Raw genomic sequence first — 288358 nt, forward strand, 5'->3', positions numbered from 1 at the left:
GCCGGGGTCAGAAGCCAGGAAGAACGGTCGCCAGAGCCGGGGTCAGAAGCCAGGAAGAACGGTCGCCAGAGCCGGGGTCAGAAGCCAGGAAGAACGGTCGCCAGAGCCGGGGTCAGAAGCCAGGAAGAACGGTCGCCAGAGCCGGGGTCAGAAGCCAGGAAGAACGGTCGCCAGAGCCGGGGTCAGAAGCCAGGAAGAACGGTCGCCAGAGCCGGGGTCAGAAGCCAGGAAGAACGGTCGCCAGAGCCGGGGTCAGAAGCCAGGAAGAACGGTCGCCAGAGCCGGGGTCAGAAGCCAGGAAGAATGGTTGCCAGAGCCGGGGTCAGAAGCCAGGAGGAGTCTTAGCCAAAACCGAGTCGGTATCCAGGAGAGCAAAGAGTTAACTAAACAGGAGCTTGCTTCTGTGCAACAGACAGGACATGAATGCAATGGACAGCCACAAACAGCAGACTTATATGTGATAAGCCGCCACCTCCTGGGAGGAGCCGCAGAGGGCTGAAAGCATAAAGGATCCCACAATGCTTTGCAGACCTAAGATGGATGCCAGCACATGGAGCAGCATAAGCCCTGAGGAAAGGTAGGACCTTGATACTGAGTCCCCCTTACATCAGGGTCCCTATCCGAGCTCCCTTACATCAGGGCCTGTATCGGAGTCGCCCTTTACATCAGAGTTCCCATCTGCATCTAAGTCCTCCTTACATCAGGGTTCCTATCAGAGTTCTTCTTACATTAGGGTCCCATTAGAACCCTCCTTACATCAGGGTCTTCATCAGAATACTCCCTTACATTAGGGTCCCCATGAGAGCCCCCATCACATCAGGGTCCCTATCAGACTTCCTTTTACATCAGAGTCCCTCCTTACATCAGATAAACCGATATGTGTAGCATGATGGTGCAGCTGCAAGCTGGACCTCAATAATCACCTCACCAGTATGAAGGGGGAGCGGTGTCCACAATAGTTTCCAGTCTTGCAAGCATGATGTGAGAAAGGACGCCGCTCTAACCACTCGTGGAATCTAGTATGAAGATGGCCTCAGCTGCTGCTCGGGCCACGCCCACTGACGTGTTTCGCCCAGCCCACCGGGGCTTGATCACAGAAGAGTCCTCTGTGACCAAGCCCCAGTGGGCAGGGCAAAATGCATCAGAGGGCGTGGCCGAAGCGATGGCTAGGGCCATCTTCATACTAGATTCCACCAGTGGTTAGAGCGGCGTCCTTTCTCACATCCTTCTTAAATCAGGGTCCATATGAGAGCCCCCTTACATCCAGACCCACATCAGAGTCCTCCCTTATTTCAGAGTTCCCATTTGCATCTAAAGTCTCCTTACATCAGGGTCCCCATCAGAGCCCCCCTTACATCAGAGTCTTCATCAGAGTACCCCATTACATTAGGGTCCTCATCAGAGCCCCCTTACATCAGGGTCTTCATCAGAGTACCGCATTACATTAGGGCCCCTTTCAGAGTCCTCCTTACATCAGGGTCCCTATCAGAGCCCCTTTACATCAGGGTCTCATTTAAAGCACTCCATTACATCAGGATTCCCATCAGATCCCACCTTACATCAGGGCCTTCATCAGAGTATCCCTTACATCAGTCCCTCCTCACATCAGAGTCCCCATCAGATCAGCACGTGACTGGCTGTCAGGACATTGGGAGCACTGGCAACCAATGATGTTACAGCGAGAGTGAAGCCAAGAGACTGAAGGGAAGGGGTGGCCTCTCACCTAGCTGAGGGCCAGGTAAACCTTGCAGCAGTTACATAGCATCAATTCAATATGTATTTCTACAGTGCTTTTCTCCCTGGGGAAAGCTCTTAGGAGATGAAGCAACCATCCTGAGCACAATCAAGTGACCTACCAGCATGTCTTTGGGAGGAAACCCATGCAAGCACAGAGAGAACATGCAAATTCCATGGTCAGGATTTGAACCAAGGACCCTAGTGCTGCAAGGCAGAAGTACTAACTGCTAAGGCATTTTGCTGCTAAGGAAACCACTTTAGGGGTGGAGAAGAAAAGGCGGGGGTTGTTACAGAGTTTTATCTTTAATTATAAATTGATTACCAGCACATTTCAGGGTTACAGAATCCCCCTTCTTCAGGGCCTGGATGTGCAGGAGAACGCTTCATTGAAGTACAGCTGCTGCAGCAACCATTCAGTGCATGGGTTTCTGCTGCCTTAGTGAGATAGTAAGGCAGCAACAGGGGCGGACTGACCATTTGAAAACTCGGGCACTGCCCGAGGGCCCGGGGCCAGTAGGGGGCCCCATGAGAAGCCCCTGGTACCTTTTTCATAGGTTTTTTTGAGTTTGGGCAAAGACACAGGGGCCCCATGATCCCCTATTGCCCGGGGGCCACATGAGTTTTCAGTCCACCCCTGGGCAGCAATTCAGTGTTCTGCATCCTGGACTTTGTTGTCTGGAACGTGTCGTATTCTGTAGCCAGTAGAAGCCAGTAGAGAACGATTTCTGTATTACTCGCTTCCTCTGCTGTTCTCACAGTAGTGCAACCCTCCCCCCCTCCCAAGCCAACACTATCCACTATCCTGCTGTGAGCTGGGGGTGGGGGGGGGATAGTTCTGTATTGGGAAGGTAAGGGGGATTTGGGAGGGGGGATTTAGGGGGAGAGCTTTGTGCTGGGTAGTTGGGGGGAGAGTTCTGTACTGGGGAGGTGGGGAAAGCTTGCAATTGGGGGGGCTCTGTACTGAGGGGGTTGGGACTAGGGAGGGGGAGAGCTCTGTATGGGGGGGGGGGAGGGATTTGAGTGGAATTTTTTGTGGAGAGCTCTGTACTAGGGTAGTATGTGTGGGTGCTCTGTACTGAGAGGGGGATTTGGAATTTTGGGGAAGAGCTCCGTACTGGGAAAGGGGGTTTGCGGGCAGAGCTCTGTACTGGGGGGGGGGGGGGGGTTGGAGGAAGAGCTCTGTACTGGGGGAGTTTGAGGGAAGGTAGCTCTTGGTTAACTGGCCTGTGTGATACACACTCCTGAACCCTGCACCCTGTGTGATACACACTCCTGAACCCTGGACCCTGTGTTACATACACTCCTGAACCTTGCACCTTGTGTGATACACACTCCTGAACACTGCACCCTGTGTGATACACACTCCTGAACCTTGCACCCTGTGTTATATACACTCCTGAACCTTGCACCCTGTGTGATACACACTCCTGAACCTTGCACCCTGTGTTATATACACTCCTGAACCTTGCACCCTGTGTGATACACACTCCTGAACCCTGCACCCTGTGTGATACACACTCCTGAACCCTGCACCCTGTGTGATACGCACTCCTGCTTGCTGCATTCTGGACGTTATGTACTCCTGAGTACTGTGCAATACACAGTTGTGAGCCCTGCACCCTGTGTTATATACACTCCTGAGCCCTGCACCTCATGTGATAAGCACTCCTGAGCCCTGCACCCTGTATGATACACACTCCTGAGCCCTGCACCCTGTGTGATACTCCTGAACCCTGTGCCCTGTGTGACACGCACTCCTGCTTGCTGCATTCTGGATGTTATTTACTCCTGAGTACTGTGCAATACACAGTTGTGAGCAGTGCACCCTGTGTTATATACACTCCTGAGCCCTGCACCTCATGTGATAAGCACTCCTGAGCCCTGCACCCTGTATGATACACACTCCTGAGCCATGTACCCCATGTAATAAGAACTTCTGAGCCCTGCACCCTGTGTTATATACATTCCTGAGCCATGTACACTGTGTGGTAAGCACTTCTGAGCACTGCACCCTGTGTGATATACACTCCTGAGCCCTGCACCCTGTGTGATATACACTCCTGAGCCCTGCACCCTGTGTGATACACACTCCTGAGCCCTGCACCCTGTGTGATACACACTCCTGAGCCCTGCACCCTGTGTGATACACACTCCCGTACCCTGAACCCATGTGATACACACTCCTGAGCCCTGCACCCTGTGTGATACACACTCCCGTACCCTGAACCCATGTGATACACACTCCTGAGCCCTGCACCCTGTGTGAAATACACTATTGAGCCTTGCAGTCTGGGCTTTATGCACTGGTGAGCCCTGCACTCTTTGTAATATGCAATCCTACGCCCTGTGCTCTGTGTGATATGTACTCTAGAGCTCTGCACCTTGGGAGATAAGCAGTCCTGAGCCCTGCATTATATACAATTTGTTGCACATTTCATATTACTGACACCTGCACTCTGTTTGCTGGGCTGTATATGACACACACTTAACTACTGCACTCTTAATGCTATATCTTACACTACATATTTCTGACCAAAGTGTTTCTTGTCTCAACACTTGAGTACCTGTACCTGTTCTCTAACAAAAAAAAGTCCCTGCCAGGGGCGGACTGACCATTCGAGCACTCGGTTACTGCCCGAGGGCCTGGAGTCAAAAGGGGGCCCCATGAAATGCCTCTGGTACCTTTTTTATAGGCTTTCTTGGGTGTGCTTGGAGTGTGGGCAAGGACACAGGGGCCCCATGATACCCTATTGCCCGGGGGCCACATGAGTTGTCAGTCCACCCCTGGTCCCTGGTTGCATCTATAAAATTCCCCAAAAAATCTGTTTTTTGCTACCTGCTTTTCACAACAGAATTCTATTGGAGTACAATATTGTCCAATCACATATTCAGATAACCTTCCTGGCAATCCAATAGATACTCCCTGGGTGAACATCTGTGACTAAGCCTTTCTGTCTGTGGAGTTTAAAGCCCCACTCCAGGAAATCTGAAAATACCCCCTTGTAGTGTGTCCATGCTTGCATTATGGGGGTTAGCTGCTTGTTTATTCTAGGTGAGTAAAAGTATTTTGCTCACCCCGTCCTCCACTCCCCTGACAGACAGCACTCTCCCATGCTCCAGTGATGGACTGTCTCTTAGTTTCATCATGTCCAAAGCAGGGCAATGGACCCTGCATCAGTCAGCCTCAGACCACTGGAACATGGGGAAGAAGACACTATGGGGGCCAGTCTAGTGCAGTGCAGAGGACTGAAGGATCAGGCAAGTAACATTTTTCTATATCCCCTAGACCTAAACAAGCAGAACCCCACCGTAAAGAGGAATTTTCAAGTTTTTTGGAGTTTGGCTTTAAACCTCAGTTCCTCCGAACACAAAGCGTGACTCCTTGTCTGTTCCAGTGGCCTTAAAATGAACAGCTTTACTTTATGTACCATCTATGTATCATATGTCCCCTTAAACACCGCTTCTCGAGGTCCTCCATACCTTTTATTAATTTAGTGGCCCTTCCCTGCACTCTCTCCAGTTCTCCAATATCCTATTTGTAAACTGGATCCCAAAACTAAACTGCCTATTCCAGATACGGAGGTATTACTATTGCTTTCTACAAGGGCACCGTTACGTCTGTCTCTCTTTTTTCTATCTGTTAATACAATAAGACATATCTTCATATCTTGCTTACTCTAGAACAGCCTTCCTCAACTATTTTACCCAAGAAGAACCCTTGAAATAATTTTTAGGTCTTGGGGGAACCCCAAAAACCCCAGGAAAACCAATTCATTGGTTGATCAGTGGGGAAAAGTGCCCTTTACATTGGTGGCCACTGGGAAGAATGCCCCCCTTATAGTGATGGTCAGAATGCCACCCTTATAGACAGCTGAAAAGAGTATTGGTGTGTAGGCATGTGCAGTCTGTTTTCTCCACTGCCGGTGGCTCTCAACGAGCAGTTGAGCTCCACAGCTGCAGAGGAAGTCAGGAGAAGCCTGGTTTCTCTATGGTTTCCTTGGTCATCTAGCAGCATTCTCGGTTGGCTACACTGCAACCATGTGACCCCTGGTAGCCACCTTGGATCAGTGGGGTCTTTAAAAGTTCCTGCCCCTGGGTTTTGGGGAGCTTTGTGCAAAGTGGGAAGAGTTCGGAGAGATACATCATGTGCCAGGGAAAGTCACTAGTGACAGGGCAAGGTTCCTGATGAGTAGGGACAGATTAGGAATTTGTTTCTCAAGGGAGCCTCCCTTTTTGGGACCAGACCAGTCAGGCCGCACTCCGCCCTCTAAAACAGACGCTGTTGGTGCATCCGCTCTCGTTGCATCTCTGCGCTCTCCTGCTGGGGTGTCTGTAATGTTGGCATTCTGCTCAATACAGGTTTGAAGTTTGCTATGACTGGACTCTGTGTATTTACTTCCTGCACCGTGCTGTACCTCCCCACACTTGGCAGCAGTTGGCAGGATATGTCCCATGCAGCGGGTGCAGAAAGAAGGCTGGGCTCTAGCATGGCTCCACTAGGGTCCGCCTTGCTCCTTTTACCTGAGTTTAATGGCTTTAACATCCACTTGGCAGCACGGGAGGAGAGGCAGGAGAGAGCGGCACAACTGTACCAGGTTCTGACCAGGTTAGTGTTAGAAAGCCTAGTCTAGTTAGTCTAAAGCCATTAATGCTTTAGAGAAGGATGCCCGCAAGGCAGCAAAGACACCCCTGCCCCTCACTCGGGAGAGCCTTCCACTAACCCCACCCCCCCATCTCGTCGATAGAGAGAAAGACACTCATCTTCAAAGCTCAGGACATCCCTGGGAACGAGAGCCAGGCTCTACATACACCATCAAGAAGCCTGCAGCCTCTCTGGGATCCCACCTGGTTCCCATGGAGGCCGTGTCCCTTCTTTCATCCCTTTTTCTGAGGGGAGGTGCTGCCCCCTCTGAAAAATGCTGCCCTAGGCAAGTGCCTTGTTTGCCTTGTTGTAAATACGCCCCTGATATTACCACTAGTGTGACACCCTTGCTACATTGTAAATTGATCTTTCTGAAGACCCCCTCCTTTGTCACAAGAGGGCAGCTTCACCAAAGGGATTCAGCTTAAATTGGTAGCAACTTCCACTTTTTCTCTTGTACCTACAGGCAAGACTATAAAAAAACTGATTATTGAATATCTCCTAAACATGCACCGTTTAGAAGACATTTATATGTATAGCAGCCGGTGACTTCATTGATGCATGTGCACTGCGTTCTCAATGGATAGCAAGCCATCCATTGAGAGAGATTTGCTGAGATTGTGACTCCCACACGTATGTGCAGGAGTGACACACAAACCTAGAAGGAAGATTGGGCAGGGGTGGAATCCCTGTCAGCGGTGACAGGGCACTTCTGGAGGAATCTGTATTTTAGGTAAGTCTGCCATAATGTGCACATTATGACATGAACCTGCAGGGGGACCAGTTTTTCCAATGCAGTTTACTATCAATTTAATGCATAAGATTTTAGACATGATGATCTAGCACCTTTTATGCATATACTCCAAATTTTTATTGTTGTCTACGTTCCTGCTGGAAAGGTTTATTTATTTCAGGTACTTATATAGCACCATCAATTTACACACCACTTTACAAGGGGTGTACAATCTAAGGTCCCTAACTTACATTCATACATACACATACTAGAGCCAATTTTAGACAGGAGGCAATTAACCTACCAGCATGTCTTTGGAGTGTGGAAGGAAACCGTAGTACCCAGTGGAATACCCACACAGGCACAGGGAAAACATGCAAATTCCGGGCAGGTGGTGCTGTGGTTGAGATTCAAACCAACGACCCGAGTACTGCCAGGCAGAAGTGCTAACCATTTAGCCACTGTGCTACCCAAACCCAAAGGTTCCCTGTAGACATGTGTGGTTCGTTCAAAGACTGATGATTTCCTTCAAAGACTGTATATATTGGTGTTAGAATATATCTGTCTTCCAAAAATTCAAACATATAAAATGAATTGTGAATGCAACACAACAAAATGAGTAACTTAACGAATCGATCCAAGATTAAACAAAACAAATTTTTTCGTTCTGCACATATCTAGTTCCCCTTTCTTTGTCATGTTGGCCGCTGTCACCAGAAACGAAAGTGAGGATATGTCCAACATTTTAAGTTGTTGCCAAAACAAGAATAGAAGTGAAATCTTCCAATGTCCTCGTGACACCGAAGAGGGATTTCCCTCACCTTGGGGAGATTTTTTCCAACTTCTTCTTGTGTCTACAGGACAGGAAGCGAAGAGAAATCTCACCAACAGATCTTAGCTGGAAAAAAAAACTGTTAAACCTGATATAATCTGGTTTTAGGAAGCACAAGGGTGGCCTTTCTGGAGCAAGTGTATGACCTATGAGCAGGACAAGGAGGTCTGTGTTAGCTTCCTGATAGGAGTGCCAAAAGTATTGGGCCAGCCCTCCAAATCATGTGATTCAGGTGTTCCAATCACCTCCATGGCCACAGGTGTAGAAAATCAAGCACCTAAGTATACAGACTGCTTCTACAAACATTTGTGAAAGAATGGGTCGCTCTCAGGAGCTCAGTGAATTCAAGTGTGGTACCGTGATAGGTTGCCACCTGTTCAATAAGTCCATCTGTGACATTTCCTGGCTACTAAATATTCCACGGTCAACTGTTAGTGGGATTATAACAAAGTGGAAGCAACTGGGAACAGCAGCAATTCAGCCACCAAGTGGTAGGCCACGTAATATGACAGAGTGGGGTCAGCGCATGCTGAAGTGCACAGTGCACAGAAGTCACCAACTGTCTGCAGCTTCATGGAATGCGTTTCCATGGCCAAGCAGCCGCATTCAAGCCTTACATCACCAAGCGCAACGCAAAGCGTCAGATGCAGTGGTGTAAAGCACGCTGCCACTGGACTCTAGAGCAGTGGAGAAGTGTTCTCTGGAGTGACAAATCACGCTTCTCTGGCAATCCGATGGATGTGTCTGGGTTTGGGGGTTGCCAGAAGAACGGAACTTGCCTGACTGCATTATGCTGAGTGTAAAGTTTGGTGGAGGGGGGATTATGGTGTGGGGTTGTTTTTCAGGGGTTGGGCTTGGCCCCTTTGTTCCAGTGAAGGGAACTCTTAAGGCGTCAGCATACCAAGACATTTTGGACATGCTCCTAACTTTGTGGGAACAGTTTGGGGATGGCCCCTTCCTGTTCCAACATGACTGCACACCAGTGCACAAAGCAGGGCCATAAAGACATGGATGAGCGAGTTTGGGGTGGGGAACATGACTGGCCTGCACAGAGTCCTGACCTGAACCCAATAGAACACCTTTGGGATGAATTAGAGCCAAGGTGTCTCGTTCAACATCAGTGCCTGACCTCACAAATGCCCTTCTAGAAGAATGGTCAAACCTTCCCATATACACACTCCTAAACCTTGTGGACAGCCTTCCCTGAAGAGTTGAAGCTGTTATAGCTGCAAAGGGCGGGGCCAACTCAATATTGAACCCTACGGACTAAGACTGGGATGTCATTAAAGCTCATGTGCGTGTAAAGGCAGGCGTCCCAATACTTTTGGCAATATACTGTATTACCACCATAGCTGACATGTTATTAACAAGAAAAAGAATTATTCCCAGAAGAAGTCTAAATCTGGTGCATTGATAGTGAATTCTGGAAGAACCAGAGATGAACCATTTTAGCATAGTAAAGGTTGGTCCACTATTCTGTTCATCTGCTTGGCCAAATGTAACCCATCACTAGGAGCCAAGAGAGCTGCCCACTTTGCCCAGCTGTATGCTGAAGCTCTTTGACTATTATATATTCCTGAACAGCTAACTTGCATTTACTCTGTTTCTGCGGGACATGATGGGTCTTGTAGTTCCACTAGAGCTAGCGAGCCACAGGCTGCCTGCTGGTCATGCACGGTATAACAGCGTGCATGTCAGCTGAATAGGGAAGGGAGGCAGCAGCACATAGGCTCTATGCGGACGCCCCCTCCATTCCTTATCAGCAGTGTGGAAATTTCCACTGTCTCTGTGACTATCAGAGCATTGGAGGCTGTGTGCAATACAATGGAGACATTTATAGCTGGCTATCTCTGAGCTTCTCATTAATTCATATAACCTCTGGTAATAGAATGCAGAGAGAAAGAGGTATGCGGCAGGACATTAGTGGCAGCATTGCAACACAGGGACTGTAGGGTCAGCTTAAAGGAGCAGCACCCTATTATGGAAAGTTACCTTTGTGTGAAGGAGGGTTCTTACAGACAGCAGACCTTGTAGGCGACTGAACTCTCCCCATGCCGAAATTGTATGGGGTAGTGCTGCAACGCTTGCTTTTGCAGTGCTTGTGCAATAAGGAGACCCTGTCACCAACTTACAAAATTACAGAAAAATCAAGTATTTAAAATGCTTACTTGCAATGTTTTTCATCTCCACAAATTATTATTTTTTTATTATTATACAGTATTTATATTGCGCCAACAGTTTTCTCAGCGCTGTACATTACAATGGGAGATAATACACGAGACAGTACAGTAACAATACAGTGCAATATACGAGGGGTTCGAGGGCCCTGCTCCTTGGAGCTTACAATCTAGGAGGGAGGGGAGAGTGGTACAGGAGGAAAGAGCTGTGGGGGATGGAGCGGTAGGAAGAGTGGAGGAGATCGCAATTAGGTGAGGGCGGGGTAGGCTTCCCTGAAAAGATGGGTTTTCAGGGTGCGCCTAAAGGTGAGGAGGGTAGGTGACATTCTGATGGATTGGGGTAGGGAGTTCCAGAGGATGGGGGAAGCTCTGGAGAAGTCTTGGAGACGGGCATGGGAGGAGGAGACCAGGGAACTAGAGAGTAGGAGGTCTTGTGAAGAGCGGAGAGTACGTTTTGGGTTGTATATGGATATCAGGTCGGTGATGTAGTTTTGGGCGTGTTATGAACAGCTTTGTACGTCAATGTTAGTAATTTGAATTTGATCCGTTGGGCAATCGGAAGCCAGTGGAGGGATTGGCAGAGGGGGGTGGCGGATACGGAGCGGTTAGTAAGGTGGATGAGTCTGGCTGCAGAATTCAGGATAGACTTGCAATGTGCCTCTGAACGTGTTAGGCTCCATGTACACTGCAGCTGAAAAACTCACGTTCAGGAGCTTTTCTGCGTTTTCTTCAGCAGTCCCTGAACTCTCCCTAATGTTTTCCTATGTGTCCATGTACACATCGTTGTTTACAGGCAGTTGAGTTTACAGTCGTTTTTTTGAACGCACCAAACTTGCGTTCAGGAGTAGATTTTATCAGCGTTTCAGACGCCAAATGCTTGTACACAGTATTAACCGCGTTTATAAGCGTTTGTGTTTAGAAGCGTTTTTTAACTCTTCCATATCCAGATGCTGTCCAGAGCCGTTTTTCATCATCAGAAATTCATGCAAGTTCAAATGGACCTGGCACACCAGCGCAGTCAGTTCCAGGTTTCGCGTGAAGGAAAAAATGGTAGAACGCGCTCATGATGGGATCCATAGTGAATACAACCAGAAAAGACAGGTAATCTCAACACATACTGCTCTCTCTGCTTCTGCTCTCTCTATTTCTCTAAAACGTCTGAAATAGTTAATTTTTTTACTGTTTTTTAGTGCATTCTGGGCATTTTGGAAGGTCTCCTGAGTTTATCTTAAAAAACGCTTCTAAACCGCAAACGCGCTTAAAATGACATTTTTTAACCTAGGTTTTTCAGCAGTCAGTTTCCATCTTTCAGAAGTGTTTTCCAAATGTCCTGTGTACATGGAGCCTTAGCAAATCTCATAACTTTGGAAGAGCCAATATCCTCCATGCATGCCATAGCCCTCTCCTCTTCTGGGAGTGTCAAATTGCTCTCTATGCTGGCCCAGCTCCTCCACCTCACACTTCATCTCCCTCAATAACCTAGGAGTGAAGGTAAATACTATTGGTATCACTTGAGTGAAAGCTCTGAGTCTGCAGACATCACATCCAAGATGGCGGTGCCCAGACGTTGTCACCCACCAGCAAGTCAAAGATTTCTGGCCGAATAGTGACTGCATCTATCAGATGCAGTCACTGTTCGGGTATTAAGGTATTGGCAGGGGAGAGTTCTTCATCCATGTTATTTAGCATGGATGGGGGAATCAAGTGATTTCTCTTGAAACGTATATAGCTAGCCTAACTCACCCTTCTATACCCGGACAGTAGAAGACAGGACTATAAAACCCCATCCCTCTCCTATTGTCCATGTCCAGGGATGGGTTTTCTCTAGTTCTTAGAGACAACAGAGGCAGAGAGCGCTCACAAAACTTCTGTCAGGATCAACAGGTATTGTTTTACTTGTTCGGCCGGGTTCACACTGATGCGGTGCGGAATTCGTAGCGTCGTCAGTGCAAATTCTGCACCGCATAACAATCGCACCCCGTTCATGCGAACCACTACAGGTGTGTATGTTACGTTAACAACACCCCGAAAGCAGTCCGCAAAACGCGGTGCGATGTGCAGAATCGAATCACATAGGTGTGAATACCCATGTGATCCTATTCTAGTGCAGACCAATAAAGGGTCCTGCACCTTTTTTGTACGGGTGCGGTGTGAATAGAGTCATATAAAATGTACGGCTCCAATCATACCACACACAAATCGCATGTGATTTGCACAGGAGTGCGGTGCGGTTCCTGTGGGAATCACATGCGATATACCGCACCGCATATATGTGAACCCAGGATTAAACTGATATAACAAAACAAATCACGAGGCCCCATACAACCTGGCAACCCGCCCCCCAGCCATGAAAATATCAAATTTTATTTTCACTAAAAACCATTATTAGTTGGCACAAATACAACAAAATTCCTGCTAAATCTAAAAGAAAAAAACTGTATTGAGTTATGAAAATAAATCTCTGTATGTGACTGAGGTGTTGGGGTCATTCAGATGGGCGCCGTAGCCTGAACTGTGTGAATCAGCAGTTTGTATAAAGTGGCTGGAGCTGTATGCAGACAGCTCATGTTGTGCTGTGAGGACTCAGCAGCTGTATGAACACAGCCACAGGCTGTAATTTGACAGGCATTTGGGTGCAATGTACAGTCCCAAACACAGACATTGTGCATTCAGGGTCACTCACCCACACCTGATAAATTAGGAGCCGCGGCTGTACTCATACAGCCACTACATCCCCATAGAGTAACGGGGCTTCAGCCGCATTAATAAACTACTCATTAACACAGCCAGCGTGCCTGTGCGAATAAGCCCTTAAGGGTCGTTCACACGTGAGGTCTGTAAAATCCTGCAGTTGAGCTGTGCTTTTACCCCCCCCCCCCCCAACTGCTACTCCCTTTATTTGCAGAGGCAGTGGCTGGTGGTGTACACATGCAGCGGCTGCGATGCTTTGCTTCTCAGTCAATGTAGAAATTATACCTGCTGGAGAAATTATAAGGCAGGAGGTGAGTAGGCTTATCACCAAATATCGACAAATGATCTCTGAATTGCGATCTGAATGCCAATTGCTCTTCAGAGAGCAAAGCACATGTGAATGAGCCCTTCATTTCCTTTTAATTATTTTTTGCAATTTTATTTATTTTTTTTTAATTTTTTAACAGCTCTGTTGGGGGGATACTCTTGTGACACATCAAGGCTGTAAACAGACTCCTGATGTCTCACTGTAAAGACAAAGGAAAGGAATGAGGACACAGATTCCTCAGGGCTGGTTCACACTATAGAAACGCAGTCCAGATGCCTTCTAGATGCACTTTTTTATGGGCATTTTTGATGCGTTTGTGGCAGGTTCCAGTGTGTTTTTGATGCGTTTTGACGCGTTCCAGTGCGTTTTTTTATGCATTCCAGTTAATTTTTTCCCCCTCTCTTTTTTTCAGTTTAAATGTGCGTACCAGTACATTTTTGGTGCATTCCTGTGCGCTTTAACGTGTTCCGGTACACTTCTGTGCAGAAAAAAATGCAGCACGTTCTACTTTTTTTTCTGCAAATGGAACAGCAAGCACTGATGTGAACTATGACATTGACAACCATATACGGGGCAGCACAGTGGCTAAATGGTTAGCACTTCCGCCTGGCAGTACTAGGGTCGTTGGTGTGAATCCCAACCACAGCACCACCTGCCTGGAGTTTGCATGTTCCCCCTGTGCCTGTGTGGGTTTCCTCCCACACTCCAAAGACATGTTGGTAGGTTAATTGGCTCCTGTCTAAATTGGCCCTAATATGTGTATGAATGTGAGTTAGGGACCTTAGATTGTACACCCCTTGAGGGTTAGGGACTGATGTGAATGTATAAAATATGTATGTGTAAATTGACAGTGTTATATAAATACCTTAAATAAAAATATAACCTACTTTATGTGCATTTTGGATGCAGAAAAAAAGCAACTGAACCGGATGTAGTGTGAACTGGCCCTCAGTCCTTTTCACTGCAGATGAATAAATAGGAAGCAGGGGCGGACTGACCATTTGGAAACTCGGGCACTGCCCGAGGGCCCGGGGTCAGTAGGGGGCCCCATGAGATGCCCCTGGTACCTTTTTCATAGGCTTTTTGAGTTTGGGCAAGGACACAGGGGCCCCATGATCCCCTTATGCCCTGGGGCCCCATGAGTTGTCAGTCCGCCCCTGATAGGAAGCATTCAAGGTTTCTTGTTGATTCACAAAAAAAAATTCACATAAACACCGTTTACCATGCTTCAGTTATAAATGAACACAGTAGCAATTGGTACCAATTACTAACTGTGTTCATTCAGGAAAGAATGACAAACCGCATATGACATATTTACCCCCGCTCTCCTTCCTGAAATAAATCCACCTGTGAGCCGGCAGCACTGTGGGCAGAGGAGCACACAGAGGGGTCTGGACAGCAGGGGAAAGGGGGTGTGGTTGATCAGATTGGCGGGGGATGGGAGAGCACAGATACTGATCATTCTGTGTCTGCACAGCAGGGGGAGCCACGGGAGGATGGGTTTCAGTGATAAGGCAGTAAAGCCAGCTCTCCTGCTCTACACGTACCCGGGCCCCCCAGGTGAACTGATAGGGCCCAGGCCCAGTACAGAGGGCCAGCTGTACCCCCTTATCAGCAGCTCTGCTTTTAATAGGAAATGTAACAGACCTAAAGGGACTAAATAGGAGACGTTCATTGTCAGGGTTTACTTAAGTCCAATTGTTTCTATATAAAGAAGCACCTGACGTGAAGCTGGTCATTTTTGATAAATAATATAAATTGGAAAAGTGTTTGGTAGCATTAAATGAATGAAGGCATTCAGTGACTAGTCCTCTTTGGAGCCCATGGTGATTATTTTTGCTGTGCAGGCTCAGCAGCCCCGGTGGTAGGACAATAATTGCGCTCTCCTCCTCTGCCATCCACAGCTCTGATTACGGTACATTGTGCTCTAATAGTCAGCCATTCCTTGCCGGTTATTTAGCGGCTTTAATCAGCATTGCCCTTGTGTGCCCTGTACCTGCCTGCCCTTTATTACCGCTTGTTTATAATTCAGGCTGTGAGCTCCCTATTGATTTATCCAATTAGTTTCTTATACGGTCCTGCTTTTTTTTAGGCCATCCCTATAATTGCTTGTACCTTTTCTTTTTTCCTAATCAAAGTTTTAAAGCAAGAGGCAAGGGATCAAACTGCAGTGCCCCCCTATGTTGGAACTCCTGCCTATGTTCCCACAAACCTGGATGGTGGTTGTGGGGGTCTGCAGGCAGGGGGCTTATCGGAATCTGGAAGCCCCCAGATTCCCCCCCCCCCCAATGTGAATAGGCATGCCTATAGGAGACGAGTCTTTTATTAAAAATAAAAAAAGTCCCTCCGAAGTAGATCCAAAGTTAATCATGAATCAAAAAAAAAGTGTAGTGTATAAAAAGACAGGAGACAAGTCTTATTAAAAATGAAAAAAAAAAAGTCCACCGAAGTAGATCCGAAGTCAATCACGTATCAAACAAAAGTGTAGTGTACAAAAAGACAGGAGACAAGTCTTTTATTAAAAATAAAAATTTTAAAAAGTCCCCCAAAGTAGATCCGAAGTCAATTACGATTAAAAAAAAAGTGTAGTGTATAAAAAGACAGGAAACAAGTCTTTTATTAAGAATAAAAATTTAAAAAAGTCCCCCGAAGTAGATCCGAAGGCAATCCCGAATCAAAAAAAAAGTGTAGTGTATTAAAAGACAGGAGACAAGTCTTTTATTAAAAAGAAAAAGAAAAAAAGTCCCCCCGAAGTAGATCCGAAGTCAATTACGAATCAAAAAAAAAAAGTGTAGTGTATAAAAAGACAGGAGATGAGTCTTTTATTAAGAATAAAAATTAAAAAAAGTCCCCTGAAGTATATCCGAAGTCAATCACGAATCAAAAAAAAAAAGTGTAGTGTATAAAAAGACAGATGACGAGTCTTTTATTAAAAATAAAAATTTAAAAAAGTCCCCTGAAGTAGATCCGAAGTCAATCACGAATCAAAAAAAAAAGTGTAGTGTATAAATAGACAAGAGACAAGTCTTTTATTAAAAGAAATATTTTAAAAAGTCCCCCGAAGTAGATCCGAAGTCAATCATGAATCAAAAAAAGTGTAGTGTATAAAAAGACAGGAGACAAGTCTTTTATTAAAAATACAAATAAAAAAAAGTCCCCCGAAGTAGATCCGAAGTCAATCACAATGCCTGCCGCCACTGCCGACCCAAAAAAAGGAATGAAAATCCGCTCCTCCGTCAATGCCGGCTCCCACCGTCAGTTGCGCCACGATGACAGTTTTCTTAAATATGGTGATGACGTCACAAGGGGATGGGATCACCCCACCCTTGTGACATCATCATGCCCTGTGATTAGCCAAAGCTTTGCACCTGGCCCGCCGAATGCCCGTCCCATTCAAGTCGAACGTAAGTCGAACATGCAGCCCATCACTAATTTTCAGATATTTAGAAGGGAGATGAGTCCTGAAGAAAAAGGTCTTCTAGATACACTGTATGCCCTGAGTTCTGAAAAGGGCAAGTAAAGGTGCAAGTTCCTTATGGGAATACTCTGGGAGCAGAGAATAGGCCAAATGGCAGTGGGCAAAAATGGAAGTGTTTCTTTGCTACAGCAAAGTGCAGAAAGCACTGATGAGGTGGGTAAATGAGAATATGCAGGTAGGCATCTTGACCAGACATTCCCCTTGTCTTAGAGAAATTCTATAAAATGTGGAATGTGAAGGTGTTTGTTTAGGGATAAAAGGTCCAGGATAAGATGAACCTCACTGTTGGGTTTTGGTACTGTGAACAAGTTTGAAAGTTTTTTGAACCTGTTCTGTCTCTCCAATCTAAGCATTGATAGTGTGATCTCTGTAACTTACAGTTGTGATGAGATAGCGATAACTCCAATCTTAGCTGAATAACACAGGCAGTGACTCAATCCTGATGACACCTTGTAGATCTTGTGAACTTTGTTCCATAAACTGAGAGAATCTTACAACAATGAACATCGGATAAGTCAAAAGATCATAATGTGATCTGCTTCCATAAGACATGAGGCTAGAAGCTCCAACTTATTACTTGGAAAAAGGGTGGGTTATCTATACAACATGAACTAAACCAGAGGAAAGGGAGGAGCAGAGACAAAAATTCAAAGAACACCTAAAGGCATATGACAGTCATATGAAACATGACAGAACCTGTCCTGCAGAAGGATCAAGACAGCCACTGCCTGGGACAAGATACTATTCAACATGCTCTGCAAATCTGACTTTCTTTGAGAAAGTTTTGTTTGGTTTGAGAGGTTTGAACTTGTAACTTGTGCTTTAATACCACAAATTGAACTCACAGATCTAGAACGTGATCTTGTGACCCAAATTATTTATTTCTCTGTGACCCAAAATAATTATGTTGTCCTTATTCTGACACCCCTAGGCATAACAAATATTTAACCCTTGCAACGCAGGATGGCCCCACTAAAAGGAAGATTTGTTTTTTCCATTCCTGGTGTTGAGCTTTAAAGAATATGTTCACTTTTGCTAGACAACTGCCTATAGTCAAAAAGCCCCTAGCAAGTAATGTGACAGGAGATAATGTACTATTGATGAATGGGGATTTGAATGAAGAAACGCACTAGCTTCCCCCTGCTGAGGGCAAGGGTCCAATGCCTGGAGTGTTTTAGCAACAGGACAGATTGGCACAGCTATTTATGTGTTTTTTTGGCTTCTTGGGCAGCACAAAATGCCTACAGGTATGGGATTTACATTATTCAACATTTTAAAAGCTGTATTACCTGTCGGGGCCCCTTGACTGCATAAGCATTTTTCTTGCAAAGATGAACTTAACTTTTTACATTTTGAACTACCCAGAGATGCTTCTGTTGGTGTCACTCATTCCTCTTTATCTTTTCAGCAAGCAGTGTAGTCTTTACCAGAGACACCATATGAAAACTCAGCAGGTGTACAGAGCTCCCCATTGCCCAACGAATAAAATTCAAAACATTAACTACTTGCCGCCCAGTCACTGTACATATACGGCGGCAGGGCAGCACTAGCAGGCAAAACCACGTTTTAAAGCGTGTGTTTTGTAAACAAATAGGGGGCGCGTGCGAGGCGCGCCGCCGCATCTGTCCCGCGGATCACCGCCGCAGATGTCAGTCGCCGGGTCACAGCCGCTCCTTAGCGGCTATGTCCCGGCGATCGGCGGCAAACAGTGACAGAGAGCACAGCTGCAGTAGCTGTGCTGTCTGTCACTTCCCTGTCAGCTCGAGGATGAGCTGATTGAGAAAGAACAGTTTCTCTTTCTCGATCAGCCTTGTCCCATCCAGCACACACCCCCGCCCCCTAGTAAAACACTCCCCTCACTCCTATAACCCTTCCCTGCAAAATAAAGTTAACCCCTTCCTCCCCATTGCCATTAGTACAGTGTCAGTGTTTTTTTTTTTTGCACTGATCACTGTATTAGTGTTTTTGGGGACGTCAGTGACCCCAGGTCAGTACCCCTCAATGTCAGAATGTCCGCCGCAGTCCAGCAGTCCCGCCATAAGTCGCTGGTCGCTGCCATAAGTCCCTGATCACCGCCATAATTCGCTGATCGCCGCCATTATTAGTATAAAAAAAAACCTAAAAATCCCAGTATCTTTCCCGCCATTTGTAAACGCTATAACTTTCACGTAAACCAATTCATTTACACGTATTGGGGGTTTTTTTTATAGCAAAGACATGTCGCAGAATGCATTTTGGCAGAAATTTATGACTAAATTTGATTTTTGCATTTTTTTTTTTACTGGATATGTTTTATAGCAAAAAGTCCAAAATATCGTTTTTTTTTCCTCAAAATTGTTAGCCTTTTTTTTTTAGCGCAAAAAATAAAAACTGCACAGGCGATCAAATACCACCGAAAGAAAGCTCAATTTGTGGGGAAAAAAAGGATGTAAATTTATGTACCATATTGCATGACTGCGCAATTGTCCGTTAAACTAGCGCAGCGCTGTATAGCAGAAAAATGGCGTAAATTGCAGTATCTATACCATAGTTTGTAGACGCTATAACTTCCACACAAAGCAATCAATATACACTTATTGGGATTTTTTTTACCAAAAACATGTAGCAGAATACATTTTGGCCTAAATTTATAACCAACTTTGAGTTTACTATATATTTTTTATAGCTGAAAGTAAAAAATATTGTTTTTCTTCAAAATTTTTGGCCTTTTTTTGTTTATAGCGTGAAAAATAAAAAGCGCACAGGTGATCAAATACCACCGAAAGAAAGCTCTATTTGTGTGAAAAAAAGGACATAAATTTCGTTTGGGTGCAGCATTGCATGACCGCGCAATTATCAGTTGAATTAGTGCAGCGCCGAGTGGCAAAAAGAGGCCTGGTCATTAAGGGGGGTAAATCCTCTGGAGCTCAAGTGGTTAACAATCATATATAAAACCCATTTATAACTCTGCCCCAAATTACATCACCAATCTGGTCTCCAAATATCACCCAAACTGTCCTCTCTGCTCTTCCCATGACCTCCTGCTCTCTATCTCCCTTGTCTCCTCCTCCCATGCTCGTCTCCAGGACTTCTCTAGAGCCTCTCCCATCCTCTGGAACTCTCTACCCCAATCTATCAGACGATTGCCTACTCTGCCCACTTTTAGGCGATCTCTGAAAACTTCTCTCTTCAGGGAAGCCTATCCTGCCTTCAGCTAATAACAGAATCTTCTATTCCTTCTACCAGTCCATCCCCCACAGTTATTACCTTTTGTACCACCAGCCCCTTCCTCTTAGATTGTAAGCTCCAAGGAGCAGGGCCCTCCTAACCTTCTTGTATTGAACTGTATTGTTGCTGTATTGTTTCCCTTTATTTTGTAAAGCGCTGAGCAAACTGTTGGCGCTATATAAATCCTGTATAATAATAATACTAATTCAAGAAAAACAAAATGAAAGGAATGAAAGTATATGTATAAATAGGTATATTGTTTTTACAGTTTAAAGGTATCTCCTGCCATCTGATGGGAGTTAGTTTTTAATTAGAGTCAATGACAGGCAAACTGAGAACAAATTTGGCTGGTGGTATAATTCAGGCATTTTCCTTAGGCAGGCCATAGATGATGCGATTTTCATTCCTGCTACCATAGGTTGAACGTAAGAAAATCACTCAATTCTCCCATCTACACAGCCAGTTATGATGAGGGAATCCCTCCCATGGAGCTATTGTGTTCTCCCAGAGGGAAGAGGAGTGAACTATAGAGATTGTGACCTCTTACCAGTAGATATTTCAAGTACATGAAGTGGGTGTCTGCCTTAAAGTAAAAAGGTAGCCTTAAAGAAAAGCTGGAGTAATCCACCTGGTCCCAACCAACTAGAAGCTGTAGCTGGGCAGCAATAAAATATACCCAAGGTTTTGGAACAGCTAGGTCTCCTGTATTTTTACAGTATTGTGTAGCACCCTCTGGTGTACATAGTTGGCCAGAGTATTTAGAGGCTTGCTAAAACCTTGGGTTTAGTCAGAGAGTTACTTCAAGTCAGGGTTGGAGGGCTCTACAGGTCAGTCCTCTGGTACCTCCCCCTGCTCTATAAACCTGGGGAAGCTTCTAGAAATGAGAAGGCAGAGTTGAGTAGGAGCTGATGTACATATTTATGGGAGTCTGACCAATCCCAGGCCTGTCAGTGTGACGGATCAGTCCATAAAAATGGCAGAGCCTAGCCAGCAGGGAAGTCAGGTGGAAGATGAAGTGCTGAGAGGTGCTGCTGTGTAGCCTAGTTGGGGGCTCCGAAGAAGGGGGAGTCTTGCTCCCAGGTTGGAGGCTGGAAGCTGGAGAAGGAAAGCTGAAAGAGGGGGCTCCACTGCCCTGCAGTCCACCGAGCATGCCAAATTTGGAGAGAAACCAGCCCAGCTACAGAGGCCTGAAAGCAGTTCTATCCATAGCTGCAGGACAAGTACAGTGTGAGTACCTCTACACCCCTAGGGCCTAGAAGGGAGAAGTCCGGCAAATCTTCAGGGGACAGTTCATAACTTACCCAATCCCTTTTCCTGGGATCAGATACTATTGCCAGGTGGGCTGGTATTTTGTTCACTTAGGGAACATAGAGCTCCTACAAGCTGGGACTTTGTTGTACTTAGCTATAAAGACTGTCAGGATTCTGGCTGGCCCACAGTCATTCATCTCTCATTTTTGTAGCAATGTCTAGAGAAGGAAGTTGTCCTCAATCTGTAATCTGTATTCTGCAATCAAATTGGACATCCCATAATACCAATACCCGATCCAAGTTAAATTCCCTAATAAAACTTAAAAACCAAGCCCATGGACATTTTCTTGTTTCTGGATGCAAGTGGAAAATGCTTGTTGCCTGGCTGTGCAGGAAGCAAGGGGGGACCCAAAACCAGCCACTCTCAAGAGGGTAGAGCTACAATTGTAATAACTCAAGTTCTATCCTGGAGGACTACTTTTTACAAATCAGGTCTCTAAAAAATGGCTTTGATTTTTATGAAGACTTTTGGCAATATCAATATAGGGAAATTATGCAAACAATAAAGGAGTTAGGGCATCCATGCCATTTTTATAAAGCTTACACAACCAACCACAGAGAAGGAGCTTGCACCAAACTTTACATTAGTCAACAAAGGTAAAATATTATCTGAAACATACACTATATTGCCAAAAGTATTAGGCCAGCCCTCCAAATCATGTGATTCAGGTGTTCCAATCACCTCCATGGCCACAGGTGTATAAAATCAAGCACCTAGGCATGCAGACTGCTTCTACAAACATTTGTGAAAGAATGGGTCGCTCTCAGGAGCTCAGTGAATTCAAGTGTGGTACCGTGATAGGTTGCCACCTGTGCAATAAGTCCATCCGTGAAATTTCATTGCTACTAAATATTTCACGGTGAACTGTTAGTGATATTATAACAAAGTGGGAAAAACAGCAACTCAGCCACGAAGTGGTAGGCCACGTAAAATGACAGAGTGGGGTCAGTGCATGCTGAAGCACACAGTGAACAGAAGTCGCCAACTGTCTGCAGAGTCTGTAGCTAAAGACCTGCAAACTTCATGTGGCCTTCAGATTAGCACAACAACAGTGCATAGAGAGCTCCATGAAATGGGTTTCCATGGCCGAGCAGCTGCATCCAAACCTTACATCACCAAGTGCAATGCAAAGCATTGGATGCAGTGGTGCAAAGCACGCTGCTGCTGGACTGTAGACATGTTCTCTGGAGTGATGAATGATGTTTCTCTGTCAGGCAATCCGATGGGTTTGTAGGTTGCCAGGAGAACGGTACTTGCCTGACTGCATTGTGCCAAATGTAAAGTCTGGTGGAGGGAGGATTATGGTGTGGGGTTGCTTTTCAGGGGTTGGGCTTGGCCCCATAGTTCCAGTGAAGGGGACTCTTAAGGCATCAGACATTTTGGACAATTTCATGCTCCCAACTTTGTGGGAACAGTTTGGGGATGGCTCCGTCCTGTTCCAGCATGACTGCGCACCAGTGCACAAAGCAAGGTCCATAAAGACATGGATGAACGAGTTTGGGGTGGAAGAACTTGACTGGCCTGCAGAGAGTCATGACCTCAACCCGATAGAACACCTTTGGGATGAATTAGAGCGGGGACTGCGAGCCAAGCCTTCATCGTCCGACATCAGTCAGTGTCTGACCTCACAAATGTTCTTCTGGAAGAATGGTCAAACATTCCCATAGACACCCTCCTAAACCTTGTGGACAGCATTCCCAGAAGAGTTGAAGCTGTTATAACTGCAAAGGGTGGGCCAACTCAATATTAAACCCTATGGACTAAGACTGGGATGCCATTAAAATTCATGTGTGTGTCAAGACAGGTGCCCCAATACGTTTGGCAATATAGTAAAGTCTCCATGGGAATTAGTTATAGTAATGCCCAGATATTTTAAAGCAGGAGCTTCCTTAAGATGTACAATTGAGGAGGGTAGAGGTGCCAGAAATGGACCCAAAGGTAGCAACATGGATTTCTCCCAGTTAATATATATTCCAGAAAATTTCCCAAACTCCTTAATGTGATAATAACAGATGTCAAAGAAGATTGGGTATTTGAGAGAAATAATAGTATTTCATCTACATACAATGCGATTTTCTCTTCATGAGTACCTCTACTAAACCCTATAACTTCAGAGGAGTTACGCAATAAGCATGCCAAAGGTTCTATTACAATATCAAAAAGAAGGGGCAAAAGTGGACACCTCCGTCTTGTCCCTTGAAAAAGGTCAAAAAAGGGGGACTGCAAACCATTTACCCTAACAAAGGTCCTTGGGCTAGTGTATAGCAGCTTCACCCAATTACAGAAATTAGATCCCATTTGGAATCTATCCAAAACTGCCCAAAGATAGTACCACTCAATGCTATCAAATGCTTTTATAGCATTTAGTGCCAAAAGAGCTTTATATTTTTATTACCATTTATTGGAACTTGCATGTTCAAAAAAGCACGTCTAATATTCACCGCTGTAGAAAAGCTGGGCATAAAGCCCACCTAATCTGGATGTAGAATATGTAAGATAACTTTCTTAAATCTGTTTGCAAGTACCTTAGTCAGAATCCTAAACGGTACAAAATAAAGAAATTGGTCTGTATAATTCTGGACATAAAGGGTCCTTATCCTTTTTGCGTTTGACCAAGGTTAGGTACATTTAGTTCTTTTTGGCTCTCCTGTAATCGATGGAGCAGTTTGTAATTGCTTTGGGCTGTTTTGGACTTTACTGACTGCAGATTCGACCACTTCCCCCTGCCTTCTGGAGGATTCCAGAATGTAGTGGGCTGAAAAAGGCAAATCCACAGCCTAAATATTTATATGGTCTTAGCCAATCCCTGGGTGAAAGGTGCTCAGTAGGTAGCTGGGGAGTGTATAAATAGTCTAGGGCCTGAGGCAGCCCTGTTCTTGAACAGGTGGAGAAGTTCCCAGCCTGAAGGTGTTGCTGTCTTTCTAGGCAGTCCAGCTGTAACTCTACATGTGCTATTTGAGGTCTCAGCTGTGCTAGAGCTGGGGGTTCCTTTCCTGCTGAAACTTTCTGGAACTGATCAAGGGATTTCACAGAGGACTTGGTCTGGAGAGTTCAAGGGAGAAATGTCCATCTGACATTGGAAGGAGGCATCCAAGTATTTAGGGGCGTTGTGAGAACAGACCTGAGTATAGGATCCTAGTGATTGTGTGCTGCTACTATCCCTTATGCATCAGTGCCAGAGCGTTCTTAAAATGGGACATTTCTTATGGTGCTACAAGAGGGTCTATACCAGTGGTTCTCAACCTTCCTAATGCCGTGACCCTTTAATACAGTTCCTCACGTTGTGGTGACCCCCAACCATAAAATGATTTACCCAGTAATTATAATTCATGAGTGTCGTTTTACCTCCAATACTGCTGCTTTCAACACAGTAGCTGCTTTTAACAAAGTAGCTGCTTTCAACACAGCAGCTGCTTTCTACACAGTAGCTGCTCTTTATACATCGGAAATATGTGTTTTCTGATGGTCTTAGGGGACCCCTGTGAAAGGGTCGTTCGACCCCCAAAGGGGTCGCGACCCACAGGTTGAGAACCACTGGACTATACTAAGAAGCTTTGACAAAGTGAAGAGTGTTCTCTAGTTACTGAACTGTGTTACTGGAGTATGCCACAGCTCCTTGCACCCTATTCAAATTCAACTTAAGCTGGCCATAGATGGTTTGAATCTTGACCGGTTCAGCAGATTCCAGTCATCTATGGGCACACTGATCGTACCCAAATCAGTTGTTGTACAACTTGGGTACAGCCAGCATGTTGGATTTTTACATGCAATTACTGCTACTAGCTATTATAGCCTCTAGCAGTAATCATTATGTTCTCCTGGCGGGAATGGCTCAGTGTAATGGATTCCCCTATCAACAGAGTCAGTGTTGATGGGGGAATCCATCCTGCAAGCTATTGTGGTTCCAAGAAAGAAAATTGCATCATGTATGGCCTGCCTTACAATAAAGCATCTAGAAGAGTGACTGTTACTGTGTGCCTGGCTGCCGCTGTACTAGATTGGTGGGAGCTGGGGCAAAACAGTGGGCCCTTTCAGGGGTGAGCATCACATTGGCATGACTGTGCAACTGGACCTGCAGCTGGGGGGGCGCATCAAGGAGAAACAAAAAAAAAGAGGAAATAGAAGAGAGTACCACCAAAAAGAAAAATTGCTTTCCAAAAAAATTCCTTCCTATTCTTTATAGGCTGGAGGAAAGGAGGCGAGATAAAGCAATTTTAAGGAGCATGCTGATAGGAGAGAGCAGAGTGACAGATAGATGAGCTAATCAGTCTGCTGTTTCTCTTTTCACTGTTCAGTCTCAAGCTTGGGGGAGGGACAAGACCTGCAAGTGTTGGGTAAGGCTAGCCATACACTATATAATTTTCTGTCCAATTTCTGCCCAATATCCTTTAGATTTACCTTCAACTATGTAGTGCAAGAGCCTGCCTAATTGGATACAATTGAAAGTGTTGTTAGTTTTAACCTTCTATTATATGGTTTTTGGTAAATCTAAACCAAAAATCTTGAGAAAATTGTATAATCTTTGGCCAGCTTAACTCCAGCAGAGAAAAATGAGGTCTCCTGCCATTCCAACAAGGCTGTGTTGTGTGTGGCAGAGCTATCTAAATCTCAGGACTGAATGGACAAAAACACAGGTAAAACAGTTCCCATATACTGTATGTTTTTTTTTCCAGAATATACCTTTACCAGGACATACAGGATGGTTTCTTAACCAGATTATACAATACACTGTAAGTCGCTGAAATATTCCACTACGGCAGAAAAGCCTCACTAAACCTTTCTGCTTGAAGCTCTGTTTAAACTATGCGTCTCTGGGGAATTAGTAATAAATTCAGTTGTTTGCACTGGCTTTAATCCTTATAAATCACAATGAATCTACTATATATGTAAGACAGGACATAACTCTAAAATGAGATAAACATGTTCATTATCTTTATATTATTGCAATGTTTGAGCATGTTTTAAATAAAAGCAAAGCCATGTGTTTCCCTTCTGCTCTGACTGCTGCTTTTACTTACAAAGGTTCTATTGAGGATTCATTGGGATTAAACTGGGCTATTACCAGAGGTGTACAATACAGATGTGTTGCTGTGTCACTTTAGAGGCTTAAGGAGCAACTCCGGACTAAATGAAAAACAAGGTATTGTTACAACTATAAGGTACACAATGCAAGGTAGAAGCCTTCAAATGTAGAAGCAGAACTAAAATCATCGGGGGCCCAGTATGAAACTTAAAGCCGGTCTCCAGCCAAAAATCAAACCAGAAAAAATAAACAGCCCTTTAAAAGATATATTTAAATAGCATCTATTGCTTCAATATTCACAATTACTCTGGAGCAATACTTTTCTGCCACAAGAGGTCCTCCTAGCTGACTTGCAGCCAGATTCATTCAACCCACTTCCTCTGAGCCAAAGCCCTCGTAGACCCACCCCAACCTGTGACTGGACAGTGAAAGGAGAAGCAGCACAGTGATGAGCTTATCTCTGTCACTCTGCTCTCTTCTACTATCCAGATGTAATACCATCCTCTAGGTAGGTTAAGCTAAATTTAGTTTTTTCTGTCTAGTCATGGCTTCCTAGCTGTATATTTGATTTCTTCTACCTGCTTCTGGGAGAAGCTTCCAGAATATAAGTCAGATATCAAGTAATTAATATTTATCGTGCCTCAGCCAATCCCTAGAAGAGGGCATCCAGGAGGTGGCTGGGGAGGTGATAAATGTTTAGGCTTAGGCAGAGTGTTCTTCCTCTGCTAGAGGGTTCCAGTTCTTCTGGAGCTGCTCCCCCTGGTAGGATGCTAAACTGAGACTAGAATTGCACTTTGGGCCAATGCTGAGGGCCTAGAGAAGATTGTAATGCACTTTTGCTCGAGGGGCACAGTTCTGAAGTCCTAGTCTGGGTAATAGATCTTTTATCTCCTGCACTGAGGAACTACCCTTGTGTAGCGCACCAACGTAGAAGCCGCTGGCTACAAATGACTCTTTCCCCCTTTCCCCAATCTTAGTGCACACACAGCCAGGCACGCAACATTTTCTCCTTCTTGCTGGCTGAAATAAAACAGTCTAGGCGTGTCCTTTTGTGCTTTTATTGCTGAATTGAACTTGAAGGGGGTTAAGGGAGCATTTCATACCCAAACATACTGAACTGACCTCTGAGGACTGAGGACTCTTTCCTCCACAATGTTCCCACAGAATTCTCTACAGCCTGAGAAGTACCTAGGACCTCCATTTGAAGAACTGAGAACTGCACACAGTCACTAGGGCACAGAACATATTCACAATACCACATCATCATCAGTTTCCTTCTTCTGATATCCACCAGGCACTCTTCAGTGAGGTAGACACAGACTCCAAATACCACAGGATAGCTGGACACTCTTCTCTCCAACTTTCACCGGGTTCTCTTTAGTGAGCTCTCCAGACTATAAAACTCCTAGATTAGACTTTAGAAATAGGCACCCCCAGTTTAAGTTACAGCAGGGACCTTGATGACCTCCAGGAAATGTTTCCAGCAGCCTTCCCTAGACAGGGGACTCCTGTTGCAAGACTGGACTAATGACCCACACACTCCGCTTCAGGCCTCAGCCTATTTATGGGCTATCCAGCCACCTTCTGGGCACATCTCTCCAGGGATTGGCTGGATCTACATAAATATTCAGGCTGTCTTTCTATTCTTCCTTCCACTGTGATGCTAGAATCCTCTGGAATGCATGGGGAAGTAATCAGATCAGCAGCTTGTGAAACACTAAACAGACATCAACCACTGCTCCACTGACTACAGAAGAGCTAAACTAAATTTACCTGGCATCCTACACTACCTGGCAGGGTGCTGCACATGGAAGCTGGGTGGCAGTTAGCTCCTGGGACATTGTGAGTAAGACCTTCTGTGGGACTTTCACGTGTGCTTGCAGCTATGAGGTTTGCCCTCCTATTGATCATTTTGGAGTATTGTGAACACCTGAACCCCTCTCCTGTTTCAAGTCACTCAACAATAATTTCGAAAAAGAAATCCCCTAGACCACAGGTGTCAAACACAAGGCCCGTGGGCCAAATACGGCCCTCCAGTCCATTTCATGTGGCCCTGGCACCTCTCCTGCAGGTACCCCCTTGTCTCCACCCCCATCTTGTCTCAGCAGTGACAGCAGAGATTAGAATAGAACTTCTCTGCCAAATCCTGAACCTTTCAGGGCAACTGCAGGACCCCCTCATCTCTGCCTCCCCTGGTCTCAGCATTCAGCAGACTCTGTTAACTGACTCCACCCTTCCTCTGGTCCTCCTCCAGACCCTGCACTTTCTGCTGCCTAGCTCTGCCCCCAAAGGGGGTGCATGGTGATGTTAGAGAAGGTGTGGGATTCTTGACATCTGATGTAATGGGGGGTCAGGTGCTCTGGACATCTAGTCTTACAGATACAATCGTCCCTTTGAGTGCAACCATAGTGCTAATACGTCCCGTGATGAAATGGAGTTTGACACCCCTGGCCTAGACTGAGCCTGTGGAGGAGGCTACACACATGCTTCTTGTCATTACATGATCTGGTTGGTTCCTTTAACTTCCTCTAACATATGGGCTGTATAGAGTAATACCAGGTCATTCAGGTTCCTTTTCTGCATGTATTAAAAAAATTAATTAAAACATATATTTATTAATACAGGGCTGGATTAATTTGTGTCTTTTATATCTAAAGACTAAAAAAGATAAAATAAGAGTATATAAACTCAATTTTTACGAATTGCAACACTGGGGTGCCAACCCACTTCACTCAATCAGTTGGGGTCCTTTGAAGCTAAACTAGACAGATACACTAAACACTACAGGGAGCAAAGGGGTCACCCCTAAAAAAGCAGGGTAACTTCACTTAAAGACCAACCGCAGTGTAACCAAGGTATTGAGTAAACGTTATTCAAAATTCAAAAAGTACAATCATGTCATCTCTAACATAATACTAGGGATCTTCAAAAAGTTTCTGCACTATTATATATATATATATATACATATGTATATATATATATATTTAAAACAGTATGGGAACTTTTTGAAGAACTCTTGTATAAAACAATCCTCCAACCCCCACTTTTAAAACCAAGGATTGACAACATTGTCACCTTATTCACAGCTTGCAGGAATGCTCCACCGCAGGGGCGGACTGACCATTCGAGCACTCGGGCACTGCCCGAGGGCCCAGGGTCAGTAGGGGGCCCCATGAGATGCTCCTGGTACCTTTCATTGGCTTTTTCATAGGCTTTTTTGGTTGTGGGCGAGGACACAGGGGCCCCATGATCCCCTATTGCCCAGGGGCCCCATGAGCTGTCAGTCCGCCCCTGCTCCACCACTACACTTATCAGAAAGCCAGTACAGAGCACAGCCTCCTTAATCCCATTGCCATGAAAAGGCAGATGTTACTGTCCAAGAACAGAATGGATAGAGAGTGCTGGTTGTGTAAACAAACCCTAAGCCCGAATGCAGTTTAAAATCGTGCTACTTCAGCTGAAGCAGCATGATTTCATAGCCGCTGGTCAGTGCGATTTTGTGCAGGATGTCAATGCAAGTCTCACAAGTCGGAATTGCACCGAACGGTTCCATAGGCGTAAATAGGGTGTGACTTGCCATGCAATTTTGAACTGTCAAATCGCATGACAAATCGCATTGGTGTGAATAAGTACTATGGGTGTTATTTGCAAAATTGCCAGATGAAAATAAAGGAAAAAATATGTAAAAATGTGAATATTGCCATGACATCTAAAGAATGGTCTTTGGGTTTAGATACGCTTTACTATGCAATGAGTGAATGAATAGTACAGTAGGTCAATGACAGCGTTCACAGAACTGTCTTTCAAACACATCTGATTGATCAAGAAAACAAAAAGAAAATTCTGCTTTTCTTTGTGTTTTGAGTAATCTCAAGTAGTACTAATGTGAATTTTATCGGCTTTGGTTATCCATCCAGTCAATGCATATATAGCTGGCCATAGATGGATCAAACTTGCTGAACCGGATAAATTTCAATCCATCTATGGTCATTCTCGTTCATCTAATGATGGGCTTCCCATGAAGGACTGGGAGATTTTTAGTTCGATCAGCACTGTAGTCAATCATATTCAGCGTTAATGGGTGTATTCTGACAATAGAGGACTCCCTACTGTCAGAATACAATAGCAGGGGAGGATTCCTCAATCCACCTTGTGTGAATGGGGGAATCTCAGCAGTTTTTTCCTTTAGTCTGCTGGCTGATTGAAAAAGCTGATCCACGTATGGCCATCTTTAGTTTACCCATCCAGCCAGTGCATATAAGATGTGAACGGGAAGCTGTCGGTATAGAAAGACTTCTAATTCTGAAGATCTGGAAAGGGCCTCTTGCTCTGCAAACGCACAGCCTGTTCGTGGTCAATCTACACCTTCCATTAGAAAGATGTCTTTGAAAATCGAATTAGTATCTTTGTGACCAAAAAAAGAAAACTCTACACTGAGGGCGCCCACAATGAATGGAGACCCTATCCCCAGCCTTACAAATTATATGACTACTACAGTCTTCCTATGTATTGGCACTACTCTGGCCTGATTCTCCTACTCTGTGCAATTTTGGTTTTTACCTGCAGATATTTTAGGAAACCACAGGTTCTATTTTTAGTGTGCCCATCCTTCTCAGGTATAATCATGGCTGGTGTGAGGCTACATTAATTTTTACATAATATATACAAGAATAAAAAAAACCCTTGAATTTTCTTTTTTTACATGGGTTTCACCCAGCTTTACAGTAGTGCCGTGTGTACTGTACAGCAGAGTATATACAACGGTTTGGAGTATAGAATATACAGTATATTAGAGGTCATTGGGGGCTCAGTATTGCATTCAAAATGTACAGCACAATGTACAGAGTGGTGTGGAGTGATCAGTGTGGAGTATACAACGTACATCACATTGTACAGAGTGCAGCAGTATGGTGCATGTAGCACAGTGTACAGTATGGATTACAACATACAGAGTGGAATGGTGTGGCTGATGTAATGCATAATGAACAGAATGAAGAAGTGTGCTATATACCATGTACAGCACAGTGTACAGAGTAAGCAGAGTGCAGCATACAATATTTATCACGTTGAATAGAGAGCAGCAGCATGGAATATGTAGCACAGTGTAAATATGGATGACAGTGTACAGAATGCAGTGGCGTGGTATATGTAATGCACAATATACAGAATGAAGCAGTGTGCCATTTACAATCTGCACCACAGTGTATGAAGTAAGAAGGGTGGCATATACTGTATAATGCTAATCACATTGTGCAGAGTAAAGCAGTACAGAGTGTATTTCACAATGTACAAAATGGAATACATTGTACAGAGTGGAGCGTCAATGTACAGCATATGGAATGGAAAAGTGTGTCATATACTGTGAACAGCACAATGTACAGAGTAAGCAGTCTGGAGTATACAGCGTACATCATATTGTACAAAGTGGAGTGGCAATGTACAGCATATGGAATGGAGAAGTATGCCATATACTGTGAACAGCACAGTGTACAGAGCAGGGGCGAACTGACAACTCATGGGGACCCCGGGCAATAGGGGATCATGGGGCCCCTGTGTCCTTGCCCACACTTAAAAAAAGCCTATAAAAGGTACCAGGGGTATTTCATGGGGCCCCCTACTGAACACGGGCCCTCGGGTAGTGCCCGAGTGCTCAAATGGTCAGTCCGCCCCTGGTACAGAGTAAGCAGTCTGGAGTATACAGCGCACATCACATTGTACAGAGTGGAGCAATACAGAGCATGTAGCACAGTGTCAGGGTCGGATTTTTCATTAGGCACTGCAGGTACTTGCCTACAGGCAGGGAAGATTTGTACTAGGAAGGTAGAATTGGGGGGGGCAGGGATTTGTACTGGGAAGGGTAATTTGGAGGAAGTTGTGCTAAGAGGGCAGATCTGAGGGGATTTGTGTTAGAAAGGGGAATTTGGGAGAGATGATTTGTACTAGAAGTGGGGATTTGAGTGTTTACGCTAGGAGTGGGGATTTGGGGGGAGGGTTTACACTACGAGTGGGAATTTGGGGGGGGGGGGGTTGCGCTAGAAGTGGGGATTTGGGGGGAGGGTTTACACTAGAAGTGGGAATTTGGGGGGAGGGTTTATGCTAGGAGTGGGGATTTGGGGGGAGGGTTTACACTAGAAGTGGGAATTTGGGGGGAGGGTTTACACTAGAAGTGGGAATTTGGGGGGAGGGTTTATGCTAGGAGTGGGGATTTGGGGGAGAGGATTTTTACAAAGAGGGGGGATTTGAGGGAAGAATTGATGCTAGGAGTGGTGATTTTGGGTGGGGATGTTTAAGCTAGGAGTGGGGATTTGGGGGGAGGGTTTACACTAGAAGTGGGAATTTGGGGGGAGGGTTTACGCTAGGAGTGGGAATTTGGGGGGAGGGTTTACGCTAGGATTGGGGATTTAGGGGAGAGGATTTTTACAAAGAGGGGGGATTTGAGGGATGAATTGATGCTAGGAGTGGTGATTTTGGGTGGGGGGGTGTTTAAGCTAGGAGTGGGGATTTGGGGGGAGGGTTTACACTAGAAGTGGGAATTTGGGGGGAGGGTTTACGCTAGAAGTGGGGATTTGGGGGAGAGGATTTTTACAAAGAGGGGGGATTTGAGGGAAGAATTGATGCTAGGAGTGGTGATTTGGGGGGGGGGGGGGTAAAGCTAGGAGTGGGGATTTGGGGGAGAGGAATTTTACAAAGAGGGGGGATTTGAGGGAAGAATTGATGCTAGGAGTGTTGATTTTGGGTGGGGGGGGGGGTTTAAGCTAGGAGTGGGGATTTGGGGGGAGGATTTGTACCAGGAGGGGGTTTTGGGGGGAGAACCTACACTCGGAGGGGAGATTGGGGGAAGGATTTACGCTAGAAGGGGGGTTTGGAAGGAAAGAGGATGTGTACTAGGTGGGGTGGTTTGTGGGGAATTGGGAGGAATTTGAGCTGGAAGGTGGGATTTGGACTGTGAAGATAGGGGATTTTTGCATTTTGTTTGGGGAGAATGTTAACTGGCAGAAGGGATTTATACTTCGGGGTGAGCAGGGGGTTATGCGCTTCAGAATTCTCTGCCTATAGGCTCCAGAGATGTAAATCCGGCCCTGCACAATGTACAGTACTTTGTGTAGTGTGTAGAGTGCGGTGGCATGGAGTATGTAGAGTGCAGCATATAAAACACAGCAGTGTGGACCAGGGGCGGACTGACCATTTGGAAACTCGGGCACTGCCCGAGGGACCGGGGTCAGTAGGGGGCCCCATGAGATGCCCCTGGTACCTTTTTCATAGGCTTTTTGGAGTTTGGGCAAGGACACAAGGGCCCCATGATCCCCTACTGCCCGGGGGCCCCATGAGTTGTCAGTCCGCCCCTGGTGTGGACTATACAATGCACAACACAGTGTGCAAAGTAAGCATGTGGAGTGTACAAGGTACATGAATTGCAGCAGTATGGAGCAGCACAAGGTACAGTATGGATTACAGTGTGCAGAGCAGAGTGATTTGGAATCTATAATATGCAATGTATAGAATTGAGCAATATACAATGTACAGCACAGTGTACAGATAACAGTGCAATGAAGTATGTCACCCCCATTGTATAGAGTGGAACAGTCAACAGTATAGTGTGCACAGTACAGGGTGGACATGTTTGGAGTTTTGGGTGCTCTTGCCCACCTGTTACTCCTGTTAAATATCTCCATATTATATAATAATTTAAAAATCCATCACGGAGCGTGGGACCATAATCCAGGTGTGTAGCCCTCAAAAGGTTGGGGAAACCTGTGCTAAGGCTACCATTGCTTCTCCTAAAAAGATGCTAGATGCCTGCCTTACATGCTAACCCAATGACCTCAATACTTTTTGTGTTACTGACCCAAAATGAGTATGCAGATCAGAAGGTCTGATTGTGATCTGACTTCACCTGCAGCAGGACTCAAAGTAGAGAAATCAGGGGCAGGCCAGTAACAGGGACTTTAGTGTGGCCTTTTTAAATGTTATAAGTTTAGTTTGGAAAAGATAAAACATTTGCACAGTTTTCTCACCCATGTGATCTCTGAGACTGTTCAATGTAACTTTGTAGCAAGTTGCATGGTGAGAGATGGAGGCTGAGTTTGAGCCCTGGTTCACACTGATGCAGTGCAGAATTCGCACTGGTTTCTGTTCGATTTCCAAACCGCATCATAATCGCATCCTATTCATGAGAACTGCTGAAGGTGTGTATTTTAAGTTAACAACACCTTGAAATCGGTTCACAAAACACTGCGCGATACGCAGAATAGGATCGCATGTCTGTTCACACCCACGCAATCCGATTCCGGTGCAGACAAAAAAAGGGCTCCTGCATAATTTTGGTAAATATGTATGGCTCAGATTGCATCACATAGAATGCGCATGTGATTTGCGCAAGAATGCCGTGCAGTTCCTGTGCAAATCACATGTGATATGCCGCACCGCATCAGTGTGAACCAGGGCTGATCTGTGTCAGACATTTGTGAACACAACCAAGAATGGCAAAGGCACCAGATTTTACAGGATTGACTACCTCTGATGCACCTTGGACCAGAAATTAAATGCTTATCCAGGATGATGACTGAACAAAGATAGTGTGGTTCTGGAGGGAAAAGCAGATAAAGGCATTGAAGGGTGTGTGCTGTGAAAGAGAAATGCATTCCTATAAATGTTAGAATTACACATTACTGAACACGCATGTACATATACAACACGGTATACAGTATACACTTGCTGGCCACTTTATTAGGTCCACCTTGCTAGTGCCAAGAAAATCTCCCCCACACCATGGCACCACCACCACCAGCCTGAACCATTGATACAAGGCAGGGTGGATCCATGCTTTCATGTTGTTTACACCAAATTCTGACCCGACCATCTGAATGTCACAGCAACCAGTCTGCTCATTCTCCTCTGATCTCTGACATCAGCAAAGCATTTTCGTCCAAACAACTGCAGCTCACTGGATATTTTCTCTTTTTTGGACCATTCTCTGTAACCCCTAGAGATGGTTTTGCATGAAAATCCCAGTAGATCAGCAGTTTTTGAAATACTCAGACCAGCCCGTCTGGCACCAACAACTAGAGATGAGCAAATTATTCAAAAATTCGGTTCGGCTGATTCGCCGAATTCGCAGAATAAATTCGCTTCGAGCCGAATATATTCGCTGCGAATTTAACTTATAAAAAGGGTGTTTCTAGGCTTCAGAGAGCCTTTATATTAGTGCAGAACACTGTACCTTTAATTTAAATGCCCTTGGAGTCTGCTGGGGAAGAGAAATAATACTGTCAGTCAGTATGACATGCAGATGAGTGCCGTCGATCTTAGAATCACCGCACACTTCACTCATTTGGGCAGTCACGGGGCCAAAACCAGAGTGTGGAGCCACAGTGTGGCGGTGGAGGCAGCAGCAATGGGAGGCCATACAGCACCCTATGACAAAATGGAACCCACCAGCAGTGTGAGGAGACCTGAAAGTGGCACATGGCAGAGTGTGGCGATGGAGACAGCAGCAATGGGAGGCCGTACAGGGACCCATGACACACTCTGGACCTGGCAGCAGCATGAGGAGGCGGTACAGGGGCCCATGACAGATTACGGGCCTGGCAGCAGCATGAGGAGTCGGTACGGGGGCCCATGGCAGATTACGGGCCTGGCAGCAGCATGAGGAGGCGGTACAGGGGCCCATGGCAGAGTGGCGGAGCGTAAGCAGCTAAAATTGAAGGCCATACAGAGGCCTATGTTAAAAAGTCCCCCCAGCAGCAGCGTGGGGAGACGACTATCAAGAGTCCAATAGCAGAGTGGCGGAGCAGAAGCAGCTTCAATTGAAGGCCATACACAGGCCTAGGTTTAAAAGTCCCTCACGGTTAATTCCAATAACGAACTCTACTCCTCCGTGCAATCTACTTACGAGACCCTGGGCAGGTCTGGGTCCAATTTGTGGTAGAGACTGGTTTTGTTCAGCCATGCTTGAGCGAGTAATAACAGGTCTGTGCTACCCTTTGGTGTCTGGCTTAATGCGCACAACACTGAACGTCCCAGCGTTTGTCAACGATTTGCCGTTAAGTGATGCAAACCCGCTGAACCACGTTCATGAGGAGCCGGTACAGGGGGCCATGAATCAGTATGGACTTGGCAGCAGCGTGAGCAGACGACAGAGGCACATGGCGCAAGGTGGCGGTGTAGGCAGCATTATTCTGAAGCCATACACAGGCCTAGGTTAAAAAGCGGAAGCCGTCAGCAGCGTGAGCAGACGACAGAGACACATGGCGCAGGGTGGCGGTGGATGCAGCAGTATTCGGAAGCCAAACACAGGCCTCGGTTAAAAAGTGGAAGCCGTCAGCAGCGTGAGCAGACGACAGAGGCACATGGCGCAGGGTGGCGGTGGAGGCAGCAGCAATGGAAGGCCATACAGCACCCTATCACAAAATGGAACCCACCAACAGTGTAAGGAGACCTGAAAGTGGCACATGGCAGAGTCTGGCGATGAAGTCAGCAGCAATGGGAGGCCGTACAGGGACCCATGACACACTCTGGACCTGGCAGCAGCAAGAGGAGGCGGTACAGGGGCCCATGGCAGAGTGGCGAAGCGTAAGCAGCTTAAATTGAAGGCCATACAGAGGCCTATGTTAAAAAGTCCCCCCAGCAGCAGCGTGGGGAGACGACTATCAAGAGTCCAATGGCAGAGTGGCGGAGCGGAAGCAGCTTCAATTGAAGGCCATACACAGGCCTAGGTTAAAAAGTCCCCCCAGCAGCAGTGTGGGGAGACGACTATCAAGAGTCCAATGGCTGAGTGGCGATCCGGGAAGTCAGCGTTGTGATTGCAGATGCAATGCAGAGATTCTATGAGGTGATGCCGTAGGTGCGAAGAAGATCATATACCGTCGTACTTCCATCCATAAGACGGAACAACCTGCGAACCGGGAGCTTTATTGCCCTGACCCGCTGAGCAGCTTCTGGGATACCCAAGAGTTTGGCTTCTGTGGGGAATATGGTTGAAAACTGAAACTTAAAGGCATGTTGACGGAAGGGCACCAGTGTCAGTGCTCCGGAGGGAATATAGCTTCAAAGCTGACACTTAAAGGTATATCGACGGTCAGAGACCACAGGAAGTGGAGCTTGCGTCTTAAATCGACTGAATGTGGCAGACGTGAAACGTCTACGGGCCGTATATGAAACGGGTTGTTCCTCTTTCTGGAATAAGTGTTGGAAATGGCCACTCTTTTTGGTGTGGCGTTTTGTCTATTTAATTCCGATAACGGACTCTACTCCTCCGTGCAATCTAGTTACGAGACTCTGGGCAGGTCTGGGTCCAATTTGTGGTAGAGACTGGTTTTGTTCAGCCATGCTTGAGCGAGTAATAACAGGTCTGTGCTGCCCTTTGGTGTCTGGCTTAATGCGCACAACACTGAACGTCCCAGCATTTGTCAACGATTTGCCGTTAAGTGATGCAAACCCGCTGAACCACGTTCATGAGGAGCCGGTACAGGGGGCCATGAATCAGTATGGACCTGGCAGCAGTGTGAGGAGACATGAAAGTGGCACATGGCGCAGGGTGGTGGTGGAGGCAGCAGTATTCGGAAGACATACACAGGACTAGTTTAAAAAGCGGAAGCCGTCAGCAGCGTGAGCAGACGACAGAGGCACATGGCGCAGGGTGGCGGTGGAGGCAGCAGTATTCGGAAGCCATACACAGGCCTAGGTGAAAAAGCGGAAGCCGTCAGCAGCGTGAGCAGACGACAGAGGCACATGGCGCAGGGTGGCGGTGGAGGCAGCAGTATTCGGAAGCCATACACAGGCCTAGGTTTAAAACTGGAACCCAGCAGCGTGAGCAGACGACAAAGACGCACATGGCAGAGGATGGATCTGGCAGCAGTATGAGAAGGCGGTACAGGGGCCCGTGGCACAGTGTGGTGATGGGGGCTACAGCAACTGGATGCCAGAAAGTGGCCGATAGGGCTATATACTGCATGGAATTATAAAGTTGTAAAGACAGCGGCCTATAAGGCTATACACACTATAACAATCATGACTTGATTGACCATTGGCCTATAAGGCTATACAGAAAGTAATTCATGAGCTGTCCGGACAGCGGACAATAAGTACATATATACAAATCAATTCATCAGCTATCCAGCCAGCGGCCTCAAAGGCGACACATATAGAAAGCAATTCATGAGCTGTTCAGACAGCGGCCTCTAAGGCGACAGATATACAAAGCAATTCCCGAGGTGTTCAGGGAGCGGCCTGAACGGCTAGGTTATTACTAAATATATTTTTGTGGCCAAACATCGGCCTATAGATAGATGTCTACACAGTGACAAAAAATTATGTCGCCAGACAGCGGCCCCTAAGGCGACAGATATACAAAGCAATTCCCGAGGTGTTCAGTGAGCGGCTTGAACGGCTAGGTTATTACTAAATATATCTTTCTGGCCAAACATCGGCCTATCAATAGATGTCTACACAGTGACAAAATAGTAGGTCGCCTTACAGCGGTGTATCCTACAAATTGACATTATAAGAAATGGTTTAGACCAAAAAAAAAAAAAAAAAACTTTGATGCGATGCTATACCTTAGTAGATTGTGGAAAGTCGACAAGTCAAGCGTAACTGTGTACATTACAGAAAATCTTAACAAGACAACCAAACATGTGGCCAAACCATGACCGATACAACAAGTTAACAATGTAAGAAACAGGAGGGGGCCAAACCGTGGCCAATAAATAAACAGTCCACCTCATTGATGAGATGGACAACACGTGTCAAATAAATATTTTAAAAAATTGCTATTCCATCGGTCTGGAACTGGTCGACTATAAATAATTAAAAAGTTTAAATTCATGTGACAGTCGTCCAGCGACGTATAAATAATTTAAAAACACCAATTCATGAGGGGCCCGACCAGCAGCGTATAAGTCATTAAAAAGGTTCAATTCATGTGACGGTCGTCCAGCAAAGTATAAATAATTTAAAAACACCAATTCATGAGGGGCCCGACCTGCAGAGTATAAGTCATTAAAAATGTGCAAAACATGAGTCGGCCGACCAGCAGCCTCTCAATAAAATATATATACAAATGTACGGATCAGGTGGAGGTCTTCCATTTGTCCCTAATAACATGTTTGGGGCATGATTCATGGCGGATTTAGTCAGTTGTGTCAGGAACTGGTGGTTTGAAATCCAGACTAATCCACGCCTGATTCATTTTCACAAACGTGAGTCTCTCCACACTTTGGGTGGACAGTCGTGTCCTCCGCGGAGTTACAATACCTCCTGCCGCACTAAACACGCGCTCCGATGCCACGCTACTGGCCGGGCATGACAGCCTTTCAAGGGCAAATTCAGCTAGTTGGGGCCAAAGGTCAAGTTTCGTTGCCCAGTAGTCAAGGGGATTGTCTACCTCGGTTGGCAGGGTGCTGTCCAAGTAGGCCCAAGCCTGTTGTTTGAGGTCCTGCTCCAGGTCCACCTGATGCTTCTGCTGCTGCGGCTGGTTAGTAGTTTCCTCACTGCGCTGGTGAAGAAAGCTACTCATCATCGACTGCAGACTGAGGCAGCCGCTGCTGGTGGAGCTGCCACTGCTCCTACCACCCCACCCCTCCCCTGCTGCCATGGCAGCGGAACGCGAGCGCACAGGGCCCACAGTGTCTGAGGATGGACGTTGGCGCAGAAAGGCAGAGACCAACTGACTACATAGGTGGTTTTTATAGTACTTTATTTTGGCCTCCCTCTCAGCAGGTGTGAAAAAGGCCACCATTTTTGAACGGTAGCGAGGGTCCAAAAAGGTGGACAGCCAAAAGTCATCCCTCTGTCTGATGGTTATTATTCGGCTGTCGCTACGCAAGCAACCGAGCATGCTATGGGCCATTTGTGCCAAGGAATGCGAGGGACTCCCTGCCTCCATCTCCACAGCATACTGCCACGGTGCGTCTGGGTCCTCTGTCTCCTCCTCCTCCTCTACCAGATGCTCCTGCTCCTCCACTCCTGTCCGCTGAGTGGAAAAACCACCCATTTCACTCAATAATTCCTGAGCACCAATGTCCTCCTCTACCTCCTCCTCTTCTTCCTGTCCTGCCCCCACAGGGGTCATGTGGCGTTGAGATCTGTGCGCCACGTCTACCGCACCCTGACCAGCCATTGTTAACAGCATTTGTTCCAGGACGTGCAACAGAGGAATGACGTCGTTCATCCCATAGTCCTGCCGACTCACGAATAGCGTGGCCTCCTCAAAGGGCCTGAGCAAGCGGCAGGTGTCACGCATGAGCTGCCAATGGCTGACATCTAAGTTACACAGGGGAGTACCTTTATCCACTTGTAACATCAGGAAATCGGTGATGGCCTTTCGCTGTTCGTAAAGGCGGTCTAACATATGTAGGGTTGAATTCCACCTTGTTGCAACGTCGCAGATCAGGCAATGCTGTGGAATTCCGTTCTGCCGCTGCAGCTCAAGGAGGGTGTGCTTTGCGGTGTAGGAATGGCTGAAATGCATGCAAAGTTTACGTGACATTTTAAGGATGTCTTGCAGTGGGATGGTGGATTTTAGGAACCGCTTGACAACCAGATTGAGCACGTGAGCCATGCATGGCGCATGGCACAACCTTCCTTGACGCAGAGCAGACACCATGTTCTTTCCGTTGTCGGTCAACATGGTTCCGATTTTCAGTTTGCGCGGAGACAGCCATCTGTCGATTTCTCTGTTCATTACACTCAAAAGTTCCTCCCCTGTGTGACTACGTTCGCCAAGGCATACCAGGTGCAGCACAGCGTGACACCGTTGCGCCCTGCACATGTGATATGCCGGTCGGGTAATGGGACTTGGCACGGGGGTGGCGGCTGAGGACACGGCGGAAGAAGAGGTGGTAGAGGCGGACATCTTTGCTGGACCAAGGACGTGCAAACGTGGAAGCAAAAGCGGCGTGACCTGTCCAAGTTGCTGGTGCGGCTGTGCCGGCAGCAAGTTCACCCAGTGGGCCGTAAATGACATGTACTGTCCCTGACCGTAGTTACAGCTCCACACGTCGGCGCTGCCGTGCACTTTGGCAGAGACCGACATGCTCAAAGACTGGCCCACCATCTCTTCTACATGTGAATGCAGGGCTGGCACCGCCTTTTTGGCGAAGAAATGCCGGCTTGGCACTCTCCACCGCGGCTCGGCACAAGCCATAATTTCTCGGAAAGGTGCTGAGTCCACCACTTGGAAAGGGAGGGACTGCAGCACCAGCAACTTGGACAGGAGGACGTTCAGCTTCTGCACCGTCGGGTGCGTGCTCGCAAACTGTTGTCTCTTGGAAACGGATTGCAAGAAAGACTGCTGACGGAATCCGTGAAGAGGAGTAGCAGGAGAAGGAGCATCTGAACGAGCGGAAGATGCCAACGAGCGACAACTCCCCTCAGCAGAGGTGTTGGAGCCTTGACTGGCTGATAGAGGGCGATTGACGTCGGGTGACGGAGCAAGTAACGGAGCGGGTGATGGAGCGGGGGCTGGGGCAGGCAGAACCGCCGTATCTTTATCACGGTTTTCCCAGGCCACCGAATGGCAACGCTGCATATGCTGACGCAACGCTGTAGTCCCAACATTGGCCCCCTGGCCACGCTTGACTTTCTGGCCACATAGTCGACATACGGCTACGTTTACTTCCTCGGGCGGCTTGACGAAAAATTGCCACACCGCCGAGTAGGAAACTTTGCCCCCGCTACTCCTCACTGGCTGACTGCTACTTCCTCCGTGCACACCGGCACCACTACTGGCCGTGGTGGTAGGCTGCAGTGGAGCTGGTGCTCTACTCCGTGGCCGTTTGGCTCCACTGACACTGCTGCGACCCTGCTGCCTCCTGGGCAACCCACCGACTGTTTTGCTCGCTGGCAAGCTGGCACCCTCTTCTCCTGATGATGCGGAAGCAATAGCCTGATGACGACGAGGCTGCCAAGTGCGATCAGCCTCATCATCAATTAGGGTCTCCGCGTCACTACTAGCCCCCTCGGCTGCGTGTGGGTCAGGAGACAGACCTGTCTCTAGACCGGCTACCGAGCCACTCTCCTCGCCAGTACTTCTTTGCCTGGCTGCTGAAGAGGCGGATGTCTCCCCCCGTTCCTGACTGCCCTCTGTTAGCTCTTCCTCACTGTACAGTGGGGCTGAGCCCACAGCATGCGATACTTCGCTTGGTGAGGGAACACCAAAGGACAGGGGCAGGTCGAGGACACGTGATTTCAGTGGGCTTGCTCCCGGGCCATGCCAACTAACGGTTGTGTCTGACGTACCCACCGACCGTTGGCTGTAGGTGTCAGAGGTGACCTGGGAAGAGGAAGACGACCGAGCCAACCAATCGATGACGGCAGGGTTGTCGGTGGAGACACGACCGCTGGATGACACCGGGAGCACTGGCCTCTGGCTGCGACTAGTGCTGCCTCGACCCGTTCCTCTGCTGCCACGTCTGCTCGCTCCTGAAACATTGCCTCCTCTGCCACTCCTCTGCGTGTTGTCTGACATACTCTTTAATTCAATAAGCACCCCAAAAATAAAACCGGATTTAACTCTTTGAACGTACAATAGTGGTTGTGAAGCAGAAAGTCAGTTTATTTAGCACAATCGGTCAATTGCAGCTTGCCGTTGGCTGTAAACTGTACGTTTATGTCACTGGAATGCACTAATCACCCAAAAAATATTACCGCCACCCGGCGTGTATATGGATTTAACTCTTTGAACGTACAATAGTGGTTGTGAAGCAGAAAGTCAGTTTATTGTACACAATCGGTCAATTGCAGCTTGCCGTTGGCTGGAAACTATATGTTTATGTCACTGGAATGCACTAATCACCCAAAAAATATTACCGCCAGCCGGCGTGTAAATGGATTTAACTCTTTGAACGTACAATAGTGGTTGTGAAGCAGAAAGTCAGTTTATTTAGAACAATCGGTCAATTGCAGCTTGCCGTTGGCTGGAAACTGTACGTTTATGTCACTGGAATGCACTAATCACCCAAAAAATATTACCGCCACCCGGCGTGTAAATGGATCTAACTCTTTGAACGTACAATAGTGGTTGTGAAGCAGAAAGTCAGTTTATTTAGCACAATCGGTCAATTGCAGCTTGCTGTTGGCTGGAAACTGTACGTTTATGTCACTAGAATGCACTAATCACCCAAAAAATATTACCGCCACCCGGCGTGTAAATGGATCTAACTCTTTGAACGTACAATAGTGGTTGTGAAGCAGAAAGTCAGTTTATTTAGCACAATCGGTCAATTGCAGCTTGCCGTTGGCTGGAAACTGTACGTTTATGTCACTGGAATGCACTAATCACCCAAAAAATATTACCGCCACCCGGCGTGTAAATGGATCTAACTCTTTGAACGTACAATAGTGGTTGTGAAGCAGAAAGTCAGTTTATTTAGCACAATCGGTCAATTGCAGCTTGCCGTTGGCTGGAAACTGTACGTTTATGTCACTGGAATGCACTAATCACCCAAAAAATATTACCGCCACCCGGCGTGTAAATGGATCTAACTCTTTGAACGTACAATAGTGGTTGTGAAGCATAAAGTCAGTTTATTTAGCACAATCGGTCAATTGCAGCTTGCCGTTGGCTGGAAACTGTACGTTTATGTCACTAGAATGCACTAATCACCCAAAAAATATTACCGCCACCCGGCGTGTATATGGATTTAACTCTTTGAACGTACAATAGTGGTTGTGAAGCATAAAGTCAGTTTATTTAGCACAATCGGTCAATTGCAGCTTGCCGTTGGCTGGAAACTGTACGTTTATGTCACTGGAATGCACTAATCACCCAAAAAATATTACCGCCACCCGGCGTGTAAATGGATCTAACTCTTTGAACGTACAATAGTGGTTGTGAAGCAGAAAGTCAGTTTATTTAGCACAATCGGTCAATTGCAGCTTGCCGTTGGCTGGAAACTGTACGTTTATGTCACTGGAATGCACTAATCACCCAAAAAATATTACCGCCACCCGGCGTGTATATGGATTTAACTCTTTGAACGTACAATAGTGGTTGTGAAGCAGAAAGTCAGTTTATTTAGCACAATCGGTCAATTGCAGCTTGCCGTTTGCTGGAAACTGTACGTTTAGGTCACTGGAATGCACTAATCACCCAAAAAATATTACCGCCAGCCGGCGTGTAAATGGATTTAACTCTTTGAACGTACAATAGTGGTTGTGAAGCAGAAAGTCAGTTTATTGTACACAATCGGTCAATTGCAGCTTGCCGTTGGCTGTAAACTGTACGTTTCTGTCACTGGAATGCACTAATCACCCAAAAAATATTACCGCCAGCCGGCGTGTAAATGGATTTAACTCTTTGAACGTACAATAGTGGTTGTGAAGCAGAAAGTCAGTTTATTTAGCACAATCGGTCAATTGCAGCTTGCCGTTGGCTGGAAACTGTACGTTTATGTCAATGGAATGCACTAATCACCCAAAAAATATTACCGCCACCCGGCGTGTATATGGATTTAACTCTTTGAACGTACAATAGTGGTTGTGAAGCAGAAAGTCAGTTTATTTAGCACAATCGGTCAATTGCAGCTTGCCGTTGGCTGGAAACTGTACGTTTATGTCACTGGAATGCACTAATCACCCAAAAAATATTACCGCCACCCGGCGTGTAAATGGATCTAACTCTTTGAACGTACAATAGTGGTTGTGAAGCAGAAAGTCCGTTTATTGTACACAATCGGTCAATTGCAGCTTGCCGTTGGCTGGAAACTGTACGTTTATGTCACTAGAATGCACTAATCACCCAAAAAATATTACCGCCACCCGGCGTGTAAATGGATCTAACTCTTTGAACGTACAATAGTGGTTGTGAAGCAGAAAGTCAGTTTATTTAGCACAATCGGTCAATTGCAGCTTGCCGTTGGCTGGAAACTGTACGTTTGTGTCACTGGAATGCACTAATCACCCAAAAAATATTACCGCCAGCCGGCGTGTAAATGGATTTAACTCTTTGAACGTACAATAGTGGTTGTGAAGCAGAAAGTCAGTTTATTTTGCACAATCGGCAAACTGCAGCACCAACTGTGCACGACAGCCACCAAAAAAAAAAGGGTGTATGTCACTTTAAATTTTCGATTCTTTGATAGCTGTGGCCCTAAGTAACGATTCTGTGTCCCTGAGTAACGATTCTGTGTCCCTGAGTAACGATTCTGTGTCCCTGAGTAACGATTCTGTGGCCCTAAAGTCTCTGTGGCCCTAACTCTGTCCCTTAATACAGACAGGTCTGTCTCTCTTGAATGACCGGAGGCTAATGGAGAATTCTAAGATGACCGCGATTTATAGTGCTGGCTGGCTGCTGATTGGCTAATGCGATCACATGTCATGAATGCATTATGGGTCAGCGCGCCTTGTCTGCGCGCCTTCCCAGAGATCCCCGCCCCATCTTCGCTGTCCATTTTCTCCGTGGCCACACATGTCGCCGCCATTTTTGGGAAAATTCGATTCGTGCATCCGAAGTTTGCTAATCTTCGGATTCGTCGCAAATAGAATTTTTCCAAATCTTCGGAACGAATTCCACTTCGTCATGTTCGATTCGCTCATCTCTACCTACAACCATGCCTCGTTCCAAAACACTTAAATCCCCTTTCTTCCCCATTCTGATGCCCAGCTTGAACTTCAGTAAGTCGTCCTCACCACATCTAGATGCCTAAATGTATTAGGTTGCTGCCATGTGATTGGCTGATTAGCAATTTGTGTTACCGAGCAATTGAACAGGTGTACCTAGGGGCGGACTGACCATTTGGAAACTCGGGCACTCGGGTCAGTAGGGGGCCCCATGAGATGCCCCTGGTACCTTTTTCATAGGCTTTTTTGAGTTTGGGCAAGGACACAGGGGCCCCATGATCCCCTATTGCCCGGGGTCCCCATGAGTTGTCAGTCCGCCCCTGAGTGTACTTAATAAAGTGGCCGGTGAGTGTATATCTCATGCCAGGCCCACATTCAGTAAAGAAATCTCAGAAATTCTAGAGAGCTATAGGGAAGCATTAGGGGGCTATGAGACATAAAAGCATTAGGTGGCTATGAGACATAAAAACAAAGACTGGTTTTAGCTGAACTGACTGTTCAATGGAGACATGAGCTGTAGCCGGGTGTATTGTTTCTGTTGTAAAATCAACTGACATCTAAGTACAGAAACTAAGGAAGTGACATGTACAAGAGCCAAGCACTAAAACAATACAAGAACCTCATGTGTAGGCGTCCTGACATTTCAGAAATATTCAAATACATTGTACCTAATAGTCTGTACTATGCAAATTCCTTTTAGGCGGAAATAAATGTCGCTACAATGCAGCTGTCTTTATTACAGGAGACTCTGTCACCAGACCATTCATTTCAGCAATAATCTCCCCATAAGTTTATATGTTCATTTAACATATTTTGTGCATTTTAGTAATCTGTAAAAGCCTCAATTGTGTAGGCATCCAAAACCCTCGAGACTGCTACTGGGCACCACCATCTTTGATGTGATGTCAATAGACTCAGAGCTGCCACCTAAGTGATTCTGTTTTACAGGGGTTCTCAACCAAGTTCCATGGAACCATAAGGTTCCGCAAGGATTCCCCAGGAGTTTTGCCATGTTTCACTGTTGCGGTGAATGCAGCCTCTTTTTTTTAACCCGGAATGTGGCAGAACTCAGTTCCACCACTTCCAGCACTGGCCCTGTGCTCTCTGCTCACTACTGTCACTTGTAAACAAAGAAGCCTGGGTTCTGTTTTTATAAGTGAGACCTGCTTCTGTGTTTACAAGTGAGCCCGGCTTCTGTGTTTACAAGTGAGCCCTGCTTCTGTGTTTACAAGTGAGCCCGGCTTCAGTGTTTACAAGTGAGCCCTGCTTCTGTGTTTACAAGTGAACCCTGCTTCTGTGTTTACAAGTGAGCCCAGCTTCTGTGTTTACAAGTGAGCCCTGTTTCTGTTTTACAAGTGATCCCGGCTTCTGTGTTTACAAGTGAGCCCGGCTTCTGTGTTTACAAGTGAGCCCTGTTTCTGTTTTACAAGTGATCCCGGCTTCTGTGTTTACAAGTGAGCCCAGCTTCTGTGTTTACAAGTGAGCCCTGTTTCTGTTTTACAAGTGAGCCCGGTTTCTGTGTTTATAAGTGAGTCCTGCTTCTGTGTTTACAAGTGAGCTCGGCTTCTGTGTTTACAAGCGAGCCCTGCTTCAGTGTTTACAAGCGAGCTATGCTTCTGTGTTTACAAGTGAGCCCTGCTTCTGTGTTTACAAGTGAGCCCTGCCTCTGTGTTTACAAGTGAGCCCTGCTTCTGTGTTTACAAGTGAGCCCAGCTTCTGTGTTTACAAGTGAGCCCGGCATCTGTGTTTACAAGTGAGCTCGGCTTCTGTGTTTACAAGTGAGCCCGGCTTCTGTGTTTACAAGTGAGCCCGGCTTCTGTGTTTACAAGTGACAGTGCAGCTCTTCCAGTGGCTCCCACAGAACCCTCTCTGCCATTGTATTCAGGGCCAAGACAAGGGAGGGGCAGCTTGTGCGATGTGGGATGTGATGATGTGAGATGTGGATGAGGAATGCAGAGGTAAGGAGCTGTGGAAGAGGGCTGAACCCTGCACCCTGTGCATAACGCATCCCTGTATCCTATGCCCAGTACATTAGAAATTCTGGATCAACCCTCTGCACACTGCTATATACCCTTTCTAGCAAACTTTGCAATACAAAACAGGGATTTTTAGTTCACACATATTTGCAATACATGTTTAAGCTTTCCAGTCCTACTTTGCTCTGCAAACACAAATGCTACTGTGGACACCATTCCAACCTGGGGCAAACAGACACAAAGTGGGGGAGAGCTAACATGTTTAGGTCTGGTCACTGACCTGCAATGCAACAGAAATAAGATATACCTGTGCTCAAATCCCAATAGCTTGTACATCCTCAGGAGTCGCTAGAAGACTTGGGTCCCACAAGTTCTGCACAGCCAGGCATCACACATCTTCACAAAAGCTTGCATCCAGAGTCAAAAATCAGTCCTTGAGCTTAGGCTTTTGTGTTGTTTTGTTTAGGGAATTTTGAACAGGGATAGGGTTAGGGGTGTACAGGATGCCCAAGGGTACTGATAAGCTAGAGACAACTCCTGGAACTATTTTTAGCACCCTCCTAGTTTAGGTAGGGGGAGCTAGACCCTGATGGTTAGTTAGGAACTGATTAGCAGCTCAGGTGAGATAGAGGGGTCAAATTTTGGTCAGGACTGAGAGACTCTGCAGACCAGCCCCTCTGGAATTTCCCTCTGCTCTGAGGCTTTCGGAGGAGGGCCTTGGAGACAGTGGGTGGATCTGAGGAGTGCTGGCTACACTACTGAGGGACCTCAGCCAATAATGAACAGGAGGCTTGGCAAGGGGCTGGACTCCCTTAAAAAGTGTAAGAACCTGCTCAGTAGCAGGGGAGTTGAGTGGAAGAATGAGAAAGGAAGATGTGAGGTTGCAGTGGAAGGCTGCCATTAGGCCCAGTGGGATGGGGCCTGCCTGCAAGCCTGAAGCTGGAAAAGATGAAAACTCAGGACTCATTGCCCCCCTGAGAGAGGACCACTTGCATGACAGGAAAGGAGCAGCCCAGCTGATAGGCCTGGTAGCAGCAGCCAACCCACAAGTGGTACAGAAGAGGATCTGAGTGAGTACACCTGCACCCCCTGGGTGGATAGGGGAAGGAGCACTCTGGTGGGAAATCAGATTAGCTCTCTGATAGTGACTGTACATGTTCTTACAAAGCCATTGCACAGAGCAGCTCTGATCCTCTTCTTCTCGGATCCTCTGATGATGCTCCTGGCTCCTCCCCCTTGCCCAATGCCCCCAATAGCAAGTCACTTGCTATGGGGGTACTGATGCGTGCTCGCTCCTGTGCCCAGCTCTATGTGTCCATAAGACACATAGAGCTTCGGCTTGGCCCCACCCCCGCTCTCTTCATTGGCTCACTGGCTGTAACTGACTGCAGTGGGGGCCAATGGCTCTCGCTACTGTCTCAGCGAATGAGGAGAGAGAGGTCCAGGACAGCCAAGGCTCCCGTGCACATCGCTGGATTGAGATGGGGCTCAAATGTGTATTGGGGGGCTGTTGGGGGAGCAGCACAGAAGGATTGTTTGTACCTTCATACATAGAATTCAGCCTTTACAACCACTTTAAAAAGTTTAGAATAAAGAGAAGCTATAGCATAAACTCCAGCCCAGAAACCTATTAAGGTAGAATGCGGTCCTAGGTATGGTAGCAACTTTGGACCAACATGTTTTTTATTTTGACATCACACTGCAATAGGCACAGACAGGGCTGCTATTAAAAACCACAGGGGCCCCATACAGCCAACATGACAGGGCCCCCTCTCCCAAACAGTTTACTATGCTCCAGTTATGAATGAACACAGTGAGTGATTGTTACCGATCACTCATTGTGTTCATTCAGGAAAGGCAGGGGCTGGTAAATGTGACATGTGAAACAGTAAGGCACTTCTAAGTGCAGTATTCCAGGTCAACTTTAATAAAAAGTGGTTAAAAACACTTACAATGTAGTAGTACAAACAGGCTCTAATGTAATCCGTCGGTAGTAGGGCTCTATCCTCTGAGCGATGGAGCCGCTGTTCCAGCCAGCAGCTGCAGGGGGAGCTTGAGGAGAGGTGTTAAAGATGTCCGTCGGTCTGTTCGGAGCGCTGGAGCACAGGCTGGAACGCACGCTGTCCACGGACCGGAAGTGACGTGAGAATGGAGTGGTGACACGTTTCAGAGCATGAGCAGAGCTCCTTCTTCAAGACCAATGTCCAGGCTTAGGGAGAGCCAGTTAAATTGGGTAAAGAGGCGGGAAAAGGGGTGGTCAGTGGGAAGGAAGGTACACGCCTCCCAAAGACCAAGCTGGATGTAAATACGGAGCAGACTGTTTGGTGTGAAACAATAAGAGACTGGAAAAGCAAGAAATAAAAAACAAAGAGAAATAAAAATGGAACTATGTTTGTAAGGACTAAGTGGGGGTGTATAGCATATGGAAGAATAGTTAAAAAAACGGGATTTGAACATTATCTAAGAAGATATATAAAAACAATAATAAAAATAAAGATAATAATGTAAATATAATTACAATTGAGAGATGGGTAAGAGGCAAAAGAAGGGGGGGGGGGGGATTGAGTGTGCAGACGGGTATCTGCTGTGGTGTAACAAATGATACACATACAGTAGGTAACCTGGACATATTAAAATATAAAAAATAAAATATATAAATAAAATCTAAAAATTATAGTCAAGAGGTTACAACATAATCGTAGCACATAAGTATCATGTTGTAGATGCTTGCCTATAATTTTTATATTTTTATATTTTATTTTTTATATTCTAATATGTCCAGGTTACCTATGCGTATCATTTGTCACACCACAGCAGATACCCATCTGCACACTCAATTCCCCCCTCTTCTTTTCCCTATTACCCATCTCTCAATTGTAATTATGTGTTCTGTGCACTCTGCAATGTTATCTGACGATGTCAGTGCCACAGTTTGACCAATTTATTTACCCCACCAGCTTCCTCCATTGGAGTTTACAATACTTATCTCTGTTGTAAATAAATTCAGTCTTCCTTGCAGGACACCATTGTACAGAGGCAATATATAGAGATGACTACACAGCCTGTTCTAGGACAGAAATTACATTGTGTGAAGATAATTATGTAGCACCCTCCTAGTTAGTCAGGGGGGCTAGCTAATTTTTGTTTTAGTTAGAAGGCTGAGTAGCAGCCTGGGTAATAGTCAGAGAGGTCAAATTTGGGTTAGGGCTGAGAGTCTCTACAGATCAACTCACTGATATCTCCCTTTGATCTAGAAACTTGGAGAAGTTTCTAGAACTCAGTGGGTGAGGGTGAGGAGGAGCTGGTATACACACTTGAGGCCAATCCCCAGGCAGGAGGCTTAGCATGGGGTCAGGACAGCTCTTAAGAGTGACTGAGCATATTCAGAAGCAGGAGAGTTCAGGTGGAAGATGTGAAGATTCATGAACCTGGGAGGGAGCTCAGTGAGAAGAGGCTTACCTCAAGGAAGAGTTGGTGGAAAGGAGGATCACTCAACCTCAGGAGTCCCTGAGAGAGGACCATCTGTGCAGCAGGGAAGGGGCCAGCCCAGGAGAAGGCCTGAAGGCAGCCACCAACCCAACAAGCACACAGGAGATGAAGAGTGAGTAATCCAACACCCCCTGTTCCTGGGAAAGTGTATTCTGGTGGGAAACCTGACTAGTTCCTTACCCGGGACTGTCTAACTTAAAGTGGCAGGCACTGAATCCCCTTGCCCAGGGATTTCCTCCAGATTTCTGGGTGAGAATAGGATTCATTCGGGGTCTGGGGTGGCACACTAGGTGAGGCTGTAAAAAGACTTGTACATAGTTGCCTGTTCCTTGGGCATCCCATACACCCCTTACCCCATCCAAGTTCAAATACTCCTAATAAAACTAAAAAAAACAAGCTCAAGGACTGTTTACTGTCTCCTGTATGCAAGCTGGAATGCAAGTCTGAAGAAAATGCAGGTTGCCTGGCTGTGCAGGAGTATAGGGGGACCCAAATCTCCAGCAACTCCTAAGGGGGTAGTGCTACAATTAGATGTAAAGAGGAGCAAATAAGTAAATCCATACTGAGGTTTGATGTAGATCAATCCTTTGATCCACAAGTGTATTCCAGGACTGAGAAAGCCAAAGGTGATTTGGTGTTGGAATTGACCAGTATGAAAATATGATTCCTTTAAAGACCAACTCTGGGCAAAAATCTAATTTTAACAGTATATAATACATGATTTACCTTTCTTCTAGGGTTGCTTCTGGAAACACCTGATGTACTGTACGTGCAGATTCAAGTAAATATATAGGGCATTTAGAATTTTGTTTTATGTTTTCGCGATCAGCTGCACGAGATGGAAGGGTATTCTTGCTTTGCTTAGAGTTCAGCTTTAAAGTGACACTAAACTCTGGTTTTAAAATGTAAAAAAAAATCTATTCAAGTATGTATTCTTAAATCAAAAGGTACCTTCTATTGTTCCCAGTCTCCTCCAAATCTCCAAATTCTTTGCTGCTGTGATCCAGCTTCCTGTTAGAAGGTGGCTATGATCATTCTCCATGGTTCCAGTGTATGTAGGAACATAGCCACTCTCTCTCGTTTGTTCCAAAGATGGACTATGGGATTTGAAGTGTGCATAGAGCAGTGACCACAACTAGTGTTCCTTGCTTGTTCTAAACAAATGGAAGTGAGAATGAAAAAGAAGAGATTCAGGAGCTCACAGAGAACATTACCAGGAAGCAGAAACACACAGAAGGAAACAATTTAATATAAAATAGATTACAGGGCCATTAAGTAGTGGATGTATATGGGTTATTTTTGGAGAATAAGGATATTGTTTATTGTCACTTCAACTTGATGTAATTGCCACTTGCTGGAGGCACTACAGTACAACAGCCGCTATTCAAAATTGGATTGTTTACTAGAACCTAGAAGGATCAGATGCACAGGATGGTCATTGGATGTTGCCTTCTGCAATCTCTAGATTGAACTCTGATCTTTTTTCTTCTGCCAGAAAACGTAATGTGTAGTATAGTTGCACAATTTCTGTCTTACTTGCTTGTCCCAATTTTCACCTCATTTCTTATTTAAATCTACCACCTACTAATTTTACAATTTGATGATGTTCTAATACTGACCTTTGCCTGTGAATTGGTTCGGGCCCTCTGCTCCTGAGTTTGACATACCAGCTGCCCACTGATACAGATCTTTGTTTTATCACAACTACTCTGCCAGTTCTGACTTTTGCCCAATATCTGATGCATACATATCTGCCAAATTTTAATACAACAGCTCCCTTGCTGTTACTAATGCTTGTCTGGTATCTGGTTTAGGTCTCTTGCCCACAGACCAGAACACATGTGCACATGTTACCGACCATTTGTTTGGCATCTGGTTTATGTCTCCTGATCACCAAATTGTTCAGACAGACTGTCCTTCTGTTCTGGACCTTTGCCTGGTATCTGGTTGATATCTTCTGCCCACTAAACTGTCTACGATAACTACCCTGCTGTTACCAATCCCTGATAGTACTCGGTTTAGCTCTCTTGGCTACCAAATTGTCTGCACTGACTATTCTGTTGTTAACAACCCTTGTCTCTGGCATCTGGCATATGTTCTCCTGTTTTAGACCTTTTTCTGGTTTCTATCTACTGCCCACAAAATTGACCATGTTAACTGCCTTGCTGTTATCAACTGCTGTCTGGCATCTGGTTTATGTTTCCAGCTCACCAGATTGTTCACACTGACCTGGTGCTCTGGACCTTTGCCTAGTATCTGGTTTATATCTTCTGCCCACTAAATTGTCTACAATGCACACCCTGCTGTCATCGACCCGTCCCTGTTACTTGGTTAAACTATTTGGCTATGTAATTGTCCACACTGTTCTGCTGTTAGCAACCTTTGTCTGGCATCTGGTGTATGTCACAGACTGTCCTGCTGTTTTGGACCTTTGCCTAGTATCTGGTTTACATCTTCTGCCCACTAAATTGTCTACAGTGACTGTCCTTCTGTCACCAGTTCTTGCTGGTACTTGGTTAATGTCTCTTGGCTATCAAATTGTTTGCACTGACTGTCCTGTTGTTAGCAATTCTTATATGTCATGGACTGTTCTGTTGTTGCTCAAGACCAGCCTTTCTCAGCCAGGGTTCCATGGAACCCTGGGGTTCCTCCAAAGGTTGCTGGGAGTTCCTTCAGCATTGAGCTATTTCTGCCTCCGAATCTTTTTAGCTATCTGAAAGGATGGGATTGTTCCCACTGACCACAGATGTAAGGAGCGTTATTCCCTCTAACTATAATGCTAATATAGCAATTATGAAAGGTTTCCCGAGATCCAAAAGTTATTTTAAGGTTTCCTCCACATTACAAATATTGAGAGACGGTTATAGATCTTTCTCTGATATCTGGTTTATATCTCCTGCCCACCAAATTGTCCACACTGACTGCCATGCTGTTGACACTTGTCTGGTATCTGGTTTGTCTCTTGGCCTCCAAGTTATATACACTGATTTCTTAAACATACTGACTGTTGACTTTTATTGGATTAATGTGATCTTCTCACCAAACACACAGATTACTCTGCCATTACAGATCTTTGTCTGATATCTAGTTTATATCTTCTGCCCACCATCTTATACAAATGGATTGTCCTTCTGTTACTGAAATTTCTTGTACGTGTTTCATGTCTTCTACCCTAGTGGTGTGTCTACACTGGGTGCTGCCAGGCTGAGGGTAGGCAAGAATCACACCCCCACTTTCCTCTCACAATGTCAGAATGAGTTTCTTCAGAGCAGCTTGCAATATTGTCCGTGGCTCTCCACTCACACCTGCATAGCAGTAACGTGCCAGACAGCCCCATCAGACCTCAGATGCAGTTACTGAGCTAAGGAAAGGTAGCCTCACTGACCTTGTTTAACAGTTCTCGTTAAAAACAAGGAGTTTAGTTGCACACATTTGCAAGTATATGTATAAGTCGCAGTGGCCACCTAAATGCACCCCAATATATTGAGGTCCTAACTCTAAAATTCTGACAGATTCCTAAGTTGGAGCACATATAGCAGTGGATATATTAAGGCAGGTTTGCCTGGAGGGAGCCGACCCCTCCTTAAAGGTACAGAGAAGCACGGGACAACCAGCAATGTGAACTGTTAGAATGAGTCAGTTCAGTTTGGTTGCAGGCTAGCTGGTAAGTAAGCTGGGAATTGTTGTTTGTTTGCGATGTGCATTGCCCTTCCATGTGCTACTTTCTGCAAAGGCCAGTTAAAGGTTGGGGTGGTTGCAATTTGTTTGTATAGTTGGTGAATTGGTACAGGGGCACACTGGATACCTTGAGTTGCCATTTTGCCCTTGCTGGGTGTCATTCCTGTGCCTTTAAGGAGGGGTGGGCTCCCTCCAGGCAAACCTGCCCTTAATCTATCCACTATGTGCTCCAACTTGGTAGACTTTCAAAATTATAGAGTTATTACTGCAGTACACTGAGGTGCCTTGATGTGGCCACTGCGGCTAACACATATACTGTATTTTCAAATGTGTGCAACTAAACCACTTATTTTTAACATGAACTGTTATACAGGATCAATTTGGTTCTGTTGTAGGTTAGCTGGTAAGTGAGCTGGGAATTTTTGTTTGTTTTTGATGTGTGTTGCCTTTCCATGTGCTCCTTGCTACAAGTTATAGGCTTGGGTGGTTGCCATTTGTTTGTTATGGAAAGGTAGCCTCAGCCTAGGAGTACTTCTCTTCATTCTGCCTAGCACCGCTCTGCATTGGGTCTGGTGAAATTGAACAAAAGGAAGGGAGGGAAGGATTTTCTACTAGGGGAAGGGAGAATTATACTGGGGGGGGGGGGTTTGCTTTGAGAGGGAGAGATTGTTGCTGGGAAGGAGGTTCGCTGGTGGAGTGGGGTGGGATCACTGGCTGAGGGAGGAAAATTTTTTGCTAAGGGCGGGGAGGGAAATCGAATAATTAGGGATTTTTTCCATGAGAAGGAGAGAGAAGGTTTTTTTGACCATATACAGCCATTACTGCCCATTTGTTTTCCACACATTGTCACAATTGCCCATTTGATGTCTTTATATTTTCATGCTTGCCTGTTTATTGTCTGAATTTTGTCGCGATTGCCCATGGTTTGCTTAATTATTGTTACCTTTGCCTGTTTGTAATCTTTGTTGGCCACTTATTGGTACAGTTGCCCATTTGTTGCCGGCATATTGTTACAGTTGTCAGTTTGATATCTGCATATTGTCATGATTGCCTATTTGTTGCCCACATTTATGTCAGCATTGTCCATTTTTTACTTGCATATTGTCACAGATTCCCACCTGTTGCCCATATATTGTCACAATTGCACATTTGTTGCCTGCATATTGTTATGACTGTATATTTTCTGCCTGTGTAGTGTAACAACTGCCCATTTGCTGCCTAAAAATTGTCACAGCTGACTCTTTGTTGCCTGTTTATTGTATCTGATTTACCTTTTGTAGCCTATGTATTGTCTGCATTGCCATTTTTTTGCCTAGGTTTTGTCAAGTTGCCACTGTTTAGGGGACGATATTACTAGAATTTAGCCATTGTATTACTGTATGCTATCAAAGCATCTCACTATAATTCCCATGTTTTGGCACTATGCTCTATATATGCCTTTATTAAATCCTACATTTTAATTTTGCATACAGGTATTATCCCCATGTTTGCAGCAGTGCGATACTATTCTGCCAAATATTAATATGTATTTAATTTGTAAAGGAAATGAAATTATTTTGATTTAGCATAGTGTGTGTGGGAGGGGGAATTGTTAGAAAATAATTTACCCTGGGTGCCAAATATACTATGTATGCCACTTCTGCTACCCACCAATTCATACATGCTTAAAGCCCAGCTATAACAGCCTTGTCCGGTGCTTGGTTTTTAGATCTTAGAGCGCACCACAACAATTTTCTCATTAAAGTCATTATGGAGGGCTGGCAAAACTATTATTCTATTATTGTAACTTTTGAAGTGTAGTTATATTTCCTAAAGGGGGTTCCCACTTCCAGGCAGAAATCTCTTTACCTGTTACCCATTGCTGCTCAGCAGAGGACTCACCTATCCACTTATATACTTATATAGCGCCATCAATTCGCAGCTCTTTTCATATAAATATATATAAATATAGTGGGGATCGAAAGTTTGGGCACCCCAGCTAAAAATTTGTATTAATGTCAAATTTTTTTGTTTTCTCTTATTTTGAAAGTGTAAATGATGGAAATAAAATCTAACTTTTGTTGACATATTATAAGAATGTCTAATCTGTAATTTGATACCTTTTGGAGATTTTTCCATCTTTCCTTGGCTTCTTTATTATTATTATTATTATTATTATACAGTATTTATAAAGCGCCAATAGTTCACTCAGCGCTGTACATTACAAAGGGGGACAGAACATGTGACAGAACAATACCAATACAATGCAAAACATGAGGGGATCGAGGGCCCTGCTCTTTGGAGCTTACAATCTAGAAGGGACGGGATAGTGGTACAGGAGGAGATAGCTGTGGGGGATGGAGTGGTAGGAAGAGTGGAGGAGGTCGGCAAGTTCTTTATGCACATTAATACAAATTTTTAGCTGGGGTGCCCAAACTATCGATCCCCACTGTATACATATATTGTACATTCACATCAGTCCCTAACCCACAAGGGGTGTACAATCTAAGGTCCCTAACTTACATTCATACATACACATACTAGGGCCAATTTAGACAGGATCCGATTAACCTACCAGCTTGTCTTTGGAGTGTGGGAGGAAACCGGAGTACCTGGAGGAAACCCACGCAGGCACAGGGAGAACATGCAAACTCCAGGCAGGTGGTGCCGTGGCTAGGATTCAAACCAACGACCCTAGTACAGGCGGAAGTGTTAACCATTTAGCCACTGTGCTGCCCGTGAATGAAGCAATAGTACATTTTCCTAGGCTGGATGGCTTCTCCCTATAGAAAAATGATCAGTCCTCTGCACTGTGGTGGCCTTAGAGATGATTGCCATAGCTGTCAACATGTAAACAAGTCGCATGAAAGCGTGAAACCTTTTTAAAGGCTTAGCTTTTCATTCTAGCCTGCATAATATTACCATTTCTGAAAATGGTCTGAAATTGAACATCATTTTAGACACGGTAGCTCTTGAGATGTTTCAAAGTTTTTAAAATAGATTTATACTCCTCTAAGGTGGCCTACCCTCGCCTTCAAGGATTAAAGCTGAACACCAGGCATACAGCTATATACAGAGACTGAAATACATATTGTATATAGGAAACAAAAATTTGTATTTATGTCCATCCTGTGCTGAGATTTTCTCAGTACTGCTAGACTATAGAGCAGCGGAGGACTGACAACTCATGGGGCCCCCGGGCAATAGGGGATCATGGGGCCCCTGTGTCCTTGTCCACACTCAAAGCACACCCAAAAAAAGCCTATAAAAGGTATCAGAGGCATTTCATGGGGCCCCCTACTGACCCCGGGCCCTCAGGCAGTGCCCGAGTGCTCAAATGGTCAGTCCGCCCCTGCTATAGAGCCAAGACATTGACCACATTCTTCATTATTGCAATTAAAAATTCAAAGCAAAGCCACAATGCCTTCAACCCACAACCCAGAAAGATAAACCGATCTGCGTTACATGCCTTTGTCCAATTTAAAGTGTATGTAAACCCAAAATCTGTTTAAAGGCTAAGTTCACCTTTGAAAAAAAATAATAATTGCACATTTTTTTCAGGTACAGATATGTGAATTTATTATTTTATTCTAAGGAGGCTGCAGAGCAGTGAAAGAGCAAAAGATCCACTCCAGGTGAGTTCCGAATCTGTATAACCCCTCCACAGACATGCAGGTGCTGGCCCGATCCGTGATCACAGATGCAATGGAAAAACAGAATGTTGGGCCACACAAACAGCAATGTGGTGGATGAAATCCTTTATTGGAATCCTTTACAGACAATTTGATAAAAACATGACCGCTCCAAGACAGGGCAGAGGAGCAGTAGACGCGTTTCACACTCTCTCTCCTCTCTCTCTGCCTTCTCTCTCTTCTCTCTCCCTGCCTTCTCTCTCTCCTCTCTCTCTGCCTTCTCTCTCTGCCCCCCCCTCTCTCCCCTCTGTCTCTGCCTTCTCTCTCCTCTCTCTCTCTGCCCCCCCCCTCTCTCTCTCCTCTCTCTCTCTGCCCCCCCCTCCTCTCTCTCTCCTCTCTCTCTCTGCCTTCTCTATCTCTCCCCCTTCTCTCTCCCCCTTCTCTCTCCCCTCTCTCTCTCCTCTCTCTCTGCCTTCTCTCTCTTCTCTCTCTCTGCCCCCCCCTCTCCCCTCTCTGCCTTCTCTCTCTGCCCCCCTCTCTCTCCCCTCTCTCTCTCCTCTCTCTCTGCCTTCTCTCTCTTCTCTCTGTCTGCCCCCCTCTCTCCCCTCTCTCTCTGCTCTGCCTTCTCTCTCTGCCCCCCCCTCTCTCCTCTCTCTCTGCCCCCCTCTCCCCCCTCTCTTTCTGCCTTTTCTCTATCCTCTCTCTCTGCCTTCTCTCCCTTCTCTCTCTCTGCCCCCCCTCTCTCTCCTCTCTCTCTGCTTCTCTCTCTGCCCCCTCTCTCTCTGCCTTCTCTCTCTTCTCTCTCTCTGCCTTCTCTCTCTTCTCTCTCTCTGCCTTCTCTCTCTCCTCTCTCTGCCTTCTCGCTCTGCCCCCCCTCTCTCTCTCCTCTCTCTCTGCCTTCTCTCTGTTCTCTCTCTGCCCCCCCCTCTCTCTCTCCCCCCTACCTACTACATGAAGTTGCAGTGCTGTCACCAGGGTCCGGGCATTACACACTGACCTGCTGCATACTCTGCCCCCCCTCTCTCTTCCCTCTCTCTCTGCCTTCTCTCTCTTCTCTCTCTGCCCCCCCCCCCCACCTCTCTCTCCTCTCTCTCTGCCTTCTCTCTCTTCTCTCTCTGCCCCCCCCCCTCTCTCCTCTCTCTTTGCCTTCTCTCTCTCTGCCCCCCCTCTCTCTCCTCTCTCTCTGCCTTCTCTCTCTTCTCTCTCTCTGCCCCCCCCCCTCTCCCCTCTATCTCTCTCTGCCTTCTCCCTCTCTCTCCACTCTCTCTGCCTTCTCTCTCTCTGCCCCCCCCCCCCTCTCCCCTCTATCTCTCTCTGCCTTCTCCCTCTCTCTCCACTCTCTCTGCCTTCTCTCTCTCTGCCCCCCTCTCTCTCCTCTCTCTCTCCTCTCTCTCTGCCTTCTCTCTCTTCTCTCTCTGCCCCCCCCCCTCTCTCCCCCCTACCTACTACATGAAGTTGCAGTGCTGTCACCAGGGTCCGGGGATTACACACTGACCTGCTGCATACTCTGCCCGCCCCTCCAGCTCTCCGACTTCAGCACCCGTGGCAGGGATGTGGACCCACCCCTCTGCTGAAACTCCAAGGAGGAGAGGTGTCCGAAGTGCCTGCCTCACTGTCCATCCCCTCAATGCTTGCTTATTTCAGAAGCGGCACATACAGGGACGGACTGAGCCTCTCATGGGGCCTTGTAGTGACCCCGGCCCTCGGGCAGTGCCCGAATGGTCAGTCTGCCCCTGGTAGAGCGGGTCCGGTGTCACCCCGTGGAAAAGGTGTCACCTGGTGCGGTGCACACCCCCCGCATTTGCCTAGGGACGCTGCTGGGATAAGGTCCTGCCCAGAGAAGGTGTTCTTCTGGAAAGAATATTAATACCTTTATTCAGAGTTTTGGAACAATTATTGTCATTGTATAAAATCGGTAAATATTTATTGACTATACTGTTTATTTGTCCAAATTCTGAAGACAAAAGTAAAGAAGGACGACTACATTTATCTCATTGTTTTTTCCTAGTACCTTTTAAGTATCTCTGATCTATCTTTTTGTTTTGCAATACCATAGGCTCTATGAAGAGCCCACTTAGGATATCCTCGCTCTATAAACCAATGAAACAATGATTGTGATTCTCGTTCAAAATCTGAAGTATCACTACATATACATCGTAGGCGCAAAAGCTGTCCCACTGGTATTCCTTTGACGATATGTCTGGGGTGGCTTGATTGTGTTAAAAGGAGAATATTACCTGCCAAAGGTTTCCTATATAATTTGGTACTGTGCTAGCCTGCTCTCCGCCAATGATCAGACTTGAGCTGACATGCCCTCCCCTCTTGCACAGCCATTCACTGGGAAGATCACTATACTACTATTTTTCCTCCCCCAGCTCTTATGCAGCTGAAAGCAGAGGTATGTGATTACTTATAAAAAAAGGGGGGAAAGTGTTTAGAATGTTTTTATATCTATACACAAATGTTTTGCCTTTCATTTCTATTTTGAAAGTGAATGCGTTGTTTTACAAGGTAAGGGTTTACATATACTTTAAATATAATGCAATATGTTTCTTTCTTTTCTGACTGGGAAAAGAAGGGGGGATTTGGGCAGATGCTGCCGTTTAATGCGGGTGAAGCCTGGCGCAACCAGTGAGACACCAAGGCAAAAAGATGAGCCATTATAATTATTTTACATATACTTCAGCTCTACTTATTACCAGCAATCTACTTATTCCTGACCCCTTCACTCTCTGTGTTACTTACTCCTGACCCCTGCATTCTCTATGTTACTTACTCCTGACCTCTGCATTCACTGCATTGCATACTCCTGACCTCTGCACTCTGTGGGTTGCATACTCCTGTATTCTGCAGTCTGTGCTTTACATACTCCTAGCCTCATTTTTCCATACAGTACTTACTTCTGACCCCTGCACTCTGTGTGTTTACTTAGGAGCACTGTAATCTGTGTGTTACTGGCTCCTGACCTCTGCAATTGATGTGTCACTTACTCCTGACCTCTGTACTCCACCTCTTACTTACTCCTGACCCCTGCATTCTGTGTGTTACTTACTCCTGATCCCTGTATTCTCTGCATTACCCAATCCTGTCCTCAGCAATCTGCGTGTTACTTCTTCCTAACCTGTACGCTCTTTGTGGTACTTACTCCTGACCTCTGGAAACTAGGCGTTACTTATTTTTGACCCTTGTGTGTTAAAAATAGTGCATTAAAATGGGAGTGGAGTTTTGCAGGTGTGTCTGTAAAGGGTGTGTGTGTGATTTGGTGGGTGTGGTTTAAAAGTGGGTGTGGCCAGCAGGGTAAACCCAGACATTTTTAAAATCTGGTAATCCTACATTGACAGCAATAAGAACTCCTCTTCATTGGTGTCACTTGGTACAATATCCCCCTCCTTGTATTCACTGGTGTCAATGGGTGCAATGGAAAAACCCTTCATTGGTGTTAGTGGGTAAAATAATCCCCTCCTCATTCATTGGTGTCAATGGGTAAATGAGCCCCCACACTTCATTAAGGTCAGAGGGTGCAATATTAACCCCTTTACTGATTTCAGTGGGTATGTTAAAGATACATAGCGTTGCTGTTTATTGGTTGCTTATCAGAACATGCATTTTTGCGCTGCTTCCTTTCTTCTGCGTTGACAAAAATTAAGTCATCCCTTTCGGTCAGGAGATTAGTTTGAGCGGCTGGCAGTGCCTGGTACTGTAATGCAGAGAGTGTTTCAGCACGAAGCCCCCTGCTGCCCCTCTGCATTAAACTACCCTGGTATAGGACAATACAAACACCTGCACATACATACATACATACATACATACACTTACAGTACTAGTTATCCTAAACTACACACTAGTCTTATACTGTAATGTCAAGCATAGTTCTCAAGTTAAAACCTTACATTGGGCTTGAAAGCTTTTGTCTGCCAAAAAAGAGACATCCATTCAGATTCTTCATTAATAGCAAAATCATGTGGTGTGTTGATGCTCTAGAGCAATGGAGACCCCTGGACTGATGTTCTGGCACTGGTGATCTTGGCTTTTACAAGAGGACAAAATTCAACCCCCTGCTGTTTTGCACATGTTGTTTATGGATTATGTATTTTGTTGTTTTGTATGTATTTTTAAAGAGAATTTATAGTTATTATTATTATTATACAGTATTTATAAAGCGCCAATCGTTCGCTCAGCGCTGTACATTACAAAGGGGGACAGAACATGTGACATAACAATACAATGCAAAACATGAGGGGATCGAGGGCCCTGCTCTTTTGAGCTTACAATCTAGGAGGGAGGGGATGGTGGCACAGGAGGAGATAGCTGTGGGGGATGGAGTGGTAGGAAGAGTGGAGGAGGTCGGCAAGTTAGCAGGGGGTGGGGTAGGCTTCCCTGAAGAGGTGGGTTTTCAGGGTATGCCTAAAGGAGAGGAGAGTAGGTGATAATCTGATGGGTTGGGGCAGGGAGTTCCAGAGGATGGATGACACCCTGGAGAAGTCCTGGAGGCGGGCATGGGAGGAGGAGACCAGGGAACTAGAGAGAAGGAGGTCTTGTGAGGAGCGGAGTGTTCGTGTTGGGTGGTACTTGGATATTAGGTCGGTGATGTAGTTCGGGGCAGTATGGTGGACAGCTTTGTACGTCAGTGTTAGGATTTTGAATTTGATCCGTTGCTCAATCGGAAGCCACTGGAGGGATTGGCGGAGGGGGGTGGCAGAAACGGAGCGTTGGAAAGGTGAATGAGTCTGGCAGCCGTATTCAGGATCGACTGAAGCGGGGATAGCCAGTGAGGAGGGAGTTGCAGTAATCAAGTCGTGATATGATGAGGGAGTGGATGAGCTGTTTAGTGGTTTCTGGGGTTAGGAACGTGCGTATTTTGGCGATGTTGCGGAGGTGGAGTCTGCATGAGTTTGTTAAAGATTGGACTTGGGACTGGAAGGATAGGTTGGAATCCAGAATGACACCAAGTACTCTGGCCTGTGGGGCGGGTTTGATGAAGGCGTTGTTGGACATGATGGAGAAGTCAATGGGGGGGTGGGGTCCGGGCTGGGGGGAAGACAAGAAACTCGGTTTTGGAGAGGTTCAGTTTAAGGAAGTGGAGCGACATCCAGTCTGATATGTCGCTCAGTAGGTGTGTGATTCGGGCGGAGAATGAGGGGGTGAGGTGGGGGGTTGAGAGATAGATTTGTGTGTCATCGGGCATATAGGTGGTAGTTAAAGCCGTGAGAGTGTATGAGTTGGCCAAGGGAGGAGGTGTAGATGGAGGAGAGAAGGGGCTCGAGGACGGAGCCTTGAGGGACCCCAACAGAGAGGGGGAGTGAGGGGTAGGTGGTAGCATTATAGGTAACGCTGAAAGAGCGTTGTGACAGGTAGGATGAGAGCCAGGAGAGAGCAGAATCTCTGAGGCCGAGGGAGTGTAGTTTTTTGAGGAGGAGGGGGTGGTCGACTGTGTCGAAGACCGCAGAGAGGTCAAGGAGTAGGAGCACTGAATAGTGGCCATTAGCTTTGGCGGTTAGCAGGCCGTTGGAGAGTTTGAGTAAGGCAGTTTTGGTGGAGTGTAGGGGACGGAAGCCGGACTGTAGGGGATCGAGGAGGTTTTTGTCATTGAGGTGAGAGCTTAGGTGGGTGTAGACTAGGCGCTCGAGGAGTTTGGATGTGAATGGGAGCAGGGAGATGGGTCTAAGGTTGTTCGGGTCATTGGGGTCCAGGGAGGGATTTTTAAGTATGGGGGTGATGTGTGCATGCTTCAGAGGGGAGGTGAAACTGCCGGAGGAGAGGGAGAGATTAAAGATGTGGGTGAGGGAGCGTAGGATGGAGGGGGAAGGAGGTTGTAGGAGTTGTGAGGGGATAGGGTCGAGGGGGCAGGTGGTGAGGTCGGCTTCAGAGAGGACTTTGGAGACTTCCTCGATGGTAGTAAGGTCAAAGGTGCGGAGTGTTGAGGGGGCTTCAGTATGAGGAATGTAGGGTGGGGTGGAAGTGGAGGTCAGAGCAGTGGTGGGGCCGTGGTAGAGGGGTGATGAGGGGGTAGCTGAGTGAGGGGGAACGGGGTTGGAGGGAGTTTGAGCAGCGACGAAGTCCCTGCGGGTTATGTCGAGGGAGAGGGGGGATGAGGGGGTAGCTGTGTGAGAGGGGACGGGTTGAGAGGGAGTGTGAGTTGCGGCGATGTCCTTGCGAATTGTGTCAATCTTGTTTTTGAAGTGATTGGCAATCTCAAGGGCGGTGAGTGAGGTGTTGGGTGGAGGTGGGGGTGGAGAGAGTAGAGAGTTGAAGGTGGAGAAGAGTCGGCGAGGATTGGAGGAGAGGGCCTTGATGAGGGTCAGGAAGTAGGCTTGTTTGGCTGCATGGAGGGAGGAGGTGTAGGTGTGGAAGGCAGATTTGGAGCGGGTGAAGGCTTGTTGGGATTTGGTTTTGCGCCATAGTCGCTCCAGGGCACGACTGTTTTGTTTGAGGGTTTTGGTGTGATCAGTCTGCCAAGGCTGGAGCGGTCGGGGTCTGATGTTGCGTGTGGTTAAAGGCGCTAGTGAGTCAAGGGCTGTTGACAGCGCGTTCTTATAGGCAGTCATAGGCAAGTCAGGGCAGGACAGGGGAACGATGCTGTCATGGAGTTGATCAGCTGCAGAGTGGAGGGGGGCAGGGTTAAGGTTGCGGAGGTTACGGCTGGTAGTAGTGTGACATTTGTAGGGGTAGGACGAGGAGATAGAGAAGGTAATCAGGTTGTGGTCAGAGAGAGGGAAGGGGGTGTTAGTGAGGTTGTGGGGAGCGCAGCGGTTGAAGACGAGATCAAGGATATTACCGTTGGAGTGGGTGGTGGATTGTATGCACTGTGCAAGTGCAAAAGAGGAGGTTAAGTGGAGGAAATGGGATGTGGCCGGGTTGTCGAGGGTTGACAGGGATGTTGAAATCCCCAAGGATGATGGTGGGTAGCTCAGAAGAGAGGAAGAAGAGTAACCAGGAGGAAAAGTCATCCAGGAAGCGGGATATGGATCCAGAAGGCCGGTATATCACAGCAATCTTCAGGGGGGTTGGGAAGAATAGTCGGACGCAGTGGGCCTCAAAGGAGGAGAAGGATAGAGAGGGGGGGTTTGGGAGGACTTGGAAGGTGCTCTGTGGTGACAGGAGCAGACCAACCCCACCACCTTTACGACCGTTGGGTCTGGGTGAGTGGGTCCAGGTGAGACCTCCGTAGGAGATTGCAGCAGGGGAGGTAGAGTCAGTGGCCTGTATCCAGGTTTCAGTGATCGCTAGGAGATTGAGGGAGCGGGAAACAAGGAGGTCGTGGATGGCGGTAAGCTTGTTGCACACCGATCGGGCGTTCAGGAGTGCACATGAAAATGGGGGGGTGATTTTAGGGAGCAGGGGGACAGATACTAAGTTGCGAGGGTTGCGGCAGGACGTGGAGGCGGGAGGGTTTTGTGTGGGTGAGGGAGGTGGTGGAGGGCCAGGATTCGGGGAGTTGTCCCCTGCGGTTAGGAGGAGGAGAAGGGTGAGAAAGGTGGCATGGGAGCGGGATGTGCAGGAGCGTGTGAAACTACTAGTGGAGGTGTTGGGGTCAGTGGGAGAGTGGAGTATTAGGAGGAGGTGGTGGGTGCCATAGAGGGGTGAAGGAAGCAGTGAGGACACAATATACAATTGTTCGGGAGGAGCAGAGGGATATAGTGAATGGATTTTGGGAACGGAGGAGAGGAAAATGAGGAGGAGTGGAAGAGGCATTTTAGGGAGGTGCCCAGGAGGGCGGATAGGAGTGGTGAGAGGCTTGGTTGTCGATACGCCTCTGCCCGCTGGACTATCTCATCGATGTGTCTTCTGGTGGCTGGAGTTTAGGGGAGAAGGGAGAGGAGATCGGGTGTGGATGGACGGTTTCCAGGGGCGCTTGAGTGGTGACAGTCTGGGGTGCAGAGGGGTCTCTCGTTGTGGTGGCTTTCAACAAGGGTATTTTAGGACTAAAATTTAATTTTTTAAAAGATATTGTATGCTTTTTTTAATCTTAGTTTAGTAAAATATTATACATAAACATTATGATCTTACGGTATGTATTTAAGTACCATATTTTTCGCTCCAAAAGACGCACCAGACCATAAGACTCACCTAGGTTTTAGAGCAGGAAAACAAGAAAAAAAATATTCTGAACCAATGGAATGCAGACATAGTACAGGAAATGACCAGAGACCGCAGATGTACTACAGGAGATGACCAGAGACTGCAGACATAGTACAGGAGATGACCAGAGACTGCGGACACCGTACAGGAGATGACCAGAGACTGCGGACACAGTACAGGAGATGACCAGAGACTGCGGACACAGTACAGGAGATGACCAGAGAATGTGTACACAGTACAGGAGATGACCAGAGACTGCGGACACAGTACAGGAGATGACCAGAGACTGCGGACATAGAACAGGAGATGACCAGAGACTGCGGACATACTACAGGAGATGACCAGAGACTGCGGACACAGTACAAGAGATGACCAGAGACTGCGGACACAGTACAGGAGATGTCCAGAGACTGCGGACATAGAACAGGAGATGACCAGCGACTGTTGACATGGTACAGGAGATGACCAGAGACTGCAGACATAGTACAGGAGATGACCAGAGACTGTGGATGTACTACAGGAGATGACCAGAGACTGCGGACATAGTACAGGAGATGACCAGAGACTGCAGACATAGTACAGGAGATGACCAGAGACTGTGGATATACTACAGGACATGACCAGAGACTGCGGACATAGTACAGGGGATGAACAGAGACCATTCATCAATGCACATATATACAGTTTGGCATAGCAGTCCACAGGCAGTCTATGGGGGGGGGGACAGAACTGGCCAACCGGGCTCAGCATCCCTCAGCATCCTCTCTGAGGGCGGGGCTCCCACTCACATCTCAGCTTCTAGTAATAGTTCTCACCCGAGCATACAGGCTGCATGGGGCGGGGTCAGTGGAGCTCCTGGCCCTGGCCCCGCCCCCTCCCTGCTGGCTGGGAATACAACGGTGTCTTCATCGTACCCTGTTGGCTCTGCAGTGCAGTGATCGGGGCCCCAATCTAAGGGCGGTGCAGGCTTAAGGGGCAGCTGCTTTGGGCCCTGCCTGGCGCTGCTGCACTGCTGACTTGGATTCCTCCTCTCTTCTGCCACAGAAGAGCCGAGAGGCCAGCCCGGTATTCTAATGTGGTGATAGGGGGAGGGGGTAAAGCCTGGTCAATATTCGCTCCATAAGATGCACCGACATTTCCCCCCATTTTTGAGGGGTAAAAAAGTTCATTTTATGGAGCAAAAAATACGGTATTTCCAGCCAGGTGGAGCTCAATGGCTATAGCTCAGATTAAGTCAGATAAATGAATCATTCACTTTCCTTTCCTCTCCTTGTCTATTCTATTCAGACAGGACAAGATGGAGATTACATGACAGAGAGAGTCTGAAAGCATACAGCTGCTGCTGGGCTTTCTCTGCGGAAAACTCATAATGCTCATTGTGCACCCTGTCTCATGACCATGGGTCATAGATACTTAGATGACCAAGCCGAACTTAGACATTCCAGCTGCTTACAGTTAACATGACAGCAAATCTATAACTAGTTTGCATACCCAATATTTTACTTTAAAGCTTTTATTTATTACACTGCTTTAATAAAAACCCTGCTCTGTTTTTTTTTACCTGCCAAATATCTTCTATTTCTTTTTTTTATTTTATTTTATATATCTTTTATTCATTTTAATTACAATATAAAATAAATCACATTAATATTAACTAGTTCCAAACTATACATGATACCTCATTCCCACCCCTCTTCCCTCCCCATTCCTCCCCTCCTACTCCCTATCCCTGTCCATTAAGATCTTCCTTATTTCTTCTCTTAATGCTGTCTACCTCCCTTATTCAGAGCTATAGATTCCATTCCATCTGAACTACTTTCTCAACTAATCTTTTTCTTTCTCCAACTCGACTTCTGGGGCCCCCATTATCTCATAATATTTTTTCGAGGCCTTAAAATTATCCCACTTACTCCAGTCCTTTCTAAATTTTTCCATTCTGTCTTCATCCATATGGAATACCTCCGCCATCCTGTATATATATTCTATCCTGTAAATCCATTCTCTCATCCTTGGGGGGGTCCTGTATTTTCTAAAATTTGGGGATCTAACCTTTAGCGGCACTAATTAGACGATATAATATACTACCTTTAAACTTTTTCTCTGAAACCTCTGTAGTGTAAATTAAATACACCCATGGGTCTTTTTGGATACTCACTCCCAAAATCTCCTGTAGACAAACAATTGCATCCTGCCAATATTTCTGGATTTGTTTACACTCCCACCAAAAGTGTGACGTAGTCCCTCTTTCTCCACAACCCCTCCAATAAAGGGATGAAACTTCTTTGCTTAATTTATGTGCAATATTCAGTGTATAATACCATCTTGTCAAACATTTATAATTCATCTCCACCATATTCAGATATACAGCCCGTGTACTAATTTAAACACTTTTTATTTCTATTGCTCATCCATCTTTGTGCCCAATTATTTTTCCAAACTCTCTAAGAATCTTGGAGGCTGTCTCCTTTAACTCGTTGAGCATCTTATATATTTTGGACAATACATGTTTACAGGATGTATCCTGGCTCAACATTTTTTCAAATGGAAGCATATCCTCCACCTCCCTCAGAGGGCGGAAAAGTGTTGAAACAAAATGTCCCAATTGGTAATACCTAAATTCATCTAATGCAAAAAATAAATCCTACCTTTCCCTCAGTTCCTGAAAGTTACACACCTTCCCCTTAAATAAAATATCCCCCAAACGTGCATCTCTATTCCTAAACCATCTTCCTGCTATTTCATCATTCCCTGGTGGAAAAAAACAGAAAACCAGTCCCCATAAGGGGAATCCTGAGTGAATTAAACTCCCAACCCATAGATTTGTGTAGCCTATCCCAAACTCTCAATACCTCCCTTGTCAAAACACTCCCATTTTCCCCCAACATACAGAATTTACTTGGAATCTATATTATCTTTCCCAGTTGTGCCTTACTTAGTGTTTCCTCCATTTTTAACCAACTTTTTTCCTCCGCATTATATGTCCAGTCCACCACCCTCGACAGGAGCACCAACATATAGTACTTCCTCATATCCGGCAGGTTCAATCCTCCCCTCTCCTTGTTTTTACAAAGTATCTTGTAACCAATTCTTACTTTCTTGTTAGCCCAAATAAAACTCAATATAATTTTTCTTATTATCCTAAAAAAGGGTCCTGGCAAGTCAGTGGCGTCCCGAGGCAGGTGCGGGGGGTGCGGTCCGCACTGGGTGATACCGGACCCACTCCATAAAAAGGTAAGTTGTAAAGCAAGCCGACGATCCCCGCAGGATGGATCCGATCCATCCTGCGGGGATGGTCGGCTTTCTTTACAACTTACCTTTTCTTAGAGCGAGTCTGGTGTCACCCCGTATAGGTTGCATGCCGATGACCCTGCGTGGATCGTCAGCATGCAACCTATACGGGGTGACACCGGTGTAGCAGCAAGATGTGTCTCCCATGTAGATGTCCTCCTGAAGCAACTGTGCATGTCCCGGTTTCAGGCACGATCAATCTATGATAGAACTACTGCTATCATCGACTGATCGTGCCTGAAACCAGGACATGTTGCTTAAGGGGGTGACATATCTACATGGGAGACACATCTTGCCGCTACACCTGGACCCGCTCCAAGAAAAGGTAACTTGTAAAGAAAGCCGATGATCTGTGGATTGAGCATAATGGATCCTCAGTGTCACCAAGTGTTACCGCATCGGGTGACACCAACACTAGGGATGCCTCTGTGGCAAGTATCATTTGAAACTTGTACAGTATCTTTGGGACAACTACCATCTTTACCAAATTAATGCGCCCAAGCCACGAGACCCCTCCTATTGAAAGCCTTCTCAACTCATCTTTGATTTCATTTATTAATGGTATATAATTGGCTTGATATAAACCTTTTAATGAAGGAGTTAATTGTATTCCTAAATAACTTAATTCTCTCTCCCTCCACACAAAAGGAAATTCCTTTTGCAGGGCCAACATCTCAGCTTTTGCTACATTAATGTTTAAGATCTCTGATTTAGATAAATTTATTTTCAAGTTTGTTAACTTTTTCAGCATCTATTGATAATAAAATCGTCGACTGTTCCCTTCTTCTTGCTTTTTGTAAGAGTAACAGAGTTCTCAGTCTGTTATCTCTTCCCTCTCTTCTTGGAACAAACCCCACTTGATCATAAAGTATCCACTCTGGCATTAATTCCTTCATCCTTGTAGCCAAGACCTTCGAAAATAACTTTGTACCAATATTTAATAAAGATATCGGTCTATAACTAGTACATTGTGCACTATCCTTTCCTTCTTTAAGAATAACTGTTATATGTGCATGCAATGATTCCTCTCTCATTTCTACTCCCTCCCCTAATGCATTCATATACTTACATAATTTAGGTACTAGTATTTCTTTAAATGTTTTATTGTAGCTCACTGTAAACCTATCAGGTCCCAGACTATTTCCCCCCTCCATCTTCTTTAGTGAAATATTTATTTCCTCCTGAGATATTACTCGTTCTAGTGCTGCCAGTTTCTCTTCTGATAATCTTGGTAAATGTGCCTCTTTGAGAAATTCAATACTCCTCCTTATCCTCTCTTCTTCTACCCCTTTCTGTTTTTTTGAGTTCACTTCATAGAGCTTACTATAGAACTTTTGGAACATACTAGCTATATCCATGGTGGAATAAACCAGCTTTCCTTTCTCATTTTTAATTTTTTCTCTATAATTTTTAGATTTCTTATCTTTTACACTCTTCATCCAATATTTCCCTGGTCTATTTCCCCACCTGTATCTTTCTTGTGCAACACTGTTAAAAACTTCCTAGTCTTATGCTCCATTAGATCTTTTAATTATTCTCGCTTATGCATAATCTTCTGATATATATCTGATTCCTGCTTCTTTTTATGGGTCTGTTCTAAATTATATAGTCCTTCCAGCACCTCCTTCATTTTTTGCTCCCGTTCTCTCTTTTTTTTAATCCCTTCGGCTATCAGTACTCCTCTAATACAAGCTTTATCAGTCTCCCAGATAGTGGCTATTGATATTTCCTCTGTTTCGTTCAAGGTAAAATATTGTTACATTTCCTCCTTTATCCTTCTCTCTGTATGTATATCTTGTATAAGTGACTCATTCAACCTCCACATAACCCTCTTATTCTGAGCTCCTTTTACTCTTAAACTTGCTGTTACCAGTGCATGATCTGAAATGGACATAACCTTAATATCAGCTCCAATCAGTGATTCTAGTGTCTATGCTCAATTAAAATGTAGTCCAAACGCGAGTACGATCTGTGCGCTGCTGTAAAGAAAGTGTAATCTCTTTCCCTAGGATGATTCACTCTCCAAATATCTATTAATTGATTTTGATATAACCTTTTTTTAGCATGCTTAAAACTCTACTCTCATCTCTCTGCACTCCTGAGGATACATCCATCCAGGGGTCTAAACACATGTTAAAGTCCCCTGCCATCACAAAAATGCCTTTTTTAAAGTTCATTATCTTATCAAGGATATCCTGGAGAAATTTTTCAGGCTTCCTGTTTGGGCAGTAGACATTAACCAACATATACAGTTGTGTTCAAAATAATAGCAGTCAGACATCACTAACCTGATCAATCACTGTTTTTGGTAGAAATGATATTTCTATATGGCAAATAATTTACTAGCAGGTGTAGTAGAGTAATAGAAATCCAACAGACCCAACAGTCATGACATGCATGCTGCTGATTCTGTGTAATTGAATCACTAATTGAAAGGGGCATGTTCAAAATAATAGCAGTGTGGAGTTCTATTAGTGAGGTCAATTATTCTTTGAAAAACAGGTGGCAGTTATTGCCCTTATTTAAGGAAGGAAGGCAGCAAATGTTGTACATGCTGGTTACAGTGCATTTCTCTCTGAAATTCTGAGGAAAATGGGTCGTTCCAGACATTGTTCAGAAGAAGAGCGTACCTTGATTAAAAAGTTGATTGGAGAGGGGGAAACATATAAAGAAGTGCAGAAAATGATAGGCTGCTCAGCTAAAATGATCACAAATGCTTTAAAATGGCAACCAAAACCTGAAAGACGTGGAAGAAAGCGAAAAACTACCATTCGTATGGATAGAAGAATAGCCAAAATAGCAAGGACTCAGCCAACAATCAGCTCCAGGAAGATCAAAGAAGGTCTAAAATTACCTGTGAGTACTGTTACAATTAGAAGATGCCTATGTGAAGCCAAGCTATCTGCAAGAAGCACCCGCAAAGTCCCACTGTTGAAAAAAAGACATGTGCTGAAGAGGTTACAATTTGCCAAAGAGCACATTGACTGGCCTAAAGAGAAATGGCGCAACATTTTGTGGACTGATGAAAGTAAGATTGTTCTTTTTGGGTCTAGTGGCCGGAGACAGATTGTCAGACGACCCCCAAACACTGAATTCAAGCCACAGTACACTGTGAAGACAGTGAAGCATGGTTGCGCAAGCATCATGATATGGGGATGTTTCTCATACTACAGTGTTGGGCCTATTTATTGCATACCAGGGATCATGGATCAGTTTGAATACATCAGAATACTTGAAGAGGTCATGCTGCCTTATGCTGAAGAGGAAATGCCCTTGAAATGGGTGTTCCAACAAGACAACGACCCCAAACACACCAGTAAACGTGCAATATCTTGGTTCCACGTTATGGAGTGGCCAGCCCAATCCCCGGATCTTAATCCAATAGAAAACTTGTGGGGTGACATCAAAAATGCAGTTTCTGAGGCAAAACCAAGAAATAGAGAAGAACTGTGGAATGTAGTCCAATCATCCTGGGCTGGAATACCTGTTCACAGGTGCCAGAAGTTGGTTGACTCCATGCAATACAGATGTTGCAAATTTGATATATTTTTCTTCATGTTTTGATTTGGAATAGAATGTGTAGTGTTCCCAATGCATTTGTGTGTATGGAAATAAAAGCTATTAGAAGGATTTTGAGCTTTATTCACTTTTTTCAACACACTGCTATTATTTTGAACACAAGTGTATTCTTGCCCCTTTAGGATTCCTCTAAGTCCTAGATATCTACCTTCTGGGTCGACCAATCTCTCTTCCATCTTAAAGCCTATGTCTCTTGCAAATCCAATTCCAACTCCCTTGGCCCTCTTCATCGGTGAATCTGCATAATGCCAGTGTGGATAGTTCCTTGAATATAGCTTGACCTTAGAGTCATGCGTTAAATGGGTTTCCTGTAGGAAAGCAACATCTATAGAATGGCATATTTCCCTCAGTACCTTGTGTCTTTTAGTTGGAGAATACAGCTCTTTCACATTGTATGTCATAATATTAATTGAATTCATTTCTCTTTGTTAATCCTCCTCCTTCCTACTCTCATAGCTCCACATAACCTGCTCCCAGCCTTCAAGTAATGGACAACTATCCCCTCTTCCCTTCCTCCCCTCCCATCTCCCATCTCCTCCCATTCCCCCCCTAAAACCCTCCTGGCCTACATAATGTCATGGAATCTGATGTGGGATCTCCCCACTACCGATTCCTATTTTGGGGTATGACTCTGGACATAGAAAACTTTCCTGATCCCCCCTACCCCACATTAGAATACTTAATTACTTATCTTATTATGACTCCAGATATCGGAACGAGGAAAGAGTTAGCGATATGGCGGGCAAAGTTGGAGGCAGGCTCAGCATAGCAAAAATATCTTACCTTTCCCCGATACCCTCCCACCCACCACCAACTCTCACCTCCTCCTTTTGTTCACTTGCTGCCAATTATCATTTCTTAACTCTACGTTTTCACTAGACCTTCCACCCACCCCACAATTTCTACAATCTGCAACTCTAGTTTTTCAAAAGTCTCTTAGATTTTCCGGATATCTTAACCTAGCTGATTTTCCATCCTTCCAACCGATCAAACATGCTGGGAATCCCCAATTGTATTGAATTCTTTTCTCATCTGATCCAAAAGATGTTTCAACTTTCTTCTCCTCAATAATGTCTCTGAGGCTACATCAGCATATATTTGCAGACTAGTCTCTCCATATTTAATTTCAGGTCTATCTCTCAATTTTTTCCATATCTTCTCTCTATCCGCATAATGATGGCAACGTACAATCACATCTCTTGGATACTCGGCTACCATTCCTGTTGATCTCCTTATTCTATGTATTCTTTCTAGTTTCAAAGAATCTGGTCTCTCTATCATAGGACCCAGCAAGCTCCCCACTTTCTTTCTCAAATCCTCTTCTTTCGAGACTTCAGGTAGACCTTTAATCCTCAAATTATTTCTTCTGTTGTATTCTCTTGGTCTTCTAATCTGTATGCTAGTTCCTGCTGTTCTTTTTTCATTATGTCTACCTGCGACTGCAAATTTGCAAGATGCTGGACCTGAGCGTCCATCTTCTCTTCTACTTCCTCCACTCTCGTTACTATACGCCCCAGATCATTATGAATCCCTGCTATTTCATTTTTCATACAGAGTTCCGATTTTGCAAACATTTCCGCCATCTCAGTTCTTGTAGGAATTTGAGAGAAAGCCCCCTGCTGATTAGCCAAACTTTGTTCTATTACACTGTCAGTATTTATAGATTCATTAATTGAATTTCCATGTCGTTTTCCATATGACAGTCTAGTTTGCTCCTCATCAGACTTCCTTCTTCCTTCATGTAGTTTCTCAGGATCATGTTTCTCTGGGCTTTTCTTCCTTGTGGCCATATACTTCTTAATAGTACTCCTATTTGCGCTAGACTGTGGAGTTTTCTATTTGCCTCCTTTGGCAGATTTACTTTTCATTTTACTTGAATTTGTCTTTTATTTTTACTTATTCTGATCACCGACGGAATTATCTGGACTGTGGACAACCTCTGTACAATTCCAGTAAACTTTATGAGGGAGTTTGATATTTATTGCTTCTCCTAACCTCTGAGCACCCATCACACATGAATATATTGCTCACCTGGTCCTCTCTCCACAAACATAGTAATCCTATTAACAGCGTAAAACAATGTCACTGCAAAAACATCTCGCCATTGCCAGCGGCAACTCACCCACACCTTCAGAACCGCTGCGTCTGTTTACTGATCATACGCTCTTCTGTCTCCTTTTCCTTGAAAGCGGGTTCATCTTGTGGGGGGACCCAGGCGGCAACTCATTCAGTCCTGTGTGGTTGGTTTGCGGGTGTCTCAGGGTTACCTGCTTCCTCTATCCCAGGTTGTCTCTGGGTCACCCAATCCCTCCAGTCCAAATTTAGCGATCCCTCCTGGGATCTATCTGTGATTGATCCTCCCCAGGGAGTCTCTTTTTTCCTCTCCTTAGGCTCCACCGATCTCCATGTGCATGAAATGTCAGATAATGGCTGACTGTGATGAAAACTCCTTGTCTCTCCTCAAGTCAGGTCCTGGACTGAGCGAAGTATAAGGGAGGGCCAGCATGACTGGGGCGTGCAGACGAGGCAGAGAGTGTAATTTGGGTGGAGTATAGGCAAGGAAAAGGGGATGGGGGGTGGTTACTTACTTGATTGGTGTAGGCAGCATTGTGGGTGGTCTTGCAGGTTTTGAATTGGGGGGTTGTGTCTTGTCGGAGTCAGTCGGAGCTTGTGCCATCACGGAGGTGGTTTCTTCTTCTCTTGCTGGTACCTGCGGCGGAAAAAAGCTAGGCCATGAGTGACTTGGACGGGATGCTATCCCAATTGCGGGCGGCAGCTGAAGCCAATGGCTCAGGGTGGTTAAGGGAGAGGCTGTCAGACATGCTGCAAGGTCCCAGGCCCGCGTCACCGGGCCCTTCTACTGGGCGCACACGTGCTCGGCGGTCTGTGCCTCCGGTGCGCTTTAGCCCAGAGGTGACAGCTCGGGTTCTGCGCCGTTCTGGGAGCCCCTTAGGGGACCCTCCAGCTCCGCCGGTGAAGCGTCGGCCTGCTTCTCCGGGGAGGGCTGGGAGGAATCCTCGTCGCTGGCGGACCCCTGGCAGGAGCACATCTACTACCACCCGCTCCCCAGCCAACTCACCGTTTATTCTGGACCATGCGGCTGGCCCTGCAGGCTCCGGGCCTAAAGCGGTGGCAGCCCGGCGTGGGAGGAGTGGCAGGCGGCCTTCAGAAGGGCCTGGGTCAGCGTCCCCAAGGAGCAGAGGATCGGGCTCTCCAGAATCACGGCGGGCCCAGGAGGGTGCCGCCTCGTCACAGGCCGGGACCACGAGGTCGGGGCCATCTTTAAGTGTGGATCGAGCACGGAGTGGGCGGGGCTTAGCGGCTCGGAGCTCTGGGCCGGCAGCCGGTGATGACATGGCCCCTGTGTTCGGCCCGGGCTTTGGAGCCGGGGATCCACATCTCCCTCACCGGCCTGCGGCTGCTGGGCTCCCCTCTGCCGCCCGGCGGGCCTCCCTGAAGTCGGCGGTGCGGAGCGCGAGGTGGGCGGGGCCTGATGATGTCACTCCCGGGCGCCATCTGGGCTCGGGAGCTGGGAGGAGACCTTCCTCCGGAAATCAGCCTGCGGCTGCTGGGCGTGTCTCGGTGGCCCAGCGAGCCTCTCGAGGGGGGGCGGGGGGTGCTGAGGTCACCCCTGTGCACCGCATTGCTCCAGGAGCAGGAGAAGGCCCCCTGTCAGTTGGGGCTTCGGCTGCATCCCAGCGAGCCCAGCGTGGGAGGAATGACCTGGCGGCTCTGGGCTCTGGTGCGGTGGATGCTGCCAGCCGTTCAGTGTGCCGACCTGGCCCAGGAGCTGGTGAAGAGCCTGGAGCGAGGCCTGGTGCGGCCTGGGATCTGGTGGATGCGGAAAGGAGATCCGAAGGGGAGCTCAGCGGTTCCGAGGAAGATGCGGTCCCTTCATCCCTGCCTGGATCTGGATTGGCGGCTGTGGGTCCCGGCGAACGACTGCAGCCTGGTGAGTTGAATTCAGGGGCTGTTTCTTTGTCTTCTTTAGTTTCTCTGTTTGAGTGGTTTCGGGACCTGGGGAGTGGCGTTTCTGTTTTGGCGGAGAGGGGGTTTGGGGCTGCAGGGCTTAACGTGGGGTCTTTGGGGGGTTCCCCGGGGGCTGATGGTGTTGTCGGTATGATGTTGTCCGGTTTCAGGGAAGTGTTGGCTCGTTGTGAGGCGGGGTTGGTCGCTAGGACTTCGGCGCCACCTTTGGCTGCTTGGTCGGGGATGCAAGATGCGGCATCAGGGAGCGGTGTCGGCCCCGGGGGTGGTAGATACGGAGCTGCTGGGGTCCCCCCGCAGGTGATTACGGTGGCTGGGCCGCAGGTCTCTGGAGTCGCGGCCGCAGTGCGATCGGCAGTGGTGGGTTCTGTTAGCTCTGGTTCTGAGGCTCTGAGGGGGGAAGCGGCAGCGGATCACGTTGGGGTTGATGGCGGAGATAAAGGGGTTACGGGGTGTGATGGTGTGCGTTTGGCAGACGCTGCGAAATGCGAGGTTTATGTGTGCTTCGAGGGGCCCTTGGGGGCTCATCTGAAGCCAGAGGTGAAGGAGCGCATTTGGGGGGGCGAGTATGTGGAAATATTTTCTTTATTGGCGTTGGAGAAATTCAACTTAGATAAAGTTCAGCTAGATGAGAGTAAGAGGGAGGAGGAAGAAAAGCGGTGATATCGTTTGATTCCTCGCTCTTTCTCTAATTGGCTTCAGGCGTTTGCCATTTTGGCAAGCGTTATTGGAGAGAAGTCGCCTGAGCATTGTTCCCCACTTTTTTGTTATTTGGATGCCATAGGGGAAGCTCAGAGGGTTTATGGGGGCATCGCGTGGTTACGTTATGACGAGCAGTTTCGTCAGCGTATGGCGGTTAGGCCATCTTTGCGGTGGGACCATAAAGATATCGGGCTGTGGATGAAGCTCATGACTCCCGTGAGGACCACGGCTCATCCCTTTCAGGGGGGGGCCGGAAGTGCAGCTACGGTTGCGCAGCCGGCCGTGCTTAGAAAGGACTACTGCTGGCAGTTTAATGAGGGATCGTGCAGGTTTGGATCCGGCTGCCGATTCCGTCATGAGTGCTCGGGTTGTGGGGGGGCCCATCCATTGTCCCGGTGTTTCAAGCAAGGAAGGGGGAGAGGTGGTTCCTCCAGCGGTGGATAATTTGAGGTCGGCGCGGTTGCATCCGGAGGTTATCAGGGCAAAAATTGACAAGGAGGTGTCCTTGGGCCGCATGGCTGGTCCGTTTGTGGACCCTCCTATGCCTAATTTGGTAATTTCGCCGCTGGGTGTTGTTCCCAAGAAAGAGCCTAATAAATATAGACTCATTCATCACCTGTCTCATCCGCGGGGGGGTTCGGTCAATGATGCTATTGACCCAGGTTTGTGTTCTGTTTCCTACACTTCTTTTGACGCGGCGATTTCATGGGTGCGGCGGTTTGGTCGGGGTGCCCTGTTGGCAAAAACTGATATTGAGGCGGCGTTTCGCCTTTTGCCGGTGCATCCTAGTTGTCTCCGATTGCTGGGTTGCAAATGGGAGGGGTGCATATTTGTTGATCGTTGCTTGCCTATGGGCTGCACCATTTCTTGTTCTCTATTTGAGACTTTTAGTTCTTTTCTTGAATGGGCGGTTAGGGATGTTTCTGGGCTCGCATCTGTCATCCATTATTTGGATGATTTTTTGTGTATTGGCCCTCCGGGTAGTTCCATCTGTGCGTCGTTACTGAGCACGGTGGAGCATGTGTTTGAGCATTTTGGCGTTCCTTTGGCTTCGGATAAGACGGTGGGTCCGACAACGGAATTGTGTTTTTTCGGAATTATTGTCGATACGGAGGCCATGGAATGTCGTTTGCCTCAGGATAAATTGGAGGAGCTCCGGGGGTTGGTGAGTTCGGTGGGTCAGTGTAGGAAGATTCGGCTTCGGGAATTGCAGTCGTTACTAGGCAAGTTAAATTTCGCTTGTCGCATCATGCCCATGGGGCGTATATTTTCCAGGCGTTTGGCGGCTGCCACGGCTGGTGTGGCGGCCTCGCATCACAGGGTTCGGCTGCGAGGTGAGCTACGAGATGATTTGGGGGTATGGAGGTCGTTTCTCAATTCCTATAATGGAAGATCACTTTGGTTGGATGGGGTCGTGTCCAATTTTGATTTGGAACTCTTTACGGATGCGGCGGGCTCGGCCGGTTTTGGGGCCTATTTTCAGGGTCAGTGGTGTGCGGGTTTGTGGCCTTTGCAATGGCGGGAGGTGGGTCTGTTGCGCAATCTGACCTTACTGGAGCTTTTCCCAATCGTTTTAGCTGTTTCTTTGTGGGGTGCTGTTTTCCGGAATAAACGGATTCGTTTTCATTGTGATAATTTGAGCGTGGTTCATGCCATTAACCGTGTTTTGGCCACGTCTAGGCCGGTGGTTCGTATGTTGCAGCGGTTGGTTTTGGACTGTTTAAGTCTCAATTGTTTTATTTCGGCTGTACATGTTCCGGGCGTGGATAACTCAGTTGCTGATGCTCTATCTCGTTTTCAGTGGGACAGATTCCGTCGGTTGGCACCAGAAGCAGAGCAACGCGGTATCGATTGTCCGCATCACTTGTGGAGCATTGCCTTGCCTCTTCAGCGGCCTTGATTCAGACATCAGTTTGCGCGTCCACTTGGGTTTTCTATGAGAAGGTGTGGCGGGAATGGCTGGAGCTGGTGAGTGAGGTGGGGGTGGTTTAGGGGTGGTTGATGCCCTATGCCTCCTGCTTTATTTCATCGGTAGGAATTTTGAAAGGGGTGTTTCCGCAACTTTGATGTCTCGCAAGCTGGCGGGGTTGGCTTTTCATTTAAAACTGGCGGGGGGTCGTGACGTGACGAAGGATTTCCTTGTTCGGCAGGCTATGCGGGGGTACAGAAAAGGCCGTTCCATCCCTGATTCTAGATGGCCGGTTTCTTTTGAGGTTCTTCAAGTGGTGGTTGGCCAGTTGGATCGTATTTGTTCCTCGTTGTATGAGGCGATTTTGTTCCGAGCGGCTTTTGTGCTGGAATTTTTTGGGGCCTTTCGGGTTGGGGAGTTGGTTAGTCGGACTAAGTGGGGCGAGGGTGGTTTGGCCATAGATGAGGTGGTCTTGCTGGGTAGTGGGTTGCGTATTTTTCTGCGCAAGTCAAAAACGGACCGTTTGGGTCGGGGTACCTGGGTGGAATTGGCTGAGATTCCGAGTTCTCGGATTTGTCCGGTACGGGCGGTTAGGGAATTTCTCGAGGTGAGACCTGACCTTCCTGGGGTTTTCTTTTTGCATACGAATGGGATGGCTCTGTCTCGATTCCAATTTGGGGCAGTGTTTAAACGGTGTTTGCAGTCTGCCGGGTTGGGTGTGGAACATTACTCGTCTCATTCGTTTCGCATTGGGGCAGCTACGGAGGCCGCCCGCTGGGGGTTAGGTGATCAAGTGGTTCGTCGGATTGGGCGTTGGGATTCGGATAAGTTCAAGTTATATGTGCGTCCTCAGCTCTTGTGATAAAAAAAAAAAAAAAGAAAAAAGAGGTTTTGGTGTTGTGTGTTGGTCTCTGTGGTACTTGTATTTTGTTAACTTTGTGTTTTTTGTTTGTTTTGTGGGGGCCTTTGTGGTGAAGGTTCTACCTCCTCCCTTCTTTTGTGTGTTTCTTTGCAGGTTCCGAAGGCTGCTTGGTTTGGATCTTGGGCCATTCATATGTTTTATGGGGGGCTAAGAGGGCGGATGTTCGTCCAGAGGGTAGGCAACTGGGATTTGAGAGGGGGGAGGCGAGGCTTCGTTGGCTTGGAGTGCCGGGAATGTTGTGGTCCAGGGTGGTCCCGGAAATTCATCACTATGCCCGTTTGGACCGGCCTCCAGATGTTTTGGTATTGCATGTGGGGGGTAATGATCTCGGGTTGCGCTCCATGCGGGAGGTTATCCGGGATATCAAGTTTGATTTTTTGCGGATTCGGTCTTTTTTCCCGGACACAGTGCTCGTATGGTCGGACATAGTGGCCCGTGCTTATTGGCGTATGGCCCGTTCCGTCGCAAAAATTAATAGGGCTCGGGTTAAGGTGAATAAGGAGGTGGCGCGTTTTGTGGTGAGGAATGGTGGCCTAGCAGTCCGTCATAGGGAGCTGGAGGAGGAGTCCTGGCGGTATTTGCGTTCGGATGGGGTGCATCTTAATGCAGTTGGGATTGACCTGTGGTCCTTGGGCCTGCAGGATGGTATCCAACGTGGATTACGTGTGTGGCGGGCTACACGAGTGTAAGGGTTCACACTCGTGTGCTGTGGCAGGGGTCGATGGGTCTTTGAAGGCGGTGGTGGAGTGACAAGTTGAGGAATTATGGGTTGGGCCCATCGTAGGTATGGGTGTCCCTTCCCAATAAAAGGTCATATTGGTAATGTGGGAGTTCATTTGGCTGTATCTGGGTTAAGTAACAGTAGTATTGTCCCCGAGGCGGTGTAGTAGCGGCTGGGGGCCTTTCATTGAGTAGTAGATACAGCCGAGTTGGTGATGGGAGTAATGGTGCCTTCAGAGACCTTGGACCCGGGTGGTAATTTACTGTCAGGTATCAATTGAGTTATGGTAAGATATTTATGTTGAGTTATGTTAAATAAATGGCTGCTATGGCCGGTTTTACACCAAAAAGTGAGTTGCGTGTTTATTTGGGGGGAAAGGTTTTTGAAGGGGTGGTGGTGTTTTAAAGGGGGTAGGTAAGTATTAGCCTCGGGATTCTGCAAGTCCAACAGTCAAGTCAGGGCCTGGACTGAGCGAAGTATAAGGGAGGGCCAGCATGACTGGGGCGTGCAGACGAGGCAGAGAGTGTAATTTGGGTGGAGTATAGGCAAGGAAAAGGGGATGGGGGGTGGTTACTTACTTGATTGGTGTAGGCAGCATTGTGGGTGGTCTTGCAGGTTTTGAATTGGGGGGTTGTGTCTTGTCGGAGTCAGTCGGAGCTTGTGCCATCACGGAGGTGGTTTCTCCCGCCCTCCCGCCCTGAAGTTGGTTTGTATTCTGTTTGTTGTGTTGGTTATAGTTTTGTCATTGTGTTTGTTCTGGTGTTGTTTTTGTTGTTTGGTGGTTGTTCGTGGTGTTTGTTTTATGTGGGTTCATGGCGTTTGTTCATGAGGTTTTAGTATGGATGTCAAGGGGTACCCATAAAAAAGAAAAAAAACAACATGGGGTCCCCCTCAAATTCCTTACCAGACCCCTTGAGGTCCAATATGAATTTTGAGGTTGTATCCCATGGAAAAAAGTCACATCTTTGGCTTGGCATTGACCAATCAGATTTTAGCCTTCATTTTCTTTTCTAACCTGCACAGGAAAATACCCTGCTATAATGATACTCCTCGATTTTCCATACCCTCCTGTGTCATTTTAGCATGCATTTACTGTTTACAAGAGAAAATTTTTTTTAATGCAATTAAGCAATTACTCATCCACAGTCGATAAAATGAGCGACAAATGTGAAAATAATTGTTCAGACATCTTAGATGGGTTTGTAACTTAGTGGCTTCATAAATGGGTCAAGATGGCAGTTAAGTGCAAAGACATGTTCCCTTTGTAAAGATACAGAACAAAAACAATTGTATGTAAATCACAGCTACTCATTGACACTTTCTATGAAGTTTTGCATGCAAAAGTTACCTTTACCCAATTAAAACCATCTTTTTTACATTTTCAATAGAGTGGGGGCAGATTAGACCCTGTGACACTTTTTTATCGCAATATTTGTCCCCACTGGCGATCACTCTTTCTATTTGTTTCTCTGGGTTAAAATATGACGGGAAATTCTAAATTTTAACTACTTCCCCCTGGATGGACATCATATGACATCTTGGGATTTAAGTGGTTGTACCGGAATGATGCCTGAAACTACAGGCATCATCAAGGTATGAAAATGTTTAGTAGGCGATACTTTTTCATGTAGAAGTGATTTGAGTGGTTATACAGCCACTCAATCACTTCTACAGGTAGCACTTTCCACTGCTGCCGTAGCTCCAACCAATGACCACCACCTCAGTGTGGGAGCAATAATTCTAGCACCAGACTTTCTGTTTAACTCTAAACTGGCATCTGTAAAGCCATTTAAAGTGTTGCCTATGGAGATTTTTAGGTACTGTAGTTTGGCACCGTTCCACAGGCGTACACAATTTTAATATGATATACTAAGTATCTATTTACTCTACGTAATTTTTAAATCATTTTTACCAGAGAAATTGGGTATTAACCACTTCAAGTCCAGGCCAATTTTCAGCTTTCAGCACTATCACACTTTCAGTGACAATTGATCACCACTGGGATTATTTTTTATTTTGTGCTATATAAATGAAAAAATACAAAAAATTTTGCTATAATTTGCTATAAAAGTTTGCAAATAAATAATTTTTCTTTATAAATTTAGACCAAAATGTATTCTGCTAATTTTTTTGGGTAAAAACAAACCAAAAAGGTGTATATTATTTAGTCTGTGTGAAAGCTATAGAGTCTATAAACTATGAGATTTATATTTGAAAATTGATCAGTTGAGACCCTAATATGCCGGACACTGGCATGGGGTATGGAGGTGATCAGAACGCTGGTATTGGGCATGCTGGTGAACAGGACGCTGGTATGGAATATGTGGTGATCAGGATTATAGTATGGGGTATGGCAGTGATCAGGAAGCTGGTTTGGAGTACGGTGATAATCAGGGCGCTGGTATGGTGTATTGCAGTGATCAGGGTGCTGGTACGGTGGTTGGCAGTGATCAGGATGCTGATATGGGGTATGATGGTGATCAGAACGCTGTTATGGGGTATGCTGGTGCTCAGGACGCTGGTATGGCATATGTGGTGATCAGGATGCTAATACGGGGCATGGCCATGATCAGGATGCTGGTAAGGGGTATGGCAGTGATAAGGGTGCTTGTATGGTGGTTGGTTGTGATCAGTATGCTGGTATGGGGTATGGTGGTGATCAGGGCGTTGGTATGGTGTATTGCAGTGGTCAGGGTGTTGGTATGGGGTATAGCGGTGATTAGGGCACTGGTATGGGGCATGGTTGTGATTAGGACACTGGTATGGCGGCGATCAGGATGCTGGTATGGGGTATGGTGGTGATCAGGGCACTGGTATGGTGTATTGCGGTGATCAGGATGCTGGTATGGGGTATGGTGGTGATCAGGGCACTGGTATGGTGTATTGCGGTGATCAGGATGCTGGTATGGGGTATGGTGGTGATTAGGGCACTGGTATGGGGTATGATGGCAATTAGGACACTGGTATGGAGGTGATCAGGATGCTGGTATGGGGTATGGTGGTGCTCAGGGCACTGGTATGGGGTATGGTGGTGATTAGAACACTGGTATGGTGGTGATCAGGATGCTGGTATGGGGTATGGTGGTGATCAGGGCACTGGTTTGGTGTATTGCGGTGATCAGGATGCTGGTATGGGGTATGGTGGTGATCAGGTAACTGGTATGAGGTATGGGGGTGGTTAGGACGTTGGTATGGTGTATGATGGTGATTAGGACACTGGTATGGCAGTGATCAGGACGCTGGTATGGGGTATGGTGGTGCTCAGGGCACTGGTATGAGGTATGGGGGTGATTAGGGCACTGGTATAGGGTATGGTGGTGATTAGGACACTGGTATGGCGGTAATAAGTATGCTGGTATGGGGTATGGTGGTGCTCAGGGCACTGGTATAGTGTATTGTGGTGATGAGGCTGTTGGTATGGGGTATGGTGGTGATCAGGGAGCTGGTATGAGGTATGGGGGTGATTAGGGTGCCGGCATGGGGTATAGCGGTGATTAGGACACTGGCGGTGATCAGGATGCTGGCATGGTGTATAGAGGTATTTTTGTGCGCACTGGGTCAGGTGACAGGGGCTGGCTGCATTATTTATCATGGATATAGTGGGCAGTGATCAGGGACACAGGGGCACTAAACTAGGACACTGGGGTGTTTGGCACTGCAATTTGTGAGTGTATATGTAGTCTGACAGGCTTCTGTACACTCACAGGCTGCAGGATCGCTTCTCTCTGCTTTCACAATGAGAGCAGAGAGAAGTAATCTTTACTTTCACTGTACAGTGTTTACAATGTGAATTTGTGATCAGTCACATGGTAAAACACCATGCGATCGCCCGAACAGAGCGGTAATGTGATCCGCTGTGTCCGGGCGTTATAGCGTTCGCTGGGCTCCTAGGTGCGTGCTTTTGTTTGTTTTGTGGGGGCCTTTGTGGTGAAGGTCCTACCTCCTCCCTTCTTTTGTGTGTTTCTTTGCAGGTTCCGAAGGCTGCTTGGTTTGGATCTTGGGCCATTCATATGTTTTTTGGGGGGCTAAGAGGGCGGATGTTCGTCCAGAGGGTAGGCAACTGGGATTTGAGAGGGGGGAGGCGAGGCTTCGTTGGCTTGGAGTGCCGGGAATGTTGTGGTCCAGGGTGGTCCCGGAAATTCATCACTATGCCCGTTTGGACCGGCCTCCAGATGTTTTGGTATTGCATGTGGGGGGTAATGATCTCGGGTTGCGCTCCATGCGGGAGGTTATCCGGGATATCAAGTTTGATTTTTTGCGGATTCGGTCTTTTTTCCTGGACACAGTGCTCGTATGGTCGGACATAGTGGCCCGTGCTTATTGGCGTATGGCCCGTTCCATCACAAAAATTAATAGGGCTTGGGTTAAGGTGAATAAGGAGGTGGCGCGTTTTGTGGTGAGGAATGGTGGCCTAGCAGTCCGTCATAGGGAGCTGGAGGAGGAGTCCTGGCGGTATTTGCGTTCGGATGGGGTGCATCTTAATGCAGTTGGGATTGACCTGTGGTCCTTGGGCCTGCAGGATGGTATCCAAGGTGGATTACGTGTGTGGCGGGCTACACGAGTGTAAGGGTTCACACTCGTGTGCTGTGGCAGGGGTCGATGGGTCTTTGAAGGCGGTGGTGGAGTGACAAGTTGAGGAATTATGGGTTGGGCCCATCGTAGGTATGGGTGTCCCTTCCCAATAAAAGGTCATATTGGTAATGTGGGAGTTCATTTGGCTGTATCTGGGTTAAGTAACAGTAGTATTGTCCCCGAGGCGGTGTAGTAGCGGCTGGGGGCCTTTCATTGAGTAGTAGATACAGCCGAGTTGGTGATGGGAGTAATGGTGCCTTCAGAGACCTTGGACCCGGGTGGTAATTTACTGTCAGGTATCAATTGAGTTATTGTAAGATATTTATGTTGAGTTATGTTAAATAAATGGCTGCTATGGCCGGTTTTACACCAAAAAGTGAGTTGCGTGTTTATTTGGGGGGAAAGGTTTTTGAAGGGGTGGTGGTGTTTTAAAGGGGGTAGGTAAGTATTAGCCTCGGGATTCTGCAAGTCCAACAGTCAAGTCAGGGCCTGAACTGAGCGAAGTATAAGGGAGGGCCAGCATGACTGGGGCGTGCAGACGAGGCAGAGAGTGTAATTTGGGTGGAGTATAGGCAAGGAAAAGGGGATGGGGGGTGGTTACTTACTTGATTGGTGTAGGCAGCATTGTGGGTGGTCTTGCAGGTTTTGAATTGGGGGGTTGTGTCTTGTCGGAGTCAGTCGGAGCTTGTGCCATCACGGAGGTGGTTTCTCCCGCCCTCCCGCCCTGAAGTTGGTTTGTATTCTGTTTGTTGTGTTGGTTATAGTTTTGTCATTGTGTTTGTTCTGGTGTTGTTTTTGTTGTTTGGTGGTTGTTCGTGGTGTTTGTTTTATGTGGGTTCATGGCGTTTGTTCATGAGGTTTTAGTATGGATGTCAAGGGGTACCCATAAAAAAGAATGGTATGGTGGTGATCAGGGAGCTGGTATGAGGTATGGGGGTGATTAGGGCGCCGGCATGGGGTATAGCGGTGATTAGGACACTGGCGGTGATCAGGATGCTGGCATGGTGTATAGAGGTATTTTTGTGCGCACTGGGTCAGGTGACAGGGGCTGGCTGCATTATTTATCATGGATATAGTGGGCAGTGATCAGGGACACAGGGGCACTAAACTAGGACACTGGGGTGTTTGGCACTGCAATTTGTGAGTGTATATGTAGTCTGACAGGCTTCTGTACACTCACAGGCTGCAGGATCGCTTCTCTCTGCTTTCACAATGAGAGCAGAGAGAAGTAATCTTTACTTTCACTGTACAGTGTTTACAATGTGAATTTGTGATCAGTCACATGGTAAAACACCATGCGATCGCCCGAACAGAGCGGTAATGTGATCCGCTGTGTCCGGGCGTTATAGCGTTCGCTGGGCTCCTAGGTGCGTGCTTTTGTTTGTTTTGTGGGGGCCTTTGTGGTGAAGGTTCTACCTCCTCCCTTCTTTTGTGTGTTTCTTTGCAGGTTCCGAAGGCTGCTTGGTTTGGATCTTGGGCCATTCATATGTTTTTTGGGGGGCTAAGAGGGCGGATGTTCGTCCAGAGGGTAGGCAACTGGGATTTGAGAGGGGGGAGGCGAGGCTTCGTTGGCTTGGAGTGCCGGGAATGTTGTGCTTTGTGAGCTGCATAGGAGACACTGATGCAGGCTGAAGTACAAGTGTGTTAGCCCGCATTGGCAAAGCTTCCTGTCCGCGTCCAAATGCAATGGGCAGATGGGAATAGGTTATATTGTGTTTGAATTCACTAAAATTTAGTCTATTTTTTTCCCAAAAAAATTTGCATTTGAAAAACTGCTGCGCAAATACCATGTGACATGAAAAATTGCAACACTCATTGTTTTATTCTCTAGGGCCTCTGGTTTAAAAACATCTATAATATTTTCCAGAAAAAATGCTGATTTTGAAAGCAGGTGAGGAAAAATCTTTCAACGGGGACAAATATTCTGCTGACAGCTAAGACAGGGACTCCCCTCAGTTTGGAGAGATTTCTTCTCACTTCCTGTTACTTACTGAAGTGAAGGGAAATCTAGCAGGACACAGGAGGTACCAATGTTACTTTAGAATAACTGATAAAGCATAAAGTACACTTGAGGGGGGCCAACTGAAGGGTGGGGGACAGAATGTTTGTAATTGGAGTATTTTTTGTATATTCTGGGGTAAAAGAATTAAATTTTCACTTTAAAACAGGGTATTTTACTATAAAATTACCAAAGTAAGCCTCAGAGGATGGAAAATTTTCCTTAACATCCACCGAGCTGGCATCATAGATGACTGACAAAACACATCTGTTCCATGAGCATAATTGCCAAGTTTATAAAACTAACTGCAGACTGTTTTGTACGGAGTTTAAGATGCTAGGGTTACAGGGTAACTCCACTTTTATGGAAAAAAAAAATAGCACATACAAAAAAATAATGTAACACATACAATTGCAGCACAAGCCATATTGTAATTTAATGTTATTAAAATGAGCTTTCCTTTTCAATCTGCAGCCACTGTTATTTTCTGCAAAATTCAATACAATGTGGTAACTTGGAGGCATTCTGTACACTGTTGGTGTACAAAGCACCCCTACAAATGTCAACTGGTTCACTGATTTTTCCAGAGGTCTTCATTAAGATATAAGTCACATTTTAAGCATCTCCTGCAATATAAATGTTAGTTTAGGTGAAATAGTTACTTAATTCTAAAAAAGGCAAACACTACAGCTTTTCTCATTAGAACACTAAGAGTGCACCAGGTGATTAGAATAAACTAGTCCCTCCCATTCACAAACAGTATCCAAAGGATAAAAGGATATAATGTAACAAACAGCTTTTTCTTCAGAGCAGGAACAGGTAGGTATCTGCAACAATGATTGGTTAAATTGATAGAGAGAGAGAGAGAAAACAAAGCTGCAGTTTGAATACTGAAGCATGGGACATTGTGGTGCCGCTCAGAAGCTGAGTGTCGGAGAAATCACCTCACCGGCAAATACAGGGGAGCGGTGTTCAAATGTCAGTCCAGTCGGTTACATAGAAGAAGAAGAGACACTGCTCTCACCACCTGTGCAGTCCTGTGTGTAGAGGATGGCCTCAGCCGTCACACCGACCACTCCCTCTTACGCGTTTCGTCCCTGCCCTCCGGGGCTTGATCACAGAGGAGTCCTGCAGTTTGGTCATTTTAATGTGGAAAACTAACACACAGGTTGACATTTGGCCTAACAGTACATGAAAATCCAAGACCTACAGCACATAGATTCTCAGTGAGAACAGGACAATAGGAAGTTACTGCTGGTTGCCTCCCTTATGTTCTCAATTCATTCAGGCATTGTCTTTTCCCTTGTTGTGCTAATCACAAGTCCCTAAAGGCTTCAGGGCAGGAGTGATCTGACAACAGAAAGCCTCTCCTTTACTGTTCACTTGTTAGCAGGCGCAGTTAGCTATTGTGCCACTAGGTGTCCCAAATAGTGTGGTAATAGGGCATTATGCAAATGGCTGTTAGGTTTCTTAGAGAAAGCCTTACTGTAGTGATGTAGTGGGTGGAGATAGTGCCCATATAAATGCTGGGATGGAAAGAGCCAGAGAAAGTTTGGGCATGGGAGCCAAATAACCCACAGCCATGCGGATGTAGCCAGCTACTGCTGAGGGACCTTAACAGGGATGCAACTCCAAATGAGGTAGTTCAACGCCCAGAAGAAACAGCTGTTGTCACCCTGACTCTTTTTAAACTCTGATGTGGACTGTGAGTGGGATGCAAAAGGCCTTTTAGGCCAGACAATGTGTTCTCTGACATGAGTACCAATACACCTGGAAGTGATGTAACATCTAGGAGCTGGGTCTAGCTATAGCAGCCTTTCTCAACCAGGGTTCCCAGGCACCCTGGGGTGCCTTCAAGCTTCTTCAGGGGTGCCTTGAAAAAATTTAATACAAGCCAGCAGGATGATCAACAACCTAACCTAACAATGACATCATCAGTGGATAAGGAGGACGCCTGGTGCATGCACATCATCCTTGTCTTCCCCTCTCCGTCAGCACTGGGGTCACATTAGCAGAGTGAGGGAGAGAAAATGAGAGAGAAACACTGGAATACTAATCAATACCAGTGTGCAAAGGTGTACTTACTTTGGAAGAATAAATCACCTCTAACGTTGGGTGTACTGGATGTGTGTAAAATAGTTTTTTACATTTTAGATTGGGGTGCCTTGGGATTGTGCAAAATTTAAAGGGTGCCTTGAGATTATCCATAGTTTCAAAGGGTGCCTTGACTGAAGAAAGGTTGAGAAACACTGAGCTATAGTATGGGATTTAGAGAGAGAGAGACTGGTATAGTACAGAAAAGCACCTTGTAATCTCGGTAACAGAAGTAAAACGCTGGGGATCTAGTATACAGTGAGATTGGTCCCAACCAGGGGCGGACTGACCATTTGGAAACTCGGGCACTGCCCGAGGGCCCTGGGTCAGTAGGGGGCCCCATGAGATGCCCCTGGTACCTTTTTCATAGGCTTTTTGGAGTTTGGGCAAGGACACAAGGGCCCCGATCCCCTATTGCCCGGGGGCCCCATGAGTTGTCAGTCCGCCCCTGGTCCCAACACTGTGGTACCCCCAAGAAGAGAGGAGATTCAAAGGGAAGATGGTTTACAAATTTATGTGTTGGCATTCTGCACCCTAATTACTGCTACAGAATGTCAGCTCCTGCGTTCAGCACCAAAGAATTCTGTCAGTATATCAGTGTGATGTTAAATGTCACTCCCATCTGTATCAGTAGTATCAGAGTATCAATAAAGTACGTAAAATGCATTACTTGTGAGAACATTCCTTTATTCTTTATTATTAAGGTCTAAGGCCAAGCATATCATGAGCGGGTCTATAGCCAGGAGTTGGGCATAATATACCGAAGGCTCTCATCTGCCAGCAGTGGGTCCCTGTCCTATCCAAGAAGAAGCGGGGCACACTGACTCTGAATAGACATTCTGCCCTAAGTACAGGACAATCTGGTCTCCTGGTTCTCCAACCGTAACAGGATGATGTTTCTGTCTCAGACATTGCCCCTTGGCAATGCAGATCATGCTTTTTATAACATGTCTATGTCTCCAAATCTCAAGAGAACTCTATGTCAAAACTAGCCACAGGCTCTTCCAAGATGGCGCCAGAGCCCATTGCAGAAGACTAGTACCGATTTACCAAATAGGCACCGGCCTAAGGGACCAGGGGATTGTGAAAAGTGGATCAAAATAATATTGATTTGCTCTTGAAAGAAAATTACAATGAAGATTTACTTAAATTGTTTAGGAAAGATAGAAAAGACTAATCAACTCAAAGAAACAAAGACTTTACATTAAAGACTCTATAGAGAAAATACTGTATTAATGTAATTTACCCCAAAACAACTTAACCACTTGCCTACCGGACACTTTTACCCTCTTCCTGCCTAGGCCAATTTTCAGTTTCGAGTGCTGTTGCACTTTGAATGACACTTGCATAGTCATACTCTGATACTCTGATACTACTGATACCCATAAGACATTTTTATCATTTTTTTTCACACAAATAGAGCTTTCTTTTGATGGTATTTAATCGCCACTGGGTGTTTTATTTTTTGCATAAAAAAAAAGGAAAAAATTTGAGAAAAAAAAAAGTTTTTTCTAGTTTCTATTATAAAATTTTGCAAACAGGTAATTTTCTCCTTCACTGATGTGCGTTGATGAGGCTGCACTGATAGGCAGCACTGATGGGCACTGATGAGGTGGCACGGATAGGCAGCACTAATGGACAATGATAGGCTGCACTGTTGAGGTGGCACTTTTGAGATGGCACTTGTGGGCATTGATGATGAGGCACTGATGATGCTGCACTGATATGCAGCAATGATGGGCACTGATAGGCAGCACTGATGGACTGCGCTGACTGACGCCACTGACTGATGGCACTGAGTGGCGGCACTACTGGGCGGCACTGCTGGGCACTGATGTGTGTAACTGCTGGGCAGCACTACTGGGTGGCACTGCAGGGCACTGATGGGTAGCACTGCTGAGCACAGATGGGCACTGGTGGGTGACACTGCTGGGCACTGGTGGGTTACACTGCTGATCTGCTCTGTGACAGCTGCCGGGTATTGGCAGTACTTTCCTCATGCTGTGACAGCGCGAGGAAAGTGCTGCCAATATCTGGCAACTGTATTTATTCGGTGATCTGTGTCGATGGACACAGCTGATCACGTGGTAAAAGGCTGCTGTGATTGGCCTTTTACCTCATCGTGTAATCAGCTGTGTCCATAGGACACAACGATCATGGAGAGCACCGGGTATGCACCTCTAGGGGTGTATGGGAGGGCACGTTCCTGGAGGATGTCATATGACACCCTCCCAGAACTGGACAACCGCTCTGTAGCCATCATTCAGCTATAGCACAGTAAGGATGTAGTTAAAGTACATAAACCCAAGACATCAGGTTCACAGTACAGTTTGTCTCTTAAAAGCTCATTTTCTTTCGGCTGTCAGTTTGTAAACAAATTTGGTACAACCTACATAGAGAAGTCATGGTCATCTCCATCTAGCAGCCGATGTGCATGTTGGTTATGTGTTAGAGAAGACACCGGTAGCTTGTGATGAGGCAGAACACTGTTTTACTTGTGTGGCTTAAGTTGCAAACATACAGAACACATTTCAGCAGACATCTTGGTTTTGAAGAGAGAGAAAAGAGAAAGGAAGAGAGAGAACCAACAAGTTTTACACATATGCACAACTAGTAACCTTAGTGTACAGTGCCATCTACTGGTGAAGTGATATTAACACACAATACTATATAGTACATGCTGTTGTATCTCCAACAGTGCACACTACTCAATGTTCAGTATTATCCCACTAGAGTGTGTTTGCAAGAAACCTCCAGAAATGAAGCTTCTGTAAGTTAGTGTGTCGCGAGTTCCCACATATTTCAGATCTTAGTAGAATGTTAGGCTGATGAAATTACAAATGGAGATAATTTGCAAGGGAGACCCCAAGGTTTTGATTGCCTAGGGGACCCACAGAGTTTAATCTAGCACTGCAGAGGACATATTAGTCCTGAGGAAGGATGGCATAACTGAGGAAGATGGCGGTATGGGAAACAGCATTCAGTGGATTAAGGCAAAACAATGCTGGATTTTCTGGACATGTGTGAATTTTAATTGAGGACACCCCCAGCATAAGAGGTAAGAGGGGTCTACCTTGCAGCACTAGGGCCGTTGGCTCAAATCCCAACCATAACATTACCTGCATAGAGTTTGCATGCTTTTCCTGTGCTTGCCTGGGTTTCCTTCAGGTACTCCAGTTTCCTCCCACACTTCAAAGACATGTTGGTAGGTTAATTGGCTCAACTGACTGCGGCCAAGATGGCTTCCTCACCTCCTAAGCATTTTGAGTCCCCATGGAGAAAAGAGCTAGAGAAATTCAAATGAAAATGTAAAATTGAAAAACCAAAATGAACACAGGGGAAGCGGGTCAAAACAGACCAAAAGGGACTGAATAAGGAAAGTCTATAGTTAGTGTGTAAATATGTTGTAAATGGCAAAGCCTAGCTTGCCGGTTAGCTCGGACAGTGCTTTTAATTTTTAGCATCGCTACGGGTTAAGAATTAGGTATCACAGAGTTTGTAATTTATATTTTATATGACAAAAAAACCCCTGACTGCTTTGCAAGATGGTGAAAAGTAAAATCCCACAAGACTGAGAAAGAAGTATACCAATAAGCAAATTGATTTGCATTTTAATAGATAACATCATTTGCATCCAAGGCTAAAAATACATTTGTATCACATTTTCAGTACAATATTAGTTCATTGGTAACTTTATTTTGTATAAATTCAGGAAGTATTTGGCAACGTTTCAAGCCTTTGGGTATCTGCTTCCAGATGCAGAGCCAAAGTGCTTATTTGCGAGCTGGCTTCTCTCAGTCTCATTTATTACCTTGTTTTATTTGGAACGAAAAATTGTATTTATATGTAAATTATCACAAAGGATTTCCTTTGAGAGTTTTAGAATTTCTCCAGGATTCCAAGTTTAATCAAAATGTACAACAGTCTGTCTCAACTGTTTTTATAGAGGTGAACAAAACATGGGACTGAGAACTCCAGCACAAATGTCTTCAAATTTTAAGTATGATATTGTATTATGAACAATGTGCATATTACAATTTTTCACCTGACGCAATAAATATCTGATAGTTGTTCTAAAGTGAACAATTGGAAAAAAAATAGGCATGATATCTCAAAAATATAGACCACCCCCTGGTAGATCTGTTACATAGTCCAGTCCCTTGTGTCCCTGGAATAAATAAACTATTGCAGTCCCTGGCAACCCTAGAAAGAAATTTAGTTATTTCTGGTGGTTTAGTAATATATTGCCCATCTCCATGGTTGCCTCCATTGAAAATATAATGCCTAAAAAAATACACTCATTCCTGATTTGTCATAAGGTAATATATATTACCCAATCACCTTTTGTCTACTGCCCGCTCTCTGGGACAGCGCTTCTCAATCTTTTTACCCCAGATGAACCCCTAAAGTATTTTTCAAGTCTCAGGAAATCCTTACTAAAACTAATTAATTGGGAATCAAAGGGGAAAATGTCCCTTGCATTGGTGGTCAGTAGGAAGAATGCAACTCTTACAGTGGTAGTCAGCAGGACTGAAACTAGGAGGGGCAGGGGGAGCATTTGCCCCGACACCACATTGAGTGTCACGTTGACAGGAGTAGGGACAATGGTATCAGAATACATGCGGCCGGCACGTCTGGAGGCATTCTAGGGATGCCAGTACAGTGACAGCTCATCCAAGTAAACAAAGAGGGGCCACAAAGGAGGACTTCCACCACTGGCATCCTCTGCTGGGCTCTGCATCATATGAGTGATTAGTCTGAGCCTGGCAGGTAAGTGAGTAGAGCAAGTCTTCTTTTGCTTTTGGCTCTTCGTTGACAAGTGGCAGCAGTGATCGTCTTAGCTGGGATCCCCGGGGTCCCTCCAGAGGAGCCCAGGTCTGTCATTGCATCTGTTTGAATAAAGAGCAGCAGACAAGAACAATGAGAGAGGGGATAATTATTCTACAGGATTCCAGATGGCTCAAGCAGCCAGATATTGAGCACTAGTGCCCCCCTTCCCCACTGACTGCCAGTGCCCCCAATCTGCCCCCACTAAGCATCAGAACCCCCATCTACCTCCATGTAGCAGCGGGATCCACCATCTCCCCCCAGTAAACACCAGTGCCCCCCTGTCTCCCCACTGGGCACCAGTCCCGCCTCTCCCACTCAGTGGGAGGGACCAGGAGTGCCGTTGGGGTCCCCGTGAAGAGGATCAGGGCTGCTGTGTGCAAAACCTTTGCACAGAACACGTAAGTATAACACATTTGTTACTTTATTAAAAAAAAAAAAAGTTTACTTTAAGGCATGCTAAACGTGACCTCTGATTGAATATTGTATGTTATTTTTGCATGCCTTAAAGCAGGGCTTAAAATTTCAAGTCCAGGCATACTAGCCAGGCACAAACCTTACTCTCCACCAGTTGCCCCACCCAACCTTGCCCAGGTCCGCCTCCAACCCCACCCCTGGCCCATCCCCTAACCCCACCCCCAGCCCTGCCCCCAACCACGCCCCCTTAGAGCTTATGAAATTACATTTTTCTTTAGAATAAAGAGTCCAAAATATAAAAAACTGCAATTATAGTAAACATTTTACCAAAGATGTGCTAATAGAGCAGCCATGGTTTGTGTTGTACAGCAGGACCAAGACTTGTGTAATACCCTTTTTCTGATGCAAAATACCACTTCAATGGCTGTGTGTGGATTGCAATCTATTCCATAAAGAATGATTTTTTGGATAACAAAAAGCAGTAGGAAGCCAGTTTCACATCAAGATTTACTATGGTTTTCATTTTACAGCAGGAACAAGACTTCTGTAATACCCTTTTTCTGATGCAAAATACCACTTCAATGGTCTCTCCTCATGTCCCCCGCGGCGGGGGAGAGCGGACCTCTCCTTGAGTCCCCCGTGGCGGTGGAGTGGGTGTCTCCTCTCAGCGGAGGAGAGCGGACCTCTCCTGCACCTATCCCCTCAGCGGCGCTGCCAGTGTAATGGCGGTGCCGGAAACCGGAAGTTGGAAACCGGAACTCGGCTTCACAATGAGGCTTGGAGCACAGATGCAGCCGCTCCATCCATCATCTGCGCTCGCCGCTCGCCACACAGGAATTTCTCCTTGCATTTGGCGAGCGGCTTTTTCAAGCCCTGCCTTAAAGTGTATCTCACTGTAGGCCAGAAAATGTGTTTAGTGTTGGATAGGGTAAGGATGGGTTAGACCTACTGACAAATTCAGTTTGCTGTACGTTGCCATCAGTTGTCTCCATATGTTTATGGTTTGATTTTCATTAAATTTACTTGCTACACTATGGGAGATTGTGTTTATTTTTTTGGCACATACCCATATCCCATAAGAGGAGCCACTGCTTGATTATCGACCCCTAGAGAAGGATATCTATGGATGGGGAAAGTGGATCAGTGGATATCAGTAGATGCTGAGAGGATTTGAGGGTCTGATCCCACTATACGCTTTGACCTTCACGGGTCGAAGCCTGGAGGTGAGAGGCTAATCTAGCCGTGTGTTGGAGTTTCTGCACCTGGAGTCACTTTATGATCACGTGTGCTTGCAATTGCAGTAGTGGTGTCACCCACCCATTGGACATTTGTCTACACATTTTTTATTTTTCGTTTGTGTTTTAGTGTGATATTTTGTGCACTTTATTTGCATGATTGATCACAGTATAATTATTATAATTATTTATTGCTTTCATGTGTTAGAAATTGTCACAAAGATTGTCAATACACAGTATTTATACACTATGTTTTTTATGATATTAGTTTAATATATATTTTCTGATCACTATGACCACTTGATTATTATATGTATTTATCTCACGAGGTGTATTGTATGTGTTATATATATTTTAAAATATTTTTTTGATTAGCATTTTTTAAGTTCTATGAGTAGCGCCACATTTTTTGATTTTTATTTCTTTTGATCATGAGTATTTGATGTAGTGTTGGCGGCTTCTCTCTTAAGTTGATTGAATATAATTTTTTGGGGGGTTTAGTAGTGTGGGAGGTTCACACCATCCCTGTTAGTTCATATTATTTTTTCAGTAGCGCAGGAGGTTCACACCATTCTTGTTAGTTGCCATCATTTGTCCCCACTCAACAGGAACCAAAAATTTTAAAAAATTCAACCTGTCACCTGAAAAAAATATTCTCATTAGTAGATTTTTCCTGGAGATTGATAGATTTTTCTTCTGACATCTATAATTTTAGATTTGCCCTTGCTTTGCCTCCTGGTGACAACGTTCACCAAGGCAAAAATTGAGGGTAGATCTTTACAGCGGGGAAATGGATAGCAATAAAAAACGGCCAAAAGTTTTAACACTCCACCAGTCCACCAGAACATTGACTGGAATTTTACTTTTTTCAGTAGTCAGCATGCCTTAAGGGCAAATGCAAGTTTGGTGTATCAGGGCCATGTCTGTTTAACAGGGTGTTTAATTTAGAATTGTTAAAACATTGTAAGATTGTCTTTCTCTATAACTCCATGCCTTTGCCGTCACAAGAAGGCGCTCTACTTTTGTGATAATATGCACTCTATCTGTATGTACAAACCTCAATACCAGACCAGTACTACTACAGATCTCATATTCTATTGCACATTATTGTCTCAGGTACAAGCTTAGTACACTCACTTGGCAAGGGAAGCCCTTCTGACTTCCATCATCTTGTGCAAGCAAAACTGTTTGTTTTTTTTCTTGCACATTATTGGGTATGCTTTGCAAAGTGAGATTTCTCTGCATTCACTAAGCTCTGGCATGACACACTTTTCTGGATGATTGTGCCACTGCCGGAAACATTCCTGGAATTATTTTTCCAGAACTCTGCACAGTATGTTTGTTGTGGCACACTGGATGTCTGTAATGTCATCAGATGTGTGTCCTTTTAAGGCATTGCTTAATTTCGCAGGGTGCTAAGTCAGGGGAATATGTTGGTTGGTCAAGTTTCGGAATGGATTTCTGGGCCAGGAACTCAGAAACACATAATGCATCATGTGCAGGAGCATTGTCGTGGTGGAGAATCCACTTGTCAAGCCACAGTTCCAGTCTTCTCCTCCAAACAGATTCGGTTCACACTCTGTCCATATTTATACCTGTCTTTTGTGTTTTGGCTGCACACTTCTTGCATCATTGTCAACATTTTCCTGCCCCTCCCTAAACTGCAGTTTTGCCAATTTTCACTCAAAAGTTGATGTTGATCTGCTTCTTCAGCTTCCTGTCACTCATTTTCTGCCCACAGTGCATTGCACACACATTTTATTTCTTCTACTATTCCATACAGTCTCAACTGGTCTGCAACCCAGGCGAGTGCTGGTTACATGTCAGAACACACTCAAATGTGAATGGCTGTGTGATTCAACACTATAGTATTAAATTGTCATACGTATGCAGCACTACCCCCTTAGGAGTCGCTAGAAGATTTGGGTCTCCCTATAGTCCTACACAGCCAGGCAACATGCATCTTCACACAGGCTTTCATCCAGAGTCAGAGAACAGACCTTGAGCTTTGTTTTTTTTTTCGTTTTATTTAGGGGATTTGAACTGGGATAGGGTTAGGGGTGTACAGGATGCCCAAAGAAACTGGTAAACTGACAACTTCCAGGAACTATGTACAAGTCTTCATTGCAACAGGCTTTGTTAGAGGGCTAGCCAGCGTCTCTTTAATGTACCATCCCAGACCCTAGATGACCTCCTCTTCCTTCACACAGCAATCTGGAGGCATCCCTGAACAGGGAATCTGTTGCCTGTTACTTTAAGAAATGGACATTCCCAAGTAGGCAGCGAATCTGGTTCCCACCAGAGTGCTCCTTCCCCTATCCTCCCAGAGGGTGCAGAGGTATTCACTCAGATCCTCTCCTGTACTGCTGATGGGTTAGTGGCTGCTACCAGGCCTTTCCAGCTAGGCCACTCCTTCTCTGCCATACAGGTGGTCCTTGCTCTGTGGATCAGTGAAAGTTTGAGCTTCTCCCTTTCCAGCTCCAAGCCTGCAGGTAGGTCCCATCCCACTGGGCCTCCTTGCAGTCTCCTGCCTTCAGCCTCACTGTCTTTCAGCTGAACTCTCCTGCAGTTGAGCAGGCTCCAACACTTTTTAAGGGTGGCCTGGCCCCTTTCCAACCTCCTGTTGGGGATTGGCCAGGACCCCTCAAGTCAGCCACTCCTCAGATCCATCCGCTGCCTCTGGGGCGTTCCTCCAAAGCCCTAGAGCAGGGGGAAATCCCAGAGATGCTGGTCTGCAGAGCCTCTAAGCTTCTAACCACAATTTGACCTTGCTATTTACACCCATGTTGCTACTCAGCCTTCCTCACTGAGAAGCAGGACTCTAGCTCCCTCTAGCTAAAGTAGGAGAGTGCTACAAATACTTACGCTGGTCCAAGCTAATGCAAAACAGTCCATACCTTAATTTCAGCTTGATAAAAACTAAATATTGCAATGATTTTGTTTGTGTGTTAGATTTCAATTGGTAGGATCACAAGAATATCCCCTTTCTTTCCATATACTCTTTATAAAATAACAGTTAACATAGTTACCAGTCAAATGACATGAAATGTTTCAAGAACATAGAGAATGGCCTGGTTACATCATTTTTTAGTGCATGAAGAATTCATATGAAAAGACCACAATGGTGCTTTTAGTTTTACTAAGTGTCAAACTTATTCCCCAGTTCATAGCTTGGCATGTAGGGAAGTCGGGCACATGAAGCAGCCTCTGGTATCCCACAACAGTTCTACAATAAATAGTATTCAAGTATAACGACTATATTGAGTGTCCTGGCTGCCATCTATTGCAACAACCCAAGAGTGTTCTCATGGGGATATCTGACACAGATGCCAACGGCAAAGGGTGGAAGCTGGTGTGAAATGAATCGCCAGACACAACAGTTCACTCACAAACACATATGAGGAGATGGATCATGAGAAAACATCTCATCCATGGAGACCCAATGAACATCGACAAAATAAAGACTTTACATAAGGCGTGGAACAATAGGGCAACTGTGTTTTGATGAACACAAACATTTATGATTTTGACATTAGCCATGGAACATCATAAATCTGTTTTAATAAGGAGCCATGTTTGGCTGCTATGGAATGTTATTATTTTATGGTGGGAAGCTAGATGTTCTCTATACCGGAATTTCCCATTCAAATGTGAATGCCAGTCACATATCTCAACCCAGCTGGAAGCGTCTGATAGAATAATCATGTTGACTTCAGATATAAGCCACTTGTAATTTTCCATCCTTGACCAGCAGTGGTAACAGCTACAATTTTCAGGAATTGTTTTTCGTTGCACATTTTTATCTGTAAAGGAAACAAAGAACAATTTGTGTTGGTTTGATTCTTTTCTTTGGGTACGTAGGCTGGCCTTTAAAACGATGCACAACATTTGTGTTGGAACTGAAACTTTATTGCTAAATTAGAACAATCCCCACCTTTCTATGGGGATTATTGTAACACAATGTCAAAAATGCACTCCCCGCTGTAAAATGTGTGGATACGAGAGTCTACAGAGGAAGTCCATGACCATATAAACATATCAAGACTGTAAGTTCCGGTCCCTTACCTACTATATATTTGTACTTATTTGCCATAACATTCTTTATTTTCAGTAATATGAGCCAATGATAACTAAAAAAAATGAGGGTTCTGGGAAATAAAATGTGTTTTACCTAAATAGAGCCTCGATTGATTTCCATATTTATAAAATGGCAGAATATTATGCAGTGCGTATTAACAGTTCCTCCAACAAATACAGTATGCACAGTGTATTGAATGGCTCAGTATGCACAATTGGAAATGCAAAGTACCTTATCTCTTTGCACTAAAGTGCATCAGAGTTCACGTTGCCTACAAGATTCAGGTTGGGCCCTTATGCTGTAGACCACTTATTAGTTGATGGTAAGTGGAGACACATTATTATTTTTATAATACAAGATTTATATAGCGCCAACAGTTTGCTTAGCGCTTTACAATGTAACAGGAGACAATACAGCAACAATACAGTTCAATACAAGAGGGATAAGAGGGCCCTGCTCATTGGAGCTTACAATATGGGCACCAGATGTGTTTTTGTATTTAATCTGTTGTTATTATATTTTACAAATTTTCACAAGAAAAGAAAAAAAAGAGGAATAGTAAATCGCAAAATACATATTCTGCCATTGTAGTAGCAACAGAAAAACACAGATGATAAAGGTACATATATCAAATGAAAAACAAAGAGGTACTCTCAAAAGAGTAGAGAGAGTAAAACAGATCTATCTCAGCTATTCAAATGGGTGAATATTAAGGCTTTATTGGTATACATGAATATCCAGAGTAATATATCTAGAAACACCAAACCTTGTATATAGAAAACCCCAAACAGCATTACAGGTTGCATAGGTAACAGTATCAGTATCCATAAGGCCCAGGGGCGGACTGACGACTCATGGGGCCCCCGGGCAATAGGGGATCATGGGGCCCCTGTGTCTTTGCCCAAACTCAAAAAAGCCTATGAAAAAGGTACCAGGGGCATCTCATGGGGCCCCCTACTGACCCCGGGCCCTCGGTCCCCGAGTTTCCAAATGGTCAGTCCGCCCCTGATAAGGCCATTGCTATTCAGTAGACATTTAATTGTCAAATGAGATTAATGTGGCTAGTTGAGATGCACAAGTTAACTATAGATCAAATAAGATGGATAAAAGAAAGAGAGTGTTATAGAGCAAAGTGGGGAGGGGAAAAGAAAGGAAAAAAAGGGGGAGGGATGTTGGGTGAAACGGGCTTGAGGTAGGAAGGAATGCCTAAGGTGCGCTAAGGCGACAATAAGATGGGGTTAAGGGCTTGGGCAGTATTACATAACGAAGCCGGGGCGTCCAATAGAGACTGGTACTAGTAAAGCAACTGAATCAGAGGTAAGAGGTAAACTTTTGGGAATGTCGAAAACGATTCCAGACCAGGGGCAGACTGACCGTTTAGGCACTCGGGCACTGCCCGAGGGCCCAGGGTCAGTAGGGGGCCCCATGAGATGCCCCTGGTACCTTTCATATGCTTTTTTGGGTGTGGTTTGAGTGTGGGAGAGGACACAGGGGCCCCATCATTTCCTATTGCCCGGGGGCCCCATGAGTTGTCAGTCCGCCCCTGTTCCAGACTGAATATGTGAGAGTGTAATCATTAGTTTTACCCATTTCCCAGGACACCAAAATTTCCATGTGGCAAATGGAGTACATTTCAGGGGCACATACAGCAAAAGAAGGAGCATTTGTTTTATGCCAGGCATGGCCATCACAGTGCGTGTGAAGAGCAAAAAGTGTCAGCGAAGACTCTTTTTATTTCCTTTATAAGAACCAGGCAGAATTGTCAGAAAAGTAATAAGAGGGGAGTTGGTGATTCTGTCTCCAACTAGATCATAGTACAGATGGAGTATTATATCCCAGAAGGGAGTAAAAAGAGAACAAGTACTCCAAAATATGAGTCCAAATATGAGTACTGGTGCCCAACTACTTTACATAACATAAACCCTTCGATCCCCATCACATTGCTGTCAATCTGTGCCCGTCAGTCAGTGCTGCCATTCAGTGCCCTTCAGTGCCGCCTATTAGTGCCCATTATTGTCGCCTGTCAGTGCTCATCAGTGCCACATATCAATGTAGCCTCATCAGTGTCTTCTCATCGATGCCCACCAGTGCTGTTTCATCAGTGCTGCCTCATCAGTGCAGCCTACCAGTGCCCATCAGTGCTGTCTATCAGTACCACCTCATCAGTGCTCATCAGTGCTGCCTATCAGTGCAGCTTCATCAATGCACATCAGTGTAGGAGCAAAATTGACGTGGATTGTATATGTTTGTTACGATTTTAAATACATTACTACACTATGTACCTCCATTTGGGCTCTGTGTGGTGAGCTCTTTTTTCAGGACATACCACTGATGGCCACATACCAACCCTGAGAGGAGGAGATATGTTTGCCTTGGAGTACCTTTTGTTGCAAGCCTGATCTTAGTTCTGGTGAGTGCATAGTGGTGAAGGATCTCACGGATGTCTTTTTTCCCCACATTTGGATGTCACTCTACTCTACCCAGGACTGCGGTTCATATGAATTGGGGGTGCAGTCATTCATTCCACTGACCACCATTTTCCTTCTTGTGCACCGATTTTGGAGGTCTTTTATTGCATCAAGGACTTTCATTTACATGACCTGTTTGTTTAGTCATCATTATTAATGATTGCATTTATTTTATTACTTTCATATTAATTTTTTTGATATGTATGGAAAATTGGTAACACTTATGAGCTACTGTATTATATTACACTTCACTTATTTCAGTTTTTAGATGGATATACGGTATTTGTGTATTTTTTTCATATAGTGCAGCACTTTTGTTTTGATGCATTTATTGTGATATGGAGTGGGTTCACCATATGGCTGGCTGCTCCTAGTTTTTTCTTAGCGATAACTATATATTGTTTGTTTTTGAGAAAAATTACCTGCTTGCAAAATTTTAGAATAGAAACAAAGAAAAACTTAAAAAAAAATGTGGTCTTTTTTCGTTTACACTGCAAAAAATAAAACACCCAGTAGTGATTAAATACCACCAAAGAAAAATCTCTATTTGTGTGACAAGAATGATAAAAATTTCATATGGGTACAGTGTTGCATGACCGCACAATTGTCATTTAAATTGCAACAGCACTGAAAGCTAAAAATTAGCCTGGGCAGGAAAAGGGTAAAAGTGCCCAGCAGGCAAGTGGTTAAGGAATTCCTGCTTTTTTAGCCTAGGACAGAATGACGTTGGGCTTCGCTGCTTCCTGGGATCCTCCATGATTTGCTGCACGAAGCAGGGGCAGATTGACAACTCATGGGGCCCCTGGGCAATAAGGGATCATGGGGCCCCTGTGTCCTTGCCCAAACTCAAAAAAGCCTAAGAAAAAGGTACCAGGGGCATCTCATGGAGCCCCCTACTGACCCTGGGTTTCCAAATGGTCAGTCCGCCCCTGGCACGAAGCCAGTGCAACACAAGATTTCATGCATGTGCCCATGTACCACAGGTCTTTTGAATACGGCAGAAACCTGTGGCCAGGGGTGGACTGACAACTCATGGGGCCCCCGGGCAATAGGAAATCATGGGGCCCCTGTGTCCTTGCCCAAACTCAAAAAAGCCTATGAACAAGGTACCAGGGGCATCTCATGGGGCCCCCTACTGACCCCGGGCCCTCGGGCAGTGCCCGAGTTTCCAAATGGTCAGTCCACCCCTGCCTGTGGCATATCTGCACACACACGGGTGTTTCTATGCCTATGCCTATGCAAATAAGTGGAAAGCACCTACAGAGTTCACTGCCCTAAATGCCCCGCGTGTCCACAAATGAGCTAAAGACCTGGCATCCATCCATGCCAAATTGATGGCGGTACCCAAGAGGAGCAGGGTATAACTACATCCCCTGGGCGAAGTTCTGCCTTAAGATATTAAGAACAAAACTCATATAATATTGTACATAATAATATTGCATGTCACTACAGCGTACTTTACGTTCTGTGGGCAGGGGTGGACTGACAACTCATGGGGCCCCCGGGCAATAGGGGATCATGGGGCCCCTGTGTCCTTGCCCACAGTCAAAAAAGCCTATGAAAAAGGTACCAGGGGCATCTCATGGGGCCCCTTACTGACCCCGGCCCTCGGGCAATGCCAGAGTTTCCAAATGGTCAGTCCGCCCCTGACTGTGAGGGATTGATGGGTCATGCTTGCTGTAGGAAGCACATGTAATCTTATTATTATGACATTATGAGCTGCTTACAAATATACAGTATATATATATATATATATATAATGTTTGTTTATTTAATTTTAAAGTATTTTATAATGATAAGATTATCTAAATTAAGTTGATCCTATTCCCGCCCATATCATTTCTGTATATTCTATTCTTATATGTAATAAGTATATTCTAATGGAATTCTACACCTCGCCTGCCGGTCACTCTAACATTTGTGGGCTTAGGCACTGTAGATGATTGAATTACTGATTTTCTCAACTGATCCATGGTATCATCTCTGACAAACGATGAAAGTTCTGAGCTGAATCCTAAATGAGTGTGACATACGTTTCAAAACAAGCTCCCTTAGTCACCCTTCCCCTGAGGACTTTCAGAAATAGTCTGCCTGCGACATGGCAGTACATTTCCACTCTCCAAAAACCCCTCGCGTTTCTCCATACAAAATCCTCACTGCTTCAAAGTCATTTTTTTTATCTCCTTCTCTGTATCAAATCTGAAATAAAGACTCCTCTGAGCCCACTCTGTACATATTTTTGGAAGCAGAGGCACCATCACTTACTGCATACTGTGTGAAACCGCGACGCAGTCAGTATGGGCTCATTCACACAGAAGCATTCCGTTGTAGGGCGTTAAGGTCGTCTGTTCGTAATTAATTGGTTGCCATTGCACTACAACGGAAGAACAAATGTACATGACCCTTTTTAAAGAGGAACTCCACCCTTACATTTTAAAAATAGCATTTTATATTTCCAAAGCGTCCTTGCATATATATATATAAAATAAATAAATAAAAAATCTTACAATGGAGTCCAGAAATGTCTTGCTGGTAGGGAAGGGTCTCCTTACACTGCTCCTCTCTGGCAGTGCCATCCCGAACTGTGATCTGGCGTATGCACAGGTCAACGTACATATTTGCCAGCACAGCACGAATCATCAAATGTCATCTGAGAAGTTTTTTTTTTTTTTTTTAAATAAAAAAATGATCACATCACAAAGATAAAAGGTGCAAAGTTTCAGGGGTCACATGCCTGGTGAAGGAGTCCTGTGCTGCCCTAACATTTTGCACCTTTTATCTTTGTGATGTGATTATTTTTCAATGAAAAAAAATTCTCGGGCGACATTCGATGATCCATGGTGTGGTGGCAAATATGTACTGTACGTTGACCTGTGATGTTCCTGTTTCCAGCTGGATGTTGCTGCGGCACCCCCTACTTCTAAGCCTTTTCCAGGGACATCTGCGATGGGAATATGAGACCTGGCAGAGGCCCTGCGCCATTTCTGTGCATGCAGAAGGTTGAAGGTTGCCTCCTGAGATGTGGGACATAGAAATCCCAAGAAGCAGTTCATGGAATCTCATGCACGTGCAGAAATAGAGAACCCAGGAGTGACCCATGACATGCCTGCGCATGCACAGGTTCTGGGTATGTCAAACTTGCTTAGGAAACAAAGGTATTTACTTTTTAAACTTTTTCTTTTTTTTTTTGCAATTGTGTAATAGGGGGGTGGCAGGAGAGAGGATCATTAGGAAAAGGGTGAAGGTTGGGAAGCACAGTGGCTAAATGGTTAGCACTTCTGCCTGGCAGTACTTGGATCGTTGGTTCAAATCCCAACCACAGCACCACCTGCCTGGAGTTTGCATGTTCTCCCTGTGCCTGCATGGGTTTCCTCTGGGTACTCCGGTTTCCTCCCACACTCCAAAGACATGCTGGTAGGTTAATTGGCTCCCAGTCTAAATTGGCCCTAGTATGAGTATGTATAAATGTTTGTTAGGGGCCTTAGATTGTACAGTTGTGTTCAAAATAATAGCAGTCAGACATCACTAACCTCAATCACTGTTTTTGGTAGAAATGATATTTCTACAAGGCAAATAATTTACTAGCAGGTGTAGTAGAGTAATAGAAATCCAACAGACCCAACAGTCATGACATGCATGCTGCTGATTCTGTGTAATTGAATCACTAATTGAAAGGGGCATGTTCAAAATAATAGCAGTGTGGAGTTCTATTAGTGAGGTCATTCATTCTTTGAAAAACAGGTGGCAATTATTGCCCTTATTTAAGGAAGGAAGGCAGCAAATGTTGTACATGCTGGTTACAGTGCATTTCTCTCTGAAATTCTGAGGAAAACTGGGTTGTTCCAGACATTGTTCAGAAGAACAGCGTACCTTGATTAAAAAGTTGATTGGAGAGGGGAAAACACCTGCTCAGGCTGCTCAGGTAAAATGATCGCAAATGCTTTAAAATGGCAACCAAAACCTGAAAGATGTGGAAGAAAGCGAAAAACTACCATTCGAATGGATAGAAGAATAGCCAAAATGGCAAGGACTCAGCCAACAATCAGCTCCAGGAAGATGAAAGAAGGTGTAAAGTTACCTGTGAGGACTGTTACAATTAGAAGTTGCCTATGTGAAGCCAAGCTATCTGCAAGAAGCCCCTGCAAAGTCCCACTGTTGAAAAAAAGACAAGCTGAAGAGGTTACAATTTGCCAAAGAGCACATTGACTGGCCTAAAGAGAAATGGCGCAACATTTTGTGGACTGATGAAAGTAAGATTGTTCTTTTTGGGTCTAGTGGCCGGAGACAGTTTGTCAGACGACCCCCAAACACTGAATTCAAGCCACAGTACACTGTGAAGACAGTGAAGCATGGTGGTGCAAGCATCATGATATGGGGATGTTTCTCATACTACGGTGTTGGGCCTATTTATCGCATACCAGGGATCATGGATCGGTTTGAATACATCAGAATACTTGAAGAGGTCATGCTGCCTTATGCTGAAGAGGAAATGCCCTTGAAATGGGTGTTCCAACAAGACAACGACCCCAAACACACCAGTAAACGTGCAACATCTTGGTTCCAGACCAACAAGATTGACGTTATAGAGTGGCCAGCCCAATCCCCGGATCTTAATCCAATAGAAAACTTTTGGGGTGACATCAAAAATGCAGTTTCTCAGGCAAAACCAAGAAATAGAGAAGAACTGTGAAATGTAGTCCAATCATCCTGGGCTGGAATACCTGTTCACAGGTGCCAGAAGTTGGGTGACTCCATGCAACACAGATGTACAGCAGTTCTCAGAAACAGTGCGACTACAACCAAATATTCATTAAGTGATTCAAAGGAAAGCAAAATCTTCAAACATTTTTCAGTTTATATAGTGAATGTTTGAGTTTGTAAAGAAGAATACAAACACTGCTATTTTTTTGAACAGTCTAATATTCACTTTTCTTCAATTTTAGAGGAACAACACAAATTTGATCTATTTTTCTTTATGTTTTGATTTGGAATAGAATGTGTTGTGTTCCCAATGCATTTGTGTGTATGGAAATAAAAGCTATTAGAAGGATTTTGAGCTTTATTCACTTTTTTCAACACACTGCTATTATTTTGAACACAACTGTAAGCTCCCTGAGGGTTAGGGACGGATATGAATGTACAATATATATATGTAAAGTGCTGTGTAAATTGACAGCACTGTGTAAGTACCTGTAATAAATAATAAGGTCTGCTTTAAGCAGCACAACACACAATATGCATGTTGTGATATACTGCTCTCTACTGTACAGTGCACTGGAGTCCTGTTCACAAAGAATGACACTGAAAAACACAGCACACATGTGAAATGTGCATTAATGGACATGTTGCTGCAATGTTGTGAACTGACTCTTTGAATTCCAGAACTGTGGATACCTGGAACCAACAGGGAGGAAGAAAGTGATTTTGGTAACATTGAGTATACCACAAAATTGATTTCACCATCAGCATCATTTTGCCAACGCAAAAGCTCACAGGTTTGTTTATTGAGCAGCTTAGATGAAGTTTCCTCAAAAGAAACATCTAGTCCTTATTTTTTTATTTATTTGGAGGGTGCCTTTTGGGGGGATAGGAGATAGGAGGTATTCGTGGTAGTTTAGTTTCCTTCATTGAGTGCGCTCTGTATTTGTTTTTTCTTCCTTTTACTTTATTCTTTTATAATATTATTATATTATTATACAGGATTTATATAGCGCCAACAGTTTGCTCAGCGCTTTACAATATAACGGGAGACAATACAGCAACAATACAGTTCAATACAAGAGGGATAGGAGGGCCCTGATCCTTGGAGCTTACAATCTAGTAGTTAAAGTATAATTTAATATTATTCTTATATTAATTAGGCTGATAAGCAGCATTTTTGGCATAATCTGAGGTGTAGAGAAAGTCGTTTTAGTAAGCCCAAACGTATCACTTAACACCACCTTAACTGCCTCAGCTCCACCCCATAGCATAAATACTGCTACAGGGCAGCAGCTGTGCGCAAAATCACGTATGTGTACGTGATTTTGCATTTCCGGGTAGGGGGCGAGCAAGAGGCGCACGCGCGCCCTACCCCACCGCCATTCGCGGCCACAGCTGGAATCACCGGGTCCCGGCCAGAGATTAGTTGCTGCCACCCGATGATTGCCGAGGATCTCCAATGGGGGGGGGGAACTGTTAGTAAACAAAGCAGTTCTCCTCCCTGTCAGCTCCTGCACACTGCTTTGCATGGCTGTGCACAGCACAGCCATGCAAAGCAGTGTGCTTACAGTGAAGCACAAACACAGAACATCCTGTAAAACAGCACACATCACACTGTTAACCCTTTGATCACCCCAGATTGTGATGATCATGGTGTCAGACCCAAGCCCTTCTCACCAAACTCGTGACCGAAGGACTAGCCAATCTAAAACCGCACTGTCATGTGCGTAACAATGCCATGCCCAGCTGCACCCTGCACAAAGATTTTCCAGCTAATGGACCACAATCTGTGTACTTGCAGCCTGGGAGCGATTGTTACTGGGTCAGGTTAATTATGCAATTAACCCTTCACACTGCCTCCACCTCCCTTTTGTACAGAGAAGGAAGAAACTCGGCAATATCAGCAATAACACTATGATGTTTGCATAAGCGTCGGTATACCACTGTCATCACAGGCAGAGATATACCAAAGTTTAAAACACACACACAGTAGCGCTCTTCAGAGGCAGGGGTTCTTAGTTTGCATTAAAGAGCTTTAGAAACAGTTCAACACTTTCAGAAAATAAGATTTATTACTAAAAGGTCAAAAGGGTGCACAGAAAAAAGATGTAGCCAATATGTATATATAAATATACAGAGAGCAATAACACAGCAAAGAGATAACAGAAAGAAATTTAGGTAGATAAAGTACTTGAGCCAAAAAACTTGAAAGCTGCATATTGGCTACATCTTTTTTTCTGCCTTATCTCCCAAAGTTAGTTCCGATGTTAAAAGGGAGAATCTTCAACTTAGCTCAACTCAGCTCAGCTTAGCTTTCTGCTCCAAGCATAACAGCTTTTCTAGCAACTCAGCAGGGTGTCTCCTTGAAGCAGAGAACCACTCGCCTCATTTGGGGAGGGAGGTGTAGGAGAGGCCCCAGCTATAACAAAAGTCACTCATAGCTTATATCATGGCCCATAACTTACCCTCTGTGCATTTAGCAGCCTTGCCACTAGTAGATTAATATGCAGACGCATCTGCTGAACGTCTAGGTATGAAATATGACATACCTGTTGTGACGGTTAAGGAGATATAATTTTCTGCTTTACTGGAGCTGTCAGCTAGGGGGTGTAATTTGTCAGGCGATTTGTATTAAAGTGAGCCATCTGAATATATTGTATATTATATATGTTTGTGTAATTATTTTCTATTTGGAGATATAAAATTATATGCAAAACTGGGTTTTTAAATGTAAGTCTGTTTCACAATTAGCTGGAAGGTCTTTGAACTCAGTGAAGGACTTGGTTTATGGCTTTACGTCCTTCTCCAGCAAGAGTCTCGCAGACACAGGAGTGCCAGGCTAATTGGGGTTTATAGCCATGAGCTCCCCCGCTGGGCCTTGATGCCTTTTTGAACTCAGCATCTAGGGACCACGTGTCACTCAACAGAGAGGGAGGGGGGATGAGGGAAGCTGTTTTGGGAGTAGAAAATGATAGAAGATGGAGGCCTTTGCCAAAATGGAGGTTTGCATCCATCACTGTGTGCACAATTGCTACACAGATGTTAACCCCTTCATGCTCAGTGCCATTAGTACAGTGTAAATGCTTTTTATTAGCGCTGATCACTGTATTGGTGTTACTGGGGATGTCAGTGACACCAAGTCAGTTCCCCCCAATTTCAGAATAAGTCCTAGTATATCTACTGCCATTTGTAAATGCTATAACTTTAATGTAAATCAATTAATTTACACGTATTGGGATTTGTTTTTAGCAAAGACATGTAGCAAAATACATTTTGGCCTACATTTATGAGGAAATTTGATTTTTAAAATTTTTTTTACTGGACATCTTTAATAGCAAAAAGTCAAAAATATAGTTTTTTTCTCAAAATTGTCAGTCTTTTTTTTTTATAGTGCAAAAAATAAAAAAAACGCACAGGCGATCAAATACCACCAAAAGAAAGCTCAATTCGTGGGAAGAGAGGACGTAAATTTCATTTGGGTGCAGCGTTGCATGACAGCGCAATTGTCAGTTACAGTAACGTAGCACCTTAACACAAAAAATGGCCTGGTCATGAAGGGGGGTAAATCCTCAGGAGGGCAAGTGGTTAATCATACCTTCCTTATTTACTCCAGGTCAGTGAAATTTCAGTGAAACCTCCACATTTTCACAACATTTTTGGATAAACAAAAAATCTCCATTCTATTCATCCCTAGTAGCTATACATACATTTCATGCTGGATTAATAACTTTACCACCAAATTAAAGTACAAATAAAGTCTCACACCTTTGTTATATCTCTATAGCCCTCCATGTTGCACAGTAAGATGTGTGACATTTTTGGTAGGAAGTTACTTTTTTCTCAGTGAAAGTGCTGGAGACTCCTCTGCCCCCATAGTGCTCTGTGCTGACAGAGCTGAGTAACAGGCACACCCCTCAGCCCAGGCTTCCTCACATAGATTTGTATTGTGGAGAAGGAAAGGGGGCGTGTCTGACCAGTTTTTTTTTACAGTACTGGCAAAAATAGATCTTTATCCAGTGCATGTTGAACTGCAGCCTTCATAGATGCTGTAACAGGAAAGATAAGATTTTAAAATGAAAGTTGCTAATACAAAGTCAATCTCACTGCATATTTATTTCAGTAACTTTTTAAAAATTTGGTGGAGTGGTGAAGAGTTGGAAACCTGTCAGGTCTTTACTGCAATCTTGAAATCCATTATCCTACACTTTCTGTCACCGTAAAAATCTTCTACGATTAAAAAAAATGTTTCTTTTTCTGTCTGTGTTGCTGTTGGAGATTCACCCTTATTTTCAATTTTCATTGTCACCAGGGAAGGAAGTAGGGGGAAATCTGCGTAAGATTGCTAAGATGAAGAGGCTGAGTGAATGGAACCTGCATTCCGATGCCCGTGTTTTTTAGATTTGCTGTGTTTTTAGGGCCGGATTTACATCTCAGAAGTCTATAGGCAAGAAAGCACCCCCCCAAAAAAAACAGTAAGGTGAACTTCTTTTTTCCATGATAAAATATTTTTATATAAATGTTTTTTTATGTGTAAAGGGGAACACTGTGGACATTGATTTAAAGGGGAATGCTGATGTTAGGGTGTCCTTGGTCACTAGAGCACCCCCCTCTTACACAAGAGTTCCCCTTACATCAGAGTCTTCAGAGTTCTCCTTTATATCAGAATCTGCAGGGTTCCCCCCTACAATGCAAGGGGACCCTGATGTAAATGGGAACTCTGATATAAGGGGGTGTCAGGGATCGCCGCGGCGCTGGTCCCGGCGCAGGTGCAGTGAGCCGTCTCGCTCGGGGATACGGGCGCTAGGTCATGGTCAGCCGCGGCGACGGAGCTCGCGCATGCGCACTAGGGTCCGCGGGTGCGCGTCTGGCACCAATGACAGCACAGGGCGTGGTATTTAAATCCCCCCTGAGCTGTCACTGGTTGCCGTATGGTCTCCCTGCATTCCTGTTCCTGTACCTGTGTTTCGTGATTGTTGCCTACCGAATTACGCCTGACCTTGCTGATTTCTCCTGTCCTGACCCTTGGCTTGCCTGACCTCGCTCCTGGATGCCCCCTTATGGATCTGACCTCTTGTTGCTGACCTGGCGTGTGACCCGACCATTCTCTGCCCGCTGCTCTGTACCGCACCGACTCCATGGCTACCGGCCTCCTCACATCAGTCTCTCACCCTGCAGGAACCTCTGGCGAGCTCCTCTACCACTGGTGGGTATACCCAGCAGCAGCGACCTGGTCTCGGTACGCTCCAAGTCCATCCCCACCATCAGGGGCCCTGGTGAACAAGTGAACCGGGACTTAGACTCTGCGCTCTGGGGAAGCCTGACCAGTGGACTGCTGGAGGTACCGCCAGGTGGTCCCTTACAGGGGGACACTGTGGACTGTGATGTAAAGGTGAACTCTGATGTAAAGTGGTCTCTGGTCACCAAAGCCCTCCCTCTTACAGCACAGTCAGCAGCATTCCCCTTTACATCAGGGTCTGCAGTGTTCCCTCTTACATCATTGTTCCGTTTTACATCAGGGTTCACAGAGGTCCCCTTGCACTGTGGGGCGCTAGTGTGGAAGGGGCCTAATTCATCATGGGCAACAACCCGGCCATTGCATTGGGGCAAGGCACACACACTGTGCTGTGTATCACTTTTACTGACTGTACCTGTCTGTCTCTGCAGAATTGATGAATGGAGAAAGGATGGAGGATCCCTCACACTGTGTTTTCTCTCTTTCTCTTAAATGTTTTAATAAAAATGTATATGCTTTCAAACTGATGTTTTATACATTTATGTAAAAATCTTTTGATTTTCAAATAAAGATTTAATATAGATTTCACTCATGACAGGATTCACAGAAAACCATGGTCTTAACCAGGCAGAAGCTGTTTGCCTTCAGACTATCTCTCCATAACTGAAACACTGCATGCAGCTGTCTGAGCATGGCAGGAGGGAGAAGTCATTATGTGTGTGTGGGATAGTATGTTCTTAATCTCATTAACACATGTTTATTAGACTAAACAGTGCACTGTTGAAAATATTTAAAATGGAATTAAACTGCTCCTAATTTATCTCTCCTACCCTTCTTCCATTCCCCCATTAAAAAAAAACCACACACATGTACTTTTGGGAGGTGAAAGAAACCATCTACGCATGCATGGTGGATTTTGGTGCATGCTGCCAGCTTCTGGTGGATGGGCAATATAGTGCCCAAGGGCATTTGTGTGCATATCCGCTATACATGCACAGCTGTAAAATTGTGTATGAGCAGGATGATAACTGAACAAGGTAAAATCCACAAGGTTTAGGTCAATTGACACTTTACATTTTTATTTGGGCCAAATTACATTCATTTTCTTTTTCCCAGTGAATGACATTACATAACAATTGATAAAATCAGTTTGTCATCCCAGAAATAGGAAATTAACTAACTGCACATTGAACACATTCCATTTGCCACACAAAGTCTTAGCAGAACACTAATCTCTCTTTCTCTGTGCATAGCTGGGGGGATCAAAATGTAATATTGGAATCTGGGCTTAAGAATTCTTTCTTAGAGATAATAAAACATTCATTCACATCTAAAAATGGTAACACATAACATGTAATTCAGCTTTCTGCTTACAAACGAGTTTCTCAGTAACGCTGATTAACTTTTTTCCCATTTTAAATATTAATTCAATTCAATCTACTCAAAGTGGTATTGAACTGTCATTTTAAACTTTGTCCTACTTGTAAGCTTCTTTTAAGTCCTGCCTGTAGGTACCTTGGAAATGGCCTAAACATGCACTGTTTAGTAGATATTCACATTAGCTCCAGCCAATGAAGTCAATGGTGCATACACAGTACGCTCTGCATTCAGGGCACACTGAGAGTTTCGTGGTTGCAGAGCGTACCATGCCACGATGGGCACTCCAGTGTACATGTGCGGGAGTGACATCATCGCTGGGGAGTGGTTAACATCTTGGGGTAATAAAAGGGTTGCGTGTGCACCTAACAAGTATTAATGTGTATATTATGTGTTGCTTTTTATTAAAAATCTCTTTGTTCCTTCTCCTTGCTTTGCAAGGAGAAGAAACAAAGAGATCATTCCCTCTGTATAGAGCCCTGTGTTGATTGGCAACACAGTGCTATGGGTTGTGATTGGACACAGCCAATCAGCAGGTCCTGGCCATAAATCATTGGCCGTGACCTGCTGACAAAATCCCATTGTGTCTAATCACAGTGGGAGTCAGCAGCCGGGGGCACAGGCGGTCACACCCTGTACCGGAAGATTCCAGAGACATACAAGTACGTAGCTGTGTCTGTACGGGCCACCTGTCCGCAGTGAATTGCGGGCGAGTGGTCCTTATGTGGTTAGAGTGGACCTGAACTCAAAAAGTGAAGATTTACTATGTTATAGGAAACATCTAGATATGTTGTGCCTATGCAGTACCTTGTAAGATTTAACTTTGTCCAAAATAGCAGTGAACTTCATGTGCCTAGGCACTCCTGTTCCTACAGCCCCACAGCTGTGTATTTGCTATATGAGCATCACTGTGAATGCAAGTCTGACAGGACTGGGGGTAAATTTGGTGTTGACACTACTTTACTGCTTGCTGGAGAGGAGGCTGTACCTTAGAAACTGTACTGCATTCATCTCCCTGCTACGGTTTCATTTGTTCTATGGATCTGATCTTTCTTTGCCTCACCTGCTGCTTCTTGTATATTCCCCCTAGTAAGCAACAGTTGCAAAATACATTTTTACTACATTAACTAAGCTAAGGGAAAATTCCCCTGCAAAGTGAGCAGCCTATACGTCTTTAGTAAATCAACCCCTGTGAGTGCAAATACCATTTTCAGGCAGCAGGGTCATGATGCCCTGCACTTAAAAATCTTCCTCAGTCTTTTGCATTGAGCGAATTTGGGTATCATTCAACCTGGAAGAAAGAATTATTGTGGTGAAGAACAGGTACTAACAGGGACAGCTCCATATTTTGGCCTAGGTGGTCATTAAAAAAAAAGAAAATCAAGCCCAAAGTTGAGCTTTTAGAGGATTCTTGCAGTAGCACAATGATGGGTGGCCCTTTAGGCATATATTTAAACCTAATTGCACATTTTTCACAAAATGAAAAGTCAAAAGAAGAACTAACCCCAAAAGGCAAAAAAAATTGATGCTGTTTGAATATAAAATACACATTAACTTATTGTTCATTAATAAAATCCTGCAGCTAATAATAGCAGGAGAACATATGACTGACCTTATGGCATTTCTCATGTGAAGGCTTCAAAGAGATGAAGATGATTCCTCTTTCATGTGACTTGTAATACAGAATTGCACTGCCTGTTTATCAGATGGGAATAGATTAGAAGAGAGATGTACGTGTGTTGTTAAAAATAACAAAATAATGACTCAGTGAAATATTAGCCATTTTGGTGCAGAAATACAGATTAGTGATCAACCCACCGGTGTCAGGATCGCTATGCAGGACAGTCAGACACCTACCTGCTTGTATGTGTCACTCCCTCACCAGCTGGGTGAGGCAGGCATTGCATCCCCATTGGCGACTTATATTCTGCAACATTTTATTCAGAAGGATTGCGCATTTAGCCGGATGAGTATTCTCACTGCACATTTTAGGGACCACTACTGTGACAATGGGTCCTAACGTTGTAAAAGATAATAACTCACAAAAATAGTAATACTAATAACTCAATACAATCTTTGGAAGAATTCCAGGTACTGAAGCGTGCATTTACTGAATGGTTTGAAAGAATTCCAGACATGGTATATTTTTACATAGTTACATTCAGGGCTTTTTTTCAGTGGGAACATGGGGGAACGCAGTCTTGGCATCTCCAGTACTGAATGTACACTATATTGCCAGAAGTATTGGGACGTCCGCCTTTACACGCACATGAACTTTAATGGCATCCCAGTCTTAGTCCGTAGGGTTCAATATTGAGTTGGCCCCGCCCTTTGCAGTTATAACAGCTTCAACTCTTCTGGGAAAGCTGTCCAATGGACTTATTGCACAGGTGGCAACTTATCACGGTATCACGCCTGAATTCACTGAGCTCCTGTGAGCGACCCATTCTTTCACAAATGTTTGTAGAGCAGTCTGCATGCCTAGGGGCTTGATTGTATACACCTGTGGCCATAGAGGTAATTGGAACACCTGAATCCAATGATTCAGCACAGTGGCTAAATGATTAGCACTTCTGCCTGGCAGTACTAGGGTCGTTAGTTTGAATCCCAACCACGGCACCCCCTGCCTGGAGTTTGCATGTTCTCCCTGTGCCGGTGTAGGTTTCTTCTGGGTACTCCGGTTTCCTCCCACACTCCAAAGACATGCTGTAAGGTGAATTGGATCCTGTGTAAATTGGCCCTAGTATGTGTATGAATGTAAGTTAGGGACCTTAGATTGTACACCCCTTGAGGGTTAGGGACTGATGTGAATGTACTATATATATATATATATATATATATATATATATATATATATGTAAAGCGTTGCGTAAATTGACGGCGCTATAGAAGTACCTGAAATAAACATTTGGAGGGGTGTCCCAATACTTTTGGCTATATATGTGTATATATGTATGTGTAGCAGTACCAAAGATTTGGGTCCCCCTATAGTCCTGCACAGCCAGGCAACACACACTTTCCACAGACTTGCATTCAGAGTCAGTAAACAGGCTGGTTTTATTAAGGGATGTAAAACTTGGATGGGGTTGAGGGGTGTATGGGCTGCCTAGTGGAACTGCAAACCGAAAACAAACTTCTCATCAACTATTACACAGCAGAAACTCTTCTTGGAGAGCTCTCCAGCCTCTTCTGGTGTTCACCCCAGACCCCAGATAATCCTCTTCTTATCCAGCTGCTTGAGGTAATCCCTGGGCAAGGGAATCCAGTGGCTGCCACTTTAAATGAAACAGTCCTGGGTATAGAGCTAATCAGGTTTCCCACCAGAGTGCTCTTTTTCCCTTAACTGGCCCAGGGGGTATAGGACTACTCACGTAGTCTCAGTCCTGCAAGCAGAATTAAGTAAGTGGCTGCCTTCATGCCTTGCGCTGGACTAGCTCCTTTCCTGGCTCTACAGGTGGTCCTTGCTCTGGGGGCCGGTGAGGCTCAGCAATCCTCCTTTCCAGTGCCCTGCCTGTAGGTATACCCCTTCTCATTGGACTCCTTCCAAAGTTCCTGCATCTCAGCTTCCTCACATATTCCACCCAAACTTTCCCTCTGCTGAGCACGCTCAGCCACTCTTAAGGGCTATCCTGGCCCCATGCCAAGCCTTGTGCTTGGGGATTGGCCAGGAGGCCCTGAGAGTGCAAACCAGCCCCTCCTCACTCCTGCTCACTGCTTATACAATCTGCTCCAAAATTTCAGTGCAAGAGGAGGTATCAAGGAACCGATCTGCAGCACCTCTCAGCCCTGAGCCAAATCTGACCCTGCTGACTATTGCCCAGGCTGTTACTCAGCCCTTCTAACTAAAAAAAGTAATCAGCTAGCTCCCCTTAGCTAACTAGGAGGGTGCTACATATGTAATAGAAAGGGGTGCTGGGTCTGCTGAAGGGTCTGTTAATGCTGGCTGTTGGGGATCTATTGTTGCTGGAGGCTCTGTTGTTGCAGGGGGGATCTACTATTGAGGGAGGGAGGTGTATTGCTGCTGGAGGATCTATTAATGCTGGCTGCTAGAAGATCTATTCTTGCTGGCGGGGGGTTTATTGTTGTGGGGGGATAATCTATTAGTGCTGAGAGGCCTAGAGGCAGGGACAGACTGACCATTTGTAAACTCAGGCACTGTCCGAGGGCCCGGGGTCAGTAGGGGGCCGCATGAGATGCCCCTGGTACCTTTTTCATAGGCTTTTTTGAGTTTGGGCAAGGACACAGGGGCCTTATGATCTTCTATTGCCCGGGGGCCCCATGAGTTGTCAGTCCGCCCCTGCCTAGAGGAGAGCAATGTAAAGACGAAAAAAGTGTGTAAAGAAAAAAAAAAAGCTAAAATGGCTAGATCAGGGCTTGATCTAGGTTAGTGTCATTGTCAGTGTCACTTAGGGGTTACTAAAGCTGCAGCTGTGCATGGAAACCAATAGGCTTCCAGTTTTTATTTGTCCAAGCTTAATTGAACAAGCTGAACTTAGAAGCTGATTGGCTGCCTTGTACAGCTGCACCTGATTTTGCACGCTGCAGTTTTAGTAAATCAACCCTTAGCCCTGAGTCATACTGCTGTGGCTTTTCATATGATTTTACAGTTTTGAATTGTATGACAAGTAGCACCCTATTGTTCGCATTGGAACTGTTCTAACTGATGCAACTGTGACGCCGTTGGAGTTTCGCCGACTTTGAAAGTAGTTCCTGCACTACTTTTGGCAATTCCATGTGCTACTTGAATAGACATCTGTGCATGAAGTCGCACAGATGTCTTCCAAGTTGCGCCTGAAGTCGCACTGACATGCAACTTTGAAATAATGCACAGGTCAGTAGATAAAGTACATCAAAACATTTCTGCTCTCCCCAAGCCAAATCCCACTCCCAGTACAGATTCCCTCTCCTGGTAAAGATTTGCACCCAGTAGAGATGTCTTCCTACCAGTAGAGCTCCCATCCCAGTACAATTCACCCACCTCCCCAATATACAGTTGCAAGAAAAAGTATATGAACCCCTTGGGATTACGTGGAGTTTTGCATGAATTGGGCATAAAATGTGCTCTGAACGTCATCTAAGTCACAACAATAGAAGAACACAGTCTGCTGAACATAATACTACACAAACATTAGATGTTGCCATGGTTTAATTGCACATAACATGTAAACATTCACAGTGCAGGGAGGAAAAAGTATGTGAGGCCCTAGCTTAATGACGTCTCCCAGAGCTAATTGGAGCCAGGAGTGAGCCAACCTTGACTCCAATCAGTGTGATGATATTGGATGTGTTGCTGACAGCTGTCCTGCCCTTAAAAAACACACACCTGTTTTGGGTTTACTGGTTTCAAGAAGCACTGTCTGATGTGAACCATGCCTCGCAGAAAAGAGCTCTCAGAAGACCTACGATCAAGAATTGTTGACTTGCATGAAGCTGGAAAGGGTTACAAAAGTATCTCCAAAAGCCTTGATGTTCATGTGTCCACGGTAAGACAGACTGTGTACAAATGGAGAAAGTTTAGCACTGTTACTCTCCCTAGGAGTGGTCGTCCTGTAAAAATGACTGCAAGAGCACAGTGCAGAATGCTGCATGAGGTAAAGAAGAATCCCAGAGTGTCAGCTAAAGACCTACAGAAATCTCTGGCACATGCTAACATTTTTGTTGACACATCTACAATAAGGAAAACATTAAACAAGAATGGAGTACATGGGAGGACACCACGGAGGAAGCCATTGCTGTCCAAAAGGAATATTGCAGCACGTTTGAAGTTTGCAAAAGAGCACCTGGATGTTCCACAGCACTACTGGCAAAATATACTGTGGACATATGAAACCAAGATTGAGTTGTTTGGGAAGAACACACAACACTATGTGTGGAGAAAAAAAGGCACATCACACCAACATCAAAACCTCATCCCCACTGTAAAACATGGCGGAGGGAGCATCATGGTTTGGGGCTGCTTTGCTGCCTCAGGGCCTGGACGGATTGTTGTCATTGATGGGAAAATGAATTTCAGAGTTTATCAAGACATTTTGCAGGAAAATGTACGACCATCTGTCCGCCAACTGAAGCTCCGCAGAGGATGGGTGATGCAACAGGACAATGACCCAAAGCATACAAGTAATTCAACAAAACAATGGCTGCAACAGCACAGAATACGCCTTCTGGAGTGGCCCAGTCAGAGTCCTGACCTCAACCCGATTGAAATGCTGTGGCATAACTCTAAGAGAGCGATTCACACCAGACATCCCAAGAATATTGTTACACTGAAACAGTTTTGTGAAGAGGAGTGGTCCAAAATTACTCCAGATCGTTGTGCAGGTCTGATCTGCAACTACAGGAAATGTTTGGTTGAGGTTATTGCTGCCAAAGGAGGGTCAACCAGTTATTAAGTCCAAAGGTTCACATACTTTTTCCTCCCTGCACTGTGAATGTTTACATGTTATGTGCAATTAAACCAATGCAACATCTAATGTTTGTGTAGTATTATGTTCAGCAGACTGTGTTCTTCTATTGTTGTGACTTAGATGACGTTCAGAGCACATTTTATGCCCAGTTCATGCAAATCTCCACGTAATCCCAAGGGGTTCACATACTTTTTCTTGCAACTGTAGATCCCCCCCAGTACAGATCTCCTCCCCTCCAAAAATAGATCTTCCACCAGTACAGGTACACTCCCCAGTACAGATTCCTCTCAGTACAGATCTCCCCCCATACAGATCCTTTTTAGTACAAGTCCCAACCCCAGTGCAGCTCTCACCCCTTAAGTCAACTCCCCAGACCAGACAGTTCAGAGTAAGTTTAATAAAAGGAAGCTCTTCCTTGGCTGGGTTATGTGACCAGAGCCAAGGAGGAACTAAAAAGAACCCCCCTCACTCTAAACTGCTTCTGCCTGCTCTGCGTTTTGGCACAGGTCTCAAGCCAAGTGCCCCAGGTCTCAGGCCTCCAGCTTACACTTCTGATAGAGAGACAGAGCATAATACCTTACAAAAATGGCCACTGCCCCAGTCTATAACTGGCCTTCACAGCAAGGAGCACATGTAAGGGTGACGCATGTCAAACAACAAAAAAGAAAAATTCCCAGCTCTAACTTGCCAGCCAGCCTGCAAACAAACCAAATTGTCCTGTCTAACAGTAATACTGGGGTGCCGTGACGTGGCTCTGTAGCTTACAATGTATGCTATCTAAACCCCTGTTTTTAACGCATACTGTTAGACAGGTTAATTCGGTTTGTTTGCAGGCTGGCTGGCAAGTTAAAGCTGGGAATTTTTCTGTTTTGTTGTTTGAGAGCGTGATACCTGCTTGAGTCCTTTAGATTAACTGATGCACAGACATCCTGTGATACATCTGTCTCTCTGCCAAGGGATAAGCAACATTCAGGGGAGGAGGAAGGGCAATGGTAGAAAGAAGGCAGCCTTCCGTAAAGATGCGGTGTCAAAGGATGCCCTTTTAGCAACACCCCCAATTTAAGATACACTTTAGTGTTGGTGTCAGAAATATGATGCTGGCCATCAGCCTAAGACACACTGTCTGCCTTAGAGCATAAAAGACATTCTGTACATTCATTATTGCCTTAGTTCTTTTCTGTATGGTCTTCAGCTTTGTTCCTGTGATCTAGTCTTGTTCGCATTCTTCATGCTTTTATGGACCTGTCTTCCTCTTTGACCTTCCTCTTGGATTACACTTGCCTACTCATGTTTGCTGTCTGCCTTTACTACCAATCTCAGCCTGGACTACTGACTACACTTCTGCCTTGTGACTGTACCTCGCTGCCCAATTGTTACCCACTTCTGCCTGTTCCTGACTCTGATTCTGTGAACATCCTAGTTTCCTTCCACTTCGGTATTCAGCTGTTAGTTAACCAGGTCTGGGACCCCACTCCACCATCAACTATGTTTTCACAGTGCATCACCAGTTGTACCTGTCCTCGTCAGGTACCAGCACTCCCCAGTTCTTGCTCACAGTGTCTACACCTTTGCTCTTGCCTTTCCTTTGCTCTTGCAATCCCTGTCTCAACATCCAGAGATGCTCAGAAGGGGACTATGCAAGAGGCCACCCTCGTCATCTCAGGCTCTGCATACAGGTATGTGACAGCTGGGCTTTATATCTCCTGGGCTTTATATAACTCCTTGGCACCGACAGCACCTTGGCCTCAATGCCGAGAGGCCGCATATTTGTGTACCCAATGTAAAGATGTGCCGAGAGCGCACGTCCTGTGCGCTCCGGGCACATTTACCAGCATTTCATGGAAAGGTCCTGATCGCTACTTGTGATCGGGAGATTTCCGATTATGTGACTGCTGTGACAACCAATCATGGCAAACGCATGACTCTAAACCCTGCCCCACCTCCTGGCATCACAAACTCCTTAAAGGACCATGAGGCGCCAGTGCCAAGGGGTTAACATTGTCTTCAAGCTTATCCAATGTGCTCTAATCATCACATTCCCAGACTTCCCACAATGCAACACTAGATGTGTGAATGAAAAATTATAGGGTCCAAACATTTTCAAAGAGTTGGCTGTAGAACTTGCCTGTGCTTAATTATTGGCTCAACACTATGATGGGCAACCAACCTGGCCAATACCTACAAAGATAATGTGGGAGGAAGAAGGACCATGCTGTAAACCCAAAGAGTGGGTTAAAATTGGCAGACCAGAAAAGCCCAGGTTCCTGGGCTCTAATCAACAGGAAATCTAGAATAATGTACAGCTTTTGGAGGTGATTGCCGTTGCATACTTTCAGTCTACTGACTAGGTAAGTTCAGGTTTAGTTTAAAGCCCAACTCCCTGCCCCTTGGGAGATTCGAAGTCAGTCCTCAGGTCTCCTGGCGGAAACCACCGCAACACCTAGAGTGATGATTTTATGCATGTGTTAAACCCTGATTGGTATCTGTAGAGTCCAACATATTTTGCTCTTCTGCTTTAGTAGAAAAATGTCAACCTGTCTGTGCTGTATGGCTGCAATATACTAATCTCAAGATTAGAAATACAACCCATTTAGATGAACGGGACTTTGTTGCAACTGCCTCACTACTGTGGGCAAAGTATGGCTGCAGCATGGTGGTGCAGGTTTTGAGGCAGTGATGGCGAACCTTTTTGAGCCCGAGTGCCCAAAACTGCAACACAAACCAACTTTATTTCAAAGTGCCAACACTGCAATTAGCCACTTGCCAACCGGGTACTTCTACCCCCTTCCTGCCCAGACCAATTTTCAGCTTTCAGTGCTGTTGCACTTGACAATTGTGTGGTCATGCAACACTCATTTTTTCACACAAATAGAGCTTTTTTTGGTGGTATTTAATCACCACTGGGTGTTTTATTTTTTGCACTATAAATGAAAAAAGAGCAAAAAATTAAAAAACATAAAAGGTTGTCTTTGCTTCTATTATAAAATTTTGCAAACAGGTAATATTTCTTCTTTGATGTGCGTTGGTGAGGCTGCACTAATAGGCAGCACTGATGGGTATTGATGAGGCGGCACAGATAGGTAGCACTGATGAGGCGGCACTGGTGGGCATTGATGAGGAGGCACTGATGATGCACTGATATGCAGCAATGATGGGCACTGATAAGCGGCACTGACTGATAGCACCAACTGGAGGAACTGACAGACGGCACTGACCGGCGGCACTGCTGGGCATCATTGATTGGTGGCACTGATGGGCGACACTGCTGGGCACTGACAGGTGGCACTGCTGGGCAGCAATGACAGGCGACACTGCTGGGCACTGATGGGCATCATTGATGGGTGGCACTGATGGGCAGCACTGATGGGCGACACTTCTGGGCACTGACAGGTGGCACTGCTGGGCAGCACTGACAGGCGACACTGCTGGGCATCATTGATGGGTGGCACTGATGGGCAGCACTGACGGGCGACACTGCTGGGCATCATTGATGGGTGGCACTGATGGGCAGCACTGACGGGCGACACTGCTGGGCAGCACTGACGGGTGGCACTGCTGGGCAGCACTGACGGGCGGCACTGCTGGGCAGCACTGACGGGCGGCACTGCTGGGCAGCACTGACAGGTGGCACTGCTGGGCAGCACTGACAGGTGGCACTGCTGGGCAGCACTGACGGGTGGCACTGCTGGGCACTGATGGGTGACACTGCAAGCAGTTAATCTCACCTCTGGCAGTGTCGGTGTGGCTTCCAACCCAGCAGCTCATTCCCATCCACGCTGAACACATCGCCCCTGGCCCCGGAGCAGTGTGGGAGCCTCTTCCTCTCTTCCACGCCCATCCCCGGCTACATCACCCCTGGTGCCAGATCCGCATAGGAGCCGTTTCCTCTCATCCACACCCACCCTGGCCCCAGAGACATGTGGGAAATGTAGTTTGATGGGGGTCCAGTGTGGACAAGATCTGGATGGCTGGTCCGTGTGCGCTCATCTTCCTCTTCTTCCTGGCATGCCCACAGAGATGGCTCTGCGTGCCAGCTTTGGCATGCGTGCCATAGGTTCGCCATCACTGTTGTGAGGGGTTAAAACAGGTGGTGAAGAGGCAACACTACAGCTCCTTACTGCTTGTCAAATGCTCTCTGAGAAGCAATTCATGGCAGACTCCTCTTCAGAGGGTCAATACCAGTCTAAACTAGCTCTTTACGTCTTCCTATTTTAGGTCTACTAGTCCTGAGCTGCAGAAGCATGTCTCAGAATTCTGTTATTCTACGTAGGTCAATCCTTTATTACATTCACCTGTGACCTCCATTTATCCAACATTCTGCAGGTGTGGATATTCTTGGCTCATTAAAAACACATCTCATCACTGTCCCTCTCTCGTGTACATGAAATACCTGCAGATAAAAATTTCTTGGCTATTCCATTTTATATACTACAAATAGTCTCTATGAAAACACCAATTTTTATAAGGAATCCATATATAGTTACTTTCTGTTTTAGGGGTTTAACCCCTTCACGCCTAAGGGTAAAACAAATCTAAAGGCCTAAGCACAATTCTGCACCGTTGACATGTGATAGCAAAACCGTACATATCATCACAACTACTTTGCACATCCAGGTGGATTATACCTTGATTTTTTCAAGACAAATTGGGCTTTCATTTGGTGGTAAATGGTAATGGATATCTCCTGACTTTTTTTTATTATCAAAGGAAAACTGGCCAAAAATAGTAAAAAAAATCCTTTTTTTTAATTTAGCTATGTGTTTCTTGTTACGACCATAACCTACCACCAAAAAGCAACCAAAATAAATTCTCCAGCTCTTGACGATCGCAGCGATACCATATATGTGTATGTTATTTGTTGTTTGTACCCGTAGTACAGTCCAGAAACCATAGTGCGCATTTTGTTTTTGTCTTTTTTTTTTTTTACCTAAAACACACTGACACTAACTGACACTGACATTAACACTAACTGACACTGATACCAATTTTTTTTAAAAATCCTGACCTTTGACCCTGACCTTTTATACTGACCTTTGACCCTGACCCTGACCTAAACACTAACCCTGGCACTGAACTAGATCAAACCTTGATCTAGGTATTTTTTTTTATTTTTTATTTTATTTTTTAATATTTATTTATTTATCTTTTTTTTTTTTTTCTTCTCTCTGACAGGAGTTCGAGAGATACAATGTATCTCTTCTCCATTCATAGAGAGAGAGAAAAAAAAAAAACAAGGGGGCCGGGCTGCACAGTGACTGATCACTGTGATAGCCAATCAGAGGCTATCACAGCGATCATGTGACCCGGGACCGGGAGTCCCAGGTCCCGATCGTTAGAACGGGACCCGGTGCTCTCAGTGACACCGCGGTCTCGGTGCTGGGAGCGCGCCGAGGGGCGCGCTCCCAACACAAAGACAGGTACGCAAATATGCGGCCCCACGGAAAAAAGCCCAGGTCCGTGAGGCCGCATATTTGTGTTACGTCGGCGTCAAGGGGTTAAACACTTGATGTCCAGGGCATTTTTTAAGCACATGTTAAAAATCAGCATTTTTTGCTTTAAAATTATGTAGCACCCCAAATATTGTATATTTTTTTAAAGCAGAGGCTCTGGAGAATAAAATGTTGGCTGCAGGAATTTTACATGTTACACAACATTTGCATAGCTATTTATCAAATGCAAATTTTCAGGAACTAATACATTAAAATGAATTTTTGTGTACACAAACACAATACAATACCAAGTTTTTTGGTAAAATATAAAAGATGATGTTGAATCAAGTAAATAGATACCAAACATGTCAAGACTCAAAACTGCACGTGCCTGCAAAATGGTGACAAACTACACTACTTAAAATTTTTCATGGGTGATGTGATGAATATGGGCGGCACAGTGACTTAGTGGTTAGCACATCTGCCGTGCAGTAAATGGGTCATGGGTTCAATTCCCGACCATGGCACCTCCTCCATGGAGTTTGCATGTTCTCCCTGTGCTTGCGTGGGTTTCCTACGGGTACTCCAGTTTCCTCCCACACTCCAAAGACATGCTGGTAGGTTAATTGGCTCTTGTCTAAATTGTCTTAGTTTCATCCCTGGTCATGTGGGATCTCCTGCATGGTAGGGGTTGGGGAAAGACCTGGCAACCTACCCTGTAAGATAATTGCTAAGAGAATTCATGGAAAAAGTCACGAGTGAAGGTCCATGCAATCGCCAAGGGTCGGATACAACTGAATGGACAGATAGATAGAGACATGATGAATGATAGCCCCTATTGCATTTGTGTATGTGCAGGGGGGGAGTGCTTTACATTTTATTTTAAATCATTTTTATTTATTTTATTAAAGCTTATTTTTAATTTAACTTTTTTATTTATTTTACATTTAGCTTTCTTGCCATAACAAGGGCCCCTTATCAACAAGCCCACATGTGCTGCAGCATATGCACTCTCCTCTCCACTGTCTTTGCAGCACAAGGGGGGAGTGGTTGGGGGCGGTAAAAATGTTGTTCAGCTGAGTATTGTACCCCCAAAACGTGTGTAAACCAAGCCTATAAGTGGTTGAATTTGATTGATTTTGCCTGTGGAGAGATTTCCTCTTGCATGGCCACCAGCTGATAAGATCTGGATTTGCGGCGCGTCTCTTTCCTAATCAGACTTTGGTGCACCAAGTAAAGTAAGCTTGCAAATAACCGTAAGAGGTGTTTTTTTTTTTTTTTTAAGGACTGCGTCTACTTCCAGTGTAGATTAAAACTTGAGTTCTTTTGGATACTAAGAAAACGATTTTCTTCTTTAATCAACATCAGCTGTGTTTCTCAGTTGGGCCTGTTGATGAAATTGAACAGATGGCAGGGAATGAAGTGCCATACTGGCAGGTCGGGCTCCATCAGGCAGACTTGTGTTTGGATGTAGTAACAAGATCCCGCAGCAGGCTGATAAAGTACGTGCCGCTCGCCCAGAGGAAAATTAAACTTAAATCTATTGTGAACTTCTAGTGACACTATTCCAGGTGCGCCCCAAAAATAATAACATTCAAACAGAAAGCATACAGTGGTTTAAAGTTGTAAATCCTCATCAGGTGAACGGGTTCAGCCACAATATGCTCATTACTGAAACAGATCAGGTTAATCAGGAACACATGAGCTATTACTGGGTTTTTATTTCTTTGGGTTCAAAGTAAAAGGCAGAGTGAAAGAGAGAATGAGACATAGTTCACATATATGCATTTTGCGTTTGATGCATTCTCCAGTGCCTTTTGTAGTTTGTTTTGCATTTTTCTACAAGCCTTTTTTACCGTGTTTTGTTCAGCTCTTTTTTTTATGTTTGTTAACCACTTGCCCTCCTGAGGATTTACCCCCCTTCCTGACGAGGCAATTTTTTGCATTACGGTGCTGTGTTACTTTAACTGACAATTGCGCGGTCATGCAACGCTGCACCCAAATTAAATTTAAGTCCTTTTTTCCCCACAAATTTAGCTTTCTTTCGGTGGTATTTGATCGCTTGTGCATTTTTTATTTTTTGCATTATAAAAAAAAAAAGACCGACAATTTTGAGAGAAAAACAATATTTTTGACTTTTTGGCTATTAACTAGTTCCCTACTGCGCTATAGCCGATGATCAGCTACAGCGCGGTTGTCTGGTTCTGGGGTAGAAAATGTTTTCTCTGAAGTTGATGTGTTGAAAGCAGAAAAAATTGGCATCACAGTTTGTTGTGAATGGGGCTGTGCAGTCGTAGACCGGTCACTAGTCTCATACTGACCCGTGTCCACAGCCAAAAACTGCTACAATGGGCACATGAGCTTGAATACTGGACCACAGAGTAGTGAAAAAAGATAGCCTGGTCTGATGAATTACATTTTCTTTTACATCATGTGAATGAGCGGGTGCATGTTTGTCGCTTGTGGAAAAGGGGGCACCAGGATGCAGTATGGGAAGTAGACAAGCCGTGAAGGCAGTGTTATGCTTTGTGCAATATTCTACTGGGAAACCTTGGGTCCTGCCATTCCTGTGCATGCTGCTTGACATGTGCCACCAGGGGCGGACTGACCATTTGGAAACACGGGCACCGCCCGAGGGCCCATGGTCAGTAGGGGGCCCCATGAGATGCCCCTGTTACCTTTTTCATAGGCTTTTTTTGAGTTTGGGCAAGGACACAGGGGCCCCATGGTCCCCTATTGCCCGGGGGCCCCATGAATTGTCAGTCCGCCCCTGCGTGCCACCTACCTAAACATTGCTGCTGACCAAGTACACTCCTTCATGGAAATGGTATTCCCTTATGGAAGTGGCCTCTTTCAGCAGAAATTGCCACACTGCAAAAAATGGTTCAAGAATAGTTTGAGGAACACAACATGGGGTTTGAGGTGTTGACTTGGCTTCCAGGTTCTGCAGATCTAAATCCAATCCGGCATTTGTGGGATGTGCTGGAAAAAAGTCTGATTCCTGGAGGCCCCACGTGGCAACTTACGGGACTTAAAAGATCAGCTACTGTCAGCTTGGTGACAGTATACCTTCAGAGGTCTAGTGGAGTCCATGGCTCGATGGGTTAGGACTGTTTGGCAGCAAAAGGGGTTGTTTTGATGGCACAAAGGGGACCAACTCAATATTAGATGGCCGGTCATAAAGTTATGGCAGATATCATTATTTACACCAAACTGACATGTTATCTTTACAAACATATTGATAAGACCTTCTATTCCTTTTGCGAATGAAAATTTTTAGTCCGTTGGAAGATGCGAGGACATACAGTATATAAAGATCATAAGAAACTAGATGATCTCAATCTAATCTTCATGGACATTCTTCAATGTAAATCTGCTCTTTATAAAGCTGTTTTTCCAGTTTTATGAACATCACCACATGAATTCATTGTGCAATCAATACATGTAATGCACATTTTACCCTCTTAGTATTGCTCAATCGATTTAATGCAGCCACTTTAAAACTCTCTAGAGCTATGAGATGTTGGATGCCTTGTCGCAGTGACTTATTCAAATAACTTCAAGAGTGGGATTAGCCATATGATGTGAGGATTAAATAAAATCTGGGAAATTCCTTTATTTTCAGGCATGTAAGTGCTACTGAGACACCTACACTTCCCCAGCAAGGCAGAGGGAGATCAGACATCACTGGGCTGTTGACTGGGTAAGTCGTTATATTAACGTAATTAATGAGGACTTCTAATCCTTTCACGCGATCAGATGTTAGACGTTGTGTATTATGTTATTATGGATAACATAGGGCTCATTCTGGAGAGATTTTACTTGGTTACATATTTCATGATGACTCCTGCAGGTGCTCAGTAAAATGCTTGCACTCTTATGTTAGTGGGTGCAAGCGACTTGGCAATTGGAAATCTACACAAAGTCAAGGCTCCAAGAAATAATTGTAGATTAAACTCACATTAGATACATGTGCTCAAAACAGCTGGCCTGTGCAATAAAGGCTTTTGTGATTGAAAATTACACTTTTGTTTGCACAAATGAAAAAATCATGCAGAAGATCATGAAAATACCACATGGGTCGCATTTCAATGACTATACCTTATCTTGATGCGTAGGCTGATCACAACTGTAAGTGGAAGATTTTGCGCTATTCAAAATACTGAAAATTTTTGAGGTGCTGCTATAAGTGTTACGTGCACCCATTGGCTCTTTCCCAAGACTAGTGCAAAAGCAGCCAGGCCCACAGCAGCACTCTACTCACTCCAGCTCAATAAAGCAGTCCAGGGGAGGACTTTTTTTTTTAAAGTTATTGCTGAATGAACTGTAACAGTGGAGGGAATCAGGGTGTAGGATACTTCAAAATGCTTATTACAGCTTGAGGAAGACACTTCTCGAACAGTAGCAGTTGTACCAGGACAAATTAACTTGTATGATCTGGGGGTGCACAACTGAAGACCATGCAGAAGTAGGTAGCACAAGTAGTTCTACTCACAGGATTCTGGCCCTTAGTCAATCCTTACAGAAAACCCCAGAAGAAATCAAGCATTCATTTCAGGAGGACTCCAGGGGTAGGCAACAATCGGCCGTGAACTACAGCCTCTTTAACAGGAACCTGTTCACCTTCTGAGCACACCTCCCTGGGATTGGATAGGCCTTACTAATTATTCAGGTTGAGTATTTGAATCCTTCCTCCCTAATCTCTACAAACATCTCACAGAGTCAGGTAGAGGTAAACAAATTCCCAGCCTGAGGAGTCTCAACCAGACCAAACCAAGCAATTCTGGCTCCTATGATAACAGCAGAAGCCCAAAAACGAAATTTACCTAGCAGCAGGGCTAGGAGGTGCTACAAGTGTAACAAAGACTTGCTATACCTATATTCAATGTGCATAGCGCAATTTCTTTAACTAATGGCCCTCTATCAATTGACCAGATCAATATCCCCACAACTTAAAGTGTAAACAGTACATAAACATGTAAAACAATGAACAACCATCCAAAAAGGAATTAAAAGGTGAAAAGAGAAATAACCCACCAGTCATTAAGACTGTGACAATAACCATCCAGTTCTCCAGATATATTTGTGTTGAGAAAGTCACGATGGGACGAAATGTGTCAGGAGCTAGAACAAGGCACATGTGGAGAGAATGTACTCTGGCAGCTGTGAGGATTGTGAGATATACCCATCTCTTCAGGGAAGCCTACCCCACCCCCTGCTAACTTGCCGACCTCCTCCACTCTTCCTACCACTCCATCCCCCACAGCTATCTCCTCCTGTGCCACCATCCCCTCCCTCCTAGATTGTAAGCTCGAAAGAGCAGGGCCCTCGATCCCCTCATGTTTTCCATTGTATTGGTATTGTTCTGTCACATGTTCTGTCCCCCTTTGTAATGTACAGCGCTGAGCGAACCATTGGCGCTTTATAAATACTGTATAATAATAATAATATACAAATCAACATGGAGCTGTAGAGTAGAAAATTATTATTACTGCTCTGGTTTAAACACCAACACATAAGAGGGGAAATGGCATTCTGTTTTTTAGAATACTCATTAAAAAAATGTTATTACACTATCAAACATCTTGCACAGTAGTTGTCAGGAATGGACTCGCCAATGGTGGTGGGACTCACCTGCCTTGTGGGCTGCAGTACCAAGGCTGGCCAGCGGGTGCTCTCAGCAGCCAGAATCTCACTCTTGCAGTCAGGCCATCACCTGAGGCTGATTGCAGGAGGTGTATTTAGGCAGGACCAGGCCTTTGATCAGTGCCTTGGTGTATGTTTCCCATGAGCCCCTGTACCTGCATCCTGTCTGCTTCCTGCCTGATCCTGCTTTGATCCTGACTCTGAACGAACTCCGCCTGTCCTGACCTCGGCTATTCCTGACCACTCTTCCGCTCGCTCCTGGTACCCTGTTTGTCCGTTAGCTACCGACCCGGCTGACTACGTTGTGCTCCATATATATATATTAATATATATATATATATATATATATATATATATATATATCAGTTTAGGTTTGGGTTTGTTTCACCTTGTTGTATGTATTTGTGTTAGTTTTGGGTTTGGTTTGTTGCACTGCGTTTATGTTTGTGTTGTCCTTAATAAATTATCTTGTTTACACGCTATACCTGAAGTCTGTTTCCCTGTGTCGGTCCACACACCTCTGGTCATTCCCGGAGCCCTGACAGTAGTGCATACCATTGAATAGCATCTGTTAAAGATTGATTTGTGCCAAGGAGGACAAGATCGTGGGAGATCAGAGATTGTGTCAAATGGATTATTGAGCACTACTGACCTTTTATAATTTAAAGTGAACCTGTGCCAAGATCATACACACTATTGTGAACAAGTAGTAAAAGCACTTTAAAACAAGCCTTCATTCATCTCTTTATCTATGAGCATTGTGAAGAAATCATTGTCGGGATAAAGTCATCCAGTGTCCAGGGTGAAGATGCCAGACCCTTCCCAACCAAGATAGAATGCCTGTCAGCAGGTGTGGGAAGGTGAGGCAGCTGGAGAGGGTTGACTGTCAATAGGGATTGAGGTGGTTAATGGGTGACGAGGCAGTCATGGAGAAATGTCTGTCAATGAGTGTGGGGAGGTGAGGCAGCTGGGGAGGGCTGTGTCACTGGCCTTGGGATGAATGGGGAGAAATCAGATAAATTGGTCAGGGAAGGAAGCATGTATTCTATGTCAGTGAGGGGGAGAGGCAGCCAGGATGACAGTGCATTGGCTGAAGAAGGATGTATGTCAGCAGAGGCAAGGTAAGGCAGCCAGGGAGCAATGTGCTATTAGCAGGGTACAGGGGCGGACTGACAACTCATGGGGCCCCCGGACAATAGGGGATCATGGGGCCCCTGTGTCCTTGCCCAAACTCAAAAAAGCCTATGAAAAAGGTACCAGGGGATCTCATGGGGCCCCCTACTGACCCTGGGCCCTTGGGCAGTGCCCGAGTTTCCAAATGGTCAGTCCGCCCCTGGTAGGGTAGTAAAGAATCCAGTATGTCTGTCAACAAGAAGATGAGATGGACGAAGAGGAATGTCAGCAGGGAATAAGGCAGCCCTTAAGGAAGAAATATCTGTCATGGGGAAGAGGAGGCAACTGAAGGGGCTGAGGTAATTTGGTAGGGATAATTATCAGTATGTAGGGCAGCGGAGAGGGAGGTGACTGAGGAGCAATATATGTCAGCAGAGCTCCATATTCAGGACCCAGTTCATCTCTTCATGAGTCAGGCCTCAGTTGGCCTTCACTTTGCAGGTTGTGAACTGCTCCTGGCTGTCACACACAACCTGAACTGAGCAGTCTTCCTCAGGAGAGCAGAGAGAGGAGTGACATACTGGCCACACACATCCACCTGGCACAACCGTATATCCTCCTCCTGCTTACATTTTGTTGGGCTCAGCTCCTCACTTGCCGCTTACAGGATCCCCAGTCTGCAGCTTGCTGTAGCTTTCAACTCACCACTCTGCAACCAAGCTTGGGAAGGACTGCTTGAGTAAATCTGACTGTCAGGAATGGACTTGCCAATAATGGTGGGACTCACCTGCCTTGTGGGCTGCAGTACCAGGGCTGGCCAGCGGGTGCTCTCAGCAATCAGAGACTCAACCCTGCAGTCAGCCAAACACCTGAAGCCGATTACGGAGGTGTATTTAAGGGATGGCCAGACCTGCAGTCTGGGCCTTGGTGTGTGTTTTTCCATGGGCCCCTGTATCTTGTTACCTGCATTCCTGTTCCTGTTCCTGCCTGACTTACTCGTTGCCTACCCTGCCTGATCCTGACCTCTGTTGTCTTCTCCTGTTTGATCCCTGGCTTGTGACCCCGACCATTCTCTGCCTGACCCCCTGTACCTACCTGCCCGTTAGTTGCTGTACCCGGCTCGTGACCTGACTACTCTCTGCCTGCTCCTCCTGTCCCTATCTGCCCGATTGTTATTGACCCGGCCTGCCTGACTACACTTGCATTGTATGTATTGTTATCTGTGGGTGGTTTGGTTCGTTTGCACTGTGTTTATGTTTTAGTATTGCACTGCGTTTTGTATTGTTAGTATTAATAAATTATATTGTTTATAACATATCTGAAGCCTGCGTTTCCCTGCGTCAGTTCACATACCTCTGGTCACACCCGCATCCCTGACATTACACCAAGGCCAATCCTGACCAGAAGTGGCTGCACAGGGAAGCCATCTTGGTTTGTTGCTGGGAAGGATGGATCTTGATGAGGTTGTGTATTTGTCGCTGCTGGTTTTTGATGACAGAGAATATGCTTATCAGACGCTGAAGGAGTATACCCGGGATCAACTGCTAGAATGTATACAAATCGCTCATGTTCTAGTAGATCAGGGCACAGAGTTCTCTGAGGTGCAACCTTTGATTCAGGTTTGTGTAGAATTGGCTTCATCTGGTACCCCTGAAAGCAGGAATTACTTTTTGCCACCATTTAGTGCAGACCAGGTAGAGTCCCTGGTATGGTTATTAGAGGATGATGTGGATTGCTTCTTGGAGCATTATGCTGCATGTTCACCACAGGTATTAAGGGATTGTATAAACGCAGTGCAGTCTTTGACCAGACAGGCTTTGTGTAAGCTCAGCTTTGTTCAACCCATACTGCAGACATGGTCAGACTTGTTGCACCCAGCCTCAGTCAGCTTGCAACGTCATTCCTCCACTCAAGGCACTCTTCCTACATCCCCGACAGCACCCCCAGTGACGGCCCAGTATACTCTGCTAACTACCACATACCAGTCCCCTGCTCCCACTCGCTGCACCTATCCTTTCTTTGGCCCTTTGGAGAGGTCCGCTGTGGCGGCTGCTCCCTCCTCTGTTCCATCTTCCAGCTCTTCTCTGTCTTCAGCTGCTCCATTCGTTTGCAGACCTGCGTTTACTTGCAGTGCTCCAGTAGTTAAAACCAGAAAAAAGCGAAAATTCTTTCCAACCAGTACCATCCTGCCAGTATCCAAACCGGTGAGCCTGCCGTCTGAGAACCTGCCTTCCGTGGTTCAGCCTGGTGCCTCGGCACCCGCACTTCAGCCTGATGTCTGCACCCAGCCTGATGAACTGATCCAGCCTGATGATCCTATCACGCCTGATGACCCAGTGCCCGCTGTCATACCTGGTGAGCCGATGCCTGCTGTCGAGCCAGACGATCCAATGCCTGATGACCCAGTGCCCGCTGTCATGCCTGGTGTCCCGATGCCCGCTGTCAAGCCAGACGATCCAATGCCTGATGACCCAGTGCCCGCTGTCATGCCTGGTGACCCGATGCCCGCAGTCGAGCCAGACGATCCGGTACCTGATGACCCGGTGCCTGCTGTCATACCTGGTGACCCGATGCCCGCTGTCGAGCCAGACGATCCGATGCCTGATGACCCAGTGCCCGCTGTCATGCCTGGTGACCAGATGCCCGCTGTGGAGCCAGACGATCCAATGCCTGATGACCCAGTGCCCGCTGTCATACCTGGTGACCCGATGCCCGCTGTCGAGTCAGATGATCCAATGCCAGATGACCCGGCGCCCACTGTCGATCCAGATGATCCGGTACCTGATGACCCTGTGCCCGCTGTCATGCCTGGTGACCCGATGCCCGCTGTCGAGCCAGACGATCCCATGCCTGATGACCCAGTGCCCACTGTCATGCCTGGTGACCCAATGCCCGCTGTCGAGCCAGATGATCCAGCGCCAGATGACCCGGTGCCTGCTGTCGAGCCAGACGATCCGGTACCTGATGACCCGGTGCCCGCTGTCGAGCCAGACGATCCGGTACCTGATGACCCGGTGCCCGCTGTCGTGCCAATTGACTCAGAGCCCACTGTCGTGCCTGGTGACTCAGTGCCCACTGCCTTGCCAGATGACGCGGTGCCCGCTGTCGAGCCAAATGACCTGATGCCTGGTGACTCGATGCCCGCTGTCGAGCCAGACGATCCAATGTCTGACCCAGTGCCCGCGGTCATGCCAGTTGACTCGGAGCCCACTGTTGTGCCTGGTGACTCGGTGCCCACTGCCTTGCCAGATGACCTGATGCCTGGTGACCCGATGCCCGCTGTCGTCGTGCCTGATGACCCGGTGCCCGCCGCTCCGCCTGGGGGCCCAGTGCCTGCCGCCCCGCCTGGGGGCCCTGTGCCCGCCGCTCCGCCTGAGGGCCCAGCGCCCGCCGCTCCGCCTGAGGGCCCGGCGCCCGGCGCTCCGCCTGGAGGCCCGGTGCCCATTGCTCCACCTGGGGGCCCGGTGCCCGCCGTTCCGCCTGGGGGCCCGATGCCTGTCACTCTGCCTGGGGGCCTGGCGCCCGCCACTCTGCCTGGGGGCCCGGCGCCCGGCGCTCCGCCTGGGGGCCCGGCGCCTGTTGCTCCGCCTGGTGATCCGGTGCCTGCTGCTCCGCCTGGTGATCCGGTGTCCAACCCGATGTGCCTCTGCCCGGTGTCCAGCCCAATGTGCCTCTGCCCGGAGTCCTGCCCGATGTGCCAGTCTTTGATATCTCGCCAGTTCCCAGACCCGGGCGGTGGAACATTTTGCCCAGCTAGGACTGTTTGGAGCATCCTGAGGCCGCTCCATGAGGGGGGGGGGGGTACTGTCAGGAATGGACTTGCCAATAATGGTGGGACTCACCTGCCTTGTGGGCTGCAGTAACAGAGCTGGCCAGCGGGTGCTCTCAGCAATCAGAGACTCAACCCTGCAGTCAGCCAAACACCTGAAGCCGATTACGGAGGTGTATTTAAGGGATGGCCAGACCTGCAGTCTGGGCCTTGGTGTGTGTTTTTCCATGGGCCCCTGTATCTTGTTACCTGCATTCCTGTTCCTGCCTGACTTACTCGTTGCCTACCCTGCCTGATCCTGACCTCTGCTGTCTTCTCCTGTTTGATCCCTGGCTTGTGACCCCGACCATTCTCTGCCTGACCCCCTGTACCTACCTGCCCGTTAGTTGCTGTACCCGGCTCGTGACCTGACTAGTCTCTGCCTGCTCCTCCTGTTCCTACCTGCCCGACTGTTATTGACCCGGGCTGCCTGACTACGCTTGCATTGTATGTATTGTTATCTGTGGGTGGCTTGGTTTGGTTCGTTTGCACTGTGTTTATGTTTTAGTATTGCACTACGTTTTGTATTGTTAGTATTAATAAATTATATTGTTTATAACATATCTGAAGCCTGCGTTGCACTGCGTCAGTTCACATACCTCTGGTCATACCTGGAGCCCTGACACTGACACTGAAACCACGGTGGGGGGTGCTTGGTTTCTGGGGGACTTGGGAGGACAGCAGCCAGTAGATTGAATGTTTTTTGTGCGTGGGTGCTTAGTGGCAATGAGAGGGAGTAGGACAGAATGTCGGAGAACTGTGTTGCCTGCAATGGAGGGATTTTAGTGAACCTTTCAGCTCCTGGGCTTCCCGAAGGACCATGGCACTCAGTATGCAGACTGCTGTGCTCCAGACCTGAAGCTCAGCAGGAAATAACGTGCCCCCCCTCCCCTTTATGTAAACCCTGCGCCCAGGGTAGCTGCCCCTCCTGCCTCCCACCCTATGCTTGTGTCAGCCTCCAAAGATGTCAATAAGACATTTTATTTTTCAATTAGAGCAGATCTTGGCAGCCTGCAAACTATCAGTAGATGTTTCTAAGCTGTAAGAAACCAACTAAAACCCAGCTTTAGCATTTTTATTTTGTTGTGTTCTTTGAAAAATGAATAACTTCAAATTAAAACCAGTTAGAGAAGTCAGGCTTGTCGTGACGCTCTTTTACAGGCCATATAGACCTTAAGGCTTGGTTCACATATGTGTGGGTGGTGCTGTGGATCCACACGAAAATCCGTGCAGCCGCACCACGTGCACAGAGGAATGCGGACCCACGGGCGGGTGCCATTAATTCTAATGGCACGCCGCCCGCACTGAAAAACGCAACCGTACTGGGAACCGAGGTTCCCGTGCGGGCTGCATTTTCAAAAGGAGTGCAGGGACTTCTTCCCTGTGTGTCACAGGGCACGGGAGTCCATTCAAATGAATGGGCTCTTGTGCCCATGCAAAACGCGGCCTGCATGGCCACATATATGTGAACCAGAGGTGAGAGTTTTTTCATCTGGACATAAAGCACAGGGTATTATACTGGATTTGACTGAGTTCACAGCAGTGAAGGAGCGATCAGACGCACAAAGATCATTTCATTTTTTTTTCAACACACATATATCTGGAGAACTGGATGGTTATCATCACATTTTGAGAACTGGATGTGTATCTATTGTTTCACATTTTGTCATTTTTGGAAAAGTGGGTACATAATTCTTGTTTTACATTGTTTATATACAGTCTAACAGCAGTGGTCAACTTACTTGATGTAGTGGGCCTCAAGTGTGGCTCATGAGATTACAAAAGGGTCACAGAGAGCGTTATGTAAATGTAATGTCACAGAAGATGGTCAAATGCTTTAGAAAATGCTGTAGATATGGACAGAATAAGATCAAAGACAGCAGACATGCAACAGGAGATGGTCTGAGACTGCATAAACTGGAGACATATTACATGAGACTGCTAGAGATCACTGCTATTACAGCCCCATGCTTCCACATTTTTCTCTACAACCCCCTTAAAAAGTACTTGTGCCACATATGTTTTTTCTTTCAGGATTACAAAATTAAAGAGGAAACAAAATTTAAAAGAGAAAAGTGATAGCGCAAAAAAGATATTTTTAAAGACATAAACCAAACCATTTACTGTACTTATAAGACCCCAGTCTAAAGAATAGCTTCAAGCTCAAGCTTCATTTCTCCAGTAGGTATCATCACCTCATGGTCAAAACCAGTGTCTATAGGTACCAAACTAAATGTGAAGATAAAGGAGAATGTAACGGAAATGTATAAATCCTTCCTTAACCACTTCAAGTCCGAACACTTTCACCCCCTTCCAGTCCAGACCAATTTTCAGCTTTCAGTGCTATCACACTTTGAATGACAATTGCGCGGTCATGCACCACTGTACCCATATTAATTTTTTAGCATTTTTGTGAGACAAATAAAACTTTATTTTGGTGGTATTTATTCATCATTGGGATTTTTATTTTTTTGCTATATAAATGAAAAAGCCAAACATTTGGAACAAAAGTGTTTTTCTTATAAAATTTTGCAAATAAATAATCTTTCTTCATAAATCTTGGCCAAAATGTATTCATCTATCTTTAAAAAAAAAAAATATATATAACCCAAATTAGTTTATAACCAAAAATTACAATTTTTCAAAAAATGTTTTAAAATTTTTATTTTTTTTAATATTATTATTTATGTTTTTTTTAACATACTGTCACCCTAGCAGTACAGTGTCACCATATTGACACTGTACAACTTGTGGGGGGTGATGAAGATTTTTTTTTCTTTTTTTACAATTTTTACTGTAAAATCAATCATTTCTCCTTCCCTCTGGCTGCATTCCTGCAGCCATTGAGAAATACTGTGAGAGCTGTGATTGGTCACAGCTTGTCACATGGCTGTTGTGAATAGCTCTGCACCATGTGACCTCTGTGATCATTCACAGATTTCACAAGTAGTAAGCAATGATGTCAGGAAGTGACATCTTGTTTACTACTATTCATGTGATCACTGATTGGCCAATCAGTGATCACATGAATCAGGACCTCACACAGAAGTCCCATACAGCGGTCTCTGCCGCACACTTCCAGGGACCACGCACAGGCAATGGATGCAGGGGGGGGGGCATTTAGAAACGTCCACCCGCATCGGCAGGTAAGTGGTTAATAATAAAAAAAGTTAGACTTTATTACTTTCAGTAGTGATTTCTCCTCCTCTTTCCTCTCTGTCTGACTTTTCCCTTGGAAATGTCATACTCCTCACCACTTCCCCTTTATTGCCCAGTCCCATCCTATCCTGAACATCCACAGCAACACCGACACTCCAAGGATGTAGATGATCTGGAACATTACCAAGCATACCACAGCAGCCACCTCCCAAGCCAGAGTTGCTAAATCTGGTCCAGCTACTTGCAGATTATCCCATTGTTCCTCTCTGCACACATAAAATCCCAGCTACATTCAGAGAAATGCTACACCCAGCAGCATTCAGGCCTATTACAGCTTAGCAAGAAATTAGAGAGCAATGTTTGGGAGCCATAAATATTGTTCAGTGGCTGGACAATATGTAAGCAGCTTGGTTAGGACGCAATATAAGAGGGAAAGACAAAGCAGGTTTTATCTTGCAGTGAACATTCAAGTGAATTGTTTGAGAGACAAAAGACAAAAATATTGTACAGCGATGGGAAAGTATGCAAGCAGTTTGGTTAGGCTGAAATATTGTTCAGTGGCTGTACAGTTTGTAAGAGGTTTGGTAAGACTACAATGTAAGAAGGAGCAACAGGACAGATTTTATCTTGAAATAAACATTACAGTGTGCTTTTTCAGAGATACAAAGCCACAAATATTGCACAGTGGTTGAAAAGTATTCAAGCAGCTTGGTTAGGCCACAATATAAGAGAGAGAAACAGGACAGGTTTTATCTTGCAATGAACATTCAAGTGTATTATTTGAGAGACAAAAGCCAAACATATTGTACAGTGATGGGAAAGTATACAAGCAGCTTGGTTAGGGTGAAATATAGGAGGGAGAGATAAGGCAGATTTTATCTTCAAATATATAGCCACAAATATTGTATAGTGGCTGGACAATATGTAAGCAGCCTAGTTAGACTGCAACATAAGGAGAATTGAGGCAGATAGACAATAGAGTGTATTATCTGAGAGACAATAGCAGCAAATAGTGTTCAGTGGTTGTACAAATATTTGTGGCCACAAACTTCCCAATGCAAAATTTTTCACTGCAGTAAATATTAGAAATTTGGCAGCTGAGGTCCAGCTGCAGAAACATTGTATGGCACCTTTGCAGTACTGGAGCAGTGAACCTCTGACCTCTGCAGAAGTTCAAGCCGTCATTTACTCTTCTCAGTGTGGCCCTATGACTCTACTGTATTTCTTGCTTGACAAGAGATATCCCAAACCTCTGAAGCCCCTTCCATGGCTTCTTTCCCAGAGGCTACAGATGTTGCAGCATATGCAGCAGAAAAAGTTGTGTGTTTGTGGGGGGAGGGGATGTGCAGAAATTTAGGAATGAGGGAGAGTTCAGGCCTTTTGGTGCTGACTTATCATATTTAGGTGCTGCTCCAGTGAACTATAGTGCAGAGCCATGTGTTTCATCATGCTTGTGGTACCCAAATGGCTGTTTTTTGTACACATCTGATTAGCTGCAGGCAGAGGCTGCAGACCACAATGGTGCTGTTGGCAGCTGATATGTTAAAAAAGGCCTACACTGCTCTCTGGACCAGCCCTGGTTATAACAGTGGCTAGTACCTGTGGGACCAGATGGGTTAGGATGGCTGCACTTTTCAGATCTCTGCAAGCTGCCCCTGCCCCTGGACGAAATTCTCCCTCACTGCTATTCTTCACCTGCTTCTACATGGCCTCTGCCTCTCTCTGTGGGCCTGCCTGACATTTTTAACCACTTGCCCTCCTGAGGATTTACCCCCCCTTCATGACCAGGCCATTTTTTGTGTTTCAGCGCTGCATTTCTTTAACTGACAATTGCGCGGTCATACAACATTGCACCCAAATGAAATGTACGTCCTTTTTTCCCCACAAATTGAGCTTTCTTTCTGTGGTATTTGATTTCCCGTGCATTTTTTATTTTTTGTGCTATAAACCGACAATTTTGAGAAAAAAAAATATTTGGACTTTTTGCAATTTAACCACTTGACCTCCAGAGGACTTACCCCCCTTAATGACCAGGCCTCTTTTTGCTACTCGGCGCTGCACTAAATCAAATGATAATTGCGCAGTCATGCAATGCTGCACCCAAACGAAATTTACGTCCTTTTTTTCACACAAATAGAGCTTTCTTTTGGTGGTATTTGATCACCTGTGCGCTTTTTATTTTTCACGCTATAAACAAAAAAATTTTGAAGAAAAACAATATTTTTTACTTTCAGCTATAAAAAATATATAGTAAACTCAAAGTTGGTTATACATTTAGGCCAAAATGTATTCTGCTACATGTTTTTGGTAAAAAAATCCCAATAAGTGTATATTGATTGCTTTGTGTGACAGTTATAGCGTCTACAAACTATGGTATAGATACTGCAATTTACGCCATTTTTTTGCTATACAGTGCTGTGCTAGTTTAACGGACAATTGCGCGGTCATGCAATACGGTACATAAATGAAATTTACATCCTTTTTTTTCCCCCACAAATTGAGCTTTCTTTTGGTGGTATTTGATCGCCTGTGCGGTTTTTATTTTTTGCGCTATAAAAAAAAAAGGCTGACAATTTTGAAGACAAAAAACAATATTTTGGACTTTTTGCTATAAAACATGTCCAGTAAAAAAAAAGTAAAAATCAAATTTAGTCATAAATTTCTGCCAAAATGCATTCTGCGACATGTCTTTGCTAAAAAAAAAAAAACCCAATCTGTGTAAATTAATTGGTTTACGTGAAAGCTATAGCGTTTACAAATGGCAGGAAAGATACTGGGATTTTTAGGTTTTTTTTATATTAAAAATGGCGGTGATCAGCGACTTATGGCGGCAATCAGTGACTTATGGCGGCAATCAGTGACTTATGGCGGGACTGCAGGACTGCGGCGGACATTCTGACATTGGGGGGTACTGACTTGGAGTCACTGACATCCCCAGTGACACCAATACAGTGATCAGTGCAAAAAAAAAACACTGACACTGTACTAATGACACTGGGGAGGAAGGGGTTAAGTTTATTTTCAGGGAAAGGGTTAACTGTGTGAGGGGAGTGTTTTACTAGGGGGCGGGGGTGTGTACTGCAGGGAACACTGCTGATCAGGAGAGAGAAACTCTTCTGTCCCGATCAGCGTGTCTTGGAGCTGTCAGGGAATTGACAGAAATCACAGCTACTGCAGCTGTGCTCTCTGTCAGCGATTGACGCCGATCGCCGGGACATAGCTGGCAATGACCGGCTGTGACCCGGCGACTGACATCGACGGCTGTGATCGGTGGGACAGGTAGGTCGGCGGCGCGCCTCGCGCACGGCCCCTACCTGTTTTAAATTGTGGTTTTGCTTGCCCGTGCCGCCCTGCCGCCGTATTTATACAGTGGCTGGGCGGCATGTGGTTAAACATGTCTAGTAAAAAAAATGTAAAAAAAAAAAATCACATTTTGTCATAAATTTAGGCGAAAATGTATTCTGCGACATGTCTTTGCTAAAAAAAAAACCCAATACGTGTAAATTAATTAGTTGACGTGAAACTTCTAATGTTTACAAATGTCGGTATAGATAATGGGATTTTTTTTTTCTACTAGTAATGGTGGCAATCAGCAACTTTTAGAGGGACTGTGGCGGACATTCTGACACTGGGGGTGAACTAACTTGGTGTCACTGACACCCCAGTGACACCAATACAGTGATCAGTGCTAAAAAACAGCACTGACACTGTACTAATGACACTGGGCAGGAAGGGGTTAATGTGAGGGGCGATCAAAGGGTTAACTGTGTGCTGGGAGTGTTTTACTAGGGGAAGGGGGGGTGTGTTCTTCACTGAAAGCACACTGATCGGGATGGCTGTCCTTGAGCTGACAGAGAGGAAGATTATTTGGAAACAAAACAATCTTCCTCCCCCTCGGAGATGCTCGGTAATTACCGGCCAGAACCCGGTGATTGACATCCATGGCCACAAATGGCGGCGCGGGTAGGGTGTGTGCGCCCTTACCCGGAAATGCAGAATGCCATATATATATACGTGATCCTGAGCACAGGTGTTGCTCTGTAGCAGTATACCTGCTATAGTGGAATAAGGGGATAAATATGTGGTACTTTAGTGCTTATTTACTTTGCCACACCTGAATGATACGATGCCATCAAATATACCCTGAGCTACTAAACCTCAATGCATTTTTTAACCTAGCAGAAAATAAAATATGCATAAACGTGACATTAAATAAAAAAAATAAAAAGACTGCAAGGTCCAGTACTTCAACAGAAACTACAGTTATTGCTGACATACACAAAATGGCAAGCCTAAAAATGATTAAAAGAGCTCTTTATAGCAGCAATATTGCCTTACACAGACTGTCAGCGTTCCCTATACTCCTCCAACACATACTGACAAAAGGCTGCTGGGTATCCACCCTTTTATAGTTAGGGATCTGGCACATAACAAAAAAAACAGTTATTGGGCATTATACCCTGCTGAAAGGTCAGGTAGTGCAAAGAATTCAGTCTGGTAAACTTCCACATTAATTCTCCACAACTGGTCATTTCAAACACACTTGTTCTTCCCCAAACCCATGGTAGTGGTGAACCCAAACCTCATCCCTATTAGATACATCGTTGATATAGAAACATAGAAAAGTGACGGCAGAAAAAGACAGAGCAGTCCATTGAGTCTGCCTGTTTTTTTTTTTTTTGGGGGGGGGGGGGGTTGTGTTTTTGTTTGTTTAGATTTTTGGGGGGTTTTGTTTTTCTTTTCTTGTAACATTTTTTGTGTTTATAGATCTATGCTTGTCCCACGCATGTTTGAAGCTGTACTGTTGACTGGCTCACTACCTCTGTTGGAAAGTTATTTCAAGCTTCAACTACTCTTTCAGTAAAAAAGTAATTTCTGAGATTAATTTTGATATTTCTTCCAGTTAGTTTAAGGTCATGTCCCCGTGTTCTTGATTTTGATTTCCTGTTGAAAATACTGCCCTCCTGATATAAGGGAGTTATTATAAACCTAATAAATGCTGCGCTACATTCAAAAATTAAAGTGAATGTGGAATACAATGACATAAATCAATATATTGACAATAAAAACCATATAAATGCTGTGCTACATTCAAACTAATTAAAGTGAATGTGGAATAGAATAAAAAACAAAAAACAATAATAATAAATATAATAAAAGGTGCTAAGTGATAACACAAAAATAATAACAAAACGCAAAACTTAAATCAATACGCATGTGCATGAAAACACATACATATATAACATCACACGTGCACAATGTGAAGTGAAATAATATCTAAATAATATACGCAAACTCAAAGTCCAATAATGAAATATTAAGAGAAAAAAGTCCAATATTGGAATATTAAAGGTGAAAAAATTAATGATTTTGGTAGAATTGTGTTTCCAATATACTGTAAGGTGACCACAGGTGAAACAAAAAAAACCGTGCAGGTATCTGAGTGTAGATAACTTGTGAATCCAACCACCTTCTGGATTAGCCTCTCACCTCAACTCTTCGACCCTTGCGGGTCACAGAGCAGTATGGATCCCTCTCACAGATCCTCCAGGCACCAAGGCACTCCAGAACCACTTCTCAGGATACAATATTCCCACTCAGCTCTTCTTCAAGTGTAGATGAAATATCACTTTCCCAGAACAAAACAAACGGATCCTCCCATAGTGCAGTAAGGTTTATTATACCATAGGAACATCACATGTATAATAAAATAACTCACGTAGCAGCCAGTCCACATTAAACCCTCATGCTCTCAATTGAGGATATGTGTATATGAGTTGGGTGTACAGCTGAATCCACAGGTGTACCAAGATGGCCGCCACGCCGGAAATACGTCACCGCGCTACGCCGACGCGTTACGTCACAATATCACGTGACTTCATCAGGGCTGTCAATCACAGTGACGATAGCTCTTTAAATACCCGGCCAAGATAACAGGAACCACCCACGTCAGCATTCCATTCAGCCTAATCGCAACGATACTTCCTGCAGCCATTAAACTGAAGACCACTGGGGACTATAATGCAAGGATGCCAGACTTACATCTACAATGGGCACATTTACACAGAAAAGTGTATAATGATGCACCAGAGAGAGATAACAAAAATGTAACGATTCTGCAGCAGGCACATTTACACAGGGGAAAAGGATGTATTATAATGTACCAACCTGCAATGTGAGTTATATTAAACAGAAAAACCTAATGCCCATTCCCTTTTAAAATATTTTAATAGTTATTAAAGAAATTTTGTTATTAAAAAATTAAATTAAAATGTATAGAAAGGACCATATCTCACATAATTATAGACCAAACATAATGATCCATAACCATGTATGCCAATAAACAGCCAATACCTATTATTAATAAAATTGTCACAAAACGGAAATATACATATACTTCTGCGTGTAAGGACGCATACGTGTATATATAATCCTACAATTTGGATAATCATAAAAATATATTAAAATTAAAATAAAAGAAATATTTAAATATTTCATTAATGAGAATATTTTAATAGTTTTTGGAATATTTATATATATAGAACAGAGATTATTGCTTTTAATTGGTAACTACATCCTTTACCAGCACATAAAGGGCAATTACGGATAAACTCACACACACATATACTATCCGAAAGCATGAGTTTACATAATCAAAATTAAAAATTAAAAATTAAAAGATCTATACCCATAGCACCATCTCAAAATTACCTCAGAAATCAGAAATAAAACAGTTTACATCAAACTCGATATTCAAACCATTCGGAAAATAAGTATGCATACTATAAATCCACTTGGATTCTAATTGGCTCAAAGTACGCACCTTATGACTGCCTCGCCAATGTCTCTTGTATTTGGTAATACCCCAAAATTTTAATTCACTAGGGTCTTTGTTATGACACTTGGCAAAATGCTTAGAGACGCTATGCTTCGGGAACCCCTTCTTAATATTTTGTACGTGTTCCCGGAGCCTGACCCAAAGTGGTCGTTTAGTTCTCCCTATATATTGCATTCCGCAGCTACACTGTAGCGCGTACACAACTCCCTCTGTCCTACAAGTAATACATTCTTCAATTTCAAACTATCTTTAGAAAAAATTGGTCATTATTGAAAGCTGATCCGGCCCTGAAAGAGATAATATCAGATTTCCCCAGTTTCAGGTATAGAAAAGCCCCTTCATTAAGAGATAAAATCGTTAAAAACGTTCTTGATCCACCAAATAAAAAGAATGTCACCTTTCTGGATATAAATGGGTTCTTTCCATGTAGAACTTGTTACGCGTGCAAAGCCACAAAAGGCAAGAATAAGAAATTGATGACTTTTTCTTCATCTACAAGCAAGAAAGAATTTAAAATTGCCAAGTGTCATAACAAAGACCCTAGTGAATTAAAATTTTGGGGTATTACCAAATACAAGAGACATTGGCGAGGCAGTCATAAGGTGCGTACTTTGAGCCAATTAGAATCCAAGTGGATTTATAGTATGCATACTTATTTTCCGAATGGTTTGAATATCGAGTTTGATGTAAACTGTTTTATTTCTGATTTCTGAGGTAATTTTGAGATGGTGCTATGGGTATAGATCTTTTAATTTTTAATTTTTAATTTTGATTATGTAAACTCATGCTTTCGGATAGTATATGTGTGTGTGAGTTTATCCGTAATTGCCCTTTATGTGCTGGTAAAGGATGTAGTTACCAATTAAAAGCAATAATCTCTGTTCTATATATATAAATATTCCAAAAACTATTAAAATATTCTCATTAATGAAATATTTAAATATTTCTTTTATTTTAATTTTAATATATTTTTATGATTATCCAAATTGTAGGATTATATATACACGTATGCGTCCTTACACGCAGAAGTATATGTATATTTCCGTTTTGTGACAATTTTATTAATAATAGGTATTGGCTGTTTATTGGCATACATGGTTATGGATCATTATGTTTGGTCTATAATTATGTGAGATATGGTCCTTTCTATACATTTTAATTTAATTTTTTAATAACAAAATTTCTTTAATAACTATTAAAATATTTTAAAAGGGAATGGGCATTAGGTTTTTCTGTTTAATATAACTCACATTGCAGGTTGGTACATTATAATACATCCTTTTCCCCTGTGTAAATGTGCCTGCTGCAGAATCGTTACATTTTTGTTATCTCTCTCTGGTGCATCATTATACACTTTTCTGTGTAAATGTGCCCATTGTAGATGTAAGTCTGGCATCCTTGCATTATAGTCCCCAGTGGTCTTCAGTTTAATGGCTGCAGGAAGTATCGTTGCGATTAGGCTGAATGGAATGCTGACGTGGGTGGTTCCTGTTATCTTGGCCGGGTATTTAAAGAGCTATCGTCACTGTGATTGACAGCCCTGATGAAGTCACGTGATATTGTGACGTAACGCGTCGGCGTAGCGCGGTGACGTATTTCCGGCGTGGCGGCCATCTTGGTACACCTGTGGATTCAGCTGTACACCCAACTCATATACACATATCCTCAATTGAGAGCATGAGGGTTTAATGTGGACTGGCTGCTACGTGAGTTATTTTATTATACATGTGATGTTCCTATGGTATAATAAACCTTACTGCACTATGGGAGGATCCGTTTGTTTTGTTCTGGGAAAGTGATATTTCATCTACACTTGAAGAAGAGCTGAGTGGGAATATTGTATCCTGAGAAGTGGTTCTGGAGTGCCTTGGTGCCTGGAGGATCTGTGAGAGGGATCCATACTGCTCTGTGACCCGCAAGGGTCGAAGAGTTGAGGTGAGAGGCTAATCCAGAAGGTGGTTGGATTCACAAGTTATCTACACTCAGATACCTGCACGGTTTTTTTTTTGTTTCACCTGTGGTCACCTTACAGTATATTGGAAACACAATTCTACCAAAATCATTAATTTTTTCACCTTTAATATTCCAATATTGGACTTTTTTCTCTTAATATTTCATTATTGGACTTTGAGTTTGCGTATATTATTTAGATATTATTTCACTTCACATTGTGCACGTGTGATGTTATATATGTATGTGTTTTCATGCACATGCGTATTGATTTAAGTTTTGCGTTTTGTTATTATTTTTGTGTTATCACTTAGCACCTTTTATTATATTTATTATTATTGTTTTTTGTTTTTTATTCTATTCCACATTCACTTTAATTAGTTTGAATGTAGCACAGCATTTATATGGTTTTTATTGTCAATATATTGATTTATGTCATTGTATTCCACATTCACTTTAATTTTTGAATGTAGCGCAGCATTTATTAGGTTTATATTCACTTGATCACTGGTATATGATTTAATGCTAGCAGCTGTTTGGGGTTCATTTATTTGTTAATTGTTTAAACACATTATTTTGAGCGCAGGAGGGTCACACCACTATAAGGGAGTTATTGTTTTTCCTGCCAAAGGGTTTGTATTTATGTCCTTTCAGTCCTGACATTTACACAACCCTGTTATACAGACAGGTAGCTGAGCTGGCTTTTACCTTTATCAATTAAGCAACAAAGGTTGGTCATCTAACTAGCCCCAATCTGTAATTGGACAGAAAAGTGTCACTTCATCCCACAGCTTACACTGCTCTCCTCCTATCCATATGGTCCTTGTGAGCACATGTTCATTGGCACAGGAACATTGGCACCTAGTGCTGCCCCTCCCTTTTCCAGCATCTGCTATACTGTACAGGGCATTGAAAGGATATTCAAAGTCAGATGTAGGTGCTTACATCTACTACATTTAAAAATACATTTATTGGCATTTTTTATTAATATACAACCATACTAATTAGTTTTTAATATTTTCTATCTGCATTGCATTCAGCTTTTAATATTCAAGCTTCATGAGACTTCCTTAACATGTTAAAAAGCAGTGTTAAGTAACCCATGGATGGCAACCAACTAGAATTCATGGTCTGACCCAGGTATACCAAAATATGATTGGTTGTGATGAAAAAAGTGAGTCTTGAGGTTCATCTGTATGTTTGTTTCAGGGATAGAAGAGCTGGCAAGAAGATGAGTGTCACGGTGTAAGGTCAGGTTCAGAGACCAGTTGCTATAGCAGTAAAAGGCTTACCTGGAACCAGCAGGATAGGTACACCAGCGGATCCCCCTGGGAATGACGCAGGCTCACCTGAGGTGCGGGGTCTAAGTATTAACCGGTATTCACCAGAGCTCCTAATGGTGGAGATGGATTGGGCTGCGTGTTTATACCAGGTCGCAGATCTCAGGATCACCCCACCAGGGAATGAGCAGACTGGGAACCAATAGCGGACCAACAGGTTAGGGATCAGACAAAAGCAGAGTCAGTCACAAGCCAAGGGTCGGTCACAAATGGTAGCAGATCAATCGTAGTACGTTAGGATGAGACGAAATCATGGTCAGGAACAAGCCAAAGATCAGTAGCAGAGGTGTAGACAGCAGCAGGAACAGTAGCGGGATATTGGCTGGAAAGGCACAATAATCTGGCAAGGAGGAAGTCCAAGGACATGGCTTATATAGGAAGTTCATGGGAGGAGCAAGGAGTTCAAGGTTCAAGAGCAAACAAGGCACAAGGCAGGATTATCCAATAGAAGAGGCAGAGTGTTGTCCAGCATCCCAGGTAGCTCAGTGAGAAGAGTTACTGCCTGACACAGTAGAAGTCCCAGGTTCAAGTCCAGGCCCTGACAATGAGGGTGTTTCGAGGAAATGGCCTCACATACCTTACACTGATATTGGTAATCTGATCTCATTTGAAAGTGGGGGGAATGAAATCAAAGATTAGACAGAGCCAATAACTGGCTAATTGTTTTAAGCCCATTAAAGTGAGACCACACAACCATTGCCTTGGCATTTTGAGAAAGACTGGTATTGACATGTTTTTAATTTAATATTGCAAGAGGACAGAGTGGTCAGGATGAGGTTGGCTTCAACTAACCATTTCATTTTGCAGAAGCTCTTCCTTACTATGTCGGAATTTGGAAACCTCACATTATCAATGGGCACCTTTATCAAGTTCCTGTTGATCACAGCATTTGATGCTTTCAAGAACACCACCCACATAGAAGAGAAGACCCAACAGACGGCCATAAACCATGATGATCTAGTGGGAGCCATCACCTTCATTATGGTCTTCATAGCCATATTTTCCTTCTTCATTGTTGCGGTGCTAGTGATTGCAATCAGATCCAGGTCATATGACCAGCTGGGGGAACAATATCTCAATAACTGCAATATGGTGGAATCTGACTCAACAACTGAATATTTGCAGGGAGCTAAAAATATTTATCATGAAAACAAGGCAGTAGAATGTCTCTCATATTAAATGAAACAAATATTTGCATCTGTACACTACATTTTCTTCAGCCAAAAGATGATTTTTTTTAAAATAAAGAACTCCCTCAATATCAGCATGTTTCTTCATTTCCAAAAACTGGCAATAAATTAGAACACCTTGGAGTTTCTAAAAAAAGGGGTCACTTTGGGGGTTTTCTACTTTGAAGCCCACTCTCCACTTAAACGCATACATGGGCTGTTAGGAGTGCAGCGTCCTTCCATCGCAGAAAATAAGGGAAACATTTTTTTTTTCAAACGTTTTGGTCCTTTTTTTTCCTTTATATAGTAAAAAAGTTAAAAACCCAAAGGTTATTAAATACCACTGAAACGGTCTCAAAACTACTGAAAAATGGTCTGTGTTCTGTCCTCGCTACATGTTTCTCTGTGTGCAACTCAACATGCAGCTAAACCCTCCTATTCTGCAATTAGCCAGACTGAATATAATCTTGAAGCTTTATTAAAAAAAACAGGGTGGATGAAATTATTGAAAAAACAGATAAGAAGTGCATATAGTCAATATATGAAATACACAAACACAATGAAATGATTAAGCTGTGGGTGGTAATCAGGGGCGGACTGACAACTCATGGGGCCCCTGTGTCCTTGCCCAAACTCAAAAAAGCTTATGAAAAAGGTACCAGGGGCATCTCATGGGGCCCCCTATTGACCCCGGGCCCTTGGGCAATGCCCAAGTTTCCAAATGGTCAGTCCGCTCTTGGTGGTAATAAGTCCATGCTCACCAGTGATGTCAGCATGGAGCTCTGGTGAGTTACCCAACTTTACTTTGGTGGTGGATTTTGGCACAATCTCTTTGAGAGCACTTGAATTTGAAAAGGATTTGTTTGGTCACCAGTGATGTTGCCTGCAAGGGATACAAATTCAGTCCACATGCATTTCAGGGATGTAGGCTGGTTTCCTTTCTCCCTCAGTTCTTAAAATTGAGTCTGAGCTCCCAGAATGCACCTGTTTCCTTTTCTTAGAAGGAAGGATGATTGGAGCTATTATTAGCCAAAAAGATTCTGGTATCTACAAACAGTAAATTTATTCTGGGCTCCATCTCGTGGCCAAATTTAATATTGTAGGCAGGACAGACACAATGAATTTCCCGTCTGGAGGCAGAACAGTCTGGTAATGAAAGAGGTGAAATATGCCAATACTAAGGTGGCTAGGAAACACTCTTGGACCTAACATAGTTGCAGCTGTGGACTCCTATGGCTCTATTTGAACATGTTGCACTTGCAGGTATTTAGACAGCTTCTGAACACTTAGACCTAATTTACACTTGCAGTTGAGAGCTGGCAAAATTTAAAATACAAGGTTGAGCCGCGTTTTTACCACTCCTGAACAGCTCCCCCTAAGCTGTAAAGGCAGCCATACAGGGGAATACACAGGTGCGTTGCTCTGCATTGAAGTGTGGCAAAAGTAATCCACTGAACAAACACTATCCATTTAAGGAAATTGGGGTCATGCTACAACTGTGTGCCATGCACATGGTTGCGGTGTGGTGACGTGGGCTTTTAGGGTAAAATAGGCAGTGAGGATGCAACACAACAAGTCTTCCTCAAGTCCAGTAAATGCTTCTGACATGTGAAAACTGACTCAAATCTCCCACCAGCTAGCTGCTAGTATTTCAAAATAAAAATATGTGAAATCCCTATTTCTCAGAATAAAAGCATTACTGGAAAAAAAAAGCAACAATGTTATTACATACATACTATACATTTATGCTAAAACATATATACAAAACACTATACATTATCTGGGGCTGTCATTGACCTGCAACAAGCATGGGAGAGGGAGAAGCAGTACAAGAAGCCAATCATTTGTGCTGCAGTACAAGCAGCATGCTGAAAGAAGGGCAGATCAGGATGAAAAAGAAATTAGCTCCTCAATGTGCTGCTTCTTCTTTCACTGTACAGTCATAGGCTGAGGAGGGGACAAGAACTGTAAATGTTACTAAACTGCAGCAGAGAAAAATAATAGCTTTTCTTCTCTGCTCTGCAGTGTTAATACTAAGACCAGATGGACAGAAATACAATTTATTTTACATGAAAAAAGCACCCTTATATGTATTTCATCTGCGAATTTAGTTATTTACCTGGAGTTCAGCTTTAAAAACAGATCATTTTGACAAGTGCGCTATTTCTGTTCTGGCAGGTCCCCTTTAACTTTCAAATTTGATGTTTTATGCATGTGTATGTAGCACCCAATGACACTGAATGGCATTTTTCTCCTTGTTAAGGGCTAGTACTTGTCTATATTATATTTATAGTGATCTGGAGCTCTAGGTCTGTGCTGCCCCCTGCCAGTTGTTATGAAAGATACACATTTGCAAAGTGACAGCGTAAACAAATACAATTGTAATAACGCAACACTGAAGAAGGAAGAGAAGTGGCCAGGAATCTAGTATTAAAGGAGAAAGTCAGAAAGAATATATAAATCTATATATATATATTATATATATATATACACACACATACACACACACTGTATATATGAGTAGGCCTAACTTTTGCCACCAGCCCTGGTGGAGAGAAAAGTGGAGTTCCAGACGTTTTTGTGTTTATTAAAAGTCAGCAGCTACAAAAACTGTAGCTGCTGACTTTTAATAAACACACACTTACCTGTCCCGGGGTCCAGTGATGTTCTCACCCGCGCAGTCCCTTCTCTCCTTCTGTCCTCCACAGCGCTGGCATCTCTATTGTGGGCACCAGGCTGTGACAGCTCGTGACTTCATAGCCTGGTGCCCACTGCGCATGCACAAGTCACACCGCGCCTCCTGATTGGTCCAGCAGTGGGAGCAAGGAGGGGGCCGAACTTCCAGGTCACTTCGCCGCAGTGAACTGAGCCAGAAGTGGGAGCGGGTACCTGTCAAAACTAGGTACCTGCTCCCCCCCAAAAGGTGCCAAATATGGTAGAAGAGGGGGGAGGAGGCAAACAAGTGGAGCTTCCGCTTTTGAGTGGAACTCCACTTTAAGGCATGGACACCACTAGACCCTCTGAAAGTATACTATGGTATCTGGCACCAAGCTATCAGTAGCAGATCCTTTAAGTCCTATAAATTGTGAGGTGGGACCTGCATAGATTGAACTTGTTTTTCTAGCACAGCCCACAGATGATCGATTGGATTGAGATCTGGAGAATTAAAAGGCCAAGTCAACACCTCAAAATCCTTGCTGTGTTCCTCAAACCACTCTTGAACAAATTTGCAGTGTGGCAGGGCACAGTATCCTGCTGAAAGAAGCCACCTCTATCAGAAAATACTGTTTCCATGAAGGGATGTACTTGGTCAGCAACAATATTTTGGTAGGTGGTAATTGTCAAGTAACATACACATGAATGGCACGATCCAAGGTTTCCCAGCAGAACATTGCCCAAAGCATCACATTGCCTCTGCTGGCTTGTTTTCTTCCCATACCGCATCCTGGTGCCAGCTTTTCCCCAGGTAAGTGACACACTCACCCAGCCATTCAAATGATGTAAAAGAAAGTGTGATTCATCAGACCAGCCAACTTCTTCCATTGCTCTGTGGTCTAGTTCTGATGTTCACATGCATATTGTAGGCACTTTTAGCTGCAAACATGGGCCATCATGGACACTTTGACCAATCTATGGCCAAGCAGCCTCATATACAACAAACCACAATGCACATTTCCTGCTTTCAACACATCAACTTCTGGACATGTTTCCTTGCTGCCTAATGCAACCCATTGACTCTCAGATGCCATTGTAGTGAGATAATGAATGTTAGTCACTTTACCTGTCAGTGTACATAAAGTTATGGCTGATTTTATATATATATATATATATATATATATATATATATATATGTGTTATACACACACACATACACAGTGCTCAGCATAAATGAGTACACCTCTTTTGAAAAGTAAGATTTTAATCAATATCTCAATTAACGAAATTTTGACAAAACTGAGTTTTATAGAACATTTGTTTAGCTCATTACATGAAAGTAAGGTTATTAATATAACTTAATTACAAATTCTTCAGTTTTACTCAAATTAGTTGATGGAACAATGAATACACTACTACATCTAGTATTTTGTATGACCTCCATGATTTGTAAGGACATCACAAAGTCTTCTAGATATGGAATGAACAAGTTGGAGACATATTGCAACATCTATCTTTTTCCATTCTTCAAGAACGACCTCTTTTAGAGCCTGAATTCTGGATGGAGAGTGATGCTCAACTTGCCTCTTCAGAATTTACCATAAGTGTTTGATTGGGTTCAGATCAGGAGACATACTTGGCCACTGAATCACTTTCACCCTGTTCTTCTTCAGAAATGCAACAGTGGCCTTAGATGTGTTTTGGATAATTTTCATGTTGGAAAAGTGCACAACAACCAAGAGCACGGAATGATTGTAGCATCTTCTTTTTCAATATAGAACAGTACATCTGTGAATTCATGATGCCATCATTGAAATGCAGCTCCCCGACACCAGTAGCACTTATGCAGCCACAGAAGGACACTGCCACCACGTTTCACTGTAGGCACCATGCTTTTTTCTTTGTACTCCTCACCTTTGCGACACCATACACTTTTGAAGCCATCAATTTCAAAAACATTTATCTTGGTCTCATCACTAGTAGAGTCCCAGGAGTATTCCTCTTTTTCAGCAAGGGCCCTGGTAAAATCTAGGCTGGCTTTTTTGTGCATGTGCTTTAGGAGAGGCTTCCTTTGTGGACAACACCCATGCATGCCATTCCTCTGCAGTGTACTCCATATTGTGTCACGGGAAACAATCACCCCAGTTTGGATTTCTACTTCTTTAGCTAACTGCAGTGAACTTGCATGGCAATTTTCTTCAACCCTTCTCATCAGAAGACGCTCCTGTCGAGGTGTTAATTTCTGTGGATGGCCTGAACGTCTCTGTGAGATGGTTGCACTTCCATCTTTGTTCAATGTTTGTAGCATGTTTGCTACAGTATTCTGAGTGATAAGTAAAGGTTTACTGATCTTCTTGTAGCCTTCACCTTTCTTATGTAAAGAAATTATTTTCTTTCTCAGGACTTTAACATTTCTCTTCCATGTGGTACCATTGCTGAAAGCATGAAATGGGAAGGGTTTAATTTGTTAGGTAATGCCCTTTTATAATCAACTGTCTGCTGGACACCTGTTTAATGAATAATTAGACTCAACTGTAGTTGAATTCTTGTTAATTAGGATTTGGTTGTCTAAAATTGAGCTTTGCTGTTAAGACTTTAATTGGGGTGTATTCATTTTTGCAACATGGTCTTGAATGAATTTGTTAGGAAAAATACTTTTTTGTGTGTGCAAATTAACAAATCCTGTTTGCAATCAATGGCCCACATTTGTGGGAGTATATTGTAGTATAGTCTCCCATAGACTAGGTTGACTCTGAAAGTAAAGTAGAGGTTTTCTGACAAATCTGTTGGGGTGAAATAATTTATGCTGAGCACTGTGTATATATACAGTATATATATATAAATATATATATGTACTGTATGTACACATACAGTGTATATATATATTTATTTATTTTTTCTTTTAATGTAAAGGGCATTACTCATTTGCAATCTCAGCTGTTTTTGCTGATATGGACATTTCTCTTTACAGTTTTGTAGAAATTTTAACCAACTCTCAATCGCACAAATGATTAAGTTGAATGGACCTCGCACCAACATTTTAACTATATGAATGAATGTTGGAGGTAGGTTGACTAGATCTAACGTCGGATAAAAAAAAACTTACATACAGACAGGCTCTTTATTGCAGAAGAAGTATGCAATGTCTCTTCTGCAATTAAAAAAAAAAATAACGTACCTGCCAATTTGCATGTAAAAGTGCAGCGCTAATTAACAAAATTAAATAAATTGTGAACAAATTGTAACAAACGAAAAACAACCACTCTGATGTAATTAATCAGTCCCAGTGCCAAAAAGCATTGAAATGTCCATAAATCCAATCATGTATCTTCAGTGACTAAAAGGTAATCAAGTGTATCCAAATGCACCACATGTCACCCCACTCAGAGCTTACGGGAGGCTTGCCAGATAAATTTGACCATCATATTATAGAGTGGTCAAATTAGGCACAAGCATATTCAAATGGCAACAGCTCCAGTTTCCTCCACAGCCTCCAACCATATAGCAAACAGCATTCCCGCACTCCAAATGGATAACCTGTATTAGGCATATAGAGGGCAGATTCATGTAACAGATAAACTTCCCATAGTGTAAAATCCTTATCAAGTTTTATTTGAACTAAAGTAATGCACTTACATTAGAAAATCCAATAGAGCGCTGTATAAGGACAAGAAAACCGCGTGTACCACTTCCAAGATGGCTGCAGGCTTGCACGCATGTGTGGTGACGTATGCCCTAGCTCAACCCAATGCATTTCATCAGATATAACATCATCAGGGATTGACGTTTTTTACAATTTGTTCACAATTTATTTAGTTTTGTTAATTAGCACTGCACTTGTACATGCACGTTCCTTTTATTCTTAGTATCAGAATATAGTGCTGGCAGCTTATGTGCTTTACTGACCAGCGCAGATTCTTATGCTATTTTCACATATTTTACCTGCCAATTTGCAATCTTCTGCAGAAAGTACACTGAACTGCACACATGCACCTCAGTTTACATTTCTGGCATGGTGCCAGTATGCCAGGATGAATGATTCCGATGCATGCACAGGAATTACATCATCCTGCACTGGCCAATCAAGGCAGCCAAATATAGGCACCAGGAAGAAGATGCCTGAGTCGGCGAGGGACTCCATGGGTAAAGAACCATTAAATGTGAGTAATCCTGGCTTTTGTTCCGCTTTAACATGAAATTGCAAAATATTTGGCATAGTATAGTGTTGGATGTCCATGTACTCTGCAATGCCATGGTTCCCTGCAATTCAGGATTGTGGGGGGCAGAGGATGGAACCACAGAGAACAGCATGGAGGCTGTAGTGCTTGAATGAAATGGAGGTAGCGGTTGAGTCCCCTGTTTCTCTTTGGGAAGCCCATATGGCTACGATTAGGGGCCACCTGAGCCAGATTGCACCTTCCAAGAAGCGTGCCTGGAAAAGCGGATTCGGAAACTGTACTCTCTTCTTGATGCTGCAGATGCAGCCTTGAAGGCTTATCCGATATAAGCAACTAAGAAGGCCTGCAAGTCTGCAACTGAACTGGACCTTCTAGCCACTACTCAGACTGAAAAGGCCTTGCTTTGGACCAAGCACAGATTTTATACTAGTGCGAATAAACCTGGTCCCATGTTGGCCAGGAAACCTAATTCCATGGGACTTACTTCAGACCCTTCTAAGATTGCCTCCACTTTTGCTGACTTTCTTTCATCCTTGTACAGTAGACCTCCCCCTTTTGACCTGGACAAGGCCGAGAGCTTCTTCCAATCTTTCCACCTCCCCTCACTATCTTCGATGGCACAGGACATTTTGAATTCCCCTGTTTCTGAATCAGAAGTTACACGGTCCATTAAATCCCTCAAGCCATTTAAAGCCCCAGGCCCACTGTCAGGGATCCTACAGCGGTAGCCTCTAGCACTCCACAGACCGGATTCCCCCAAGGCGCGGAATCTAAATCCCTACCTGCTTGTTCACCAGGGCCCCTGATGGTGGGGATGGACTTGGAGCAGGCCGAGACCAGGTCGCGGCCCTTGAGTTCACCCAGCTGTGGTAGAAGCACCGTTGGAGGTGTATAGCAGGTGAGAGTCTGATGTGAGGAGGTCACAAGAGCAGCGTCAGGCAGGCTGGGTCGGTAACAGTGGTGGCAGCGTGGTACAAAGTCAGCAGGCAGAGGAATAAACTGGTCACAAGCCGGGTTCGTTAACAGGAGATCAGAACGTGCAGGGTTAAGCAGGAGAATGGTCAGACAAGCCAGGGATCAGAGCAGGAGAAGACAGCAGTATCAGGAACAGGCTGGGTCGGCAACAAGGTATTCAGGAACACTGGATCAAACAGGAACACAGGTAACAGGTAAGACCATACGGCACTTGAGCATTGCAAGAGCTGGGTTTAAATAGGCCGCCCAACTCCTGACAGGCGCTCCTGGGTCCTAGTGCCTGCCCGGCGCAGTCATCGGTGACAGGCGCGCCTGGGTCCTAGTGCCTGCCTGCCTGTATGTCTTGTCAGGATTCTACGCATGTGCAGATTCGATCGCCGAGGCGATCTTCCCATTCCCTGACATTGCCCCCCCCTTACGGGCAGCCTCCGGATGCCCACCCGATTCCTCCTTTGTGGCTGGCTATGACGGAATTCTCGTACTAATCTGGGGGCATGGACATTCTGGGCTGGTTCCCATGAATTCTCCTCCGGCCCAAAGCCTTTCCACTTGATCAGGTATTGTACCTGACCACCCCTCTTCCTACAATCCAAAATTGCCTCCACCTCGAATTCCTCCTCCCCGTTGATATCTATAGCTTCTGGAGGTCTAGACCTGCGGTCTAAAAAGGGGTCTGGAACTGCAGGTTTTAATAATGATACGTGGAAGACTGGATGTATTTTGAGGGACTCGGGGAGAGTCAGTTTAAATGCCACTTCATTAACCTTGCGTTCTACTGGGAAAGGTCCCACAAATTTGGGTGCCAATTTTCTGGATGGGCATGTCAGTTTTAGGTTGGCTGTTGACAACCAAACCCGATCCCCAGGGTGTATGTTATGATCCGCCAGGCGGAGCCTTCCGGCTGCCAACTGATAGACCAACCCAGAGCGTGGGGTCTAAGCCCGGGCTGTGCCTTCACCAGGGCCCCTGATGGTGGGGATGGACTTGAAACAGTCCCGGGCCAGGTCACGACCTCTGGGCGGGCCCACCAGCGGCTGGGAAGGCCTCCGGGGATGCGTGTAGGTACCGGGAGAGCCAGATATGAGGCGGATGACGGCCCCAGCAGGGTGGCACGGATAGTGGTTCCGTGGGGGGTAAGCGGGGTACCAAATCAGCGGGCAAGGAGTAGTCAGGTCACATGCAGGGTCAGCCAGGTAAATCAGTCCGTAGAATAGTCAGGATATCCGAGTCAAAACGCAGGAGCAGGCAGAGTAGTCAGGACAAGCCGGGTCAAACACAGGGGCAGGCAGCGTAGTCAGGGTCGAAAACAGGGTCACAGAACAGGAGCAGGTATCCAGGATCACATAAGACCTTGCGGCAATGGGTGACAGTGCAGGGCATCTTTAAATAGTGCGCCCTGCACTGTCATTGGCTGGCTGGGACGCGCCCCCGGCTCTCATTGGACGCCTGAGGCGCGCCCTCGACTCTCTACTGCGCATGCGCAGCGTCCTGTCAGCCGCGGCTCGCCGCCAGTGCGCATGCGCGGGGGGACGGCGCCGTGATGCAGGATTCCGGCGCCGTGATCCCTGACACTGCCCCCCCCCCAATGGGCACCCTCCGGGAGCCCCACTGATCTCTCCACCGCGGGTGTCCACGAAAAAATTCCCGGATGAGCCGGGGAGCGTGAATGTTCTGGGCGGGTTCCCATGAGTTCTCCTCAGGGCCATAACCCTTCCATTTTATCAGGAACTGGGTCTGGTTCCCCCTCCGTCGGCAACTGAGGATAGTCTCCACTTCGTATTCCTCCTGGTCATCTACGGAGATTGCCTCGGGAGGTCTGGACTCACGGTCCGGGAAAGGATCCGGTCTGGATGGCTTCAGGAGAGACACATGGAACACAGGATGTACCCTGAAGGTCTGCGGAAGCTCAAGCTCGTAGTCCACCTTGTTGACTACACGCTTTACCGGAAATGGGCCAATGTACTTGGGTCCCAGCTTCCTCGAAGGATGCAGCATCTTCAAGTTGGTCGTTGACAGCCATACCCGATCCCCTGGTTGAAGCAGTAATTCTCCTCTTCTTTTCCTGTCGAACGCCCTCTTACTGTCCCCTTGGGCTTTGGCGATGGCTTCCTGAATTGTCTTGTTATTGACAGAGAAGAAGTTTAAGACGTCCTGAGATGCCGGTACCGGGTTTTCAGGCATCAGGTCAGGGAGAAATGTGGGATGATACCCGTAATTGGCGAAGAACGGGGATTGCCCCGTTGCAGAGTGACTCGAGTTGTTGTACGCGAATTCTGCGGACGGCAACAACGTCAACCAGTCATCCTGAAGGTAGGACGTGTAACATCGCAGGTATTGTTCCAGCGTTTGGTTGGTCCTCTCGGTTTGGCCGTTGGTCTGTGGGTGGTAGGCGGATGAAAGCGACAGCTTGATTCCTAGTGCTTTACACAAGGAGTTCCAGAACCTGGAGGTGAATTGGACTCCCCGATCTGACACTATATCTTCGGGGACCCCATGAAGCCTGACTACTTCCTTAATGAAGATCCGTGCCGTTTCAGGTGCCGATGGGGTTTTCTCCAGGGGTATAAAATGTGCCATCTTTGAGAAGCGGTCCACGACCACCATTATTGCTGTGTAGCCTTGGGATGGTGGGAGTTCGACCACAAAGTCCATGGCAATCATTTGCCAGGCCCGCTTGGGTATTGGTAATGGACGTAACAATCCCCATGCCCGGCTCCTGGAGGGCTTGTTCCTTTGACAGGTGGAGCAGGTCTGGACGTAACGCTCGCAGTCCTTATTCATGTTCGGCCACCAGAACGAGCGCCGTAGTAGTTCCAGAGTTTTCGCAACCCCGAAGTGACCTGCCATTCGATGGTCGTGGCAGTGCCCTAGGACCAGGGTTCGCACCTCTTCTGGGACCATGATCTGGTCTTCCTTCCAAAACAGCCCGCCGTGGTTCAGGAGGGGTGACCCCGATGGAACTGGTAGTCCTGTAGAAGCGTCGAGGAGTCTGGAACGAAGTTCTGTTTGTAGAGCAAGGAAACTTCCGGAAGGTAAGATGGTGTCAGGTGCCACTGTGTCATCGGGGTCCTCAAACATGCGGGACAGAGCGTCTGGTTTTGTGTTCTTAGTACCGGGTCGGTACGTAATATGGAGAGTGAATCGCGAGAAGAAAAGAGCCCATCTTGCCTGGCGAGGTCTCAGTCGTTTCGCTGTTCTTAAATATTCCAGGTTCTTGTGATCTGTGAAGACTAGGATTGGGTGTGTGGCTCCTTCCAGTAAGTACCTCCATTCTTCTAGAGCGGATTTGATGGCCAGGAGCTCCCGATCTCCAATGTCATAGTTACGTTCAGCCGGCGTCAACTTCCTGGAGAAGAACGCCACGGGGTGCAGTAGTTCCTTGGTTCCATTTCTTTGGGACAGAACCGCTCCTACCGCGTTCTCAGAGGCATCCACTTCCAAGACATATGGGAGGGAAGTATCCGGATGGCAGAGGATGGGCGCAGACGTGAATAATTTTTTGAGCTTCTCGAATGCCGTCTGGGCTTCGGAAGTCCACTTAAAACGGACCCCTTGTTTCGTCAGTTGCGTGATCGGGGAGACCAGACCGGAGAAGTTCCTAACAAACTTTCTATAAAAATTGGAAAAGCCGATGAAACGCTGTACCCCCTTTTTGTCGGCGGGTATTGGCCAATCTAAGATCGCCGTGACTTTCTGGGGATCCATCGCGACCCCCGCGGAAGAGAGAACCAGTCCCAAGAACGTGATTTCGCGCTGTTCGAAACAGCACTTTTCTGCCTTGGCGTATAGCCCGTGTTGACGCAACCGTTCTAATACCCGTACTACGTGACCTCGATGAACCTCCAGTGAAGGGGAGAAAATTAGGATGTCATCCAAATAAACTACTACAAAGACATCGAGGAAATCACGAAAAACATCGTTGATGAAATGCTGGAAGGTTGCCGGTGCATTACAGAGCCCGAATGGCATCACTAGATATTCGTAGTGACCGAATCTCGTACGGAAGGCCGTCTTCCACTCATCCCCCTCCCTGATACGGACAAGGTTATAGGCCCCCCGCAGGTCTAGTTTAGTGAATATCATTGCCGATTTTAATCTCTGGAGGAGCTCAGGGACTAACGGTAAGGGATAACGGTTCTTTACCGTTATCTTGTTTAGATCACGGTAGTCTATGCAGGGCCGTAACGATTTGTCCTTCTTCTCTACGAAGAACAGCCCGGCCCCGGCTGGGGATGTGGAAGGACGAATAAACCCCTTCTGCAGGTTCTCGTCAATATATTCCCTCAGTACACCCGATTCCGTTTCTGACAAGGGAAAGATCCGGCCGAACGAGATCTCAGATCCGGGTAGGAGGTCTATAGGACAATCGTAAGAACGGTGTGGGGGAAGAACGTCAGCCCCTCGCTTACTGAAAACGTCCAAGAAGTCATGGTAGGCCGGGGGAATAGTCTGGGATAGATTGGCATCACCGTCCAAGCACAGGAGGAACCGGGGACCCACGGATCCCGTGACCTGGCAGTGATTCAAACAGTAGGGTGACCTAAATTGAATCGTCCCCCTTTCCCAGTCAACCTGGGGGTTATGGGCCCGCAGCCAAGGGAGCCCCAGAATGACTGGAAATAGGGGTGATGCGATGGCATCTAAACGGAGGAACTCCTGGTGATGGTCTGCTATTGTGGTAAAAATGGGTGGTGTCTCCTGGTCCACCACCCCTGATTTTATACTGGAGCCGTCTGCCAAGAAGATGTTGAACCCCCTTTCTTTGGTCTGCAGTGGTATTTTTTGCCGGTGGGCAAAAGTCAGGTCGACAAAGCAACTACAAGCTCCAGAGTCAACGATTGCGGTCACCGATAGTGTTCTTCCCGGGAGCTGCAAAGACACAGGTATGGCCAGGTAATTGGACTGATCATCCCTTCCTGCGGGTAAGGTAAAAGAAAAGGAAGCGGACTTACTCATCTTTGCAGGACAGGAGTGCACCTGGTGACCAGCTTCCCCGCAGTACAGGCATAGGTTCAGCGATCGTCTCCTTTGACGTTCCTCGACCGACAAGTGGGAACGGGCCAGTCCCAGCTGCATGGGTTCCGGGTTGTCCCCCGATTCCGTGCCTCGGGGATGGTTCCCTGGGGTTGGAGCTGTGTCTCTCGGTGGGATCCATGCCACCCTTTGACCCTGGCTGCTCTTTTCCAGCCGACGTTCCCTTAACCTACGGTCAATCTGGATGGCCAACTCAATCAGTCTTTCCAGGGAGTCTGGTAGGCCTACTCGTGCTAGTTCGTCCTTGAGAGACTCAGACAGCCCGATGCGGAACTGGTGACATAAGGCCGCATCGTTCCATCTGGTGTCTCCCATGCATCGCCTAAAGTCGGACACGTATTCTTCGGCTGCCCGGCGGCCTTGCCGCAGAGAGTATAGGGTAGCCTCTGCGGAGGCAGCCCGCTGAGGGTCGTCATACAATACTGCCATGGCCTGAAAGAACTTGGTCAAGGAGTCAAGCTGGGGGTCACGCCTCTCCATCAGACGGTGAGCCCAATCCTGGGGCTCATCCTGAAGGAGAGAGACTATAAACCCCACCCTGACGGTCTCGGAGGAGAATGTGCGGGGCTGCAAGTCAAAATATAGTGTGCAAGCATTCCGGAAGGCTCGGAAGCGGCTCCGGTCACCACGGAACCGTTCCGGCAGGGGAACGCGGGGCTCAGGAGCTAAGGGTGTGGCAACCGCTCCGGATGTCGGGGTAGCGGGAGGTTCCACAGACGGGGGACTCTGAGCAGGGGGAGTCTGGGGGGATAATGTCTCCATGCGGTCTTCCAGTCGGGCGCAGCGACTGTGGAAGTTCTGGAAGGCCTGGGTCAAAGTTGCCAAGTGCTGGCAAATATCCTCTAGGGACGCCGGTCCACCTCCTGGCTCTGTCATGGCCGCAAGGTACTGTTATGATCCGCCAGGCGGAGCCTTCCGGCTGCCAACTGATAGACCAACCCAGAGCGTGGGGTCTAAGCCCGGGCTGTGCCTTCACCAGGGCCCCTGATGGTGGGGATGGACTTGAAACAGTCCCGGGCCAGGTCACGACCTCTGGGCGGGCCCACCAGCGGCTGGGAAGGCCTCCGGGGATGCGTGTAGGTACCGGGAGAGCCAGATATGAGGCGGATGACGGCCCCAGCAGGGTGGCACGGATAGTGGTTCCGTGGGGGGTAAGCGGGGTACCAAATCAGCGGGCAAGGAGTAGTCAGGTCACATGCAGGGTCAGCCAGGTAAATCAGTCCGTAGAATAGTCAGGATATCCGAGTCAAAACGCAGGAGCAGGCAGAGTAGTCAGGACAAGCCGGGTCAAACACAGGGGCAGGCAGCGTAGTCAGGGTCGAAAACAGGGTCACAGAACAGGAGCAGGTATCCAGGATCACATAAGACCTTGCGGCAATGGGTGACAGTGCAGGGCATCTTTAAATAGTGCGCCCTGCACTGTCATTGGCTGGCTGGGACGCGCCCCCGGCTCTCATTGGACGCCTGAGGCGCGCCCTCGACTCTCTACTGCGCATGCGCGGCGTCCTGTCAGCCGCGGCTCGCCGCCAGTGCGCATGCGCGGGGGGACGGCGCCGTGATGCAGGATTCCGGCGCCGTGATCCCTGACAGTGTATGACCAATTCTCCCTTCCTTTTCCTGTCACAAAACCTCTTACTGTCTTCTTGGGCCTTAGCCATTGTTTCCTGTAATACCTTGTTATTGGTAGTAAAGAACTCTAAGGTGTCCTGGGCTGCCGGGACTGAGTTCTCAGGAACCAGGTCTGGCAGGAAGGTAGGATGGAACCCATAATTGGCAAAGAATGGGGATTGGTTGGTGGCGGAATGATTCACATTATTATATGCAAATTCTGCCATTGGTAGAAGTGTCAGCCAGTCATTCTGCAGGAACGATGTGTAGCATCTCAGATATTGCTCGAGAGTCTGATTGGTTCGTTCTGTCTGCCCGTTTGTCTGGGGGTGATATGCTGACGAAAAAGATAACTTAATCTCCAGCCCCTCACATAGCGCTTTCCAGAATTTGGACGTAAATTGCACCCCCCGGTCTGAGACAATCTCTCTTGGCACTCCGTGAAGCCTCACAATCTCTCTAATGAACACTTGGGCTGTTTCGGAGGCAGATGGTGTCTTGGCTAGTGGAAGGAAATGGGCCATTTTAGAAAGGCGATCCACTACCACAAAGATCACGGTGTGATCTTGCGAGGGTGGCAATTCTACAATAAAATCTAAGGAGATCATACTCCAGGGACGGTCAGGTATTGGTAAAGGTCTCAATAGGCCCCAGGCCTTGTCTCTGGTAGGTTTATTCCGGTTGCAGATGGGGCAAGATCTCACGTACGCTTCACAATCCTTGGCCATGTTTGGCCACCAAAATGTGCGTCGTGCCAGATCTATAGTCTTATGTATCCCAAAGTGCCCCGCTAGGGGATGGTCATGGCAGTAACCTAACACCAGGGACTGGACCTCCTTGGGTACCATGATTTGTTCCCCCTTCCAGAAGAGTCCCTCCTTATTCAGTAGGGAGACTCCAGGCAGGTCAGAGACCCGGGTGGAAGCAGCCTGCAATTTAGACAACAGCTCAGATTGAAGCAGTAGGAAGCTACCTGCTGGCAGGATGGTGTCTGGCTGGGGGTTCTCTCCAGGGTCCTCAAACATCCGGGAAAGAGCATCTGGCTTAGTGTTTTTTGACCCAGGATGATACGTTATGTGGAGGTTAAACCTTGCAAAAAACAATGCCCATCTGGCCTGGCGTGGACGGAGGCGTTTAGCGGTTTTCAAGTACTCGAGGTTTTTGTGGTCGGTATAGACCAGAATGGGATGTGGGGCCCCCTCTAGCAGATATCGCCATTCCTCCAGAGCGGTCTTAATGGCCAGTAATTCCAGATCCCCAATATCATAATTCCTTTCCGAAGGGGAGAGCTTCCTAGAAAAGAAAGCCACTGGGTGCATCAGCTCCTTGGCCCCTACCCTCTGTGATAACACTGCTCCTACAGCCACTTCCGATGCATCTACCTCTAGTATGTAGGGCAATGATGCATCAGGATGGTTCAGAATGGGAGCCGTTGTGAATAGCTTTTTCAATGCCTCAAAAGCTGCCTGTGCTGCTGGGGTCCATTGGAAACGTACTCCCACTTTGGTGAGCTGAGTAATGGGTGCTACCAGGCCTGAAAAGTTCTTTATAAATTTTCTATAAAAATTGGCAAACCCAATAAACCTCTGGATGCCCTTCTTATCCGTGGGGGCAGGCCATTCCAGGATGGCCGAGATCTTTTGAGGGTCCATAGCGATCCCCGTGGTGGAGATAATTAGACCAAGAAATGAGATGCTTTTCTGTTCAAAACAGCATTTCTCAGCTTTAGCGTAGAGTCCATGCTGACGGAGACGTTCTAGCACACTCCTAACATGTCCCCAATGTGCTTCCAAAGACGAGGAGAATATCAAGATATCGTCCAAGTAGACGATTACAAAAATGTCAAGGAAGTCCCTGAAAATGTCATTGACAAAGTGCTGGAAGGTGGCTGGTGCATTACATAACCCGAAAGGCATGACTAGACACTCAAAATGCCCGAACCGAGTGCGAAACGCCGTTTTCCACTCATCCCCCTCACGTATCCTTACCAAGTTATAGGCACCCCTGAGATCCAGTTTAGAAAAAATGGATGCTGATTTTAACCTCTGAAACAACTCTGGAACCAAAGGAAGGGGGTAGCGGTTTTTGACCGTAATCTTGTTGAGGTCCCTGTAGTCAACACAAGGTCTCAGGGATCCGTCCTTTTTCTCGACAAAGAAAATCCCTGCCCCGGCCGGTGATGTGGAAGGGCGGATAAATCCCTTACGGAGGCTCTCATCAATGTATTCTTTTAGTGCCCCTAGTTCTCGCTCAGATAGTGGAAAAATGCGGCCAAAAGGGATTTCTGAACCTGGGAGCAGATCAATGGGGCAATCATATGCTCGATGTGGGGGAAGAACTTCTGCCCCCGTGGACTAAATACATCCAAGAATTGGTGGTAGGCCGCAGGCACAATTTGGGCTAACTCGGCATCAGGGCTTACAGCCAGTAGGGCCTGTGTATTTAATGATAACTTAGATAAACAATGTTCCTGACAGTATTGTGAGGGAAACTGGACTGACCCGGTCTTCCAGTCAATCTGGGGGTCGTGAGCTCGTAGCCAGGGGAGCCCCAGAATAACTGGAAATAGGGGGGACGCGATGGCGTCCAAACGGAGGAACTCCTGGTGATGTCCCGCCACTGTGGTGTGTATGGGAGGAGTCTCCCGATCTACCGTCCCCGATTTTATTTGAGACCCATCTGCCAAGAAAATATTCAACCCATGTTCTTTGGTGAGTAATGGTATCTGATGCTGGGTAGCAAAACTGAGATCAACAAAGCAGCTACATGCCCCGGAGTCAATAATAGCCGTCACCTGTATGCTTCCTCCTGGGAGCTGAAAAGACACAGGTACAGCCAAGTGAGTGGGGTTGCCTGTGCACACAGTAGATATATTAGAGAAAATAGAGGACTTACAGTATTTCTCCGGACAGGAGCGCACCATATGACCCGCTGCTCCGCAGTACAGACACAGGTTGTTTGCCCGACTCCTCTGTCGTTCCTCAGTAGAAAGGGAAGGTCGCATCAAGCCGAGTTGCATAGGTTCGGCTCCCTCTGACGGCTCTGGGCCCCGATTGCCGACACTGACCCTTGGCATGACTGGTACTCTTGGCAGCATCCATGAGGTTCTTTGCCCCTGGCTGGACCTCTCCTGTCTCCTTTCCCGCAGTCTGCGATCAATTTGGATCGCACGATCTATTAGACCTTCCAAGGAGTCTGGAACCCCTATTCTTGCCAACTCGTCCTTCAGTGGTTCCGACAGTCCCAACCGGAACTGGTGGCGCAAGGCTGCGTCGTTCCATTGTGTATCTCCACTCCAGCGCCTAAACTCCGCAGCATAATCCTCTGCAGCCCGGCGTCCCTGTTGTAGAGAATAGAGGGCTGCCTCAGCCGAGGCAGCTCGATGCGGGTCATCGTACAGCTGTGCCATTGCCTTAAAGAAGGTGGTCACAGTGTTCAAATGTGGGTGGTGGGCCTCCATCAGGCGATGGGCCCATCCCTGAGGTTCGCCCTGCAACAGGGATATAACAAATCCCACCTTCAGTGATTCTGAAGAGAAGGTCCGGGGTTGCAGGTCAAAGTATAGCTGGCAGGAGTTTTGGAAGGCCCTGAACTTCCCTCGATCCCCACTGAACCGCTCAGGGGTCGGTACTCTTGGTTCTGGCGGAGGAATTGTAAATGCTGCTCCAGTGGAAGGCCCTGCTGAACCCGTGGCGGGAGGTGTTCCCACTGAGCCCAATGTTGTGGGTGTTGGTGCGGCCAGGCTCTGAACCTGTCCCTCCAGGTGCTTGTATCCCTCTTCCAGGGTCTTCACCGCTCGTGTGAGTGCTGCCAGATGTTGGCACATCTCTTCCCAGGGTGAAGGTCCTCCTCCAGACTCTGTCATGGCCGTATGGTTCTGTCAGGGATCCTACAGCGGTAGCCTCTAGCACTCCACAGACCGGATTCCCCCAAGGCGCGGAATCTAAATCCCTACCTGCTTGTTCACCAGGGCCCCTGATGGTGGGGATGGACTTGGAGCAGGCCGAGACCAGGTCGCGGCCCTTGAGTTCACCCAGCTGTGGTAGAAGCACCGTTGGAGGTGTATAGCAGGTGAGAGTCTGATGTGAGGAGGTCACAAGAGCAGCGTCAGGCAGGCTGGGTCGGTAACAGTGGTGGCAGTGTGGTACAAAGTCAGCAGGCAGAGGAATAAACTGGTCACAAGCCGGGTTCGTTAACAGAAGATCAGAACGTGCAGGGTTAAGCAGGAGAATGGTCAGACAAGCCAGGGATCAGAGCAGGAGAAGACAGCAGTATCAGGAACAGGCTGGGTCAGCAACAAGGTATTCAGGAACACTGGATCAAACAGGAACACAGGTAACAGGTAAGACCATACGGCACTTGAGCATTGCAAGAGCTGGGTTTAAATAGGCCGCCCAACTCCTGACAGGCGCTCCTGGGTCCTAGTGCCTGCCCGGCGCAGTCATCGGTGACAGGCGCGCCTGGGTCCTAGTGCCTGCCTGCCTGTATGTCTTGTCAGGATTCTACGCATGTGCAGATTCGATCGCCGAGGCGATCTTCCCATTCCCTGACACCCACATAATTTCTCTGGACTATACTACAAAAAATTTGCATCTTTTCTTACTCCACATCTCACTGCTTATTTTAACTCATTGCGAGATAGTGCAAGGCCTTCACCGGACTTGTTCAAAGCTTACATTACTATGATTCCTAAATTGTTTGAGGAGGCCTTCAATCCACAATCTTTTCATCCTAATGTGAATGTGGACCTGAAGGTTTTGAGGAACATTTTTAAACTCCCGTGTTAATCAATACCTTCAGGCCCTCACCCACAGGGACCAGGTGGGCTTCATCCCAGGGCGACAAGGGGGGGACAATGTCCGTACAGTAATTCACCTTATCCATATCCTTCACCAATGCAAAATACCAGGTTTCTTGTTCTCCCTAGACATTTATATAGCCTTTGAATTGCTCTCCTGGGACTACCTCCAATTTGCTCTGACGCGCTGGGGCTTTGGGACTCACTTTCTTTCCTGGATCAAAGCTCTATATTCATCACCGTTGGCCTCACTGAAATATGCCAATTTTCTCTCCGACCCATTCCCCATCTTTCTTGGCACCTGACAGGGTTGTCTATTGTCTCCAGCACTCTTTATTTTGGCGCTGAAACCGTTAGCGGCAGCGATTAGGGCCAATATGGATATATCTTGGGTGGCCTATGCTGGGACCCAATATAAAACACATTTTTTGGCACATGACGCCCTCCTGATCCTGACTAATCAACTCATATCTCTTCCTAACCTGTAGCTCACACTAGCAAAGTTTCTGCCTTTTTGGGTCTTCGCCTCAACCCTTCCAAAACTTTAGCACTGAACGTCACCCTCCCTTCAGACGTTGTTACATGCCTCCAGGAGCATGTTCCCTGTCGTTGGACGTCTCAGTCAATTGATTACTTGGGCATTAAATTGACTTCCTCATACTACACACTTATGCATTCTTAGCAATACCTATCTCTTTCTTGGATAGGGAGGATACAGTATCTGCAGTGAAAATGACGATCTTACCTAAGGCCCTTTACTATTTCTGCACATTACCATTTCTGAATCATTGAGACCCAAAAACATCCTAGAGTTCCTAGATCAACTCTTTACATTCATAGACTACAAGGGGGCTTGGGAGTCCCTAATATTTCTAGGTATTATGTGGCGGCACAGCTCTCCTCTGTAGCTATGCTTCATGCGGTCTTGGATGTCCCTGTGTGGGTCTTGCTTGAACTTCCCAACTGTGACCCCTCCTCACTGCATGCTTTGCTTTGGTTCCCTCAGAAACTACGCCCCTCTTCTTTGAGCCCCTTGAGGTTACATAGCCTTCAGATCTGGGACTCAGTCCGCTATTCAGGCAACCTGATGTCCCTCTTTCTGCCGTTACTTCCTATCACCCACCCACAACCCTCTTTTCCCCCTAGAGTCTGGAGGAGTCACAGACGTTCTCTTGGTGGTTTTCTCAAGGTTTTATGTGGGTTCACAATTTGCTTTCTTCCTACTCCTTCCCATCTTGGGAAGCCATCAGGGAGACACATGATCCCCCAGCCAGAGAGCACTTCCGGTATCTTCAGCTAAAACATTGGATTGTTGCCCTGCGCCACACGTCTACCCACCCATATAGGAAGACCTTTTTTGAACATGCATGTCAGCATGTCCCTGAGGCTCCTGGTTCTCATCTACATATCCCTAAATGGACACACATCCCTCTACTACATGTCCCAATGGGAACAGACCTCCAGTCCCCCTTAGACTTGAAGGACTGGAGAAAGGCTTGGAAAACAGTTGCCAAATGCTCTTTCAATACAAACGCACTTGAAGCAGCATACAAGGTTCTACTCAGATGGTATTGGGTCCCTGCCTAGATTTCTCATGCCTACCCTGGAAGTAGTAACAGATGCTTCCGTAATTGTGGACAGCGAGGGGAGATGTTCTATATATCTGCTGGTCCTGCCCCAGGCTAGTAGGGCTTTGGTCCAGAGTCTTTGGCCTGCTCCAGACCCTGTTCTAGTTGCAGGGCCTCTTACATTACCCTCTTATATTTCTCACAGAAGAAATGGGACACATATCTTTTTATTTCAGCTAAATGGACTATAGTGCAAGCCTGGAAGACCCAGCGTGTGGCCTTTCAGGGGGTTAAAACATGACTGACCACAATGATGCTTCATGAACAAATGCCCAGTATCTTGACTGACTCCCACACTAAACTTCTTAAGGTCTGGGAACATTGGATCTCATATGAGTTCCCATCACTCAACTCATCATGCCTAGGCCTTGTCTGACTGCCCCCTCCGAGGCCTCCACATCCGAGTTCCCCCCCCACCTTCTTCCTCCTTTCCTTCCCACACTTCTTTCTCTTCTCTCTTTTTCTCCATCTAGCTCTTTCCTACCCATATTCACGCAGTCACCGTCTTACAGGGTTGGCTGCAGGTGAAGAGCCTCCCCTTTAGTGTCTGTGAGTGAATTTTGGATTTTCTCCATATTCATTAGTATCATTCCAATGTCTCAGATTCCTTCTATTACACTGTTCAACAAATTTTTATTTTTTGCCAGTTTTGGAAACAAAAGGATCCATTTGTTAATGAATTTCACATTCTGAGTTCAAATATAACAATGAAATTTGTCAATTGGCTCTAGTTTTTCTGTAAACGGAACGTTTTCTACTATAGGCGTAATGACTACATAATGCACAATAATTATATAGATAGATGTCTTTCCACAAATATAAAGCAAGTGATATTGACTACATAACGAAGCCTAAATGGCATAATATATTGCATAGGATTACCAAGAAAAATTATAGCCATAAGCTAAGTTGAATCATTTTAATACTTAGGATTCTCACTAGTTTTGTCTTCAGTTTGTGTCGGTTTTGCTTCTCTTGGCTTTTCTCTTGTATTCGAGGAAAGGGCTATCTCTTACAACTGCACGTGACTACACGCTTCAGGTTCTTCCTCACTTGACTCAACCACAAAGGATTCTGGTGCTTTAGGAATTGGTAGCCCCTCTGCATGAGGAACTGGACGTATTGCCGATGGAATATTTGGATAGTGCACAGATAACTTTTTCTTCTTATTTAGCCCTTTTACAATTGGAGGCACCATACAAAAGTAACAATTACTAACATGATCTGTTGGCTCTCTCCAAATCATTGGCACAGCGAAAGGCATAGATGCCTTTTTTCCATTCAACCATTGCTCCAGTGCCGTCCCACAAGAATTGCAGCATATATGTGGTGCCCAGCTCTTGTCCTGGTCTCCTATCCTGCAGCCAAAATACAAGTTGAAGGCTTTCTTAATCATTCCTGTTATCCTCCTTTTTTGTGAGATAAAAGTTATTTCACCGCAGATATAGCAAAAATTATCTGCTTTATTCACACAAGTTCGAGGCATTACTGAGTAGCCTATATAAGCATAAAAGGAAATGTAAAGACGCTGTCGAACTACAATCAGCTACAGATACTGCAGCTTTTATGCAGTGAAGTGATGCAATTAAAGGCAAATATTGCATCATCTCAGTATACATGCAATTTTCTATTGGTCACCAGTATCAATTGCGCAATATGCAGCTGAAGTTGCATCATAAGTTTGAATGGCTTACGTCATTAGATGGGTGAATATATCATGGAAACTAGAGCCAGTCAACATTTTTTAGGGTCATTTTCGTTTTCAGCACCCCAAAATTATGTAAGATTAGCTAATTTTATGCCCAAAACTTTTTACCTGTTGAACAGTGTTATTGATATTTTTTATATATTTGACTGAACTATTATTGCTCAGTCTATACTGGTTGTTTATTACTCAGCCGCTGTGCGGGCGATTCGCATGCTTGACTTAGACCTTTTTTATTCCTATTGTTAAGCCCAATAAACATATTGAAACAGAATGAAGTGGAGATGGGAGATATGGGTCATTGCAGAGGTGAGCAAAACAACCTTTCTAGTGCAGAAAACTGCTATTAAATTGAATGCCATTTTTTTTTCATTGTGATAAGGTCAGGAAAGGTTATAACTCTTCCCAGTTTTTTTCTTTTTTTTCTGTACTGTATGAGGTTTTTTCATTTTACTATTAGTAGTGTTGGATTCTACTTCATGATGCGATTTGCGATTGAAAATTTCCTGTGGATGTCTGTATGTCTATGTCTATCCAAGAGAAAAGACTGAATGAAACCGCCTAAAAAGGAAAAAAGGCAGCTATATTGTTCCATACAAATATCCCCAAGGACATGACTTGTGAATATTGCATCACATGACCAAGTAGAAATGTGAAACAAAAGAAATCCGTGTTCTAGACTAATATTTGTCCTTTACGATAAGATAAAAGCTGTGAGGTTTATATAGCAAAGCACATGAGCTCAACGTCTTAGAGGTGGTTGAAGCATGAAATGATCAAGAGGCATAAATTTGGTGCCGTCCTGAAAAGTAAGTACACAAAATTAGTTTTTACACTATTTATTGTTTGAGACATATACAGTGTATATATATATATATTACAGAATATATATATATATATATATATATATATATATATATACATACATACATATCTGTATATACTGTATATAAAAAAAATTCCACAAATCCAAGCAGGGTAAACCTCTAGATCGCTAGATGGATAACCTTGGGTGCTTCTGCAACTCAACCGACCTCCACAGTCCAAAAAGTATAGTACACTTGTTTAAGTACTTGCCATGCTTTATTGTTATAACAAGTAATGTTTACATTTCTTGTGATAGCAATTAAAGTGATTTAAAGAAATTGAAGGAACAGTGTAAAAATAAAAAAATAAATTTATAAAATAAAATTTATAAAAAACATTTTTAAAGCGCCCTTGTTGCCCCAGTGGTGAACATATACATAGGTCGCGTTCACATATGTAAATGGTATTGGCACGAACATTATAGTGACAGTAATAATTCTAGCACTAGACCTTCTCTATAACTCTAAACTGGTAGCCGTAAAAAATTTTAAAGCCTTGCTTATGGAGATTTTTAAGTAGCCTAATTTGGAACCATTCCACGAGCGTGCACAATTTTAAAGCATGCCATATTAGGTATCTATTTACTTGGCTTAACATCCCTTTTAATATTTTACCAAAAAAATTGGGTTATACATAGTGTTTTTTTCCAAATAAATTGCGTTTGAAAAATCATGGCGCAAATACCATGTGACATATAAAATTGCAACAACAACCATATTATTCTCTAGGGCCTCTGCTAAAAAAATATTTAATGTTTGGGGGTTCTAAGTAATTTTCTAGCAAAAAAAATGCTGATTTTTATTTGTAAATAAAAAGTGTCAGAATAGGCCGGATCTCTACTGTGCAAAGGGCAATTGAAAGCTGATTGGTCACTATATGGAAATTTCTTGCTAGTGCTTTTCATACATAATCTGCATAATGGGTACAACTAGAAATAAAATATAGATGACGTTACAGAGATGGGAATTCTAGGAAAGTAAGTCTGTTTCATAAGAAAGGGTCATAGGTTTCTTATAATATAGATATGCTCAATGGCCAATTTAGATACAAAGAACACAAATATAGATATCTTTGTAAAAAGTATTCGCCACCTGGAGGTTTTCATATTTTCTTGTCATAGGACATTCACGGAGGATTTTCTTTTTTTACAGTACAAATAAAAAAACAAAATATATTTTTGCTTAGGTATACAACCCCTTTAATATTTCACATCTAAATCATCACTGGAGTGACTGTAGTATAGAAACGTACATCTGGAAGGTCCTGGTGAGTCAGTATTGTGGCATAAGCTACACCAGACACACTCCAAGCAAGTCAAATGAAAAGCACAAAATGGAGAATGGATACAAGAACATTTCCAGGTCGCTAAATATCCCTTGGAGTAGAGGTAAATTAGCCATCCAATAATGGAAAGTGTATAGGGAGCTGTATGAATAGGCTGTCTACCAAAGGTAATTGACTGCTTAAGAAGAAGACTAGTGAGGGAGATGACCAAGAGACCCATGGCCACTATGGGCCTCAGTGGCTCAGACTGGAGAGATTGTACATGCAACAAAAGTTGCCCGGGTGCTTCACCAGTCTTAGATATATAGAAGAATTTCAAAAAGAAAGAAATGCTCAACTAAAACCAGCATGATAACTCACATGTAGTTTGCCAGAAGGCCCCTGGGAGGCTCTGAAAAGCAAGTCAACTGAAATCAGTTCTATGGTATGATAAGGCTCCGTTCGCACCTATGCAGTTTGCTATATGTCCGTTTTGCGCTGCTTTTCGCAGTTCATTTCGCGTTTTCCTACACGCGTTTTTACCACGTTTTGTTCAGCTCTTTTTTTTTTTAAAGTGGAATTTTTTTTTTGTGGCCGGGCAGAATAAAAATGCAAAACTTGGCAATAAAGCACTACCATGCATTTCAGCAGCTTCTCTATTAAACTCTTTGCAGCAAAAACGAATAGGGAATAGAAAGAATGCACCAAATTACAGGGAAATCCTGGAAGAAACCCTAATGTAGTCTACATGAAATCTGAATCTCAGGAGGATATGTATCTTCCAGTGAGAGAATGCAGGGAATTTATCAAAATTGGAGCCAACAGAATCTAGAGCAGCTGAACATGGCAACCAATCAGCTTCTATCTTCAGCTTGGTCCGTTAAAAGATATGCAAACCCAACATTTCACATTCCTGATATGTACCTGCTGCACCATGTACTTGTATAAAAAAAAGTGTTCTGTTCTCTTTGTATTGCTTCCTTTATGTGAAATCCCTGGTGCTCCTGCCAGTTCTTCTGCTTGCTTTTTAAAAACTGACCACACTAGGCATGAGAATACAGTGTGGTCAGTTCTATAGCTGTGTTGAGAACTCAGTGTGCTCTCCTCCAATGGTCAGACTTGTCCTATCATGCTCTCCCCCCACCCCCCACACACACAGTCATTCACTGGGCTGTTCAGTGTAATTCTGTTTCTCCTCCCCCATCTCCTTATGCAGAGGAGAACAGAGGGTATGTGATCACTTATAAAAAGGAGGAAAAAGTATTTATAATGTATTTTTAAAAACTATACACAAAAGTTTTGCCTTTCATTTCTATTTTAAGCTGTATATGTTGATTTACAAGGTGAGGGTTTGAGGGTTCATATTTACTTTAAACTTTGAAAATTAAAGTTAAGAAGCTGATTGATTACCATGCATAGCTCCTCCAGATTCTGGCTGCTCCAATTTTGATAAATTCCTCTCAATGACCCTAAGCAAAAAGCCAAAACTACAAAAGAGTGACTTAAAAACAACAATGTCCTCCTGGAATGGCCAAGTCAGTGTCCACATCTCGATCCACAATAAAATGTGGGGCTTGACTTGAAATACGCTGTTCATTTGTGTTCTCCACATAACCTGACAAAACATGAGCATGTATGCAAAGGGAATAGAAAAAGATTGCAGTTTTTCAGATGTGCAAAGCTAAACAGAAACCTGTCCACATATGTTCAGAGTTCCAATTGCTAATAAATACTAAAGCCGGTCATACACGAGTCGAATTCCGAAATTATTTTCTTTCGAAAATCTTTTCTAAGAATTTTAGTTCGAATTTCGCACCATTAGTGGGTCACAGAAACGGCCGATATTCGTGTGACCATTGAATTTGAGTGATCGGGCATGTTGGAAAAACAAATGAATTTCAAATCAATGATGGGAGTATCGTGTGAGAAATATAAATTAAAAAGTAATGAGCATGAGCTGTGACTTGGAAAGAAAAGAACATTCTTGGCCACGAAAATTATTTTCTATAGCAGCACGAGGTGAAATTGAAGGCTTGGTTGAATTTGGAAATCAATGGTGGTACCATCGGATTACAAAATGCTCAAAATTTCTGATTTTCTAAAGAAAATTTGTTCGGAATTTGACCTGTGTATGACCTGAATAAGTCATGGGGAGTGTATACAGTGTTTACTGCATGCCACCAGCTATATTTTGTATTTTCATTACTAGTATATTTTTGTTGATTAGTGTAAAAAGAAAAACCAAGATGGAATCCATCATGACTCAATGTTCTATGACAATAAAGCATGAAAACTTACAAGGGGCAAATTTTTTTTTATGGGAACTGTATTGCATGCTTTGCTGTAAACAGTGCCTGGTTGGCTATGCCATAACACACAACTTTTTGTGTCCCTCAAAGAGTCAACCGACATGTATGTAAGTGCAAACTTCACGCAAACCATAGAAAATGCCTTCAAGAGAATACTTGAAAATTACTTGAACAGCTGGAACAGCAATAATACAAAAGCTGCAAAAAAGATTCAGAACACATTGAGCGAAGAGAACTTCAACTTCGTCATCCTCTACCTGATGGTGATGATCGGCATGTTCTCCTTCATCATTGTGGCCATCTTGGTGAGCACAACCAGGTCAAAGAGGCAGAAAGAGACAGATGAGCTTGATCCCTACAGCAGATATATTGCCAATGACTTCAATGACAAGACTGTTGGAGTGACACTGGAAAACCCTGCTGCCAGGTCTTACTCAGCTCCGCTCTCTCCATAGGCAATGGCTAGACAGATCAGAAGAATCCAAAGAATTCTGGCAACAAATAGATGTGGATAGATGTCAACCAGAGCTTGATACATCTAAACCCCAACTGGAAGACATTTTATTTGATAAAGCACTGTGTATAATAAATAATTGCTATGTTCTTATTTTCATACAGCCCTGTTTTCGTCTTTTTTTAAATTTTTGCTGCTTAACTCCTGCAGCCATTTTCACCCACTCTTTTGTCTATGTAGCTTTGCTTAAGGGATTTTGAAATAACACCAATAAGTCAAAGTTTATATTTAATTTTAGGGATTGGGTTTAATTCTGTTTTAGTTGCGATTTAACCACTTAACCTCTGGAAGGTTTTACCCCCTTCATGACCCAGGCATTTTTTTGCTATTCAGCACTGTACTACTTCAAAGTGGATTTTTAATGCATCAGAACACGAACCAAAAACTCTATTTAATTCATTTTTAACATACAAAGCAACCCCCCCCCCCCCTGAATACATCCATGTCTCCATGCTTTATTTTGTTGAGAAATTACTTTGAAAAACAACCCCTAGCATTTTTGGCCATGACCATCTTGATTATGGGCAGATGATTAATGTGGCATTTATTTCCTGGAATCCATCTGCCCTTTGCTCAGGCATGCAGGCAGGGGAGTTTGCTTAGCTGAGAAAACCCTTTCTCCTCCCCTCCCCTCCTGAAGACTCCTGGGATGTATGACATCATTTGCTTAGGCAAGAAACCGGGTTGTAACTGAAGAAGTGTTAAAAAAAAATAGTTAAAACAAGTAAATACTATATACTTTCCTATCTATGTACTAATGCTAGCAGCAGGACGATTTAAAATAATCAATGTTGACTGGGAGAGTGAAGTTCCACTTTAACTAGCAATTGCTTGGTCATGCAACACTGTACACAAATGAAATTTTCACACAAATAAAGCTTTTTTTGGTAGTATGTGATCCCCAAAGTTTTTTCTTTATTATATAACTGAAAAATACCTAACATTTTGAAAGAACATATGATATATTCTACTTTTTGATACAAAACATAGCCAATCAAATTTCTTTAGAAATTTAGGCCAAATATGTATCCTGCTACAAGTCTTTTGTAAAAACCAAACTACATTTTTGGGAGCACTAGTTTAGTTCCTATAGTGATCAAGATACTGATCCCTACAAACACTATACTAGTAATGGCGGTATTCAGAGACCTATAGTGTGACTGTGATAGTGTGGCGGACAATCTTTCGCTAAATGACACTGGCTGGCAGGGACAATAACTGACACTGATGTCGCTAGTGACACTAATGCAGTGATCAGTGATGTAGCGCACAGACCGGATTGGTTGGGGAATTTAATGCCAAGTCCTGACTCCTAAAGTGTACAAGCTACCAGGCTCAACGTATTTCCATCTAGGGGTATCAAATCTCATTCAACCCTCAGACAGTGACCAGGCAGGAGTTCTTTTCTTGATGTTTTATTTATTTGGTAGAACTGGGATAAAGATTGGAAAGAGCTTTGGGATGCCTGGAACTAAAGAACTTGCTGAGGACACCATCTTAAAACAAAGGAACAACACAAGGCAGGGGTTTCCTCCACAAAAGGGTAACAACAGCTTTCAACACAAGGGGGCTTCCTCTACGGTGCAGCCCAGGCAGCTAGGTCTATCCAGAAGGCGTGCACAAGTAACAGTCACTCACTCAGGATTCTCTGTGGCCTGCTCACTGTGGTTCGTATCACAAGGTATCCCAGAATGATCCTCTATGGATTTTGCTTTTACATTCCTGCGGGTTCAAAAGGATGACTCTTCTGCTCCTTGGTGAGGTAGAGACATCTGGGGCTTCTTTAGGCCTCTTCTGAGCCTAGGAAGGTTTGACAGCATTTCCAGGCTGGGTCAACCTCCCAAGGTGAAGGACGCTGATACTCTCTGCTCTCACCCTTATATACCCCTCTCAGCTAGTGGCCGCTAGTGGCCACTCTTCTCGGCCAGGGATTGGCTGAGTCTGTGTACAGGACCAGTTCAGACTCTACCCTCTCCTTCACTATGTTTCCAGAAGATTCTGGAAAGACCGAGGAAGACGGGCAAGCCTGTAGCTGCAGAACTTAGATCAGGCAAAACACAATTATGTCTCCACTTCTAACAGCAGAGCCAAAAATCGTATGTACTCTCCAGCACCTCAGGATATGCACAGCCAAAAGGGAAGCCAAGGGTACCAGGACAGCGACAACCAAAGGAAATGCTTCAGGGGTGCAGCCCTCCTCAGACGGGGAAATCAGCCACAACAGCAAGGCTCCTACTTTCCATTCATCATACATCAGCATCAGAGGTTGGTCATCAGCTCTGAGGAAAGGGATTCGTCCCCGAAACGCGTCAGCCATTTGACCGCACTGACAGTGAGAACACCTTGCCTGCTGTTGTGGCCATTGTCATTTTTCTATGCTTTTTAGATACATGCTTCGTCTGTGAGTATGTTTTTATTATTTTTTCACTCCTACAATAAACCTTGGATAATGCACTAGGTGTGTGCGCCACCTGTTTTCTCTCTATCCAGCAGACCCAAAAAGCTAAATTTGCTTCAATTCTAGTGCCTAATATTGATAATACTGCACACTGTATAATGAATGACACTGGATGGGTGACAGGAGTGATCAGGAGGGCAATCAAGGGGTTAACTGTGTGCCTAACAAGTGCATGTGTGTTGCTTTTACTAACAGATCATCTGGCTGGGCCTCTCCTTGCTTTCAGTTCTGAACAGTAACTGATAACAGGGAGAAATCCAGCCAGATCTGTGTGTTGTGGCTGGCCACCACCGATCACCAGATATACAGCCAAGATGATTGGCTGTAACCTGCTGACAAACTCGTGCTGTGTCCAATCATAGCAGGTCAGCAGGGGGTCTAAACCAGGGAAAAAAAAGTCACTAGCATACCAAGGAACCCTCAAAAAGGGTCCAAAGCTTTATTTAGTGGTCACATAATATCAACAGTGGCAACGTTTTGGAGCCACGCAGGGCCCCTTCATCAAGCAAGTGACAAAGTGCAGTGTAAACCAAGACATATTTAACAGACAATACGCCAATCAGTGAAGACAATCAGGGTAAAACCTGCGAGGGGACAAATGTCATTGGAGGATGGCCACACGCCTCCATATTGCTTAGTAATCAAATAAACACTTATGGAGACCATACGGCACGCTGTTTCCTCCATACAGTAAAAATTAATATCTTCATTAATTTTAACGGCAGGAGGTGACCCTTGTAATGTATATTATTACTATGACATAATTATGGTTCTGATCTCTATTGCTGACAGTTATTTAAAACTGGTATATTTGGCTTATGACGTCATTAGGACCCAGAAGGTGGGGTTTTTTACCCTGATTGTGTTGACGGATTGGTGTATTGTCTGTTAAATGTGTCTTGGTTTACACTACACTTTGTCACTTGCCTGACGAAGGGGCCCTGCCTGGCTCCGAAACATTGCCACTGTTGATATTATGTGACTACTAAAGAACGCTTCGGACCCTTTTTGAGGATTCCTTGGTGTGCTGATGACATTTATTTCTCTTTCTGGATTGTTTGTGGTTCCCAGCCCGTGGTCACTACAGCAGCCAAACACCATTTAAAGCCATTCAAATGTAAGTGCAGCGCTAGAGCATAAGTGACAAATGCAATCATAAAGTGCTTATGTGAATAGAAGTGTTTATACAATATTCCAGTGAAATAAATCAAATGTCTCAGATCACATAGAATCATAAAAAAACGCTAAAATTCTGAATATAAATAGTGGATAGTCCGTGACACTGCAGGTCACAGAAGTGCCAAGTGATATAGGTGTACTTATTTAGCCGGAATAGCGATTATACATAGTCCGTGGCACTACAGGTCACAGCAATGCCCGGTGTTCGTAGAACTACAAGGTGCAACAATACTATCTGGGATGCAATATTCCACTGAAATAAATCAAATAAAACATCTCAGATCCTATAGAATCATAAAATCATAAAAAACGCTAAAATTCTGAATATAAATAGTGGATAGTCCGTGACACTGCAGGTCACAGAAGTGCCAAGTGATATAGGTGTACTTATTCAGCAAGAATGGTGATTATACATAGTCCGTGGCACTACAGGTCACAGCAATGCCCGGTGTTCATAGAACTACAAGGTGCAACAATACTATCTGGGATGCAATATTCCAGTGAAATAAATCAAATAAAAAGTCTCAGATCACGTAGAATCATACAAAACTTTAAAATTCTAAATATAAATAGTGGATAGTCCATGGCACTGCAGGTCACAGAAGTGCCAAGTGATATAGGTGTACTTATTTAGCAAGAATGGCGATTATACATAGTCTGTGGCACTACAGGTCACAGCAATGCCCGGTGTTCGTGGAACTACAAGGTGCAGCAATACCAACTGGGATGCTCAAGAGTGATCATGATCCAACATAGGAATCCACCACCTCATATGGATGTCACCAGAACACTACTTGTATAATCGCGTTTGTGCTGATCCTTATGGGGGGTCTCAGGAAGCCATAAATAGGGACCGGACTTCTCCAGGGTCAGGACTATGCAAAACCAGCAAAAGGATCCTCCTAGAGGGAGAAGCTCACCACAGGAGCCAAAGGTATGGTAATATAGTGTAGTATTTATTGTAAATAGTTAAAAGCAATCCACGTGGATACAGCAAAGAGTTAAATGCATAAAAGTATACCAAAATGGCCGCCGCTCCGAGCTCCAGCCGTGGCAGCGTGACGTCAGCACATAAGGCTCCACCATTTAAAGTCACTTGCAGGAATGTGTCCATTGGGAAAACTACATTTTGATCTAAATCAGGTAATATACTGCAACGTACGGGTACGTCATGGTGGCTAGGGATGCTGCCCTCCAGCAGGTTGGTAAGAGGCAGGGGCGGACTGACAACTCATGGGGCCCCCGGGCAATAGGGGATCATGGGGCCCCTGTGTCCTTGCCCAAACTCAAAAAAGCCTATGAAAAAGGTACCAGGGGCATCTCATGGGGCCCCCTACTGACCCTGGGCCCTCGGGCAGTGCCCGAGTTTCCAAATGGTCAGTCCGCCCCTGGTAAGAGGTTAAACTATTTACAACAATATATGGCCTTGCCTGTACCAATATGTGATTTCAAGAAAACTATTTCATACTGGGTATATATTTTTCCTCCTACCTTTCAAGTTTTATGACAAAAGTATAATTATCAGGCATGGGAAAACTAGGAGTTTCTTAAAAGTGGAAAAAAATATCAGTCCATCTAATTTATAATCACTACATGGATTATTACTAATGTCCTTAAGCATTTTTATCCCTCTGAATGTATAACAGTCTATTGCACTTGTCTCTGGCACCTAAAGTGAAGATGCCAAAGTACCCTTCCTTCCCAAACTGCGATGGATTGACCTTGCTTGTATGCTTGTTACACTCACTGTGGAACCTAAGGGGTTAATTCTCTGCATTGTGTAAAAAGGCTGCTTGATCCTGTCTTCTCTGCTCCTCCCCTTTTTCTGCTGCTCCAATCCATCTGCTGATAGAACAGAGCCTCGGGGGGAAAGCTGCACATATTCAGTTTAGTGTGTATTACTGGAGAGTTTTTTTTTTCTTGGGAGGGCACATGTGATTAATACAGGGCAAATCAGCACTGTCCAGAGAGAGGGTCAGGGGTCCTGCAGTCCCATAGGACAATCAGGGGAGAATGAAAACTCCTCTTACAAGTTTTAACCAGTGCTCAGTCAGACACTGATAGAAGTCACAAGACTGCCATATACTGCTGATAAGAAAAGGTATTTAGCAGTTTATATTTATTAAAACAATTGCATTTCCATGTTGTGTGTACTGTGGGAGACCAGATAGAGTGAATGCAGGGCCCTGGGTTTAGTAACACTTTAAGGCTAGGTTCACACCTATACAGTTTGTGTTTTATCCGTTTCTGTAGTGCCTTTTGCGTTTTATGCACACACTTTTTTTATGCGTTTTTTTTTTTGACCAATAAAAAAAACATTGCCAAAAACATCTCCATTGAAATCTTTTGAACCAAAATACACCATTTTGTGAGTTAAAAAGTCCCTGACCCCTTCCAAAAATCACACTGATTGAATACACTGAGATATGAGCTTCACCCATAGGAAATCATGTTAAATGGACTGTAGCACTTTTCTGCATAACGCCAAATGCCTCGCAAAATGCTTGGTGTGAACCTAGCCTAAAGCAGAGCCAGACTTTTGTTAACATTATTTATTTATTTATTTATTACAGGTACTTATATGGCGCTGTCAATTTACACAGCACTTTACATATATATTGTACATTCACATCAGTCCCTAACCCTCAAGGGGAGTACAATCTAAGGTCCCTAACTTACATTCGTACATACACATACTAGGGACAATTTAGACAGGAGCCAATTAACCTACCAGCATGTCTTTGGAGTGTGGGAGGAAACCAGAGTACCCGCAGGAAACCCACGCAGGCACAGGGAGAACATGCAAACTCCAGGCAGGTGGTGCCATGGCTGGGATTCAAACCAAGGACCCTAGTACTGCCAGGAGGTTCGTATTTGTGAAACAAAGCGGGTTATAACTCATCAAAATGGCAAATTTTATTCTGTTATTTATGTTTAATAAAAGGTACAAAGAATTTTATTTGATTCAGAACTACAAAAAGGAACAATGGCTAATATAAAAAGTTTACGCATAAACAGTACAAACAAATTCAGCAAAAGTAACTAAGAAAAAAAAATGATAAAATGGTAATTAAACAATAATGGATAGTTAATCTAAGACGGAATACGGGAGTAAAATGTGTAGTTTACAAGCTAAGTTCACCTTTTTGGGAAAAAAAAATAGATGCACATATTTCTGCAGAAAAGTGCATTTATTATTTTTTCCCAAAGGGACCTGGAAAGTATTGCAGTGCATTCTAAAAAACGATTGCTTACCCTTTTTTCATGTTCCAGTGTGTTTTGTAGCCCATTCAAATGAATGGGCTGCACAATCAGGCCACACAGGAACACAAAGGAAACGTGTATGCTCCAGTGTGAACCAGTCCTAAGGGAGCACTTGACAACTGCTGTGAATTCCAGGAACAGTGATGTCATCCATAGGCTCACTGAACAATATGGTAGTGTGACAAGAGCACCCCTACCTGAAAAAAAGAAGGTTACTAAAAGATCCACGCGGAGTAATATGGATTCAAAAATTACAGGCAATACTTTATTTGATCACATAGATCATAAGGAGGTTAAACATGAGCACGGTGAACATGTCAAGCAAATAAAATCATTTTAAAAACACTTAGCGTCTTCATATCAGGGTCATTAGGCAAGTAGAGTACCATATAAGGCAATATACGGTAATGGTGAGGTTTTGATCCTAGGTTTCCATGAATTTCCAGCTTGTATTAGAGTGAACCATAGATTCAGCAAATATGTTCCCAATATAAGTCAGGATGTGTAGAGTAGCCTCCTGATGTATGGAAGCTGGAACACAAAAATACACAAAAAATGTATGAAAAATTGTATGAAAATATAGGAGCTGAATCACCTCCAGGCCTCACCAAGCCTCCCTCTACAGTAATTAGTGGACACCTTCCTTACCTTCTTAGTTGTGAAACTGTCATACCCGCTTCTCAAATGTAGGGACTTCCTGGATAGCCACCCCAAGTGAAACACAGTCCACAGTACCAAATGATTCTGGGGATATATATAGAAATTAGTGTATAGAGCACAGGCATCAAGTGAAAACTATCCAAACCGCTTCAATTTTCTCAGATTGAGTAATTTTTGGAAACCCTTTAGTGGGTATACAGACTCAGGTATTTACGGCCTGCTATATACACAATATATGTGTTTGGAATCTACGTACTGTGACTACCTGGCTCCCCACCCCCATATGCACCTTTGAATAAGCATCAAGGACCTGATCCTATTTCAAGTCGACGGGAGTCCTCTTGATCTCTATTGATAGTAATATACCCATACTTTGTTTTTTGCTTTCAGGGTTTCACTTGATGCCTGTGCTCTATACACTAATTTCTATATATATCCCCAGAATCATTTGGTACTGTGGACTGTGTTTCACTTGGGGTGGCTATCCAGGAAGTCCCTACATTTGAGAAGCGGGTATGACAGTTTCACAACTAAGAAGGTAATGAAGGTGTCTACTAATTACTGTAGAGGGAGGCTTGGTGAGGCCTGGAGGTGATTCAGCTCCTATATTTTCATACAATTTTTCATACATTTTTTGTGTATTTTTGTGTTCCAGCTTCCATACATCAGGAGGCTACTCTACACATCCTGACTTATATTGGGAACATATTTGCTGAATCTATGGTTCACTCTAATACAAGCTGGAAATTCATGGAAACCTAGGATCAAAACCTCACCATTACCGTACATTGCCTTATATGGTACTCTACTTGCCTAATGACCCTGATATGAAGACGCTAAGTGTTTTTAAAATGATTTTATTTGCTTGACATGTTCACCGTGCTCATGTTTAACCTCCTTATGATCTATGTGATCAAATAAAGTATTGCCTGTAATTTTTGAATCCATATTACTCCGCGTGGATCTTTTAGTAACCTTCTTTTTTTCAGGTAGGGGTGCTCTTGTCACACTACCATATTGTTCAGTATGCATTCTCTGGGTTTATGGATCCACACTTATATACTAAGTGAGTCGGAGATATGATTATGACACCAGCTATTCGTGTCATTCTAGGTGGCCTGTTTCTGCTCTATTTTTGTGTCATCCATAGGCTCCCATGGCCCAGCCATTGTTGGTACTCCCTCCTTTCCCATGCAGCAGCCACTCACTGATAAAGGGGAGCCAGAGCTGTGGGCTCAGGTAACTGGGCTGGAGCAGATTAAAAATAGGTAAGTACACACATCTTTTTAACACAGGTTAGGCAGGATCGGTAGGAAGAGGTGGGAGGGAACATTTTTTAAGAATAGTTATAGTTAGAATTTTCTTCCACTCCACGAGTCTATTTATAAACCATTTACATACTTATTTGTTCAGTGAACCTGCATGTACTTCATTCTGTGCCAATTGGGCAAAAACAAATGTTTAGCAATTTTCTCTTCAGACTAAACATTCTTTTATTATTATGGACAGTAGTAAAGTACCACATTATGGCCACTAGATGGAGCTGAGGAGCATAGGAAATGCATATGTCCTTGTAACAAGAGATACAAAGTAATAATTCTAGAGAAAGCTAGAGGGAAATAGGAAGATAACTGTAAACCAATGGCTACGTGCAGATTTACTGGACAAATAGCTATGCAAATTTTTAGTGTCAGCATTACTTTTGAGTTTGGAGGCTCTTGTGAAATGAACGGTATATTGAATATGATTGAATTACTTAGCCAAACACACATAAATCGATGACCTTTACTTTTTATCTTGTTTCTTTGTTCATATCTGACGTGGTTTATATGGCTGATTTGCATTTGGAAGTCTTTTCTTTTTACCTTTTTATTTTTTGTAACTGAAAATGGTATCTTATCTGCTACCAACAAAGCAAACACAAAAGGCCGGCTCAGCACTAAACCTAATGCATGTGGGTAACCTTGAACTAATTAAGTTCTTTGAAGCAAAATGATAATAACATATTCAAAGGAGCAAGACTGATGTAAAAAAATGCAAAATAGAAGAAGACGTAGGGGAAAACCATAAAGGAACAAGCAGACTTATATAAAATGTACACTATATTGCCAAAAGTATTGGGCCAGCCCTCCAAATCACTGGATTCAGGTATTGCAATCTCCTCCATGGCCCCAGGTGTATAAAATCAAGCACCTAGGCATGGAGACTGCTTCTACAAACATTTGTGAAAGAATGGGTCGCTCTCAGGAGCTCAGTGGCGCGGTACCATAATAGGTTGCCATCTGTGCAATAAGTCCATCCATGAAATTTCCTGGCTACTAAATATTCCACAGTCAACTGTTGGTCGTATTATAACAAAGTGGAAGCAACTGGGAACAACAGCAACTCAGTCATGAAGTGGTAGGCCATGTAAAATGACAGAGAGGGGTCAGCGCTTGCTAAGTACACAGAAGTCGCCAACTGTCTCCAGAGTCAATAGCTAAAGACCTCCAAACTTCATGTGACCTTCAGAATAGCACAACAGCAGTGCATAGAGAGTTTCATGGAATGGGTTTCCATGGCCGAGCAGCTGCATCCAAGCCTTACATCACCAAGTGCAATGTACTGTGTGCAGTACTACGTAAATAAAAATGTCCAAAAATTTTTTTAAAAAGTGTTTTTTTAATAAAATTTTGCAAATAAATAATATTTCATCATCAATCTTGGCCAAAATTTATTCCGTTATTTTTTTATTAAAAAAAAAAATCCAAATTAGTTTATAACCAAACATTCTCATTTTTAAACATTTTCTTTTACATTTTTATTTTATTTTTTATTTTTTTTTATTTTTTTTACATACGGTGACCCTAGCAGTACAGTGTCACCATGGTGACACTGTACTACTTGTGGGGGGTGATGATTTTTTTTTTTTTTACACTGATTGCTTTTTGCACCCATATAGGATGTAAAAGCAATCATTTCTCTTTCGCTCTGTCTGCATTCTTGCAGTCATTGAGAAGTACTGAGTGAGCTGTGATTGGTCACAGCTTGTCACATGGTACAAGGCTGTTGTGAATAGCCTTGTACCATGTGACCTCTGTGATCATTCACAGATTTCACACGTAGTAAGCAATGATGTCACAAGTGACATCTTGCTTACTACTTTGCATGTGATCACTGATTCGCCAATCAGTGATCACATGATCGGGACCTCGTACAGAGGTCCCGTCCGACGATCAGTGTTTCACTGTGTCCGGAGGACACAGCGGGCACCGGATCGCGGTGCTGCGCGCTCCCAGGGAGCGCGCACAGCTAGAAAAGGCGGGTGCCATTTATGAACGGCAACCCGCCCCCGGACTGCCACCTCCCTGCCGTTTATAAACAGCAGGCGGACAGCAAGTGGTTAAGGACCTAATAATAAATGCAGAGCTGCATTAAAGTATAACTAAAGGCAAAACTTTTAAAAAATTTTGGATAGAGTTGAGATGGATTTATTGTGGTCTGTGCCCCCATTGGGAGATTCACCTTCTCCATTTGTCCAATTTACAATTATCATTGAAAGTGACAAGTAAAAGAAAATCCTAAATTTTGGACTGTTCCCAGAAAAGTAATAGAGGGGAAATTCTCCAATGGGGACAGTAGTTCTGGTGACCTGGGGATCCCCGAAGATTACCCTTAAATTGCAGGGATTTCCTCTCATGTCTTGTTAGGCTGTGGGACAGGAAGTGAAGGGAAATTTCCGCAATGGGACACAGATGATGGAAAAAATTCTGACAGGGGTTATAGCCCTCCCTGGCTCTATCCAAAATGAAAAAGTTCTGCCTATAGTTCTAGTTTAACTGAAGAGCTAACTGAATAGCTAATAGTTTTTATAGCTGCCTGGAGTTCATAGTTGGGCTACGTTCACACTAGCGTTGTGTGCAGGCGGCAGAGAGGCGTTTGGGAAGCGTTTTTACCGCTTCCCAAACGCCTCTGACAATTCTGCACATTGCAGCACATGGTGCTGTTCTAACGGGAGCGTTAGCGTGTTGGCAAAACGGACGCCTCTGGTCGAGTCAGGAGGCATTAAAGCCTCCTATTCTAGTCTATGCTGCCACTCCGCAAACGCCCAGCCGGCATTGGCGGTGCAGTTGCAACGCAGTTGCGAGGCGTTTGCGGAGCGGTAACACCATTCAAACTTCATTATAGGCGTTTGTCGGGCGTTTTTAACGCTCGGCACACACCTAGCAACCGCCGCTATACAGCGCATGCGGCGTTTGCCAAGCGTTAAAAAACACTCCGCAGACGCCGGACCAATGCTTGCCAAACGCTATAGGGGAGTTTGGCAAGCGTTGGTAAAACAGTCAAGTGGAGGTACTGCAAGCAAAATGAAGAAGTCAGAACAATGAAAACTTACAATAAAAAGCATAGTGTCACAGCCTGAGATGATGAGGGTGGCCTCTTGCATAATTCCAAGCAACCCTGGATATTGAAATAGGGCCTGCAGGGGTGAAATAAAGGCATATATTCCAAGTTGTAGACACTGTGAGCAGGAACTTGGGAGTGCTAGAATCTGATAGCCACAGGTACAGCAGGTGATGTACTGTGCAAACACTAAGTCCAGCTGATGGTAGAGTTGGGTCCCACAGGACACGGGACATAAGCAGAATCAGAGTCAGGAACAGGCAGAAGTCTGCAGTAAGGTAAAGAGTCACTAGGCAGAAGCATGGTCATTAGTTGAGGCCAGGGTCAGTAGCAGAGGCAGACGGCAAACGTGAGTAGGCAAGGTTATAGAGGAAGCCAGGTCAGTAACAGGATTAAGGATGCACATCAAGACTGGATCACAGAAACAAGGCTGAAGACCATACAGGAAAGAACTAGTCCAGGAGTTTAGGTTTAAACAGGCCACTTGGCTGCAGCAGGTGTGCATGCATGTCCGCACGTGTGCATGCTCATATGTGTGAGCAACGATGAATGTGCAGTCTGCCCTCTATGCTCATAGAAATGAGCACAGCAAACAGCCAGTCTTAGCCTGATGGCAGGCACCGTTTTCCCTAACTCTTTGGCTTACTTTGGCTTAAGCCTAGTACACACGATCAAAAAAATCTAATGAAAAATACCATTTTCAAAGCATTGGTATGATAATCTGATAGTACACAGCTTTTGTCCGATATTATTCGAAGTGACAAGCACGAATATTATTCTTGTACGATACCAGATCAAAAGATTTTCATTTAATTAGTACAGTTTTCGTCCAAAAATACAATACATCACATTTGAATTTCTATTCGGTCATATGAGATTTTGTTACTTTAGTAACCTCTTCATTTTCTATATGTAGACTAGCACGCAAAAAAACAAACAAAAAAAAAAACAAAAACGGACGATCATCCGTTCAATATTCTCATCGTGTGTGTGGGATTTTTGACTATCTCCCCCTCAGAGACAAAACTAAACACTTGAAAGATGTTTAAACCCGTCTGCATTTCTTACAGGTAGACAAAAGGGCTTCCCAGATTACCAGGTAAAGAGAGTATGTTGGGATGCTTTAAATACAGCAATGTTTAATGAAAAACTTTAAGTGTAACTCCACTTATGTTGAGAAAAATAATCCCCTTTGGCGAATGTTGCACTGCAAAGGTTTTGTTGGAGATTCCTACCTTTTTCTGTTCTGAAGAAATTGCCGTTTGTTTCACCATGTGTTCTACTTAGGAAAGCTGTAGTCTCTGAACCCCTTTAGTAGACACACCTTAGGGAGCATCACTGCCTCGCCCCTCCACTTCGTCTAATTGGAGAATGCTTTGCAATAATTGAGAAAATGCAAAACATTCTCTGAATTGCGCCCGTGCCAAGCAGCTGATCTCCTGAGTTTATAATGCAGCAGGGCAGTCGCCCAGCACAGGTCCCAGAAGATAATGGAGATCACTGGAGTAGCAGTGTCAACCTCAATGATTTCACAGCTTCTAAGGATCCCACAGGTATGGTAAATATGTAGATACATTGCTCCAAGCAGGACCATTTGAACTATGTAGAACATACCGATGGCTGGAATTATTCTTTTAGTGGACTTATATTCAACTGTTGCTAGGATGGAAGTAAATATTATAAAGAATGAGAATGAATGGCACCAAATCACACCAACGCATGTAATGAGTGTTATATTAATGTATGTGTAACTGCACAGCCATAGTGCGAATGAGTCCTTAGTGTTGTCATTGAAAAAGAAGTAGCCTCAGTCAGTGAATACACTGCATCCAGGATGCCCCAGTGGCAAGGAAATGACATTGGGAGCTTTTTTGGGTGTACGGCCCTATTCACACATAGCCTACATGGACGGAGGAATCCTCTTCACTGATCTATTGTATTCTGACAGCAGGAAGCATACATGGATCAAGTTACAGCCGGTAACAGCCTACTGAACCGGCCAAATTTCAATCCATGTATGGCCAGCTTAAGTAGTGAGCGCTACTACAGTAGCAGTGAACTTCCAGTTCCAATGCAGTGGACAAAGTGTCCTTTGATTGGACAAAATGGAGAGGCAGGGTGGTGATGTCATAATCTCCACCTCTTCCAATCAGAGATATGAAATAAAAAGCACACCTACAATTCAGCTTTTAATAACGAGGCTAGTAAAGGGCTATTTTTGGCATAAAAACAGTTCTAGGATAGTTGAAGTGAGCTTCTGTAACTCTCAGGAGCCTTGAAAAGTTAATTGTACCTTTAAAAGCCAAAACAAATTTTGCTAATTAGCTAATAAGTAAATCTATCCTTTGCATAGATTGCTGAAATCTATTAGTCATGATGTTCTGGTGCTGTTTAAGTCTACCCTGAGCTCCTCCTGCCTTTTGGAGGCCACAAGAGCCTTCCAGAACCTAGGTGGAAACTAGGCAAATAGACAGCATGAATATGGATACAGCTCTGGCCAATTACAGGGGAGGATGACCCCATTGCATGCTGGGAGCTGGTGTTTATATTCTCTGACCACATGGGCTCAGTTTCTATCCAGCAGTAGATTGCACAATGCCAGGGTCGAGGCAGGCTTGCCTCCCCTGCTGCCATGCAGCTTCAGGTGGGCAACCTGAGGGCCTAAAGTTGGAGAAAGTGACCCCGATTGTACAAAGAGCTGGCTGAGGGGGTTGTCTATTGAAGATCTGGTAACATTGGTATAGCGTGTCACTTGGAAGTAGGCAACCAGCTGTCCCTGGAAATTTTGTGAGTAAAGACAACCTAAAGGATCTATAGACTTATGCTTTTACCCTCTTCATGGTGCTATAGAGCCAGCTAAGGGTACTGAGAAAGGAACACTGGCTAGTGTTCTAAGGAACTCTGTCCATTTACTAAGTTACTGTTACTGCAAAGGAGAAATCTATCTGCTCCAGCAAGGACTTCACCTAAAGCTCAACCAGAAGTCAGATAGTATCTCCGTAATTAGTGCCTTTCTTCGAGTATCCTACTAAATTCCCCATCCCTATCCAAGTTCTCTAATAAAATAAACATCCCCTAGACTGATCATTGGAGACAGTGAGTGAAAGTGTGTGTGCACCTGGCTATCAGAAATACTGTGTGCTTGGCTGTGGGTGAAGATTTGGGGAAAGTCCTGAGTAAACTACCAGCTGCTCCTTTGAGGATAGCGCTACACCTACAGTTTAATAGATTTTGCCAAAATTTCCAAAAGTGAAACTTTATTTAAATCTTCCAAATTTAAAACAATTTCAGGTGAAGTAAAAACTTGTGAGATGCATTCCTTGAAAAAACACTTTATAATTGCCAAGCTAACATGGTGTTCAAAAAAATTACAAAAATCTTCTGTGCCTATTTCCCCATTTTTTTTTTTATTTTTACCCGTTGAAATGTCTGAAATAATTGTACGGTGGTTAATTGTGAATATGTCTTTGTGCTCAATTCTAATCAGTTTATGATACAGTGAAGAACTTCCATGAACTAAAGATTGTGTGGTTATAATATAATACAACACTATTTGTGGCAATAAAAAATTTTGGCTCTCATTTGTGTGTAGTAACATCCTGTGACAAACGTGGCTAATTATACAAGGGACTTTGTGCTTCCATCCGGACTGGAGAAGAGACATCGCGCCCCATAGTATAGACGCTCTCTGTCATGCATGGACAGTCCACAACACTGGTTTCCACTACAAGATGCGGGAGAACCTATAAGTGACATGCTCAGTGTCTGCCCCAAGCATGGTGAGTTTGGTGGTGTGGCTGTTACATTTCTCTTGGTATAGACCGCAGACACACGTCTTTGGATGGTAATCTTGTAAGTAGCAGGTGATTCACACATGGACATCACATATTCACTGTTGTCTGGCTTGTTCTCCACCATTGTTATTTTGGTCAGAAGAGATTTCAGCACAACCAGGATGCCAATAAAGCCAAGGATGAAAAGACTATCCCCAACACTCAGCTGCATTCCATATTCATGAGTGGTTATGTTAGGTAGGTTGTGAGGATATTGGGTTAAACAACCCATAGAGGAGGCCTGACCTTGTGTTCCATTGGACCATTCCGTTAGGTTGTAATCAAGATTCACATTTTCCTAAGGGAAAGAGAACCAAAATGCTTGGGTGAAACTTTGATTCTGAATGGCACCCTAACACACCTTGCTGATGAACATGCAATGTAGCACAACATGTGCTGTGGTGCAGCGCCAAAAATGCTACATGGACCGGATTTGTGAGTCTGGTGCATTAGACAGCCCATTCCTATGAATGGTTCAATGAAGAAATAGGCATCTAAGAGAAGCTGGGTTCTTTCATGTGAGTTCATACAAGGTAATGAGAGGACAAAAACATTCAGCAAGCTCATGGGCTTGGGTTAGGCTGCTCACAACACACAGGACTACTCTCCTTCTGGTACCCAGCAGGTTACAAGAAAACAAAAATGCACCAATGGAAGAAAAGCCAGACCAAATGATCATATTAATTTTTAGGTTTACAGCTTAATTGATTGGTTTACAGATAAAAAAGTTCCGTAGGCTCCTTAAAAATTAGTGGATTTTCATGGGGCTTTTGGTTTTTGTAAACCAAAATATTAATTTGGATTTGACATTTGGTCTGGTGCTTCTTCTATTGGTGCAGGTTGCTGCTAGGAGATCTCGTGTCACAATATAACTAATAAAGTAAAAATTAGATGCAGCCTTTTGCCATTTAATGCAGTGCGAAAAGCATCCATTACTCTAAGGCCTGGTTCATGCCTGTGTGTTTAGACGCAGTACATTAAAAAAAAAAATAAAAAAAATAAAGTCCTGCATGCTGGATCTTTGATGCCCTTTCACCTACACAGTTCAATGGTAATGCACCTAAAACATGTAAAAACGCAATGCACCAAAAAAAAAAAAAACGCACTGCGCAAATGTGAACTGGCCCTAAGGGCTCTGGTGCATGGTGTGATGTGCACTGCAATGCATTTTTATAATGAATTACAGTGCTCTTTTTGTCTTCCTTTTTTTACCTCTGTGGTAAATATATACCCCGGCATCACTTTATCACAACAAACCCCAACACAATGTACAATATTGGTGTGAACAGGCTCTATACAAAGCTTGGCATCTTGCTTTGTTTTTGTGTTGGGCAGTGCCACCCACAGGGCTGGGGTTAACCAGCCCTAAAATACATGTAAATCCTCCAATCCAGTATTCCTCAACCTTTGTACAGTCAACGCACCCTTTAAAATTAAAAGGACAATCTCGAGGCACCCTATTCTAAAATGTAAAAAAAGTGGACTAATAGTTTTGCATAGTGCAGCAGCAAACAGACACGTTGGGCATCCAACATTAGAGGAGATTTATTCTTACAAAGCTAATCCACTTTTGCCCACTGCTAGTATTGCAGCATTTCTTCCTCATTTTCTATAGCCTACGCAACTAATGTGACCCCAGTGCTGAAAGAGAGGGGCTGGGGCAAATAAGGATCCTGTGCAGGTGCCTGATGTACTCCTTGTCAAGCAATGACATCAGCGGTTGTTAGGACACTGGTGGTTGGCCTGCATAGTGCCTTAGTTAAACAGTGGAAACCTGTGACTTTGTGTAAAAAAAAAAATCAGGTTTGATTCACCTGCTGGTACACATTGTTTTGGGGCAATTTTTAGGCATTTTGCCATGGCACCTCTGAAGACCCCAGAAGGCACCCTGGTTGAAAAAGACTGCTCCAATCTATTAAAATGTAACTATAAAGGCAAAAACATTGTTTAAAGTCTTTATTTACACTTTCGCTACTCCAAAGTCGCACGATTTCCAGTGCGACTTTTATCTGACTTTACACTCTCTGGATCAAAGTTGCATCAAAATAGTACAGGCAACTTTTTAAAGTCACTGCGATTTGAATTGGTACCATTGAAAAAAAATGTGATGTCCAAAGTCACAAGACAAGTTGCACAAATGTGAATGGAGCCTAAAATAACCTCCGTCTTTTTTTTTTGGCATCTGTGTTCCATTGTTAAGATTTCGCATCACTTCCTGTCCCATAGCCAAAACAGAAAGTGAGAGGAAATCACTCTAAAGTAGGGGTCTCCAAACGTTATAAATGAAGGACCAGTTTACTGTCCTTCAGACTTTAAGGGGGCCAGACTGTGGCCAGTGGGATAAGAAAATGTCCTGGCATCAGTGGGAGTAAACAATGCCTCATCATTGGTTTTAACGGGAGATATAGAGTCCCGTCGTTGGCGTCAGTGGGAGGAATAGTGCCCCGTCGTTGGCGTCAGTGGGAGGAATAGTGCCCCGTCGTTGGCGTCAGTGGGATGAATAGTGCCCCGTCGTTGGCGTCAGCGGGAGGAATAGTGCCCCATTGTTGGTGTCAGTGGCAGGAACTAAGCCCCACTGTTTCGGATGGTGGGGGGAATAATATCCCAGGGGCCAGATAAAGCAAGCAAAGGGCCGCATCTGGCCCCCCGGCCGCAGTTTGGAGACCACTGGTCTAAAGTGAGGGAGTCCTGGTGTGCCACCAAATCTAGTGTCCCCATTTGAAGATTTTCCCCCATTAGGCTGCATTCACGCCTAAACAGAGATTTACTGGCATTTTTAGGCTCCATTCACACTTAGACATTTTGAATAGTGGGCAGAATTGCAGTGATTCTGCCCACGATTTCAAAATGCTCTACTAAAATAATAAAAGCTGGAACTTCTTTTGGGGGACAAGCTTCGCGCGTTGCAGTTTTCCGCAATTTATCACACGACAATCGTGGCAGAACCGCACCGCATTTTTAGGTGCCATTCAAATGAATGCCATCTACAATCTGTGTTGGGTTTTGCCATTTTAGTATAGCGTTTTGAAATTGTGGGCAGAATCACCACGATTCTGCCCACGATTTCAAAACGCCAAGGTGTGAATGCAGCCTTATATGAGAAATTTTGAGGGTTTTTCATAAGCATATTACAAGCGTTTTACAGCTTCAGGCATTTTTGTTTAGCCAATAGAAAGCACAAGGGGAGGAAAGTAGGGGTGGAGAGCTGCTGTTTGAGCAGAAAACGTGCATCAAAACATTCGCAAAACACTCAAGTTATACATTTTCAGGCGTTTCTATTGAAGTCTATGGGGCCAAAAATGCTTGTAATCTGGCAAAAAGAAGCTCATGTACTTATTTGAGCGACAGGCATTTTCCTTCAGACAGAACACTCAGATGTGAACAAAGGCCATTGAAATTAATAGGATTTGGTTTTAGAGCTACAAGCTTCAAGCATTAAATCGCTCAGGTGTGAATGCAGCCGTAACGTTCTGACGTCTACCCAAAAAGTTGGTATTTTCTTTTACTTTCACTTTTAGTAATGGTAAACAGGACGAATAGAGATGGTGAATCTCTCTAACGGGGGCACAGACAGCAATAAAAAGCTGACTAGGGTTCTAATCCCTCTCTATTCTATCCAAAACTAAAAAAAATCCTTAGACCTACCGGTGACGGTATTTCTAGGAGCCCTTCAGGACAGCACCTGCAGAGAGCGCAGCTCCACTCATAAACACAGGAAACACCGCAACTTAAAAAAGTCCAACTCATCCACCATGCCCTCAATTATAGCAGAGTAACCTCTGACATGCTGGAAAACAGAAACGGAGAAAACAGGTACCATGCCAACCACAGAATTACACACATAATAAGAAAGGGGATTTGGACACTGCTGTCCTGAAGGGCTCCTAGAAATACCATCACCGGTAAGTCTAAGGATTTCTCTCCTCGCCCTTCAGGACAGCACCTGGAGAGGATAACCGAGTAACTTACCCCTAGGGTGGCACCACCGCTTGCAGGACCTTCCTGCCGAAAGACTGGGCTGTCACGGCCAATAAATCCACTCTATAATCGCATATATATATATATATATATATATATATATATATATATATAGAGAAACTGGACCACGTAGCCGCTTCGCAAATCTGTTCCGAAGATGCACCAGCCTTTTCAGCCCAAGAGGCAACCACCGATCTTGTGAAGTGTGCTGCGACCTCCAATGGAGGTACTTTGTCTAGTGCTGTAACGGAACCGACCCCGACTGCACTTGGGTACTTCCGTTAGAATACCGCTTCCACGCCCGAACACCAACAACAGACACCACCGCTGATCATACAAGACTAGACGACACCAGTCTTGAAGTAAACCAGAAGGTAGACTACTTTATTTGAACACAGATACAAGATATATACACTCAGGAGACAAATCCCCCCTCCTTGCATAATGTCACAGGGCAGGGACAATGTTTAGTAACAAGAGACACACAGGTATTCAAACTTCACACCAGCAGACAGTCCCATCAGGAGGGAGGGCTGCTGGAGACACCCCCCCCCACTAAGCAAATTACACAAACACATACATCCCATAATAGCTTGCTCCCAAGCAAGACACATAATAGAACAGTGGGATGCAACCACATAACACCAAACAATCCACAACCCCCACCCCTCCTATATCCTAGACATGTCTCCACAATATTAGAACAGATCACCCTGTACTCCTGACACAGGGACACTGACACATAAGAGGGATATGGGGAGCTAAGACAGGGGTCTCTCCACCTTTCCAAAGTGAGCTGGGTTCCATGGGCCCCCCCACCCAAAGTGTCTCCCATCACATATCTCCCCTTTCAGCAGGAGACTAACACAGGAGGAGACCCCAGACTGGTGGACTCTGAAGCTAGTCTGTACATCCAGTCCACCAATGCCAGCACCCACACAGTTCCCCAAACAAATGGTCCCACACAAAGCAGTACTCACCCAGCCAACCTCTGCCTCTCTCGTTGAACATATCCGCCGCTGGTGAGAAGTACAGACTGGTCCTTCTCCCTAAAGTCCTCTCAGCCGCTGGAGTGAAGACAGGGTGGCTGGGCTGACTCCATCATGCTGTTGGGGATCTGGGCCAACTGCCCAGCATCCCTGGGGTATCCAGGTGGTGACTGTAGTCTCATCCACTTTGACTTGATGGACATCCCCCAGTGATCGCAAAGTAAGGCTGACATCCTCCTGTCCCAATGTCAGACCCTTTTCTGGGGTTGTGTCAGTGGAGACCGAAGTCCCATCCATGGACATCAGCTCAAGTTGCAGTTGTGAGGTGCCGATTGCATCCTCTTCTTTAGCTCCTGCGGTGCTGATTGTTATGGGCAGAGGTCAACAATGCCATGCCCTGATGCCACCTCTTCTGCTGGAGGCACACCGGCTGGCTCCTCCTCAGCAGAAAAGTCAATCAAATCCCCAGTCTCTGGAACTGGTGTCTGGGGATAGGGGTTCACCATCTCCTGTCCATGGAACCCAGAAGATGTTACCCGTGCTGGGCAGAGTTCAGCAGTGTTTGGCCCTGTTGCCAGCTCTTCTGCTGGAGGCTCACCAGGTTGTTTTTCCTCAGCAGAGAAGTCTATCAAATCTCCAGTCTCTGGAACTGGTGTTTGGGGATCGCGGTTCACCATCTCCTGTCCGTGGAACCCAGAAGATGTTACCAGTGCTGGGCAGAGGCTAGTAGAGCTCTGCCCTTTTGTCAGCACTTCAGGTTTGGGGACAGCAATCTTTAGAATTTCCACTGCCGATTCTTGGGTATGCTGCTGAACATGTTTTAGCAGTTGCCTGTATGCTCTTTCCAGATGCTGTTCTTTCATCAGCAGGTATTCCAGATCTGGTTCAAGCTCTGAGACCCCTGTGAGACTGAACATAGCCTCTCTGTCTTCTCGCAAGTCCTCAAGGGTAGGTTCTACTTTATCGCCAAACACAAAATGATCTGTAAGGCTCTACCACAGCAATCCAGGGCCACCAAAGTCATATCCCTCCGGAGAGCATTCTGTTGTCACCTCTAAATATTTCTGCTCTGCGTACCATTGCAGAGCCCGATATCGGTTGTCCAGCTCTATCTCCTGCTGGGCCAGCCTGTCCAACTCAGTCATCCATTGCTCCTGGGGTCACTATAACAGGAATGGCATCCGTAACTTCCGATGGTCCCTGGTTCGTTCCCCTGGGGTTGGATAGCACTTGCCCTTGTACATACCAGCAACCTGGAGGGCTCCACTCCAAAGTTCCACCCGAATCCGCTGCCTGAGCTCCAGGTACTCATCCTCAGACACAGTCCTGGGGTATGTTGCAAGAACGATCCACAGCAGCCCCAGGAACACTGATGCCAGGTCAATATCTCCACTGGGATTACCGACGTCTTCAAAGCCAGGAAGCACAATCCCACTGCTGCCACCAATGTAACGGAACCGACCCCGACTGCACTTGCGTACTTCCGTTAGAATACCGCTTCCCCATCCGAACACCAACAACAGACACCGCAGCTCACCATACAAGACTAGACGACACCAGTCTTGAAGTAAACCAGAAGGTAGACTACTTTATTTGAACACAGATACAAGATATATACACTCAGGGGACAAATCCCCCCTCCCTGCATAATGTCACAGGGCGGGGGACAATCTACATTTAGTAACAAGAGACACACAGGTATTCAAACTTCACACCAGCAGACAGTCCCATCAGGAGGGAGGGCTGCTGAAGACACCACTAAGCTAATACACATAAATACATACATCCGATAATAGTTTGTACACAATAGAACAATGAGATGGAACCACATAACACCAAACAATCCACAACCCCCACCTATCTCCTAGACATGTCTACACAATATTAGGAGAGATCACCCTATGCTCCTAACAGGCACAGGGTGACTTACACATAAGAGGGATATGGGGAGCTAAGACAGGGGTCTCCCCACCTCTCCAAAGTGAGCTGGTTTCCATGGGCCCCCCACCCAAAATGACTCCCGTCACAAGTGCCATGTAGGCTTCTTTGAGGGCCTGTATGAGCCATCTGCCCAGAGTACTCTTGGATGCTTTCTCTCCCTTGCGGTTTCCTGTACAGAGTGTAAATAAGGAGTTCGACTTCCTAAACCCTTTTGACACTTCCAAAAATCTCAACAGACACCTTCTCATGCCTAGTGTATGGAACACGTCTTCCCCCGGATTAGCTGGAGCTGTACAGAAGGAAGGCAATACTATTTCCTGCATATGATGAAAAGATGAGGAGATCTTCAGGAGAAAGCCTGGATCTGTCCTAAGGACCACCCAGTCCAAAAAAATAACTAAAAAAAAGGTTCGGAAATTGACAGCACCTGGATCTCACTAATCCTTCAAGCTGATGTAATGGCGATTAGGTATACGTTTTTTAGAACTAAATTTTGCACCGACGCCTCCTCTAGGGGCTCAAACGGTTTCTTTGTAAGGCCCTGTAAAACTAAAGACAGATCCCATTTCGGAAAAACTAACAAACTGGCCTTGTCAAAGCTTTAAAAAAACCTAATAATTAGCGCCTCCTGGGATAATCTCTTCTCCAGGAAAGCAGATAAAGCTGCTACTTGAGATTTAAGGGTGCTTGCAGCTAGGCCCATCTTCATTCCTTAATGTAGAAATTTCAGGACTGACACAACTGTTCACCTGTAAACCCTTCTCTGAACACCAGGAATTATACCTTCTCCATATTTTCAGATAAATCGCTCTAGTCACTTCTTTCCTGCTTGAGCGCAAGGTGGCAATAAGCTTCCTTGATAACCCCTTTCTTCTTAGCAGTTTTTCTTCAAGATCCACGCTGTTAGGTTGAATCGCTCCACTTCTGGATGCAGCACTGGCCCCTGGACTAGCAAATCCTTTCTGACCGGCAGTTTCCAGGAGGGTCTGGAAGATAGGTTCTGAAGCATCGAGAACCAAGGCCTCTTTGGCTAGTAGGGTGCTATCAGGGTTAAGCTTGTTGTTTCCTGCTTGAACTTTTGAAATACTAGAGGAATGAGCTGAAAAGGGGGGGGAGGGGGGAACGATGCGTAGAACAGAATGTAATTCCAGGGATTAGTGAATGCGTCCAGGCCCTGAGTCTGGTCTTCCCTGTGAAAAACACCTGTGCCTTTGTGTTTAGGTGGCATGCAAACAGGTCGACTTAAGGAACACCCCAATCTTCCGTGATCAGCTGGGACACTCCCTGATTCAATCTCCACTCGGATTCTGCTACTTTTCTTCTGCTCAGGAAATCCGCCAGCCAATTCTGCGAGCCTTTTAAGTGAATGGCAGAGAGGGAGGCCAAACTCTTTTCTGCCCTAGACAGGATTTCTAGGGCCAACTCCAGGAGACCCCTGCTACTTGTACCCCCTGCCTTGAAATGTAAGCTATCACTGTATCATTGTCCAATAGGACCTGAATGTGCTGCCCTTTTACCAACTGATGAAAGGAAAGAAGACCCAGCTAGATGGCTTTCAATTCCATCTAGTTGGAGGACCATGGGCCCTGTTCCGATTGAAGTGGGCTCCCCATCCCAAGCACTCGCATCTGTCATTAAGTGTTCAGCCTTCGGAAATGACCATGGCAGGCCCCTCTCTAAATTGGATGGATCTCGCCACCACCAAAGCGCCCTCTTTCCCTTTGGAGTGATCCTTATAAGCGTGTCCAGCAGATCCTGATATGCCCACTTTTGCAGGATGTCCCCCTGCAGGGGGCGGGAATGGAATCTGGCTCACTGAACCACTGGGATGGTGGGGGTAAGTAGTCCCAGGACTGACATGGCCATTCTTACCAACACCAACAGGTTGCATTGCACCTGCTTCTATGCCGACTGGATCCTTTTTATATTTTCTTCCGGAAGGAATATCCGCTGTTGAACGGAATCTATTATATAACCGAGGAACCTTATTCTCTGGGCCGGAATCAGGTTGGATATTTCCAGATTTAACAGCCATCCCAAGCGTCTCAGATGAGCCTGAGTTGTCTGAAGATCCCCCTTCAAGAACCTGCTGCCAATGTGCGAGAGAGAGCGAGGGAGAGAGAGGGCGAGAGCAGAGCGGAGTCACCTCTGTGCCACAGCAGCAGGCATCCGTACCAGGGAAGGCAACAAAACCAAAGTGAAAACACCGAAAGAGTTCACTGTAAGGATAGAGGGCACCACTGTATCCCCCTTACCTGGGTTAGGCTGGTGCATGATGCACCTGCTTCCGCCGCCTCTGCTGCTGGACCCTCAGTTTCCTCCATCCTGCAGAGAGCGCAGCTTGCTGAGACCTGTGGTCCTTTAAAGTTCCCACTGGTCTCCAGAACACTGGTGACCTGGACCCAGAAGCACCAACCGACCTGCCCACTCCCCTTGCATTCCAGCGGCCGGAACCAGTGCCGGTTCCACCAGGACCTCTGGAAGCCGCCTGAAGGCTTCCCAAGGCCTGGAACCACAGGAGACCCACTCCCTGAGGGAGAAGGTTGCGGCAGGACTGTCCGGCTGGTCATCACTTCCCTGAGAACGAAAGGGGAGAAAAGGTGCCGGAACCCTCCCCCCCCAATGGAGGAAGGAGCTGGGCTGGTCCATGGAATCCATCTGGGAGGTGACGGCCGATGCACTCCCCCAATGGAGAGAGCGCAGCCCTCTCTGTAATCCAGGTTCCCTGCGGTGCTTCCACCAGGGCAGAGGAAACACCATAATTGAGGGCATGGTGGAAGAGGCGGACTTTTAAGCTGCGGTGTTTCCTGTGTTATGGGTGGAGTTGTGCTCTCTCCAGGTGCTGTCCTGAAGGGTGAGGAGAGAGAAAAAAAAGTTTTGGCTTTAGTTACACCTTAAACAAAACGGACATATAAAACGACACGTGGCTGAGTCCAGACAGATGTTTTAGAGGTCCTTGTATTGAGAGAAATGCATAAGGTTCCATTTCTGACTTCATCCTGAAAATGCTAATTGCCTGGCTGTCTCTTGGCTTCAACACTTTTAGAAGCTAAACTGGAAGAAACCTTTAATAATCAAAGTAAAAATTCTGAATACTTGTGTCAAATCATAAGTTAAAGAGTACTGAAACCTTTGGATTAGCATGACAGACAGGGAACTTTTCAGCAGGAGAGGTCAGTAGTACCAACCTCTATACCTCCTGACTGTATGCTTCATTCAGGTTGAAAATGAATCACAGGAGTGCCGTTTTTATGTGTTTGTGTGTGTGTGTGTCCATCTAAAATAAAAACTGTGCTTAGAGAAATATACCATTACTGTGCTCCTGCACAAATTGCTGGTTACTGGCAGTCAGGCTGATCATATGAATTTAAAGTATATGTAAACCCACATCTTGTAAAACAACCCATATATTTTAAAATAGAAATGAAATCTAAAACATTTATGTATACATATAAAACATTATAAATTACTTTTTCCCTAATTTAAGTGATCACAGTCCCTCTGTCCTCAGCTGCATAGAGAGGTGAGGGTGGAGAGACAGCAGCACACTGATCTTCCCAGTGAATGGCTGCGCGGGGGGGGGGGGGAGAGCATGTGAGCAGAAGATTGATCATTAAAAGGAGAGCACACTGAGTTCTCTGCCCAGCTAGAGAACTGATCACGCTATGCCCTCATGCCTAGTGTGGTCAGTTTTTAATAGGAAAGCAGAGGGACTGCCAGTAACATCAGAGATTTCACACAAAGGAGGCAGTACAAAGAGAGCAGGATACATTTTCATACAAGTACATGGTAGTGCCGGCACATATCAGGAATATGAGATGCTGGATTTACATAATTTTTAAGCATTCATGCGCACAGACAGTTACAATTGTAGACATTTTTTTTAATGTCTAACAAAACTTTTCCCACCCCCAGGAAGCCACATGTGATGTGCACAGCCTGCTATGAAGTGAATGGCTACACGCAGTCATACTGTTCTAAGCTTCCTGTTCTGGAAATATGGCAAATGTTGATACAAAAAAGCATTGGCATTTACAAGAGTATGGTTGCATACAGCCTTTGACTTTTATGGCAGTCTGTGTGCTAAACGTGCGGTTCGCTGGACGGCGGACATAGAAAAAAATATCTACAACCCTGGGGCCTTAGGGTTATAGGTATTTTTACGTCCAGCTCAACTTTTCCAGAGTCCAGGGGGTTACACATCCAGCAAACAGCCTGCCATACAAATGAATAGCTGTACGCGGCCATACTCCACATCATGTGAATGCGCAATTTTGTACTACACACACAGGGCAGCCATACACTTGAATGGCCTGCCCTACACGCACCGAAGAAGCTCCTGCACCTTTTTAGGTGTTGAGCTGGTCAATTTGGCGTACCATGAACAATAAAAGACACCACGAGTGCAAAGTGTGTTTTTTGCATGTAGCAAAAAATTTCGCTTTTGCACACGTTCATGAACTCTTAGACATGAATAAAGACTTAGGCCCCATGGACACTGGTTGTTTAGCCCCGGTTCATGGGGCTCCAGGACAGATGACCTTTCCAACCCCAAAACCATCAAATTCTATGAGATTCTGACAGCTTCTGCAACTCGATGGTGCACCTAGCATTACGAACATTTAGGCTCTGTTCACAATAATAATGCATTTTTTTATGCTTTTTGCAGTAACACAGTACAGTCCATTTAACATTGTTTCCTATGGAACATGTTCACATCTATGCTGTTCTGAGCTGCTGCATTTTTGGAAAGGGTCAGGGACTTTTTTTAAAAGCAAAAAACAGTGGGTTTTTTTTTACAATTTTGGCACGTTTTGCATTTTTATTCTGCCCAGCAACAAAAAAAAAAAACTCCACTTTAACAAAAAAAACCCCAAAAACAGACAACTGAACAAAACATAAAACGTGGTAAAAACACATAAAAAAAATACATGTGGAAAAATCGCGAAATGAACTGCAAAACAGGCAAACAGCATAGCAGGGGCGGACTGACCATTTAGGTACTCGGGCACTGCCCGAGGGCCTGGGGTCAGTAGGGGGCCCCATGAGATGCCCCTGGTACCTTTCATAGGCTTTTTAGGGTGCGGTTTGAGTGTGGGTGAGGACACAGGGGCCCCATGATCCGCTATTGCCCGGGGGCCCCATGAGTTGTCAGTCCGCCCCTGCAGCATAGGTGTGAATGGAGCCTTAGGGAAGTATGCACCCAAGGACAGACGCCCATGACATAGACTTCTTGTATTTATCCCTGGGTGCATATGGTTCTAATTATTCATACAGATAGGCGCACCATCCAGCCGCACTGGCTGTTAGACTCTAATAGAGTTTGACAGGCGCCAGCTGCAGAGCTGGATACCTGTGCCCTCCACCCACCGCGAACTGCCAGAGCCCCATGTACCAGGACTAAACTCCCAGTGTGTCTGGGGCCTAATCTCCCAGTGTGTCTGGGACCTAATACATTTTAAATACTGTCACAAAATAAACAGGGAACCTGCATGCTGCATCCTTTTTAAGGATCAGAAAGTTTAAATGTTATTAAATCAGTATGGCAGCCATATAACTGGCATTTTCAGAACAAAATAGCCATTGCAATCTCTATATCCCTCTTTCAGCATAGGTTCCCTCAATTAACAAACACACCCATGTACACCGGAACAGCCAACAAGCCCAATGCTGGAAATGTATCCTATATGCGGACAACATGGTGCTCATGGACAAAGGCAGAGACATGGTAGTAAAACCCACCTGAGGCTGATCAGAGCCAGGAGCTATGCCTAGCAGGGTTGATTCTCTCAAGACAACAATAAAAATAAACATTAATTGGAATATACATGGAAGACTATTGCACAGAAGAGGTAATTGTGTCCTCCATATATGTGTGTCCATGTCAGCACTAGAGTCATAGACTGTCCAGCTCTACCTCTACAAGCTGGATCTCTTAGTAGATCTCTTTGCTCTCCCATGATGCTTTTAGGCAAAGTGAAAATCCCAAGCCAAATAATACAAGCCATTTTTTTAAAGTCTAGAAATAATCAAGTTCAAATGTTTGTGGAAATACTTATCCAGACCGGAGGATGGTGAGAAAGGTTGGTACAATTTACTGTTATGATAAAGATGGAATTTTCCATATCATCTTCAAATTGTGCCTCTCTAGAAGTACACAGAGCAGAACACCATTCCAGTTTGTAGTCTATTGTGCAGTTTTAGGTTAGCCAAGAAGGAATTGGTTAAGCTATGAAACCGTACTGAAGGGTTCACTCACACCAGGTGTACTGCCTTACACAGCACACTGTAAGCTCAAGACAAGGCAAAAAGGCTTCACTGAAGCATATCGCATGCAATAATGAAAATATCAATTTACTACAGGTGTATGTGATATTTACCTCAAAAACAAGAAGCGCTCAGTAAATACCTAATAAACCTAACTAAAAGTCAATTCACAAAAAAAAAGAAAACATTGTTAAATAAGTCGTGGTCTAGCCACACACTATTTAACCATTTCAATACCGGGCAATTTTACACCTTCCTGCCCAGGCCAGTTTTCAGGTTTCAGCACTCTCACACTTTGAATGACAATTGCGCGGTCATACAACACTGTACCCAAACTAAAATTTCATCATTTTCTTCACACAACTAGAGCTTTCTTTTGGTGGTATTTAATCACTGCTGGGGTTTTTATTTTTTGCTAAATTAACAAAAAAAGACCAAAAATTTTGAAAAAAAACCCACGTTTTTCTTTGTTTCTGTTATAAAAGTTTACAAATAAATAATTGTTCTTCATAAATTTAGGCCGAGATGTATTCTGCTACATGTCTTTGGTGAAAATAACCCAAATTAGGATGTATTATTTAGTTTGTAGGAAAGTTATAGAGTTCACAAACTATGGTATAGATCTGAATATTGATCAATCCTGAAGTACTGACAGCCAATCTCATTTCTTGAGGTCCAAGAATGTCAGAACACTACAGATATCTCCCAAATGACCCCTTTTTGCAGAGTAGACAGTCCGATGTACTTCATAAGAGGAATGGCGAGTTTTTTGAAGTTGTATTTTTTTTTGTCATAATTTTTTGGAAAATTTAAAAATTAAAAAAATTATTTTCACTATTTTTTTTTTTACATACTGTCACCAGTGCAGTACAGCATTATCATATAACTGGCATGGTGATGAACAGGGACACTGATACTGGTGACAGTATGAAAAAAAAAATATATATATTTTTTATTTTTTTTTATTTTTGTATTATTTTTAATTTTTTATTACTTTTTTTTTTTTTTAAGATTTTTTTTTCAGATTTTACTATGACCAAAGTAGTACAATGTTACCATAGTAACATTGTACTACTTTGGGGAAGTGATCAGTATTTTTTTTTTTTTTTACACAATTTGCTTATAGCAAAGAATGACTTTGCTATAAGCAAGCATTTACCTGAATGAAATCGATTCATTCAGTTTTTTTTTTTTTTGTGCTTAGCTGTGATTTGGCCACAGCTAATCACATGACATGTGCATGTGACCTGCTGTGACCATTCACAGCTAGGCACTAGTATACAATGGATGGCATGAATGAAGCCATCCATTGTATACAACTGTCATGTGACCTGCTGTGATTGGTCACAGCAGGTCACATGGTACCAGCAACGGGGGCCGGTACTCAGATCTGTCATCGGCCGTGTCCGAGGTACACGGCCGGTGACAGATCGCGGCTCTGCAACCGCGCGTGCACCCGGAAAGCTAAAGCGTTTTTGAGGCCGCCAAACGGCTATAGGCAGGGCGGCTAATGGTTAACAAATGATAGCTGGTTGTTAGGAGCCAGCACCCACCAGCTTTCTTAACCATTGACTAGCTGGTTGTTAACCACTTGCCCTCCAGAGGATTTATTCCCCTTCCTGACCAGGCCATTTTTTGTGATACGGCGCTGCGTTACTTTAACTGACAATTGCGTGGTCATGCAATGCTGCACCCAAATTACATTTATGTCCTTTTTTTTTCCACAAATAGAGCTTTCTTTCGGTGGTATTTGATCACCTGTGCGGTTTTAATTTTTTGCGCTATGAACAAAAAAAGACTGACATTTTTGAAAAAAACAAACAATTTTTTTACTTTACTTTTTGCTATAAAACATATCCAGTAAAAAAAATTTAAGAAATTAATTTCATCATAAATTTAGGCCAAATTGTATTCTGCTGCATGTCTTTGCTAAAAAAGAAAATCCCAATACGTGTAAATTATTTGCTTTACATGAAAGTTATAGCGTCTACAAATGGCGGTATATATACTGGAATTTTTATTTATTTTTTTATACTAGTAATGGCGGAGATCAGCGACTTATAGCGGGACTGCAGGACTGTGGCCAGCATTCTGACACTGGGTGGGAACTGACTAACTGCTACTGACATGCCCAGCGACACTAATACAGTGATCAGCGCTAATAAAAAGCACTGACACTGTACTAATGACACTGGGCAGGAAGGGGATCTAGGGCAGGAAGGGGATCTAGGGTGATCAAAGGGTTAACTGTGTGCTGTTTTACTATGAGTGCTGCGTGTGATTTACTGTGTAAGCATGCTGCTTTGTATTGCTCTGCTATGCAGAGCAAAACACAGCAGCATGCTGGAGCTGACAGGGGAGAGATCTGTTTTTTTTACATACAGACTTCTCCCCTGTCAGTGTTCTTCAGTGATTGCCGGGTGTCGGTGGGGAATCTCCGTCCGGAACCCGGGGATTGATAACTGTAGCCACCAATGGTGGCACAGGTAGGGCAGCACGCGTGCCCCCTACCCGGAGATGCAAAATCACGTATATATATATATATACACACACATGATTTTGTGCAGCCCTGCCGCCCTGTAGCAGTATTTGTGCTATAAGGCAGCGGGGAAGCGGTTAAGTTGCCGGCACCCACCAGTGTCCTTAACAACCAGTGACTAGCTGGTTGTTAAGGAGCTGGCACCCACCAGCTTGTAAACAAAAGGGACAAAAAAAAAGTAGTTTCCCCCTATTCCTCACCAAGCCCTTCAGATCTGGTATGTATTTTAGGGGGGTGTTCTGTTAGTAGATCCTGCTCAGATGCTCACACACTGTAGTTAGTAGGAGACATTTATTAGGTGCTCCTAGCTGCCATTATACATGTGTCTGCCTAAGAACTACAACCAAAGAGTGGGAATAACACAGTTGTACCAGTATCTAAGTAGTGAGACCCCTAGAGGCCATACACAGCATATAACATATTGCTACATCCTTTCTCTTTTAAATAAAAGAACAATGAAATATAACAAACACAAAATGGTGAAGTAGAACATAGCTATAAGTTAAATATAATCCTTGAGGTGAGCCGGCTTTCTGATTGTTCTGCCAGCTCGCGTAACATATGAGGTTTCTTCACAGAAATCTTGGTGTTCTTCTGATTCTGGCAGTCTATTTTCTGGGACTGTCTCTCTCTGCCTAGAGACCTCCCTATGCTCCTCAGCAGTCCCTGTTTCTTTGTTGCTGGTATTCATAGTCTCATCGCTTTGAGTGTCCATATACTGTTCCCAGGGCCCTGTATCATCTCCTTCTTGTGTTTTTCTCAGATGTCTCCGATTTCTCCTCCATCTTCTTCCTTCCTCTGTTATAATTTCATAGGACCGTGGTCCCAATTTCTGTACAACCTTCGCTTTTTTCCAGTGTTTGTCATATTTGCCTATTGGCTGAATCCGTACATTTTCATTGCTCTGGAGAACAGGCAGATCTTTTGCAGATTTATTATAATAGAAAGCTTGCCTATCTTGATTCTTCGTTAGTTTGGCTTTAACATTGCCCACAAGCTTTGGCTTTAGTAGTTGACCTGCAGTTGGTAAGAGAGTCCTTGTACGTCTACTCATAAGCCGCTGTGCTGGACTGGTGTCTAGGCCTTGTGTGGGTGTGTTTCTGTGGTCCAGTATAGACAGGTATATCTCTGTACCTGCCTGTTTTGCCTTTTGCATGAGTCTTTTGGCTGTTTTTACTGCTGACTCGGCTTTACCATTACTCTGTGGATATCCAGGAGATGATGTCTGGTGCTCAAATTCCCACCTCTCCCTGAATTTTTTGAATTCTTCCGATGTAAATTGAGCGGCGTTGTCAGAGAACACAATATCCGGAATGCCATATCTGGCAAAATGGGCCTTGAGTTTTTTAATTACTGTTTTGGCCCTTGTGTCCTGTAAGTAGTCTATCTCCCAGAAGTTGGAAAAATAGTCCACAGTTACCAAATATTCCTTGTCGTTCCACGTGAACAGATCTGTTCCTACCTTTGACCATGGTCTGTTTGGAATTGGATGTGGTTGCAATGTCTCTTTCGGTTGCTTATCATTGCACGATGCACATATTTCACACTGTGCTATAAAGTTTTTTATGTGGTCATTCATTCCAGGCCAATAAACATATTCTCGTGCACGACGTAGACATCTTTCTACACCTAAGTGAGTCGAGTGCAATCTTTCTATAATGCCTCTTCTAAGGGATGTTGGTATGACAGCCCTTTCTCCTTTAAAGATGATTCCATGCTGCACAGAGAGTTCATCTCTTATATGAAAAAATGGAGAAACCTCCATTGGAGCATGCTGTTTGTGTTTTGGCCATCCCTTCAAGATGACAGTCTTTAGGATCTGTAGACTTTTATCTTCCGCTGTGCCGGTCTGTATTTGTTTCAGTCTGTCTTTTGAGACAGACAGATATTCACACATATTGATGCTTTCAATGTCTTTTTCTTCTTCATTTGTGATGGGTAAGTAAGCTCTGCTTAGGGCATCTGCAATCAGTAAATCCTTTCCTGGACAGTAACAAATGTTAAAATCATATTTCTGAAGCCTTAACAGCATACGCTGCAGTCTTTTTGGGGCATTCAGTAGTGGCTTCTTTGTAATACTTTCTAAAGGCTTGTGATCTGAATGCACCACCACTTGTCGACCGTAGGTGTACTGGTGAAATTTCTCTAACCCAAATACTACCGCTAGAAGTTCCTTCTCGATTTGAGCATAGCCTTGCTCTGTTAGAGTTAACGCTCTGCTTGCATATGTGATTGGCTGTTTATCCTGCATTAGTGTGGCTCCAAGGCCAGTTTCTGAGGCATCACATTGTACTACCACTGCTTGATCTGGATCAAAATATTTTAGCGTTGCTGCATCTGCAATAGCATTTTTCACTGACTGAAAAGCAGTTTCATGGCTTTCTGTCCATTCCCAGAGTACGTCTTTGTGAGTTAGCTGTCTCAGTGGCTCACACATGTCTGATAAATGCTTGCAAAATTTGGAAAGATAATTCACCATGCCCAGGAATTGTTGTATTCCACGTATATCTGTAGGTGTAGGCATGTCCTGTATTGCCCTCACCTTCTCTGGGTCGACTTTAACACCATTTGAGGTAAGAAGATGTCCAATATATGGTACTTCTGTCATTTTTAGTTTGAATTTTTCCAGGTTCAGTTTGATTTGTTTTTTTCTACATCTGTCTAAGAATTGTATCATCTTTTTATCGTGATCCTTTGTTGCGGATTCTAGATCATCACCTTCCCCAACTATTAGTATATCATCTGCTATTATTTTTACTCCAGACAGTCCTTCCAAAGCTTGCATCAATTTTTGTTGGAACACTTCTGGAGCTGGGCTTACTCCCATTGGCATTCTCAGCCACTTATAGCGTCCAAATGGGGAAGAAAATGCTGTTAATAAACTTGATTCTTTATCCAGTTCCACGTGCCAGAACCCATTTTTCACATCACATACCGAAAATATTTTAGCCTTTGATAGATCTGGTAGAATATCTTCTATTGTTGGCATTGGATAGTGATTTCTTTTAAGGGCCTTGTTCAGTGGCTTAGGATCAATGCATATTCTTAACTTGCCTGATGGTTTTTTTCACTATCACCAAACTGCTTATCCAGTCTGTGCTTTCCTGTACTGGTGCTATCATACCTCTGCTGTGCAAATCCTGCAGTTCCTCTTTAAGCGGTTGCATTAATGCTACAGGTACTCTTCTTGTAGACAGTCTGGTAGGCTGTATTGTATGATCAATTTCTAGTTTGTATTTACCTTCCAGGCACCCATCACCTTCAAATAAATCAGCATACTCTGTTTTTATGTGGTGAAAATCCAAAATGTATTCTGCCTTTTGTTTAGGATTTTGAGTATTCTCAGAAACTTCCAGAGCCATGATGTTATGGGACTGCACCTTTATTAAGTCCATAGCCTGAACTGCTTTAACTCCCAGCAAAGGAATGTGATCGTCCTCCTGCAACACAGTAAACTCCACTCTGTAGCTCTTTCTGTTACGTGGATTTCTTAATTTTAGCTTGCATGTTCCCATGGGTTTCAGAACACTTTTGTTGTACATGACCAGTACCTTATCAGTGGGCTCAATAGGAACCTGTTTGTTAAGCAGAGTAAATGGAATGACATTGCAGCTTGCTCCACAATCCAGCTGAAATCTTATGGGCTGTTCGTCCACCATAAATATGGCAAAGAGCTGCTTTGCATCATTGGCTACTGGCTGTTTGACTACATTGACGTTCTCTGTTGCAGACTGCAGCTGCAGCCATGTGATGCCCTCTGTGCTGTCCTCGTCTGTGTCCTGGGTCACTGTGTGGACTTGTCTGTACTGTTTGCTGGTTTTGAATCTGCACACAGCTGAAAAGTGGTTCATCTTGCCACAAGTCCTGCAGGACTCCCCATACGCTGGACATTTCTCTTTGTCTCTTTCATGTCTTTTGCCACAGTATTTACACTCGACTGAGCTCACAGGGAGTCTGGACCTTGCTCTGCCTTTCACAGATACTGCATGTACTGAGGCATCACTGGTGCCCTCCATCATCTTCAGCCTGTCTTTAGTCAGCTCAGCAGCCCTGCAGATTTGTATACATTTCTCCAAAGCCAGCTCTTCCTCCCTCAGTAATCTTTCTCTGAGGCGAGAGTCTCTGATGCCACACACTATCCTGTCTCGGATAAGGGAGTCCCTGATGTCCCCAAATCCACAGGTTGCAGCCAGTCTCCTCAGCTCTGTCACATATCTGTCCACACTGTCCCCAATCTCCTGATTCCTTGAGAAGAACTTGTATCTCTCCACTGTCTCATTCTTTTTGGGGTCACAGTGCTTATCAAATGCTTGCAGTATGTCTGTCAGTGCCATGCTGTCTGTGAACAGGGTCTCGGCTAGTTCTCTGCCTTTTTCCCCAATCAAGTAATAAAACAGCTTTATTTCCCTCTGCTCATCTCTGGGTGCCACTGTCAGGTCCACATACAGAGTAAACTCTTCCTTCCAGTGTCTCCATGTCTGTGAGAGATTGGAAGAAGTGACATCCAGTCTCTGAGGGGGTTTCAGGCCACTCTCCATAGTGCAGTCTGATAGGGACTCTGTACTTACAGTTGCTGATTCTCTGTACAGTTCTAGTGTCACACAATCTGTATTTGTAGACAGAAGACTTGCTATTCAGAGGTTCAGTGCCCAGCTGCCACCATGTTCTGTTAGTAGATCCTGCTCAGATGCTCACACACTGTAGTTAGTAGGAGACATTTATTAGGTGCTCCTAGCTGCCATTATACATGTGTCTGCCTAAGAACTACAACCAAAGAGTCGGAATAACACAGTTGTACCAGTATCTAAGTAGTGAGACCCCTAGAGGCCATACACAGCATATAACATATTGCTACATGGGGGACTTCATGCCAAAAAAAAAAAGTGCCATGAAGTCCTCCCCAAAATCTATACCAGACCCATAGGGTCTGGTATGGAGTGAGAGGGGAGCTGCACATGGTTTCTATTTTTTTACTGTCATCCTTTTCTTCACATTTTGCTGTCAGCTAGGAATGACAGCAGATGTGTCATTGGTTGTTAAGGACACAGCTGGTGCCGGCTCCTTAACAACCAGCAGCAGTACTTCTTTCAGCGCAGCAGGTTGTGACATAAACTACCGGATTGCATCTTCACCATGTAAATAGAACTTAAAGTAATAATAAACCCTTTTTAGCTTAGCGCATTAAGCACAATAAAATGAGAATTCCCTTCTTATTTGCAGTTTACAACTTTCAATGCTGTCAGCTCCTGCGCTCTCATTTCTGCTTCCCTGAACTCTCAGTCTTCACAGGAAAGAGTTACAATTTTTTAGCTTGGAGAAGAGGGAAGAGCAGGGGAGTGTCCTGTCATCCTAGGCTAGGGGCTGTGTGTTTCTATTGATGCACACAGTGTAGGGAGACACAGCTCTAGTCCCTGCATGCAAGGGTGACTCCATGCTGCAAGAGAAAGCCATCCTGAAACAGGAAACCAGTTATGGTAGCAGCTTAAACTGGAACATAGCCAAGGAATATAAGATAAAGAAGCTGCTTAAAAACTGAGGGTTTTTCACACTTTTCAATAAGGCCTGGTTCACACCAATGCAATTTTTTAGTGCTTTTGGCAGAAACACAATGCAGTCCATTTACCATGGTTTCCTGTGGAACACTTTCACATCTATGCTTTTTTGAGCTTGTTTGAGCTGCTGTGTTTTTGAAAAGGGTCAGGGACTTTTTTAAATGCAAAAACCAGCGTTTTTGCTGCACTGGAGTCCAATGGAGATGCTGCTGAATTGCATGTAGTACGTTTTTGCCATGTTTGCATTTTTATTTTGACCAGTAACAAAGACATTTCCCCTTTTAAAAAAAACAAAATGCTAAAAAAACTTGGTAAAAATGTGGCAAAAATACGCGTGCAAAGTTTGCAAAATGCACTGCAAAAAGCACTACAAAACAGACAAAATGAACAGTGCATTGGTGTGAACCAGGCCAAAAGTTCTAACTGCAAAAAAGTTAAACAATGCGATATACTGGGATCGGTGCTCTGTGATCAGCGCAGCTTGCTGGTATGAGAGGGGTCTAAAACAATGAATCTCTTTTTTTTTTTCCGTTTTTTTTTGTTGCTAAAATAGAAAAGCTTTAGAAGCCCTGTCAAGTTTTGCCTTTTGGTCTTTGCCTCTGCTGGGGTCGTATCTGGCCATATAGCATAAATTCTGGTGTATTTCCGCACCAGGGATTTTACAGGTACTGTTTAGAATCGCCTGTGGAAGTCAATGGGGGAGATTTACTAAAACTGGAGCACTCAAAATCTGGTGCAGCTGTGCATGGGAGCCAATCAGCTTCTAACCTCAGCTTGTTCAATTAATCTTTGACAATAAAACTTGAAATCTGATCGGTTTCTATGCAGAGTTGCACCAGATTTTGCACTCTCCAGTTTTAGTAAATAACCCCTAATGGCTGTAAATGGCTATATGGGTGTATATGTAGTACCTGCATAAACATGTATATGCATACAGGAATACAACTCTGGACACAAAAATTCTCATCCAGAACCATACAGCTGTACACATACACATGTTTATACAAGTACTTGCATTGTAGTTTGGGATGTGAGGGAGCTTGCATTTAGTTGACTTTCTAAAAAGTCAAGATTTGTATAGGAAATTTTGAAGCCCCTGTAGGGTAAAGGCACAGGATTTGCAGATGTAGTTCCGTAATTTGGCCATGAGGTTTCACCGTTGTTAGTTATGGGATAAAGCATAGGGCCCCCTAGTAGTGAGGGGGGCAGTGCAGTCTCCTACATAGCCATTAGAGGTCCCCAGAGTAGTAGTAGGGTGTGTTTCTTATGTCAGTCCTGCCCATGTAGGTGAAGTAGGGAGGTAGGACCCAGACATAAATAGTTCTGTAGAGAGCCCCCTGTAGAGTCATCATGGGAAGTGTTGGAAGGACCAAGCCATAGCAAAAATGTAATATGTTTGGTTCTGTCTTTTGGAGCGTCCCCTTAGGGGGGAGCAGGGGGTTGCAAGTGCAAGAATAATTGGGACTGCTCACATCCTCTTTGCATAGGATGCTGGACTCAGCTCGGCTCTCCTCTTTCCTATGTTCTTTGTATTGTTTGCAACAAACAGAATGTGCTGTCACTGCTGGGATGCCGAAAGTGTCCAAATAGGTAAATGAACTGCATTCAGCAAATAGCTGAAAGGCTTTGGTTGAGTGGACTATTCCTTCTCCTAGCCTGCAGAGGGGAAAGTCCTCTTGAAACAGAGACTGATATGGGGTTGATTTACAAAAACTGAAGAGTGCAAAACCTGGTGCAGCTGTGCATGGTAGCCAATCAGCTTCTATCTTCAGCTTGTTCAATTAAGCTCTGACAATAAAAATACCTGAAAGCTGATTGGTTTCTATGCAAAGCTGCACTAGATTTTGCACTCTCCAGTTCTAATAAATCAACCCCAAATGGAGTGGGATGAGGCTGCTATTGAGACCCATTGCTGTAAGCCCTGGAGCCCTATGGGATTGACAGCTAGAAGGGTGCTGGTTAGGCCATGCTGGGAAACTCCCAGGGAGTGCTCATGTACTGGCAGGTTCCATTTGGTATCCCATTGAAGATCCTGTGTTCATAGCATCCTGGTAGACATAGGGAACCAGAGAGAGAGATATCATATTACCCCGGTACAAATCATTAGTTAAACCTCATCTGGAATATGCAGTTCCGTTTTGGGCACCAATTCACAAAAAGAACATTGGGGAACTGGAGAAAGTACAGAGAAGGGAAACCAAACTGATAAGAGGCATGGAGGAGATCAGCTATGAGGAAAGATTAGAGGAACTGAATTTATTCTCTCTTGAGAAGAGGAGATTAAGGGGGGATATGATCAACATGTATAATACATAAGGGGGGATATGATCTCCATGTATAATACATAAGGGGGGATATGATCTCCATGTATAATACATAAGGGGGGATATGATCTCCATGTATAATACATAAGGGGGGATATGATCTCCATGTATAATACATAAGGGGGGATATGATCTCCATGTATAATACATAAGGGGGGCTATGATCACCATGTATAATACATAAGGGGGGATATGATCACCATGTATAATACATAAGGGGGGATATGATCTCCATGTATAATACATAAGGGGGGATATGATCTCCATGTATAATACATAAGGGGGGATATGATCAACATGTATAAATACATCAGTGGTTCATATAGTGAACTCGGTGTAGTTATTCACCTTGAGGTCATCACAGAGGACAAGGGGGCACTCTTTACGTCTGGAGGAAAAGAAATGTAATCTCCAAAACACGGAAAGGTTTCTTCACATTGAGAGCTGGGAAATTGTGGAATAGACTCCCTCAAGAGTTGGTTCTGGCCAGCTCAGTGGATTGCTTCAAAAAAGGCCTGGATTCTTTCTTGGATACACAGAATATAACTGGATACTAACATTTATAGGTAAAGTTGATCCAGAGAATATCCAATTTCCGGGGGATCAGGAAGGAATTTTTTTCCCAGCAGGAGCAAATTGGATCATGCTTTGCTGGGGGTTTTTTTGCCTTCCTCTGAATCAACTGTGGATATAGGATTATAACTATTTTTTTTCTATGGTTGAACTGAATGGACTTTTGTCTTTTTAAGCCAGACTAACTAAGTAACTATGTAACTATATAACCATCCTATGTCTGTGCAGGAATGGGTTAAGGAGTACACATTTTCCTCCAGCATCTGGTTTTCTGTATATGTGGAGGACATGCAGCCCAGAACATGGCTTCTGTTACATTACACCCCTGATTGTACTGGTGCCCCAGTGATGTAGACCAAAGTACCCAAGGTTGGTGCCTGCTACCACCATAAGTTTAGTTTACTACAGTGTGCACAGGTGCATGTTTTCCCCAAATGATTGAGCTAATTGGTAAAATTGAAGTAGAACCGAAGAGTACAGTTTTCCAGTTTTTAGCCCACATGAATTTTATGAAGGTTTCTTTATCTTTCAGTTTTTATGTTTAAGAATGCATTTTTCAATCTGAGCACAAGGTGGCAGTAGCTGGTTGGGGATGCAGAAATGGAAAACAAAGCTTTCGGATGGTCAGTGGCAGTTAGGGAGACATCTGCCCATCTTCAGCAGAGGCAGGACTCACTTTCTGGTTGGAATTTTTCAGGAGGAAAGAATTGGACCATGTGCAGTTAATACATTCTTCCACTTTTACTAAATGAGGAGAGGAAAGAATAGGCTAATTCCATAGAGATTTAACAACAAATTGAAAATGTCTGTTTGCAATAACAAGCATTTCTGACAAACAGGCTGGTTAGAGGCATCCTTTGATATCTAAAGCCAAAGACCAGGCAGGGCTTTCACCGTAAACACATTAGGACTCTGGTTAGGACTGGTTAACACCATCAGTGCCCCTCATTGCTTACAAACTCTTTCTTTTAATGGCTACCTTGATAGAACATTAGTTTCAGAAGCTCTGTCCTAACAAAGCCAATTATTATCAAAAGTTATTTCTGGGTTGGTGCCTCAAAGTTAGAGAAGGGAGAAGCAAACCTTAAAATTGACAAAATATGATTTTTGTCCACAAGAAGAGAGAGCCATGGATGTTGTGTGAAGTCAGAAGGCTCCCTAAAGTTCGAGAAACATAAACCCACATTTTCTTTATTTTATTTGGTGGTCTGCACAGTTGAAATGTAGGTCTGCATCTCAAGTAAACCATGTGGTGCCGTCAAGAGCACTGAATTATATCATATAAATGGGCTAACAAAAAGAAAGAGGGCACCACATCCTAAATAACGATAGAAAAAATGTGGACAAAATGGATTTTTAAGGTGCCACGAACACAACATTAATGGGTTAAAATGCAACATTATTGCATAGAATGCATAAAATCCAAAGGGTTAAATGGTGAAAATCCTGTTGTGAACAGGAATGTTCCAAGTATGATCTAGGCCATTTTGGATGCGTTGTTGGTGAGTCAGTAATACCCTGCGGTTATGTTATCTGTATTCTATTGGTGACAAGTTATTGTTATATATGTATATAGTTCTCAGGTTACCTTCTATTTCTCCTAATGAAGTGGGTTTCTATGGCGAAACGCGTCGAGACATCTCTTGCCATCTGGATACCCCTCAAGCAACATGTCAACTTAATTTATAATGCTGATCATATGAGTCTATATACTGTATAATGTATAATGTATCTAGTTAATGTGGGGTACCTGTTTGCGTGAAGTGATAATTTTTGGTGGGACTTGGAACATTCCTGTCCGCAGCAGGATTTCACTATTTTAACCCTTTGGATTTAATGATTTCTATGTCATAAAATTGCGTTTAATCCAGGAATGTTGTGTCCGTGTCACTTTTAAAATCCATTCTGTCCACATTTATTCTGCCTTCAAGAGCATAATCTAGTAGTAGTTTTTTCAGGAAATTAGCACATGGCAGGGGTGGTGTTTGTCCAAAAAGACTTTAATCAGCTGTGCTTCGGACCAGGGGCGGACTGACAACTCATGGGGCCCCTGGGAAATAGGGGATCATGGGGCCCCTGTGTCCTTGCCCAAACTCAAAAAGCCTATGAAAAAGGTACCAGGGGCATCTCATGGGGCCCCCTACTGACCCGGGGCCCTCGGGCAGTGCCCGAGTTTCCAAATGGTCAGTCCGCCCCTGCTTAGGACAGCATGATGTCTTACTGCTGTCCTGGTATTTATTATTGTTGGTATTTGTAAACCCTAATCTTTACAATCTCATAGAAGATCCACCATGTAAATATAATTTCCAAAGTAATTTTTAATCATTTTAAATCAGTAGCTTTCATTTAAATAATACCTGGCGATCCCGCTATGAAGGTGTTTCAGCAGGCTCTATTCCTGTCTTCCAGTTCTTCTCCTGCTTGGTCATCCTTACATGCAGGCTTCTGGCTGAGACTATAAAGGGTTGATTTACTAAAATCAGAGAGTGCATGGTAGCCAAACAGCTTCTAATTTCAGCTTGTTCAAATAAAGGGCAACTCCACTTTCCTTTGGAAAAAAAATTAGCAAACAAAAAAATAAAATAGCGTGTACAATTGCAATGCACATCATTTTGTAATTGGCTGTTATTAAAAATGACCTTTCCTTTTCAATCTGCAGAGCTGTCATTTTCTTTAAAATGCAATGCAGTATGGCTGCCTAGAGACGTTCTGTACGCAGATGGTGTACAAAAGACCCCCCCCCCCAAATAAAAAGTAATTTCCTGCTTATATGATTGGCTCACCGATTTTCCCAGAAATCTGCACTAAGATAAAAGTCAGATTTTGGGCATTCTCTGCAGAAAAAGGTCTATTTTGGTGAGATACTCCTGATGGGGAAATCCTATGTAAAGGGATGCAGACCCTGCCAATTTGCTCATTAGAGCCCTGCAGGTGCAGCTGCTGACTGATGATTATAAAATCACTCCCATGCAGATTCCCTCTGCACATGGCCACACACAAACAGCTGTTTTTTCAGAATAACAAAAGGTAGGAATCTGCAACAGTTTGTGAAAATCTCTGTAATGGTCATAGATCACCTTTTTTTTCAACAAAAGTGGAGTTACTCTTTAACCACTTGCCCTCCAGAGGATTTACACGGTGCTGTGTTACTTTAACCATTTCAATACCGGGCAATTTTACACCTTCCTGCCCAGGCCATTTTTCAGGTTTCAGCGCTCTCACACTTTGAATGACAATTGCGCGGTCATACAACATTGTACCCAAACTAAAATTTTATCATTTTCTTCACACAACTAGAGCTTTCTTTTGGTGGTATTTAATCACCGCTGGGGTTTTTATTTTTTGCTAAATTAACAAAAAAAGACCAAACATTTTGAAAAAAAACACGTTTTTCTTTGTTTCTGTTATAAAAGTTTACAAATAAATAATTGTTCTTCATAAATTTAGGCCGAGATGTATTCTGCTACATGTCTTTGGTGAAAATAACCCAAATTAGGATGTATTTTTTAGTTTGTAGGAAAGTTATAGAGTTCACAAACTATGGGATATATCTGAATATTGATCAATCCTGAAGTACTGACGGCCAATCTAATTTCTTGAGGTCTAAGAATGTCAGAATAGTACAGATATCTCCCAAATGACCCCTTTTTGCAGAGTAGACAGTCCAACGTACTTCATAAGAGGAATGGCGAGTTTTTTGAAGTTGTATTTTTTTTGTCATAATTTTTCGGAAAATTATTTTCACAATTTTTTTTTTTTTACATACTGTCACCAGTGCAGTACAGCGTCTTCATATAACTGGCATGGCGGTGAACAGGGACACTGACTGGTGACAGTATGAAAAAAAATATATATATATTTTTTATTTGTTTTTATTTTTTTTTATTTTTAATTTTTTATTACATTTTTTTTTTTTAAGATTTTTTTTTTCATATTTTACTATGACCAAAGTAGTACAATGTTACCATAGTAACATTGTACTACTTTGGGGAAGTGATCAGTATTTTTTTTTTTGCACAATTTGCTTATAGCAAAGAATGACTTTGCTATAAGCAAGCATTTACCTGAATGAAATCGATTCATTCAGTTTTTTGTTTTTTTTTTGTGCTTAGCTGTGATTTGGCCACAGCTAATCACATGCCATGTGCATGTGACCTGCTGTGACCATTCACAGCTAGGCACTAGTATACAATGGATGGCATGAATGAAGCCATCCATTGTATACAACTGTCATGTGACCTGCTGTGATTGGTCACAGCAGGTCACATGGTACTGGCAACGGGGGCCGGTACTCAGATCTGTCATCGGCCGTGTCCGAGGTACACGGCCGGTGACAGATCGCGGCTCTGCAATTGCTCGTGCACCCGGAAAGCTAAAGCGTTTTTGAGGCCGCCAAACGGCTATAGGCCGGGCGGCTAATGGTTAACAAATGATAGCTGGTTGTTAGGAGCCAGCACCCACCAGCTTTCTTAACCATTGACTAGCTGGTTGTTAACCACTTGCCCTCCAGAGGATTTATTCCCCTTCCTGACCAGGCCATTTTTTGTGATACGGCGCTGCGTTACTTTAACTGACAATTGCGTGGTCATGCAATGCTGCACCCAAATTACATTTATGTCCTTTTTTTTTCCACAAATAGAGCTTTCTTTCGGTGGTATTTGATCACCTGTGCGGTTTTAATTTTTTGCGCTATGAACAAAAAAAGACTGACATTTTTGAAAAAAACAAACAAACAATTTTTTTACTTTACTTTTTGCTATAAAACATATCCAGTAAAAAAAATTTAAGAAATTAATTTCATCATAAATTTAGGCCAAATTGTATTCTGCTGCATGTCTTTGCTAAAAAAGAAAATCCCAATACGTGTAAATTATTTGCTTTACATGAAAGTTATAGCGTCTACAAATGGCGGTATATATACTGGAATTTTTATTTATTTTTTTTATACTAGTAATGGCGGAGATCAGCGACTTATAGCGGGACTGCAGGACTGTGGCCAGCATTCTGACACTGGGTGGGAACTGACTAACTGCTACTGACATGCCCAGCGACACTAATACAGTGATCAGCGCTAATAACTAGAGCTTTCTTTTGGTGGTATTTAATCACCGCTGGGGTTTTTATTTTTTGCTAAATTAACAAAAAAAGACCAAACATTTTGAAAAAAAACACGTTTTTCTTTGTTTCTGTTATAAAAGTTTACAAATAAATAATTGTTCTTCATAAATTTAGGCCGAGATGTATTCTGCTACATGTCTTTGGTGAAAATAACCCAAATTAGGATGTATTTTTTAGTTTGTAGGAAAGTTATAGAGTTCACAAACTATGGTATAGATCTGAATATTGATCAATCCTGAAGTACTGACGGCCAATCTCATTTCTTGAGGTCCAAGAATGTCAGAATAGTACAGATATCCCCCAAATGACCCCTTTTTGCAGAGTAGACAGTCCGACATACTTCATAAGAGGAATGGCGAGTTTTTTGAAGTTGTATTTTTTTTGTCATAATTTTTCGGAAAATGAAAAAATTAAAAAAATTATTTTCACAATTTTTTTTTTACATACTGTCACCAGTGCAGTACAGCATCATCATATAACTGGCATGGCGGTGAACAGGGACACTGACTGGTGACAGTATGAAAAAAAAAAAAATATATATATATTTTTTTTTTTATTATTATTTTTAATTTTCTATTACTTTTTTTTATTTTTTTTTAGATTTTTTTTTCATATTTTACTATGACCAAAGTAGTACAATGTTACCATAGTAACATTGTACTACTTTGGGGAAGTGATCAGTATTTATTTTATTTTATTTTTTTTACACAATTTGCTTATAGCAAAGAATTACTTTGCTATAAGCAAGCATTTACCAGAATGAAATCAATTCATTCAGTTTTTTTTTTTTTTTTTGTGCTTAGCTGTGATTTGGCCACAGCTAATCACATGCCATGTGCATGTGACCTGCTGTGACCATTCACAGCTAGGCACTAGTATACAATGGATGGCATGAATGAAGCCATCCATTGTATACAACTGTCATGTGACCTGCTGTGATTGGTCACAGCAGGTCACATGGTACTGGCAACGGGGGCCGGTACTCAGATCTGTCATCGGCCGTGTCCGAGGTACACGGCCGGTGACAGATCGCGGCTCTGCAATTGCTCGTGCACCCGGAAAGCTAAAGCGTTTTTGAGGCCGCCAAACGGCTATAGGCCGGGCGGCTAATGGTTAACAAATGATAGCTGGTTGTTAGGAGCCAGCACCCACCAGCTTTCTTAACCATTGACTAGCTGGTTGTTAACCACTTGCCCTCCAGAGGATTTATTCCCCTTCCTGACCAGGCCAGGCCAGGTACACGGCCGGTGACAGATCGCGCCGCTGTGCCGCTCTGCAGTTGCGCGAACTGAGCATGTGCGGGAGCACGCCAAATGGCGTGCACCCGGAATGCAGAAGCACTTTTGCCACCGCCACACGGCCATTGGCCGGGCGGCAAATGGTTAACTGACAATTGCGCGGTCATGCAAAGTTGCACCCAAATGAAATTTATTTATTTTTTTTTTCCCACAAATAGAACTTTCTTTTGGTAGTATTTGATCACCTCTGAGTTTTTATTCTTTGCGCTATAAACAGAAGAATTTTGAGAAAAAAAATCTATATCTTTGACTTTTTGCTATTAAAAATGTCCAGTAAAAAAATTTAAAAAATCAAATTTTGTCATAAATTTAGGCCAAATGTATTCTGCGACATGTCTTTGCTACAAAAAAATAATCCCAATACATGTAAATTAACTGGTTTACGTGAAAGTAATAGCGTTTACAAATGGCAATATAGATACTGGAACTTTTTTTTACTAGTAATGGCGGTGATCAGTGACTTATAGCAGGACTGCGGGCATTGTGACACTAGGGGGAAACTTGGTGTCACTGACATCCCCAGTGACACCAATACTAATAAAAAGTACTAATACTGTACTAATGGCACTGGGCAGGGATGAGTTAACATGTGGGACGATCAAAGGGTCAACTGTGTGCTGTATGCTGTTTCACTATGTTGGCTGTGTCTGTGTTTCACTGTAAGCACACTGCTTTGTATGGCTTTGCTATGCAGAGCCATACAAATAAGTGTGCAGAAGATGACAGGGGAGAGATCTGTGTTGTTTATACACAGGGCTCCCCCCCATCAGACATACTCGGCAATCACTGGGTGCCGGCAAGTAATCACTGGCCAGGATCCGGTGACTGACAGCTGAGGCCACAAACGGCGACGCAGGTAGGGTGCGCATGCCTCCTACCCGGAATTGCAAAATCACGTATCTATATGTGATTTTGCGCAGCCGTGCTGATCTGTAGCAGTGTTTCTGCTATAAGGGGAACGCGGAACCGGTTAAGCTTTGACCAAAAAACAACTGGAAGCTGAATGGTTTCTGTGCAGAACAGCACCAGATTTTACACTCCAGTTTTAGTAAACCCCTAAGTGACCATTTGAGAACACATTGCAAAGGCACGATACATTGTTGACACCATAAAAACTCCAGCTCTGAGAAATCCCATGTATGCAGGAAGTGTCTGCAAATAGGCAGCAGGAGATCAGTAACCCTGAGATGCAGAGAACATGATAGAAAGGTGAAGATAACTTTATTTAAACAAAAACATGACAATTGTTGTTAATAGTGTTTTAACAAACTAAATGTTGGCCAGAGTATGCATCTACGGTTAAAACAGAGGAATTTTGTAAATTGAGCAGTAGCCGTTTTCAAAGAGTTTCCATTTCATGGTGTACTTCGCCTACGCATCTTGGAATTAGTCAAGGTCTTTGCTTGGGTTAACACTGGGGAGATGCTCAGCACTTTCCCAGGCTGGGGGGTGACAACTTTTACAAGTATGACCATTGCAAAGAGAAAAAAACCTATCTTCATCACTCTCATAGAGCTCACACCCCCAAGGTGTAAACAAGCAACCTATCACCTTTCGCCATTTGCTTCTTGTTGCACCAATCAATTCTTTGGGATCAGCCTGACCAAGAAAACCTACAATTGTCAAATAACAAAAAAAAAATTAAAAAAAGAAATTTCAGGAAAAACTAAACCCTGGAAAAGCTGTCCCTACACAACTGTTGTGATGCAAGAAACTTCTTTTGAGTCTTGACCTGGTGCAGATGTTGGTGCCAATGCTGAATATTTGGTTTCCTGGTTCACACAACTAAGTGGGTTCTTCTGAAAAAGTTTAATGGAGAATTTTTTCCGGCTTGCTCGATAGTTAAAGTAATCTACAGTTGCTTCTGCTTTGGGGTCTACATGGACCTGGTGCACGACCATGAAAGAGAGGATGATGAGGGCGAAGAACCCGATCACTACTATAATAAACAAGCCAGCGTTGCTCTCGTCATGGGTCCTGGTCTTGGTTGTTGTGTTCGTAAAGACATCGATGGTCGTTTGGGAGACTGTGCTTGAGCCCCAATCCGATATTACGCTCTGATCCATTGTAATATTCCAGGGAGCCGCTGAAAACAAAAGTACGGGGTCATTTAACCACTTCCTGTCCGGACACTTTTACCCCCGTCTTGTCCAGGGCAATTTTCAGCTTTCAGCGCTATCACATTTTGAATGACAATTGCGCGGTCATGCAATACTGTACCCATATGAATTTTTTACCATTTTTTGAGACAGATAAAGCTTTATTTTGGTGGTATTTATTCACCGCTGGGATTTTTATTTTTTTTTGCTATTTAAATGAAAATGTCCAAAAATTTTGAAAAAAAGGGTTTTTCTTATAACATTTTGCAAATAAATAATATTTCATCATAAATCTTGGCCAAAATGTATTCCATTATCTTTTTAGTAAAAAAAAAAATAAGCTAAATTAGTTTATAACCAAAAATTATAATTTTTAACAATTTTTTTTACATTTTTATTTTTTTATATTATTATTTGTTTGGTTTTTTTTGTTTTTTACATACTGTCACCCTAGCAGTACAGTGTCACCATGGTGACACTGTACTACTTGTGGATGGTGATGATTTTTTTTTTCTTTTTTACACTGATTGCTTTTACACCCATATAGGATGTAAAAGCAATCATTTCTCCTCTCTAGCTGCATTCTTGCAGCCATTGAGAACTACTGTGTGAGTTGTGATTGGTCACAGCTTGTCACATGGTACAAGGCTGTTGTGAAAAGCCTTGTACCATGTGACCTCTGTGATCATTCACAGATTTCATACGTAGTAAGCAATGATGTCACAAGTGTCATCTTTGCTTACTACTTTGCATGTGATCACTGATTAGCCAATCAGTGATCACGTGATTGGGACCTCGTACAGAGGTCCCGTCCGACGATCGGTGTTCCACTGTGTCCGGAGGACACAGCGGGCACCAGATCGTGGTGCTGCGCACTCCCAGGGAGCGCGTACAAGCAGGGTGCCGAGAGGCCGTTTATAAATGGTCACCCGACCCTGCAGTGCCACCGTCTGGCCGTTTATATACAACGGCCGGTCGGGAAGTGGTTAAATAGTGGGGCACCCTGATGCTGCCCCCCCTTGCGAATGAGTAAGGGGTACTTGTAATCCTACCCATTCACTAAAGGATTACATTTAGTAAAAAATAAAGAGACCAGTCTTTTGAAAAATTCCTTAAACAAAAAACAAAACAAAAAAATGGTTCCATCATTGTAATCCATTGTCAACCACGGTGTTCAGCAACGCTGCCGTGGTTAATAGAAACATGTTTGAATTTGTTAATATGGTAGGACATCATATATATATGGTACGAAAGAAAGCTCTATTCTTGAGAAAAAAAGGACATCAATTTAATTTGGGTGCAGCGTTGCATGACTGTGCAGTTGTCAGTTAAAAATGGCCTGAGGGGGGTAAATCCTCAGGGGGGCAAGTGGTTAATTAATGTGGCTGGCAATTTTGCATTGAAGTCACCAGGGGGCGTTCTTGCATTGAAGTCAACGGGGGATGTGCCTGTGCATGAAAGTCTATGGGACCCGATTTTTGCATTGAAGTTACTAGGGAGTATTTTTACATTGAAGTCAATGGAAACGCGACTTTGTATGTAAGTCTATGAGACACGATTGTTCATTGAAGTCACTAGGTTTGTTTTTGCATTAAAGTCAATAGGGACACGACTTTGCATGAAAGTGTATGAGACTGGATTTTGCATTGAAGTCACTAGGGGGCCTTTTTGCATGAACGTCTATGAGACACGACTTTACATGTATCGGCACCATTATCAGCAGCTTTTTTCCTATCGATAAAATGCCAGTAACACTATTTAAGCTGATATGTTTCGGCTGGCGATATATCGGTGCATCCCTAGCTAGAACATTGCGAAGTGAGGCCTAGTTGTTACTGCTCACCTCCTCCATCACAGGAGTTTTTCTCTGATTCAAACCCCCTCTTTCTCTCCCCTGATGTAGCAGCTCCGAGTTCAGCATTTGAGAGCACACTCCTGTGGAGGAGGTGACCGGTAATGACTAGGCCTCACTTAGCAACGTCCTAGGAGATTTCCAGTCAGGCTTCATGAGGTACATAAATGGCCTGCACCTATAACAAGAACATTACTCAACTTTAGTCAGAGCTGCACAGTTTGTTTTTATCTACAGACACCGCTCATACCTGCATAGGCAGTTTTTTGGGTGAAGGTAAACTAACCCTTTAAGACCTCGTTTAGACAGACAGCAATCTCTACGGCCCACCTGAAAAGTGATCTGCAGTGGATCAGTTTTCATAGGATGGTAGAACAATGGCTGCCAGGCGTATTTTTTTTCAAATAAAAATGCCACTCCGCAATCACTAGCCAAACGTTTAGCTTGTGGCTGTGGCGCAACCCCATTCACTTCAATAAAACCGCGTTTTGGCAGCAGTACCGCCTGCCAAACGCAACAGCTTTTTGGTACTGCAACCACGGTGACATGTGCCAACATAGCAACTTACGGCTTGGTGGTCAGGTGGTAAAGCCATGGCTCAACCACCTACTGTTACCAGCCCTTGCCCACCTGTGTAAACGAGGCCTAAGTAAATCAGGGGACATCATAAATACTGAAACTTGGGCCTATAAAAATTGAAAACGCAGCAATAAAGTATATTCTTGCAATTGGGAATGGCTACCCGGTACGCTGCCATGTGACTGTGGACGGAGTGACCGGTGTCTGGTCAGCATTCACACTGATCTAATAGAAAGGTTTAAAGAAGAACTAAACCCACCAATATAACTGTTTCCCCCCAAAAATGAAATGTTCAATAAATGGTATGAAATCCACAATCAATCATACCGAGGATGTTGTCTGCAGTCAATGCCATGCTCAGGCCAGTCTCTGGAGCGAACGGTCACACTTGCCGCTGTGCTTATTTCGGCTCTCAACCAAACCTTTAAGCCCCAAAATGGCTGCCGTCATTGCTGATCACATGTTCAGCACCATGGCAACTGCAAATCTAGAGGCTGAGGCCTCGTGCACATTGCCACGCCTGAATTTAGCTTTTCTAAATGCAGGAGACGTGAGAAGTATTAACAACTTTTATGTCTCCCAGATTGCTTTCTCTGGATTTATATGTTCATGTTTAAAGCCCTTTCACATGGCTGGCAAAAGAGTGGTAAAACAGGATGTTGATTCACATTTTTACCACCCACCTAAAGCCTGCCATGGCAACCAAAGGGCGTGGTACACATGCTGAGGTAAATCATAACCTCCCTGGTGGTATGATTATTTCAGATTTTTGGTGCTGAAAACGGTACATTATTTTGCATGGAAATATGTATTTTTTTTATTGTAGGCTGTAATTTTTAGGAATAACTCACTGAAATCTGTCCGAACAAGAGTCTAGTAAACATCCCGGGTAGGATAAAACTTGAAACACAAAATCATAAATTATAATTTAATAAATAATCATAAAAAATAATATTAATACATTTAATTCAATAATATAATCAAACCAAAAACACTGAAATTTGAAATAGAGCGCCAAGTTCACACATCGCTGAGCAAAGTCGCAAAATCGTTTTCAGTGTCTGATGAGGAATTTCCCCACTAATCATTATCACTCGATTCTGCAAGTGGTTCGAATTTACTATCGCTAAAGGGACTTGACCTAAAGGGACGCTTTTTTGACGCCATGGACTTTTTTAAGTTTCCAGGCAGAAAGAAGAGTAAAAATGCAGGCAGGGTACAGGACAAAACAGTAGGGACAAAATGTATGTGAAATGGTTTGAAACAGCAATGTTTTACTATGTAATATTCGTTTACAAAAAAATGGCATTTTTTTTAATTTTTAAATTTGCCGCCGGTTCCGGCGCCCGTACGTCCCGACGTCACAGGGACAGGAACACGGAAGCCGGATGCCGGATGCCGGTATCGGCCGGAGGAGATGGCCGGGGACGCTGCAGGGGACACATCGTGGGAGCGAAGGACAAGGTAAGTGCTGCAGGGACTCCCTGAGTAACGCCACATGGTAAGCCCGAGTGTAGCTCGAGGTTACAGCTCTTGGGACTGAAATTTTATCCCGAGCTACACTCGGGAACAGGGGCGGACTGACAACTCATGGGGCCCCCGGGCAATAGGGGATCATGGGGCCCCTGTGTCCTTGCCCACACTCAAAACACACCCAAAAAAGCCTATAAAAGGTACCAGGGGCATTTCATGGGGCCCCCTACTGACCCTGGGCCCTCGGGCAGTGCCCGAGTGCTCGAATGGTCAGTCCGCCCCTGCTCGGGAATACTACCAGGGAGGTTAACACAGCTTGTCAAGCACCACCTGTTAGGGCTCATTCACACTATGAGCAGTTACCTGCATTTCTCCTCATGAAAAAATGCAAGTAACTGCAATAACACATAGAAAACAATAATTTTCTATATGTCATGTTCACACCAGAATGCTGTGGTTTTTCTGCGTTACATAGTTTTGCGATTTTATGCAGCAAGCTTGCATATTATTGCACTGCAATGCACAGAAACGAGTGTTAATGCACACAGATGCACCTCTTACCAACCAAAAATAAGTCAGAGGAAACATGTCTTTGAAAAAAAAGAACTATGCAGAAAAACATGCACAAAAAGGCACGTCAACAGGCATAAAAACACGAGGAAGCGCAACTGACCACAGGCACATTTTTTTGTGCGTCGTTGTGTGTGTGGGCCCCTAAACTTGCCCACTGAGGTCAATTGGGACTGCACTACAACCAAGAGCCGAATGCTTGACTCCTTGTTTCAATACAAAATCTCCCTTTGCATTGAAATAAAAAACTTTTGGCAGCAGGAAGCCGCTGCTCTACCGCAATCCACCGCGAATCACTTTTCGGAGGGCTGTAAAGATTGCCACTCATGTGAAAGTGCCCCTAACCCTAGGTTCACACCTAAGCGTTTTCTGAAGAGTTTTGCAGAAGCGCAGTACAGTCAATTTAACATGATTTCCTATGAGACATGTTCACAACTGTGCGTTTTCACCCGGTGTGTTTTTTGGAAAGGGTCAGTGACGTTTTTGAATGCAAAAAGTTGCATTTTTGTTTCTATAGATTTCAATGGAAACACTGCAAAAAAAACATGTATGATGCGTTTTGTGTTTCAAATCTGCCTAGCAAAAAAAAAAATTTTAAAAATGAAAAAACCCCCCCAGAAAAACGTATCAAAAATGCGGCAAAAACGCAATGCAGAAACGGCTCAAATGCAACCTGCATAGGTGTAAACCTAGCCTAAGGCAGGTTTAATTGAGACACATTTTTATGCGTTTAGCGTTTCTAATCTTATACAGGTAGAGACACTTTTTCCACCTTTAATGTGACCTATAAACTGTTGAACAACAAACTGAAATCTTTTAGGTGGAGGGAAGTAAAAATAAAAAGCTAAAATAATATGGTTGCATAAGTGTGCACACCCTTAAACCAGTACTTTGTTGAAGCACCTTTTGATGTGATTCCAGCACTCAGTCTTTTTGGGGAGGAGTCTATCAGCATGGCACATCTTGACTTGGCAATATTTGCCCGCTCTTCCTGGCACAAACACTCCAAATCTATCAGATTACGAGGGCATCTCCTGTGCACAGCCCTCTTCAGATCACCCCACAGATGTTCGATTGGATTCAGGTCTGGGCTCTGGCTGGGCCATTCCAAAACTTGAATCTTCTTCTGGTGAAGCCATTTCTTTGTTGATTTGGATGTATTCTTTGGATCATTGTCATGCTGAAAGATGAAGTTCGTCTTCATGTTCAGCTTTCTAGCAGAAGTCTGAAGGTTTTGTGCCAATATTGACTGGTATTTGAAACTGTTCATAATTCCATCTACCTTGACTAAGGCCCCAGTTCCAGCTGAAGAAAAACAGCTCCAAAGCATGATACTGCCACCACCATGCTTCACTGTGGGTGTGGTGTTCTTTTGGTGATGTGCAGTGTTGTTTTTGCTCCAAACATATCTTTTGGAATTATGGTCAAAAAGTTCAACCTTGGTTTCATCAGACTATAACACATTTTCACACATGCTTTAGAGAGACTTCAGATGTGTTTTTAAAACATGTATCCGGGCTTGGATGTTTTTATTTGTAAGGAAAGTCTTCCGTCTTGCCATTCTACCCCATAGCCCAGACATATGAAGAATACGGGAGATTGTTGTCACATGTACCACACAGCCAGTACTTTCCAGATATTCTGCAGCCTCTTGGCAGCCTCCCAGACAGGAGCGGACTGACCATTTGGAAACTCAAGCACTGCCCGAGGGCCCGGGGTCAGTAGGGGGCCCCATGAGATGCCTCTGGTACCTTTTTTTCATAGGCTTTTTTGAGTTTGGGCAAGGACACAGGGGCCCCATGATCCCCTATTGCCAAGGGGCCCCATGAGTTGTCAGTCTGCCCCTGCTCCCAGATCAGTTTTCTTCTTGTCTTTTCAGCAATTTTGGAGGGACGTCCAGTTCTTGGTAATGTCACTGTTGGGCCATATTTTCTCCACTTGATGATGACTGTCTCCACTGTGTATATCTAATGCCTTGGAAATTATTTTGTACCCTTCTCCTGACTGATACCTTTTAAAAATGGGATCCCTCTGATGCTTTGGAAGCACTTTAAATGATGGCGGGTGTGTACTGACTCCTATTTACCATGATTTTGAATGTGATTGCTTAATTCTGAACACAGCTACATCCCCAGTTATAAGTGGGTGTGCACACTTATGCAACCACATTATTTTAGTTTTTTATGTTTACTCTCCCCCCCTTAAAGATTTCAGTTTGTTTTTCAATTGAGTTGTACAGTTTATAGGTCACATTAAAGGTGGAAAATGTTCTGAAATGATTTATCTTTGTCTCATTTTTTTACATCACAGAAACCTGACATTTTAACAGGGGTGTGTAGACTTTTTATATCCACTGTATATGTGTGTGTGTGTGTGTGTATATATATATATATATATATATATATATATATATATACTGTATATTTTGTTTCTATTTTTTTTTAAGTATTATTTATTTATATTTTTTTTTGTTCTTTTAATATTGCACATAGTACGGAAGGATTTTTGTTTTTTGTGCCGTAATTGGGGAGATTTCCCTTCACTTCCTGTACATTAGACAGAAAACTCCTATTCGTTATGGAGACAACACCAAATGTTGGATTTTCACTCTGTCTCTGTAACAGTAGTGATCAGGACAAATAGAGAGGGTGAGTCTCCACAGGTAGCAAAAAAACATGATAGAGGGTCTAACCCTTTCATGTTTTTTCCAAAACTAAAAAAAGTTTTGCTTTAAAATGCACTTAAATAGTAACTCCACTCTCCACTAAAAAAACATTCCCCTCTATGTACATTGCAAGGATTTTCACAAACTTTGTTGCAGATTCTTACTTTTTGTTATTCTGAAGAATTATCTGTTTGTTTGCCTGTGTGCATGTGCAGAATGGATCTGTATGGGAGCAGTGGCGGACTGACCATTTGGAAACTCGGGCACTGTCCGAGGGCCCAGGGTCAGTAGAGGGCCCCATGAGATGCACCTGGTACCTTTTTCATAGGCTTTTTGAGTTTGGGCAAGGACACAGGGGCCCCATGATCCCCTATTGCTCGGGGGACCCATGAGTTGTCAGTCCGCCCCTGCATGGGAGTGACTTTATAATTATCAATCAGCTGCTGCACCTGCAGGGCTCTAATGAGGAAAGTAGCAGGGTCTGCATCCCTTTGGGTGTGATTTCCCTTTGGGACTATCTCAGCAAAAATTAAATTTTTGTTTAACTACCTGCCGACCGTAGATAGCCGAATGACGGCTGCACTGCGGCCGGCCAGTTCTGAGTGGACGTCATATGACGGCCTCCCAGAACGCGCTCTCCTGCGCGCCCCAGAGGGCGCGCACCCGGCGATCTCCGTGATCGCTGTGTCCTACGGACACAGCTGATCACGTGATGTGGTAAAAGGCCAATCACAGCGGCCTTTTACCACGTGATCAGCGGTGTCCAATGACACGCTGATCAGAGGGAAATGCAAGTGCCGGTTCTCGGCTGCACTTTCCTCACGCTGTCAGATCGTGAGGAAAGTACTGCCGAGAACCGGCAGTTGTCAGAGCGGGGATCGGCACCGATCATCAGGGCACTGATGATCAGTGCCCTGATGATCGGTGCCCAGCAGTGCCACCCGCAAGTTCCGCCCACCTGTGCCCAGCAGTGCGCCCACTAGCTCCGCCCACCTGTGCCCAGCAGATCACCCACCTGTGCCCAGCAGGGCACCCACCTGTGCCCAGCAGTGCACCCACCTGTGCCACTCTGCAGTGTCACACACCTGTGCCCAGAAGTGCCACCTACCTGTGCCCAGCAGTGCCACCCACCTGTGCCCACCCACCTGTGCCCACCAGTGCAGCCCAGCAGTGCTGCCAGTCAGTGCCACCAGTCAGTGCCCAGGGGTTGTGCCAGTCAGTGCCGCCAGTCAGTGCCCAGCAGTGATGCCAGTCAGTGCCGTCTATCAGTACCCATCATCAGTGTCACCTATCAGTGCCGCCTATCAGTGCTGCATATTAGTGCCGCCTATCCGTGACACCTCATTAGTGCTGTCTATCAGTGCCGCCTATCCGTGCCACCTCATTAGTACTGCCTATCAGTGCCCTTTAGTGCTGCCTATCAGTGCCCATCAGTGCCGCCTACCAGTGCCCATCAGTGCTGCCTCATCAACGCACATCAGTGAAGGAGAAAAAATACCTGTTTGAAAAATTTTATAATAGAAACAAAGAAACTTTTTTTTTTTTTCAAATTTTTTGCACTTTTTTTATTTATAGCGCCAAAAGAAAGCTCTATTTGTGAGAAAAAAATGAAAACAATGATCAAAAATGATCAAATGATCAAAATTTCGCAATTGTCAATCAAAGTGCGGCAGCGCTGAAAGCTGAAAATTGGCCTGGTAAATAAGGGGGTATAAGTGCCTGGTAGGCAAGTGGTTAATGCAGGCCATATATGGGTTGAATTCTGAATGAATTTTCTTTAGAAAATCTTACATTTTGTGCGTTTTGTAACCCGGTGGTGCCACCATTGATTTTGAAATTCGACCAACCGTGCCTACAATTTCAGCTCATTTTGCTACAGAAAATAATTTTTATGGCCAACAATTTTCTTTTATTTCCACGTCACAGCTCATGCTCATTTCTTTTTCGATTATATTTCTCTCGCAATTCTCCCATCATTGATTAGAAATTTGTTTGTTTTTCAAAACATTTCCAACACACCCGATCACTCAAATTCGATGGTTGCACGAAAGATGGCCGTTTCTCTGGCCCTCTAATGGTGTGAAATCTTTAATAAAAAAGATAAATAAGAAAAGATTTTCGAAAGAAAATTCTTTCGGAATTCGACCTGTGTATGGCCGACCAGGGGTGTCCCTAGGGTTGGTGTCACCCGGTGCTGGAACACTTGGTGACACCCCCTCCTATGATCCCCGCAGGATGGATCAGATCTGTGGATTGAGCATAATGGATCGGAGTCCGATCCATTATCCTCCCCAATCCGCAGATCTGATCCATCCTGAGGGGATCGTTGGCTTGCAATCTATACAGGGTTAACTGATCTCTGCACGAGCTCCACGAAAAGGTAAGTTTTAAAGCAGGCTGACAGTCTCCTCAAACGCCTATGAATATTATATACATGGCAGCACACAGTGCTGTTCACACTGAAGCGTTAGCGTTGTGTCAAAATTCACGCCTGATGTTGAGTCAGGAGGAGTTGAAGCCTTTCAACACCTCCCATTCAAGTCTATGGTGACTCTCCTCAAACGCCTGGCAGGCATTTGCGGGAGGTTTGCGAGGCATTTGTGAGGTGTTAATGCCATTAACTTCATTATAGGCATTTGTGATGCGGTTTGAACACTTGGAAAACGCCTATGAAACACCTCAAAACCGCGCATAGGGCATTTGGGAGTGTTTAATGAGCTTTAAAAACGCTCCCCAAATGCCAGTCTAAGGGTCTGTTCACACCTGACTTCTTCCCAAACGCCCCTATGGCATTTGACAGACAGGCATTTGGTGAACATTTTTAATCCTTCTCAAATGTCCTATGCAAAGTTTTAAGGTGTTTTCCAAAGCATTAAAACTGCACAACAGACTCCTATAATGAAGTTAATGGTATTAATGCCCCACAAATGCCCAGCAAACGCCCCACAAACGCCTCACAAATGCCTGCCAGGTGTTTGAGGAGCGTCACCGTAGACTTGAATTGGCGGTGTTGAAAGGATTCAACTCCTCCTGACTTGACATGAGGCGTCAATTTTGCCCCGACGCTAATACTTCAGTGTGAACAGCATTGTGTGCTGCCATGTGTATAGTTTTCATAGGCATTTGAGGAGCATTAAAAATGCCCCTCAAATGCCTGCAAAATGCCTGCTTACAAAGTTAGTGTGAACTGAGTCTTATGCCTGTCAAACATTATAGGGGCGTTTGCAGGGGCGGACTGAAAACTCATGGGGCCCCTGGGCAATAGGGGATCTTGGGGCCCCTGTGTCCTTCCCCAAACTCAAAAAAGCCTATGAAAAAGGTACCAGGGGCATCTCATGGGGCCCCCTACTGATCCCTGGCCCTCGGGCAGTGCCCGAGTTTCCAAATGGTCAGTCCGCCCCTGGGCGTTTGGGAAGAAGTCAAGTGTGAACAAGCCCTAAAGCAGGCCATAGACGGGTCGTTTTTCGGCCGAATTGTCAGCTGATAAACGAAAAATCGGTCGTTGCTGCCATGGATGCTGCCACCAATGCTCACGAAAGAATGGGAGAAGAAACCAGTTTGATAGAGACAGGGGAGCACACCATATAAGGTGACAGCAATACAAATACATTATGTTTTTATTGGGATACAAATGGATACATTTGTGGCAACCGCAAGACTTTTTCATATAAAATATAATAGCGGACTGGACTTCCGGTTCGTTGGAAGGATTCAGGTGTCTCCCATTCCTATGATCGATTCACTTTAGCAGAATAAAATTTCCTCTTCTAGATGTGACAGTCTGCAATATCAGAGAGATTGGGGTAAACAAATTAGCCTGACAACGCTCTAAAACTAGGTCTTTAGAATAAAGAACGGAGCCACCGTTCAGTGACACCTGTACATTCCATAACGCAGTACAGAGCAGTCACAGGGCAGGCAAAGGCCAGGACTGGGAATGGTGCACTGAATTAACTGCTTGTGAGGCTTCTTCTTCTTCTTTTACCAGTTTAACCCAAATGTGTCGTACAGACATCGGGGTATACACTCATGAAGGTACCAAGATGGCGTAGGGCACCCTTCCGGTCCTCATCACCTTCAGTTTCCTATTGAGAGTAGCAAGATGGCTGATGCCACACACCCAGCCAGGCAATGCAACAGTCGGGTGTAGTAGGCGGAGTTATAGTGTATAAATTTGTCTGCCAATCACCACAGCCCTATGCCTCTGAGGACGCCCAGTGGAAGGGGCAAAACGCGTTCAATACGAACAGGGGCAGACTGACCATATGGAAACTCGGGCACTGCTCGAGGGCCCGGGGTCAGTAGGGGGCCCCATGAGATGCCCCTGGTACCTTTTTCATAGGCTTTTTTGAGTTTGGGAAAGGACACAGGGGCCCCATGATCCCCTATTGCCCGGGGGCCCCATGAGTTGTCAGTCCGCCCCTGCATACGGACCATGGTGACATCACTACCAGTGACACACAGGCAGTGTACTGTTTTCCAAGCTGGCGTTTATGCTGTTTTTACTCTGGAAATACTGTATGTGAGTGCAACATGTGTATCTATTTTTATTTAATAAACGGAATCACACTATTTGGATGCCTTCCTCCATTCTTTGCATGCACATACTCCACATTATATTACTATGTCGGGATGACTGAGGATGATCAGCGTCATTCAAACTAGGAGAACTACAAGGAGGACTACAAGATTCAGCAGAACTCCAATATAGCTGGTGAGTTAGTGGGCACACAGGTGGGGAGCACAGAGCACGAATCTCCTATTGTTTGTGGAAGAAGCACATGCACCAATGTATTAATTATTTTTCATATCAAGGACTTTATCTATTTATTTTATTGAATTTATGTATAATGGTTATATAGTTATGCCATTTATTACCAATTGTATTTGGGCAGCTATTTCATATGTATGTTGTTTAATATGGAAATACTGTTTCTGTGCCACAGAATCTTCCCAAAGTGCTTCACCTCCTGTGTCACCAGAATGCACTCACCAAAGATCCATGACCCTCTTATTTAAAATAAAAGGTCATGAAGCGCTGTTTGTCCCAGATGCTCTCCAACATCTGTTCCTCACTTTTCCTCCAATCACCACTTGTCCTATGTACCCAATGTCTCTTCATCAATAGTGGTGGTTGCCAGGGGAACGGTACTTGCCTGACTGCATTGTGCCAAGTGTAAAGTTTGGTGGAGGGGGGATTATGGTGTGGGGTTGTTTTTCAGGGGTTGGGCTTGGCCCCTTTGTTCCAGTGAAGGGAACTCTTAAGGCTTCAGCATACCAAGACATTTTGGACAATTTCATGCTCCCAAATTTGTGGGAACAGTTTGGGGATGCCCCCCCCCCCCCGACTGCGCACCAGTGCACAAAGCAAGGTCCATAAAGACATGGATGAGTGAGTTTGGGGTGGAGGAACTTGACTGGCCTGCACAGAGTACTGACCTCAACCCGATAGAACACATTTGGGATGAATTAGAGCGGAGACAGCGAGCCAGGCCTTCTCGTCCGACATCAATGCCTGACCTCACAAATGTGCTTCTGGACGAATGGTCAAACATTCCCATAGACACCCTCCTAAACCTTGTGGACAGCCTTCTCAGAAGAGCTGAAGCTGTTATAGCTGCAAAGGGCGGGGCCAACTCAATATTGAACCCTACGGACTAAGACTGAGATGCCATTAAAGTTCATGGCGTCCCAATACATTTGGCAATATAGTGTAAATGCTGGTTGGGTCTTGAGGAGCTGAAGTGTCTGTCAGGGGTGGACTGACAACTCATGGGGCCCCCGGGCAATAGGGAATCATGGGGCCCCTGTGTCCTTGCCCAAACTCAAAAAATCCTATGAGAAAGGTACCAGGGGCATCTCATGGGGCCACCTACTGACCCCGGGCCCACGGGCAGTGCCCGAGTTTCCAAATGGTCAGTCCGCCCCTGGTGGCTGTAGTACTTACCTTAACCCCTTCCGGACAGCTCTAGCGCTCTCCTCTTTTCAATTTGGCGCTCTGGTCTGTGGGCAGTCATCATATACAATGCAAGTCTATTATCCCTGAACTGTACATGAAGGAGACTGGAGTGTGACAGCAATCAGGAGCACCTTAGAGAGGTGGCTTCGTGGGATCAGTCGCAACACTGGATGGACCCTTGCCAGAGCATCCATTAATAAGGTCCCTCTTACACCATATTTATGAACCACTTGAACTAGCTGATGAACAGTGCTAGCGGGCACCACTGCAAGGATAGATGCTATCTATTTCTTGGAGTTGGACTCTAAAATATTTCATTAAAATAATACCTGGTGATCCTGCCATGATGGTCCTTGTGCAGGCTGTTCCTATCTCCTAGTTGTTCTTCTGTTGGCTCACACAGGCTTCTGAAGCTATAATTCTCCATTTCAGAACACATTACAAAGTCATAGTCCATTGTTGTCACCATAAAGAATCCCACCCTGACAAATGCCATGTATGCAGAAATGTCTGCAAAGTGGCTGCAGGAGCATGAAAAAGGTAAAACCAAGAATTTTATTAAATAAACGGAAATTATTTATAATACACAATGTTTTAACAAAATAAATGTCATCCGGTTAGGTTTTGCATCTGCTTTACAACAGAGAACCATTGTGAACTGAGTGGTACCCTTTCTTTAAAAATAGTTACTAACCCTTAGTGTACTTCACACAAATTGCAATTAGGTAAGGATTTACTTGAGGTAGCACTGGAGAGATGCTCAGTACTTTTCCAGGACAGATGTGACATGTTATAAGTATTTATCCAACAATTTTACACAGTGCTTCATGTATTGTGCATTGACATGAGTTCCTGCAATCAAAGGGCTAACAGTCTAAGGCCCTAATTTGGACAGAAAACCTGGGCAAGCATGGGGAGAACAACAGAGATCTGAAACTCCAGTGCTCAGATGAAGGTGCTTCCTCTAAAACCTTGCCAGCAATGCCCAGTGCAATGCAGCCCTCATCAGATCAGATAATCTTCAAATGAACTGCAAAAACAGATACAGAAGGGTGCAGACGCCTAGCGTATACTACAATCTGCATTTATTAGATCTATAAAAATTCCATACTCGCAAACAAATGTAACAACAGGGATAGCAAATTGAAACTCCAGCCGTAGGCAATATCATCTAATCATAACCCAAGCGGTTGGAAAGCTGACACGTTTCCCTTCCTCAGAGCTTGGCACAGGAAGAACATGCAAACTCCATACAGGTAGCGCTCTGGTTGGGATTCAAATCAAGAACCCTAGTGGTACAAGGTGGAAGTGCCAACCATGAAGCCACTGTGTACTTTAGGTGGTGAATAGTGATGAGCTCAGGCATGTTGGGACCAGTCCAAATTTCCCCAAGCTATCCTGTTAAAGCTGACAGCAAACCATAGGCAGCGAATACATTCTGAGCTTCACAGCTGTATAACTACACAATCCTTGCATACAGTATGTGTGGCTGTGGGGTTGGGAATGCCTCCACCGAGGCACCTTTGACAGTTTCCAGGAAGGCTTGGAGTTATGTCCAAATCTGCCTGAACTCATCCTTATTGTTAAACTTCTACAAGGTGGTGAAATGTGACTGTTGCACCTGAGAAAAAATGACTGTTCTTCTTTGACCCTCATAGAGCTCTCAACCCCATGGAGTACACAAGCAACCTATCTCTTCAGGCAATGTTGAGCTAGTTGTACCAATCGGCTCCCTGTCATCAGGCTGATCATGGCAAGCTATAACTGGCAAAGAAAAAAAAGCACTGAAATTGGCGACCCTACCCAACAGTTAGATTGCTTGTTGATTTTCAGTTTATTTACATGATATAATGTTTTTGGCAAACCCTGTTGACTGAAGTCTTGAGGGGTAAAATAATTCTCTCATTTTTTTCCTGATATAGGTTGAGAGATAAATGTCACCTTTTACTTGTTTACAAAAAACAAGGCTGCTTTAGCACTAGAGTCATGAGCATTTAGGATACTGTTGAGATGCATATAACTGCTTCTGAGACTTCATTCGGTCCAGATGCAGACGTTTTGATATTTGTTTCCTTTTTCTCTGGTTTGATCATGAGTTCTTTATATTTGCTATCTTGATTGCTCGTGGTTGTTTCAGAAAAACCCTGGTTCACATAATCAAGTGATTTCTTTTTAAATATTTTCACTGATTTTCTTTTCTTGCTTGACTCATTGTTCAAAAAATCTATAAGGAGGTCTTCTTCTGGTTCTGAGTAAATCTGGTTGATAACCATGGAGGAGACAATGATTACGGCGAAGAACCCAATCACTACTATTATGAACCAGCCAGCGTTGGTCTCGTCAGGGGTTAAGTTAAAGATTGTTGTCTTTGTAAGGAAATCGATATTCGTTTGTGAGACTGTGACGCTTGAGTCCCAGTCTGGTGTTACACTCTGATCCATTATGGCATTCCAGAGAGGTCCTAGGAAACACAAATAAGAGGTAATTTAATAGAAAAATGTTTGAATTTGTCAACATGGTAGAACACCATGACTTGTTTGACCAAAAAAAACCAACACATTTTCTTAGTATTGGTAATATTAAAAAACACAGATTTTTAAAGAATTTGTATTCTAATATCAGTCCATGTTGCAATCTTCTTAGTTTGCAGTATCACTATAGACCGGTCTTATTTGCTGTCATGGCAAGATGTGGGGTGTAGATGAAAATGTACAGTTCCTAAAGCCCTTCTTACATTTTTATTTAATGTTTATATTATCTTGTTGTGTGAGAGTAACATACTTAATCTCATCCAAATGACTGAACAGCAGAATAGCCTGGTTTTCTGGTAGTCCAGAAGTCAGATTGTGTTCCAGGAATCCAAAAGAGTAAAACAGTGGACTTGTTTTCTATCATGCAGTTGGACCTTTACTGATAAAATTACAATCACATTTTCTATGTGGTAAGGCAAAACCATTGCTCTATAAATATAACATTTGGCTATTTTAACACCATCCCTTTAAAGCAGCCACTATCAACCAGGGTTCTGTGGAACCCTAGGGTTCCTCCAGAGGTAGCTAGGGGATCCTTGAGCTATAGCTGATTTACCCCCCTATCTGGTGGAGCCTGCATAATTCCAGATCCAATGCCACTCAGCAAAGCTAGCAGTGTGACCCCATTGATCTTTTTTGGCAATCTGAAAGGGTTGAATTCTTTCTGCTTACCACCAATGTAAGGGACATTTTACAATGACACCAATGGATTTTTTTAGTAGGGGTTCCCTGAGACCTGAAAATTATTTTTGGGGTTCCTCTCTAGGGCAATAAGGTTGAGAAAGGCTGCTTTAGAAGATAAGTCCACAAAACTGGTAAATGTTGGGTAGAATCAACAATCAGCTTTTATACCTTTTTTGGAAGATGCTTACTGCTCCACAGGGCCCTCCCCTGCTATCATTATGAAGCTAATCCACTCTTTCTCCTACAGCTGCATTCTTTATGAAGCAGAGTGAAGACCGTGTGCAGAGATGAAAGCAAAACTGTCCATACACTGATTAAAGTTCTGCCACTCCAACAAGGTCCAGACGAATTTCGATCAGCATGTGGGTTTCCCCATTCAACAGAAGTTGATTGTTTAATTGACTATGGTCAAAGAAACATGTTGGAAAATTCTCTATGGATCCATCAGGTGTCACTGTCAGAATACAATGTTCTGTGTATGGCCAGCTTTAAGCTCCCTATAATGTGAACAAGCAGGGGCGGACTGACCATTTGGAAACTCGGGCAGTGCCCAAGGGCCCAGGGTCAGTAGGGGGCCCCATGAGATGCCCCTGGTACCTTTTTCAAAGGCTTTTTTGAGTTTGGGCAAGGACACAGGGACCCCATGATCCCCTGTTGCCCGGGGGCCCCATGAGTTTTCAGTCCGCTCCTGTGAACAAGAGAAGTTCAGATGAATCAGATACTGAGGTTTCACCATAAGAATTCCCAAGAGAATTCCCAAAGCAATGCACCTGACCATAGTTCAGGACAAATGCTTTGGCCAGTCACAGCACAATTGGTTTAGCTAGCGGTGACATCACCGATGGCTCTGCCCAACTGTTTACATCTGACCTGCAAATGTCAGATTGCGGCGGGTGTGGACGGGTTAGTGAGCATTGGGTTTTTTTTTTTTATTCAGGCGAGTCGGCAGCGTTGCTGGACACCGTGGTTGACAATGGATTACAATGATGGAACCATTTTTTTGTTTTGCTTTTTGTTTAAGGAATTTTTCAAAAGACTGGTCTCTTTATTTTTTACTAAATGTAATCCTTTAGTGAATGAGTAGTGTTACAAGTACCCCTTACTCATTCACAAGGGGGGGGCAGCATCAGGGTGCCCCACTATTTAACCACTTCCCGACCGGCCGTTGTATATAAACGGCCGGACGGTGGCACTGTAGGGTCGGTGGCCGTTTATAAACGGCCTCCCCGCACCCTGCTTGTGCGCGCTCCCCAGGAGCGCGCAGCACCGCGATCCGGTGCCCGCTGTGTCCTCCGGACACAGTGAAACACCGATCGTTGGACGGGACCTCTGTACGAGGTCCCAATCATGTGATCACTGATTGGCCAATCAGTGATCACATGCAAAGTAGTAAGCAAGATGTTACTTGTGACATCATTGCTTACTAAAAGTGAAATCTGTGAATGATCACAGAGGTCACATGGTACAAGGCTATTCACAACAGCCTTGTACCATGTGACAAGCTGTGACCAATCACAGCTCACTCAATAGTTCTCAATGGCTGCATGAATGCAGACAGAGAGAAAGAGAAATGATTGCTTTTACATCCTACTGTATATGGCAATCAGTGTAAAAAACTAAAAAATCATCATCACCCCCCAAAATTAGTACAGTATCACCATGGTGACACTGTACTGCTATGGTGACAGTATGCAAAAAAAAAAAAAAATAAAATAAATAATGATATAAAAAAATACAATTGTAAAAAAAAAGTTTAAAAATTGTAATTTTTGGTTATAAACTAATTTGGCTTCTTTTTTTTTTTTTTTACTAAAAAGATAACGGAATAAATTTTGGCCAAGATTTATGATGAAATATAATTTATTTGCAAAATATTATAAGAAAAACACTTTTTTTCAAAATTTTTGGACATTTTTATTTACATAGCAAAAAAAAATAAAAATCCCAGTGGTGAATAAATACCACCAAAATAAAGTTTTATCTGTCTCAAAAAAATGGTAAAAAATTCATATGGGTACAGTGTTGCATGACCGCGCAATTGTCATTCAAAGTGTGATAGCGCTGAAAGCTGAAAATTGCCCTGGTCAGGAAGGGGGTAAAAGTGTCCGGACTGGAAGTGGTTAAAGAGTTATCTGATGTTAATGAGCTCCCCTACCCACAGACCCCAAAACCATCGGACCATCAGCATGGGGACACAGTCACAATGCCAAGGGCATGTGGCATGGTAAGCCGCAGGGAGTGGGGGCGCTCATTCATTCCCCCATTTCCTGCCCTGCCCGCCTGTCCTCTGATCAAGGGTCTGGTAGGAATTTAGGGGGGGCCCAAGCCTTTTTTACCCCCATTTTTGGAGGGTGGGGTTCCCCTTAAAAGTCCTACCAGGCCTAAAGGGTCTGGTATGGCTTTTAGGGGGAACCCCACGTGCTTCCCCTCCCCCAATTTTGGGAGGTGGGGTTCCCTTTAAAAGTCCTACCAGGCCTAAAGGGTTTGGTATGGCTTTTAGGGGGAACCCCACGTTCTCCCCCCCCCCCAATTTTGGGAGGTGGGGTTCCCTTTAAAAGTCCTACCAGGCCTAAAGGGCCTGGTATGGCTTTTAGGTGGCACACCACACCCTAAAGGGTCTGGTAAGGATTGGCGGAGGGGACCCCATGCTGTTTTTCTTTTTAATAAAAACTTTATTTTTTTATTTTTTTTAATGTCAGTCCTGCTGCAGTAGGTTCTATACATTGGACAGATGTACAACTTTACAGGTAGTTTAAGGAGACCCCCCAGGCATGATATTTAAAGGTACTTTTATTTTTTTTTTCTTTAAGCAATTAAAAATGACTGCCCCTTTAAAAACTGTGCTTTATGAATTTTTTTCACTGATTTACGTCCTCAGGGCAGTACCCATATCCCTTTTATGACCAATAACTTGCATATAAGCCTTCAAAATGGGCACTTTTGAATTTACAAGTTCAAGTTTAAGTTCGAAGTTTGCGGTCGAACATTCATTAGGTGGTTCGGTCCATCATTAGTTCTAACTCTTTCTTGGTTTTTCCAAAAAAGTACGAGAAAGTTTTGCATTAGGATACAGTTTAAAGTGATAATAAACACTTGTTTTTTTTTAAATAACAAACATGTCATACTTACCTTCTGTGTGCAGTGGTTTTACACAGACCAGCCCCGATTCTCCTCTTCTTGGGTCCCCCACCAGCGTTCCAGGCCCCTCCCTTCTGCCTAGTGCCCCCATAACAAGCTGCTTGCTATAGGGGCGCCTGAGCAGGCTCGTTCCTAAACCACTGCTCTATGTGGTCATTCACACATGGAGAACAGCTTGACCCACTCCCGCTCCCTCCTTATTGGCTCACTGGCTGTGATTGACAGTAGCAGGAGCCAATGGCTATCACTGCTCTCTCCGAGGCTTTTGTGCGCATTGGTGGATCAAGATAGGGCTTAGATACATTTTAAGGGGGCGCTGCTGCACACAAAGTTTTTTGCCTTCATGCATAGAATGCATGAAAGTGAAAAACCTTGAGCCTTTACAACCACTTTAAAGTATATTTATAGCTTTTTTACATTTTGGCTATGGTTGGGAAAGGTTTAAACCCCTGTTACTTTATTTATCATTGCTTGTATCCTAATTTGAGTGATTTCCCTTCACTCCCTGTCCTAGAGGTCCAACATTTCTATCTCTTGAAAAAAGTACTTACTGCAGACTTTTCACCTCAGCCCCCATTGCTGCCATTATGAAGCTAGTTCAGTCTCTCTTACATAGTTACATAGTTGCATAGTTAGTCTGGCTGAAAAAAAGACAAAAGTCCATCCAGTTCAACCGTTAAAAAAAAAAAAAAAAAAAAAATGTATAATCTTATACCCACACTTGATCCAGAGGAAGGAAAAAAAAAACAGCAAAGCATGATACAATGCATGCTCCTGCAGGGAAAAAATTCCTTCCTGATCCCCTAAGAGGCAATCGGATATTCCCTGGGTCAACTTTACCTATAAATGTTAGTATCCAGTTATATTCTGTGTATCTAAGAAAGAATCCAGGACTTTTTTGAAGCAATCTACTGAGCTGGTCAGAACCAACTCTTGAGGGAGTCTATTCCACATTTTCACAGCTCTTACTGTGAAGAAACCTTTCTGTGTTTGGAGATTAAATTTTTTTTCCCTTGTCCTCTGTGATGACCTCAGGGTGAATAGCTCTACACCGAGTTCACTATATGAACCACTGATGTATTTATACATGTTGATCATATCCCCCCTTACTCTCCTCTTCTCAAGAGAGAATAATTCAGTTCCTCTAATCTTTCCTCATAGCTGAGCTCCTCCATGCCTCTTATCAGTTTGGTTGCCCTTCTCTTTACTTTCTCCAGTTCCCCAATGTTCTTTTTGTGAATTGGTGCCCAAAACTGAACTGCATATTCCAGATGAGGTATTACTGATGATTTGTACTGGGGGAAATGATATCTCTCTCTCTCTGGAGTCTATACCACTTTTAATACAAGAAAGGATTTTGCTCTCATTAGAAACCACAGCTTGGCATTGCATGCGATTATTAAGCTTGTGATCTACCAGAACTCCCAGATCCTTCTCCACCATTGATTCCCCCAGTTGTACCCCCCCTAGTATGTGTGATGCATGCATATTCTTAGCCCCCAAGTGCAAAATCTTACATTTATCCACACTAAACCTCATTTGCTACATAGTTGCCCAATTACACAGAGCATTGAGGTCGGCTTGTAAATTGAAGACATCCTGTAAGGACGTTGTTCCACTGCACAGCTTGGTGTCATCTGCAAAAACTGAAATGCTACTTTTAATCCTAGACCCTATATTGTTTATAAATATATTAAAAAGTAAGGGTCCCAACACTGAGCCCTGGGGTACACCACTGACAACCCTAGACCATTCAGAGTATGAATCATTAACGACTACTCTCTGAATACAATCTTTTAGCATATGGATTTTTCCAAACCCGTAGACTTTACCTTACACATTAGCCATGTGTGGGGAATTGTGTCAAACGCTTTTGCAAAATCCAAGTATACCACGTCCACTGCCACCCCTCTGTCCAAGAAATCAGATTTGTTTGACAACTTCTGTCTTTCATGAATCCATGCTGTCGTTGCTTAAAATATTTTTTTCCAGCAAGAACTCATCTATGTGGTCTATTATTAAAATCTCCAGTATCTTCCCAACTATAGAAGTTAAACTAACAGGTTTATAATTACTTGGTAAAGATTTTGACGCCTTTTTAAATATTGGCACCACATTGACCTTACACCAATCCAGTGGTACTATGCCAGTCATTAAAGAGTCCCTAAAAATTAGACCCAATGGCTTTGAAATGACAGAGCTCAATTCTTTAAAGACACGTGGGTGTATGCCATCTGGTCCAGGTGCTTTATTCATCTTTATACTGTCTAAATATTTCAGGATCATATCAATTGTGAGCCAATGTGGTTCATCTAGAGCTGTGTCAATACCATGCCCATTATGGACCAGAGCTCCCCCATGCTCCTTTGTATACACAGAGCTGAAGAAGGTAGTTAATAAATTTGCCTTCTCTTTGTCCCCAGTCACCCACTCAAGATTATTTTGTAAAGGGCCTACATGCTCGGACCGGACCTTTTTACTTTAATATATTTGAAGAATTTTTTAGGGTTGGTCCTGCTATCTTTTGCAATCTGTCGTTTGTTTTCTATTTTTGCGGCCTTTATTTCCTTTTTGCATATTCTGTTATATTCTTTGTATAGTTTAAACGATGATCGCGTTCCTTCATTTTTCTATTTAATAAAAGCTCTTTTCTGTTCTATAGCTTTTTTAACTTTGGGCGTAAGCCACATAAGTTTGATTTTTAGCCTTTTAAACTTGTTGCCCATGGGAATATATTTTGCAATGTGTTCATATACAGTCTTTTTGAAGAACTCCAATTTCTGTGTTGTGTTCATCGATGCCAATATTCCCTCCCAGTCTAAGTCTTGGAGAGCAGCTCTCAGCCTTGGAAAATTAGCTATCTTAAAATTGAGCGTTTTTATTTTTCCCGTATGTGCTCGCTGTTTACAGCTAACAATAAATGAAATCATGTAATGGTCACTACTACCCAGATGTTCTTTTATATGAACATTCGTAATAAGCTCTGCATGGTTTGAGATTACCAGGTCCAGCAGAGCATCATTTCTAGTTGGGGCCTCTATGAACTGTACCATAAAATTTTCCTGTAGTAGGTTTAAAAATGTTTGCCCTTTAACTGTCCTTGCAGTATCATTACTCCAGTCAATTTCTGGATAGTTAAAATCCCCCATTACTATCTTTGTCCCATCCTTTGCAGCCCTTTTGATCTCTGCAAGGAGCTGAGTCTCTACCTCCTCATTAACACTGGGAGGCCTATAACAAACTCCAATGATTACCTTTGTAGTACGCACCCCCATGTGCAGTTCCACCCATAATACTTCAGCCTCATCACACTCTCCATCAACTAGGTCCTCTTTCACACTCACTCTGAGATCACTTCTCACATAGAGACAGACACCACCACCTTCCTACTTACCCTGTCTCTCCAAAAGAGAACATAGCCAGTAATATTAATGATTATGTGAAGAATGAAGCCAAGATTCAGCAATACCAATTAAATCATTGTTCTTGTCATGCACCAAAGCTTCCAACTCATTTATTTTGCTTGGCAGATTTGTAGCATTGGTGAACAAACACTTTGATTCATTGACAGCTTGTGTACACGTATTTTGCATATTTTGTATTTTCATACAAATGGTACCAATTCCACTGGTTGTTTGTAACATGGGAACCTTCTTATCCTCTGCCATAGCCTTTATATTTATATATCTCTTGCTGCTGTATTCCATATGAAGCAGTATAAAGAGTGAGGCTCCTTTTGAAGAGAGTTAGAGGAGTTTAGATGCATCAAATGATCAGGTTTTACCTTGACAATTCTGAAGAGCTATAAGATTTATCCCTTAACTTCCTGGAAATGTTTGTTTTTTTTTTGTTTTTATTTGTTTTTTTAGCCAACAGTCCAGTGCACAAAAATAAAGCACTGAAGTAAACAAAAAAAGTGCATATGAACACACACAAAAAGGTGTATTAGAGTATATCATGGTCCCCTCCTGAAGAGGAAGTAACCCTCCCTGTGCCACCAAGGTGCAAGACTCCTGATGGGGGCAAGGTACACGCCGATACACCTAGCCAAAAGAACTGGTGGGCCCCATTTCTCATGATCAACAAATAACAACCTACGAGTACTGAGGGGGTGGGCTATCCCACAGAGAGACCTCCCAAGGCAGGGGAGGAAGGAACCTAATGGCCACACATCCTTCCCCTAGACTTCAGGACATGTCAAAAGACCCACATCCTATCATCCATGAGTGAAAGGAAAACACCAATATAAAGTGCAGTAACAAACACGTGGAGAGTGAATAAATAGGAAGTGATAAGAAAACTCTACAAAGTGAAGGTAAAGCCGGCCATACAGTACACGGATCAAAATTCAGTCGGTTCAGCAGGGACTGGGCAGGGTGGTTGTACAGAAGTCGATTAATCAATTTATTTCTGTATCTACTGATCAACTTCTGTACAACTGCCATGTTGGAAATTGTCCGCTCAATCAGCACCACGAACTGTAGCCGGCAGCACTGAACAGTGTATTCTAATGACGGGGAAGTCTCCCCACTGTCAAACTACAAAGGCACAGTGAGAGGATTCCCCCATCCATCTAGAATGTGTGGATGGGGGAATAATTTTTTTGTTTTTGTTCAGCCCTCTGGTTGGCTGAGGGGCATAAAAAATTAATCATCAATGAGCTGCCCAATTCCCCTCTTAGACTGTTTTTATCAGATGTCCCCATTGGAAGGTTTACCCTTACCTCTTGTACTGGTGACAACTCTAAAATAGGGTTTGTGATTCTGCCCAATAGGGACACCAATAGAAATCCGACAGGAGTCCTAACTCTTGCCTAAAACTTCTTGTTTAAAATTTAGAAAATTGGATTTTAAATACACTTTAAAGATCCATTCACACTTTGCCATTGTGTATTGTGTTAATGTGTGTGTTACCATAATGCATATAACATACTCTATATTGCCAAAAGTATTGGGATGCCTGTCTTTACATGTACATGAAGTTTAATGGCATCCAAGTCTTAGTCCGTAGGTTTCAATATTGAGTTAGCCCATCCTTTGCAGCTATAACGGCTTCAACTCTTCTGGGAAGGTTGTCCGCAAGGTTTAGGAGGGTGTCTATGGAAATGTTTGACCATTCTTCCAGAAGCACATTTGTGAGGTCAGGCACTGATGTTGGATGAGAAGGCCTGGCTCACAGTCTCCGCTCTAATTCATCCCAAAGGTGTTCTATCAGCTTAATGTCAGGACTCGTTCTTCCATGTATTTATGGACTTTGCTTTGTGCACTGGTGCGCAGTCATGTTGAAACAGGAAGGGGCCACCCCCAAACTGTTCCCACAAAGTTGGGAGAATTAAATTGTCCAAAATGTCTTGGTATGCTGATGCCTTAAGAGCTCCCTTCACTGGAACTAAGGGACAAAGCCCAACCCCTGAAAAACAACCCCACACCATAATCCCCCCTCCACCAACTTTACACTTGGCACAATACAGTCAAGCAAGTACTGTTCTCCTAGCAACTGCCAGACCAAGACATGTCCATCGGATTGCCAGAGAAGCGAGATTCGTCACTCCAGAGAACACGTCTCCACTACTCTAGAGTTCAGTGGTGTCTTGCTTTACACCACTTCATCCGATGGATGCATTGCAGTAGGTGATGTAAGGCTTGGATGCAGCTGCTCGGCCATGGAAACCCATTCCACGAAGCTCTCTATACACTGTTGTTGTGCTAATCTGAAGGCCACATGAAGTTTGGAGGTCATTGGCTATTGACTCTGCAGACAGTTGTCGACTTCTGCGCACTGTGCGCTTTAGCATGCGCTGACCCCGTTCTGTCATTTTACATGGCATACCACTTCTTGGCTATGTTGCTGTTGTTCCCAGTTGCTTTCACTTTGTTATAATACCACTAACAGTTGACCGTGGAATGTTTAGTAGCAAGCAAATTTTACGGATGGACTTATTGCACAGGTGGCAATCTATCACAGTACCACGCTTGAATTCACTGAGCTCCTGATAGTGACCCATTCTTTCAAAAATGTTTATAGAAGCAGTCTGCATGCCTAGGTGCTTGATTGTATACACCTGTGGCCATGAAGGGGATTGAAACACCTAAATCTAATGATTTGGAGGGCTGGCCCAATACTTTTGCCAATATAGTGCATGTTGGCACATTGTAATGTCATTCATTTTCGATGACACCCCAGTTCGCTAAGGCAATGCAGTTCCCATGTCCATGTGTTTCAGGGTACAGTGAAACGCTAGCGTGTCACTACAGAATAGAGAATTCGGAGCAGCTGTATATGGCAACCAATCAGCTTCCATCTTTCATTTTCAAAGCTTAACTGAACAAGCTGAAATTTGAAGCTGATTGGTTGGCAAGCACAGTTTCTCCAGATTCTGTCAGCTCCAGTTTTGATAAACTCCCCCCCATTGGCTATACGGGAGTATTGAGCTAAAAACTGTTCCCAGACTTGGCTCATATCATGTTTTGGATCTTTTATACTGTTGAATATTTAAAGATGTCGATCACATTACATAAAACATATTTACTTCCTTTTATGCTTTGCCAGGGAACAATGCATCACCTGGACCGAGGCATTTATAAGTTATCCAAACCTTTTAATACTATTATGATTTTACATAAGGGAATGTAGATTCTGTCATAGTATTACTAATCCTGTTGCCTTGAAAGCTAAACAAGATCTGACGTCAAATCATGTACGATTTCTCAGCGTGAACAGGCAACTTAGGGGATTTGTCTAAAAAAAAGTAAATTCCATTTCCACTAAACACCAATCATTGATATTCTACGCAAGACATTATATAATCTCATGTTATTAAAAATTTGCCCCACCAGTCGTGTACAGACACTGGCATAAAGGCAGGCTTTCTAACATGAACCACTCCATATGGTCCTGAATACTTCACACGTGGATTCCAATTTTTATTATGGATTTAAATTTCATGGCAGTTAAAGAGACTCTACTTGTGACAGACCACCTGGCACCCCGACTGGGTGCCTCTGCCAAACAGTGTCTCCTGCACTGCAAACCCTAGCAGGTAATACCAGCTCTTTACCCCAAGCATCCTACATGGACAAGATGTTGAGGTAAAGCAAAAGGAATAACTTTATTGAACAGAAATACAGGTTTTTGTACACTTCAAAAATAGGGGCAGTCCCCACATGAACAACTTAAACTAATATTACACATTGAGGTAAACATCCCACAATGGTTAGGTAATGAGATAAAGCTGACACAGGACTAATCACATCCTGTAGGAATCTCCAGGAGGATAAGCAAACAGAAACAATTGGTTACTCAATTAACAATGGGAATTCACACCTAGGAGGCAGCCAATGAGGAAATTACATAATGAAAGAAAGATGCTTCACACCTAGACAGTAAGAGTAAGAGTAAGAGTAAACACATAACACCTTAATAAACAGCAGGAGATGCCAGCATTAGGAAGTTTTGAGCTGATTATAATCTTCTGCTTTGAGTCTCTGAGTCTAGGAAGGGGTTGAAGCAGTCAATGTTGGCTTGGGCTGTTGATTCTGTACTCCAAGAAAACACAGAGGCCCCTAATTTGTATTCGAGTTCTCCCATTCTCAGAGTCTGTGTGTTTCAGGGAGACATGAAATTGAGTTCAAAGTAAACCTACTCCAAAAGGTATCCCAGGCACACATCTCCCAAAGAACTGAGCACCCTCATACGCCAGGGCCCATAATCAGTAGGCAAGAGTCCAGCCTGCAGGCCCCTTCAAAAGCCCATGTCCCAGTTGGGTCTGTCACACTACACAAAAGTTCCTTTTAGAGAATTTAAAATCATCCAACACTTAGAATTCACACAATCCAAGCTGTGGTAACGCATGTTAAAGTGTTTGTAAACCTCAGACATGAAATATGAACAAAGCATATCCCTCTATAGTGTGTACTTGTCTTAATCCAGAGCACTAAGTTTCACTTTTGTTTGCTGCCTCGTTCCTCTGCTATCTGCATGAGTCTCCTCTGAAAAGTTTTCTTGACACCAAGAGATAAGAAGGTGACAGGGAGGGAGCTTCAACACACAGGCTGTGATTGACAGCCTCGCCTCTGTTCCTGTGTGCTGTGTGAAGTGGGGTATGTAGATTGAGATCACTGCCACCTGCTTTCTGAAAGGTCAGACAAGCTGTATAAATTCTGCATGGTTAAATGGCTAAGGGAAGAGAGGGTCACAGATAAACAGCTACAACCCATTTAGGAGGATTTGTTTCATCTCTGTGTATCACCTGAAGCCAGTCACTTCACTGGGTATATGTAAGGGTTTACAGCCACTTTTAACTTGCGCTTTACCATAACTGGAACTACACCATGTATGCATAAGTACAACGTGGTGACATACATTTTGGATGCCCTCCCAGTGCATGGCCAGAATGCAACTGCATTGAAGCACATCTTGATGTATGCTGTGTGTTGAAGTGCACTGCATATAAAAAAAATGCAACACAATCTACATTTTTCTTGTTGGGGTGCATTTCAGTCCATTCATTTTATACTGTGGTGTACTGCGGTGTAACTGGGCACTTGAACAGATTTACTAGAGGTATTCCGAGTCTCCCTTCCATTTGGGTGCATCGTAAAAAGTCCCGTTTGCTGCATATTTTCAGCAACATGTATTGCCTTTTGTTCAATAGTAATGCTTATGAAATACACATAAAACATACAACCTACCTACAACACATCTCAGCTCCAACACATCTAATGCACCACTGTTTGAAAATAAGCTATGTACTAATGTACAGAGCCAGTCATCAAAAAGGCCCTGTCCAAGAACAGTTCACCCCGTCCCAGTACTGCCTATACACTTATTACTATAGATAGATGCAGATGGAGAGTAGTCTTTGTCATACCCTGATTCTTCTGATGATTCATTTTATGCCGATGGTGTCAGATAGCGAATATCCCCTTTGCCTTCAGTCTAGAGTGTGTCAAGTAGAAATGGAAGAATTATTTAGCATCTCTTCGTATTGGTCAACCAAGAAGAGAAAAAAAGTTTTTATTGCCCGACAACATTTGCAAATTACAATTCAGGAACATAGTTGGAGCATCATGAGGAAAGCGTCTCACCTTACACCTGCCCTAAAAGAAAGCAGTGCCCAAATAGATCTACTCAACACCAGGAGGAGGTCCCAATACCTGCCTTGCCCCAGGATATGTAAGAGACTTCAGATGGCTGTACTCCACTCATGTCCAGTGTACTGAAGAACCATATAACAACACACATGTGTAGGCAATTGGAGACAACAAGGGTAAGGGGGTGCATGGAAAAATCAACGCATTTTGCGCTGATTCAGCGCTTAGTAAGCTCTAAATTAACGCAAATTGATTTTCCCATACACCCCATCACCCTTGTTGCCTCCATATGCCTACACATGTGTGTTCTTATATGGTTGTTCAATAAACTGTACTTGTGTGGAGTGCAGCCATCCAAAGTCTCCTATATATCCTGGTCTTCAGGAGTTTTGGTGTGGTATAAGAAAGTGACCCACACCCACAAGATATAATAGAAGTCTATGGCACTTGAGGCGTGGGTAAACTGCAGTGCATCAGTGTGAAAGCAGTCTTAAAGGGGGCTCAGGACAGTAAGGGTTTGTTTACATTTATGGGGCAGTAGAACCCCATAGTTAAGAAATGTTTTTATCCCCCCCCCCAACTGGTGTAGTGTCAGGGGTTGCAATGGTGACCCCGTCCCATGCTCCAGGGCTCCTATGCAGCCTCCCTGTCACATTCAGTTTTACAATTGGACATGAGGGGCAGTGGGGGTGGCATATACAGCCAGGGCTAGTGCTTCCACTAGGCAAACTAGGCAGCAGCCTAGGGCGCACTGCCACCTAGGGGCACCTAGGCGCAGCACAGACTATCACTCTCTCTGGTGGGATGCCATCACATCAAGGATAATCCGTCAGCTGAGGAGCAGCAGCGGGGATGAAGAAAGGACTGAAGAAGATGCGGGGTGTCTGGGGCCAATGTAACAGCTGAGCTGCTGCTCCTTCCAATGTTCCTCTCAGACTCAGTCCCTTACTGCATGCCAGCTGGCAGTTGCTGATCACTGTGGAGTTACAGCCCTTCTCTTCCCATGCATCAGTGGAGCTGTGCCTGTGGAGGAAGGTAATGTCTGACTCTGATGTCTCATGTCTCATGTTTGTGTGAGTGTGACCTAGTCATCACATGTGCAATGTGTCAGTGAGTGATGACATCATCACGATCCCACTGCCTGCTCTTCTAGTGCCTGCTGGGCCTGCTGATCTGTGTCAGTGTTGGTGGTAGTGTGTTGTGTCGGATCTGTCACTGTGTGGGATCACTCAGTTTAGGTGTTCTCTTTGTGTGTGTAAGCTGGGCTGCCCACTGTCACAGTGTTTTATCTCCCCTCATTGCCTGGGGAATGCCAGCCTAGGATCTGTCAGTGTGGATCCATCATCCTCCACTTACTGCCACTGTCAACCTGCCACTGCCAGTTTAACAGACACAGTCTGTCTGTGAAACTGATTATGTCTTTAACCACTTGCCTATTGGGCATTTTCACCCCATTCCTGCCCAGGCCAATTTTCAGCTTTCAGTGCTGTCGCACTTTAAATGGCAATTGCGTGGTCATGCAACACTGTACCCATATTACGTTTTTGTCATGTTTTTGAGACAGAGCTTTCTTTTGGTGGTATTTAATCACCACTGGATTATTTATTTTTTGATAAACCAAAAACAACTGAAAAGTTTGAAAAAAAAAGTTATAAAATTTTGTAAGTGAGTAATTGTTCTCCTTCACTGATGTGCTCTAATGAGGCTGCAGTGATGGGCACTGATAGGCAGCACTGATGGGCACTAATAGGTGGAACTGATAGGCACTGATAGGCGGCACTGAGTGGCACTGATAGGTGGCACTGTGTGGCACTGATAGGTGGCACTGATTGGCAGCACTCATAGGAGGCACTGACTGGCAATGAAAGGCATCTCAGATGGGCACTGATATGTGGCATTGATGTACACTGGTAGGCACTGATATGTGGCATTGATGTGCACTGACAGGTGGCATTAATGTGTAATGACAGGTGGCATTGATGGACACTGACAGGTGGCACTGATGGGGCTACACTGATCATCAGGGCACTGATCATCAGTGCCCTGACGATCAGTGTAGATCAGGGCTTGAAAAAGCCGCTCGCCTGCTCGCCAAATGCGAGGAGAAATTCCTCTGTGGCGAGCAGCGAGCACAGATGAAGCATGGAGCGACTGCACCTGTGCTCCAAGCCTCTTTGTGAAGCCGAGTTCCGGTTTACAACTTCCGGTTTCCGGCTTCTTCGGCTCTGCTGAGAGGAGACACCCTCTTCACCGCTGCGGGGGACTCGGGTACTGTATACAACATGTCATATCACTATAATGGAGTACAGGGGAGGGGGGATATACATTACCTTATACAGGTCATATCACTATAATGGAGTACAGGGGAGGGGGGATATACATTACCTTATACAGGTCATATCACTATAATGGAGTACAGGGGAGGGGGGATATACATTACTGTATACACGTCATATCACTATAATGGAGTACAGGGGAGGGGGGATATACATTAATGTATACACGTCATATCACTATAATGGAGTACAGGGGAGGGGGGATATACATTACTGTATACACGTCATATCACTATAATGGAGTACAGGGGAGGGGGGATATACATTACTGTGTACACGTCATATCACTATAATGGAGTACAGGGGAGGGGGATATACATTACTGTGTACACGTCATATCACTATAATGGAGTACAGGGGAGGGGGATATACATTACTGTATACATGTCATATCACTATAATGGAGTACAGGGGAGGGGGGATATACATTACTGTATACACGTCATATCACTATAATGGAGTACAGGGGAGGGGGATATACATTACTGTATACATGTCATATCACTATAATGGAGTACAGGGGAGGGGGATATACATTACTGTATACACGTCATATCACTATAATGGAGTACAGGGGAGCTGGGATATACATTACTGTATACACGTCATATCACTATAATGGAGTACAGGGGAGGGGGGATATACATTACTGTATACACGTCATATCACTATAATGGAGTACAGGGGAGGGGGATATACATTACTGTATACACGTCATATCACTATAATGGAGTACAGGGGAGCTGGGATATACATTACTGTATACACGTCATATCACTATAATGGAGTACAGGGGAGGGGGGATATACATTACTGTATACACGTCATATCACTATAATGGAGTACAGGGGAGGGGGATATACATTACTGTATACACGTCATATCACTATAATGGAGTACAGGGGAGGGGGATATACATTACTGTATACATGTCATATCACTATAATGGAGTACAAGGGAGGTGGGATATACATTACTGTATACACGTCATATCACTATAATGGAGTACAGGGGAGCTGGGATATACATTACTGTATACATGTCATATCACTATAATGGAGTACAGGGGAGGGGGGATATACATTACTGTATACATGTCATATCACTATAATGGAGTACAGGGGAGGGGGATATACATTACTGTATACATGTCATATCACAATAATGGAGTACAGGGGAGGGGGGATATACATTACTGTATACATGTCATATTACTATAATGGAGTACAGGGGAGGGGGGGATATACATTACTGTATACATGTCATATCACTATAATGGAGTACGGGGGAGCTGGGATATACATTACTGTATACATGTCATATCACTATAATGGAGTATGGGGGAGCTGGGATATACATTACTGTATACACGTCATATCACTATAATGGAGTACAGGGGAGGGGGATATATATTACTGTATACACGTCATATCACTATAATGGAGTACAGGGGAGGGGGATATATATTACTGTATACACGTCATATCACTATAATGGAGTACAGGGGAGGGGGATATACATTACTGTATACACATCATATCACTATAATAGAGTACAGGGGAGGGGGGATATACATTACTGTATACACGTCATATCACTATAATGGAGTACAGGGGAGGGGGATATACATTACTGTATACACGTCATATCACTATAATGGAGTACAGGGGAGGGGGGATATATATTACTGTATACATGTCATATCACTATAATGGAGTACAGGGGAGGGGGGATATACATTCCTGTATACAGTTTTATATTTTGGACTCTTCTAAAAAAATGTAATTTCATAAGCTTTAAGGGGGCGAGGTTGGGGGCGGGGTGGGGGTGAGGTTTGCAGCGGGCCAGGGGGTGGGGTTGGGGGTGGACCTGGGCAAGGTTGGGTGGGGTAACTGTTGGACAGTAAGTTTTGTGACCGGCTAGTAGGTCTGGACCCGAAATTTTAACCCTTGGTGTAGATGTCCCTTCTGAGGAATGCCAATTACCGACTCTCCTCTCCTCACGAGCTGTCAGCGTAACAGCTCGTGAGCAGAGAAATGCCGATAACCGCCATTTCCTTATTTACATGCGATCAGCTGTGATTGCACATAGCTGATCACATGACCGAGCCGAAGTCTCCGGGTCTTTCCGCTGATCAGTGATCGGCGCCCAGGGGGCGCACACTCGTGGTTAGAGTGGGAGGACGTCATATGACATCCTCCCAGAACGAGAGAACCACCTTGCGCCCGTGATATCCTTATATGGCGGGTGGGAGGCGGTTAATGTTGGTACTGGTGGCATCTTATGGCTCTTATTTTTGCAAATGAAAAGACATTTAGCAGTTTCATGTTTTGTTGATTTAATATTTTCTACTGTTTTTTAAAATTTGTATTTATTTATTTAGTTGGGGAGCGCAAGTAGCTGGTCTTGCCTAGGGCGCAAAATAGTCTAGCACCAGCTCTGTATACAGCAACCGATCCTCTCCATTTTTCCCTGCAAACGTTGAAAGTAGGCTTCTTTTCCTCTCCCTCCCACTGGCATTCAGCAGCTGTAAAAATGTTCTTTATCCTATTCAAAATAAAAAATGAGAATTTCTGAACCATTTCATTTTATTTTGACCCATGACCGGTTACCAAATCACTTAAGTGGCCCTTGCTCTTCAAAAGGTTGAGGACCTGTTTTAGAACTTCACAGTCTGCATCAGGGGTGGACTGACCATTTGGAAACTCGGGCACTGCCCGAGGGCCCGGGGTCAGTAGGGGGCCCCATGAAATGCCCCTGGTACCTTTTTTATAGGCTTTTCTGAGTGTGGGCAAGGACGCAGGGGCCCCATGATCCCCTATTGCCCGGGGACCCCATGAGTTGTCAGTCTGCCCCTGGTCTGCATAAATAAACATTCAAGACAAATCAATCCAGCAGCAGACCCATAAAGCCACAGGCTTAGAGCACCTGGCTAATATATGGTGATGCCATATAATAACCACGTAGAGGTTTAGTCATTCACCAAATCCAAACCAAAAGAAATCATTGTCCAGATCTACTTGACAGCAAAAGGCAGTCCCAACACCGACAGAAGGTCCCAACAGGATTCTTGTAGAGCTTCACAGTCTGCACAAATGAACCTTGTAGACAAATCTTTCCAGCACCAGACCCTTAATGCCCCACGTTTAGAGTGCATGGATAATGGTGATACCATAAAATAACTGAGTAAAGACAAAGCCAATACTCCAAAGCCAAATGCAACCCCTAAGGTTTAATACATTTATGATCTTGTTAAAACTTTGAGGTTGGTTTTGGTGAGGGCTTTCTCTTTTCATAGTCTACACGAATTGTCTCCCGTGGACTTTAACTTTCATATATATTTATTAAACGCTGCAGGCATGGCTGACAAGTGTTCTCCAGCACAACACCCCATGGGAAGATTTCCCACCACACTGCCTTCTTCTGACATGTCCCTCAAAATGAATTTCCATGGGGCAGCACACAAATTGCCATGGCAGACGTTTTTCTACAACCGTAACATATCCTCCTAATTTTTACCCAAGAATTTTGCTCACTATGTGAAAGGTGCAATCACTGTTACCACCCAATCAGGATTAATTTTTCAGAGGACAGAAATGGATTCTGGTTGCTGTAACTGCCCATCAGGGGCGGACTGACAACTCATGGGGCCCCTGGGCAATAGGGGATCATGGGGCCCCTGTGTCCTTGCCCAAACTCAAAAAAGCCTATGAAAAAGGTACCAGGGGCATCTCATGGGGCCCCCTACTGACCCTGAGCCCTCGGGCAGTGCCCGAGTTTCTAAATGGTCAGTCCGCCCCTGCTGCCCATGACACATTGCTGCTTGACTAATTAAATGCATTTTATTTATAAATCTGATTTATAGAATAACCTATAGGATGTAGAGACTGAACACATGATAAATACTTACGGCGGAAGGAAGCTCAGCTGCTCTCTCAGTCACTCCAGTGCGTATTACATTCATCCTTATAGTATAATACAGATATTTAGAAAGCAACCAGGAGTGGCCTTATAGTTATTTGTATAGCAAATGGAAAAAAAAAAACCTGCATGATTTTTTGTGTTAGAGTAATCTGATCCCTGTGAATTCTGCAAAACCACATATTTTACTAAAATGCAAGGCATGTGGTGTAAAGTCACTAACAAGTTATTTTAACGTGTATGTAAATCCAAAAACTGATTACTTTTGCTTTGGATAGAATGTGAAAGGTTAGAATCAGTCAGGTGTCCACTGCTATCGGTTTCCCCACTGGGGAAGCTCACCCCCTCTTTGTCCTATTCACCATTGTCTCCAATAAAGTAATGGGAAATCCAAGATATGGAGGCAAAGGTAAACCTTACAATGGAAAAACTTCCATGTAATAGGGCTTATGTCTGGTGATTGGCACCCAGTGCAGTACCACGGGAAAAAGTGAAGCCAGCCACATCCATCCCATACCCAGAGGTATGGGGAATTTCACTTGGTCCAGTGGACATACCAAAGGTTAGTGAATGCAGTAAACTTTTTCTTTGCAATTTTTACATATGTAGCCAAGTGCCGGATATGTCATAATGCAATTCGGGGACACTTACAGATGAGACTATGATTAAGCCTTTTGTTCCTAGTGCTTGGTACGCAGACATCTACATTTCTTGTTAGCAGAGTGGATCCCATTCTTCTGACAGCAGGGGATCTTGGGACCTGTAGTCCTATTGCCAATACGTACTGTATTCTTGAGGGCTGATTGAACTACAACTACCAGAGACCTGGCGAATGAGAGGGGTGTTGGGAAAGCAGATATATTCTACAGCAAGAGACAGGCTCACTCTCTTGGCGTGTGATCCAGAGCTGGACACAGGGGTACTGCCGTTATCCTACAGAGAAAGATTGCAGGCCTACGGCTGCGAGACTCTGCACAGCAGTTCAGCACATCGATGACACTGATTGCCACACCGAGTTTGCATCACTCTTCTCTGCACTGGGACTATCACTGTCCAATCTTTACACAGACATCTCTGCTCACTGCCCTGGCAGACTGTCAGGTGGTAACTCTGCATTTCTCTGCAAACAGCCAAGAGCCTGTGCAAAAACTCCTATTTCTAGAAGGGCGTGCTATCCATAGGATTGGTGAGCAGGTGGATCCCCAACCTCTTTGTCATCTGCACTCTGCATGCAGACACCTTTACACCTCAGTTACCAAGATACCTTTGCTTTGAGAAGTACCACAGCTTATCTGTTTAACTTCATTGAATTACCAGTATTCACTAATGTTTATGGGCCCCACCATCGCTGGTAGAGAACAGCGGAGACTACCATATAAAGAACTCTTAACATCACAGGACTCAAGCTACAATCTCTAGGTAAAGGGACCTTTTTCTTTCAAAGGCCATTGTTACTCAAACTAAGGTACCTACATACAGTATATTTATGCTGGAGGAGGGCTTTATTCAGCGGGAACGTAAGGGAATGGAGTTCCAGCACCTCCAGCATTGAATGTATGTAATGGCAAGGGATGCTAGGGTGTACTGGAGGGTCTATTGAGGCTGGCTGCTGGGGGATCTATTTTCACTGGTGGGGATCTAATTTTGCATGGGTTTCTATTTTTGCTGGGTCGGTCTATTGTTTCTGGGGGGTCATTTGTTGCTGAGTGGGATCTACTGTTGAGGTAGAGGTCTATTGTTGCTGGCTGCTGGGAGATCTGTTGGGTGTCTATTGTTTCTGGGGTGGTATTTTGTTGTGGGGCATCCATTATTGCTGGGGGGGTCTATTGTTGTGTGTGTATGTGGTCTATTGTTGCTGGGGTGGGGTTTATTGTTGCTGTGGGGTCTACTGTTACTAGAGTGGGGTCTATTGTTGCTCACTGCAGGTGATCTATTTTACTGTCTTACTAGTTATTCTTAAAAAATTCCATACAAATTATTTAGTAGCATAAAATGATACTTGCTTCTGTATTCCCTAAAAGGGGCAGTACTGGGAGGTGGGTTTGGGTGGAACCAAGGGACAGTGCTCAGAGGTGGGTAGGGGGTGGAATCAAGGGACAGTGCTCAGAGGGGGGTACGGAGTGAAACCGATGGATGATGCTCAGAGGTGGGTAGGGGGTGGCACCAAGGGATGGTGCTCAGAGGTAGGTAGGGGGTGAAACCAAGGGATGGTGCTCAGAGGTGGGTAAAGGGTGAAACCAAGGGACGGTGCTCAGAGGTGGGTAAGGGTTGAAACCAAGGGACGGTGCTCAGAGGTGGGTAATGGGTGAAAACAAGGGACGGTGCTCAGAGGTGGGTAAAGGGTGAAACCAAGGGACGGTGCTCAGAGGTGGGTAAGGGGTGAAACCAAGGGACGGTGCTCAGAGGTGGGTAAAGGGTGAAACCAAGGGACGGTGCTCAGAGGTGGGTAGGGGGTGAAACCAAGGGACGGTGCTCAGAGGTGGGTAAATGGTGAAACCAAGGGACGGTGCTCAGAGGTGGGTAGGGGGTGAAACCAAGGGACGGTGCTCAGAGGTGGGTAAAGGGTGAAACCAAGGGACGGTGCTCAGAGGTGGGTAGGGGGTGAAACCAAGGGACGGTGCTCAGAGGTGGGTAAGGGGTGAAACCAAGGGACGGTGCTCAGAGGTGAGTAGGGGGCGGTGCCAAAGAGTGACTCAGAAGGGAGGAGTTCCAGCACCTAGTCTCTGAGGAAAAAGAGCCCTGTGCTGGAGTATACATTTACATAATTCTCTGCACACCCCTTGTAGCGTCAGTGGCCCAGAGGGAGTTGGTAAGTTAACAAATCTTCTCTCACCCCTCTTACTGCCAATGTTGCATTTAAATAGTTGAAGCTGACCTCTCATGACTGTATAATCTGTTAAACCTTGCTAATTGATTGTTTATGTTGTACCAGTGTTCTGCTTTTATGCGTTACCTGAGGGTGTACATCCTAAACGCACTATCCCATTGGTCTACTCTTGAACAAGTATAATATAGAAATGTTACTAAAGAATTGTGTCGCTTGCATTTATACTCTCTACTATTGACTTATGTTTGAACCCAAACTGTCAGGGGTATTGGGAGGCTTGCAAGGTAAGGGTAACAATTTGGGACAGGCTTTATCAAACGCCCCCTATCGGGGAAGAGCTACACATAGTTACTTTGGTCCAGCTTAACTCCATGTATGTATGTTCCATACCTGTGGGATTCCTGTGGAAGCTGGAAATCATTGAAGTACACACCACTACTCCAGTGATCTTCGCTTGCATCCAGGTCCTGTGCTGAGGAGCTGTCCTGCAGTATTGTGAACACAAGAGGTTGGCTGTTCTGGCAGCATTCAGGGAACACTTTACATTTCCTCAATTAATGCAAAGCATTTTCTGATTGGACAAGGTGGAGTGACGGAGTGGTGATGTCACAATTCCCAGATCGTCCAATCAAAGAACAGTTTGTGTTCATAAAGAAAATGCAGTGTTCTCTGAGGGGCACCTGTGTTGTGTTGAGTGGGTGACCTCCTGTGTTGACATTGTAGCAAGGAAGCTGCTTGACAGAGGACCCAGAAGCTAGAGAACCTCACTGGAATAGCAGTGTTGACTACAGTCATTTCCAGCTTTCACAGGGCCCTCAGTGGGCTCTGAGAAAGAGGCTGAGCCCTCGAAACGTGTTAGCCAGTTGGAAGTCCAGGGTTCCATAGTTTTGGACTTAGACGCTGTATGGATTGGACACCACTGTTTATTGTGATGTGCCTTTGTTTTATATGTCCATTGTTACTATGATACCTACTTTTTAACCTTTTTAAATACTTTTTGTGATAATGCACCCTTTTCTTGTTTTCTTTTGTGCCCCCATATCAAGCTGCTTGCTATGGGGGGCAGATGTGCCGTCTTGCCCACTAAACAGGATATGTGTGTCCATAGACACACACAGCATGGCTTGGCCCCCTTGTTCCCTCCTCACATTATTTGATTGACAGCAGTAGGAGCATATGGCTCCCTTTGCTGCCTCTGTGCCTGCGAGGAGAGAGCAGCAGCAATGCTTCTCTAGGGCAAAGCGCTGGATCGAAAGAGGAGCCAAGGAGAAACTGATACTGAAAGGTTTTTTTACCTTAATGCAGAGAATGCATTAAGGTAAAAAAACCTTATGTATTGAGAACCACTTTATGTATTTTAAAATGCTCCATGAGAATCTTGGAGGCTTTTCCACTTGCTATTCCATTATCTCTGACCTGCCCCCAGCTCATATGCAGTACATGGTGATCAATTGCATAAAGTGTGTTTAACTGCAGGTGCCGAGTTTACCTTGTAGCATTTTTCATGTTATCATTCCACATAGCTCACATTCAGTACTTGTGATGCAAGTCTTTCAGTGCAGACACTGTTGCCATAGAAGAAGATTACAGTTTTGCTGAAAGACGGAATTTCAGAATAACACAATGTATGTCCAGAGCCCATCAGCACATTTGCCTGAATAAATCATTACTATTTGATATCCCCAACAAGTGGTATTTTAAAGCCACTATGACTATAGCTATTTTTTCATTGCCTTAGGACTAGGACTATCACTAAAAATCCATCCTTAAAGTGGTATTGAACCCAAAAATGGTTTATGCTTCAGTATACCAATTCTCAAATGTGGTGGCTTCTTTAGTTTTCTTCTTAGGGATTTTTTCTTTTATCTTCACCTCGTGATTTAACTAGTAACACATTTCATGTCCTAAGGTGTCTCCACTCTTAATGGACGAGCAATGGAGACACCTTTGGACAGCAGCATTGTAAGTCTAGGGGGAGGGTAGTGTTAAATCAGGGGTTGGCAACCTTTTGATTGTGATCTACCAGTTGATCCCGGCCAGGTGACTGGTAGATCACAACCTCAGTTTGCTCACCCTCTGTCTGCAGAGCCTAAACACAGTGGACTCCTATTGAAGCAATGGGATTATTTATTTGCAGTGGAGGTGCTGGCCACAAAGAGAGCTCTTCTTCTATAATTCTGGCTGAAGTCTCAGACAGGGTGATATAAACTGCACTTCGCCCCTCTGTATTGCTGCCTTACCAGCAACAGGTTTTGTGTGCCCAAGCTTGCTGGGGAGTTTAGGGAACCAAAATCTGAGGACAACTTCCTGAACTATTCACAGCTTCTCTTCTCTGACACAGTCTCTGTTGGAGTGCTAGCCTTCAGCTCCAGTTGTACCACCCCAGACTCTAGATGAACTCCTCTTCACTCAGCAGCCTGGAGATTTTCTTCCTGAGCAGGGAATCTGACTCCTGTCCCTTTAAATGTGTAACAGTCACTAGCAGAGGGATAATCTGGTTTTCCACCAGAGTGCTCCTTCTCCAATCTGCCCAGGGGGTGCAGGTGTACTCACTCAGATACCCTCCAGTACCACTTGTGGAATGGCTGCTGCTACCAGGTCTATCAGCTGGGCTGCTCCTTCCCTGCCATACAGGTGGTCCTCTCTTATGGGCCCAGTGAGTCCTGAGGTTTCCTCCTTTCCAGCTCAAGGCTCGCAGTTAGGCCCCATCCTACTAAGCCTCCTGGCAGCCTTTGTACTCCAGCCTCACATCTTCCTGCTTCTCACTCCTCTCCCACCACCACACTCCTGCTACTGAGCAGGCTATTCCACTTTTTTAAGTGAATCCAGCCCCTTGCCAAGCCTCCTGTTGGGGATTGGCTCAGGTCCCTCAAAGGTACAGCCAACCACTCCTCTGATCCAACCACTGCCTCAAAGGCCCTCCAAAAGACCAGATATAGTGAATGCAGGGTCCTGGATTTAGTAACACTTTAACCTGTCTGTCTCTATCTATCTATCTATCTATCTATCTATCTATCTATCTATCTATCTATCAGGGCGGCTCCATACTGCCCTTCTGCACTTTTTGCTACAGAGTTAACTGTGCTTTCCTATAGACTTCTATGAGGACCTGTGGTTTTGGTGCAGTTTCAGAAGGTGCACCAAAACTCCTGCATGCTGCATCTTTGCTGTGGTTTCTGAACCTGCACCAAAACCATGGGACATCATAGAAGTCTATGGGAAAGCACAGCTAACCATCATGAAAACCATGTGTTAGCTGCGCTTTGCCCAAAGCACAACAGGACCACACCGGGGCAGTGTGAAGCCGCCCTAAGTTTTCATTAACAATGCTATATGATCCCCATTTCAGTGTTGACATGGCTATTACATGACTTTGTTTACAAACAGGGTTAAGGTTAGCTGCTTACCTGCCGCCCTATAGCTACAGGGTGACAGGGCTGCACAAAATCACGTATGTATACGTGATTTTGAATTTACAGGTAGGGGAAAAATCACTTGCGCCGCCATTGACGGCTTCAGCTGTCGATCACTGGGTCCCGGCCGGTGATTCCCCATCGTCACCCAGCAATCGCTGAGTATCACTGAAGGGAGAGAGGTCTGTATGTAAACAATATAGATCTTTCCCCTGTCAGCTCCAGCACTCTGCCTTGTACTGCTCTGCATAGCAGAGCAGTACAAAGCAATGTGCTTACACAGTAAAACACACACAGCACACAGTTTACCCTTTGATCATCCCAGACGTTAACCCCTTCCTGTCCAGTGTCATTAGTATAGTGTCAGTGCTTTTTATTAGCATTGATCATTGTATTAGTGTCACTGGGGATGTCAGTGACAGTTAGTCAGAATGCCCAACGCAGTCCCGCTATAAGTTGCTGATCGCCGCCATTACTAATAATAAAAAAAAATTAAATTCCAGTATCTATACCACCATTTGTAGACGTTATAACTTTCATGTAAACCAATTAATTTACAGGTATTGGGATTTTTGTTTAGCAGACATGTAGCAGAATACATTTTGGCCTAAATTGATTTTATTAATTTTTTTGTTCTGGGCATGTTTAACCACTTCCCGCTCTGCCTATAGTCAAATAATGGCTGGGCAAACCTTTCTTCCCTCCAGGAGGGGATCATATGACATCCTTACCGCAGGGCCGCGCTGTGGCGAGATCTGTCACGGCTGTGTACCTCGGACACGGCCAATGACAGATCTGTGTACCAGCCCTGTTGCCAGTATCATGTGACCTGCTGTGACCAATCACAGCAGGTCACATGACAGGTGTATACAATGGATGGCTTCCTTTCATGCCATCCATTGTAATCAATACAAGTGTGCCTAGCTGTGAATGGTCACATTGATCACATGCACAGGCTGGTCTAGTCACAGCTCATCTATGTCATGTGATTAGCCATGGCCAATCACAGCTAATCACAACAAAAAAAGCTGAATGAATCGATTTCATTCAGTTAAATGCTTGTTTATAGCAAATAAATTTTTAGCTATAAGCAATCAAGTTGTGTAAAAAAAAAAAAAATACTGATCACTTCCTTAAAGTAGTACAGTGTTACTATGGTAACTTTATACTACTTTGGTCACAGTGTAATATGAAAAAAAATCTGAAAAAAAGAGAAAAAATATAATAAAAAAATAAAAAATAGTACTTTTCGTACTGTCACCAGTCAGTGTCCTTGACCACCGCTACACCAGTTATATGATGACGCTGTACTGCACTGGTGACAGTATTTTAAAAAAAAATTGTGAAAATAATTTTTTTAATTTCTTAATTTTCCGAAAAATTATGACAAAAAATTACAACTTCAAAAAACTCGCCATGCCTCTTATGAGATACTTCGAACTGTCTACTTTGCAAAAAGGGGTCTTTTGGGGGATATCTGTACTGTTCTGACATTTTTGGGCCTCAAGAAATTAGATTGGCTGTCAGTACTTCAGGATTGATCAATATTCAGATCTATACCATAGTTTGTGAACTCTATAACTTTCCTACAAACTAAATAATAAATACTTATTTGGGTTATTTTCACCAAAGAAATGTAGCAGAATACATCTTGGCCTAATTTTATGAAGAACAATTATTTATTTTTCAAACTTTTATAACAAAAACAAAGAAACGTGGGTTTTTTTCAAAATATTCTGCCTTTTTTTGTTAATTTAGCAAAAAATAAAAACCCCAGTGGTGATTAAATACCACCAAAAGAAAGCTCTAGTTGTGTGAAAAAAATGATAACATTTTAGTTTGGGTAAAGTGTTGCATAACCGCGCAATTGTCATTCAAAGCGTGAGAGTGCTGAAACCTGAAAATTGGCCTTGGCAGGAAGGGGGTAAAAGTGCCCAGTATTGAAGTGGTTAATAACAAAGTCAAAAATATTGTTTTTTTCTCAAAATTGTGGGGTTTTTTTTGTTTATAGCACAAAAAATAAAAAATGCAGAGGCGATCGAATACCACTGAAAGAAAGCTCAATTAGTGGGAAAAAAGGACATAAATTTCATTTGGGTGCAGTGTTGCATGACCACGCAATTGTCAGTTAAAGTAACGCAGCGCCGTATCGCAAAACATGGCCTGGTCAGAAGGGGGGTAAATCCTCTGGAGGGCAAGTTGTTAGTGTTGTTTTTATTTATCAACAAAGGCACTGATCTTCATGCCAGGGTTAAACTGATAATTATACCCTTTAACTAGGAAAAAAAGCATTTTGAAGCAAATTTCCCCTAAGCGATTCACATAGTAAAATCTGAGGTTTATTTAAAGAGTAACTTCACTTTTGCTGAGAAAAAACATTCCCCTGTGTGTGATTTATGTACATTGCAGGGATTTTAACAGACTTTGTTGCAGATTCCTAACTCTTGTTATTCTGAAGAAATGCTGTAGCTGTTTGTCGGTGTCCATGTGCAGAATGAATCTGTATGGGAGTGATTTTATAATTATCAATCAGCTGCTGCACCTCCAGGGTTCAAATGAGGAAAATTGCAGGGTCTGCATCCCGTTAGACACGATTTCCATTTAGAACTATCTCACTGAAAATGACATTTTTGTTGCAGGGGATGCCAAAATCTGCATTGTTTCTTAGTGCAGACTTCTGGGAAAATCAGTATTCCAATCACACAAGCAGGAAATGACATTTTCAGGAGCCGTTCTGTGTACAAAATGCCTCCAGGTTGCCATATTGCATTTTACAGAATATTATAGCACTGTAGAGTGAAAAGGAAAAGGTTATTTTTAATAACATTAAATTACAATATGACTTGAGTCACAATTGTAAATGCTATATTATTTTGTTTTGTATTTGCTATTTTTTCCCCACGAAAGTGGAGTTACCTTTTAAGTTTTAGTAAGGGCAAAAGTGGTAATTAAGCCAAGAAATCAATTTCCGTAAAATCATTCCACTCATCCCTACGCTTCTATCTATCTATCTATCTATCTATCTATCTATCTATCTATCTCTCTATCTCTTCAATATCTATCTATCGATCTATCTATCTATCTATCTATCTATCTATCTATCTACCTATCTCTCTCTTCAATGTCTATCTATCTATCTATCTATCTATCTATCTATCTATCCAATATCTATCTATCTATCTATCTATCTATCTATCTATCTATTTATCTATCTCTCTCTTCAATATCTATCTATCTATCTATCTATCTATCTATCTATCTATCTATCTATCTATCTTATGCAGAGAAAAACAATGTAGTGAATTTTCTATGTCATTAAGCTGCCAGTTTCAGAGATGATGGTAAAGAAGACGATGAACAGATGCATAGTTGTCCTAGTGAACTTGCAGATTTGCTGACATTTACTCATCGTTGTTCAGAACATTTTGTCTTTCTCGGCTTTCTCCGAATTAATTATTTTTGTGTAGCCAACAGAGCAGCAAGCAAATGAGTAAAGAGTAAAATAGTTTTCATGTCCTCCAAATTTTACTCCTCCCTAAATGTGGGACCCATGCCGCAGACCACAATCAATACTGTAGCATTTTACAAAACATTGCAAAGCATTATATATATATACGCACAATAATATATAATTGGTTCATTGTCCCTTAAGGTACTCACCAAAAAAAATCCACCCTCACATGTCCAACTCCTTCTCGTCCTTGACTTCACTCTTCATTCTTTCGTCTTTTTTTCTCCGCTCTGCTTCTTGTCCTCTGTCGTTGCCCAATCGCCTCTCTCTATGTCCTGATTTCTCATTGGGCTTTGCACTGGATGGCGACCACTTCTCTCCTCTGGGCTCCGGTATACATGGAGTAGATATCTGATGACTTACAGCTCACCCCTTCAGCAAACAGCAAGGATGCTCATTGTTAGACTGGTTGCACAGGGTGATGTGAAGATGATTACACATGATGACAGGTAGATATTTCAGGAGTTGCAGCAATCTGCTGTTAGATCTAGTATTAACTGGGAATTTTCTCCCCCAGTAGCTATATTTTTAATAGTTTGTACAGAAATTGCTCCACTAACAGAATGATTCATGAAAAAGGCAGAAACAAAATCATAGTTTGCATTTTGTTCTTTCCTTGTTTTGTCTTGCATTTATCTTTGGACATGGACAGGCTAAGGCCACTTTCACACCTAGGCATTCCAGAAACAAGCATTTCAGCCTGCGTTTTCAAAATTGCACAATGCACTTGCAGTGCCATTATTTCGTAGCCTCCCTAGTGGTCTGATTATGTCAGTATTTCTGTGCTCAAAGCGGCACATTTTTTTGCATGGAAATATGTTTTTTTTTTCTTATAGGCCTGTAATTTTTAGGAATAACTCACTGAAATCTGTCCGAACAAGAGTCTAGTAAACATCCCGGGTATGTTAAAATTTGAAACACAAAATCATAAATTATAATTTAATAAATAATCATAAAAAATAATAATAATAATAAATTTAATTCAATAATATAATCAAACCAAAAACACTGAAATTTGAAATATAGCGCCAAGTTCGCACATCACTGAGCAAAGTCACAAAATCGTTTTCAGTGTCTGATGACGAATTTCCCCCACAAATCATTATCAATCAATTCTGCAAGTGGTTCTGATATACTATCGCTGTTCTCTAGCTGATCTAAAACCGATTTTGACTTAAAGGGGCACTTTTTGGACGCCATGGACGTTTCTGGGTTTCCAGGCAGAAAGAACAGTAAAAATGCAGGTAGGGCGCCGGACAAAGCACTCGGGACAAAACGTATGTGAAATGGTTTCATACAGTAATGTTTTAAAATGTGATTTTAGTGTATTTCGTGAATGTCACTTTTTCACATTTTTAAATTTCCTGCTGGTTCCGTCCCCTGTACGTCCCGACGTCGCAGGGAACGGATCCCGGAAGACGGATGCCGGCATCGGCCGGAGGACATTTCAGGGGACACTGCAAGAGGGACATCGCGGGAGCGCAGGACAAGGTAAGTGATTGAGGGATCCCGGAGCAGCGCCGCATGATAAGCCCAAGTGTAGCTCGGGGTTACCGCTTGTGGTGCTGAAACTTTACCCCGAACTACACTCAGGAATACCGCCAGGGAGGTTAATGGTACTCCAAACATGGACAGCAGTCCCACATTTTGTCATGTTGTAAATCATTAAACGCAAAACACACTTGAGCTACTTTGGTGCGTTTATAACGCTTAGATCAAAAGAATGGACTTCTCTATGCTGTTGAGCAATAAATGCATCAAAAATTATTGCTGCAGGGGTGAATGAGGCTTAAAGCCAGAAACACAACGGAAGGGAAACAATTGCAAGGGTTGCTAAGAGGGGTCACAAGAGTCTCTTTAGCTCAAGTAACTTGTAGCCATTGCCTATGGCTAGCCATACACTATACAATTTTCTGTCCAATTTCCTTTAGATTTACCTTCAATAATGTAGTGCAAGGGCTTACCTAAATGGATACAATTGAAAGTGTTGTTAAGGTTTGACCTCATATTATATGTTTTTTGGTAAATCTAAAGCAAAATTCTCAAGAAATTTGTGTAATGGATGGCCAGCCTTAGTCTTTGCACCGCTCGTTGGGAAGTTTTTATAAAGTAGAGGATGTTATGTTTTTCCATAGCATGCTTTTGTGTGATTTTTCATTGTAATCTATTTTTTTGGGGAGGGGGGAAATCAATCATAATCACACATTCATGCATACCAAGTGGAGGCAGAAAATATATCTCTGACTGACACCTCTCCAAACCAGTCATTTTTTCCTCCTGTTCTTAAAGTGGTTGTAACGCCTTACCTATACCCAATGAAGTGGCAGAGATGAAACACATCCTCCTACATATGTTGTAGGAGGATGTCTACATCTGTTAAAATTCTAGAATTTATGCAGCTTGTCTGAGCTGTTAGAAAAAAGGGGGTGGGGAGTTGAAATTACACTCTGCAGAGCTCAGGGGGAGCTGATTGGAGGGAAGAGACACACCCACTTCCAAACAGCTCACAGGAACAGAGCTGAGGCTGTCAGTTTGCTGGAGGCCCCTCCTATGTCACCATTTTTCTTTTTGTGTCAGGAAAACTTGCAGACGTGATTCATGCTGATAGCAGAGGAAGGAAGCAGCAGACAGAAAGTACACTTAGTGTTCTGGATTGAGACAAGTACACAGTATAGAGGGATATGCTTTGTTCATATTTCATGTCTGAGGTTTACAACCACTTTAAATACTCTTCTTGTCAGAGGACACACACAGAACCCTTACTGGGAACTCTGGAAGACCTGGAGGTAGTGGAGGTCTTATGCCTCATGTACACTGCTGCGCCTCAACGTGAGTTTGGCATTTTTTGCCAAAGTCCCTGAACTCCACTCAATAAAAGCCTATGTGTCCATGTACACATAGGCTTTTACCAGAGTTTAGGAGCTGCAGAGTTTAGGGGCAGTTAAACATTTTGCTTCTGATGCAGAATAATCACGTTCAGGAGAGGAACGTTTTGGCCAAAGAACACTAAACGCAGCAAAAAGTGTGTAAACGCGGTTAAACACATCTAAACGCTAGCCACATTTAGCACTTGGGCGTTTATCTATGTCAATGAAAAATGCTCTGACCAATAAAATTAATAAACATTCAAGTGCTAAACATGGTACCGCGTTTAGCGTTTTTTTCTGCTGCCAGGAGAATTTAATGACTAGGCGAGTTCATGTGCCCATGAGGCCTTCTAGAAGGAATTGTGCAAGGAATACCTGCAGAGATCCTATAAGGAATCCTGGAAGAGCCAGGAAGGATCCTGGGAATACTGTAACCAGTGGTGTCCAGGGGCGGACTGACCATTTGGAAACTCGGGCAGCGCCCGAGGACCCGGGGTCACTAGAGGGCCCCATGAGATGCCCCTGGTACCTTTTTCATAGGCTTTTGTGAGTTTGGGCAAGGACACAGGGGCTCCATGATCCCCTATTGCCCGGGGGCCCCATGAGTTGTCAGTCCCGAGGCAGGTGCGGGGGTGCGAGCTGCACCGGGTGACACCTACCGCATGGGGTGACACCGGACCCGCTCCACGAAAAGGTAAGTTGAAAGCAAGCCGACGGTCCCCGCAGGATGTCCGATCTGCGGATTGGGGAGTATAATGGATTGGAGTCCGATCCATCATGCTCAATCCGCAGATCTGATCCATCCTGCAGGGATCATCGGAGGGGGTGTCACCAAGTGTCATAGAGTCATAGCTCCCCTCCTAGCAGAGATAAGACCATCTGATTTAGTTATTTGAGGGTAGGCTGCCAATATATCTGCAGTGCTGGACTACTGACTATGGATCCACTCTGTATATATATAAAAACAAAAGTACATTTAAAGTAAAGACCGTATACCAAAAGCAAAATAAAAATTATCATCATTTATTATAACGTAAAGCAATCTAAATTGATCAGAAACCACTATAGTGCCCCCTTAAATCAGCTTCTTTCGAGGTATATGACAACTTCAATTAACAGATTAAAAACAAATATTTGTAGCAAACAAGTGAGCTGACGTCTGTGGGATAACTATTATATAGTGAAGGGATTGTTTGTGGGATACCGAAAATTCCACAGCCGGCAGGATACAGATCTATCCGCCAGCTCACAGCTGGCATGCCAGTGTTGTGAGGTCCATGTAGTAAATGCCAGTAATTATTAATCCACCGAACAACAGGTAGGGCAGGACGCTATCTCTACATGTGTGACACTCACAGTTTGCCCTGTAGTAACTGTTTAAACATTGTTATCTGATATTTCCATTAGATTATGGAGATTGTGGCTGGACCCAAATTGCTGTTTGTAGAGTGATGACACTATAGTGAATGTGCCTCTCGCCACCAGTGGCTGCAGGATGTCTATGGGGTTGATTTACTAAAGGCAAAAAGACTGTGCACTTTGCAAGTGCAGTTGCACTCATTTTCCCCAGAGCTTAACCTCCCTAGCGGTATTCCCGAGTGTAGCTCGGGGTAAAATGTCAGTGCCAAAAGCGGTAACCCCGAGCTACACTCGGGCTTACCATGCGGTGCTGCATAGGGAGTCCCTGCAGAGCTTACCTTGTCCTTCGCTCCCGCGATGTGTCCCCTGCAGCGTCCCCGGCCATCTCCTCCGGCCGATGCCGGCATCCGGCTTCTGTGTTCCGGTCCCTGTGACGTCGGGACGTACGGGCGCCGCCGGCGGCGTGAAATTTGAAAATTTAAAAAATTTTCATTTTTTTCAAAAAAAATTTTACATAGCAAAACATTGCTGTTTCAACCCATTTCACATACATTTTGTCCCTAGTGCTTTGTCCTGTGCCCTGCCTGCATTTTGTCTGTTCTTTCTGCCTGGAAACTGAGAAAAGTCTATGGCGTCCAAAAAGCGTCCCTTTAGGTCAAAAGCGGTTTTAGACCAGCTAGAGAACAGCGATAGTAAATCAGAACCACTTGCAGAATTGAGTGATAATGATTTGTGGGGGAAATTCGTCATCAGACACTGAAAACGATTTTGCGACTTTGCTCAGCAATGTGCGAACTTGGCGCTATATTTCAAATTTCAGTGTTTTTGGTTTGATTATATTATTGAATTAAATGTATTATTATATTATTATTTTTTATGATTATTTATTAAATTATAATTTATGATTTCGTGTTTCAAATTTTATCATACCCGGGATGTTTAATAGACTCTTGTTCGGACAGATTTCAGTGAGTTATTCCTAAAAATTACAGGCCTACAATAAAAAAACTACATATTTCCATGCAAAATAATGGTACCGCTTTCAGCACCAAAAATCTGAAATAATCATACCGCTAGGGAGGTTAATGAATGTGGCAAATCTCTGCTGATTTCCATCATTCAATCATGAGCAAGCAAAACTGCTTTTTTTTTTTATTTTCATTGGGCCTGATTGGGTATTACTTACAAAGTGAAGCTTCACCACTTTCACTGTTTTTGCTCACAGAGGTCACATGATCAAAAGGTCCTGATTGCAAGTATGCATCAGGAGCTTTCAGTGACAGTTTAGTTACTGTGCTCGGAGTGCCTATCAGGGTAGTAATAATATTATAACACAAGTGGCTATATTTTACAGTGATAATAATTCAAGAATGATTTGCACTGAACGATAATGTGCACATTATCAATACATCCGAGGTAGGTTTCTGGTACCATATAAACGCAATCAAATGTTTTAACAAATGCAAGTAACTTGGCATGCATGTGCTCTAATATCAGCGTCACCTTGAAAAAATGCCCCCAACAGGGTTAAAAATGGTTACGCTTCTGCTGCCATGCCTTCCACATAGTTGTCATATATCAGCTGATCTTGAGAATAATATCTATAAATGTCAGCAGGGGTAAATCAATCAAAATGTCAGTTGCAACTCCCCTAGCGAGGATAAATCTCATAGAGATGAAAACATAGTGATAAAGATATTACATAATAGCTGGGAGCTACTATGGAGCAATAAATTACATTTACTCCAAATACAAATATGCTGTCTGTACAGTCTCTAAAGATCAAGAAAGAGATGTCCCCTGAGCCATCAGTATGTGTTCTGAAAGTACCTGGTATATCCCTAATATTGAGTAGCTGAAGAAGTCGTACTGTATATGTAGTATCACAGATTATAGAGCCAATTATATATACCACCTGGAGATGTCAAGTCTTATATATTAGGAGATAAGTTGGTCAGAGTCTCTGAAGAAGTGTATAAAGCATGGTTTCTTAACCAGGGTTCCATGGAATCCTAGGGTTCCTCCAGCAGTTGCTAAGGATTTCTTGAGTATTGAGAAAACACCACTGATCTTTTCAGCTATCTGTAAGGGGGTAATTCTTTCCAATGACCACAAGTGTTGGGAGCATTCTTCCCACAGACTATCACACTAATGTATCCTGAGTTGTAGATACAGTGAGGCAAAAAAGTATTTAGTCAGCCACCAATTGTGCAAGTTCTCCCACTTAAAAAGATGAGAGAGGCCTGTAATTGGCATCATAGGTAGACCTCAACTATGAGAGACAAAATGAGAAAAAAAAATCCAGACAATCACATTGGCTGATTTGGAAAGAATTTATTTGCAAATTATGGTGGAAAATAAGTATTTGGTCACCTACAAACAAGCAAGATTTCTGGCTCTCACAGACCTGTACCTTCTTCTTTAAGAGGCTCCTCTGTCCTGCACTCATTACCTGTATCAATGGCACCTGTTTGAACTTGTTATCAGTATAAAAGACACCTGTCCGCAACCTCAAACAGTCACACTCCAAACTCCACTATGGTGAAGACCAAAGAGCTGTCGAAGGACACCAGAAACAAAATTGTAGACCTGCACCAGGCTGGGAAGACTGAACCTGCAATAGGCAAGCAGCTTGGTGAGAACAAATCAACTGTGGGAGCAATAATTAGAAAATGGAAGACATACAAGACCACTGATAATCACCCTCGATCTGGGGTTCCACGCAAGATCTCACCCCGTGGGGTCAAAATGATCACAAGAACGGTGAGCAAAAATCCCAGGACCACACGGGGGGACCTAGTGAATGACCTGCAGAGAGCTGGGAGCAACGTAACAAAGGCTACCATCAGTAACATACTACGCCACCAGGGACTCAGATCCTGCAGTGCCAGACATGTGCCCCTGCTTAAGCCACTATATGTCTGGGCCTGTCTGAAGTTTGCTAGAGAGCATTTGGATGATCCAGAAGAGGATTGGGAGAATGTCATATGGTCAGATGAAACCAAAATAGAACTGTTTGGTAGAAACACAACTCGTCGTGTTTGGAGGAGAGAGAATGCTGAGTTGCATCCAAAGAACACCATACCTACTGTGAAGCATGGGGGTGGCAACATCATGCTTTGGGGCTGTTTCTCCGCAAAGGGACCAGGACGACTGATCCATGTACAGGACAGAATGAATGGGGCCATGTATCGTGCGATTTTGAGTGCAAACCTCCTTCCATCAGCAAGGGCATTGAAGATGAAACGTGGCTGCGTCTTCCAGCATGACAATGATCACAAACATACCACCCGGGCAACAAAGGAGTGGCTTCATAAGAAGCATTTCAAGGTCCTGGAGTGGCCTAGCCAGTCTCCAGTTCTCAACCCTATAGAAAACCTTTGGAGGGAGTTGAAAGTCCGTGTTGCCCAGCAACAGCCCCAAAACATCACTGCTCTAGAGGAGATCTGCATGGAGGAATGGGCCAACATACCAGCAACAGTGTGTGCCAACCTTGTGAAGACTTACAGGAAACGTTTGACCTCTGTCATTGCCAACAAAGGATATATAACAAAGTATTAAGATGAACTTTTGATATTGACCAAATACTTATTTTCCACCATAGTTTGCAAATAAATTCTTTCCAAATCAGCCTATGTGATTGTCTGGATTTTTTTTCTCATTTTGTCTCTCATAGTTGAGGTCTACCTATGATGCCAATTACAGGCCTCTCTCATCTTTTTAAGCGGGAGAACTTGCACAATTGGTGGCTGACTAAATACTTTTTTGCCCCACTGTATAGTAATTTTTATCAGGGGTTTCCTGAGACTGCAAAGTTATTTCAAGGGTTCCTCTGTGTTGAAAATGTTGAGAAATGCTGGTATAAAGCATCTTAAATCCACAAATAGTGAATATATGAGCATCATTTTCTCAAGATGTCTGAAAATATATGAAGTCCCAAGTATACAACAACATTGCCATCTTGTTGGAAACCAGGACTAAGTGCACCAAAGTCACATGGCTTTGGCATTCTTGGTCCCGGTTCTGTACATCATGGTTCTTCACATGATAATAGTTTTCATTATAGCCTCTCCAAATTGAAAAAAAGATTGCTCTTGAACCAACAATAATACCTCTAACATGTTGAAAACCAAAACCAAAGCCTTGTGACTTTGGAGTTCTTTGTCCTGGTTCAGACATGCTGGTGGCAGTGCCAGATAAGGGGCAAAAAGAGCAATTGCCCTAGCCTCCCTACTAGAGGGGGGCCCAGACCTTTCTAAAAAAAAAATGGAATAATTATAAAATTAGTTTTATTGTTTAAAAAAATGAACAAAGTGTGTGTGGGTGCCAGCATATGGAACAGTTAAGCCTGACTTCAGAAGCAAAGAAGGGGATAAGAGGTTCTGGAAGATTTTTTACATTTCAACTTCTAATGTTATTTTACTATTTTAGATGTTTGTTTTAACATGACTATGTTGCAAAATTTATGGCCTTGCTTATGAGAGACAAGTGGTTGGAACAAGGGAAATGTTTGAAAAATGTTGGAAAATGCCAGGCAACAGCCCTGACCTCAAAATCAGACAAGTATCTTCTTCTGAACCTAACATATTTTTGTTTAGAACAAATGTGGTTTATCATTCTGTAGCACCCCTCTAGTTAGCCAGGGGGAGATAGCTAGGTTTTTTTAGGCAGAGGCAGAGCCTGGGCATGAGTCAGCCTTGGTGTAAGTCAGCCAGGTCACCTTGGGTCAGGGCTGAGGGCTCTGCAGATTAGTTCCCTGAACCCCCCCCCTGCTCTAGAGACTTGAGAAGTTTCTAGAAGGCAGTGTGTGGGGTTGAGGAGGGGCTGATCTGCATGTCTGAGGGATCTTGACCAATCCCCAAGCAGGAGGCTTGGCATGGGGTCAAGACAGTCCTCAGATATGATTGAGCCTGATCAGCAGGAAGTGGTCAGTGTGCTCCCGGTGAAAGATGGAGTTTGAGGCTGGAGTGTGGTCCCTTGCAGGGGGCATATGGAATGGGTCTACCTACAGGCTGATTTTTGAAGAAGGGACCTCCACTGTGTCACCGTCTATTAAGAGGGACAGCCTAAGCAGCAGGGAAGGAGCCAGCCCAGCAGAAGGCCTGAAGGCAGCCACCAACCCATAAAGCTATCAGGAAGCCACAAGCTGTCACAGCCTGGTGCCCACACTGCAGATGCGGGCACCTGGAATACAGGACGGCCGGTGAAACAGGCTGCGGCGGGGGCACCACGGGATCGTGGGACAGGTGAGTGGCTGTTTTTTATAAGTCAGCAGCTACAGTTTTTGTAGCTGTTGGTTGACTTTTATTTTTTACAGATTGAGTGGAACTCCGCTTTAAGGAATAACAGGTAAATAGTATACATGGAGATGAGGGCGCCAAAAGGGCCAAAACATCCAGTGTTAACATTTAGTAGTAACATAAAGGTGTGCAAAACACTTACAAAGAGATATGTTCCCATAGGAGATGAATGTTACAGTCTCTCAGGAGCAGGGGCGGACTGACCATTTGGAAACTCGGGCACTGCCCGAGGGCCCGGGGTCAGTAGGGGGCCCCTGGTACCTTTTTCATAGGCTTTTTTGAGTTTGGGCAAGGGCACAGGGGCCCCATGATCCCCTATTGCCCGGGGGCCCCATGAGTTGTCAGTCCACCCCTGCTCAGGAGGTGTTACACTTTATGTTTAGTGCATGACATAGTCATGTGAAAGTAGGTAGCAGCTAATGAACACCAGAAGGACACTAGGTACCCTGTAGAGAGAGAAGGCTAAATACACAAAAAAAGGGATAGGAAGGGGGGAGAGGATTGAGTGGGTAGCGTCATAGAATGAGTCGCAGATCTGGTGCAATTGAGACCTGGTTGATAAAAGATGTGGCCCCTATGTAAGCGGGGGGGTGGGAAGGTAAGGCAGGGCTACAGGTGGGTGCTTGGTGAAGCGTACGGTAGAGCCATCAGACCATCAAACTATATGGGGGATTTCAGATGGTCAAAGGGGGATCTAGTCATAAAAGAGGTTGGAGAGGTAAACGCTGAGGTCAAAAGCAGGGGAACAGACCCAAAAAAGAAAGTATTTAAAGAGAACAGTAAGGCAGGGGGTGAGAACCTAAGGAGGGAGGGAGGAAGGCGGGTGTGATATAAAAGAGAGAAAAAGAAAAAAAAGGGGAGGTAAATTGGTTGTGGAGTAGGAAGGGGCAATAGGGGGAAGGGGAGGAAAGAATGGCTGGGGTAATATGGGACTGACCAAATTGTGGCTACGGGGCAGTAGTGGGGGGTGAGTGAAAGGGAGAGGGGGATCAAAGGCCAGATAAGTCTCGTACCTGAGATTCTCCCTGTTTTCCTCTCCACAACAAGAAGTGGTTGAGTTTGGGGTGCCGTAAGGTCAATGCTTAAGTAATCTGGTGCTTCCAATATTATACACTCTCTGACAGGTAATCAATTATGGAACGTCTCCTATGAGTCTGCGGCATTCTGGAGTCATTTGAAAATAGATCCAACAAGACCAGATTTAGAGGGGTTATCTTGTGTTGTTGCAATCAATTCCTTCATATCTGCTATTTTACTGACATGGGAAAAGCAATCACTGGCTGACGGTACACGGGTGGAACCCCAAAAGACAGACAAAGTAGACAATGACGTAAAGTATGTTTTTCTGGGAAGGGAAGTATAGTGAAGTAGGAAATGAGCTGTGGAATATTCTAGAGCTAGAGTGAAGACAGAGGAGGTAATGCAGTGTATTTCCACCCAGTATTTTTGGATTAATGGGCACTCCCACCAGATATGTAGCAAAGAGCTACAGCCGCACCACATCTCCAGCAAAGATTCGAGGCCAAGGGATTGAACTGGTGGATCTTTGACGGGGTCCTATACCACCGTGTTAAAATTTTATAGCCATTTTCCTGGGTGAAAACATTGACAGGTTGATGGCTAGGTCTTTTTCCCAGGAGTGGCAGGCTGGGAGCGCTGGGAGAGATGGTGTTGGGGCTCAGATCTGGAGCAAACAGCTTCAAAGGGGGTGGTCCCACTTATGTAGGTAATCTGAAGTTTGGAGGAAGTGTCGTATTTGAATGTATGTCCAGAAAGGAAAAGTTTGATCCAGCATAGTTGAGGCCAGCGACAAATGACTCAATAGTTGGCCATTATGAAAAAAGTCTTTAGCACGACTGTGGCGATGGAACCAAATCCTAGTAAGGAAATGTTTGGGCATCCCCGGTGGTAATTCTGGGTTGAGATGTATTGAGGTCAGTGGGCTCGGGGCAGAAGAGATAGGGACAGCCTTGCATGTTGCGAGAGCCTTTTACAGTCGGTTCTATGAATGGGTGATCGTAGAGTGTTCAGGGGACGAGTTTTGGGTTGAGCCAGGGGACAGACACTATGGGTATATGTGATAAAGACTGTTTCTGGCCTACCCACGCCTTAGTGGAAGAGTGGATATTCCAGTCCATAATCCTGGAAAGGTGGCAGGCCCAGTGATATTTTTGGAAATCTGGGAGACCAATCCCTCCCTTGAGCAAAGGAAATTTGCAGGCATTCGTGGCCCCAAAGAAATTGAGTGCAACACCTTCTACAGGAGGTGAAAAGGGCAGGGGACAGATGAATGGGCAGAGCTGGTAAAAGGTAGAGGAGGCGGGGGAGGATATTCATCTCTAATATAGCTGCTCTCCCAAACCAAGAGAAGGTGGGCATGTTCCACTGTTGTAGATCAGAGGTGATACGATGTAAGGCCGGAAAGAAGTTTCTTTCATTGAGTTCAGAGAGATTGTGTGGGAGTTGAATGCCCAAGTATGTTATAGCGTCAGATTTCCAGGTAAAAGGAGAGTGGGATTGGCAAAAAGTCACAAGTTCTGTAGGAAGAGTAATGTTTAGGGCATATGATTTGGAGAAGTTGGTCTTCAAGTTCGAGGTGGTTTGAAAATATGCAAAATCCTTAAGTAATTTAGGTAAGGTGACACGGGGTTCAGACAGAGTAGAATGCCATCTGCAAAGGCGGCTATTTTAAATTCACGCCCGGAGACAGAGAGGCCTTTTATGTATATATATGGGCGCAGTTTACAAAGAAGTGGCTCGAGCGTCAGGACAAACAAAAGCCTTGAGAGGGGGCACCTTTGACATGTCCCGTTCCGAAGGGAAAAGGCATTCGACAGGTGGCCATTTACATGTACTTGGGCACTGAGCTGTGATTAAAGAAGCCGTTGTTCTTAGAGGTATGTAGCTAGTGGTGGAGGTTCAGGGCCTTGATAGTATTGTCCCTGGCTTCCCTACCAGGGATAAAGCCCACCTGGTCATTAGTAATTAGATAGGGAAGGATAGGGAGGAGATGGTTGGCTAGAATCATAGCGTATAATTTAACGTCGACATTCAGCAGCTAGATGGGCTTGTAGTTAGCCGCAGAAGTAGCATCTTTGTCCCCCTTAGGAATGACTATAATGTACGCATCTAAAATACGATGTTGAGAATGAGGGTGAGTAGAGAAACTATTGAATGCCGATAAAAACAGGGGAGCTGGATATCTAAAAACATTTTGTAGTAAGGACCTGAGAGACCATCAGGACCAGGGCTCTTACCAGGTTTTAATTGTTTGACTGCCTGTTCCAATTGCTTGGCGGTGATTGGCCACTCTAGGTCCCGGGATGTGTCAGCCAAAACAAGTTTTAGACTTTACTGGTGTAGGAATTCAGCGATCATGCGAGATCTGGAGTCTCCACCATCATGGGGTGTGGAGTCGGAGGGAAGATTGTATACGTTTTTGTAATAATGCTCAAAGTGAGAAGCAATGTCAGCATTAGAAGTTGCTATGGCAGGCTTTCTTAGCATGAGAACTGGAAAAAAAGGCGCTGTGGAAAATGCTCTCAGACAAGCACCTTAGTGGAGGTGCATCTTTATTGGGTGAGATAAAGTAGCAAGTATAATAAAATTAACCAGCCTGAAGTGGACAGTGTGATTCCAATGGACGGCCCGTCCGCTCTGAGGGGAGCTGAGATCAAAGAATGCTCCTGTCGGCTTCAAATCACGTGGTGTCAGCGTACCAGCGTCCTGGGTGGTGTCACCATGGCAAACGAAGGCAGTGTCCGGCGTTGGCTTCAGCTGGGAGCATATGTGGGGTTACCAAGACGACATGTTTCGCGCAGTTGCGCTTTGTCAAGTCTCTGGTAACCATGGCCGGCGGCCATTATATAGAAGACCATTAAAGGGAAGGCTGGCTGAGTGTAATTAGCAGGGGATGGGGTGTCAATCAGAGCGGACGGCTCGTCCTGAAGCAATGCTGAATACAAATTTAAAGGTACAGATTGCAGGTTATAAAAAATGATATGTATAAAAACAATAGCATTGGAAAGCATGATATACTTTCATCTTTAGTAAAATAAAAGGTAATACAATAACAAAAAAAAAACAAAAAAAAAAACACACAAGTTAAAAATGACATCGCTGGTTCATGGAAGCTATGTCAAAAATTGCGTTTACAGTGAGGTAATTATGGGTATATGGGCAAAGAAGGGAGTAGGGAGAAGTGAATGCTTGGCATATGAAAATGACTGTATCAAAGGTATATGAAAATGACTGTATAAAAGGTATGACTTAAAGGAATATAATAAAATCAATCCTGTCAGTCCATCACCCATGGCAGATCACAGTTTTTGGACTCCCAGGGCAACAGCTACCACATTCGTCAGTTTATAACGTGTGCAACTGACCACGTCATATACGTTCTCACATGCCCGTGTAAGCTCCTATATGTAGGCCGAACCACACGCCCTCTACGCAAACGCATAGGGGAGCACAGAAGACTTATAAGAGATGGATGCGATAAGCATAGTGTCCCTAGGCACTTTTTGCAATCCCATCAAAATAATTTCAGTCTTCTTGAGGTCTTAGCAATCGAACATATTCCAAAGGGTACATTTACTGACAATGAAAGACTAGCCCGTTTGTGTAAGAGAGAGACGTTCTGGATCTACAAATTAGGTTCTATGACCCCCAATGGTCTCAATGAGGATCTTGAAATCCATAGCATTATTTAACAAGTTTGACTTCTAGTCCCCGGAACTGGGATCCTCCAGTGTGTTTTTTATTACATACAGTATTGTCTTCTTTTAATCCTTGTTTTTTAATCTGCACTGTCACCATGTATATATTCTGTGCACTCAATTACGAATACATGTTATTACGCATCTATTATATTTATTTAATTATGAACATATGAGCTACCTAATTTGATACCAGGATTGATTTTATTATATTCCTTTTAGTCATACCTTTTATACAGTCATTTTCATATACCTTTGATACAGTCATTTTCATATGCCAAGCATTCACTTCTCCCTACTCCCTTCTTTGCCCATATACCCATAATTACCTCACTGTAAACGCAATTTTTGACATAGCTTCCATGAACCAGCGATGTCATTTTTAACTTGTGTGTTTTTTTTTTGGTTTTTTTTTTGTTATTGTATTACCTTTTATTTTACTAAAGATGAAAGTATATCATGCTTTCCAATGCTATTGTTTTTATACATATCATTTTTTATAACCTGCAATCTGTACCTTTAAATTTGTATTCAGCATTGCTTCAGGACGAGCCGTCCGCTCTGATTGACACCCCATCCCCTGCTAATTACACTCAGCCAGCCTTCCCTTTAATGGTCTTCTATATAATGGCCGCCGGCCATGGTTACCAGAGACTTGACAAAGCGCAACTGCGCGAAACATGTCGTCTTGGTAACCCCACATATGCTCCCAGCTGAAGCCAACGCCGGACACTGCCTTCGTTTGCCATGGTGACACCACCCAGGACGCTGGTACGCTGACACCACGTGATTTGAAGCCGACAGGAGCATTCTTTGATCTCAGCTCCCCTCAGATCGGACGGGCCGTCCATTGGAATCACACTGTCCACTTCAGGCTGGTTAATTTTATTATACTTGCTACTTTATCTCACCCAATAAAGATGCACCTCCACTAAGGTGCTTGTCTGAGAGCATTTTCCACAGCGTCTTTTTTTCCAGTTCTCTTCATCATGCATATGATTAACAAGGCAGCAGTGGTGAGCTCATGATTAATGCAGGCCATAGATGGGGAGAAAAACGGCCGATTTTTCGTCCGAAAATAAAACCGGCCGATTATCTTATCGTTAGTGGACGATTTTGTCGGCCGTTTTTCGTGTATTTTGGACTTTCAGATTATCGGTGATGTTGGAAAATTTTCGAAAAACGCCCGACTTTATCCTCATTGATGGTCAAAAACGAACGATCGTTTTCCGAAAAAGGATCACAAAGACCACAAAATGACATCATTTCCCGTTATAGGTTACTCATTAATCGGCCGATTTTCGTAATAATTGGTGGTCAGGTAAGTTTTTTAGACCGACCGATAGTTCGTTAATCGGCCGAAAATCTGCCGTTTTTCTCCCCATCTATGGCCTGCATAACTGTTCACATGTTTCCACCTGGAGTGGCCTCTCTGCGCTCATTTGTATGAGTTTTCCTTTCTTAGCATGAAGAGCTCGTGCTAGAAGCTTACTGCTCTTGTTAGCCTGCTCTTAGAAGAGTGTTTGCATCTGAAAATATTTGCATTTCGTTGTTTTATCTAGTTCTTCTAGAAGATGAGAGCGTGCATGCATTAGGTCTTGGAAAGTTTTTGATGCTTAGGTTTGTTTGTGGGCTCTCTCCAGGGTAGTGATCTTGTCAAGTAAGGTGCGTATGCGGGCCTGTTTCTCCTGTTTGCGAAGGCAATGAGCGTCCCACGTATGACACATTTGTGGGCTTCCCTCTGTGTTAGGGAGGAGGTGTCTGGGGTACAGTTAGAATTGAAATAACCAGTGAGTTCAGTAGGAATGGTGGCCTTGTGATATTTGTCGGATAGAAGCGAAGCATCTAATCGCCAAATTTTTGTGTGGGTCTGTCTTTCTGGGAAGCATAGCATACGCAATATGGGGTGGTGGTCAGAGAGAAACATTGGTTCAATGGTAGCAGCATTTTGGATGAGGAAGAAGTAGTCAATTCAGGAGTATCTGTTTTTGGGCGGGGTGAAGAATGTGAGGTCTTTATCAGTAGGATGAAGTGTATGCCACGTGTCGTGTAGGAGG

At 44.4% G+C, this 288358-nt stretch overlaps 3 protein-coding genes and 2 long non-coding RNA genes across 6 annotated transcripts; 2 read left to right on the forward strand and 3 right to left on the reverse strand.

Moving 5' to 3' along the window:
• Positions 1-9717: 9717 nt before the first annotated feature.
• LOC149461700 (potassium voltage-gated channel subfamily E member 2-like) lies at positions 9718-179154 on the forward strand. 2 transcript variants are annotated; one of them, XM_089677946.1, is made up of 4 exons: positions 9718-9849; positions 11069-11222; positions 130120-130197; positions 178628-179154. In XM_089677946.1, exon 4 carries the CDS (start codon positions 178639-178641, stop codon positions 178990-178992), a length of 354 nt encoding a protein of 117 aa, XP_089534072.1. In that variant the 5' UTR covers positions 9718-9849; positions 11069-11222; positions 130120-130197; positions 178628-178638; the 3' UTR covers positions 178993-179154. The 2 variants fall into 2 exon arrangements, with proteins under 2 accessions (XP_089534072.1, XP_089534071.1); XM_089677945.1 differs by lacking the exons at positions 9718-9849; positions 11069-11222; positions 130120-130197 and adding an exon at positions 174826-174907.
• Positions 151171-151527, forward strand: LOC149461701 (potassium voltage-gated channel subfamily E member 2-like). The gene has a single exon (XM_089677975.1). It carries the CDS (start codon positions 151171-151173, stop codon positions 151525-151527), a length of 357 nt encoding a protein of 118 aa, XP_089534101.1.
• A 7041-nt stretch (positions 179155-186195) lies between the features above and the next one.
• On the reverse strand, positions 186196-186701 carry LOC149461702 (uncharacterized). The gene is made up of 2 exons (XR_016312811.1): positions 186601-186701; positions 186196-186483 (listed from the first exon to the last, which is right to left on the reverse strand). It is a non-coding gene; the product is annotated as an uncharacterized LOC149461702 (long non-coding RNA).
• A 7591-nt stretch (positions 186702-194292) lies between these two features.
• LOC149461703 (uncharacterized) lies at positions 194293-207619 on the reverse strand. The gene is made up of 2 exons (XM_089677981.1): positions 207479-207619; positions 194293-195126 (listed from the first exon to the last, which is right to left on the reverse strand). The coding sequence occupies exons 1-2, from the start codon at positions 207617-207619 to the stop codon at positions 194614-194616; spliced, it is 654 nt and encodes a 217-aa protein (XP_089534107.1). The 3' UTR covers positions 194293-194613.
• A 33521-nt stretch (positions 207620-241140) lies between these two features.
• LOC149461704 (uncharacterized) lies at positions 241141-262397 on the reverse strand. Its single transcript, XR_016312798.1, has 3 exons — positions 262296-262397; positions 255827-255894; positions 241141-243065 (listed from the first exon to the last, which is right to left on the reverse strand). It is a non-coding gene; the product is annotated as an uncharacterized LOC149461704 (long non-coding RNA).
• Between the last annotated feature and the right edge of the window lie 25961 nt (positions 262398-288358).

The sequence above is a fragment of the Staurois parvus genome, unplaced genomic scaffold (assembly GCF_062004578.1).
Source record: "Staurois parvus isolate SC_StPar_1 unplaced genomic scaffold, SC_StPar_1.0 ptg000195l, whole genome shotgun sequence".
Classification (NCBI taxonomy): Eukaryota; Metazoa; Chordata; class Amphibia; order Anura; family Ranidae; genus Staurois; species Staurois parvus.

What these genes read in the sequence shown, in the direction of transcription:
- LOC149461703 (XM_089677981.1), bottom strand. Translation starts at nt 207,619, where the DNA reads ATGGACACACATATATGGAGGACACAATTACCTCTTCTGTGCAATAGT. An exon ending in CTGGCTCTGATCAGCCTCAG is followed by an intron (nt 195,127 to 207,478) that starts GTGGGTTTTACT and finishes TCTTTCCCTTAG; the next exon opens with GAAAATGTGAATCTTGATTA.
- LOC149461700 (XM_089677945.1), top strand. Translation starts at nt 174,871, where the DNA reads ATGATCAAGAGGCATAAATTTGGTGCCGTCCTGAAAA. An exon ending in ATTTGGTGCCGTCCTGAAAA is followed by an intron (nt 174,908 to 178,627) that starts GTAAGTACACAA and finishes TGTCCCTCAAAG; the next exon opens with AGTCAACCGACATGTATGTA.
- LOC149461701 (XM_089677975.1), top strand. Translation starts at nt 151,171, where the DNA reads ATGTCGGAATTTGGAAACCTCACATTATCAATGGGCACCTTTATCAAG.